Source organism: Cavia porcellus, unplaced genomic scaffold, assembly GCF_034190915.1.
Source record: "Cavia porcellus strain 051 isolate PalLab524CR breed Dunkin Hartley unplaced genomic scaffold, mCavPor4.1 scaffold_13, whole genome shotgun sequence".
Taxonomy (NCBI): Eukaryota; Metazoa; Chordata; class Mammalia; order Rodentia; family Caviidae; genus Cavia; species Cavia porcellus.
Window position 1 is genome coordinate 8,415,788 of NW_026947496.1, and position 286,083 is coordinate 8,701,870.

Consider the following 286,083-nt stretch of genomic DNA (forward strand, 5'->3'; position numbering starts at 1 on the left):
GATAGCAATAATAACTGTCTCATATGGGTTTGCCAAGGTTTAATGATATCCCTGAGGCCGTTTCTGCTATTTGCTAAATAAATATTAGGTACCACAACTCTTTTGGTAACCATTGAGTGTTAGAGTCAGCCTGCTTTATCTGAGGGTTTCATATCCAAGGATTCAACCAATCTTGGGTCAAAGGTATGTTTTAAAATATTGTATCTGTGATAAACATGCACAGACCTTTTACATTAACATTCTGCCCTAGACAACACAGTAAAACAACCATGTACATAGCACTTAGGTTGTATCGGGTATTACAAGTCATATAGCAGTTATTTAAAGGAGAGCAGAGGAGAGGGTGTGAGGGGGGTTCTATGGGATTTTACTCCATTTTCTACAAGGGGCCTGAGCATCTCTACATTTTGCATGGCAGGGAGACACCCCGGACCCAAGCTCTCCCAGTGCCAAGCCATGAGTGTATTCTGCTCCGGCTCTGTGTTTAAGCAAAGGATGTAACAGTGTACTAGCTTCCTGTCACTGCTGTGGCACATTCCCACAGCCTGGTGGCTTAAAGCGGTGCATCTTGGTATGTTGTAATTTTTTTATTTATTTATTTTTTAATTTTTTTGGTACCGGGGATCAAACTCATCAAGTAGGTACTTATGTCGCTGAGCTAAATCCCCAGCCCTGCATCTTGGTATTTTACAGCTCTGAAGGTCAGAAGTCTGAGCTGAGTGTCACTGGTCTAAAATTAAGATGTCAGCCAAATTGAGTCACTCTGGAGACTTTAAAGGAAAATGCATTTTATTGTCTTTCCCAAGGCTGAATGTCTCCCTGTGTTCTTGGTTGATGGTTCACTTCCCTGAATTCAGTGCAAAAGACAGCAGATTGGATCCCCATAACCCATTTTCAGTCTCGCTCTCTCTGACCTTCCTGCCTCTGTTTTACAAGGTCCTCTTGGAAAGCCCAGGTGAAGACCTCTGGTTAGGAGACTCCTGGGCAGTCTCCTTGTCTCTTAACAGGAGCCCAGCGGCAAAGCTGCTTTTGCCACATGAGGGGACATACTTACGGGTTTCAGGAATTGGGACATGGACATCTTTGGGGCCTCGATGTGCTAAAACAGACACAGCCCCTGGCTTCATGAGTTTGTCTTGGATCCTATTTCCAGCTGAGAAAGGCTAGGAGTAAAGATGAGGTGGTTTCTGGAGGCCACTGGGAGATCGGGTCGTGCTGAGCACCGTGAGATCATAATAGTTTAAGATGTGTGGCAATGAGCTTTCATAAAACATTGCAGATTCCTCTTTAAAATAAAACGATGCATCAGATTAAAAAAGCAGGAAAGAAGAGGGAAAAGAATCAGAAGTCAGTGCTGCCACAGATGTCTGCTGTGATAGCTGAGTTAGTTTTTCTCATTCTCTGTCTTTGTGTTTTTCATCCTCTTCATTTCTTATTTTTCCCTTCCATTCTTTTCTTTCCGTTTTTTGTTTTTTTGGGTTTTTTTTTGGTAGTACCGGGGTTGTCACCCACAGCCCGTGCATGGTCGGTGTTATGGATTAGGAACTGGTGGTCCACTTAACGCCAGCTGAATTACATCAGCCTGGCACTGAGTGAAGATGCTCCACCTGAGGAAAGTTGCCAGCATAAATAGAGAGGTGGAGAAGGAGAAGCTATGCATTAATGCGTTATTGTGTTGAGGCATTGAGGCATTGTGGGTTCTCCTATGAGTTGCTGTTTGAGCTGTTGGTTCTCCTAGAGAAGCTCTGGTCCTTACATAGAGCATTGCTTTCTGTTCTGGAGAGGAAGACGTGTGCCCCTGGGTCTCCAGGATGAACTCGTCATGCTGGCTTCCTGGCATGTACCTGACTGTGGTTGTCAGAGGAGGAGCTCGGGGCCTCTGTGTTGCTGAGGGTGGCTGTGGTGCCTTGCAGGACAGCCCTGGTCTTTCTTGTGAGTGTGACTTCGTGGCTCCAGCGTAGAGCCCTCATCCCACCAGCACAACTCCTTCACCATGCTGGCACAGACTTTCTGGCTTCCACCATTGACCTTTGGGCCTTCCCAATACGAATCCGTAAAAGAGACTGGTGTGAGTCCTTCTTGTGGGCTCTGGACCTCCAGTTGGACTCATGGGGACACTGTCGTAAGCTCTGGGTCTTCATGGGACTCATATGGGATATTGCTGTGGGATCCAGGCCCTTGGTTGAATATTCTATGTCTGTGGTGTTGTGGATAGATTTCCTGCAGTCTTGTGTTAACTCTGGGTGACCATCATAAAACAATATTATAAACTCCATGTCCTAATTCTAATTATTCTCTGTACAACCAACCCCTGATTACAACAATCGGTGAGCATCTGCCACTAAGCTACACCCCAGCCCTCTGGTTAGCACTGGTACATTCCTCATGTGTTAATTCTTGAGATGCCACTTCAAGAATATTTTGAAACCTAACTAAAGTTCTTTTACTCAAGAAACAATTTCTGAGCTGTTTTAACTTTAATAGTAGGAATATAATGAATCAAATTTGCTCTCATAAGACAAATATCCTACTTGAGAATAAAGTTGATGCCTTCATTTTACTGTTATAAAAATCTCTACTTAGAGGTAGATTCTGCCTCCCGGTTCACTTGGAACCAGTGCACCCTATATTCCGCGGTGTTGTAGAAAGCACCTTAGTGTGACAGAGATTCTTCGCCCGTGTGGGTATGAATTAAGTGGGTGCCAGACCCTTGACATTTCAGAGTGTCCATAGGAACTCTCATTGACTGGTTATTTGTGAAGCCCCTGGTCTCAGAAAAACAGGTAAATGTTGGAAGGGTGGCGGTCATCAGCCTTGCTTCGCTTTATGATTCCTTCTCACTGTCCTGCTGTGATTTCAGCAAGCTTCTGTACTGACCCGGCATTGTTCGTGCTGCGTGCCTGCACTTCCTGTGCCTCCCTGTTTGCTAACGTATCTTGACAGGCATGAAAAAGAGCGTTCTTGCTAAGGAGAATCGCACAACCTTTGCACTCCCTGTACTCAATGAAAGCAGACAAGTTTTCGTGCACCAGCCCTGCCGCTGAACGCTGCGGGGCTTTAGCCATGTTAGTGTGGTTTCCCATTCAGTAGCTGGGGTGCCTGGGCCTTGGGAGTGGGCTTACCCTAATGGACTCCAGCTGAGTTAGGTAACAGGCGGTAACACACAGAAAACCTACCAGGAAATCCAAAAGGCAGTTGAGTCTCAAGGTTCCTTAGGGCTTATACATGTGGTGAAACTGTCATGCGGTAAAAGATCTTGGAGCTGTCTGAATGGTCACCTGCCCAGCTTTATTACCGTCTGCGGAGGCACCATGGCTTGGAAAGCTCAGGTGGCTTTCAGGTCCGCCCTTACGTTAGGGGCAGAGCCAGGAGGTGCCTGGAACCAGTGACTCACATCACGCCTCCCTGGGCTCTGAACTTGGTCCAGGAAATGTTTTGTTTTCGAAGTTTAAATTTTGTTTCAAAACTACTGAACTTCCTACATCGGTAGGAAAAATAATGCTTTTATGAAACATGTGTAGCCAAGGAGGTGTAGCAGTATAAACACCATGGTATTCAACAGTTCAAAAAAGCCTAAAAGAGGCATTCTGAGGTTAACTTTGAAAACACTCTGGACGGAAGTAAATATTTGAGAACGCAAATTCTGTGCTTCCTGAAGCTCGTATCTGACGCATCCATCAGCACTCCGACCCCACTCCCCACAGCTTACTCCCCAACCCCAGATTCCCAGGCTCCCCTCAAATCATAGCTGACCATGTCATGCTCAAATGGGCCACGTGTTTCAGTCCCTGTGGCTGTACATGCAGCCATCCCTCAGGGTCCTGGGGTATCCTGTCCGGGACTCCCTGGAGATCACAAACTCAAGTTCCTTATAAAGATGGTGGAGTAGTTGTGCAGAACCAGCCAAGATGCATACTTTGCGTCTCTGGATGACTTTTAACACCTTATGCTGTGTAGTTAGCTGTTTTACCGTATTGTTTGGGGGAATAATGACAAATGTCATTTCGTGTTCTGTACAAAAATGTCTTTGCATGTTCAGTACAGATGTAATTTTTATCTGAAGTTGGGTGAATCTTTCCAGAACCCATCACCTTGGGGGTCAGCTGTCCTCTACCCCTCTGCATTGATGCTCCCCTCTCACACCTGCTGAATGTCGGTTCAGTGTCACCTCTTGTGCAGCCTTTCCTGGATTCCTGCCTGTGCCACTGTAGCCATCATGACCCACACTGTAGGACGTGGGGCCTTCGTTATGGTTAACTGACTATTAGTGCACCCTTCGGTGCCGGGTCTGAGGTGGGGGGGCTCTGGTCATGATTGATGGATAAATGAATACATAATGAACGGTCCCTGGATTTAGTTTTGGGCAGGATGCCATGAAAAAGAAAATAATTATTTCTGTTGAACAAGTGGCCTTTGCAAAGGAGGTGATTAATTTCCAGGGAAGTCTGAGTTGTCAGGGCGCCATGCTATGCTCCACCCTGGGGAATACAGGCTCTCAGGGAGCCTGAAGTCAAACTGCGGGTGGGCACGGCCGCCTCCAGGCATTGCTAAATGGCAAGGACATCCTGAGGAAGTGAGTGTGTTTGGGGACTTTCTCATGCTTTGTTCTTTCCAGCCCTTTAGCATCATTGTGCATTCATGCAGCAAGCATGCACCAGATAGGGAAAGCTGGGAGAGGGCCAACCACCCTCGGGCAGCTGCATGAGTTAGAATCCATGGTAAGACTTCAGGGACAGCTCCAGAGTAATTCTGTGTGTACAGAGCCTACCATGCCCAGGGAGTCCCCGAAGGCTTGCAAAATAAAATAATAATAGATTGTATTCACTACTAGACTAAATGGCTAAGCCCATAGACTCTGTAGGAACCAGCACACCTGGGATTCCAGGTGCAAAACTCTCACCTACTGAACCTGGGACATCTAATTGATAATCCTCCATTCTTCCTATCCAGACTAGGTCAACTGTACCACAGGACTAAGAAAATGCAGTGAGATGTTAAAAAAAAAAAAAAAGTCCCTAAAATATGGGAGGTGATCAAAATATTAAAAACTGCCACAAGGACCTGGTGATGACCATAAAATTGAAATTTTCTATTTCTGAGCAAACAACTGGCCTACCAGGTGCCTCAAATAAGCACAGCATCCTCATGTGTCATCCAGAGAGCCAAATTGCTGAAGTGTTAAGAAAAAAAATTGTATTGGCTTATTTTGCCTCCATTGGTGAAAGCGTGTGTGATCACCAAAGTGACTGTAAACTATGGGAGTCCCAGTCCTAATGTACCAATACTGACTCCTTGCATTAGTCAGTTTTCCATCGCTATAGCAAATACTTTTGATAATTCAACTTATAAGAGAAAAAGGTTCTCTTCACTCGTGGTGAAGAGATCAGTCCATGATCTATTGTCCCTGTTGCTTTGCTGAGTCCAGACAACACATTACGGTGGGCAACACGTGGTGGAGAAAATCGTCCTGCTCACGGCAGCTAAAGGAGAAATGAGAGAAAGTGACCAGAGTCCTGTGACAGAAGGATACAGCCCTAGATGATGACTTTGAACCTCCCACTGGGCCCCACTTTATAAAAGCTCCCACTATATCTCCACTGCCCCACTCTGGTGACCAGATTTTAACCCCTGGGCCTTTGAGCAATGCTTATATTGTAAATTATAGTGCTCTTTGTGGGCCACAAATGTAATACACTCTTATGGAATATAATAGTAAGGAAAAGTGTGAAAAAAATACAAGAACTCTCTGTACTTTCCAACCAATTTCTTTGTAAATCTAAAACTGGCTCAAAAATAGTATATTAATTTAAAAAATAAACTACCCTCAATCTTAAGGGGACCCCAGACTCTAAGGGAATACAAATGGGTTCCCCTACTCAATATAAAGGGGAACCCAAGGAGTCTTTGTCCATCCCTGACCGCAGTCGGTCTGTTCAAATTTTTACCAGTGTGGTGAATGTCCCTCAGAAGAAGATAAAAATACAGAGTTGCTATTCTTAAATCTCAACAGGGCACATTCCCCTGGAGGCTCGAGCCCAAGGGACATTTAAAGACTCCTTCTATGGCCATGACTGCAGATGTACAAGTGGAGGCTGAGCGATGTGTCCAGAAAAGATGATCTGTAAAGAGCAAACATTTGACCTGAGCCAGAGAGTTTAAAGTAAGACCCCATCCAAAACAATGCTGCTTTTCCAAGCTTCTGCGAGCCAGGAGGACACAGGCTACTCTTGGGGCCTGCTTTACCCACTGTGCAATGATCATTTTTTGCAAACGTGGAAGAATTTGTTCACAAGGCACCCCAGCACATGAACAAGAGAGAAGTTTCAAATTCACCTCCCCAAGGGTGAGGTTTGGGGGATACCTCTGGGCTGAGATGTGAGGAATGGGGACTGAATCAGCCTTCATCAGCTGTTATGGTCAGGACCACCTCAGAGGTGCTGTCTGCTGTCCACTGAAAGCCAGTGACGGACAGCAGGGGAAGCCCAGAGGGCTCGCCCGGGCGCTGGGAGCTGGTGGAGCGGCTGCTCACAGGGTGTGTGCAGGAACAGAGAGGCTCCCTTGAGAACTTTCTCAGTGTCCACAGAGAACCAGGGAGGCTGGAATCTGAGTGGCTGGGGCTTCTTGAAGAACTTGAGGGGAAGGCAAGGAGAGCTGAACAGGGACCCGGGTGTGCCCTGTGAGGTGACTCAAGACTGGCAAGGCCAGAGGGGTCCCCACAGTCCAAGCCCGCAGCAGCTGCTGTGGCGGAGTAAAGAAAGGAAGCAGGGTGAGGAGAGAAGGGAAGGACCACGGATCCCCGTGAGGCCCTGTTCTTGAAAAGAAAACCTTTCTGTCTTTTTTCCTAGACAGCAGTGGCCAATTCTATGGAAAATAATCTACCTAGGAATAAAGTGGAGTAACCCTGTTCTTGTCACCCAAGCAATCAGGGAGCAGGAGGTTCACTCCAGGTGTAAAATGTTTCGATTTCGTGCATGGATTACCTGGAAATCATTTTCAAACTTTAGAGCATTTTGCTACTGTAACTGGTAGAGTTTTCTGTCATCTTTGCACGATTCACACAGCCATTTTCCTGGGTGAGAACAAAAGCAAACTTTAGCTAATTCTCCCAACCGGAGGCACGAGTCTGGTAATCAGCATGCTTCTCTTTCTCTGTGTACTATGGTCATTAGAAAGCTATGCACCCAGGACCTCAGCAATAATCACACTGTCACTGAGAATGGGAGGAACTGATGCCAAGTGATACGCATCACTAGCTGGTGAGGGTCGTGCTTCCAGAGTGCAGTTATTCAAGTCCTGAAAATCATTTCCATCTGAGGAGGGTTGGGGGCTGAGCATGACAGGCGGGGATGGGGTCGACCAGTAATCGGATCTGGAAAAAAATTGTCACAATTATCACCTCAGGGGCTCCAGAGAACTCAGCACAGCCCACAGTTCCATGCTGGCTGTTACCCCCAGCAAGGACCCAGCCACTCAGCATGGCAGCCTTTGGGCCTCCAGAGACTGAGGGCTGATACATGTGTTGCTTTGGGCCACTGCGTCTGGAATGGGGATGATTCTACAATAGAAAATATCAGTCACTTTTATGTCCTTCTATGTATCAGCCTCCTGGATCATTGAGTTCTCAATGCTTCAACTCAACTCACCACAGATAGAAAAGAAATTTCACACTGCCTCTGTACTGAATATGTACAGACTTTTCTTGTCATTATTCCCTAAATGCAACAGCTAACACCTAGTAACGTAGCAGTGACATTGCCTTAGGTGTGTAACGTCGTCTAAGATGACTGTGTGCACAGGTGCTGTGCAAGTCTGGTGCTAGCTTAGAGCACGGCTTCAGAATCCTTGGACTTTGGTATCCTTGGGGCATCCTGGAACCTGGTTCCTGGTGGGTACTGGGGACCACTGCATTTGTCTTTCTCCAAACTCCCTTGCTCTGATCCTTGCCCCTGATGGACATGAAATAAAAAGTAAGCCTGACACATGCAACTCACTTTATTCGTCTAGAAGGGGAGAATCCTTTGTATGCTGAAGGTGAAGGTAATATTTCTACAATAAGATCCGCTCATTTAAGGTGCTGTGCCTTAACAAAAGCAGAGCAGCAGGGTGGCTGCATGACCGAGTAAGGAGCCTCCGCCACTCGCAGCAGCCTGGGACAGCGCTGGGGAGGCACCAGCACCCGGAGCCCAGTCATCAAAGCAAATTATATTATTCAATTACCAGGAAACCTACACAATTTTGAACTATTGTCGAGGTCGCTCCCGGCCGGCAGGAAAGACACACGACAAAGTCTGGCGGTGTGCAACCTTGCCTTTATTTGTCTCCGCGTGGGCCCCGCGAGGCCTCCTCTCTGCCACCAGCCCTTTCTCGCCGGTGGACTTTCTCTATCTCTCTCTGTGCTTCCTGTCTCGTGGCGGGAGAGGCACTCACTTTTATAGGGTGACAGTGGCCAATCAGTTCAAAGCGCGCGATGCGGGCTGATTGGCTAACATCAGTTGTTGCTAGGCAGACTATCTTACAGAGCGGGTTGTTTAAGTCGCCAGCGCAATCAGGGGGCAGGAAGCAGGCGCCAACTTGACTCACTCGATGGGAGGGGCAATCTAGCTCAGGCTCCGCTCCCACCCACAGGCCCTACGTCCGCCAAGTAAGGCGACCGGTGTCGGCGGCTCCCAACAAACTATGCCGCGCGAGTCACCTCAGGCTGTCTGGTTGAGAGGCATGAAAGACTTTAGAAGAATAAGCACCCCCACACCTACAAAACACTCCATCTCGCAAAAACGCAACTGTACTGAACTCCCCAGGTACTGTTTCTGTGCAGCCTTTCATCAGGCTGGAGGTTTCAGAGCAGTTTAGGTCCCCAGCAATACTGACCAAGGTATAGAGGCCCGGGCATCCCTGACCCCACATGTCCAGCCTTCCTCCTTGCCAGCACCCCCACCTCGGAGTGTATTTGTTGCCTCTGACAAGCCTGCAGGCTATGTCATCGTCTCCGGGGACGCATGGTTTACACTGGGCTTCACTCTTAGCATGGGTTTGAACTATGGATGAATGGCAGGCATCCCCACGCTGGTATCACCCACAGTAATCCCATGACCCTAAAAGCTTGTGTATCCCTCCGTCCACCTGCTTGTCCTCCCCCTTCCCTCCCCACTCCTTTTTTTTTTTTTTTACTTTTTACTGCTCTTTTCCTGTCTCCAGAACATTGTGCTGTTGGGATCATACTTTTTCACTCCGGCTTTATTTTTTTCAACTAGCATTTGAGGCAATGAATTTCCCAGTGCAATCTTTGTGGTACCCCAGGATTTTTTAAAGATCAAAATTAATGCAAAAAAAATCCAACATGAACAAAACATTAAACTCAACGACTGGACCCCTCTGCATGGCCACCCAGTCTTCGCACTGGTCACTGGTGCTGTCTGATAAAGTAACAGCCTCGCTCCTCTGATAGAATGGGGGCATCCTCCTGGACGTTTGCTGCTGACATTGCTTTCCTTATTGGGGACGGGCTAACCATCAGCTTGGTGGCCCAGGGATGGTCTGGAGGCCACACCAAGGCCACCGCCTTGGGCACATTCTTTCCCCTTCCCACCCCACCCTGCTGGACGCTTCTGGGAAGTTCCTAGGTGGTGGGTGGTGTACATTACAGCTGAGAAATTAGTTCAGATCATGCAAATAAATAAGAGAACGGAGAATCAGCATGGAGCTGTGTCCTTGCTTCCAGCACAAGCTCCCACCCTGGTTTCCAGCGCTTTTCCTGGCGTGACTTCAAAATACCTCCGCTCCAAATCTCAGCAGTAAAGTGCTTTCGGGGCCCAGAGAATTACTCAGGGCTGGGTGACTGGCGAGGCCGGCGCCATCCCCAGCTGGCTCCTCTCTCACGCCCTCTCCCCACCCAGGGGGTGCTGTGAGGTTGCCTGGATCGAGTGGCCACAGGCACAGGCAGGTGCTTGTCCCACCCTACCCTAGAAATTTGGGGGGGCTCAGGCAGGCGACACCCTCTGGGAGGCAGTTTGGGAGCCCACTGAGGTCTGCAGTCTCTGTTGAGTTCGGAGCTCGTGGCCATGAATGAGAAAAGGGACCAGAAAGCAGCCTCACTAACCTCCCGCTGATGGAAGATGGTGTCTAGCTTCTCAGACACAGGAGTGAGCTGGTCTCTGCTGTCTTTGGGGAGTATAGGACCCACGCAATTGTGGCTGGGAGATAGAGAAGCTCAGGGCTGGGGTGGGCAGGATTGGGCAGGAGAGGAACCCCAAAGCCAAAGTCACCTGAAGATACCAGAGGTCACAGCTGCCACTGTGAGCTCTTTGGCTTTGTAATGGCACATGCCTGTGATCTCAGCACTCTGGGAGACTGAGGCAGGAGATCACAAAGTGCCAGCCAGCCTGGGCAACTTAGCAACATAGTGAGATACTGTCTGGAAATGAAAAATGAGAAGAGGGCTGGGGATTAGCTACCTATAAAGGCCTTGGGTTCAATTCCTAGCACAGAGAGGGAGAGAAAGAGATGGACAGACAGACAAACACATTCTTTCCTTTCTTTGGGGAAAAAAGGAAGAGTGATCCAGATCTAGGGGATCACAGGAAACACAAGCCCTTTATAAAGGACTATAGGTCCTTTTAAGCATCTTATCAAAGCAGTGGCTGGAAACTGGGTGTCGCCCTAACTCCCATGATCCTCCTCCGCCCAGGGAGACCAAAACCAGGTGACTGAGCAAAGGTATCGCTGAAGTCCTAAGCCACTGTCAGCAACTCCTCAGGGCCACTTCTCTAAAGCAAGGGACAGAGGGACTCGGGACCTGTGAGGGCCAAGGCTCAGCTCGGAGTTGTTGCCCAGGTTCTTGCTGTGGAGGGCAGAGGTGGCCCCTGATGTCACCAAGGAGGGAACAAGCGTTTGGGGATCCAAGGCACTTTCAGAATCCAGCAGCTGGCTCCAGAGCCGGACAGGGCCAAGCCGTGGGAGCGCACAGTCCTGGCTCCCTGCAGGACTGCCCCAGGGGAACTGGATTTCCCAGGCCTGGGGGCGGTGAGGGGTGGGGAGCCAAGGGACAAGAGTGCTTCGTGAATGAAGTCAAGTCAAGCCATTCATCCGTCCTGGCGGTGGAGATTTCCTCTTGAGAAACGGAATATTTTATGCTATGCACTTTGCTGGCCTGCGTGGGATACAATTAAAAACCAGACTTGGGCTCTTTTTTTTTTCTAGAAATGGCCATTCCAGGAATCTGAGGGACCAAACTGAACTGGGCCTTGGTTCAGAGGCGGTGGGGATGGAGCACCCTGGATCCCAGTCCCACAGGTACCTGTGCCCTGGAGGTGGGAGCCAGGCCCTTGGCCACTGCAGTCCAGGTGATGGAGGCACTGAGGGGTCAGAGCCCCAGAACAGGGTTTCAGTCCACTTTTCCTGATAGTAGGTTCCCACCAGGAGCCAGGGCCAGGAGAACAGGTCGCCCTTCCTGTCTAGAGGGGCTCTGAGCAAACTGCTGCCCTGTGTCCAAGCAGGTCTGGCTCCCCAGGCCTGGCCGAATGGCCTTGGAGTCGGAGCAGGAAACCAAAGAGGGCAGTGACAAGAGACCCCCCTGACCAGTGCGTGTGACCTCGCCTTTTGCAGCTGCCAGGAGGCGGTGGTGGCAGTCTTTTCCGTGGGGATATCTACCCATTTTGAAGTTGTCACACAACGAAGGTGGCACTGAGCTCTTTTCGTCTTATCTTTAACACACAGCACAAATACATCTTGGCTCTCAATCAGCTGTTCTCCCACCGTGGGCTTCTCACTGTGAATCCTGGAGCCCAGGAGCTGGTGACAGGAGGATAGGGAAACGCTGCAGGCGGGCAGGTGCACCCAAGTTTACTCCTACATCTGGGGGCACCGGAACCAAAGCACGCAGCCAATCAGCGTGCTCTCCTGAGACTGCTGGGGGGAGGGGCGCTTGAGTGGGGGAGGCCCTGTGGACTGAGTCTTCCTGCATCCCGGGCTCCAGCTGTGACATTCCTTTCTCCCCAGTAGCTCTTTCTGTCCTTTTCAAGCTAGGAAACATCAGTAGTTTCTTTCAAGCGTCTCTGAGTGAGAGTTTTTGTTTTTGTTTTTAAGAGTCAGAGCAGGAAAAGGCCATTCGGCTTATCGTGTTCACTTCCTAAAACCCAAACAAACTCTCAGAAAACCACATCACACCCTATCCATTCCGCATGCGCCTCTGCCACCGGACAGGGAGGCTTCAGAGCCATTTTGACTTTATAACAACGTTTGGAAGTGCTTTGAAAAATCTCCAAAGACTGAGAAATGCCTTAGAAAGTCTGAGACCAAAATTGATGTGGTTAGTTCCCTCCTAAGGAAATGATTTTGAAAAATCCTTTCTTTCCTCAGAGAATCCCATCCCAGTTGGCTGCCCAAGGCTCCTAGCAGATGGACGGCTGATATTCTCAGCCCTGGCCCACGTCCCATCTGCCCATTGAACAGAGGACCTCTGCATATCCTTGGAGCTCCCCATCCTAGCAAGAAATGGGCTTTGAGATTCGCATACAATGGGAGTGGAAACTTTCAAATGACCCTACCTGCCTCATCAAATAAAATACATGTGAAGCATTAGGGTTCTCAATGCCCTGCACCAACATATAATGCAAACTCTTCCCCTCAAATTATTTAAAGCACTGCTTTGTAAAACACTTACCGAGCACTCTGGGAGTGTAGTGTACCGGTCCCAGAAGATCACAAGTTTGAGCGAAGCCTGAGCACCTTAACAAGACCCTGTCTCAAAATGTTTAAGAACAAGCTGAGGATGTAGCTCACTGAGAAGTCTCCAGGTTCTAGTACTGCCAGAAAAGAAAAAGAACCCAGAAGACAACTGATGGATACAAATCTAAATTTCCAAACGCAGCCTGTCTCCTGGTCAGTCATGGGGTCACTTCTTGCAGCCTGAGAAAGCAGAAATGGCAGAGGAAGTCCATCGCTCAGGGCTAGAACACAAAAGGTGGGCAATGCCCAGCTTTCTGAGTAACAAAAGGCCTCAGTGTGTACCTGGTGTGGCCCTGGGAGCGTGACAACAGTGTGGGTTTGTGTAGGCGAGCCCTAAAAAGCCAGGCTGTTGAGACTCCAGTTACCCTTAAGCAGCCATGTCCCTGGGGCCAAGTAGTGACTCCAGAGGCCGAGGAGGGATGCGTGTGTTCAGCGCTTGTCACCACCAGCAATGTGTTTGTCGTTACCCACCCAGACAGTGAACACACTCATCCATCATCCCTGGCTGCTCGTGTGTAAACCCTGAGCCCAGGCTCACTGGAGGAGCCGCGCTGGACGGCCCAGCCCAAGACGCAGGGAAGTTCCATGACCCAACCAGCAGATTTGTAGTCATATTTCACTGTCAGGGTTAAAAATAAAACCCAGTTCCCCCAATCAAGACATGCAAGTCTTTTGATTAAAATATGATTGTTTGCTATTGTTGAACTAATTCCAGTGACATCTTATTTATCAAGCTAGCTTGATAAAGGAGAGGCTGGGCATGCATGAATCATCAAGATAACTATACTTAACCGTTTACACCACACGTTTATTTATTTACTTGCTTTTATTGTGTTTATTTATTTTGCTGCTGGTGATTGAACCCAGGACCTCGTGCATGCTAAGCGTGTACTTTGCCTCCAAATTATACTTCCAGCCCATTTATTTTTAATCTTAACCATTTTGATTCCATTTTCTCGCTGAAATACATTGCCAACTCCTGACCCTCTTAAGTACCTGTTCCTTTTTTAAAATGGGCTAAAATACACAAAACAAAAGATTCACCATTCTCAGCATGATGCATACTGGTGCAGGCATGAAGCACATATATATTGCTGTGTCACTGTGACCACTGTCCATAACTGAACCTTGCCGTGGTAAAGAATTGGTGATTCGGGTGTGAACTGACTTTGCCCTGAGAACTCAGCACCATTTATAAAGGTCCAGCGTCACACTGTAGAAATGTCCTTCACAGGACAGAGTGATGTGCGTGTGGAGGAAGCCATGGAGCAACCCCAGGCTGCTCAGGTTTTGAGGTCTTGAGACACTGGGTTTTTTGTTTGTTTTGTTTTGTTTTGTTGTTCTTCGTCTTCTCTCATCAGGGTATAAGCAGTCAATTTCTCTGTTTTCACATTTACTTGCCTGTTATATCCACTCTTTCCTAATCTGCTACAGAGGAACCCAGACACTGAGCTCGTCAGCTGCCCTGAACTGTGGGTCTCAGTACTGCCAGCAGTGTCCCATGAGTCATACTCGTAACAATCCCGTGGGTGCACCTGTGATGTGCATGACACTTTGGAAACTATCTCTGCTCCATTGAGGCTCTCCGTGGGCTTAGCTGGTGCTGACTGACACTTGCTTGATCTGTAAACAAAGCAGGGCTCCTTCTCTTGTCTGTCTTGGTTGCCTTCAGATTCCTCTAACATCAAAAGGCAAAACACAACACTAACATCTGGTCGGCTCGTCCCCACTGTGAGAGCAGAAGAGAAAATTCAATTAAGGGGAAAAATTTAAGTGAACCTCCCTTTTAGGTTATTATCATTTCCTGCCACTTAAATAAAAGACAGATTCTCTATTTGCTCTCAATTTGCCTTGAACAGAATACTTTACTCATGAAATTATTCCTCCTCTAAATGTACCAAGACAGAGACATAAACTCCAGTCATCACTTCAAATTTTAGAGCAACCAGAAAGCAGGCAAGGCTGGGTGGGTTGTCCTTTCGAGTCCTCTCCATCCCATTTCAGTATTTATTAGGTGAAGGGATTTTTCTGAGTGTCTCCACGGGTGCTTACTTTGGTGTTTTGTGTAGTCAGGGGTTCTCAGCTCTGGACAATTTGCACGCCCACCCTAGACATCAGCACCATCTGGAGACATCTCCAAGTGCCACGAAAGGGAAGGGTGCTGTGTCAGGGGCAGGTGGAAGCTAAGGAGGGTGCTGAACACCCTACCAAGTATAGGGCATCCCACTTCCAAGAAAGAAGTCACCCAAAATACCAAGAACCAAGGCTAAGAACCCTGAAGTGGTACAGAGAACATTAGAAGAAATAGGGGAGAACATTAGAAGAAAGGAGACCTTTGTGAAACTGGGCCTGCCAGTCCCTAGGAGTCATCAAATAGATGCTGAGAGGTTTGTGAAATGTCGAGGGCAATGGTGACAAGGAATCCTAGAGACAGATTTTTAAAGCTAGAGAACTACTTACTGCTTATTTGAGCTTAGTCCTACAATCCTCTGAAATGCGAATGTTCTATTAGGACACTGGGGCTGTACGATGAGTTAACATGAGCAGTTTGAGATTTGCTGTAATTGTGTCTGCTCCCAAAGCATATTAGTCTGTTTTCTGTTACTGTAACAAAATACCCAACATAATCAGCTTATAAAGAGGAAAGGTTTGTTTAGCCCACATTTTGAAGGTTTCAGTCCATGCTTGCTTGACTTGGTGCTCTTGGGCCCACGCTGAGGCATCACATCATGATGGGGATGTGTACTGGAACAAAACCTCACCTCAGAGCTGGAGGAAAAAGAGAGAAAGGAAGAAACCAAGCCCTAATAGACCCTTCAAAGCCACACCCCCAGTGACCTACTTTCCTCCCATGAGGCCTCACCTCTTAAAGGTCCCACCACCACTTCCCAGCAGCACCGAGAACTGGGTCCAAGCCTTTAACTCAAGGCCTGTGGGGAAAGTTCCAGGTCCAAATATGGCCTAGGAGGATGAAACAGGATTGTCCTGGGACTGAAAAGGAGCTCTACTGCTGTACGACTGTGTGTGTGTGTGTGTGTATGGTGCTAAGGACTAAGCCCAGGACTCCTGCAGGCCAGGCAGACGGCCTCCTCTGAGTTACACCCTCAGAGGAGTCACCAGTTGAGCCCACCCCGAGCCACTTAGTAATTTAACAAGATCAAAATTTTAAATAATTTATAAGGGATGTAGCTCAGTGTGAAAACCCAGATTCACTCCCCATCAAAAGAGGTGGCCAGCAGCCTTCTTCACCCTTCAAATGACCACTTTTTAAAAATATACAAGACCAAAATAATCATATTTATGTATTTATTTACTTTTTGTTGTTAGAACTCAGGACTTGCCAGGCAGGTGCTTGTGCTGCTGAGCTAAATTCCCAGCCCCTATCATTTTTATTTTAAAATCTATTCTATTTTATAAACCAGAAATGCTGGTCAGGACCCACTGCATTTTATACTATGTTCCATTAATGTTCCTGCCCCTCGGTCTGAAAAACGGGGACGTGGCTTAGGCTTGTGTAAAGATTCCTTTCACACGTCTCCTCGGCTGGGCCACGGTACCCAGCTATTGGGTCCAATACTGTTCCAGAGGCAGCCGGGAAGGTGTTTTTAAGATGGGTTTAACATTCAAATCAGCACACTTTATGCATGCAGGCGGCCCTGCACAGTACGGGTGGGTCTCTTTCAGCCAAAGGCCTGAAGAGAAAAGATCAAGGTCCCCAGGAAGAAGGAATTCTGCCATGGGCCTTGGACACAAACCACAACTCTGCCCTGTTGGGTTTTCTGTCCTGCTGGGCCACCCTGTGGATTTTGGACTCGCCAGCTTCCTCAAATGTGTAAGCCAATTCCTCAGACCCAATCTCTCGCTGTCTCCATCTCTGTCCCTCACTTTCTCCTCATCTCACCTTCCCTCTTCCCTGTCCCCTTCACCATGTCTTCTCTCTCTCCCTTTATGATAGATAGATAGATAGATAGACGATGTATGTCTATATCTATATATCCTATTGATTCTGTTTCTATGGAGAATCCTAATACAGTTTATAAGGGAAAAAAGGAAGAAACTTTAAATTTGCAACATTTTTGGGCTCAATAATTAACACACAACACATTCGTGTGATGGAATACAAAACAATCATCAAAATGAATAAATTAATTTTATGTCTTTCCACTTGATCAGCTTCTGCCAACAAAATGTTGACGATACAAAACAATTGTGAACAGCATATTCAACAGGATGCCAATTATGTAAATCCTAAAAATACAAAGCATCCCTAGGCTCCAGTTGTGGAAATCTAAATGAGATAGAAATATAAAAACATGAACTGGAAGGGTATGTGTCAAATCATCAGGGTTGTTACTCCTGTGGAAACAGAACAAAGGGAAACTGGGGGGAAAAAACAGGACCAACAAGGCCTCCAGAGAAGACTCCGATTTTAATAGTAAGGTTTCAGTTTATTATGAAAACACCTGAGGTATAGGAATAGCTCTCCTCCATCCCCTGAAAATTTGTCCATCCTGAGCTGAGAATGAGATTTAATTAGACGGAAAGATCTTTGCAGATGTAACTAAGTTAAGGATCTGCACAGAAGCTCATCCCGGACCACTGTGACCTCCAAGTCCAGTGATGAGTCTTTCCTATCACGTGATTCAGTTCTGATTCCAAAGCTCTGGAGCTGTTGTCCAAAGGTATGTAACACGACAAAGAAGATATTGTTTAAAAGTGAGGAGGTCCAATCTGCTCAACAACCCTGAATTACTTTTTGTCCTCCTTGGGGTGAGTCGGGACCTCTGATGGGGTCACTAAACTTCCCCACCTCTGGTCCCACTGCTGTAGAAGCTGCATGTTCCAGCTGGCTTGTCATGAGGCCAGGGTGGCCTGACTTTCCCACTGAGGTGAAAGCTGCCCAGGAGGTCTGTCTGATCCAGCCATGGATGAGCAAGAAGTCTCCTGTTACTGCCCCACTGAGAGCATGGGGCCTGTTTGTTTCTGTAGGATGGCTTCTTTTCCTGACAAATGCATGTGCCTGGAAGCAACTGTCTCATTGTCTCATCTGTTGACCTCCCTGGACATCAGCACTTGGAGACCCCTCCATGGGCATTCTCCATTGTTAGGGTTAGTCGGTTCCCCAGGGTTAGTATAGCACTCGTCAGCATGCATTAAAATCAACTGATAGTGTCTTCCACTGGATTTCACAAACATTGCTTCCTAGCCAAATGATAGTTTACCTCTCTCCTCTGACTCAGAAAAGCGTATTGTAATTAGAGCACTTTTTTGCTCAATAATAAAAACAAAGAAGCTTTCAGGCTTGCACTGGCTGCCAAATGTGGTTAAGCCACTCAACTTTGAGTTCAGATTGGCACAGGTTTGTTTATTGATGCACACTTCAAAAAGAAGGGGCCAGGCCACGTCAGTGTGGTACAGGGTGTGTGTGTATGGTGTGTGTGTGTGTGTGTGTGTGTGTGTGTGTGTGTGTGTGATGAAGGTTTGCTCAGTCTTAATTCTTCCTGGCCAAAAAGCAGAGCAAAGTGTTTTCTCTGGCCTCCTGTCACACAAAACATCTCATTGGTGCTAGGAGTGTGACACAGGGAGGTGGAGTGATGGAGCCATGAGCCCTGAACCCCAGAGGCATCAGTTCAAATCCTGACGGCTCCCCACTGTGTGTGAACGGGCAGCTCGCCTCCATCTCCTCGCACAGACAGTGGGCTGAGAGCTAAGATCAGGTCACTGCCTTGGCAGGAGTCTGAGCCTGGCCAGCTCTGAGTGTACTCAACTGACCAGAAGGAAATGCGCAAGAGTTTGCTGTCCCACACATAGCAAGAATGAGGAAGACCTGCCTTTGCCCATCTCGGCCAGGGCTGTGGAGTCCCGCCCCCTAGAGGCGGAAAGTGTAACATGCCCATTTGAGCACCAATGGGTCGGACATCCAGGCATGCAGAGATCAGGAGGAGGCTGTTCTCAGGGGCACAGGATTGGGGACCAGTGCCCTCACTGCCTGCCGTGGAGGGGCAGATGCCAGGCGCCATACAGTAGGAGAGTTCTGAGGCCCCAGAGGTGCGACCTTTGCAGAAACCCTCGGCAAACCTCCAGTTCTAAAGCCACCTGCTTCAGCTCCATTAAAGGTGTCTCCATCAGCTTTCCTGCAGGAAAAACGTGCGTCTTGGAAAGCTCATTCTCAAGTTAGTGTAGAAGTGAGATTTCTTGAAGGATATTCATTAAAATGTCCCTGGCTACTCCTGGTAGATCTCATTTGGGGTCCTTTCCGTAATTTATTTAACAATAGCAATAAAGCTACTTTTAAAAGGAAACGGAGATAAGGAAGAAATACCCAGGGTTCTTTCTGAGTTAGAGAACTACACCGACTCCTGACTGTGCTCCACCGGCTGTGACCCTCAGCAGCCCTGACATTGCCGAGGACCTCGATTTCCACATATGCAGGATGGGAACAGCAGCATTCACTTCCCTGGATGATCAGAAGCTTAAAAAGGTGAAACAGGAATGCTGAAAATGCTTTACAGTAAGCCTCACACTCCCAACAGGGTTCAGAAAGCAGTGGAGGTGTTTACGTATTTTTTAAACACTCTGAAACGACCAATCAGAGAAACTCGCTTTTATGGAGGATTTTGGCCTCGTGGGAGATCGGCCACCGCGTGTCCACAGCGGACCCCACCTTCTGTGCTGCCCAGACAGCCAGAGGGCAGGCGGGAGGTGCTGGAGGCCAGAGCATCCCCTGGGCGGGGGCAGGAGAGTCAGCCTCAGGAAGCCTGCAGATCCACGCGGGAGTGTGGGATCCCCGCCCCGGCCGCCCCACCCAGCCCTGCCCGGTCCACCCACGGCTGCCAGCCAGGTGGCTGTGACTCAAACCTGTCTCCGTGTTAACTTGGCACCACGGAGCTTTTGAACACGGTCCACGAAGGCGAGAGCCGAAAATAGGCTGGCGCGCCCTGGCTGGGGCCTCATTGCTGGGAGATGACACGAGGGCGGCCGTTACACAACCGAAACCGGGCCCACCGCGGAGACGCCAGCTCAGCCACACACGCCGCTGCTACCCACGGCGCCTGCCCTTTGTTCTTTATTTCTGTCCTCCCCCCACCTTGCCTTCCTCCTGGCCGGAGGGAGACAGCCTCTGGGCCAGCTTGTTCTGCCCTTTGCATCTGGGGATTTAAGCTTTCCAGAGGGGCTGGGGACCTTGAGGGCCTGTGCCTGGAGCTGTCCCTGATCTGGCCTCCGCCCTGCTCCCCTGGCGGCTCCTCTCTCCTCCCCTGCTCTGAGATCACTTTTACTGCCTACTGCTGTGTGCCACAGCCGCCGTGTGATCCTCTGCTGCCAGCAGTTCTTGGGGACTTTACCCAGGGCTTGCAATGTTTTAGCAGAAAGACACCTATCTTGTGGCCAAACCAAAATGCTCACCCTGTGTAAATAACTAAAAGAAGCCACTGAGACACTTTGGAGGGCTCAGACTCACACTTTCTAGACTCACAATTCCAAGCTTGTGATTCGTCTTTTCTGTAACCCACGCTGCTGTGGCCCTGGACAGGGTGGATTCCCGCGCCCGCCGGGCCAGGGCTTCTCCAGCCTCCCTCTCCCACTGCGAGCACAGGGTGAGACCAAGACCTGCCTGGCCCAGTGCAGGTCCCAGGCCCGGCTAGGGGCACCTGGACACCACTCCTCCTCCCTGCAGGAGCCCTGGGGGTGAAGGCAAGGTGGCTCCCCGCCTGGCCTCTCCCCAGGGCCCATGCTCCAGCTCTGGTCTTGCCAAGATGGAGTCACCTTGAACATCTGACCTTCCGCTGCTCCACCCGGAAAGTCTTGGAGCCATTGCCGACTTTGCTGCAAGGCTGTGAGAACTGCTTAAAATAAAATCAGCCCTGTGGCAGCCTAGTTGGGGAACTCGGAGGGCTTGGAAGAAAATCCTCCCAGAAACGGGATGCTCGGGGATGGGAGAGCGACCTGGGGTGCCCCGTCTTTCTGGCTCCTGTCACAGGAACCTGCACCACCCTCTGTCTTTGGCCTTCCCTGCACCAGGAAAGCTGTGGCACTGGCTGAGTTTCCCTGTGTGTGCTCTGACCCCCTGACTACGTCCCTCACACCTGCCAACAGGCCTGTGCTGGGGCTCCTGCTGTCTCTGCTGTCCTTAAAAGAGTTCCACTTTTGACCTCTGCACCGCTGGGGTGTCAGCCTCCCCAGCCACCTCAGTTCTTTTGTACCCACTCCCTGAACAATGGGGATCAAATCTTACTCCCCACAGAGTAGCGGGCCACAGGGCTGGCCTGAGAACAAGCACTAGTTCTGGCCCAGAAGGTCTTGGCTGGGAGAAATTGTTTTCATTGCTAAAGTCCAAAGTTGCGCTTCCTGCTTTCCTCTCTCCTATGGGAACATAGTCATGCCGGCGCCCCGCGGGACAGGCAGTTTTCAGGGCTTGCCACGGACCCAGGTCCCCTGCTGGGGAGCTAGGCCTGCCCTGGCCCATCCTCCAGGTTTCCTCCTGTGTCCACCTGTGCCGCCACCGCCCACCCCACGCCATGCGGGGCCTGCTGTCTTCGCTGCGATTGCTTCTGCCAGCTCCTCCGATGCAGCTGGGCGGGGGATGGGAAGGAGGGCTCTGCTCAGGAATGCCGCTTTATAAATCAAAAAATAATAACGCAGTGTATGGTGCACGCTGGAGGCTGCAAAGGCCTTGGAGCCCCGCAGCGCCAGAGCGCCGCTAGAGAAGGACAACACTGCCCTCTGGTGGCCAAGATGAGTTCGGCCTGGAGGGTGCAGCCAGGAGGCCTGGGGTCTGCAACCCGGGTTTCTATGCAGTGCATTTTTTCCCACAAGTCCCAAAGAAACCATAATTGAGCAATGAAAAGAATTCCCCAGGAAGCACTGAAGCCAGAAAGGAGGACAGTAGAAAGTACAAATAAAAATTCCACTTTTGGAGAGTATGAATTTTTTGGTTCCCAGATAGCAAGCCGAATTTCCCAATAGTTTAGGGCTCACAAAAGCAGCCCAGACCTTGTAAAACATTTTAAAATGTTGTTGTTCATAAATAACATGTTTCGCCCGTTGCCATCTCCAGCACTGGGCACAGGAGGGGAGGGACTGACAATCTTAAATGCTTGTGAAACTTCGCAGAAACAACAGTCTGATTTTTTATAAATATAGCAGTAAGCAAAAATGCCACGTTCTGTGTGTCCGTGTTCACACACAGTGTATGCTTGATCCAGGAACTCAGAACTTGGGTTCTCTGTGAGCTGAGAGCCAGACTGTGGATCTGTACGCACAGCAGGGCAGCCGGGGACCCAGGACGCAGCCCTCCACACGTGGGAATGGAGGGGGGCTGCAGGCCAGGAAGGCACCCATTTTTGATCTGTTTTGTTCCCAGCAGCTCCTGTTTCTTCCCAAAGCAGAAGCCCATTTTCAAATACTGCTGCCCTCGGGTGTGCGAGAGATGAGCACGGTGGTTCCCCTGAAGGAACCAGCACGTCCTTGCGAGTGGCAGGGAAACAGCCGGATTCACACTGTAGGGAACAGGCCTGGCCTTGAGCCGCTCTTTGTTTTGTGGAGTGTAACTGCTCGGGATGCATGTCCTTCTGGGGACACGAGACGTCTGGTGCAGTGATAAACACGGCATGAAAAGGAAATGTGAGCCAGCACGGCGAGGCCTGCGTGTGCAAGGCCTGCATGTGCCGGCCTGCGTGTGCAAGGCCTGCGTGTGCCAGTCCCACACAGTGCTTCACAAACCTGTGTTTGCCCCCACGTGGTCCTGCAAGCACTGACCATAGATCCTCCGGGGCCCCCGCTGGAAGTGGGGGTGTCTTCCCGCGCTGAGGAACCCCGGGTTTCACTAATGTTGAAGCCATCGTCTTTATGTCTTGTCACTGTGGTGAAACGGGCCTGCTGGAGCGGTGGCTCTGAACCGCGGTGGGTGCACAGCTCCGCGGCTGTCAGGACACTCACGTTGTGCAGCTGGTACGACTGTCACCCTGGTACACTTCACCTTCCCTGACTGAGGCTCCACCAGCTCCCCGTCTCCCTCCCTTCCCCAGCCCCCAGCCACACAACCTGCTTCCCATCTCCCCGAGGCTGAGTGCGCCCCGTGTTTTCCGTGCTCCCCTTGCTCTCCGTGCTCCCAGCTGTGCACCCAGACGGTGCTCTCCTCTTCTGGCTGCCTTTCCTGTTTGCCAGAATCCACGCCGCAGCAGGCGTCAGCCTTTCCTTCCTTCCAGCCTGAACAGCGCTGGCCGCATGCAGAGAACGCTTCCCCAGCCCCTCTGCCATGGGGACCCTGGGCCGCCCCCACCCTTGACTGTGGAACTCCTCGTCTGTCTCGGTTTTCCTAGGTCTGCACCCAGAGTGGAGCTTCCAGGTCACACAGTGACTCCACGGGCACAGTTTGGAGTGCGCGCCGTGCTATCCCGGTGGCCGCGCCTCTGAGCGCTCACCAGCCCTGCACCAGGGTCGCAGCGGCTGCACCCTCCCTCAGGCTTGCGCCTTTCTGGCTTTCCATAGCAGTCCTCCAATGGCTGGTGCGGAGCAGCTTTCTTTGGAGCACTGTGACAGTCACAGGCACAGCCTGAGAGTTTAGGAAAGGTGATTTTTTTTCATGGGAGCGTGGGTGCCTTGAGTCACGATCCACTCAGAGCCAGCCCTGGACACCCGGGCTCCCTGGGGAGTCTGCGTCCCTCCTGGGTTTCCTCCTCCTCCTCCTCCACCCCGCCGCCCACCTCCCCTGTCTTCACCACCTAAACGTAGGTTGGCAGCCGGTCGGGAAGGGCACTCAGACTTTGGGGAACCTCGCAGCCCTTGTGGCCCAGAGCCTGGGTGGCTTCTGAAGCTGAACAGCCGCCAGCTGGACCACACAGCTCTGACGCCATAGTCACGGCCCCGCAGTCCAGCGCTGCCCAGGGTCTGGTGGCTGTCCCCGGCCTGGCCTGTGGGGCAGGGCTTGGTGCTGAGGCCCAACCGCAGTGGTTTCCATGTAGCTTGGGAAAAGGGAGGGACCTGGTCAGTAGGGAATGAGACCCTGCTAGACAAAAATGACCACGTGGGAAGCCACGATGACCCTGACCAGGTCTGGGAATGGCCGGGATGGGAAATCTCACCTAAATAAGCCGCACACAGCCGGTGGTCAGGCTTCCTCGGGTTCTGCATGCGTGGGCTTTGGTGATTACAGTTCCACTAAGTGACTAAGCCATCACTTGTATCCCCAGGTTTTTGTTTGCACTTGGAGAGCTTTTATTGCAGGTACCAGAGAGTGAAAGCTCCCAGATGCTTGTGGTGCTGTGGTTGCAATCTAGGTGCGCTTAAGCCGAAAGCCCATTCCGGTGTCTGAATATTTAGAACAAGAGAAAGGAACCTGAAGCGACTGGGGTTTTTCTTTTTCCTATCCCCTTGTTCTTATCTCCCGTTTCCTATGAAAATCCAACAGTAACTGTTTGCTTGTCTGAGGACTCTGGAGCATCACCGTGTGTGCCCAGACCAAAGGCCGAGGGAATGAGGACCTGGCTTTTAGGGACCCATTACCTAGGGACAGCGTGAGGGTCAGGCTGAGCAAGGACACTCAGCAGGACCTTCATGGTAGCTAAGAACCTGCAACTCCTGTCCCCTGTCCCTCACCCACCGTTAGCTAGATGTGAGGGTAACCCAGGAAGATCCTCAAGGCCCCAGCCAGGCCGGCCGGGGCTGAACCTGCCCCCGTGACGTGCAGGTGGTGATCAAGATAGGGACTGCCGTGGCGTGGGCGGGCAGCGCACAGTGTCCAGGGCTGATCTGACTGTGCAGGCAGGATGAGGGAGCAGAGACATTCTCTTTGTTATTTGCAGGTCTTTCTAGGCACCATGTGATGCCCAGTATGTGTAGGTGACAGCGAGCAGTCAGCTGGGGGACCCACACTTCCTTCACCTCAGATCCCTAAATGGAGGTGCTGAAGCTGGCTGTGCCTGCAGTCCCAGCACCGAGGGAGGCTGAGGCAGGAGGACAAAGGTGCAGGCCCTCCTGGGCAACATAGGGAGGCCGTAAGTAAACAAACATAAATAAATGGGCTGGGCCTGCAAAAACCAAAAGAGCAGAAATCTTTGCCTGAGGCTTTGTGGTTCTAACAAATACAAAGCACAACTCAGGAGGGAAAGCAAACGCGAGAGGAGAGATTCCACCTCTTTGCTTCCTGTTCTGGACACAGTGCCTTTGACTCTTCCTCCCTCCTCTGTCCTCTCTAAAACTTGCTCTCAGCCAATGCTGGTGAGCATTTGTAATCTCAGCACTCTAGGAGGCTGAGGCAGGAGGATCACAAGCCTACGCCAGTCTGGGTAACTTGGCCACTTGGCGAGCTCCCATTTCAAAATGAGAAAGGGCCTGGGATTTCACTTAGTGGGAGAGCCACAGGTCCCATCCCCAGCACTGCAGAAAGGAAAAAAATTGCTTTGAGTATACAAATTTAATTAATTAATTACTTGAATTTAATTAATTTGCTCCAAAGAACAAATGTCCAGTGAGAACCAAAGTGATGCCTTTCCCGTTGCCCCACAGAACACGCCGCACTGCACACACACACCTCCCCGCATGCACACACCTCTCCACACACACGTAGATCGCCCACACAGTATTCATCTACACGTTACACATATCTGCACACCACCCACATACCGCACATCTGCACACCAGTGTCATTCAGCTGTGCATCACACATATGCACACTGCATACCACGTATCACACACAGCACTCACATAGCCCAGTTACACACCAGCACCTACACACACAGAGGCCATCACACACGTGGGTGGGTACACACCACAGTGCACACAGGCCACAAGGCTGAGACACACATACAGGCACACAAGAGCACATGCACACACACGCAAGCACACACATCACAACCCATTGAGTATTCCTAGGCACTCACCTGCCCTACATGCATGCACACATGTGCACTCCGATTGCACACACAAACTTGTGCACACGCTTACAACTAGGGCAGCAGCCACTCTCCACAGCCACCGGCACATGCGCTGTCTTCCCACAAGTCTTGAAGCTTTGGCATCCCCTGAGGCTATATTAGGATATTGCTTAACAGCAATTTTAGCTAGACAATAAGCACATAAAAAGGTCTCCACACATGGCACAGAGAAATTATTATTCATGGAGGAAAATGCAAATTTAAGCCACCCAGAGATGGTAGTACACACTCCCATTAGAATGGCTGAGGTTAAAAAGATTCTTTATATGTGTTAGTGAGGTCAGGAGCAACAGGACTTCTTACGTACTCTTGAGAGGAAGACCAATTGATACAGACACTTTGGAAAACCATGTTGCAGTGTGGTAAATACACTTATGTGTGACCCAGCAACCCACACAGAGCTAAGCAGTTACTCAAGAAAAATGAATCCCATGTCCACACAGAGGCTCAAGTGCTCCTGGCAACATTATTCAGACAACCAAGAAGTAGAAACAACTCAGTAACCCGTTATCTGCTGAGTGGATGAATGAGAGCTGAGGTATCCATACTGTGTAAGCTACTGAACAACAAAGAGACCCAAAATATTAACACAAGCAATAACATGGATGCAGCATAGACTCATTCTGGCTAAGTGAAGAAAATCAAACAAATATGATAATGATAATGATAATGATAATGCTTGATTCCCTTACGTGAAAGTTGTGCCAGTTAATCACTGGGTTAGCTTGACTGACTGGGGACCAACCCAGGTGACCAGCAAAGCACCCATCTAGGTGCATCTGTGGGTCACGAAGGTGTGACCTTGGACACTTTGGTCCTTCACCCCTTCTTTCCAGGCAGTTCTCTTGTTCTGCTTCCTGGCTACCACAAACTAAGCAGCTTTCCTCTTCCAAGTCCCTCTGCCACGATGTTTCTGCTTTGATCCAGCCAGCCACGGACTGAACCTCCTGAAACTGTGAGCCAAATTTAACCTCTGCCTTTTAAAGTTGTGGGGTCCAGCATGCTGTCCAGGAGCGGGGAAGCTGACGTAAGAGTCTAGAACAGCAAGAGTACAGTGATAAAGGTAATCAGTTAGTGCACAGGAGCTGGTGACCATGAGTGAAGATCAATGCCAGCCAGCTCAGGGGATGGAAGTGTCCCATATATTAATGGTAGTGACTACCATGTAAAGCTACCAACACCGTGTACTATGGTGTGTGCTAAGTGCATGGTGTGTGGGCATGGGGCAGACAGCATCTGCTAACTCCCCTCATCATGCCCAGTGTCACCCACTTTGTGGGCAGTTGGTTGAGTTTAGGAATTGATCTCGGCATAGCTCTGTCACCTCTTGCTCTGTAGGAGGTGACCATTTCTTTCAATGGCCAGTGTGACAGATTTCTGTTTCCAGCAGAAGAACTGCACAGTTTTGGAGTAACAAAGCTCAGAGAACAAAGGCTGGTGATAGGGAGGATTTGGGCACCTCAACTTGTTCTCAAGGAGCCCTGGGCTTCACCCGGGATGGCTGGAGCCATGCAGCCCACAGTCGGGACTGAGTAGATGGGAAGTCCCGACTATGATAGATTCCCAGAGGAGCCTCAAATCCAATGGGGGAGACCGCCGGCAAGGAAAAGTCAGCAGGACCAACATTCATCTTCTCATGCATTCAAAATAAACACCAGACCACCAATTCACCCAAATAACCAGGTTGACTGTGTGTTCATACAGCCACCAGCCAGACTTCTCCTCCGCTTCATGGGGGGTGAAGGCTTAGCTGGAGCGACTCAACCGAGTCATTTGGTCACGGTAGACCAGCCTCCAGGGCTGCTGGAGTTTGAGTTCTCCCAAAGCAGAGCCCGGAGTGTGTGCTTAGAAGCCGGGGGTTCACAGGGAAAGTAATCCCAGGAGGTAAACTGAGGACCAGAGAGACTGAAAGGGAAGAAAAGTCACAGAGACTGCGGCCAGGCTGGCTACTTTACCCCAGGGGCATCTGGGATAAACCTTGTGGAATGTCTTTTGGGGAAGTGTGAAAAACATGCCTTCAAATCCTCCTGTTGTTCAGCTGCCCATACCAGGTATGCAAGGTAATCCCTTTAGAGAGAGAGAAAGGTGACCAGGCTCACAGCTTCCAGGCCATGATCTGCCTTGGCCAGTGGTGGAGAAGAAATTCATGATGGGAGCACATGATGGAGAAAAATGTTCACCTCATGGCCAGGAAGCCAGTAAGGGAGGGAGGGACGGAAGGACAGACAGGCAGGCAGGCAGAGGGGCAGAGAAAGACAGAGGGAGGGCCTGGAGTCCCACTGTGCCCTTCAAGGCCACACTCCAATGACCTAACTGTCTCCCACCAGTCTCATCTCTCAGAGTTCCACCACCACCTCCCAGCAGCACAGTTCAGGGACAAGCCTGTCACACGTGGGCTTTTGTGAGAGGGAGAAGATCTGAACCAAAGCCTTCCTCTTCCCACAGGATGAATCTGAGCATCCCCTACTGATCACAACTCCCTTCGCCTGAGGGTACCCCCTAAGTGGCAATATGCACCACAAAGCCACTTCCTGAGACTTGGGAAGGACCTGGGCCTAAATGTGGACAGCAGGGTTCCACATACAACCATTGCCTGCGGCTGCACCGAAATCGGGTAAGTTGAAGAAGATGGTGCTGCATAAGCCTCAGAGTCAAAGGAAAGTAACCAGTGATGACTGAAGAAACAGGCCCATCCGCTCTGGAGAAGCTGAGGAACAGGCATGCGCTTCCCTCTGTGAGCTGCTTGGGAGCCCCTAGTGCTGCTCAGAGCAGGGAGTGAACTTGACCTCTGGTTCTGTGACCCTATTCCATGGCGTGAATCTCCCCAACTCTGGAAGAAAACGGTATAAGATTATCACAGCTGTATGTGACTCTCAACCTGAGACTGAGACCAAGCTGTTGTGCAAACAAGCATGTGGAGAGGGTGTAACGGTCTGGCTTTAATGATATCCAGATCCTGCAAGGCAAGCTGGGGGCGCACTTCCTGCCCCCATGCCGTGCACCTGCAGTGACGGCCCCAGTGCACTGGGACCATCTGATACCCGGCCCTATTCCTGGGTAGATGTTCAGAATGCGCATATGTGTAACCAGAGCTCCAAGGTGACCGACACTGGCCAAATAGCCTGAGGGGGGAGTCTGTGTTTCTGAATTTTTCTTTGGAGGCAAGGAATGGTCGGCACTTTGCTGCCACTTTTGAAATATCAGCTGCAGGTGCCCCGCCAGCTCTGTGAAGCTCATTCCACCTGAGGCGTGGAGTAAATGTCTCTAATTCCCTGAGAAGCTCACATCCGGGAGCAGAACTTCTGCCAACTCCTCTCAACAGAAGAGAATCAAACCCCCGGGCAGCTGATGGAGAAATCATAGGGCAAGAGGAGGGGTCTCAGATAATCTCACAGCACAAGCCTTTCATTACCAGTGATGTTTCCCTGCCTTGCAAATTTCTAAGGTCTGGCTGAACACTTTGGGTAACTGTGGGGCCAGCCTATCCCCTGAGTGTATTTGACACTCAAAAAACCTGCACTAATTTAAACAGTTCCAGAAATGGCTTGACAAATAGGAACAAAGCTCTAGATGAGAAGCAAAAATAAAAAAGTAATGGAACGCTTTCATTTTCGATGGACAGAAGCATGTTTGAAATGTAAATGATACAGAAAGGCATCTACTGCCGCAGGCTCACAGATGTGTTTGCGGTGAGTAATCAGCTGACAAACACTGACTTCACCTGTGAGGCTGAGGTATGTCATCCCAGCTCTGCACCTTTGTCTCCCACTTAGAATTGCAACCTACAACAGGTGCCAGGCGGTGTGCAGGAAACCTTACGGAGTGACTGTGTGCATGTGGACAACTTTCTATCCTTAAAGCAGCTTTACTGGACTCTGATGCGTGAACTCATGATCATTTACCTTACCCTTGTTTTCAGTTCCCCTGCAGGTGTATGTGGGGAGGGGGGGCTACTGTATGCAGTTCATCAAGAATAGGAAACAATGCCAGTTAACACAGGCACAAGGGAAGTCTCCTGATGATGCTGTAGTGACACGTGGGTACTGACTACCTTTATGGTCACAGCTGCATCGCATCTTCTTAGTAATCGCTAAAGAGTGTTTGAGCTTTCTGAATTAGGTTTTTTCATCCTTTCTCTGACCCAGCGTTTTGATTCGGTCCTTGCTAGATCAGCACCTCATGCTGAAGGGAAGGCCTGCGGCAGGTTTGGGAGGTGGTGTGTGGGATCATTCACTGTGCCTGTTAGTGTGAGAGTCCTTAGGGCAAATCTCGCCTTGGCGGCTTCCTAACTGATCACCTGTGGCTTGCTGTCTACTGTTCAGGGCTCAGTTTCTGTATCACACAGTCAGTACTATGCAGGACATAAAACTTCATAAAAGTCACTGTGAATATTAAATTAGATAATGAGGGGAAATCTCTTGCACAATGCCAGACAGAAATAGCTACTCGTTATGATAACCATGACCTAGCCTGTCACCTGGCTGACCAAAGGCCCTTATGAGAGTGCAAATGCAGGGGAAAGCAGAGTTCTAGACTGTTGCTGTGTTGAAGATGTGCCCCAGTACATACAAGAAAGACCTAACAGGCTGGGATTTAGCTCGGTTGTGTAAGTACCCTCTGGCAAGCATGAGGTTGTGAGTTTGATCCCCGATACCAAAAACAAAAAAAAAAGACTTAGCAAAGACTGGAAGACTTTTAAAACTCTCTCTTTAATAACTTTTCTAAAATCCATCACTGATTGACCGCTAATTAGGTTAACTGAGCAGAGGCATAAATGGCCACATGGAACAGGAGACACAGACTTTATAGAATTAAACCAAGAAAGTCACTAAGTGACAGTTGTCATCAACAGCAGCAACAAACCCTGGAGAGGAAGAAGCGTTTTCAGAGTGGGTATATTACAAGGTGTGATGGAAAACTATGGTGAATATTTAAATTAAAATTAATTATTATGGCAAAATACACACCGCCATTCATCCTCTTCAAACCTCTAACCCAAATATCCTATCATACCTGCCACTTTCCAAAGTCTTCCTTTATGAATGTCTTTAGTTATGCTGTCATAGAGGCCTCGCTGTCCAGCATCAATTCGTGATGGTTAACTTTCGTGGTCATTTTGGCCTTGGGGAAGAACCAGAAGTCACAGTGTGGGATCTGGTGAGTAGAGGGGAGAGGACACACTGTCAGGATTTGACAAGCCTGCCTTCCCGATGGATGGCATTGGAAGCAGATTTCAACACAGTTTTCATCACAGCTTAAAAAGACTCATGAAACAGAATTTCCAGAACTGCTTCAGAAAGTGGTGGGAATGCGGGACAAGTGTTTTCAATGTGAGGGAGGACTTTGAGGAGTACATCTTCTATGGTAATCCTCTCCTTCCATAAGGTTTGGTTTGTGGCTTCTTTTTTTCTTAAGAAGGAAACTTAGGCCACTGACTTGAAGTATTTCTTTTTTCCTCGTATTTTTGATCACCTATTGTGTATTCTTAAAATGTCCTGTTTTCAACAACAACAAAAAAATACTAAGACTTGAAAGAAAGAAAAAGGCTCAAAGGAACAAATAGAATCAATAACCATTGTCCAACAGGAAGTCAGATTTTGAGATGCCCAGAAAGACTTTTAAATAGCTATTAAAATAGCTTCAAAAAATTGAAAGAAACTACATCTAAATACTGAACAAAAATATGAGAGTGATGTCTCATAGGAAATGTTAATAAAGAGATGCAAATGTTTTTCTAAATTTGGAGTTGAAAAGTGATAATACCGAATGTGAAAATTTCACTAATGTAAAAATTTCACTAGTGTGGCTCAACAATAGATTTGGATAGGTATAAAATATTGTTCACAAACTTAAACATAGATCTGTCAAGATCATCCAATCTAAGGAACAGAAAGAAAAAAAGACAAATTAAAATGAACACACCCTCAGGTACCTGTTGAATTCCATGAAACACACCAGCATCTGCTCAGTGAGATCCCCAGAGACAGGAGAGAGAGAAAGAAGCAGAAATAACACATGAAGAATGGTTAAAAACTTTCCACAGTTGATGGAAAAGTCAAGATACTCAAAAGACTCCAAACATAATAAACTCAAATAAATCCTCATTTGGAAACATAATCAAATTGACCAAATACAAAAATGAAGGATTTAGAATGCAAAACATAAAACCATGCATCACACACCAAAGGCTAACAGCTGACTTCTTTTCAGAGACCGTGGAGTTCAGAAATCAGTGGGACGGCACATTCACCTTGAAGGGTACGGACTATCAGAAAGCGAGAGAATGCTTTGCAAGCCAACTTCCCTCATGGGAAATAATGGGAGTTCTTTAGGCTGAAATTAAAAGACCCAGACAGTAACTTAAACTCATGTGAAGAAATATGAACATTGGCAGGGTGCAGAAGTATCCGTAGTACCTTCTATCTAATTTAAAACATACCTGTATAAAGCAATAATTCTAAAACTATGTTGGTAGACTTAGTATGTGAGGATGTAATTTGTAGGTCAATAAAAGTATAAAAGAGATAGTACATCTAGAGTTATTTTGTAGTGGTTTATATACTATTGACATGAAATTATTAATCTAAAATAAATTGTTTTAGGTTAAAGTGCTCATTGTAACCACTAGGAAAATCCCTAAACATATAATTTAAAAATACAGTAAAAGAAATAAAAAAGAATTAAAACTGTATACCACAAATGATCTTAATATAAAATGAAGTGAAATAAAATAGAGTAATAAATGATAAGAAAAACAAATACCCAAATGACATATACAAATCCTACTTTGTCAAAATCATGTTATATGCAAATGTACTAAACATTTTCATTAAAAAATGAACACTGACATAGTAATTTTTTAAATGATTATCTGTAAGCTGTCTACAAATGACAAACTATACATTGATAGCTAATTTGCATAGAAAAAGACATGCTATGCAAACACTGGCCTTCAGAAAACTAGAGTAGCCAGATTATAGTCAGACAAAATAGACTGAGAGGCAAAACTGCCACTAGAAACAAAACAGAATCCGTTTTTAGTGTTAAAGGGGTCAACTCATCAAAAAAGACATCAATTATAAATATATATAGGCACAACAGTAACAGTCTAAAATATGCAAAGCAAAAACTTTTACAGTTGAAGGAAGAAATAAATATTCGCAGTCATAGCTGGAGAATTCAATGCACCATTTTCACTAATGAGGAGAACAGGTGGGCAGAAGATTAACGTGGAGACAGAGAATTAAACAACCAGACACCTAATGACCGTGTCCAGAACGCACAACTCAACGATTACGTATTTTCTCAAACACATGAACCACTCTCCCTCACAAATCATATGCAAATCAATAAAGCAAGCCTCGATCAGTTGAAAAGGAGTGAAATCATACAAAGTATGTTCTCTGATTAAATTACATTAAATTTAAATTGAAGCCATTAAATTAGAAATGAGTAACAGAAGGAACTTGGGAGGACTCACAAACTTGTGGACATTGAGGAATACACTTGTACTTAGCCACTAAATCAAAAAAAGGAATCACAGGGAAATAGAAAATATTCTGACCTGAGTAAAAGTGAAAACACAGAAGTGCAAAACTTGTGAGACACGACCTCACCAGGGCTTGTAAAGAAACTTGCATCTATAAAGACCTGTACGGTAAATGAGTGTTTCCGTCACGGAAGCAGCGTGGGGATTCCTCCTGGTCGGTTGTGCTACCGTGTCTTGAAGCCACTTTTGAAACTTTCCTGAATGGTTTTAGGGCATCCGCTGTCCTTCTTAAATCAGCTTGAACCTTGGCAGTTCTTTAAATTCAGTTCTTTAAATTGCATGTGATTTCTGAAGTCGAGGCCACATTGGTGAGGGAGACCCGGGCTCTGACCCTACAGCTGCCCTTAACCTCGGTGGGGTGAAAGAAGCCGTCATGACCTCGGGAGCACTGCTGGGCACCCAGGAGCTGCAAAGCAGGAAAGCGGGGAGCACCTGAGAGGGAACTGCAAACGTGCTCGAAGTAAAGAAAACACGATTGGAAGCAGTGCCTTGCGTGAGAGGAGGACTACGCGGATTTCAAAGTAAGCGTTCTCCATGAACAGATTAGTTCAGGGAGACTCCTGTGTCTGGGGGACAGTGATACCAGCTTCAGAAAGAAAGGAAAAATGCAAGTGGTGAGTTGGCTAGAACTGGTCTAGGAATTTGGCTCTTTAGGTTGAGTTTCCATTGATGAAGTGAGTTTTGATTTCATCTGAACTTGATTTTCCTCTTGTTTTGATAATAGGCCATCAGTTCACTAGTGTATGTGCACGCGCCTAGGCATAAGTGTTTTTAAAGCCAGAACACCGTGAGCTCTGTACACCCATCTAAGCCTGAGTTTTGTTCCCTCCTCTGAATTATTACTGCTCACCAGTTACTAGTAGCTAATAAAATGCAAAGTTACTGTGTGATATAAACTACTATGTGAAGGTTAAACCACAGTAAACACCATGAGAAAGTGGAAACTTACTCCGCCAGTGTAAACAAGGCCTCCTCCTGTCCTGTATTCTGAGGACCCTTATTTGGAAAATGACAGGTCCCCATAGATTGAACCATCCTCGTCCGATTGGTTGATTTTAAAGTCTTAATGTTATGAAATACTTTAACCAAACGCAGCTGATGTTTTAATAAACATCTGGATGTTAGCCGAGTTCGTAAAATTAGCACACCCTGGAGCACAGAGGCTGTCAAGTGAAGCAGGAGGAAACAAAAATTGCCGTATGCAGACAGAGACCCAAACCCGGGCATCGCAGGGCAGGGAAGTGGGTAGAGGCAGGCTGGCACGGTGGGCAAACCATGTTTCGCCTTGGAAATCTCCGTGCCAGGAGAAGAAGGTGCTCAGTTCACCTTGGAATGATAAGATTGGTGACAAATAAGAATGTTTTTGGTGGGAGAAATTTTTTCCACAACTACTTTTAAAGCATTCATAAAACTAGTCCATACATTATCTTTTGAAACCTTAGGAAAAATTCATGACTTTTTCAATATAAATTCAGCTTTACTAAACATATGGGTAAGTTTGAAATTACTCAGAATATTAAAATTAATTTGAAAATAATTAAAACTCAGAAAAACTTCAGGTCTGTGTCCAAGTTCTGGGCAGTCTTAATAAGATATAAAAATGGTTGTGGAAATTTACAGTGAACAGGTGTGTGGAATAATTGAGGGGGAAAAGTTCAGACATTAATTAGCAAGAATTATGAATTTCCTTGTTGGATTGTTTTCTTATATATTTTAGGCGTATGTATAAAGAAAACATTTTAAATTATGAATACACGTGGAATAAAACTCTGATTCCTCTACTTAAGAAAAACAGAATTCCTAGTATGCTGTACTTTTGCCACTGACCGCTTGAGAAGACAGGGGGAAAGGTCTAAATCAAAAGGAATAAGAGGGGTTGAAGTATTTGGGGGAGTTTATTCAATAAGCGCTGTAATGTTGTAATCACATTGAAATGTTCTCATTACAGATATAGCAAGACAGGGATTCACGCACATAGAGTGTCTCTGTTGAGAGTTGGGAGGAAAAAAGATAAATAGACAAGCCTTCCTAAAAAAGGATACTAATTACTGCACTCAAGAAGGAAAGCTAGAAAAGGGGAACAAAGCAAAAGCTAAAAAAAATAACATGACAGCTGCTCTAAAAGAAAGGTATAGAGGATGTGACCAGGGCGCCAGGACTCTGACCTGTGCTGGGAAAATCCTATAGTCTGGATGCTTGTGGGTCAGATGAGATCACCCGGAAACACTTCCCAGGAGAGAAGGCGTCCAAACCACAGAACTATGAACAAGCACCGATGCTGTTAGATGCTGACAGAATTGAGAAGAGTACTGTCCTCAGGGGACCAGGGTACTGTACTCAGTTGAGTTCTGCACTCGGTAAGGTACCATCACTGAAAAACCTTGAAAAGTGGAAGAGACTTTGGAATCAGGCTGTGGAAAGAAGCTGGGAAGGTTTTGAGGAGGGCTTGAAGAAGCTTTTCATGAAGTCCGCACAATCTTCGAGGAGTTTTTGAACGAGTGTCTGAAGGAAAGTGTGGAAGTTTTATCTGAAGCTGGAGAAGAAAGATCTCTATTCTACAGTGACCAAATGCTCAGTGACGTTGTCTCCTGTGATGATGGGAAAACCCACCTGGTGAGCTGGGACCTGCCCAAGGTTTCCAGAAAGTACTGCCTGGTTATTCCTTGTTGTTTGTAATAAAATGTGAAAAGAGATAGAAATGTAAAACAAGACTTTTAAACAGCAACAAAAATGTTTTAAAAAATTCTAACTTCTGAACATACAACACGATGCTACCATTAAAACAGAGCTTCCCAGTAAAGATCAAATCCAGGTTAAGGCTGAAGAAACATGCCCTAAATACAAAGCAGAGTTTCAAATTCGAAATCAGCAGGATGGTGAGCTGGAGGACCATCTGTCAAACAATGGCCCATCGAGGTGTCAAATGCACTGTCCTCCCAAGGGCCCTGCCAAAGTTCAAGGAGGGAAGAGCTTCTCTGAGAGAGGATGCTTCTGTACCCTTTGTCTAATGGAATGAATCCAGTAAAATTTAGAGATCTACACAATGTTTAAAAGACTCATGCCAAGTGCCCAGGTGCAGGCCTCCAGGGCACAGCCAGACCCCAGAATTTTCCCCTGAGTGCCATTCACAGACTATGGGGGAGGAGAACAAGAAGTCACCAAGAAGGAAGTCCTCTCTGCGAATCAGTGCCACGTGCAGGCCATTGGGTGGACAGCCAGACGCCAGCCCCTTCTGGCACACAGCCTGGGAAACCAGAAAAGCCAACCCCAACCCATCCCGCTAAGCAACTGGGTGATCTGGAGAAACACAGGCTGTGGTGAGAGCTATGAGGGTGAAATTCAGTATGATGCTTGTGGTGTTTCGGTGTTTCCCTGACTTTGTAGGTCTAAGGCTGGTGGTTTGATCATCCGTTCAGAGGACAACAGTACACAGGGTGGCATCTACGGGGAATCTCTTTCCAAAGGCAGTAACCATTGTTAATTCACTATGATCTTGTTTTGAAGTTCTGTATCATTTTCATTATTTTGTTGGGCTGGATTTTATTCTGTTTGTTTTATTTGATTTGATTATATCCGGTGGCATGGGCAGCTATTTCAAAGATATTGTAGCCCTTATGTAGCAAGATATAGCAGCCATTTTGGATTTACTATAGGCTTGTTTTGAAGTCCTTTATTGCATTCATTGTTTTGTTTTTATTGGTTCTGTTCTGTTTTGTTTGATTTTTCTATGTCTGAAGGTATCTACAGTTATTTTGATGACATCAAGAGGCATTATGGTAGCCATTGTTGATTTTGTATTGTTTAGAAGTCCCGTGTTACTTATATCAGTTTGTTTTGATAGGCTCTAGTCTGCTTTATTTTGCTTGGCTTTATTCTCTTTAAAATAAAAATTAAAAAACAAATAAAAACACTCGTCCCATCACCAGCCTAGGCTGAAGCAGCCAGAAAGACAGAGAGGGAATCGCCTTTGTAGTTTCCAAGCTGTTAAGAATCTTCCCCCCTACACACAGATCACCTCACTTGGAAAAGCACCAGGAGGGCTCACAGTGAAGCCAGGCACCCAGAAGGTGGATCTGAGAGCCATGGGGATCATTCCTGGACAGGAGAAGGGCAGAGTCCTAAACAAAGAACTCTCTGTGTCCACCCTGCTGATTTCAGAATCACTGTGGACCAGTGAATCTTGTATGCTTTGCTTTTCCTCTTTTTTAAAAGAAATTTTTCTTATTTTTAAAGAGCGTAAAATTAAATAGAACACAACAGATCATAACAATGTAAGAAACACAGCAAGACAACCAGAGATCTTCACTGTCCATCATATTGTCTCTTGTTTTCTTCCAAATAGTTGTCCATATCTTCACATACAATGAATTCATACAAAGAAAAACAGTATAGAACTGATCAGAACAGGATGACGAAGGCATTTTAGGTCTTCAAGATCAGATAATAGGGAAGTCAACTATGTCTACCATAGTGTCTCTCATTCTCTTCAAAATAGCTGTCCATACCTTCATTTATGTTGAAATTAAACAAAACAAAACAAACTAAAATCACTCTGAACAAAGCATAATAGTATTGCTGGACTTCACATCTTGATGCTACAGAATCAGCACTGGGTACCTTAGTGTCTCTTTTTCTTCAAAGTAGCTGTTCATTTCTTCATGCATTATATTATCGATTTTCATTAACTTTTTAGAAGTCCTACGCATGCATGAATCTCTATGTGTATACTTATCCTTTCTGTATTAGAGGGAAAAACAAAACAAAACAGGACAAAGCAACACAAACTCCTAGAAAAACATGAAATGAAAAAGACATATAAACAACAATAGCAAAGAGACCAGAACTCTGACAGTATAAGCCTTCTTATATGGTAGGAGCATAACCAGGGTTGTTATTTTACAGAACGATCTTCAAGAGTTCCTCAGATCACCATACAATAATATGCATAATTGTTCCAATCCTATGGATGTCAACTACTTTGTTCCAAGAACTTCTAGAATTTGTAGCACAATCATCTTAGCTATCCTAAGTGTGTTTACATTACTTTAGACATTTTTCTTTTCCCTTCCTTTTTCTTTTTCCTCACTTTTCCTGAGATACTATTTTTCCCCTTTAAGCAGATTCCTGTCCTTTCACTGTGTTTATTGAGTTTTTTGTATCTTATGTACTCTTACCATTTCTTACACTAGGGAGACTATACAGTATTTACACATGTGAGTATGATTTCACTTTTGTGAAGTGAGTTATTTCACTTTTGAGTAAGGTCTCAAGCTGCGTTCATTTATTTATGAATATCTCAATGTGATCATTATAGCAGATTGGTCCTCCATTGTATAAAAATACCACAACTTTTTTATCCATTTCTCAGTTGACAGGCATTTAAGGTTGTTTCCAAGATCTGGCTATTACAAATTGTGCTGCTATAAACATGGGTGCACATGTATCACTGTGGTTTAATGTTTTCAGTTCTTCTAGGAATATGCCCAGAAGTGGGATAGCTGGGTCAAATGGAATCTCCAATCCCAGCTTTTTGAGAAATCTCCAGACTGACCTCCACAGTGGTTGTACCAGTCTACACTCCCACCAACAGTGTGGGAGAGTTCCTTTTTCCCCACAGCCTCTCCAGCATTTGTTGTTGGTAGTTTTCTTGATTCTGTCCATTCTTTCTGGAGTGAGACGGAACTTAAGTGGGGTTTTAATTTGCATTTCTCTAATGACCAATGATACTGAACTTGTTTTCATGTATTTATTTGCCATTTGTATTTCTTCATCTGAGAACTGTGTTTTCATCTCAAATGCCCATTTTTGGAATGGGCCTTTGAATTTTGGGGATCTGATTTTTTAAAAATTCTTTATATATTCTAGACAGAAGTCCTTTGTCTAAGGAACCATTCACTAAAATTTTTTTCCCAATTTTTGGGTTTTCTTTTGGTTATGCTGGAGATTTCTTTTGACGTGCAAAAACTCTTTAATAGGATATAATCCCAGTTATTGATTCTGGGAAATATTTCCCGTGGAGTTTGATTCTTGTTCATGAATTCTCTACCTACTCCTATGTCTTAAAGATTTCTAGCTATTTGTCTTCCAACAAATTTAGTGTTTCTGTTTTAATAGTTAGATCTTTTATGCATTTAGACTTTAGTTTAGTACACGGTGATAGGCATGGGTCTAGTTTTAGTTCTTGGCATAATTTTTCCTGAACCATTTATTGAAGAGACTATCTTTCTTCCAGTGGACATGTTTATCAAAGCTAAGGTGGTGGCTGAGTGTGTTTGTAGTTGTAGTTGTATCTTCAAATCTATTCCATTGATCTTCAGGTCTGTTTTTTATTATAATATCTTGTAGTACAACTTCAAGTCAGGGATTGTGATGCCTCCTGCCTTGCCTTTGTTGCTTAGAATTGCCTTTGCGATTCTGGGTTTCTTCTGGTTCCAGATGAATTTTAGGAGTAATTTCTCTAGATATGTGAGGTATGCTAGTGGTATTTTGATTGGGATTGCATTAAATCTGTATTACAATTTTTGGGAGAATGGCCATTTTCACAATGTTTTTTCTTCCTTTCCATGAACAAGGGATGTCTTTCCATTTCCTAAGGAACTCTTCGGTTTCTTTTTCAGGGTATTATAATTTTCCCTGAATACATCTTTTACTACTTTTGTGAGATTAATTCCTAAGTATTTCATTTTTTTGGATGCTATTATAAGGGGGGAAACAAAAATTTCATTATTTTGGATGCTTACATTATATTATAAATGGCTTCTCTTATTTCTTTATCAGTGGTTTTGTTGTTAGTGTATAGGAATGCCATTGATTTTTGAGTGTTGACTTTGTATCCAGCTACTTACTGAATTTATTTATTATACCTAGGAGTCTTTCAATGGAGTTTTGAGGGTCTTCTATGTAGAGTATCATGTCATCAGCAAATAATTTAATTTCTTCTTTTCCTATCCTTACTCCTTTTATTTCTCTCTCTTGTCTAATTGCTCTGGTTAGTATTTCCAGCACTGTATTGAATAGGAGTTGTGATAATGGACATCCTTGTCTTGTTCCTGATTTTAGGGCAAAGGCTTTCAGTTTTTGGCCATTTAATATGATGCTGGTTGTTGCATAGATGGCTTTTATCAGATTGAGGTAAAGACCATCTATTCCAATTTTCTGTAAGGTTTTTATCATGAATAAGTGTTGGACCTTATCAAAAGCTTTTTCTGTATCTATGGAAATGAGCATGTGGTTCTTATTTTTGGCTCTATTGATGTGGTGGATTACATTTATTGATTTGTGTGTGTTGAACCATCCCTGCATGCCTGAGATGAATCCCACTTGGTCATGGTGTGTGATCTTCCTGATGATTTGCTGCATCCTGTTTGCCAATATTTTATTGAGAATTTTACATCTATATTCACTAGGGAGAGTGGCCTGTAGTTCTCTTTTTTGGTTGGCTCTTTCTCAGGTTTTGATAATAGAGTAATGTTTCCTTCCAGGAATGAATTAGGGAGAATTGTTTCCCTTTCAATTTCATTGAAGAGTTTGAGGAGTGTTGGCATTAAATCTTCTTTGAATTTCTTGTAGAATTCCACAGGGAATCCATCTGGACCTGGGATTTTCTTTGTTGGTAGGGATTTAATTACATTTTCAATTTCATTAATTGAAATTGGGTTATTCAGCAGTTTTACATCTTCTTGACCCAGCTTTGGTAATTCATATGTTTCTAGGAATCTGTCCATTTCTTCTGTGTTATGAAACCTATGAGAGTAGAGGTTTTCAAAATAGGTATTGATGATCTTCTGTATTTCCATAGGGTTTTGTAGTGATTTCACCTTTTTCTTTCCTTATTGCATGAATTTGAGTGTTTTCTTTCCTTTTTTTAAAAATAAGGTTGGCTAGTGTCCTGTCAATTTTATTTATTCTTTCAAAGAACCAACTCTGTGATTCATTGATTCTTTGTATTAGTTTCTTAGTCTCTATTGCATTGATTTCTGCTCCGACCTTTATAATTTCCTCCCTTCTTTTGGCTTTGGGCTTGACTTGCTCTTTTTTTCCTAGATGTTTGAGGTGTAGCATCAGGTTGTTCATTTGTGTTCATTCTGTTTTCCTAATGTGGGAGTTCACTGCAATAAATTTTCCTCTGAGGACAGCTTTCATTGCATCCCACAAGTTCTGGTAAGATATATTTGTATTTTTGTTTGCTTGAAAATACAATTTAATTTCTTCTGTGACTCACTGATTGCTTAGGAGTGTATTACTCAATTTCCATATATTTGTGGGGTTTTTGCAGTTTCTTTTGTCATTAATTTCTAGTTTTATGGTGCTATGCTCCAATAACATGCATGGGATAATTTCAGTTCTTTTACATTTACTTAAGCATGTTCTGTGGGCTAGAATATGATCTATTTTAAAGAACGTTCCATGTGCTGCTGACTTTGTATATGTCCACCAAGTCCATTTGTTCATAGGTGAGATTCAGTTCTGTTATTTCTTTGCTGATTTTCTGTCTAGCTGATCTGTCCCTTTGTGTCAATGGCATGTTAAGGTCTCCTATTATAATTGTGTTATTGCTTCTTTGATGTTTCATTTCTGTTAATATTTGTTTTGTATAGCTGGGTGCTCCCAAATTTGGTCCATATATATTTAAGATTGTTATTTCTTCCTCTTGAAGTTTTCCCCTAATTAGTATGTAGTGGCCTTATTTTATCTCTTTGGATCATTCTTGGTTTGAAGTTAATATTGTCTGAGAACAGAATAGCTATTCCTTTTTTTTTTTTTGTTCCTGTTGCATGAAATATTGTTTTCCATCCTTTGACTTTCAGTCTATGAGTTTCCTTTTGGGTTAGATGGGTTTCTTGTAGACAGCAGAGTTGGATGTTGTTTCTTGATCCATTCTTGCAGTCTGTTTCTTTTAATTGGTGAATTGAGACCATTTACATTAATCATTATAACTGAAATATATTGTTTACTTTTGACATGTTATCTTTCTGCTGTTGATTTTTTGTTTAATTGTTTGCCTTGCTTAGTGGTTTTTTCCTATGTCTGTGAGAATGTCAGTATTCTTTGCCAGATTGGTTTGGTGTTCATGAAGTTCTTCAGCTGTTCTTTGTCATGGAATTATCTTATTTCTCCATCTATTTTGAAGGACAGTTTTGTAGGGTAGTCAGTCTGGGTTGGAAGTCATTTTCCTTTAGGATCTAAAATACTTCACTCCATACTCTTCTTGACTTCATTGTTTGTGTTGAGAAGTCTACTATGATTCTGATAGGCTTTCCTTTCTAGGTGATCTCTCTCTAGCAGCTTTTATTATTCTGTTCTTTGTTGGACTTCTGAAATTTTGATTATTATATGTGTGAGTGTAGTTTTATTTTCTTATGGTTATTTGGAGTTCTATATGCTTCAGTGATCCGTATGTCAGTTTCCATTCTCATGTTTGGGAAATTATCAGCTATTACTTCTGTAAATAGCTTCTTGATATTATTTGTGTTATCACCTTCCTTTTCGTTTATACCTATCAATCTTATGTTGTTTTTCTTAGCATTTTCTTGCAGTTATTGAATCTTCCAGCTGCAAGGAGTTTGCTGCCTGTGGCCCAGTTAGGCCCACTTGGATCTCCCAGGCACCCTTGGGTGATTTCAGATGCAGGGCATAGTTTTACCACGTGGGAGCAAAATTCCAAGGCTTCCCTGAGTGCTGGGTATCAACTCACGCACGCTCTCTTTCAACCCGTGCATGCTCTCTCCTCTTTTTGATCAGGGTTGTTGCTCATGGCTTTCCTAGCCTTTATCTTTAAGTTTAGGTTGGGAGTGCACATCTTTTTCTTGGGTTCACGTCAGGACCCAGAGGAACTGAACTTAAGGAGCTGTATTCAGGAAGAATCATACACATGTGGACTTGATTAAGATGAGATTTTTTACTTCAGCTGATGGGATTAGGCATGGGTGCTGCCTGAGGAGGGATATGCACCCTGGGAACCCACAGGCTGGACCATGGTCACTAGCCTCTGACACAGTCCCCAGTGATTCTCGCTTCCTATTGTTCTTGCCTTTAGTCCCTTCCACATCACATAGGGCACAATCAGAGTAGATATGATGAGTATTGCTGTTGGGTTTTCATCTTTCTCTGCCTTTGGCTACTCACTCTAGAAGCCATCGCCCCATGACCAGTCCACTGGATGAGGATCTGAGGTTCTTGCTCACAGCCAGCAATGATTTGCCAGTTCTACAGTTATCTGAGAAATACCCTCCAGTCTGAGTCACTGTGTTTTCTAACATTAGATGTGATCTATAGAAATGCAACCGCCCATGATCTGAACTCTTTCATGAGTCTCAATATTCTGAAGTCATTCTAATTGAACCTTCTAGTAACTCATAGTATTCCAGAAGATCCACAACTTCAGGTCAACTTAGACAGTGATTCCATAGTGTGGGTGGGGGGGGGGGTAGCCAGAGGTGTGTATGGGATGGATATACAGAGCTAAGGGACTTTTGAAGCCACAAGTCCAAAACCTCCCAGAATGCATGGTTAGAGACTACAAGAGAGCTGACTAAGCCACAAGTCCAAGTAGGATCCAAATGCATTGCTTTGAATGCCCTGGCCTTTGTCCTCCCCATGCATTGATTTGGCATTAGATTGGCCCCAGGTCACCAGTCACTTAACAGGCCACCCTCACCTTCCTTCCCCTAATGGGCCTACATGAGCTCCTGCCTGGATGCCCTTCTATTTTCTTCAAATTTTGCTTCCTGGTGCCACAGAGGTTTCCGTTTGGGGCCATTATCTGAGACCTTCTTGGCTGAGGGCTCTCAATGAATGGCAGCCACACTGGGCCTCTTGGAGCATGGGCTGGACATTGAGTCTGAGGCAACCTCAACTCACCTTTTATCCTTTTGTGCTGTGCCACGGCCATGAACTGCAGCACTGTAGACCCCTCCAGAGACCTGTAAAATCATTCCTGCAGCTTTAGAGTAGAGAAAGCAGGAGGAATGAGGTGAATGACATTGGAAACAAGGTCAGCCTCACAAATACACAGGGATCTTAGACACGGCACCAGGACATTTTAAAAGAATGTTTTTGAAGGGCTGAGGATGTAACTCAGTGTTAAGTACTTACCCCTCTCTATGGCAATATGCAAGATCCTGGTTCATCACCAGCACTCCAAAGGGGGGAAAATTTTTTGAGCCTAACCTTTCTAACCTTTAAAGTAACCTGATTGTTGTGTAAAAATAAAAAATCCAGGGCAGGGAGTGTGGCTCATGGTAGAGTGTGTGCTTAGCATGCAGGAGGCTCAACCCCCAGCACTGCACACAAACAAAAACCCATCTGTGTAGATGAGGAGGGAAAAGAAAAGAGCCCAGGAGACCAGTAATGAAGTCCCGGGAGGTCCCCAAGATCCATACCACCCAGAGCTCCCCAACAGAAAGCCGGGGAGGGATGGGAGGAGGGAAGCAATGGCAGGAAGGGATGGCACTTTCTCAATCACAGGAAGGAGTGGTGTCACTGCAGGAGACACAGGATCTAAGAGGGGAGCATGGCCGACTCCTCTGGGACAGTGGGATTCTTCTTCGCTTCCCCATGTTTACTCTGGCTCAGCCTCTATCAGGGAAGAGGACACCCTGACTTCACAGCCCAGGGTTGACCATAAGGCAGAGGCCATGGAGACGGTGGCCAGGGTCTTTGGGTGTGGACAGCATGAGGCCGTGGGCGATACGCGTTTGGGAGCTGGACTGCCTTCCGGGGGAAGCCAGCTGGATGTCTGTGGTTTTTTCCTGGGGTCTTATGTGTTCCTCAGACAGCTCAATGAGGGGCCAAATGGAGAAGTTCAGGTAGGTTTCATTCTTATTGTCCAGGAAGAACTGGGTGTGATGCCATAGCCAAGCAGGATAGTATTCTTCTGTGACTTCACGTAGAACACTCTGGCCCCAAAGTCAGTTAGCATTTGAAGAGTGCTGACCTAATCAAGGATGTACTTCCGGGACTGGGAGGTATCATTCCAAAGCACACAGGAGGTTGGATCTCACAACCTTTGTTTCTTTTCCTAAGTCTGTGCAACACCTGCGGTGTTTTTAATCATATGGTGGATATAACAAGTGATTATTTTAAGTTGCACAGCCTGGGCAACTCAGTAACTTAGCAAGACTCTGCTCAAATCTTTTTAAATTTTAAAAAGGATAGGGAATGTAGCTGGGTATGAAAGTCCAGGCTCCAGTGCCCAGGACCACCCCTAAAAAATAAAATAAAAGTGAAATAAGAAGTGTTTAATGTGTCAAGATTACCCAGAAATGTACAGATACTTGCATCTTTAGATAAAGAATATGAGTATAAAAATAAGAATATATTTCCTTTGGAAGAGTTATGATTCATTATATTACCCAGCTGGCTCCAAACTCCTTGGTTCAAGCAATCCTCCTGCCTCAGTCTCCTAAATAGCTGGTAGTACAAGTTGTACCACCACAAAAGACTTGCATAATAATATAGTTTTTACATAGTCAGTGCATGAGTCTGTAGTCTTGGGAGTGGCTCTGATCCTTAGAATTCCATTGACCCTGCGTTCAGCCATGTGCAGAGTGCTCTCGCCTGGTCTAGCTAGACAGTTAGCTGGATCTCGTAGTCAGAACCTAATGGTTTGCTGCAAATGGACCCTGTTGCATTAGACTTGAGTGACCCTTTCATCCAGAGCACTTTCAGAGAGCCAAGAAGGCCAGGGAGACAGGTGTCACCAGGTGAGCATCGAGCTGTCCATCTGATCATACCTGCTGCTCACCATCTGCACAGAGGCAGCCTGCATCTGGCTTTCACTGTCTGAATGCCACCTGGCAGGCAGGCTCCAGGGCTGGGAGACTGTGTCTTTGTCCCTCACTGGTGGAAGCTTGACTAGCTCCCAGATCTCCACGGTGATGACCCCACCCAGTTTGTCTGAGGACAAGGAGTGAGGCTGACACTGGGTGGGGACTATCCCCCATTCTTCTGTATGACAGTGCAGGTCACACTCTTGTGACAGGATCTCCAGGAAAGACGTCACTGTGCCTTCCTGAGGGATGGCCTGAGGGATGTCACTAAGTTCCACTAAAGGGATCGGATTGCTGCTGCTGCCCTCATAATGTACTAGGCCCCACAGGCACAGGCATTTTACCTTTACTTCAGTCTGTATAGTTCTGTATTGATGGAGAAGCCCTGAATCCCGAGCTGGTTCATTGTAATCACCTGCAAGCGGGGCAGGGGCAGCTGGTCTTCTCCTGCTGTTCCCGGGTTAGCACTGGAGCCCCTGTCATGTGAGGCCCCTTTTTACGGTACCTTGGGCTCTTAATGTCATGGGAATTGTCGCATGTCATGAGAATCTGTCATAAAAGAGAGAGTTTGTGTTGCATTTCCAAGTCTACTTTATTGAATAATTTACTCATTAACAAAGGATAGATAAGGTCCATGTTTGTTTAATATAATACATATATATGACTCCCGAAGTACACCTTTAGAAGGCCAAGAGATATAGCAGAACATACCCACATTTAGAAATAAAAATATACATGATATATGCAGTCGCCACTTATGAATCCACTTTAAATTCTTATCTACATGGATAGGCTTCTTCAGAAAGACTTGCTGACCAGCTGCGATGCTGCCTACACGTCCACATCCAGCTCCTGAACTCACAGGGCTGAAGTGTTCTGAAAGGGCAGGAGGGACTGAGCTATAAATAAGCCTTCATGGAAGGTGCAGCTGCCCAGATAAAGACTACACGCTGGAAACACACCCCACTGAAGCAGAGCAAGGACACACACTGGCACTTCCGAGGAAGTGCAGACTTCAGGCTATGCGAGGAAGCAATCTAGATGCAGGAGCCCAACACTGAATGCGTTCAGCATCAGTTTTCCTTTAGGATACAAAGTGACTTGCCTTTCACACATAAATTTCCAATCTCAAAAGACATCAGTAAACTGGGCATGGGTGGCAAATAGGTAATCCTAGCTGCTCTCGAGGCTGAGACAGGAGGACTGCATGGTAGAGGCCAGCATACACAATTCAGCAAGACCTTACCTCAAAATACAAAGGGCTGGGGATGTATGGGATGCAGCTCTGTGCTGAGTGCTTGCCCTAGGGAAGGAGGGACAGAGAGAAAGGAAAGCCTTGGGGGCAGGCATGGGCTGTGGTTTAGTGGTAATTTAGCATTGTGAGACTCGAGGTTCAACAAAAAATAAACTGAAGGCCTGGGAAGAGTTGTCACAACGGGGAAGATGGATTTGATTTGCATGTAAGAAAATTTTTAAAAAATTAAAGAGCAAATGCAGGAGCCTTGGAGATGCTGGGACGGGAGCCTCCACTGGTGGTGGAGTGGCTGGGGGCACAGAGCCGCAGCCTGCCAGGAGCCTGCTCTTCCTGGGCCTCACACTTCCACCATGGCTTCTCCAAGAGAGCTGGTGCACAGCCCAAACTACACAAGCAGAGATACGTGCGCTGCCACGCCGTGCCAAGTGGCAGGGGCAGGGGCAGCCGTGGGGACAGAAGAAAAAAAGTACTGAAACACAGAGCAGGATTCTCATTTCCTACTCTAAAATCTGTAGTTTGATTCTACAATGAGAAAAAAAGTGCTACACTGGTTCTCATGAGATGAAAGTGGAAGCAGCCACGCACCTTTCAAACACACACAGCGCTTTCCAGCTTTCCACGCAGCAGCGCACCGATTTACATGTCTGAGGACAGAAAGCAAAGCCATGGAGCTCACCGGACATGTGTGGTACCCACTTTCCAACCTGGAAATCTTTGTCCCAAGTTAGATCAGATGATGACCACTTTCCTAGTTTTTTAAGTAACAGATAAGCTTTTGCCCTGTGATCTTTAACATCAGCAGATACTAGTAAGTACTGGTGTCTCCCAAACTATAAATGTGGGTATTTTTCTTAATGATGGGCAGGATTGCTTCTCCCCCACAGTGGAAGTGCCACATCAGAGCTTAATTTTCTCCATTTGGCAAGGAAATGGGAACTTCCTAGTGAGCGTAAGTGAAGCCCTACTGTCCCTTAAGAGGGTGGAGAAGAGCTGGGCTGCTGGCACAAGCCTGTAATCCCAGCACTCAGGAGGTTGAGGCAGGAGAATTGTTGCAAACTCAAAACCAGCCTGGGCTACAAAGTGAGCTCATGATCAATCTAAACTGCATAGTGAGATCCTGTCTCAAAAAGACAAAAAATAAAAAAGAGGGTAGAGGTGAAATCTGGGCCCTCAGATTCTGATGACCTTTTGGAAAAATCGATCCCAATAGCTTAGTCTAGCCAAACTCACTTCTCTGAGCCCATGCTCTGCTTTGATTACCTAGCATCCTGCTGGCACGGGAATACCATCCCACGTACCTGTGGGACTTTAGCTAAAAATGGAGTCCCTTCTCCTTTTTCAAATATTCAGTCTCTTTTCTGAATCCCAAGACATAAGAAAGTCACATCCACTAACTACGGGGGCATCAGTAAATTCATTTGGCAAAAAAAATCATAGCTCCCCGAGCTGCCCCTTCCATGCTTGGCAGGATAAGGGCAATTTCTCTGCCTCTGGGAATTAGAATGAGGCTGCACTCGGGCTACCCATCCTGCAAAAGACCTGCTGGATGCGGGAGAGAATCTGAGCCAGGGCCAGACCGAGCCTTTGCACCTGGAGCTCCAGCCAGACCTCCGCATCCACTGGACTGAGTATCAGCTCCCTGTGGTCCAGGAGCATCAACACATGCACTGCCTTGGATTTTTCCTGACTCAACGAACAGCATCAGCTAAACCCAGACCAGTAATAGAACTCTTCAGTCACGCATTGTTCTATGAGAGCGGAGGCTGGAGACAAGCGAGTCGTAGATAGGTAGACCCAGCAGGACTGTGAAGTCAGCCTGCAGCCCTCATGACATTATCCGCCTGTCACTCTCTGCTTCCCCTTGCTCAGGAGAGGAATTATGTCTGTGGGCGCACCTTAAGGACTGGCGAGCTCGGGTGGGAGAGAAGGGAGGAGCGTTCCTCTCCCTTCCTGACACAGCCACCAAGTAACTCTCACTACATGTCCTTCGCTGCTGTCGCAACAACCTCGCCTGGACAACACGCTGGGCTACACGGTAGGGAGCTGGTGCAGCCTATTTCAACACAACAGCATTAGTTCTTTGGTCTGTTTGGTTTTTACTCAGAGCTATATCTCCAGCTCTTTTTAAAAATTTTTTCATCTTAAGACAGGGTCTTGCTAAATTGCTAATGGCTCAGGCAGGGCCCAAGCATGTGACTGTCTTGTCTCAGCTTCCCAGACTGCTGGGATCACAGCCATTGGCCACCACATCCTGCTACCAGGCAGGATATGGAACTGGAGACTGCAGGGAGGTCCCAGGGCTTTGGGGCGAGTGTGGTGCTGAGTGTGACGACGCCTGGGCAGCTCTGGCTCATTCCTTCTTCGTAAGGAAACTGTACACGTTTGATCTTTCAGCTCTGCTCCTCGCTGTACCCCAAATGCCACCCGCAATAGCACTCACGACCCTTATAAATGACCGTCAGGAAATGGCTGGAGAGTTTAGGAATAAGAAGCTTCCAACTGGGAATCACTGTCGTGCTCAAAGAGCACGCAAGAGGCAGAGGGTCCTTCACCTTTGGCGTCTGGCTGCTGTTTCTTCTTTGCAGACCTCTGAGGAGGCACAGGAGACTGCATAGGTATGAAGATTGGTCTTCGTATGGGTTACGAATGGCCCATGGGACAGGAACAGGAAGCACGTCATGCGAAAGCAGGACTAATCTGAAAGCAGAACCAGCTACTCGGAAGAAACTGATGTGCTTGGGGGAAGATTCCAGAATAAATGAAAGAGACAATGGCTCAGGCCTTTTGCTTCTGCATTCAAAGAAGGCGTCCAGCAAGCAAATTATTTACCCACTGACTTCACCTGATTCCAGGCCAACCAAGAAGTGTCCAAGGGTGTGCCAAACAGAGAATTTTCCGAAAGATACGATCACCCCTTGGAGAGACACAATTTAATGAGTGGAAGCCACTTTCTGCCTCTAAATGAAGCCTCCAGGTTCTTAAATCTCAAATAAATCTCAACTCTGATTGCTCGGGTAATCTGAGAAATAGCAGGCATAACATACCCCTGCCCCAGTGACTAACATCCAAAACTTAAAAAAATAATAAAATAAAAATAACTCAAGGAGGCAGGAAACATCTCCCCACTGTGCGGTGTGTAGGATGGGGTCTGCCTGCACCCCGGGGACCCGCACAGGTGTCCTGGCTGAGGGAGGCAGCGGTGTCCCAGTTCAAGTTCAAGGGCTCCTCTGCTGTGGCCAGCTGCCACTCATCTGAGGGTCAAGTCATCCGAACTGCTGATTTTTCCAAAAGTCTTCTCAAAGCAGCAGCAACCACAGCAGTTTTCCTGCAAAGCAAACAAAATGTGAATCTTGTTAATTCAGCAGGACTTTTAAAATTGTAATTAGTTGGTTGTGCCCTTTAGGAAAACCACAGATGACATTTTTTCATAATGTATGTGTGTACGGAGCAGTGTGTGTGGGGGGGTGTTCTTGACAGATTCAACTGCTAACCATCATCACTGGGATTTTCTTTTTCTTTTTAGTTTATGGGAGATATTTTAGCACTGCTTGCTATAGCGAGGGACAAGGCCTCTTTGTTTCATCTAAAGCTTGGCTTCTGAGTGTTACCACAGCTCATGGTCAGCTGGATCCCAGCATCAAAGTGAGAATTTGGGCCTCACAGCGAATCTAGCCTTCTCTCAGGGCCCGGGGGGCTGGCGGTGGGACCCTCGCAGATGCCAGGATCCACAGGTGCTCGCATCCCTTCTATAAAACGGCACAGTGTTGCAAAGACGCCACCTCGCTCGTCCCATACACTTTAAACCATCCCTAGAGTTCTTACCACACCTGATACAATATAGACACTATGCACACAGTCATTCTTCTGTTTAGTTAGGGGATGATGACAAGAAAAAAAGTCTGCGCAGATTTAGCGCAGATGCAATTTTTTATCTAAATATTTCCAATCTGCAGTTGGCTGGATCTGAAGCTAGGAACCCGCGGGCACACAGGGCTGATTGTATTTCCATTGCTTTGTGACCACCGTGACCGGGGCCACTCTGCTTCCACCCTAAATCATTCCTATGAAGGTGTGTCCTGAAGGCAGGTCTCAGGGGCTGGCAAAAGTCGCAGGAGGGAGAAATGAACGCCAGGTTGATTTTTGTAGAGTTCCCTTGACGCATCAAGAAACCACTAACAAATTGAAGGGGATTTATATGCCTTCATTTACATTGTAGATTATGCCTTGTTCCTGGGCTCTGGAAAGCTGTCTTTTTCCACAGGAATAATCTTCAACCACCAGATTCTTAAAATCAATATTATCTCAAATTTGGTTTCACTCATAATAGATCTTGCCCAAAAAACCTCATCTCACCCTGGCAAGGATACTACTGTGAGGAATAATGTTGGGTTTTTTTTTTTTTAACTTCTCAAATAAATTTGCTCCAAGCAGCAATATTTTAAGTTTAAATTTTAATTAAAAATTAAACAATAGAGATTTGGGGGTGTAGCTCAGGGGCAGCCCAGCATGCATGTGTATGTGTGTATGGAGTTCCATCCCCAGCACCTCAAAAAGAATTAAAGAGAAAGATTGTAAACTATGGGGCATCTGGGTCCGTGAGGATTCCTCCTTGGCTGGCATACAGACTCAGGGGAATTTCTGTGACCCCACCACAGGAGAACCTGGAAGAGCAAGGCAAGTGGCCAGTGTGACACTAAGGGGCAAACCTGAGTGCAGAGGGGTCCCACCCTGCGATTCCCAAAAGGGTCTCATCTGGCGGCACCAGGACACCCATGCCAACACTTCAGTCTTGCACTCTGCGAAACAGTCAGGACTTGGACTGCTTCTCTCCCACTGTGCTGAGTCCAGAGTGTCGGGGTTGGTGTAGACGGACTCTACCTCCTCCAACCACCATTTCCTCCCCATGCTCTCCCTGCCAGGGCCTGGCGACAGGCCCACCTTGGAATGTAACCCCTGTCACCCGGCGAATGCATTCCCACCAGGCCTCAGAAGCGACTCCAGCATTTCTGGTGGGAAGGTGGTTTGTGGCAAACCATCGGGGTTTGTGGTGGCTGGGGACAAAACTGCTTCTGGGGGAGAGCGTGAGGGAAGGGAGAGAATGAGAGCAGACAGGGTCCCGGTCACACTGGGCCATGGGCACTCGTGATTCCATGAAGGAATCCTTGATTGCCGTAACCCACACCGAGGGCACCAGGGTCCTTGGTACGGGATGACCTCCTCTGCTTCCCAGAACTGTGTCACCTTTGTTACTGCTAATGTGCAAGAATGGTCCTTATAAATACAAATCACCAGCTTCCCATTGACTGTTCTCACAAGAATGCACACAGCCAAACAGATGAAGACCTCCCTCCAGCCCAGAAACATGGAGATAAGAATACAGGATTCAGTCCAGTGGCAGACAAGGGTAGCTCAGCCATAGAGCACTTGCATAGTGCATACAAAATGTTCTAGGTTCAATCCCCAGAACTGCAAAAGGTGGGGCAGGTGGGGAATTAAGGCCAGTGGGGAGCAAGAATACAGATTTGTGCATCATAAACCCTATGCAACTATTAAAATTCAGCTGCAAAAATGGCTACCAACTTACTGCCCAAGACAGGGAGCTGGAGGGTTGATGGCTCCCTTATGAGGACATAAACATTGGGTTTCTAAGTCCTTCTTCATTTGTGTACTGCTAATTCTATAATCTTAACCGTTAGGGTGTAGTTTAAGCTATATTGTTGACATGAAAGAGAAAGTATTCACATGTAAAACTATCCTTTAGTAATTCCAACAAAACCCCAAGACAGGCATGGAACATACCATCTAAATTTGTATGCAGTGATTTTCCTGGGAGTCAGAAAGCTGGGCTAAGGTCAGAGGCAGCTTAAAGGGGAAAAACAAAATCTGGCTTTAGCTTCCAAGGCAACAGAGAGATGCATGCTCTACCATTTCCTGGCTGAATGGCTTTCGGTGAGATATTTAGGGTCTGAGTCCTGAGACTTGGTTTCCTCATCTATCTATATACAAGGACTTTGGAGACAGTTTCTGTCAGAAACTGGAGCTTCTGGTGCTAATTATTCGGTATAACTGGCCCTGGCCATGTTCCACCTTCCAAGCCCTGGCCTTGAGTTGGCTTCCATGATCTTTCTAGGACCATGCAAGGAGCTCAGGCGGTAAGACCACCCCATCCCACACGGGAGGGATCCAAGCTCCCTCCACTAGGACCTGGCAAAGCCACTGTGCAAACACTGCCACCTGAATTTGGGGATCCCACATGCCCTGCTTACCTCACATCCCTGCAGAGACCACTCAAAGTCCTTCTCATTTCTCTTGCTGGACAGTGGCTCTCACTTCTCTTCAGGAAACCACCCACCACTGGGAGCACATTTTCAAGGTGGTTTGAATCTGTGACCTCCCAGATCATAATCCTAATTATCCCCCCACCCAACTTTCTTTCCTTTCAGTAAAAAAGAAAAAGATTGGGTACTAACCTTTCAAAAGGGCCTCTTCCTTGGACTATTTGGTCATTAGCGTATGAGCATTGGAGCTGCAGTTCTAGCAGGACAGGAGACATTTGGGGAAGGATCAGAACTGTTATCATCAGTTGTTGACTTTAGAACACAAGAGTCAGTAATTTACTTCTTAGTAAAAATGCTCGGGGAGAGTCTTGAAGCCTAAACTGCTGACCTGCCAGCAGTCACACCTCCGCCCGCCCAGCTCAGCTGCAGCGTATCCCCCCCACCCCGCCAGCACCCCAGCATCGCTTCCCCTCTTCCTCCTTTAGTGCCAGGGCCAACACACGTGGGCCCCAGTCACACTTTAATTTTTAGTTGTGTGTCTTATCCAAGCACAAGATTCGTGACAGTCGGGCTGCAGGGACTGCAAACACGAATCAAACCCAGGGGTGACTTCTTCCAAAAGCATTCAAATGCAGTAGTAGACAAAGTAAATGCCTCCAGGGGAAGAAAAGAAAGGAAAGCAAGAGAAAAGCAAAGACAAGACAAGAAATATTCGGGTTAGGGGCTGAGAAAAGCCATCAGAGAGAGAGAGAAAGAGAGGCGGCCTTTAACACCGGCCTTGACTAGCAGGATCTGGGTAAGAGCTGTTGCTGACAGGAGGTGGACTGTAGTTGGGGACATAAAAAGGCTGGGACCACGGCCTATCACACTGAGCCCCAGAGAGAAGACAGGGCACTTCAGGATCACAGTGCTGAGGCAGGGAAAGTGCTTTAATACAATGCCCATGCTCACGTGGTTCAGAACACACCAGCCAATGAAGATACATGAATAAAAATGTATCAAATACTTTAAAAGTAGAATTTAGATCAAATGGTAACCCTGCTGGATGAGATGGAAATTTTCAGCATAAAAGTAAATTCTTATTTTGGATAACATATAAGAACAAAGATTACTCCAAAAAGAAATCTTCTGGAAAAACTTAGTCTCCATGTAGGCTGAGCATCCCTAATCCAAAACTCTGAAAATTTGAAATACTCCCAAATCGGAGACTTTTGGAGAGGCAACATGACCCCAGAAGTGGAGAAAGCTCCGTGCCTGATGTCATGTGACAAGTGATAGTCTAAAAGTATATTTACAAAAAATATTGCTTAAAATTACCTTCAGGTCATGTGTATTAGGTGGATGTAAAATATACATAGACTTCATCCTGAGATGTGCATTCTACCCTGCAGGTGTCTCATTGTAGAATGGCAAATGTTTCAGAATCAGAAAAAAACCCTCACAATCTGAAACACTTCTGGCCCCACACATTTTGGATAGGGGATAGTCAACCAATTTTTCAATGAAAAATAAAATACATTTTTGGAATACTGGTTTTCAGTAGTGCCAAATATATACAACACAAGAAATTTCTAGAAAGATGATTCAGGCTCCTTTCACACACTAAAATAATTGGGTGGCAACAGTCTGCCCCAAACTCCAGAATTTACCCCCTCCTCCATCTTCTCATCTACCTAATGGGCACACTAATCATGCCTGCATTATAGGCGTTAATTTTTATAAAGCAGTTTGGGCAGTGATTGTCATAATGTCACATGATGATGACTTCAATAACTAAACTTATAGAAGAGAATTTGTTTTTTTTAATTGCCAGCATTATTGAAATATTTATTCATCTCAGGTACCAGCATTTGGGTGGAGTAACCAAAAGGTGATTTTTGTTGTTACATGTTTAAAAAGTATTTTAAGCTCTCTTTAGGCTGTGCAATGTCATTAATTTTCTGCTGTGGTTTCTATATTGTCCTGCCACGTCAAAATGTATCTGGACACCAATAAGCTTGGATAAAAATATGTTGGTGGAAAATGGGCTCAAAATAAGTCGGTTACCCTAATAAGCAGTTTATGCAGGCTGAATGAGGAACTGGCTAGGTAATATGTCTATTTTTACTTGGCATCCATGCCAATTATCAAGGAAAGGTATATTCAGACACAAATAAAACTCGGTCCTGATGCTGAATTTAGAGTTAATTTCAATAAAAACTGGATGTGGAAAAACTGAGTACCTGAAGCACAGCCATTCCAAGGCTTGTTGGTCAGGGGGAAAGTTCCATTCCAAACCCCAGGGAGCAGGGAGATGAGGAGAAAAAGTAGAAGAAATCAAACTGTGTTGAGCACACACATGTGAGGCTGCAGTGACTGCAGCCCTGTGAGTCCGAAGGCACGGATGTCTCACTGCGTTTCTGTGCATCCTGCCCTGCTAACCATCCTAAATGTTGACAACAGTTACTTAAATGTCATGAATCTGTATCATCTGTATCTGTATCATCTGTATCTGTATCTGTATCTGTATCTGTATCTGTATCTGTATCTGTATCTGTGTTATTTCTAGAATCCACAATTATTTGGATGAAAACAACCTAAGAGAGACAGAGAAGTCAGTTAGGAAGTTCCTGTGACAATTCAGGGGACAGACATCCCAGGTCAAGACAACCGTGGCTATGGAGAGAACTGAGCAAATTCCGGAGGTACTGATGCATAGGACAGGGCATAAATTAAATACAGGATGAGGGAAAGAGGGAGAAGGCAGAAATAAAAGGTGTATCGATGCCACTGAGTGGCATCTTCCACCAAGAGAACAGTAAAGGAGGAGGTAGGACGTGGGTTTGGGTTAGGGCTGAGAAGACTTAAGAGGAAACACAGAGTGCACAAGTATGAGCACGTAACTCAGAAAAACATTCTGCACCAGAGAGGCTCCTGAGGGAATTGTGAAATAAACATGTTTGCTATTGGAGTAGAAGGAGATGTCACTGTTAGAGGTAAGCACAGATGTGGCGCCATTGTTCTCAACAAATATTTCAGTCTTCCAGCTGCTAGGTCTCCTTCACATGCGCTTCTATGGACCAAATTGAGCACTAAAGATTGGCGGTGTGTGTCTGTGATTCCAGCTGACTGGGAAGCAGAAACGAGAGAATCACCAGTTCAAGGCCAACTCGAGCAGCTTAGCAAGACCTTGCCTCGAAAGAAAAATTTTTAACAAGGGCTCAGGATGCAGTTCAGTGGCAGAGCTCTTGCCAAGCAAGCATGGCCCCTAAATTCAATTCCAGGCACACACACAAAAAAGATTTGGTGCCAGAACAGACTAACTCAGGTAAGCAGGGAATTTAGGATTCTGCATTCTGCTTTATGAAACATTTCTCATCAACGTCTTGCTCACACTGTATTTTTGTATACACATAGCAGCCTGTGTGTGGGGATGGGTGTGTAATGTGCCCAGTATTATGATGTAGTAATGGGTACAAAGATTTAATAGGTACTTGTGCTAAAAATAACATTCTACCAAACATATGTAAACAATGTAATCAGTATTGTGTTTTAAGCACAAACTGCTCAGTAAAATATTTTAGCAATAACATTAGCACAAGACTTCAGGCTGTAAGGAAAAGGATCAGAAGGCACCTCATGGAAGGTTAGGGTGAATGTGACTTCTGATCTTCAAAAGACAGGCAGACAGAAGAAGAGAAAGAAAAACAGAGAAGCTTTGCTCACCTGTGCACTGAGTCTGGCGTGGAGCTTGTGGTCTGACAACCAGGGGTGCTTGAGAGCTTCACTGGCACTTATTCTCCAACTAAAGGGAAATTCAGAGGTTTATTAGTAGGAACACACCCAGTGAAGCCTGAAGCTACAACTCATCTTTGGTCTAGCCTGCACCTCTGGTAGACCAGATGGCCAAATGCCTAATCCTTAGTAAACTCTGCCTTTCCCAGAGTTGTGTGTTATGGATGACAGTATAGGTTATCAACAGATCCAATCAAGATAACAACATCCATGAGACAAGCAAAACAAATGATCAAAATTCTTGTTAATAATGTAACATCTACTCCAAATACTATATATGAAGCCTTTCTTATGACACAAAATTGAGGCTCCTGAATTGAACTCCTAACAGACAGTACAAGAGTAAATTCCTATTGTCATAAGAACAAAATGCTACATCAAACAGATTCTTGATGATTACAAAAGCAATTTATGCATTAAATCTTTTGAATATGTATTACTAACTTTTTTTTTTTGTCTTTTTTTGTTTTTATCGGTACCAGGGATTGAACTCACGACTGCCTGCTTGCAAGGCAGGCGCTTATGCCGCTGAGCTAAATCCCCAGCCCCTAAAGTTTCAAAGAGTTTACAGTAGGGAGACAGAGTTAATGTCATCAAGAGAGAATGCATTCAATTCCTTTGTAAAGACATCACATTCTTTTGGAGCTAAGAATAGTTTATACATTTGAGAAGGTTATATAGAGAAGGAAATTAAAGATTGTATTATATTCTGCTTCTATGCCTTATAAACTTGCTGTGCTAACATCTATCATACTCTGATAAACAGTCAAAATAAAAACTGAGTGCAACAATCTGAAATCTGTTTCTGGACAGAAACAAGTAACTTTCAGTAGCCAGGAAGCTTCAGTTTGTAAAACTGCTTCAATATGATTGCTTCATTAGATATCAAACATTTAAGACTCAAAGAGGAGGGACATTGTACTTTCAGGGTCTGTGTTGATATGATGATCACCATTACAGGGCTCTAAACAGGCAGCAGTTACTAAAAACAAACAAACAAACATTCCACCAACCTCAGATGGAAATACAACCCTGATTAGTAACATGAATCTCCAGGACTGGATTCCCAGAGCATTCCACTAGCTGACCGTGCCAAAAATATGTCTGTTACTACTCTAGAGTCAAGGTTTTAAAGTCCAGCCACAGCAAGGGTAAGTGTGCTGCACTCATTGTTAGACTCTGAATAACGTTTAGGGTGGGGTTTTTTTGTACTCTTGAAATTTATTCTATGCTAGTGATATTTGGCTTTGCCTTAGCTTCATGCAAATACTGCAGACTAAGCCAGGTGCCCAGTGTTGCTCCTTAGATATCATTGTAGGAGTGGGCAGGGTCCAGCCATGTGCTATCATGGCTCTCAGACTCAGCTGCATATCAGTGAAGTCGGGGTTATTTTTTCCACATACTACAGATTTATGCAGAAGTGAAATAACACACAAAAGCTCGTATAATATATATGGCACTAGAGCTGGGTGGAGTGGAGACAAACCAAGCCTCAGTCGTGTTTCCGACTTGCACAGGCATCTTAGATGACCTGACGAGGATGGATTCTAATGGCCCTGGTGGTTCTTATGCTGCTGCCACAGCACTGGGTGAACCTGAGTTACCTTTTCTCTTTTATCAGGAGCTTGGAGATGAACTCCCTGGCCTCGTCTGAGATGTCCTGAAATTCTTCATCCTCTAAGTCCCACCTGCACGCCAGGATGTTGTTCAGCGTCTCTGCGTCATTATCACCCAGGAAAGGGGACAAACCACTAAGTCTACAAGACACAGGATCCAGAGTGAGTATTTTTAAAATCAGTCTTCAATGCTTTACAGGCAGGTTGCTTTCCAGTTCTGTCATTTAAAAGGAGAGGAGGAAATAACCTAACAAAGAAGCGTAATTTTATAACCTACTATTGCAACCAGGAAAATGCTTTCCTCCCCCATCCCGAGTCCTAATTAAACAACTGTGGCAGCAAAGGCTGCAGCTACACTGGGATACGAATCTCAAAAAATAGTACACATTCCTTGCTCAAGTGCTTTGCAGCTGGCAAGATGTTGTCACGTACTCAGAAGACAAATGCCAGGAATGTCACCTCTGAGGAGCAAGGCTAGCGTGAGTCATTTAGAAGATCAGTACAGGGCTGGGTTTTCTTTTCTCAGTTACTTTTAGGGCTTTAGGTGATGTCCTAGGAATCAAAGTGACCCGTGAAGAGGACATACATTCACTTTTTAAGATGATCCAGCAGAACCTAGAAAGCAATGAAGTATGGTATGGTCCCAGCAACCAAGTATGGTATAGTATTTTTTTTAAAGACCTAAATTAGGGCTTTTGTTCAAAATAGCCAAACCTCAAAGAATGGGCACAGACGGAAGACACATGAGTGAGAGAAATTAAAGCTGCTCACAGCATGTACGCAATGACCCCCACGCTCCACATGTCTGTAGGGAAGGAGACGAAATCATAGTTCACAACTTCTGGGGCAAGAAATTCAGGGGTTCCAAAGTTCACTTTCAGTTTCTCCCTGGGTTTGTATCTGGAATTGAGGAGACCAAGAAGAAGGAAAGAAAATGTCAATCAAAAATCGAAATTCACAAATGCTGCAAAGACAAGGCCTATGAGACAAGACAGCTTCAGCTACCCTGTGATTTTCAGCTAAACAGATTTTCAAGGAGCTCACATATTTGTGCCAATGTTGGGAACCTGCAGAGAAGTCCCATAGGTGTCAAGAGTTAAAATTTATAAATCCTTGACAACCTGGAACAGTTATAGAGAAACCAACTTTGAATAATCAGAGCATCTCAATGATAGCATATGACAAAAAGAAAGCCAGGTAGCCCCTGGCTATCTGTAGATGACTTGCACACTGTGCTACTGAGTAAACAGAATGCTGTGATGATTTTTAACCCCTCTTTGAGGCAGACAACCACACCAAACTGTGAATGTGTTCATGGAAACTCTTGCAACCCTTGGGAAGCTTCTAGAACCCTGCAGTCTCACAATAGCCCTTCTCCTTCACAATGGAACAAACATAGAAAACTAAGACAAAATCTTCAAATGCTAAATCAATGGCTTCTGACTTAATAAGTCTCCCACATTAGGTTTGTGATTTCTCACATTTTTATTACACGCATGTGGACGCTTCTAAATGCTAAAATCTCCAGTTCAGCAAGCTAAGATGGAACATGATTTTTGTTAAATTAATTCCAAATGAGGGCACGGAAACAAAGGATAGTTAAGTTAATCTTTGCAAAGAATGAGCACCAGTCATGTCCCCAACTTTGTTCCTACACCTATATCCAAACACACGTACCTTCTGGCCAATCCAAAATCAATAATTTTTATTTGTTTAGCATCCCGATTCACACACAGGATATTCTCAGGCTGCCAGGAGAAAGAGACACATTAGCAATGAAAACAACTCTGCTTCACTCAAATTGTTCTTGAACCACAACTAAAAATACAACAATGCTCAGGAAAAACACATCGGGCCTTTCACCAGGGGCTGGCTTTTCTGTGTGGGCATTTTCTCCTCTAATTATGTGGTAGATGAGGTTGCGAGTACCCTGCCAACCTTGCATTACCCGGCCTGTCCCTCACCATGGTTTTGCAGCCGACCATAATGCATGAGTTCAGGCAGAGGCCTCCTTGAGGAGCACGAGGCTGTTTCAGGACTTCATTCAATGGTAAAGGCCAGCTCAGACTTGACATTGTCCCCCCTAAAATTAAGTATGAATTCCCCTGTCTTGGAGGAATGTTTTTGCCAAAGATTTATGAGTTCCAAGAGAAATGGCCTGATTCACTTAAGCAACCACACTGAATGTGCAATATAGCATAAACATTCCCGACCTCTAGATTTTCCCTCTGTGCTAGGTTTACGGGAAAGTCACATGGTAAAAGCAGGCTTCTCTCGCTTATTCACGCCTCACCTTCAGAAACTCTAAGGCTTTGCTGAGTTGGTCTCAATGCCTCCAGCCCTTGCTGCAGTGTTCTCTTGCAATTAGACTCTGCTAAGACCTTTCCTTGCTAATCTGACAACCACGGGGTGAAATGGTAGCACCAAATTCAGTGTCCCAAGAATGTCTCCCCAGTATACCGACTTTTGGGGGGAAGAGAAGTATTGAGATCTTAGAAAAATAAAGGGCTTGATTTAAAATCAGAGTCACCCATAAAAGAGGAAGTTTTCAATGAAGAGACAGAGCTCTCAAACTGTAGTTCCAGCTCCTCCCTCAGAGTCGGAGGCCTGAGCAAAGCTGCTGAAAACCTAGGATTCCATTTCCCCATCTTTTAGCTGGGAGCACAACTCCCCCGTCTCCTATCTGAGTGGGAAAGAGGGTCAAATAAGATTAGAAACTCAAGGGATATTTGTAAAAGAATGTAGCGTCTCTCTGTTGGTATCCAGTAGTCCATTTCACTAGATGAGATGCAATATCTTTGGAAATCAATCCTTTCCTAAATATATCTAAAACAGATGTCTATGAGTGAAAGCCATTTTATACATAAGTAGGTGCTGTGTAAGGCAGTGGTTTCATACTTAAATAACTAATTGATCATGTATAAAGCTGTCTAGTTTTCAGGGCATACCAGTGCATCCAAAAATTGTTTTGCAGAACGTAAAGAAATAGCTCTGAGGGCACTTCCAAAAGTTAATGTTATGATCAGGAAATCAAAGGATTTTCACTGAAGGAGATTTGTAGAACATAAAAAAATGTAAGGGCTGGGCTTTAAGCACCTGCCTGGCAAGTGTTGGGTCATGAGTTCGATTCCTGGTACCAAAAAAAAAAAAAAGATTTAAGTCATTCCTACTTAAAGACGAGGCACTCAGTGTGTTTAGCCCTTTTTCTTCCAAGGAGCTTCCTAAAAAGCTGGTCCTTAATGACCAATCCAGCTGTCATCTTTCTGACTATCTTTCCATACAAGCCATAAATAAAACAGCCCATAGCAATCCCCATCAATGTTAGGGAGCCACAGATAGAGTAACAGGGCTCATGATAGGAGCTCCTGGCTCCAGCTGCCAATCAAACCCCTTTGGAATATTCCAGTCCAGGAAAACAGGCACAGTCATACTCGGTTCATGGCCAAGGGCTTTGCTAATGACTTTCAACCTCTGACTCTGTCATTTTATATACCACTTCCCGCTCCCCTCCTCCTGCAAAACAGCAAATGGGAAAGGCAATGCACATAAATCAAGACAGTGAGGGAAGCCAAGTCGTAGGAAGAGAGGCCCATGGAAACCTATTTAAGGAGGCTAATTTATTCAGCTGCACAATCCCTGGTGACTCGAGATAGATGGTATGTTACACAGAATATATGCTTTATCTCACCATCATGCTGTGCAAATGGGGAAATGAGAAAATGATCAAACCACACAAGAAGATGCACTTCACGATGCTCAGCTCCAGTGTTAGATTTGGTCAGGGTTATGTGGACTCAGTCTTTCATTAGTTAGAACTAGAACTTGCAGTCCAATTGTTCTAGGGACTTCCAGCACAGGGGCGGGGTGGGGGATTGGCTTCACTCCTGTGCTTTTCCACCATCTCTAACATGGTACCCACTCCATCCTCCCTGCTGGGTGGCATCTGAGCCACACCCTCTGCCTGTCCTGCATTCTGTTCTCTATAGTTTGTCCTCTGTGGTTCAGCCAAGCCCATTAAAAAAAGCAGATTCCAAAGTTCAAGTCTTCCAGAAAACACTTCAGAAGAGTGCTGGGCATTCTTGGAGTTCTAGAAAACTTGACTACCACTAGGGAATTCTGAGTTAGCTAAAATCCTCCACCCGATACACTCTGATGAGAAGGCTGGGACAAGGATATTGTGGTGGTGATGGTGGTTTTAGTTCTAAACTTTTAGGGAAACCACTTCCTGTGTCAGTTCCTTCAACATGGTCAAGTTACAAGAATCTGAACAATAGCCTCTGAAGATGGATGTGCAAAACACAGCCTCTAAAAATGGTAGCAAAAGTTGAGAATGAGATACAAATTCAGATTTTGAGACAGGTGTGATGGCACATGCCTGTGATCCCAGCTGAGGCAGAAAGATTGTCATACGTTAGAGCCCAGCCTGGGCTACACAGCAAATTCAAGGCCAGCCTGAACTACATAGGGAGGCCCTGTCTCACAACAAACTAAGGAGAATAAAATGAAATAAAAACACAGATTTCACAGACATGGGGGAATGTGCCTGAACTCCCAGATACTTGGTAGGCAGAGGCAAGAGCCTCATGTGAACCTAGGAATTCAGGGTCAGTCAGGGCAACATAGCAACACATACCCCATTTTGGAAAATATCCAGATTTTTGTTAATCCCTAGACACAACAGTGACAGTGCACAATGCCTCTGCTGACATCTGTCATCCACTGACCAACATGGGAAGGGCGGGGGAAAACATGCGCTACCTTGAGGTCCAAGTGGAGGATGTACATCTGGTGCATGTGTTTTATGCCCTCGCAGATCTGCTTGATGAACAGGATGGTGTCGAGCTCCGTCAAGCTGCAGTTCTCATCAATGATGCGGTCGAACAGCTCCCCGCCTTCCACACTACAGAGGGAAGAGGGACGCACTCAGGCCCTACTCCCAGGCCAGTGCAGGCTTTCCTGTAGCCAGCTGATGCGTGCATTTCTCTGACTCTTCCAAAAGATGCAGGTGAGGTGCTTTCTGCGCCCTCTTGACTCCCTGGGGTGCCACACACACACCTTGGTTTCACAGAGGCAAAATCTCAGCCGCTGCAGCTCTGGGGTGAGTCTACATGTGTACCGCTCCCTAACACATGTCAAAGGCAAGGGGGTTCCAAAGACATGAAGAGGGGTTCGGTAAACCCCAGCAGCAGGGTTTCAACCCTTAATACTTTGGACTAACTGGAGAGACAAAGTGCTAGTGCTTCCTGTGACCCATGGATGCTTTATTAGGCAACATGCTTTACGGCACGATAAGCAAAACCGACATAGGAATGAGTGAGCTGAATTCCAACCAATTCTGTGCTAATCAGAGATCCTAGTTTTTTTTCTTGTGATCAAACTTAGGACCTCACACGTTGCTAGGAAAACACTCTGCTAGCAAGTTACATGCTCAGCCCAGAACTAGACATGCTCTAACCAGTCGTTAGGTTTTTACAAAGGCAATTCAAACCGAAGCCTGTTAGCCTCAGTCACCAAGGGTGTGATGTGAGTTTTGTATTAGTGATGGCAGCCACCCCTGCCCCACGCACAGTTTTCTCTCCAAGGTTTTAGTTATCCACAGGCGACTGTGTCAGTCTAGTACAATAACTTGGGGGGAGAGTCACATAATTTCATTATAGCATACTGTGATGATTGTTTTATTTTGTTATTAGTGACTAAGTAATAAGTGAAGCCTTACCATAGATATATAGAAAAAAGCTCAGTATATAAACGGGGATTGGTACTATCCCTGGGCATCGGGGGAGGGGGGGTCTTGGTACCTATTCCCTAAGGATAAAGGACATCCTTGTGCTGAAAATGAGAGATAGCTCAAAAACCACTTTACTCTCTGTGCCCCAGGATGAAATGTAAGCTCAGATCTTAGCAACACAGCCTAGATTCAAAGCCACCCTAAGATATTCCACCCTGTCACATCTCAACGGCGAATCCCATCAGGAGATGCACACTGAGAAGCCATTTTCTTCATGAACAGAAGCTTTCATGTGATTCACACACATCAGAACCAGAGGGGCAGCGTGCATGGTTCTGCTGGACACAGAGGGGACACGTACTACTCCATGACCAGGATGATGTCGTTCTTGGACTCGAAGGCATCATAGAGCTGAATGAGGTTCACGTGGTCCAGCTGGTTCATGACATTGATCTCGTTCTTCACCTCCTCCTGAGAAGGACAAAGTGTGTTAGTGTGATGGGGGAAACTGGACACAGGGGGAGACCCAGGAACCCCCTGAACCTTCACCTTGTCCTTCGCGCCTCTGGTCTTGATGATTTTGGCAGCCAGCTTCAGGCCTGTTGCCTTCTCCTCACACTTGTGAACCTGCCCAAAACGCCCTCTGCCAAAGAAGAGCACAACATGATGTACCGTTGTCAAGAGGGACCCAGGGGCAGTCCCTACCTGGTGGACAGTGGGCAGTCACCGCCACCACCACCCCGCCCCATGTTTCTCTTTGTGAATTTGAATGGGTGACCTCCGGGCACATCTGTGATATCTAGAAAACTCTTATGACAGCACTGGGCAAGGTGTGTCCTGTGTATCACCTGTACCAGAAGTTCTGGGGAAGGGGAGAGGGTTAAGAATGCAGGTCTCTGGCTCAGACCTATAGAGGCAGGAGTCCAGGGTAAAGCCTGGAATCTGCATTTTCAGCCCTATCCTTGGGCAAGTCATTTGAATACTGAAATTTAAGAACCACTATCACAGATAACACAGAATCTATCAGAATATATCTGAATGCAAAAGACTGAGCTTTGAAAGCAAATAAATAATACAGCCTATAGGTCAGATATGTCAAAATCTTTTTCAAGGGGCTGGGGATTAGCTCAGTAGCACCAGGTGCCTACCTGGTAACTGCAAGGTCATGAGTTTGATCCCCAGTATCAAAAAAATAAAAATAAAAAATCACTTTTGAAACTGCATATAAATAAAAAGGCAATAAGAATATTGCACATAGATACATATAATTGATGTACATATTAGATAGTTGCTGATGACGTTTTTCATAGTTCAGCTTGGCTAAATCAACCTGTACGTGTTCTGAAAGACGGCTTCTGTTATGAATATGGCTTGTAAGTTCCCCAAAGATTTATGTTAGGAGTGTGGTGTTCAGGGTAGCAGAGTAGGGGAAGGGGGAAAACTGTAGTTTGTGGGACCTACTAGGAAGTAATTAGGTGATTAGGGGCGCTGTCCTGGGAAGCAGTTGATATTGCTCTTGTAGGATCCTGGTTAGTTCTCACAAGAGGACCATTGTAGAAGAGCAATTCTGACTCTTCCACATTGCTCCCTGGCTGCCTGTCTCGCCTTATGACCCCTGCCTGTCACACTTCTTCCCACCATGATGCTGTTTACCATGATGCAATGAAGCCAGGAGACTCCTCATCAGAGCTGAGCCAGTGCTGGTGCCATGATCCTGAATCTCCAGAACCGTGATCTAAATAAACCCCTTCCCTTCATTAAGCAGCCAGCCGAAGGCAGTTCATTACACTAACAGAAATGGACTCAGACGGTTTCCTTCCTATGTAATCACATTCAGAAATGCACACTCATGAATAATTGTTAAATCTGATTTGTTTGCTCTTATTCCTTAGTTAATAAAGTAAGATAGAACATACATCCTTGTTCTGTGCCATCATGGCTGTCACAGTAAGAAGTGAAAGGAGAGTTCCCCCAGGCTGCATAATGAATGTAAAAAGGGGCACTTCTGACAGTTGTGGGGTAACAGCAACACTGGACAGATATGGTACAGTGGTGGCCACTACATTCCCCTGCAGCTACCCACCAATCTCAGAAGCAGGAGACACTTGGAAAGGATGTTGGATTACTGGAGACACAGTCAAGTGGTAGCTTCAATTCCAACCACAATTCCAAATGGAATCTCTGTGGCAGAACACGAACGTGGCCCAAGGTACCTCCTGTGTGGCCATTAATTAAGAAAGTACTTTTTCTCATCATGAGCATTGGCCTCAGAACTGTCCAGCCCAGCACAGCTGGATTCTGTGGCTATCTCCACTTATCAGGATTTCTCATGTGATTTATTCTGCAAAGACCTTGGATGTTGAAGTCATCTCATAGGATTCATACTTGGCCACCAGACTGGTAACCTCATGCTCAGTGGACACGTTGATCAGGAATTGTGACAGTCAGATTTGTATTGCTATAATGAGACACCTAAGATAGACAATTTTAAGGATAAAAGGCTTATTTTGGCTCACGATTTTCGAGATTTCAGTTCATGGTCACCCAGTGTTTTGGGTTTGAAATGAGGCAGAACATCATGGCGCATGGCAAAGAAGCTTCTCACCTCAGGGTACCAGGAAGCAAAGAGAAGGACACAAGGGGCAAAAGTTTCAATCATCCCTTTAAGGACATGCCCCAGTGAACTCACTTCCTCCAAGGTCACACACCCCAGTGACCTCACTTCCTCCAAGCACACCCCCCCCCCAGTGACCTCACTTCCTCCTATGAGGCACCACCACTGAAAGGTTCCACTACCTCCCACAGCACCACAGGGCTGAAGACCAAGCTTTAACATGATACTTTGGGAGACGCTGTAAATCCAAACTATAGCAGGTTTACAAAAGCTACAGTCTACAAGGTGGGAGATGAACCCAGGAAACTTATGAGAATCCAATAGGCCTTGGCATCTTGCGGTGTCTCTTCCTAAAGTAAAATTGAAGCTGCTGCCTTGAGTTCCCTATCAAGTAGGAGAAGGCACAGTACTCGATCCCTTCACAGCCTGACGGCAACCACACACATTCAGAGCAGCTCTTCTAACCCACTGCTGAGCCCATTAAGGCTGCCAGAGCTGAGTGGAGCTCAGAGCAAGACGTGACCGCCCCCTGGCCACTTTCCAGTGCCACTGAGCAGAACCTGCGGTCCCCAAAGATGTATCAGGGAAGTTTAAAGGAGCCATTGACAAACCATGGCCAAACAAACAGCACAAACCCTGGGAATTATTGCAAGCTTTCTACTGCAAATAACTATTCTCCTTCAGAGAAATAGCTGCTGGCTTGCCACTGAAGTCCCTGAAGACCCAAAGACTTCAGACTTCCGTGGCACCAGTTCATGTTTTGAATTCACAGCTCCCCCCAGCCCATTCCCACAGTCCCAGGGGGCATCCTCTGCCACCAGCCAGCTGAGGAGGAAAAAACTCAGGTGGTGCATGTGACAGACCGAAGAAAGATGGGCCAGGAGAGGAAGAAGGGATTTTATAAAAATGGATGAACTACACCCAACAGACCAATCTTGGAAACTTGTGCTGTCATCATTGTGCATATTTTCCATGTGTTAGTGAGTAAAATTTGTAGATGTGTGTGTAAACTCTCTACTTCCCCATTCCCAATTTACACAGACATGCTGATAGCAGTAAACCAGGCTTTGAGTCACACGACACCACAGAGGGACCATGAATGATTTTGAAGAGGAAAGACTGTCCCCCAGTATCGTATGGATGTGTTTCCTTGACAAGCTCAAATCCTCTTCCTTTGGGAAGAGAAGTGCGCATTTAGATGACCATCAAGTAAGTTCTTCAGTGAGGAAATCCATCAACTAAACAGATCATAGTAATTTCTATAGTAACAGTACAAGTGGGAAACCAGGAACAATGATACAAAGATTTAACACGCCACAAGAAAGACACAGCCCTGACTCATTTCTGTTTTGTCTCCTGGGGTTTAAGCCAAGGCTTTGGACAGCTTCTTAACCTCCTGGTGACTCACATTGGCTTTTTCTTACTTTCAGACATTACAACATGGGAAGTAAAGTGGATAATAAATACGGAGTTTAGTCATCACATCAACCTGTCTGGCTGGCATCAGGGACAATTTTCAAGAATGGTTCACATCTCTTAAAATGTTTGCTCATTTCGCTTCTAGCTGGCAGAGCGTGACCAGGGAGCACGTGTGAGGTCCCCAGGCTCTGTCTCTGTGCGCACCAAGAGACTGTGCGAATGGAGCGGTACTCACCCTCCCAGGATCTCTGTTTTGCTCACAGTATACAAGCTATTGACTGCTGTTTGTTTGGCTGTCACAATACGATGATCAAATGGGGCAGCGGGGGCCAGGCTGTCATCTAAAAGATTAGAGAAAAAGAAGAGCTGCCGTCAAGCAGTCTAACCCCTTTCTAGCATCATGCATTTGGTCTTGTAGTTAAAATTTGCTTAATGATAATATACGACATGTCACCTGTCTCACCCCTAAGGTCCAATAATGTAAATTTTCATCTCATATTGTGACTTGTGACTCATGAAGTGAAAGGCGACATCTCTGAGAAAGAATGTCAGCACAACTCACCTAGCATTTGTACCGTCTTCAGGACACCTTTAGAAATGTCAAGAGGGTCAAAAAATCTTGCCCCACCACAGTTCAGATGGGTAATACTTCCGGGGGAGAGGGGTAGCTCAGGTCAGAGCACTTCCTAGCACACGTCCAGTCCCCAGCATCACACACAGAAAAAGAGATTTCCAAGCTCAAGACTATTTAAAGTCAAACATGAGAAATTATTCAATTTTTTTAAAAAATTGAATATCATAGTTCATTCTTCTAATTAATGCGGAGTGAAAAAAGGAAAGTAAAACATTTCTTCATGTTACTGATACTACCTATTACTAGCCAAAATGTTTTAGGCTTCATTTGAGATACATCTACGGCACACAGATGACACTTTCCTGCATGACTGGAACTAAAACACCCAATAAAACTAGGGAAATGTGTGTTTCCCAGCTATCACTTTCTCCCGCTTTCCACCTCCCATCCGATAGGTATAAACTCCAGCCCTTGGACATCAGCCCTGCCATGCACCGCTCCCCACTCGTGAGGAGCTTCCCCGTGAGGACTCTTGCTCACATCTGCTGGCCTCGAACCCGCTCATCCTCCATTTATTCACACCCTAAGCAGCTACTACTTGTGTACACCAAGGATACAAAAAAAGGGGAGTAGAGAATAGCTCTGCTTTCAACATGTGACATTTCTTGAGTACTTACCTTGTTCTAGGTACTGTATCAAACATTAATATCTTTTTCTTTTTTTGGACCAGGGATTGAACTCAGGATCTCACACTTGCTAGGAAGGTGCTTGTGCTGCTGAGCCAAATCCCTGGCCCCAATATTTTAATTTAATATTAATTTAACACGTTTATATTTAGGTAACACAAATCTCTAGGAATCTGCTTTGATATGACCATTCATTTTCACACCAGAAGTACACTGAAGAATGAAGTTGAGAGACGACTCTTGGTGGGATTCATTTCTTCTGGTTTACTTTCTTAAGTGTGCTTATATTTAACACACACACACACACACACACACACACACACACACGGTATCATTACGGCCTTATGCGTCCAGCAGGCTGTTAGACTAAGAGAAACTTAGCTGGGAGGCTTCTTGGAAAAGGCTGAGAAGCTTTCAAAGGCCAAAACCAAAGCTGTTCCATACCCAGTGGGGCCACCAGATCTTGCGTCCTGGGGGTCTTCACTCCAGTGGATTCCGGGGCTTCGCCCTGTGCGTGCATCTGGCCTTGTCTGGCTTCTCGGGTCGCTACAGTTGCACTGTCGTCACCCAGACCCACTGTGTCTCTCCTGCTCTTCTTGTTGTCCTCACCCACGCAGGACTCCTCTGTCACTCTTCGTTTACTGCTGCCCCCCAACTCTGCCTGCTCAGCGCTCTGCAAAGGGGATCCCGCTGCAGAATTTCTTCGGGTTCCCAGTGTAGAAATAGCTTTTATGCTGCTGGGACACCTGGAAAATAAAATCCAGCTGCAGGTCTCAAAGTTTCAAGGAGAAAATGTGAAAATTCTTAAACTGAAACTTTGTGGCGATGGTCTTCTGATGTAGAGAGCACTCGTTCTGTGACAGAGAGACACCATTTCAGTGTCAGGGACAAAATGAGAACATGTGTTTTCCCCACATCAAACTAAGTAAATCACTAGCATCAAGACCTGTCATGTCCCGTTACCCCACTGACTCCGCAAAACAGTCCCTGTATGAAGCCTCACTTGAGCTGCAAGTCTTTCTGCTTTGTCTCCTTACGACATCTGAATGGCAGCGTAACAAGAGAAGCAATAACCGCCCTGAAATTTAGCAGCTATGAAAGAATCTTTATTGGTGGAAGATTGACCTAATTTCTGGTTTCGGGCAGTTCTTGATCATACTAAGTACATCTTTATTCTGATGTACTTTAACCATCAATGTCTACACTTAATCTATAGAAAGTTAGGTTTATCAAGATTAGTTTAAAATGTATTATTTTAAAATTAAGTAAGAAGTATTCTTGAATCTCTAGAAAAGAACACACAAATGACTGATACACTTTTTTCTAATTAGATGCTATGTGTTCATCAAAACTAAAAGCAATTCATTTTAATTGGCTACAAATTTTCCTGAATTTATGTGTGAAACTTGGCAGTTGGAAGCAAAGTCTTTCAACCCTGGGGATTGGGTGAAATGGCCAATTATCACACATAATGAACTTAAGTAAAGTTTTTCAGACAGATTTTTAACTAACAATTAAATCTCAACATTAATCTTTTAAATTGTTTTTTATTTTTTAGTCCCAGGGATTGGACTCAAGACCTCACACTTGCCAGACAGGCACCTGTGCCACTGAGCTATATCCCCAGCCATGTTTTAGCTCTTAACCCCTGAAAGAATGTGTTCTATATTGCTACATGAAATGTACAAAACATCTTTTTACTTGATCTTTTAAAAGTACTGATTTACAAGAAAATTAATAATCCTCATCTTTGTCAACCAGTTGGCAGAAAACAAAATGGGACCTGGGGGGCAGCTCAGTGCTGGAGCACGGGCTTATCAGAAGTGAGGCCCCAGCGTGATCGCCAGCACAAAAAGAAAAGAAAACAACAGAACAGCTGAAACATCTCAAGCAAGGAGAAATAATAACAAAAATGTGGCTATTGGAAACATCATGCCAACCGGAAGCTGAATTCTGAACTCTTTCCTTAAAAACTCTCTTCGTGGGGCTGGGGATTTAGCTCAGCAGCATAAGCACCTGCCTTGCAAGCAGGCAGTTCGATCCCTGGTACTGATTAAAAAAAAAAAAAAAAACTTCTCTTCGCTCATCTCCTAAGACCTGGAAAGCTAATGGCAGAAAGACCTACACACGCACACATTCTGCAGAACCGGGAGCCCTACCTTTCCCAGGACTGAGCAGCACTGCTCTGACCACGTAAGCACTGGTCCCGCTCTGTCCTGCCTGTGGCTGTTGATCCTCCTTCCTCAGCTGCCCTTCCCCCAGTGTCTTCCTTGGGATGGAGCCCATGTTTCCCTCCTTCGAACCTTAGACATTCATCTTCATCCACAGCAGCCGGCTTGTCATCTCCAGCACTAATATTCTCCTCCTGCCCCTTTAGGCTCTGTGTGCATGAAACGTCTTCTCCATCTGTCTCCTCTCTTGGTTCTGTGGAATTTCTTGAAGCAAAGCCTTCCTCGATGCCTACTCTTTCGGTAGAGCATATGCTAAAGCCGTGCTGGGCTACAGAGGTGCTGGTCTTCTCAGAATTTTTCTTGTTGAGTTGATCAATCTTTTCGTTCTCAGAGAAGAGGTGGTGGTTCTCGGTAGATCTCTCTGGAAGACACCAGAGGACACAAAATATTTTAATGGGGAACACACATGATCGGTATGACTTTTGCTTCATAAATTGGCATCTCTATTCTGGTTTCTTTCTAGAGCAGATATGAACTTTTAAAAGCAAAGTACAAAAATACAGCCAATTGATGGACAAATGGTTTTTTGAGCAATTTTCTTGTTTGTAACTAGAACCAAAAGCCAATCAGATAAAGATATTCACAAAACAGCATTTTCTCTCTGTAATCTGTTATGTAATTTCCTCTGAATAACCACAGAAATCTGATAACAGAATTATCTCATATTCTTAGGATATTTACCTGTGACAACTGATGACCTTTCACCTTTGACCGGTGTCCTTTCTTCCAGGCCAGAGTTCAACCATGCCTTCTCTTCAGCCTGTGGATACACAAGGAATTGAGGTTACCTGACAGTCCCGTATTTTTCAACCTCAGCAGTACTGAGAGCTGGTGCTGGGTAATTCTTTGTTGTGAGGAATATCATCAGCATCACAGGGTGTTTTGCAGTGTCCCTGGCCTCCAGCCACCAGATGCCCATAGCACCTCTTAATCACTTTAAAATATGCAATACAGCATCGATTATATTCACCCTGTAGTACAGTTGATCTCAAAACCTATTATTCCTGTCTGAACCCTTGACGATCAAATGCAATAGTAATAAAACAAAATGATTCTAAAGATTGTTAAATGTCCCCTGGGGATAAAATTGTGCCAGTCTGAGAAGCTGTATGGACATAACTATTATTATACATTGAAAAATTCCATAAAATTCAGTCTTACAGAAGGAGGATCAGTCTCAATTAATAAAATTCTGTAGATGGCAGGATCTGAAAGCAAATGAACTTTTTGTATTTATATTCAAAGAAATTCTGTACTACTCTGTCAGGGTTTGTAGAAGGTGGCCCATCTTCATGAATAGCTTACAGGATATTTATGGTGCATGTCTTACCCTGGCCTTATGCTTAAATTGTCTTGATATGGTTCACATAAAAATCCAGTAAAAATGAGAGGACATAGGTGAAGGAACTCTAAACCAGAGAGAAGGAGGGAAAGGTAGTATGCTTCTTTACAAGTGTGGCTTTTCATTGTTCTGGTAAGTGGATAAACATCCTTCTTGAAGTCCTGGATTCTATGCATTAGTTTTACAAACTCTTTAAAATGCTACATAAAAGGTAAACAGTAACCAAACTTACCCAAATTTTCACAAATTCTGAAGTTACATCTTATAAACTAATGAAATTGTACAACTATATGAAGGATCAGTCTTATTTTCTTAAAAGTTGAAACAACACATTTTGCCGCCAGAGTGATTTGCAAACATGAAACATCTAGCCGCAGAATATTGATTTCAAGACAAATTACCGTCAGACTTCTGCAATTCAAAGGGCAAATCCCATGGGCTCAGAGTAGTTTCATTTTTAAGATGAGGACCTTGCAAAGCAGAGGCATGTTTTGTAGATCTGCAAGATGCCAAGGCTGGAGATTAGAGCTACGGAGTTCTTTTTCAAGTCCAAGTGCAGAGATAGAAGGGGGAAGGGTCTTCAGTTTCCTCCACAAAACTGGCTACTCTTCCTCCTCTAGGTTGAACAAAACTTGGGATTTGACCCCATCCTGGTTAACCTTTGACAACACTTTCTTGACCTTTTTTCTTGTCAATCTCCCACCAGACTGTGGACTTCTAAGGTCTAGAGAGACTGGTTCATCTTTGGTACTTCTGGTTACTAGCCTAGAGATCTGCACAGAGTGATGTGGATAATGAGGGTGACAGTGATGTGAAGTTAATAATGATGGTGTTGGTGACAGCTAGAACGCACTCAGCACAGACTACAAACCATGTTCTTCAGTGAACTTCACATTTTTAACTTGGTTCCCTTCGAGCAACCTGTGGGATAGAGACTATCAGTCCATTCTACAAATGAAACCAGGATTCCAACTCAGTTGTTGTTTCCAGTCTGAGTTCTTAGGGGTGTATCCACCATTCCAGTGAAGCGAACCTTTCAGAGACTGAAGGCCCGACTGCAACTCCAAACTCATTTATTTATTGCAAAGTGCCAACACTGCAATTAGACCTGAATATCGAGGTTTTAGTTTAGAAAAAAACAGCAGTTAGCTGATGCTCGGCTGCTGGGTGACTTGGTCAGGTGTGGCATGCAGGCCATGGGTCAGCTGCTATGGCCCTACTGCTCTGTGGTGAGCAGACGAAACTCTCCTGGGTGGGCTGTGTTACTAATATCTGTTGAGCTATGCCTTAACATTTATCTAAACTGTTCGCTACACAGTTGGCGCCACAAGAGATGAGAAAGAAGATTGAGAAATGGCCAAAATGAAAACACATGACAGGAGTAAAGAGATAAACACAGAATCATCAAATGATTAGAATTAACACAGAATGGGAGGACACAAAAAGTGAGAGATGTTCAGTTTTGAAAATATACATCCAAATTAGTCAAATAAGATAATTTCAGAAACTGTATCTACATTTTGCCTTTCAGTGTCTCTTTCTTCAAGGGAAAACATCTGGTATATCAATAAACTTTACATTTCTAAATTTACGCTGTCAGGCATAAACGCATGGTAAAAGCAAAGGTGGGAGCTGGTAAAAGCTCCCAGTGGGAGCTGGAGCATACCGATCAATTTCAGACCATCTGTGTATGCACAACTGAGACTTTTACTGTGGAGCACTGATGGTCCAGGCTGGTCCCCAGCCCATCTGAGTGTCTGGGATAAATGTCCATGTCCAGTGCCCACACCCCTCAGGGACAGAATCTGACCTGACCAACGGGAGAAGCTGTTGATGCTGAGGCATATAAGAAGCCAGGCTCCAAATGCGGCTGTGTTTTCCTGAGTCAATTATGTATCACATATGTTTTACTATTTGAATAATGTGAGGTCTTCGTGGCCACCAAATCTTCATTTCCCTGTGTAACACTGACATCTAGAGGAACTCCAAACGGAACCATTTTTGATAAACAAGTTGCGTTTGTACTCTCGGTCTCCAGACAGCAATCTTCTTTCAACTTTGCATTCTCAAGCTCTGTATAGAATTTGCTAAAGCAGGAACCACAAGTCTGTATGCACATCTTGTCTGTTGCCCAAAAATAAAATTTACTTTCTATCGACAAAAGTGGGCAGAATCGGTGCCCTGCAGGACAAAGTTCCCGAAACCGATGTGTTTAACACCCCCTAATGGAAAGGAAACCCCACAGGGGGTAGGTTCCTCATCGGAATTCACACTGAGGGCTGAGAAAAAGCAAAGGACCTGCTTCATTCAAATGCATCTGCTTAGGAAATATTACATATTTGCAATGGATACCTTTGTCACTATTTGTCAATTCATTTTATAATAATTCACCAGTGAAATTTGGATGAAATTGGAAGAAAGGAGACATAGCCCCAGTGCCCAAATCCTCAAAACACACTTGCCTTCTTTCTATCTGTCAAGTTTGCTAGCTGGGTCTCCTGCGAGGGGCGTGTGTACTCAAGGGTTATCCATGGTGGTCCTTCGGGGAATGTGAAGGAATTGCTCAGATTCCTTTCTATTTATTCTGTTTCACAGGGGCTGAATACTTGCGTCCATATGTTGAAAATCTAGCTCCAGTGTAGTCGGCTAAGGGGTAAGGTCTTTGGGTGGTGACCAGGCTGCAAGGTGGAGCCAGCATGCCTGGGGTCCACAAGCCCAGTGGGGAGCACCACCAGAGTACTCATCCTCTGCCCTCCGCCCTCTCCCCTTCATGCTGTGGGCTCTGTCCTGACATCCACTCCTGGAACTGGGACTTCCCAGCCCTAGACCAGTGGGAAATAACTGTGTGTTAGGTAGACCACCCAGCCTATGACAATAAACAACTGTAGCACAAAGTAATTCTTACATTCAAGTACAAGTAATACACTCATACATTCATACATTCACAAAGTAATATATACAGAGATAGGAATATATAAAATATATATTTTATATGTTTAAAATACATAAGAATAAAATTGAACATGTATACAAATGTTGAGCTTGTATAATAAAGTATATGTTACTTATAAAAGTAAATATGCATATTCTGGTATCAAAGTATAATTTGTAAATAAATATTTTATAGTATGCCTAGAAGTCTCTCACTAATACCAGTCCAAAGCACCATCATTCCTCTATGTAAAAATATTTCTCCCCTTCTGATTTGCTGAAAATGTGTTTCAGAGAAGAGCGGTTCTAATTCAAAGGTCCGAGGACTAAGTCCATCCTTGAACTGTCAGCGCAGTACTTGTGAACTCGAAGTACTACTTTTCAGAGGGCAGGATCCATCCACCCAGGACTATTTTGCTGCCTTAGCCAGCCGTAAGTATGCAGCCACTCACTCATCCAGCCTCCATTTGAAGTTTCCTTGTGGCTTCGGGATCCAGCCCCAAACAGCGGGGCAGCATCAGCCTGCAGCTGCACACCTGGCTGCCTGGGCCTCAGTTTCTCCTCGCTCTGTATGGCATTAAGGTTCTGCTTTTCCTGACACTGGGGAATAGCCAGAGAATTAATTCAAACTAGGTGACTGCCTACACCTCCGAGACCCATTCCATTAAAACTGGATTTTAAAAAGTCAGGCAACATCAGGGTAACCACATATCAGGAAACTGCAGCTCATCCCAAATGCATCCTCAAATCCTTTTCTACAGTTAAGCAATGTCAAGTGACACCCACCACCCTCCACTACTACAGAAAATTGTGTTCACGCCGTCACACATGGAACAGGACTGCACCTGTATCTTCAGTAACAGCTTTGCACACTGCTGCTTACAATGATGCTGAGATCAACATGTTATGATCATGTTTCCCTAACACCTACAAACATAAAAGTGAAATCACAGCAGTTTACAATGGCTTTGTTAACCTTTGATTTGGCTCCTAGGGGGAAAAGAAAGAAAGAAACCTAAAAGAATACAAAGAAGAATTTTCAGGGCAAACAGTGAAACAATGCTTCCTTACCTAGCAAAAAAGATCATTTTAGAGATCATTTGTGAAATAGATTTCTACGCATCTCTGTGCATTAAGTGGGAAAATATCACAAAGTCTCGAATGGGTACAAAGAAAGTTCTCAAAGCACAGCCTGTTTCCCAACCTGTGAGGACTGGCTTGGAGGAAGCCAGGGCGGTTCCAATGGACTGAATCTGGGAAGCGAAGTGTCTGTCTGGACCTCAGAACTCAGAGCAGCCCCTCAGTGGGCTGCTGATGACATCACACACAGTGAAAGTGACAGGACAGGAGAACCTCCGCCAGGGAAGAGAGGGCTCTGGCTGCACCCACGATTCTGTGAACAACGCTCCATTCAGAAGCAAGTTAATAGGACTCTCCCACGCTCAGTGTGACAGGTACCAATTTGGCAAAGTCCAACTGGACCCTCTATCAAGTGAAGAGGCATGTTAAACAGGACCATTAAAAAGGTGGGCTACTATATTTCACAACATCCTCCCTCCGCACCAAAAAAAAGCCAAAAGCACGGCACTGTGCAACTTCTGGCTTCTCTCCTGAAGCAAAATGAGCATGAAAGGCAAATATTTTTAATTAATTGAGGACATTGAGGCAACCACAATAGCACAACTAATGACACTCATGAAAGAACACTCGCAGAACTGCTTCAGAAAGTGGCGAGCTTGGTGGGATATGTGAGTTTCAAGCAACTGGAAATATTCTGAGGAGGACCGGTGGCAGCGAGCTTTTTACTGTAATACTTTTTACTGCTAATTTTGTTCACATCTCATATATAACTGAGAGTCTGTCTAGGGCACTTTCCTGAAGACCCCAAAACTTCCCAGACAAAAATAATCTATGGGAGGGCGGGGGATTTAGCTCAGCAGCATAAGCGCCTGCTTGGCAAGCACAAGGTTGTGAGTTCGATCCCTGGTACCAAAATAAACTATGGGGTATCCAAAGAGAGCTGCATGTAAAGAACATGATATTCCCATCTGCATCTCTGGTCCTTTGCCTGAAGCCCCGCTGCCTTGTTTCTTGGTCTCAGTGTAATAAGCAGAGGTCAGCAGCTATGGGAGCACTCAGTTTGGCACAGAGAAACCTCACCTAGAATTGTTCATAGCATTTACCCAAAAGCATCGCTGAAGACCGTAGGTCGAGGCACGCTTTCACCTCCCTGGAATTCCCTACCAGGAGAGCACCAAGCACATCACACACTGTGCAGTAATGACTCCTTGAATTCTTCATGTTCGTTTGATTAAATTGAGCCGAACTCAGTAAAATTCCTCTTTTAGACTACACAAGACCAAACCCTGGAATGTCTCCACACAAAGTTTATAGTGTTTTTTCATCACCCAATAAACCGTTTGATCTCTTCCCACGGCAGACAGGTTTAAAAGCTTTCATTTCACATGGTGCACCCTGTATGATTTTAATTTTTATGTTAGGCTCATTTTATCACTCCATCTCCTGTCTCCTGCTCCAAGCGTGAGTCCATTAGGGCTTCCCAGCAGATGGCTGCTCACGGCAGAGGCTGGTAAGGTGTTCAGTGTTTCCCCAGGTGAGGGGAAGTGTAGCCCTGTGAGTCGTGGCGACATCCAGAGATTTACTGTATAAAGGTGAGTATCACCTTAAAGGAAATAGAGGTACGTTATTTAGCTTAGTTCTTCCAAATCAAAAGGGTTGAGATTGTGATGAGGAAGGAGAATGGAGAATATGTAGATAATGATCAAAAAGTATAAAGTTCTAGTTAAACCAGAAGAGTAAATTGTAGGGAACCATTGATCTGGGTGTGACCATAGTTAATAATACATATTTCAAAATTGCTAAAAAAATAGATTTTGTGGTACATAACTTAGGGCCTCATGCATGTTAAGCAAGTGCTTTAACACTGAGTTATAATCCCAGCCAAGAATAGATTTGTAACATCCTCACCATATACACCAAAAATAAAACAAAAACTAATTGTAAAAATGCATCTTTCAAAGGTATACCAAATCAATATTTCATTTGTTATTATACTCCAATTTTTGACACCTTCCTGTGAAGCAAGCCCTGCCATGCTGATCAGTAAGAGCCTCAGCCTGAAGTGAAACTACGCCTGCCCCATGTAGATTAAAAAAAAGCCTCAACCGGAAGGGAAATCACACCTTCCCATGAGCCAGCTGGCACAGGGCTGAAAAACCAGAAGAGCACCCCCAACCCCACCACACTGATTCGGAGGACTTAGGATGAGATGACAGCAACTGAGGGGAAGGGAATAGCCCGATGCTTGTATGTTTGGCTGACTCTGCAGGCCTGGGGCTGGTGCTCTGGGCATCTACTTGAGGATGGCAGTGTGCACTGTGGTAGCTGTGGGGGATCTCCTCCCGCCTTACTTTTGAGATCCAACATTGATATCCCTGCATCTGATAATCTGAACTATTCTGAAGATAATGATGTGCAGTATTGTTCACATTGTTTTGTTTTGTTTCAATGTATTGTTTTGTTTCATTCAATGTTATGTTTTGATTGGTTTTATTCTGCTTTGTTTGATTTTTGCTATTCCTGATGGTATGGACAGCTATTGTGAAGGTAGCAAATACATTATGGAGCCATTTTTCATTTCCTATTATCCTGTGCTGAAGTTCTATACTCTAATTTTTTATATTTGGAACAAGCAAGCAACAAAAGATGACTCTGTATGAGGTATTAGTATAGGCATAAGCGTTGACCTGTGATTTGGTATCACACTGCTGTCGTGAGAAGTACATCACTAGCCAAGTTAATTCTAAAGTAACACAGTTTTTGTTTGGAGGGAAAGAAAGAACACAAGGAAATGTTTGGAAGTGATGGGTAAGTGAAGGACCTCGGCTGTGGTGATATCAAGGGCTCAGGTATGCGTCCAAACTCATCAGAAAAAAAAAATATATATATATATATATATATATGCAACTCTGTGTTGATTAGTCAATTAAATCTCAGTAAAGTTTCTTTTTCAAAAAGTCCTAATACTGAACAAGATTTTTGTAAAGTTAGGATAGGTCCTGTGTTCATCAGCTTTCCATCACTATAACGAATAGCAGCTCTAATCCACCTACAAAGAGAAAAGTCTTCCTTTGACTCAGTTTTGGGGTTTCGGTTCATGATCAGTCGGACCTGGGCTGGGGGCCCACGACCACACATCATAAAGGGCGCCTGGGCAAAATCCCTCCCTGGCACACAAGGACAGGAAGGGCTAAGGCCCGCAGCCATCTCCTTCAAGAGCACACCCTTAGGGTGCCCCCTTCTAGGGGCCCGCCTCTGCAGGGTCCCAACAGTGCCAGCAGCAGCCACGCCTTTGGGGGGACCCAGGATCCGAACCGCAGGAACCCCTGTGGTGTGCAGAGAGCCTCAGCCTTGGAAGGCTGCCTCAGGGCTCTCCCGGGAACCCCAAGCAGCAGCACGAGGGGCGCGTGTCTGCAAGAAGCAAGCAGCGGTGCAGACAGCTCTGCGTCCTGTCCTGTCCTGACTTTCGCAGAGACAGCAGCAAACACAAGCCCACAACCAGGTGCCGGCCAGGCCGGCTGCAGAAACGCGGCCACAGAGGGAAAGCTCAGTTACGGGCGTTCCAGGAACAGAACTGAAGCCCGCTCCAGTTAGAAGCCTCGGGTACAGACGCGCCATCTGTGTTTACTACGCGCAGCTGTGCTGCCTCAGAGCGCTGAGTGGATTCTCTCTTCCTCGTGAACACAGTGAGTACTGTGCGCAAAACACCCACTCGAGACAACGTGACACCATACCTGTTTGCCCCTCCTCTGTTAACTGGGAGGCACCCATGCTTCATATCCATCTCCTAAGATATTCCACCAAAGTGCAGAAACTAAACCATCAAATGGGAACTGCTTTAAAAAAATACAAGTACCTTTTCCCAGCTATTCTGGTCATATCTCATTATTTTCATGCATTAAAATTTAGGTGGCAGTCTAAATAGACTTGAATTTCACATATAATGAGATCAGTTCAATTTGGTATTTAACAATCACCGTAAAACTTTTATTCTGATTTAATTCAGTTATATAGCAACATATTTTTCAGGCTGATCTCATGGGTGGGGCACTTTTGCGTGAATACATAACACTCTAGAGCAACACCAGTTAAATCTATGCACGGAAAGTTCTTCCCATGAAATCGCTTCGCTGTTGTTCATTTTTAAATTCGTCTTCATTAAATTAATCACACTGGCACAAACGTCTCTCTGACAGAGAAGCAGTATTACTTGAAAATTAGTAATTTAGTTTCCAGATAGATGCTATAAAATGTTAAGCACATTTTATGAATTCTACTCTTTGGTTTGGATCACACTGACGTTTTTCTCTACTAACGGTTGTGACAATAAATGTCAATGTCGAGTGCGGTTTTTCTTTTTGTAAAGAAAAATTAACCAAGTGAGGATTGCACTCGTATGAAAATCTACATCTGTAAAATGGGGACTCTAGGTGAGAAAAAAAATCAATTCAAAATCCTAACAACTGTATTTTTTCCAGTGATTAGTCAATGCCAGTTTATGATATAAAATGGGTATATATTTTAATGAAATTGCATACCATTCCAATCCATATTTTTATTAAAATGTTGCTCCATAAATAATGATTTAACCAAATTCATGTTCATAGAGTATATATAACCTTTCCTCCTAGATGATCTAATATCATTAATAAATAGGAATTTGATAATATTAATGTTAATCTAACACACTTTCTCTAAACCATGTTTTATTTTGATAACTCATGATGTTAAAGCTTTTATTGAATTCAAAAATAATCACCTATTCCAAAATAAAATTTGGGATCTATAAACATACTTAGTAATCATAAAATGATGTGTTTGTAACATTCTTTGGTGAAAACCCCACTTTAATAAATTTTCTTTGGGCATTATATTTTGTTACACTTTCTTCCAAAGGTTTTATGAATGATTTTTAGATTATACCAAAGAGTTGGTCTCCCCTTATCAAAGTTTAATTTTACAGATTTGGTATAAAATGTAGCCTTCTTTGTCTTTGGGAGAAAAAAGTCATGGTTACCTTTCCACTTCCTCTGCTAATAAAGTCGAATTATCCAATAGCCAAAAAGAAGTATATTTATTTTGACTTAATCATCAGCCTCTGTGCTCAGGGATTCTAGCAGCTCTGCACTGCTCAGGGTCCCCTTGTTTGGGTTCCCCAGGACTGCATGTCCTAGCCCACGTTACCTCTTGGCTCATCACCCTGCATTCCAGCTCATAATACCAGGTTTTGCTTCCAATGGAGGAACACAGTCACCTCAATGCAGAAGTCCTTGTACTATAAATAAGCCATCTCCTGGCTTATACATGTCCCTAGACATTCCTGCACATCCTGTCTCTTGGAAAAATTCTCTTTTCTTTCTAAATGAGTGGCTCTGATATGGGTCTTTTTAAAAAAAAAAAAAAAGTAAAACATTTAACATCCTTCTGAGCCAGGTAGCTACCTGTAAAATTTCAGGTTGCCCCCCCCCACTTCTCTTAGAAGATGCTTTAACTTCTTCAGCTTCATAGTACCGAGTGGCCCATGGTTGCAGTATGCAGCCTTTATCCTGTTAATGACACCTATTTTATTCTTAGTCAGAAACCAACAGCTATCTGACATTCCGTTCTACACTGACCATCAGAACATGCAGCCAGGTCTCTCGTCTCTGTGACGTCCAACAATGGACAGCTTTATCCCTCTTGGAAAACACCTCAGTCCTACCAGCTCAGCTCCACACCAATCATTCCCAAATTCTGTATAACACAGTGACTACTAGAGCTTGACAATGTCGTCTTAGGGGATTTCAAACTCTGTGTATCAAAAAAGAAAACATCATTTACACTAGTGTCTCATACCTCCAGTTGGCTTCCTGCTGTAGTTTGAATCTGGAACACCCCCCCCCCCAAAGACCCATGTGTTAAGCTTGATGTTACTGGAAGGAAGAGGCAACTCTTAAGATGTGGCCCTGAGGGGTCTTAGTTCACTGGAGCCCTTGAGGGGAACATCAGCTCCATTCATCACTCTCATCTCTCTCTCTCTCTCTCTCTCTCTCTCTCTCTGTCTCTCTATCCATGATGAGCTGCCTTACCACAGGCCCAAAAGCAATGGTTTCACCCAACCATGGGATGAAAATCTCCAAAACTATGAGCAAAATAAAACCTTTCCTCTTTTTCGATTGGTTTGTCTCAGGTATTTTGCTATAGTTATGGAAAACTGCCCAAGATTCTTACCTTGCTTCTGCTCTAGTTTCTGTCATTGGTGCTGGCACATTTGTGTCTTTATTGTGGATCTGCTAATGGCATATGGGGCTCTCCTGAAAGAAAGGGCCAGCTCGGTTCCTTTCACCCTCTCAGTGGGCACAGTTCATGACAGAGTTTCACTCACCTAAGAATACAAGAGCAAGCAAGCCCCAGGGGTCAGGCTCACACATAGCACCACGGGCCCAACAAGAAGGCAGAGGACAACAAATGGGAACCAAGAGAAGCTCGGATCTGAAATTCCACTGGGACTGGTGTGCTGTAAACATTTCTCTAGCAACTGATGGAATCATGATACTCAACAGCACAGAACAACTGCCCTAGGGTTAGCTCACTAATCACAATCCCTCTAATCTCCAAAACTCATCTTAAATAGAAAGTGAATTCTATAATCTTAGCTCCAACTTCTCTTTCAGGCTTGATTAATGAGAGTTTAATTCTCTTAATCCCATGTATTGGGAGGTGCTTGAATTTGACAACAAAGAAATCCCTGTCCTCAGAGAACTAACATTCCACAGCTGTTTTTCAGCCATACTTTCCATGCTCGAATATATATTTCATTAACGTAAGAAATAGTTTTCTAAAATACTAAACTTTTTACCTTAAGCAACAATGGCTCATGCTGAGATCTGTGTGTGAGAAAACTTCACTTGGAATGAGAGGAGCAGCAATAAAATCTCCAGGTGGCTAAATCAAAAGTAGGTTCTTAAAAATCAACAGCAGTTAAGCATCTCCTTAGCATTTCCCTCATCAGCAACCGTTTGGACACTAAGCGGCCTCAGTTGTGCGGGCTCCTTCCAGCTTCCGTGATAGAAATTCTCAAGTCCTGTGGTTCCATAGATGAGAAGCAGCAGCCTTTAATAGTCCTGAGAGTTCATACTGGGAGGCTGAACAGCGCAGGGCCCAGGGATAAGAGATGCATCCCAGAGCAGACTCTCCTACAACAGCTCGTGATACCACAAAGCACTCGTTATTAATAATGATCAAGGAACTGGAATTGGCCAGCCTTTCTTTTTTCCGAATCCTGTTTCTAATCCTGTTGCTTGCACTCACTTGTCTTCAGGAGCGTTTCCTCCAGGAGGAGAGGCCGGCGGCCTTGCGGTCAGCATGCTGGATTATGCATTAACTGCCCACAACCATGGGCCAGTGTCCTGGGTGAAGTGTCCTCCCCAAGGCCTACCACGCCGGCTCCAGCTCTTATCAGCCTGTGAGCACCACTTCACCTTAGCTCTGGCCCAAGCCACTTACACGCCTCTGACTTTCTCACAGCCACATTTTAATGCAGAAATTCATTTAAGTCACAGCATTACCCTCATCAGCTAAATTAGTAACTGAGACAAAACAGAAATAAGATGAGTTTAGCATGGGATTTTCTTAAGGAACCCAAGCTATAAGCATGTGCTGGTGCCGTGAATGTGCTGGCCCCTGCCTTCATGCTTGGATGCCCAGGCGGCTCCGTATCCCGCATACGCTTAGCCACCAGTCGCTTTCAGATTTTCTCATGAAGTCCTCCTGGTTTCAGCTCAGCAAAGATGGAGTGAAATGAGAACAAAACTCTCCCTTTGCTTGCTAAACTTTGCAGCATGTGGCATAGGAGGATGGTGCTCGGCTCTCCTGCCCCGTGGAACAGACATGATTGTGCACGGTCCGGCTTGAAGAGGCAGCACTGTCTGAGAAGCCACCAGGTAAAAGATGCCTCGGAGGGCAGTGGAGACAGCCGCTCGATTTGCAACATCATCCGCTAACTGAAGACAGCCTCTAAGCAAGCTAAATTTGGGTCTCTGGGGCTTTTTTTAAAAGTAAGTTTTTAGGGTATATAGTTTTAAATTGGACTCTGAGAATCTCATCCAAAGGAAGACAGAAATGATAAGTGTTTCTCAAAGCAACTGAAGCTCCTTCCTCCAGTCATCATATCTTTGATCAGAGGTGTTTTCCACAAAGAACTAAAGCAAGTTATATATTACACAGGTAAACAGGTATCAGAATGTGTATCTAAATCGGCCATCTGCAGGTCTTTCTTATCTTATTTTACAAGCAGAAGACAGAATGCCATTACCTGGTTTATTTAAAGAACAGTCACCATGATCCCACTAATACCCACAGTAACCTAAACCCTCAGGCACTGACGTCCCCCTCCCTGTCATTTCTGTGCCTCACGCTTCAGAGCTCACATTCAGCAGAGGCCACCGAGCCAGCGGTGACCTCTGTGGAGAGAAGCTGTAAATCTAAGCTGGTTCCCTTTCGTCTATCAATGGCTTTGCCAGGTGGGTTCGTGGGCATCCGTGGGCTCCCTCTGACACACACGTCCTAATTAGCAAATTCCAGAAGGTGGACCACATATGCGTGGACTTGCCCAGACCTGTGTGTACTTTGTCTCATTTTAATCCAAGTAGAATGCCAGCAGCCATTTAAAGAGCACTGCAAGCCAGGTAAATTTTCAAGCCATCTGTGACCAAGCAGAGCAACCTTAAGGCCCAGCAAATGCAGCACACTGGTGTTGGGAAGCTGGCTTAGTAATCATGGTAGTCGTAAGCTATGGTTTTAAACTTAAGGTAAACAGAATCAACCAAGTCAATGGCTAAAGGGTTTGAGAGGTGCTCAGGGCTATCCCGGCTGAGATGTCCCTTTCTTCCAGAACTGGCCTCCTAAGTTACACTTTAACCCAACACAGAGAATTTGTGGGGAAAGGGCCACACACGCGGGCATGTTCTCCACCAACAGAGCAAAATCAGGCCTAGAACAGTGCTGAAGAAGGCAGTTCACTCACTCCCACCAAATGCTCACACCCATGGGACCAGCTCCGACAGAACCAATCACTGGTCCACACCTTGGGCACTCGATGCTATTGCTCCACCAAGGAAGGCCATATGTGGAAGGCTTTGTCTCCAGCCTGTGGTGCTGCAGGACAGTGCTTGACACTTTAAGAATCAGGGCTGAATGGAAATCAGGTCACTGGAGGCATGACCTTAAAGGGAGTGGGGGGCCCCAACCCCTTCTGCCCTCACTTCATTACCTGGCCTCCATGAGGCTTCCTCTTCTATGTTCCCCATCACACGCTCCCCACCATGAGGTGCCTGCTCCCCACAGACTCAGATGCAACAGAGCTGACCTATCATAGACTGAAACCTCTAGATCCATAAGCCACAATAACCCTTCCCTCTTAAACACTGATTATCTAAGACACTTTGTCACAGTGATGGAAAGCTGACTGATACAACGCTGACCATCCATGTGCCCTTAAGGAAGGAACACATTTAATAGCTCAAAGAATATGCTTCTCTCTTGTCAGATGGGCGCAGTCTCCACTGGGTCTGAAGAGTATCATGAAGTGAAGTTAGAGTTTTAGTGTTTTCCAGAGCTGCCCCCGCCAAGGACTGCAGTGAGCCTTCCCTTTACTGCACAGAAAAGGTCCTCTGTGCGTGTGTGTCAACTTAGGTCTTTGCCACCACTACTAAAATAGAGTGTCCATGCTTGACCCTGCCACTTGGAAGAACATTCTCCTTTTTACATAACAGTCAGCACAGAGCTGTCCTGCTGCTATGTGAGAGAAAGCACATTCCCCAGTCCAGAGTTAGGACAGGATTTAGCTGTCTGGACTCCAATGGGGAGGTCACTAAGGACCAGCAACACAGGCTGGTGTGGTCAGTGTCTTTTAAAGGTCACTTGCTCATTAGGCTTAAATACAGGCCAGCAAATGTGCCTACCATTTAGAGAACCTGGCTTTTAAAAAAATTCCTCTTCAAAAACACAAGCGATGGGCATTCCCACCCAAACCTAGGAAGAAGAACGATTCTTCTTGAGTGAAAAATAATGTAAGCCAAAACCACAATGAGATACATCTTACACAAATGAGGATGACCACTACGGGGGGAGGGGGGATCATAACTTCTGTGCACTGTTGGTGAGCATGCAAAATGGTGCCTCTGCTATGGTGAGCATTATGGAAGCTCTTCAGGAGATTAAACAGAATTATGCTCTAATCCAGCAACTGTGCTTCTGAACAGAGACTGACAGGATTTGAAAGCAGGACTCAGAGCTATTTGTATATCACCGTCCGTAGCACCGTGACTTACAACAGCCCAAAGGTAGAAATACCCAGACCCCAGTGATGGATGAATAAATAAATGAAATGCGTGTGTACATACAATGAGGTATCATTTGGTTTTCAGGAGGAGGAAAGGTCCAAGGCATGGTACCACATGGGCAAAACTGGAGCATCTTAATGCTCAGCGAAATCTGTCAGCCATGGAAGAGTAAACACCGTGTGCCTGCACGCACAGGGAGACTGAGCGTGGCCAAATCCCCATAGACAGAAAGCAGAGCTGTGTTGCCAGGATCCTGGAGGCTGCTTAGTGGGTGCAGAGCTGCAGCAGAGGAAGAGGAAAAGGTTCTGGAGCGGGACAGAGCCACTCTGCTGCGCGGTCACAGTGGTCAGCATGGTGAGCTTTTTGTGTACGTTGCCACATTTTTTAAAAATCCAGTTTCATCTGCACTGCTGCCAGGGAAAAATGGCTTCATCTATGTTGCTTCTATGGAGAAAGCAGACAGATCTAGACATTTTAGGAAAATTAAAAAGAGCAGTGTTCAGATTTCCCTGCTGCCTGGGAAGCCTGAGCAGGAGATGTTATGCGTCCTGGCCAAGGGCGAATCCCCACAGTGCGTGTGAATCCAGGAATAGCCAGTCCTGCTTCAAGTGTCTGGTCTGTGGGTAAGGATGCATGTCACCAACAAAGATGCTTTTCTTGGTGTCACAGGTACAGAAATTCTCCCTTCTTCCCCTTCCCCGAGAGAAGTGTGCATGTGTATCGCATGCCAGAGAAGGAGGTAAAATACTTGCACAGCTGAAAAACTCAGAACATGGCAAAACAAGAGTCCCAAAGAAAATCCAGCTGCTTCTAGGGCAGCCCAGGTGTTCCATGGTCCATTGCACACCAACGCCCTGGCCAGGGAGGCTGCAGAATCCTTAACACAGAGGGCCAGCTGGACCGCTTTCCTCGTTCCTTTCTCTCCCTCCCACATGGTTAGAGCAACAACATTTAGGGACACGAAATCAATGGGATTCCCAAGATATCACAGTTAACCCAAATATGAATCATCCCTTCTGTGGAGTTTTTATTTTAAATCAAAACTAATTTCCCTTAGACCGCTGTGTGTGGGGAGGGACAGAATCTGTCTAGCATGACCCTGCTTGGATGAGTCCTTTAGGGCCCTGCACATCCTATGTGCATTAAAGCCACCGGACAGAGTCAGAAGGGACTGATGGTGTTCAAGGTGGAGATAAAAGCTGAATTGGAGCCCTAGTGTATTTCTTTTCAAATCTTTCTGTAGTTTGACTTGTAGTTACTACACACTGTGTGTGTATAGATAGTCACCCATTCAGGAACTCAGTGGGAGAGGGTATATTCAGCAGGTTTGAGGCCCTGAGTTTAATTCCCAGCACTCAAAAATAAAATAAAACAAAATACCAACAACATATTGGGTATGCTCCATGGAGTAAGTCAGATCCCTAGCAGAACATTTCTTCACCTACTAAGAGAAACATATACATTATTAAAACTGTCACCCTGTGTGTCCCATAATTTGGTCAAGAACCTGAGTTCAAGCCCTGACTTCGGAATTTCCTACCCAGATGACCTTAAGCTAACTTTTAACCTTTCTGTGTCTCAATTTGCATCTATAAAATGTATGCAATAGCATTTCCTGCCTGGTTAAGCTTTCATGACTATTAAATGAGTGAATATATAGGAAGCATTGGGACAAGATGGATGTACAGAAGCTCTCAGTAAATGTCTGATGCTTAGACATCATGCTTTGAAGATTAGGCCTTCAAAGATTAGCAGGTTGTGACCAGGTAAAGAAGCAGGAAAAGACAGGAGAGGGTAGGCGTGGTGACCACTTGGTTCAGGACACCATGAACTCCTGAACCTTCCTTCCAGGAGCTTCACAAGAAAATGAAAAAGAAAGAGTGACTTTGTTCATTTTTTAAAGCCCAGTACGTAATTCATGTAAAGTCTGACCCTTCGTATGGCATTTCAGACTCACTTGTTAAATTTCTTTTTTACAGGCTTCTTGGTAGAAGTTCACACCTGATCAAACATCTGTAAATGAGCTAGTATAAAAAATGAAAATCCTGACCTGCGAGGCAGATCCCTGTGCAGACCTCAGGCCACAGACAGGCCGTGTGCGGCCGCCTCACACCTCTTGAAATCCAGTAAACACCTGCTACAGAGCCAACTGATTTACAACAGGGCTGTTCCTCACAGGGAGGTGATATAGGAGCTGTGCAGCTCAGCACCCACTGAGGAGGACTCAGAAATAAAGGTCCACTTGGTCCCACTTCCCCAACTGTCCCCAAATTTGAGGTTAGATCACAATCTTGGACTTCTCAGCTTCCAAGGGCATGTGGAATGACCTTGAGACCCTGTAAGACACCTTTATCCAGGAAACTTGTGAGTAGACATTCTTACAAGTCCAGCACCCCAAAACCAAGACTCCTAAATACCAAATGCTCCAAAATCTGAAACACTGCAAGTCCTAAGCATTTCAGAAATGCATTAGATTCAACCACTCAAGACACCAACCTCATAGAATCAGAGATGGGAGAAGTTCTGGAATTCTAGCCTTGAGGTCTTTCATGCACCCCAGAACTCTGCCCTGTCCATGAGCCTGGATGCACGCCAGCCTGTCTGTCAGCCGGTGAGACTCGGGTGCTAGGAGGCTGGCCAAGCTCCTACCCCCACCTTCTATTCCCGTAGACACCCCAACAGTGTGCTCTGCTGAAAAACTATATCCTCACCTCTGCAGCAGATGGGGTGGCCAATGAAACGTGCCTAAAAAGAAACAAATTTTTTCCAGAAGTTTCTGTCCTTCTAGCACGCACACTGCCTTGTTCAAGTTGCCAGAAAGCAGGTGTTGTGGCAGGAGCCAGCAACTACCTTGAGACCAGGACAAAAAAAACAAGCCAGAGAATTTTAGAGATCTCAGTTGTAAGCCAACACCTCTGACCTTTACTGGGAGGACCTACGTCTTTATTATATTTTATCCACCATGGTGAAGCCCTGTAGCTAGAAGCTGCATACAGTGCATAACTGACACACCGTCTGAGCATAGCAATGCTGACCAGCTGGCTGTTTTTCCAGTGTTTATATTGATTTGCTTAATAAGAATCAAATTTACTTCAAAGAATAACAGTAAAAATAGTCACATATCATGCATTTTTTCAACAGGAAATAACAGAAGCTATCTTCTTACTATCTTAAGGGAGTTTGTGATTTTTCTTTTAATTTTTTTTACCTTTTGATTAACAAGTTACCAGTCATTTTCTCTTTTAAGTGACTTTCTGGCTGTGTGAGGTGGTACAGTGGTGCATACACACACACATACAGGCATGCAGCTTTCTTAGGTGAGTCCTCTGGGCTCAAAATGGAGCTCTCTTTCCACTATCCCTCTGACTTCCTGTGGTTGCCATTGTAGATAGACTATTTTTTAAAATCTTTTTGAGACAGGGTCTCACTATGCAGTTCAGCCTGGCCTTGAGCTCACCTTGTAGCCTAGGCTGGTCTTGAACTTGCATGATCTTCTTGCATCGGCCTCCTGAGTGCTGGGATTACAGGTGTGTACTACCAGGCCCAGGTTGGCAGATAGGCTATTTTAACAAGAAGCAAGAAAAAATGGGAGGCTCGTTTTGGGCCAAAGTCCCAGGTTTCCTGAGGAAAGCCAGCACTGGTAGCAAAGAAGACCCATCAAAGGGCAGGATGTGCAGCTGAATCCTGGGTTGCATTCTTGAGTTACATCCACCCACACATGGGAAAGACATTCTTCCTCCCGCTTCACACAGAAAGAGCAGCCAGTGAATGTTTATCAGGGAAGGAGGAGGAAGGAAGGAGGGAGGCAGGAAGGGAATGGATAGGAAGTTAGGGAGGGAGGGAAGACAAAGCAGTATTAAAAAGAAACCAGCAGCACATCTCGGAGCTGGAAGTCTGAGGCATAATTTGCCTGCATTTTGTGCAATAGTTCATGGAATAATCAAAAGAAGGCCACTATTTCACCAATAAAATTGTAAATTTGAACCCAACTAAGTATATAATAACCTGGGGTAATAAGAAAGAAACATCAATAGAATAAATAAGATTCTTAAATAGGTAAGAGAACTTAAAGAAAGCTTCCATGATTTGAAAAAAAAACAGTCCCCAAAGCAAAAACCAAATATAGAGAAACAAAAATAGAAGCAAAAAGATAAGACATTCAGAGGGGTAGACAAGGAGATTCAACATTCAAATACGGGAGGACCCGAACAAGAATGAGAACGTGAAGTCGCCCAAGGAATCTTCCCAGACTCAAGGATGTGAAAGTCCAGCGCACATCTGGCATGTTAAATGCGATACAGACACAAAACCTGTCATTTTGAAATTTCAGAATATCAGGGACAAATAAAAGGTCTCATAACTTGCTAGAGAAAGAAAAAAATATGTGGTGTATAAAGGATCAGGATTCTGAGCTCACTGGGACTTCTCACCAGCAAGGGGATCCCTGAAGATGCCTTTTATACTCAGAAAAGGAAGGATCCCCAGCCAAACCAGTGTGGCCAAGCAATCTGGGAGCCGGTACAGGTGGAAAGATGCTTTCAGACATGTAAGGGCTCTATCACAAGCCTCCACCATTTCTTAGGAAGCTATTGGAAGGCATATCCCACTTAAATAAGGAGTGAAGGAAGAAAACAATATAGGCTGCCTACCAGAGGGGGAGTGCACCCCTGGGGTACCCGCCCGCCTCAGCCCAGAGGGAAATCACCTGAGTGGGTGGAAGTCAAGATCAGTGGGGCCAGAGGTGTTCTGCAGGACCTCTTAAGCAGATAGAACTGAAACCTGAAGGCATGGAGAAAGGAATTAGCCAATTAGTATATATTTTAGCTTCAAACTAGTCATGTGTTGTACTAAAAAATAAAATTAGCAATTTAAAAACCAAGGCAAAAATAACTTCAGGAAAAAGAAAAGGCAAACCAGAAGTAAAAGTTTATACTGTCACCCTGCATTGCTTTCAGCCACGTGAACGTTCTCAAAATCACAATAATGGAAACACTGAACTTTTATTTAAGCAAAATTATAACACAATCATGTTGGGAGAATGGGGCCAGAAAGCACAACATTTTTTTAAACTGTGTGTTAAAAAAAAAAGATCAACCATCACCAAACACAAACATGTATGTGTGCTAGTGTGTATTTGTGCACAAAGGAGGTGAAAAATAAAAGAGGGGTAACGCTTAGCTTCACAGGAGTCAGTCCTTAACACTTAAGTGTGAACAGCCAAAAGGATACGCATGCTAAGCAAGATGCAAGGACATAGCTAAGGAGAGGATCAAATGGGAATGCTCACCTCTGCTGAGCACCAAGGGTGAACAAAGGGGTGGGGACTGCCCTGCTCACTACAGGCGAGTGGACCTTTACGGCTTTTTAAATCATGTGAATGTACTGATACTAAAGTTATCACGGAAAAATATGTACATTCTGTACCTGCTGCAGTTACCAATGAGTCGCTCAGTTTTTAGCGTGACATTAGTGCATCACTTCAATAGTACAGTTTTTCACTGAGCCAGCAGCTCCCCATGTCTTCACTTCCTTAACACAGATTCTATGTGAGTGGTGGTAATTATTAAGATGATTGAGTGAGCCTTCCTTATGGATCATCAGGAAAAGGTTTTTGTTTTTCTTTTTTACTTCTCTCTCTCTTTTTATGGTAGTGGGGATTGAACCTAGGGTCTTTACTGAGCTATGTTTTCAATTCATTTTTATGTTTACTTTTAAATTTTGACATAGGATCTCATTAAATCGCTAAATTTTCCAGGCTGGGCTCAAACTTGTGATCCTCTTGCCTCGGTCTCCCCCAGAGCTCTAACCTAAAACAAATGCATTCAAACAATTCAGCATCCGCATAATTTGAAACACAAAACATGGCGAGGTCTCTCAAAATAAGGGGCGGAGGCTCCCCTGCCCCACCAGGTCTCTCCACACTCTTGCCCACCCAAGTCTCTCCACACTCACTGCACCTGGGGTCTGCATTTATTCTTTGACTCAGCATCAATTTTCCATGTTTCCTCATCACTAATAGCCGGGTCAGAGCATCTCAACCACTTCTGGTTTGGGTGTTTTGCACTCAGTGAGCGCTGAGGGAAAATGGTCAGCTGTGGGTCACTCCAGCTCCCATCAGCTCTGGCTGGACAGACGCCCTTCTGCGGGTTCTTATTTCTGGTCTCTCGGGCAAGTTGGTTGAAACATGATTTTCTACATGAAAGTTCATACCAAACAATTCAAGCATGTTAAAACTTCATAAATTGATAATATATTGTAGGTAAGGAGGATATTGAACTTGGCATTAAGTTAAATCTTGATAGGCAGAGCACTTTTTACAAATAACTTTATGTAGCTATATGTGCCTAGTCAAGAAAACAAGACATCATAATAGCTAGTGCTGATTTAATATCATCTTGTTTTGAAGTCTCATCAAGCTGTTGTTCTTCTGTCTCCATTGCTTTCATCATGCTGTATCTTATTGGATTTTATTATATGTGATAGTATAAACCAAATTTTTTATAGGCAAAGAGACAATATAGAAACCATTGTTCATTTTCTGTTAGCTGGTTCTAAATACCTTGTAATACTTTCATTCTCTTGAATGCTTTCACACCGTCTTGATATGTTCGATGGTATAGTATACGAAGTTATATTCAAATATTTCAAGGAAAGAGACACTATAGTAACTACTATTAAGTTGGGTTCTCTTGTGGTGAAACACTATGTTGCTTAAATTGTTCTGTTCTGACCTGTGCTGTTGTGTTATGTCCTCTTTTATCTCAATCTCCCCCTTTTTATTTTTTTAATTTTTTAATTAAGGGAAAAATAAATAAATTAGCAGGATATATTATAATAACTTTTTTGATTTCCTATTAACTTGATTTGAAACCCTGTATTGCTCTTACCATCTTGTTTTGACTGATTTTACTCTATTCTGTTTTGTTTGATAGTATCAAGTTTGAGGGTATAGGCAACCACTTTGAAGGCAATAAGATTCACTATGATGCCCATTCTGGTTTGACTATTATCTTCTTTTGAAGTCCTTTAATGTCTCCAATGTTTCAGTTTTATTGGTTTTATTCTGTACTGTTTTGTTCAATTTTATTATACCTAATGATATAGGCAATTCTTTTTAAGGTAGCAAGAGGCATTATGGTAACCATTATTGATTACCTTGTATTCTGTTTTTACATCATGCACTACGTCCATCCTTTGTTTTGACTGACTCTGCTTTGTTTTGTCACATTTGGTTTTATTCTCTTCCAAAAAAAAGTAATTAGAACTGTGGGAGTAATAAAACCCAAAATGTCTAATTGTTATTGTAAAAAAGAGAGGAAAAGAAAGTGCTCTAAAGGATACAACTGCAAGTGTGTTTAGGTGTGTAAGCTAGATGACCGTATTACTAAGTTTTTGTTGGATCATTGAACACAACTGTTTGCAGTCTCACTGTTTGAATGCCCACTTTGTATGCTTTAATTTTGTAATTTGAACAACTATTTTCTAAGATGACAATATGTAATCTATTAACTAGTGATTTCTTACTGTTTATTTTTTTTGAAATTCTATATTATTTGTACCCTTTTACTGTTTTGTTTTGGTTTTTTCTCTTTAAAATTTAAAAAAAAATAATCTTATGTGTCCTCGTGGTATAGACATGAGAGTTTGAAATACAGCAGAATTCAACCAAAAAACAAACTAACAAAAAAAATCAAAGAATCCTAGTTTGGTGAGCTATGTGACTGCATGTCACTGAAACTTCTTTTATAATGTCCCTGAAAATTGGTCATCTATCCACAGGTTTTCTGCTTTCTGCGTCATTCTGTGTTCCAGTACAGAATGGCCTCAGTATTTGGAAGGTCCATTTCGTATCCCAGAATGGCATGAGCATTCCTGGAGTCTTCTCTCTAAAACATTTGTTCTAAGGAGTCTCCCAGGGAGCATGTAATGGCCAAGGGCACCGAGCTACCCCTTTCTCTTGGCCAGTTCCTCTCATTATCAGTTGCACACATTAGCAAATATCTCATGGAATTAAGGGTGTTAAAACACTACTAAAAAGTCTATGGGAAAAATCCACATACCCAATGTGTTTAGGAAATATATGAATACCTTATGAAAATCCAAAAACAGAATTGAGGCTCTCTAACAGCAGATTTGCCAAAAAAAGTAAAATGCTTCATGTTACAGACAGATGTAATAACACACAGAGAAGATGTAGTGGGTGAGAGGAGGGAAGGAGACCTGAGTCTGCGAAACCGTAGCCGTTTCTCCAGGAAATGGCTTTAAGAGGTTTTAGACTGTAGGCAGCCGCTGGCGTGGAGTCGGGCCTCTGTGTCAGGCGACAGACAGAGCAGACTCCGTCCTTAATGCGCTTGACTTTCAGCCATTGAGAAAATCACTCCAACCTTGGGAAGACAAAAGCCACGCGCAGAGTTGTTGGGTCACTACTGAAGATGAAAAAGCACAGAGAAAAGCAACTGGCTCAAAAGAACCCCGAACTGAAGTAGCCCCCAAATCCTTAGCTTCTGCTGCTGTACAACGAATCCAATGCTAACCCAGACCAAGACCGCATCTGTCTGTGTATGTGTCTGGCACAGGTAGGACCTCCCAGCAGGAGAGACCCACGTGGTGATACCTGCAATTTCAAAAGGTAATTGTGTCGGATCCTGTGATCTCAGAGGTGCCCCCAGAGCTCCCCATGTGGTTTCAGAGGGGAAAGCAGCGGGCAGAAGGGCAGAACCCGAAGGGCAGAAGGAACGCACTGTTTCTGAGCTTCATGCAGCCTCAAGAACTGGCTCCGTTAACTAAATAAAGATCAAAAATCAAAGGCTGTTACCTTGTGAAAAACGTAAAGCCACAGTTCAGCCTCGAACACAAAAACTTTTCCACTACTCTAAGGTTCTAGCCACAAATTTGAAAGAGCGAGACTCTGGAAAGCCCCGAGAAGCTGTCAGCATTAAATGGAAGTCGAGAAGCGTGAAAGGGAAGCCAGGGAAAAGGGCAGCCTTCGAGCCGGGGTCAGGTGGCCTGGAGAGTCCCACCTTCTCCTCACCAGTCTCTGGTGCACCCCACCCCACGCCTCACTGAGCAGGGGCCCCGGGACAGAAAGGAGTCGGTGCTTCTGAGGTTTCCGGATGCCTAAGACTCAGTCCAGGCTGCACTGAACACGGGACAGTGGAAGCCTTGGTTTCATAGGTCAAGACCAGGGCTCATTTTTAAGAATGGTTGGTTCACATGTCATTATTATCACTGGGTGATAATAGCTGTCACTTACAAAGAGCTCACAATGGCCCTGGCACAGCCCTGACTTAATATGCACCTCTTCTTTCTGTGTGTTCAACTCTCCCCACCCATTTCTACAACAAGTAAACTGAGGCCCTCCAAGGTTAAGTAATGAGTCCCAGGTCACAGGAGTGATAAGCAGCAGGGCTGAGCTGTCCATTTTTAAAAGGTCCAAGGGCCAGGGGTATAGCTCAGCAGCAGAGCACTGGTCTACGTGTGTAACAGCATATATATATATATATATATATATATATATATATATATACTTTTTTTTTTTAATCTAGGTGCTACAGTTTTAAAAACACATTTCCAGCAAGTGGCATCGGACACACACAGGGTAGCAAACTGCAGTAGACTTTGTTTCTTTGTATTTGTTTGGCAGTATTTTTGATGCGTGAAACACAGTGAATCCTGACTGTTTTCTGCAGAAAGGGAGAGGTGTGGATCCTCAGCCCTCTGCAGCGATCGAATTAATATTCATCATGAATTTATCGACTGAAGAAAGAGCTATTTTTTATTTTAAAAAGCAAGACAGAAAAAAGGAATAGAAACAGTACAGAACTTCAGAAAAATAGGAAATTAACAGTAGTTAATATATTGCATATTGTTATTTTAGAAGTCGTTGCTCAGGTTACAAGATTTAGGCTTGAAATAGATGCTCAGACAATCAAACAATGAGAGCACAAACTGTTCTTTTTGATGAACTGCCAGAGATTAGCAGTATAGTTATCTGTCTTGTATACACACACACACACACACACACACACACACGTATACTTATGTACATATATCTTTCCCTTCTTCCTTTTCTCCTTTCCTCTATCCCAGCTGTTCTTTCCTTAGAGCACTCTCTTTCCCAGAAAGAGCTATTTTAAAAGGAATGCTTGGTGAAGCCCGGCCTCGGGGAGGTGGGTGCACCCCTGTTAATGTGGCCCGCGTGGCCTTTGGACCTGCTGTGCTCGGCAGGCTGTCCCCACACTGGGTCCCAGTGGGACCCTCCCGGGTCCTCTCAGTCACACACTCTATTGGGGGGCTGAGGCGGGGAGCCACCTGCAAGCCCACAGAATGTATTTGTCTTCTGTTCTGGTTACCACAGTGACCGGAATTCCTCTGCACCTGGCAGGTCCCTCCCTCCCAGGGCGGATGCTAAGTGATTTCCCATCTGGCTGGTCTTTCAGCCCCCACCTCTAGCTCTGTAGACATCTACAGAGCTCTGGGGCATCTCAGTCCTTTGGAGGCCAACCAAGCCACACCCAGCCCAAGAAGCTGGCCTTGCTTCTGACCCAGGGGAAGAGCACTGAGTGCCCTGCAAACGCTGATGCTTGGTACTTCTGCCTTCCGTTGCTGGCTCCATTTTGCCACCGCAGAGTCCAATAGGAGAATGGCGTCCCCACTGGCTGCTATTGGCACGCACAACACGATGCTTCAGAGATGATCTCCCTCCCTCTGCGTCACACTCAGCCCCCAAGTTCCCACTGCTTCTGACAAGGCACGCTTCCTAGACTGGCCTCCACACAGACCATGTCCCTGCTGCCACACTAATATGAACACAGGATGCCCTGGGGAGTTAGATGCTCACAGGAGAAACAAATATCCACATACTGGGTTGGTACCGCAAGGGTGCCCCACGTATTTCCGGGATATATTAAAGAAGATGCATCATGTGTGCAACGTTGGGATTGCACAGGGGAGGGGCCCAGGTGTCCCGCAGCCCTGTCTCTGACCCCTCCCGCAGCAGGGCAGGGACCCAGCTCCCGCAAGGCAGTGTCTCTTCAGGCCACTGAGGGTGCTTTCCAGAGTCATGACGACTTCAGTTCATCAGCTGTGCTTTTGTAACTTTGAACCTCCCTGGGGAGGCAGTGAAGGCCTCATTTTATGGCTTTTAGGACATTTTTCAGCATTTACACACCCACACCACTGAGAGACAAATTTCTGACGAATGTGAAGGACACTATTTCAGAGGCACTGAGTTCCCCCCGTTTGTAGAACCAGGAAAGGCAGCACAGATAATCCCTTCAGCACGGCCGCGGGCCTGCCACCATGTCACACCTCCATCCAGAAAGAAGGGCAGCTGGTGACGGCCAAGTGCTGCGGCCCTGAAAACCCCACTGCCCTGCCTTTACCGCTGCATTCCCGGAGCCTTGGCCAGCGCAGAGGCCGCGACGAAGGTCAGAATGAAGGACAGCTCGTGAGGACAGAGTGCTGGGATGGTTTCAGCAAGATGCCCGCTGTGGTGAGAGCCGCACACTCACACAGACGCCCCTGGGGAGGCAGAGCTGCTGAGAGCCAGCCTGGCTTTCCGCTGAATCCATGCAAGGAATGTCCTCTCTCCTCCCATTGGCAGCCTCAGGACCTGAGTCCTGGAGGCCTTGGAGGGATGTCCCTGTCAATTGACTGACCCAGAGAAGAGTCTTCTTTAATTCTGCAGGAATCCAGTTTGTCAGCTTAGAGTGACTCCACTCCAAGAGAGTAGGGGGGGGGGGAGGGGTGAAGAAAGCATGGAGCAGGCGTCAAGTCTCAAAACCCCAGTTTTCCCCATTGTATCATTGAACAAGGGACACCATGGAGCACTGGGGGAGAGCGGGTCTCGGGCGGTTAAAGGCTGGGGCTCCCGACAGGCTAATGTGCAGGTGACATTTTCTTACCCAGCACTGTTCATCAAGTGTCAGCCCAGTGTCCGAGGAAGGGCAGTGTGGACTCCCCTGTGACTGATGAAGTATTTTAAATGCAGGACAGAGATGGCCTGTATTACTTCATGCAGCGAGACCTGTACCCTTACAGGCCTGCAACCCTGGCTTTTCTTTTTTTTTTTTTTCCGTCTTACGTGCAAAAGGGAAAAAACAGAAGGTATGCGCCTTAAGAAAACATGAAGTGAAAAATTATCCATCAGCACAGCACAGGCCCGTTTCCAGGAAATGGATATTAAGAGAAAATTCTCGATGTCCTAAGGTTGAAGCTGGGAGGCGTCATGACTTAAAGCGTGAGGATGAAAGGCCCCTGTGTCCAGGTGCAGGTCAGGCTGGCCTCTTTCAGCTGTTACAGGAGGCCGCTTAAACCCCTGGTTGTGCTCCAAAAATATCCTGGCAGTTAGTATTCTGCATTAAAATTTATAAACCATGAAAGACCTTTCCTCACAGAAAAGTTAATTCAGGCTGGGTCGCCTTTTTAAAGTCTTTTAAAGAGACCAGTCATCAGAAGAGGTTATATGGAAACCAGAGGTAAGTAATGCTTTTCACTGCCCTCAAAATGCACTAAAAATATAGCAAAGGAATTTCAGGGGGAAGGAAAATGGCACCCAGTATAATTTCACTTCTAAGAAGTCCCAGGAATGAGCCCCGGGATTATTACCTTTCAAAGATGACCTGAAGATGGGAGGGCCCATCTCCACAGGAAGTGGGGCCTGTCCGGAGGAGGGCGCAGGCAGCGTCTCAGATCTGGGGTTCTCAGGTCCCCTTTCTCCAGATTCCAGTCAAGCTGGTCTGAAAAGGCCCCAGCTACTGACCACAGCCCCTCGCCCGTCTCTCTACCTTGCCACATTCTTTAGCTGGCCCCACACTTCCAAAGCCTCCTCGAAGCCACCTGACCCTCGACCTCTCCACACTTAGGCTTAAGACTGAAGCATCACTTGTTCAAAGAGGTGGCCCCTAAATCCCTGTAGGTTAGGTACAATCCGCTGCTCTACACTCCTCCCACACCTCTCACCTGAATCTTAGCACCCTTTCCAATCCCCCCTGACCTCTCTGTAAGGTTGGGAGGTAGGACTGCAGGGAGCCACTGAAGCTGGAGATGGATGGCATGTGTGGGGCTAAAGCAAGGCCGGCCCTGAGAGCCCACAGCAAGCCAGGGAAACAAGCTGTTCCAGCTCCAGGAAGGGGAGGGACCCAGGACAGCCAGGCAAACAGGTTGCTGGGCAGCGGGGTGGAAATTGACATCTTCCTCCTGAGTGTATAAATAAAGGTGCTGCAGTGGCTGAGCAGCTCCCTCCCTCCCATCAGGAGCGGGCTGCACCTGACCCCAGCTTTGTCTCTTCTTTATTTTTTCATCCTCTCGTGGTCCTTTACCCCAAGAACCTCAAGAGCCTCTGGACTGCTTCTTTTATTCACTACATACAATCTCCCTCCCTCACTCACCATCAAACTAGGCGCTTACTGAATGCTCATGTTAACATTTTGTGTCTAGATGTCCCCACAAAGCCTCTGCAGTCTTTGGCTTTTCTAGAGTATGTGATGCTGGGGTTAAGTCCCCGATTGGCTTGGCATCTCCCTGATCCCAGCAGCCTAGACAGAGTAGGGAAGGGACTGAGCCTTGTCTCCCCCACTGGTTGTTTTGCGACTTTCTGGTCACCATGACTGCTCTCCTCTGCCATGCGCCACCCTACTGTGGAGCCACCCAATTATGGAACAAAACCTCTACAGACTCTGAGCTAAATAAACATTTCATCCTTTACCTTTAGCTGTCATGCATTTTGTCTCAATAACAAGAAAAGTAAGCCCACTCATGAATGAATGAGTGCCTTTCCCTGTAGCTCTGATTTTGCAGTTAGATGGTTGGTTGTCTGTTACCATGCTCAATACGTGAGATAATCAAAATTTATAAAGAGAAAAGCGTTATTTTGGCTCACAGTTTTAGAGAATCCAGTCCATTGCTTTTGGGCTATGGTAAGGCATCGTGGAAGAATCATGCAGCAGAGCAAAACTGCTCACCTTACAGCCATAAAAAGCAAAAGAGAAACACACCCGCTTGAAGGCGACTTCCCCCCATGACCTAATGATCTCCTGCCAGGCTCCACCTCCTGAAGGTTCCGGCCTCCCAACAACGCCGAGCTGGATCTGAAACTTGCAGCACATGGTGTGTTGAGGGACACTGCAGATCCAAGCTACAGCACTGGGGGCTTTGTTCCTGCAGCTGGAGTTTAAGGAGACTGACAATTACAAGCAAGTGGCAGCAAAAAGAGAGGTCACCATAATGAGACACGGCCACAACAGTGTCTCCCTGTCACAGCAGGGAGGGAAACAGGCAGCCAGGCTATGCCTGTGCAGAAACTTTAGTGAGCCAGGCAGGTGACCTGGGCCAGCGCCTCTGCTCCACGGGATACCCTGAAAGATTCGCCTCCAAGACCCTGGTTCCATTTGTCCAGTCTTGGTTTCTTCCTCACTCATGTAACCAGAGGTTTCAACCTCAACAAAGTGTCAAACTCCTAGAGTAACAGTTACAGTAACATGAAGAGGCCAGTAACTGCCTAAGCTCAGGCTCAAATGCCCACTCAGCAAGCCAGATTCACTTGCATAGATCCATGTCTAACCATGAAAAGCACAAGAAATCCCATTCCCTTGGCCTCCTGTATGGACACCTGTGAATGTTGGGGACTTGGAAGTACTCAGTAATCTCTTCTGACTTGAGCAGAGTAGAAAAAGTCCTAAGTCACAGAAGCTCCCACCTGGACCCCACATACAGACATGCAGTCTGTTTAAGTGGACCCTGGCCTTGGCAGTGGCCTTGATGGACATCCTGTGCCTGGCTGAGCCAAGCGAGTCCTGAGACCTGGCAAAGCTGACACAGAGGTGAGGGAGCCACATACGGGGACAGCGCCGTCCTCCACTAACTTTATAGACCTGCAGGTCTACGAGGCTTCACAGGCCAGGCCAAAGGGGCTGGACCGGTGCCTGGGTTCTCCTGAGAGTGACCAGGAGTGACCCCGGGCTTGGCCTTCCCCCAAAGTCTTGGCTCCGTTCCCCCTCCTGCGGCCTGCCTTGACCCCTGTCCCCACCTGCTCCCTCCGGTTATTTGTAGACGTGCTTAGGGTAATAGTGAGGAGCTGAATTTCATGCTGTTTCTCAGGTGGCTTCCAGGAAAGTCTGCTTTATTACAATTATGCAAAGAAAGGCCCTGCGTATTTTCTCATGGAGCAGGGACTCTCAGCTCATCTCCTCTTCAAGTCATCTGGCCACATGATTCTTCTGGATTATGTTTACTCTGGTTTCCACCCTACACATTCCACTTTTGCTATCTTGGCTGCCTTTTTGGTCTCTCATTACAAACTGAAAAACGCTAACCTTCTATCAGACAAAGTTTTCTCCACTCAAAAGGGGATGAGAGGACCACGGTTTCCTTCCCACAATGCATTTCTTTCTCCAAACTTGACGCAACTGACACAAACACAGAGTTGGGGTGGGGGCAGCTCTGGCAGGGTGTGTGCTAAGCATGCGTTCCATCTCCAACAACCTTCCCATTCCAAAAAGGATAGTGTTATGGTGGAGACAGAAATATGCACGTGAAAACTACGGTCCCCACAACTTTCGGTGAATCTGTAATCTCCAGAGACCCAGAGGCCTCAGAAACACGTCAGCAACAGAAGGAGCAAGAATCTCAGTAGCAGTAGCTCAAGAGCGTGCCAGGGGACAGCGTTACTCAGAGCAGAGGACCACAGAAGAGGTAGACTGTTGTCACCCTCACTTTACAGACAGAGACTTAAGAGACCGAGAGACTAATCCCACCCTAAGAGGTAGGGCCAGTGAGTGGTCAGCCTGGGGAGAAGTCAGGCAGTTTAATGTTTCCATATAAAATGTGATGGAGTGGTCGATTGATTTGGAGTCTCACCAACCTCTCACAGCTGCACTGTATTGGCTCATTGCCGCAGGATTTCCGGGGACAGCAGGGAGTATAAGGGACGGAGAGGCTCTGTGAGCTGGGGAGCAGTGCAGTGGCTTCCCAGGAGCATCCCTACCTGCTCTTCTCATTAAACCCCCAGCAGGTTACTAAAGATCTGTGTTCCAGCCAGGAACGGTGGTGCCTGCCTGGCAGCCAGCCCTGCTCAGCCCTGATGAGGACGGAGCATCACAGGCTGAAGCTCAGCCTGGGCAACTTGCTGACTTAGAAAGACCCTATCTCCAAAAATTAGAGAGAGAGAGACAGAGAGACAGAGAGACGGGGGGAGGCGGGGGGGCGGAGGGGGTGAGAGGGGAGGGGAGAAGGAAATGGAGGGAGGTGAAAGAGGGGGGAAGGAAAGGGGGGGAAGGGAAGGCAAAGGCCTGAGGGTGTAGCTCATTTCAAAGGCCCTGGGTTCAAACAAACACAAAACAAGAACAACAGACACAGGTTCCCACTCCCGCAGTATCTGCACCACAGGGCCTGGGGTGCCGAACATCTATACCAGGTGATGCTTATTTCCGGGGAGTCTCCATAACCTGCTCACCCCATAACCTGCTCACAGTCAAGGCTACTTATCAAATATGGGTGCTAAGAACTGCATGGACCCCCAAGCTCTAGAGAGCAGTGACCTTTCCACTGGAGCCTGAGAACTTGTGAATAAAATGCCACCCTAACGCTAGGGACCCAGAATCAGTGCGGTCCGATGGCTCCTGGCACACTCTCCTGTGTGCAAATCTTGCCAGCAAGCACCTGGCAGGAGTGACTTGGTGACAAGCGAGAATCTCACGGCTGTCCCTCTACTCAGCACCCAGAGGGCTTTCAATTAAATCACCTGCCACCCTGCGCCAAGGGCAGCCAAGGGACTTCATGATGCGTGGTCGGCAGGCGCCTCTTCACAGGGCCCCTCCTCTCGAATGAGCAGGGAACTCGGTGTCCACAGCTACTTCCCGGGGGACGAGGGTGACCCACCAGGAGGGTGAGGCATGGGCTACTGCGCATGTCCCTCCCCCAGCTTATCTGACTGGCCCAGGGACAACTTCTGTGTTTGGTCTGCCTGGGAAATCTAATGGAAAGAGCTATAATTAGACATATTTATTTTATCAAGAAAAATATGCTTTTAAAAATGTTCAGGAAAGGATATTGCCTGATTCTCAAGGAATAGCCTGACAGAGCCCTGGGAGAACACACTCACATACATACACCAGACACACACACACACCGTACACACACACACACCGTACACACATAATATACACACTATACACATATATGCTCTGGATACAGAGGTATCAAGGTTTATGCAGTTTGCATACAGGAATATTCACATGGATATTACTTAGATAAATTTATGTTCACAACTGCAATTGTAAATATTAACTTTTCCAGCAGGTTTTTTGGGGTGGGGTGGGATATAATTGTTAACCCTGCATTTTCCGGCTGCAGGAGGGAATGAATATTATAATGTTTCTCAGACTTCAGCATGCACCAAACCACCTGGGACCTTGTGAAAATGCAGATTCCTACTGGATGGGCGTGAAGCAGGGCAAGTGCTCCCCGGGCTGGGCGGGGCTGCTGTTAAGATAACAAGGCTCTAGTCTGGGCCAAATGATTATTTTTGCATCGCACATAAAATAGTAACTATCCAAGATTAGAGTATATCAAACCCAAACAAAACTGTGCTTAAAGTCTGTTTTATTTTTTGGCATTGGGGATTAAACTCATGACCTCACACTTGCCAGGAAGGCATTTATGCCACTGAGCTAAATCCCCAGCCAATTACTCTTTCTAAAAGGGTTCTGAAAGGGACTTTGGAATCTGGACAGTGCCTTTTAGCAACCACTATGAACATTTTTCACTCTGTTAGAGCCATTTCAGAGTGAAATCTAGCACAGAAATTTGGACGGTTCTTCAGAAGGGGATGGAAATGCCCAGAAGGACAGGTGTTTTTCCACTACTGACACTGTGATCTGAACAAAGAAAGCAGAGACCTGTCCAGCCATGCTGACCCCTCAGAATGGATTCTTCCATTCAGAAATGACTAAAACTCCCCTCAAGTACATCCGCCTGAAAGCCCCAGGGGAAACCATGCAAACTCAGGGCCGCTCTGAATATTCTGCTGTGCACAGGCTGGTGCTGTTTGTCACTTCGCCTAAGTCTATTTGCCTTTGAAAGAAGTCTATTAACTGTTAACCTCAGACTTCAGATATGAAATTATACCAAAAAAATGTGCTGCTAACAAGTACCCAAATGAGAACTGACACATCTCACGTGAAGGATACAGAGAAATCCCGGAAATGAAACCCCTGCAGAGAAAGCTCTAGCTCTTTAGGAGTTGATAAATTTACCTGTTAAATAATAAGTATCGTAAAAGTCACTGAAATCAGCCAAAACACGTGGCATAGAGTATTTAAACAGTGCACTTAAAGGACCAGCATATCCACCAGAATTGGGGGAGTCGGGTTAAAATCAACTGTAGAGAGAAATGAATCCACCCACGAAGGACTAGGAAAGCCATAAAAGAAGGGAAAGAAGGAGCAGAGGTGCAGGGACAAATAACAAAGTGGGAACAGAAATTAAATCTGGGGTCACATCTCTGTGCCACAGGTTTACCGATAAATGACCCAGCCAGGCCAGTTTAAGAGCTGAATGTTCCACCCGCTGGCTTCCCAGTCCTCCGTTTAGGTCTTGCTGATTTTGTTGACTCCACAGCTCTGCAACTGTGTGACCCCCTTAGCTTTTCAGCAGTGACAGCCCTCAGAACAAGCATGGAGAGGCAGGTGCACCCTGGTGTCTATTAGCTGGGGAAATCGGGCTGGGACATTCACCGACTACCCAGTGACAAATGTCCCAAGTGCCCTGCAGGACTCTTCCTGCCCCTCCTGTTATACTGATGGTGGCACCTGCCATAGCTTCAGAGTTTGTGAATCCGGACACTGTTTATCTGTATCATATCTGAATGAGCTACGTGTTGCCTGCCTCCTGTGGCATCTCAAGAAGTATTTGCTCAATAAAATAGGAAGTTCCTACCGTGTTCCATGTTCTGAGTGGCCTGTGTCACTAGTTTGCAGGAGTGTCCAACCTTACAGTCCCACTATTACGCACAGGCTTACGGCTTTTGCTTTCCCCCAAGGCACGTTGACATCTATGCTCTTGGTACCAGGTGGGATCTCACTCATGCTGTATAGTTTCCCTCTTCTTCACAGTCCTCGAGAGGAACTCATCTCATCTGTGCACATCCTAAGTGATGCTGGAGGTGAGGGAGACTAACACATTTTGCCAACAATCCAGGGGGAATGAAAAAGAGAGATAAAGTTACATTTAAAGAAACTTTATACATGGTTGGTAGGAATGTGAATCAGAGTGGCCACTACGGAGGGAAATGGAGGTTCTTCATAAAATGAAAAATGGATCCATCATCTGACCCAGCCATCCCACTTCTGGTTTATGTCCGAAGGAAAGGAAGTCAGTGTACCAAAGAGATGGGTGCTGGCCCGAATCTACTGCAGCACTACCCCTGATAGCCAAGACATGGGGTCAACAGATGAATGGGAGAAGAGTGTGTTTGCATCCACAATGGACCATTGCTCAGCCATAAGGAGGAGAGAGAGCCTCCCGTTTGCAGCAAAATGAATAGGATGGGAGTGTTGGGGTCTGTGCCTAGATCCACAGTCCCCCAAATAGGTGAAGGCCCAAAGGAATGAGACAAGTGCATGGCATGATCTTTAGGGCTCCAGGAGGACTAACATCCTCTGCAGAGTTCATAACTCTGTGAGCTGGCCGGCTGACTGACCCAGGCAACCTGCATTTAATCAGAACAAGCAAGGAGCTGAGTGGACAGTGGAGGAAACCTGAGCAGGATCTTGGGAGGAGTTCAAGGACCCCTCAGAGGACCCCTCAGAGGAACAGAGGATGCTAATCAAGGAAAACTACCCAGAAAGCCTCCAGGTGGGCTCAGCTGTGGCCTGTCTTACCCCCTGAGGTACCTTCTCATTCTCAGTTCAGCCATGCCTGGGGCACACCACAGCCCTGCACATGTGTTCAGCTTCAATGGCTCTGACATGGGAGGACATCATATTGACTGAAATAAGCCAGAAAGACAACACTGTGTGCTTTCTCTCCTATGTGGAGTCTTTCAAAGTCAACTTAAATGTACAATAGTGGTTATCAGAAGTTTGGGCAGGTGTGCGGGGGGATGATGTGGATAAAGGGACCCTGGATCTGATCAGAGCCTGCTGTGTGCACACAAGAAGATATCACATTAAGTCTCATTAATATTTACAATTGATACCTGTTAATTTTAAATTAGGGATTGATTGATCTTTTAGAAGAAAGTCCCATGTGTAATTTGTTCTTTGACAGGATGAGGAAAGAAAGGTCATCCCCTTTCTTTCCTCACATATGTAAGAGTAATCAATAAATCAATAAACTACGAAGCTTACTATAACGCTGTGAATCACTGGGCAGTTGAATTTGTTGTTACAGCTTTCTCCCACTGGAGGGCGCCATTACTTCGCCGTTTTGGAGAACAAATTGCCAGGACTGGCAAAGCCTGCTTATAAATCAGTCCAGTCTGGTTGTATTTGCATAAAGAAATCAAACAACCAATCAAAACAATCAGATCGAACAAACCAAACTATCCTTATAAAACTCTTTGTGATGACAGCTTGTTTTCAAACACTCAGTGTTTCTTTAGTTTTTTTACTGTGTGGCTGTAATAACAGACACATGTCATTATGTGTGTGACCAAACCCCATAGAATGTACAAAAAAACCCAGAAGTGAACCCTAACACAAACTATGATGCAGTTCTGCCGATTGGAACAAATGTCACTCTAATGGGGATACTGGTGGGGGAGGTCGTGCATACCACAAGGAGGACCATACACAGCCCAGCTGGAAAATCTTCCTTGCAGTTTGTCTATAAGCCTAAAACTGCTGTAAGAAATAAATTATTTTAAAATTCTAATTAAATTTTCTTTAAAAAAAAAAAACCCCAACTACTTACTTCACAGGTTGGCTAAGCTAATCTATCCAGAAAGAAATACCACGGTCTTGACTATGAGTCCATAAGTCTGGGCAGGTCTCTAAGTCATGGCTCGCTCATCAGCCAGAGACAACTCTGACACCTGCTTGGAACCACAGCAGATTTGGATTTATGTACCCTGTAGGGAAAGTGCTTAGCACAGCACCCGGGGTTTCTAAATAACAAGAGCCGCCAAGCCCCCAAAAGGGGCCACTTAATATAAAACACCTCCACTTAAAGGAAAAGAGCATTCACAAACAGAACACACAGCCTGCTGACCTTTCCAAGACATGATCGTACTCCATCAAGACTCTGCCTCTCTTTGAGACCACTGCCTTTAATAACTGAACTCACTTGCATCTGGGGGTTTCATATATTTGTCCTTTAAACCAGGGTCATCAAGTGGCAATGATTACTCAGCCTCCAAACACAGCCACCACAGTATCTTTCAAGCAGTGCGGATCAGTAATCATTTGTGGAGTGTATTAACATAGAATCTAAGTGTAAAGATGTAAATGAATACTTTGCTCGATTAAACATTTATGAATGAAAACCTTGTCTTTACAAAGTACTGTTACACTCACCCCTTGTCCTAATTTCATTGGTCTGAGCCTTACATGGAATAAAAACAAAAAGAACAGGCCCAGTTCTGCATCCTTGTTCACTGCTCGTATTTTAATTAAAAATTAAAAAGGAAAGGGCAGGAGATGTGTCCAGGGCAGAAGCCCTGGAATCAATTTGCAAAACCACCAAAAACAAAATTGCAGGGCGGCAGACACCTTCAGAAGCTGTTTCTGCTTGTGAGAAGGCAGGGCTAAGAGAGCAAGGAACACTACTTGTCTGCAGAAAGAGACAGGCGCTCACTGCGACACCCAGGGTGCACAGCGCTTGCGGTGCAGGGGCTGGGGCTGGACCCCCAGGTGTGTATACCCATGGTGATGCAGGAAGCTGAGTGTGGGGGCCGCGCTCAGCAGGTTTCCAGGACAAGCTCACCCCCACGCGGGCAGGGTGTGAGGCCTCCCACTGACTGCAGAGATCACAGTGCCTGACCCAGAGGCCCACAGTGAGGCTTTGCATGCTTCCTTCCCCACATATGCCGCACACTTTTGCTCCTGCTGTTGCTGTGGCAACCAGATCCCGCAGGTGTGGACGGACCAAAGGGCTTCACCTTAAGTTCTTTAGCCAAGTGGAGGGATGCTCCTGGGACCTCGCATTTATACACAACCCACTGGAATTGGTAATGGCCAGTTTCCTTTGACCAGTGGGGATGGCACCTGGAAATCTATCTGGTACACTCAAGAGGTCACCTTGCCTCTGGGGGCCAGTTTGAAGAGACCCCCCCCCGAGGACCCCTCCTTCTCCATCTTATAAGATGCCTACGCTTGGGGGCCAATGCCCTGCATAAGCACCGGCACAGGCCCTCTCTCAGCTCTGCTTTGGGCAGGAACTCAGGAGGGGCACTAGGAGGCTGGGTACCTCAGAACCTGGATGGGCTTTCCCTACAGCAGGGTCCACATAACTCTTATCGCTGCCCGAGCTCTCCTCCTGCTCCCTAGAGACTATGACTCTGCTGCTGCCAGCTCCTCACCTCTTCTCAGGTCTCCCTGTGTCACCACTAGCAGGCACAAGAGGAGGAAGAGGGGTCGAGGACCACCCAAGGCAAAGATCTGGAAATCGCCGGGGTGTCCAGAGGCTGAGCGGGCGGCCGCCTGATTCTGAGGCATTTGGGATGATGTGCTGTCAGACATCACAACCATGACTGCACTCTAGTTTTGATTCAGCTAAAAATGATTGAACTGACTTGAGTGTGAAAATGTTAATGGGAATCGAAGCAACGTGAAATACAGTGGCTCCTCGATGCCCGGGAAGGCGGACTCCGGGACCCTGCCCTGCACTTTGAGGAAAGCTGTGATCTGAACACAGCCCACAAGCTTCCTGCTGAGTGGGTTAAGCCTTCCTCGGACTCCTCACAGTGCGAACACGACGTAAATGTGCAGTGGACACCTGTCACCCTGCGCTGTTTAGGGAACATAGTCCCTAAACCATGGGGAAAGTCTTTTCCTACATATTTCAATCCACGGTTGGTTGAATCGACCAGGACACAGGGACCTACTTTCCAGCAACACCATGGAAACTGTCTGTGACAAACTGACGCCCCGGAAATACGAAGAGATAGATGTAGATTTTACAACCACGACGGTTTAAGTCGGCAGAGAGGAACACAGTTTGGGTAACTCTAGTTAGGAGTCTCATTGTCGGTGTTAACCATCCCTGACCTACCAACACAGACTTGCCGTGCTCATTTATAGTTTTCACTGTATCGTTTTTACTTTGAGGGATAACTTTCTGATATTATAATATATAACCAAAAGGATATAAAGTGACCATAATTTCAATTATTTTGAGCTCAGCCTCATCTGTGCAGTTGGTTTAGCACTCCCTGAGCGTCACAGGGGCAGCCATCCATCTCTAGGCAGTACCTTGGAGAACTTTCCGAATGCATTCAGACCACATTAATGTTACAAAGAGGACTGAGATCATGGGGTTCCTGAAACTGCTCTGTGTGCAGACATTTCTAAGATAACAGGTTGCCGACATTTCTAAATAATAATTAAAATGGGAAGAGTTAAAAGGACATGTAAAATCTGACTTAAGAGGGATTTTTCTTTACAGTTAAAAAGTGGCAAAACTTCGTTCACAACGCACCTCCAGGGTCCCCTCCCTGGCCGTTCTCAGTGGGAAACACCAGAGGCCACATCCTCACCGCTCCTCCACGGGGAAGAGGAAGGCCCTCGGACTTCCCACAGGAGAATGCGGCCCCTCCATGTATCCCGCAGGAGACACGTGAAAGCCCCAAATGATTAACGTTTGGGTAGCCGCATCTGAAAATGCAGACACAGCCTTGCTGCGAGGTCAGCCCCCGGGAGAGCTGTCATATTCTATGTCCTCCTACTTCGGGATTTTGTCGCTGTCTCCCACCGCTGCCACCTTGCCCTCCACTAAGATCGGATGGTTGATTAAGCTGTTCAGGACCTGGGGGTCCGCCTGCCAGGCCCCGGGAAGCAGGAGAGAGAGCAGTGCTCAGCACCAAGGAGGCAGGGTCGGCAGCTTCTCACTCACCGAGACACACAGGCAGCTCGGCAGGCACCGGGGCGCAGTCCATGCCTCCCCCAAAGAATTGGTTTTTTAAAACTGTAAATCATGCACTGGCAAAGGGGACAATAGCACCCCAAGGGGTGGAAACTGGTTCTTGTCCCTTTTGTGGGTGAAGCCCGCTCGCACACAGCACGCAGCAGTGGGTGTGCAGTCCCCCTGTGGCGGCGAGGCACTGTGAGAGGGCTGGAGGTACAGCTCCTTGGGGTGTGGCTGCCTGGCCCAAGGGCACGGCTCTGCGCTTGGTCCCAGCACTGCATTTAACCAATCGTTTTAAAAGTCAATAAATAAAAAGTGCCACGGGGGTGGGGACGTCAACCAAGGGGGAGACACTGTGGTCTCCGGGAGGGGGTCGTGGACGAAAGGATTGGTAGACACGGCCGGGACAGCTTTCCCAGCATTTTCTTATCAGTCTAGGACTGGTTAAAAAATTAGTCTCCCATCCAAAAAAATTAGTCGGGGCTGGGGATTTAGCTCAGCAGCATAAGCGCCTGCCTTGCAAGCAGGCAGTCGTGAGTTTGATCCCCAGTACCCATAAAAAGGAAAAGACAAAAAAAAAATTAGTCATATGCTAATTTATGAGAGAATTGAAGACGTGGAAAGAGCCAGGAAATCTGGAAATGGCTTAATCTTCTAAGCTTAGGTGGAGAAAGATAGCAACCAGGCAAAAACCTTCATTGAGACATAGTACAATAGTGCACCTCCCCGGGAGTCCGTCTCCCTGGACGCACACACCCCTCTCTTGGCAAGCGCTAAAATACTTAAAATAGCCGTTATTTCTCTTCTTTCCAGCCTTGTGCTGCTTTGCAGACTGAAGGCCTGGAGTAGCTGTAGCCTCCCAAGAAAATCAACAGCGCGACAGGTCCCAGGAAGCCCGGCCAGGCCGCAGCTCCTCCGAGGCCGGTTTCTACCGATCCCCCCAAGAGGCAGAGGTGCCCCACGTTTTCCTTAGAGTTTTTCCTTTCAGAACTCAGGCACAGAAGAAAAAAGAGAGCAAGGAATCTGGCTGGTATTTTTAGCCCTCCCACCTAAAAATAGGCCACCGACTTCTGCACAGCAGGCACGGCCGCCTGGGGCCAGGTCCCTGAAAGTCCCTGCGGTGGCTGGAAAGGCCAGAGGTGCCGCAGGCCACTCGGGTCACCCTGCTGCGCCTAGGCTGGGTCCTGGGTGAGGATTATGGGGGACGCGTGCCCCATCGCCCAGGACAGAGCACCGAGGCCAGGCTGGAGGCAGCACCACGAACCTGGCATGGCTGGGTCACCCGGGATTTCACTACCTGGGCGTCCTGGGGAGCAGGAGGTGGCCTGGGGCCTCCCCGCGTCCTCGCCGACCGGACCAGGCGCCAGAGGACCGAAGACGACAGAAGGCACACGCCGCCCACGATCCAGACGTCTCTTCTCCGGAGCGCGGAGTCCATCCTCTGGGCTTAGGGCGCCGGCCCTGCCTCGATGGCCCAGAGCCACTGACTGAGGGCGGCCAGCCCTGCCCTGCCTCCCTGCTCTGAGGAGTGGGCGTCGCGCACAGCATAGCAGAGGATTCCTGCAGAGTCCGGCAGAGGCCATCTCCAGTTACACCACCACAAATATTCTCCCTCTTTAAAAGGAAAAACATGATGGGCCCGTGTGACAGATCCGAAACAGGTGCAGGGACCCGGAGACCCGCGGGCCACGATTTACAGCAGCACGCATGCGTTTGTCCCCAGGACAAGGTCTGCGGCTCTCTGCACTGTAATTGGCATTGCTTGCTAAGGTTGGGTCGCTGCCAGCCAGGAAGGTGTCTCCGGCCCTGATAGGGGTGAGGAGCAGAGCAGGGAGCAGGAAAATGCAACTTTAAAAACCACAAAACTTCCACCGTCGGTGGCACTATTCGGAGATGGCAGCTGCAGTCACCACAGATGCTGCTGATGTACGAATTCGCAGCAGCTGGTCAGGAAATCCCATCTGGAATTAAACCTGCCCACTGCAATAAAACAGGGAACTCCACACGCCACTCAAACCCACTCCATCCATTGGCACATCCTGTGGATAAGATTCGGTTTGATTTGGGCTTTTGGTACCAGACACTGGGACATTCCAGGGACCCAGAGGGACGCCTCCATGAGCACCGGATTTATTTCCTACCCCCGGATGGAATATAAAAGAATCTAAGGCTCGTTTTAAAAAAAGAATTGTTGCTTACTAAGGAAGACTTTTAAACACACACCAGTGGGGTTGGGGTGAACTCAGACATGATTCCCTTAGGAGTCCAGTGGGAGAGACTGTGCAGCAGGGGTCAATGGGGACTTGTTTTTATCTTTAACTTTCGGGGCAGATGTGCTGTCTCCTGTGTCAAAATAGGACCAAGGGTAAGCACTGTCCCGTCTATCAGCAGAGGCGTTTGTTGAAGAGTCATCCACCCTCTGGTGTCCCAGGGCTGTGGTGCCCGGGACCATGCCCTTTGGGAGGAGGACAGGTGACTTGGGTGAACACAGAGCTGGGGAAATTGATCCATCAAGGGACAAAGTCAGGAGCACAGCACTCTGGGTAGAAAAAGCAGGGAAGGAGCTGGGACCGGTGGCTCACGGGAGAGCGGTTACCTTTACCTGGCTCTGAATCAGCATCACAGAGCCAAGGGGTGCTGAAGGACAGAACAGGGCACCGATGTCTTTTACTGAGCGAGTGGGAGAGTGAGTTGTAAGAGGGAGAGAAAGAAGAGGGGAGGGAGAGAGAAAGAGAGAGCACTAAACCTTAGTAAAATACAACACTTAGGTAGCAGAGAATTGGAAAGAAACAAGAACTCAGTCTGGGGTGTGGCTCAGAGTGGTACTGTGTGCTCCAGCACCTGGTACAAATTCCCAGCCTGGACAATCAGCAAGCCTAAATGTGAGAGCCTGGGTTGGATTGTCTAAAAGTAGCACTAGGTACAGGAATGGGAGCAGTTCCTAAGCACATCACCACATATGGTGATTTTATTCCACTTCAACGCCACACCACGGATGCTTAAATGCAGCTTATTATGGTGTATGGTTATCTAGTGAAAGTATCTTTAAAGATTCAGCTTTCTCATGTGCAAGGTTTTGAAGAGGGCCATGGAGGTCCTCAAAGGAGGCAGGCAGGGGCTGGGATGTGCATATGCCCAGGGGCAAGCTTCAAGTCGGCTCCATCTTACAGCAGGGCAAGGTAGATCTATTGAAGATTCCAGAGGACCCAGCCAGCCTCGACCTGCGCAAGGTCCTGGGGTGAAGCAGCAGGCTGAGGAGGTGCAGAGGTCACCACCATGCAGGATTCAAGGCTGAATGACGCAGGAGGGTTCTGGGCTGGGGGGGGGGCTGTCAGCGGGCTGGGGACAGAAGAGAGTGTCGGCCTATGCCGGGGGAGAGGAACAGGGTGCCAGCCAGGAGCTCAGCTGGCTTCATTCTTGGGTCAGGCTTGGGAGAGGTTAATGGCATCCTTCAGCGTCTTCAGTGTCTTATATGAAGCAGGAGCCAGGAAGGAGGAGGAAAGGGAAGCAAAGTCCGAGGGAGGCGAGTCCCACAGCCCCCTCTGATGAGAGAGAGAAAGCCTTAAAAATTTGGGGCGGTAGGTGGAAAGGAAGTGATCTTTGAACATCAAGAAAAGTCATTAGGCACCAAAATAAAATGAAACTAGAAAATTAAAAAGAACAAGAACTAGAAAGAAAAAAAGTATAATATGTGACATTTCATTTTTATCGGTACGGGGGATCGAACTCACGACGGCCTGCTTGCAAGGCAGGTGCTTATGCCGCTGAGCTAAACCTCCAGCCCCAATATGTGACATTTAATAAATTGAAAAAAAGGAGAAAAGGGAGTTAAAAATAAAAGTCAGTAGATGAAAAAGAAGTGAAATGGGAAAATCTGGCTGAAGAGCAGGAAAAGGGAAATAGTTTGAGTTTTCGCCAACTGTATTAACCAATAGATTGTTAAATTTGTGAATAACTTCTCTGCTCTTGGGTCTAGAGCTTCGGTACCAGACACTGGGACATTCCAGGGACATTCTAAAGTCCCTTCTAGAAAGGACTTGCACTTCAAGCTCCTAGATGAAAGCTTTTGTCTCACAGGAGTGCCTGAAATCAGACTGGATTCTTCCAGGCACTCGGGGAATGTCTGCGCTATGGTGAGCAGGCTGCTCTTCCCAGAGAAGAGATCAAAGAGAAAGCCAGAGCAGAGGAGAGACTTGACAGCATTTTTGCCCCAGCCCCTGGCAAGGAAATTGCAGCATGGTAAAGATTTACTGCTGAAGAAGGAGAGGTGTTAATCCTGCTCTGTCTGCATGCCTGCGGACACCCGAGCCCCAAAGGCCAGGCCTGCTGGCTGCCTGGCCAGCACTGGGCCCTGGCCCCAGGAGAAGGACAGCTCCGGAGCCTCCCCCCCTCCACGCTCTCCCGGCCCTTCTCCATTTACAAATAAGAAACTGAATGGGTCCTGTCCACCTCCCTCACTGTGTCACCTGTGGGCCTAAACAGCATGGGTTCCCTTTGGCCAGTGTTTCTTTGGAGTTTGACCTCTCTGTCTTCTCCTGAAACATTCAGAAAAAAACATGCAACTTCCAAGCCACTGATTTCTAACATTCTGGAACAGATGGTGAAGAGAAAAGTAACTCACCCTAAAAATGTTTATGTCCCAGTGTGCCACAGTCTCACTCTTTAAACATGGTTACAGTAGTGGTTGATACACTGTGTCAACTGGAGAAGTCCAGCAGTTTGAGTAAATGACTCAGCAGAGGGCCAGGGGCTCACTTTGCAAACATCCTTATCCTGGGCCAGAGGAGGGCAGGGAGAGGGTGTGAGTGCCACCCCCGTACCCGCCCCAGGGCAGGCAGCCTGCTTACAAGGGAGGAGAAGAGGCTTGCTCTCCCGCTTTTGCTGTCTTCTGCCACCCTGAAGTGTTGCCCTGTGCCATGCCACCCTGCCTGGGAGCCAGCTGATCATGGACTGAAACCTCCACACACTGTGAGCTAAATAAACTTTCTTCCCTTAATTTTGGCATCAGGTTTTTCATCTCAGCAATGAGAAAAAACTCACTAAGATAGTTGCCTATATTAAAATTTTACCAGAGAAGCTGGAGGAAACCCACACTTGAAAGTAATCAAATTTATATAAATGATCACAGTCAGCTGATGATTTCAGAGATATAGGAAGTTATGCAAGAAGGATGTCTTGTTTTATATGCCCCACGGAGAGTCATGAACTGTGTGTGTAGGTGGGGGGGAACCCTCTGTTCATTGGTTTAAAACATTAACAGGCCCAATGAGAAAGTCATGACTCACAAATTTTGCTTAAGAAAATGATTTCTTTTTCTATGTGGAACAAAATATTAACCAGGCAGGCAGGAGACTGAGGCAGGAGGATGGCTTCAACCCAGGAGTTCAGGGCCAACCTGGATAACATTGAGTCCCCATTTCAAAAGCTAAAAGGAGAAAGAGAAGGAAAAGGAGAGAAAGAAGAAAAGGAAGAGGAAGAAAAAGGAAAAGAGGGAGAGGAAGAAAGGCAAGCAGAAGTCTCAAAAAGATCCATTTCAGGGTAACTCATTTGTTTTCCCCAGCACATTTGATCAGTCCTTATTCACTCACAATGAAACACCTCCGAGGCTTTTTACATACAACATCTCCATTTCCTGGTCTCGGTGTCAGCAGAGACGCCTTCCCACCCAAGTAGCACTTTCAGAGCAGTTGCTGGGCTAGGAAGGGTGTTTTCCGAAGCTGCCTGGCAAGGATCCCTCGTTCTGATTATTAACCATGATGATTCCTAGCCCCAGCCAGGAGGCAGAATGCACCTGAATCGGTCTGGCCGTACCGCACACACCACTGTGTGCCGCTAACTGGGAAAGCAACCAAGGATACAGACAAGAAACACAAGGTCCTGACCCGCAGGTCCCTGTCTCCAGCGAGGTGTCTAAAGCGTTAAAAGCCACTGCATGGAGCCAGGAGTGCTGGCATACGACTGTAATCCCAGGAGGCTGAGGCAGAAGGATTGTTGCAAGTTCGAGACCAGCCTGAGCCACAAAGTGAGCTCAAGGCCGGCCTGAACTGCGTAGTGAGATCTGTCTTAGAAAGAAAAAAGCAAACACTGTGTGGGCTGCAGCAGAGGCCTGAGCAAAGCGCGCCTCAGCGGTGGAACCAGCGAGGAGCTGGTGCTGGGGCTCGCACTGATGAAGTGCTCGCCCTGGGCCCAGAGGTGGCTCAGGGGTACAGCACATGCCTAGCACACTTGAGGGGGTCACACCCAGCCTCCCAGAGAGAGAAGAGAAACGTGCTCAATAGGACAACAGAGCTGTGCTGTAGCTACCACTGAGTATCAGACAGCGCAGCTCCCTGGCTGGCCGAGGAGCACACAGCTGACATGGGCTCAGCACCTGAGCTCTGCACGTCGGGGGACGCAGGCGCTCACGCCCGCCCCATCAGCAAGCTCTGCCTGACTCCTCTCTATCTCAGTAGCCCCGCTCTACCCTGGGGAGCTCTGCGTCCTCAGGAGATTAGGAACTTCCCAAGACAATTGTGCCCCTCCCAGCGTCTCTGGATTTGAAGTCTGAACCCACCGTTTTAAAGGACTCTTCTTCAAGCTGTGTTTCCACGAGCTTCCTTTATATACACACATGAAGAGGGCATGCTGGGGGTGGAACTGGCACCAGGGGCTTCACTGAAGCTCCACCACCTCCAAAATACACCCCAGCCCTTAGGAAACTGGCCTGGTAACTCTTGAGCCTCCAGGCACACAGCGGAGCAGCCTAGGGGCCAGGCGCAGTCAGAGGCCTCCAGGTTACTAACCCAGCTCCGCTGAGCAGTTCGCTGAGCAGTTTCATGCAGGCTTCTTGGTGAAACAAAATAGGATTTATCTAGTCATACACCTTCCGAGGTTCTACCCACCAGTGTGAAAGAGAACTTGAAAAGGGTCACAGAAATGGCTTCCTGGTATAAGAAAAGACAGGGTACAAAAGACACTTTTCAGGAGCTAAGTCAGCAGCTAATTACCTCATGTTTTCCGGAACTTGGATCCAGTTCGCTGGAATTTTCCTCCAGGAAGCACGTCACTTTCTCCACCTCCTTCATGCACTGGAAAAACGTCACTTTCTCCAGCCCGGTGCTGCTGTAACATGTGTTGATTTCTTCTAGCCGCTTGGCTTTCAGCATCTTGGTGGTGAGGCCAATCCAGCTGCTCTCTGCAGTGTGGTGTTTGCTTGCCTGAGTCTCCGATGTGTAAACCAAGACACAGTCGTGACTTTTCAGTGTTCCGTTCTTTTGGCTGCAAAGAAAAGAAACCAAGAACATTCTCATGGCTCATTCCCATACCCACCTCTTGAGGAAATGATCAGTGAGGACTGGGAATTAACTTCTGTTTAAACAGAAGAAATCAAGAAATACTAATATTCACATGGCGTTTCCACTGCTGGAATTTCTTTCTTTTAGTGGCACTGGAAAGGGAACCCAGGGTCTTCCTACTGAGCTATATCCCAGACCTTTTTACTTTTTACTTTGAGGCAGGGTGTCGTTAAATTGCTGTATTTCCCAGACTGGACTCACACCTGAGACTCTCTTGCCTCATCCTCCCAGAGCACTGGGATTGCAGGTGTGTGTCTCTGCACCCGGCTAGAAGTTTTAAAGGGAATCATTTTTTCACTTTTTCCTGCAAAAAAAAAAAATAGTAAGAAGCAATCTTGATCCCCACTGGGTGACTGTATATTTCTCTTATCAGATAAAATAGGCTGTGTTCTGTGACAATAAAATCTACCACCCAAGTACATTGCTTATGCATTCGTCATATTTTGTATCAGTTATTCAGAGAAACTGGAAACCTCTGCAGATACAAGAATGGCTGTGCAAGACGTCATTTTGTTAAAAATTCAAGGGATATCAACATATATGGTGGTACTTCAATTAAAAAAAATTATCACAGCAAAAGACACATTGCCAAGAACTTCCCTTCAGTTATAAACACTTATCGATCTGCCACATTCTGAGGCAGATCTGGAAGTCTTCTTTTGTGAGGTCTTTACAAGACGTGATTTAAAAATATATGATGAATACTCCCGCCGTGTGCCGTCCAGCAGAACAGCAGGCTTATACCACATCACAGCATGGTCTGTTCCCCTCATTCACCGGGTCTGCTGCTGCGGACTTCCAGATCCCCCAAAAGTCAGAATGCCCACGAAGGGTAAATGCTTTGAATCAATTCAGGACATTGAGGCAGCCAGGACAGTGCAGCTAAACACAGGAAAGAGGACCTCCAGTGGGGGGACGGTGGGATAAGCAAGTTTGAAGACAGGGGGATACTTGGGGGAGCATTAATGGCAATGTCTTTTTCTATAATCATTTTTCCAACATAAACACTGACTGTCTTTTTCAGCTGCATCTCGTAATTTATCAGTGTTGGTAAACAGTAAGCACACACAGTCCCTTCTACCTGACACCTCTCCTCTCTGCATAGGAAAGGTCTGTGAATGGGGAGAAGGTAAGGAGAGCTTCACCTGTGGCCCTGCAGAGATGACTGCAGGCAGCTGTACCCGGGAGGCGTTGTCTGCATGGAAAGGTGGCTTGGAGCTTCCTCCACCCCGGAGCTACACTCCAGCCTCCCTGTCATGTGGAAGTCCGAATTCTTGTGCTTTCTTTGAGATACTTTCCAGGAAAATTAAGTAACGCACTAACTACATAGTTCTGCTTTGACTCTAACACAATTGGGTGTATAAAGAGAGGAAGATACAGAGTGATCTGAATCTGTGGCAGTTTCCCACGCGTGTGTCCCAGGCCCCCTGCTGGAAGCTGTCTCAAAGTTGCTTCTTCAACCCTTCTCTCAGTTTAAAAACCATCTGTCATTCTCCCCGTGGACCTTCATTTTCACAACTCGTACAGTAAAACAATAGAATTCCAACACACATTGTAAATCCAATACTCTACAAAATTCTACACATCACCTACAGAGTCAAACAACTCAAAAAGCAAACAGCATGAATCAGAACTCGACAGATACTTATAGGTCATTATTAGCATTCTGGAAATCCTCCTTGGAAGAAAATAATTATTAAAAGAAAAAAACATGCAACGGCTGTTCTAGGGCAAACTACGGCTAAAATATAACAATTGCAGACAATACTACAGATGCATTAGGAAGATACACACGGATGAACATACGAAACCAAATTGTAGGTCTGTAATATAATCATTGACAGAAGAAACCTTAAACATTAAATCTACCTGAAGTTTGGCATACAGGAAGAAAAGAGATTTGAGATGTTACAACAAGATGCAAAAATAATTACCATGTATATGAGGACATCACAGAGTTTGAACCACTCCAAGGGCGGTGACAAATTCCAGTAAATAAAGGGAAATTTTGCAGGATTGAAACTGACCACACACACAGGTCTCTGGTAGAAGTCCTCCCTCTTGGTCAGCAGAACCCTTCTGCAGAGATAAGTGTCTACTACAAGAGGAAGTGTCCTCTCTCTAAGGCCACTTTGAACCCCTGTTTAAACTGATACGGTCCTTGATCTCATATTGCTCAGCTGTTGCCATCTTAGTCAGATGGAGAAGAACATTAATTTTAGACACAGGCTTTTCAGGGCCCATGGCTCCATTTCAGAGGTCAGGTAAGGAGAGGACGAGCTGGGAACATTGGATGAAATATCACCTTCCCCTTGCTCTCCCTTTCATCAGTGTGGCAATACTCTCGGAATTACAAAGCTGGATTTGCCATTGGCAATCCTATGTGCCTTTCGGATTCACAATTATCTAAATGTTTGTTCCCATTGGGCAGGTTGCAAGCCGTGGGAACCCCACAGCTACATGCACCCGTGAACACATTCTGCTGCAATATGGGGTCTCCTGAAAACATTTAGCAGATTCGTTTTAATTTTCTCAACCCTTAAAGGTATTTTCAGAGTCTCCAATGGTTTACAGCTCTAGGGAAAGGTCAAAGGCACAGGCATCCAGGTGAGTACAAAGACCTGGGATACATTTTTCCTAACTTTCTTCATGACAGAGCTGTGAGTGTCTCCTGGTTTTCTGCACAGACCAAGAAAAGGGAGATAATGCAAAAACAGGTACCACCAGATCCTGACAATGGCGCACTCCTGGATTTACTGGAGTGGCATAAAACCCTGATCCCTAGAAACTAGGACTAGTATTACGGGCAACCATGCAGTCCTGTGGAACCAAGCCAGCCGCCCCCCTGTTACGTAGCTTTTGCTGACCCACTTACCTTCCATCCCAGTGCTAGCCTTCTACACTCTTGAGTTTTTATGCTTTTGTTTTAATCCAAATCAATGTGTTCCATATAAAAATAGATGTGCTCCATCTTAAGTAGCATTTGAGGAATGACAGCAGACCCTTTTTAAAACAACGGAATCATCGGCATTTTTTCTAGGATTAAAGCACTTTGGTCTCTAGGAAGACTAAGCAGAAGGATTCATTTGTAAAAGAGAAGTCTTTCCACAAATCTATTGTGAAAAGACTAGAAAATTTTTACGGTGGTTAGTTTTGCAGGTGTGCAAAAGCAGGTAAGGTGACAGCTGCCCCCAGCAGAGGGAAGGTGCGTGCGGCCTCATCCTCTACTCAGATCATTGAAAATGGTGAAGTCAGATGTTTTATACTCTGGGCTCCAGAAATCTAGTCACAGCCAGAGCCCCCTAGAATCTCGTCCTTGGCTATTTTTTAATAAACTTCCTGTAGAGTAATTTTAGACCTCCAGGAAAGGTAGCTCAGAGCTCCAGGTTCTTCAGTTTCCCTGTGCCTGCCTCTCCTGCTTATTTTGACCATCTTACGTTGAAACGTGGAGTTTGTTGCCCTCGTTGAACCACTGCTGATACCTCACTGTTCACTAAGCCTAACAGCTCATTTTCTTGGTTTTTTTCTCCCTGACGTCTTTTTTAGAATCTAGAATCCCATGCAAGCATCTCCTCTGTATCTAGAATCTATGGGACTTGTGATGGATTGCATCGGGAGTATGAAAGAAGATGGTTTACAAGTCTCTTCCTGAGCACCTGAAGGAGACAGTTGGTGTGAACTGAGATGGAGCAGGCCAGGAGGCAGCGGATCTGGAGAGGAAGGACGAGAGGCCGACTTTTGACAGCCTAGTAAGTGTTCAGGGAGAATAAACAGTGGAAGCAGGAATCTGGGAACAGATTAGAATAAACAGTGGAAGCAGGAGTCAGGGCTACAGGCAAGCAATAAACATTTGTTGATTAATCACTAGATAGAATGATCTTTGATTGCCTCTACTTGCCTTAAAAGAAAAGTCAATTGAAGGAATCCATTTTACTCAACTTCTAAAATTCAGTGACAACGGCCCAGTTCCCTATGGCTACTGATGGCTTGAAGAACACAAAATATTGACCACAAAAAAAAAAAAATCACATGCATGTTCATTTCGCTTTATTTGTTTAGCTTCTGCACCCTACGGTCCACCCATAAAATACTCTGAGAGCCCTGAAGATGCCCTTATGCACAGAGAGGTTTACAGTAAGACCGTGAGCAGGCCCATCGGTACATTTCTCGTAATTCCATGGCATTTTACAGTTATACGTCTGTTTAAAATAACAACATAAGGAAAACAGCTTCCCACAGAGCCATGAAAAAGAAGCCTTCGATTCTTTTCAAGGGACGTTCCCATTAGTTGGTTAAGGGGAGCCGGCAGCCGCCTGCTGGTGGCCTTCAAGCCATGCTGGAGAATGCTAATAGTTTTCAAGTGTTTCCGGAACAAGAAGACTTCACCTACACACAGAGGTGGGGTCACTGTCTGGAATACCAACGTGGAAATGAAAGGCCACGGCTTCCCACTATCCCTGCTCTCACTGAACTTCCTCTCTTTTGTAAAGGACTTTGCATGTGACCCATAAAGCAAAACACTGGTCAGCTGAACATCATCAAAATTCAAGACGTTTGCTGTTAAAAAGACACCAGTAGAAAAACGAACAGACCGGCTATAGACGTGGAGAAAATAATTTATTTGATAAAGAGCTTGTATCTCAAATAAAGGCGAATTTGTAAATTCAGTAATAGGGTGCCGAACATCTCAATTTTAAAAATTAATGAAAGATTTGAATAGACATCTCACTATATACAACACATAAGGGTTACTGAGCATATGATATAAATGAAAACCAGCCACAGGGTGACACAAGTTAAAGCAATAATGAAATAATATTTCACACCCACCAGAAAAGTTATGATAAAAAAGAGGAAAGCAAATGTTGAGAGGAATGTGGAGAAATCTGAACCGACATCAGACAAGGTGATGGGAACAGGAAAAGCATAGGTGTTTTGAGATAGCACGACCTTGTAGTTTTTCTCCAAGGAATCTCCCCGAGAGAAATAAAAACATAGGAACACACAAACCTGGCACATGAATGGTCATAGAAGCATTCGTTATTCACAATAGCAAAAACTTGAAAAACCACCAAACGTCCACGAGTTAGTTTTGTGAATGCGAAAACATAATGTACCATATCCACACAAATGAAATCCTGCCCGGCAGTCAGGAGGAATGGAACAGGGGCAGGAGGGAGAGAGGAGAAATTCCTGCAAGGAGCAGGCAGAAGATCAGCGGGAAAAAGAGGAAGCTGACCCTCCAAAACCAGAGGCTGCTCAGTTCTGACAGCTGGACCGTAACAGGGAAAGACAGGAGACCACGTGGAGTATGGGTATCTGAGAGCCACAAGAACTCTGTAGAGACCACAAGAGCACCCACCCTAACGACTGCGCCAGGCCTGGGAACACAGGCACCACAGAATATCCTGCACAACTGCAAGTGACACCAAGTCAACAGTAATTAATTTTAATCACATTTACATCTTGGTTTTGATGCCACCACCATCGCCACCCCACCACTGGGCGCCATGACAGTCCCTCAAAGGTCCATAAACAGTAGGGACAGAAGCTCCCCTCCAACAGAGAGGAGGAAGTTTGGAGTGAACAGCACCCCAGTCCAAAGAGCTAACTTCCCCTGGTGAGAAGCACCTGCCGGCTCCGACACCTGGCTCCTTTCCATGTCCTACTCCTGCCCTGAGGAGCAGATCCCGGCTGATAAACCTGCACATTCACTCCTACTTCTGTGTGTCCTGCTCCATTCCTTGTTCACGATACCAGTAACCAAGGACAATGGCTGTCACTAACAATAACAGTTGTTCCAATATGAATGCACAAAAACGCCACACTGAGTGAAAAAAACAGAAATGAAGACTAGCTGTGTGATTCTGTTTGTCTGAAATGCCATAAAAAGGCAAGTCTTGGGACACAAAGTAGATTGGTGGTTGCCTGGAGCTGGGGTAGGAACAAGCATAAACTATAAACAGAATGTTACTGGGTGAGGAACTACGGGCATGGCTGGAAAAGTCATTAAGTTTCTAAGACATTGCTGAATTGTGCACTTAAGATGGGTGAATTTTAGCTCTGCAAATTACACTTCAATCATGTCACTTAAGAAAAGAAAACACAATGACATGACTAATAAAAACACAAGCTAATACAGATAAAAGAAGGGGGCGAAAGTGTTGCCGAGCAGTTTGTGGCCAAGCGTTCCAGGTGACCACGGCTGGGATCCAGGAAGATAAATTACATCCCACACTCCACCAGGTCACCTGGGGCCAAAGACAAGAAGAGAAGATGATAAAGCGGGGAAAGCAGAGATCCACACATTTTTCTTCTGGTTGCAAATACCACCTACGGTTGCGGACAGTAGAGAAATCAATGGGAATTCAAGAGCACTCCTAAGTTTTATTATCTGTTTGGATATGGAACACTCTACACAAGAAGGATAAAGCTATCGCTGAGTTGTTTACAGCCCCGGTTGACATTAGACTCTTAACATTACCAAGTGACAGTGAGTAAGTGGCTAAAAATTGCATAATAAATAATGAGGCCTATAAAATCCCCACGCTAGCTGAGGGTGCAGTTGGGCGGCAGGGTTCCTGCCCAGCGTGCATGAGGCCTTTGGTCCAATCCCCAGTAATACAAAAAGAAAAAGAAAAAGAACAAACTCCCACATTCTTTTTCCTACTTAAAAAAACTTAACATGGAAGATTTTAAAAACCTATGTGAAAATATGAGTACAATTATTTAAAAATTAATCTCTTCCAAAATTGTTAAATGTTTTCATTCACTATTTCATAAGTTACAGTCTTTGGCCTCTGTATGCCTTTTTTATTTTATTATAGAATATAAACACACAATACTAAGTTTAAAAATAACACATGCTATTTCAATGGGTTGAAGTATATTATGCAAATCCTACTCATAATTAAATTTGTGAATAAATTTCCAGTGCTCACAGATAACTTCTGTATCGTTTTTGTTAACTATGTCTCGATTTCCCTAATATTTTTAGCTCCTAGTTTAGTAGCAGAGTGCTTGCCTAGCATCCATGAGGCCTAGAGTTCAATTTCTAGTATTGCAAAAGATAAAAGTAAAACATTAACAATTTCAGTCCCACAGAGAAGTTGCCAGAATACACAATGATTATTACACATATACTTTTTATCTAAATTCACCAAGTGTATTTTCTACATTTGGTATGTTTCTTTTTTTCTGAAGGCTACAGATTCATGAAACTTGATCCCTAATTGCATAACCATGTATTCTGAAAACAAAGACACTTTCTTACTTAACAAGATCTAGTCAAAACTTACATTGTGTCCCAGCACTTGAGAGGCTGAGGCAAGAGGATCACTGTGAGGTGAGGCCAGTCTGCACTCCAGAGCCAAAAAATTCCCCTCATCTTGTGCATTTGATCATCATGTCTTTTTTTTTAAAAAAAAATCTCCATTTATCTGCTTAGGGACCAGAAACTCCTACTTTTTCTTGTATTCTTTATGACATTTATATTTTTGGAGATTCCACAATTTGCTTTACTAATTGCTTCCTCATGTTTGGAATCGCACACCCTCGGGGAAAGGCCACTATGCAAGTGCTGCTGTCTCTTTCTGAGAAAATCACAGCAGGTGATACAGGATTCCACTCATGTCTTTCTAAATTTGATGATCTGATGACCATGGTGTTTGTCAGATTTCTCCAATAAAAAGTGAACTCTTTCTCTTTGCAATTGATAAATAAGTTGTGGCAATATGTGGATCTTTTGTTTGCCCATGATCTGTTGTCCTATGTCTTTACCATCCGTTCTTGCCTGAATGGATTACTATCACAGTAATTGGTGAAATGATAATTTTCTACTTCTTTACTTATTAAATGGTAAAGTAGCGCTCTCCACCTGTGGTGGACTGGTAACTGATGGTCAACCTGAACACCAGCTGGGCTGAATCAGCGTGGTGCTGAGCATGGAGGGCCCACCTGAGGACTGCTGCTGGCATAAAAAGAAGTGGAGAGGAATACAGCAGGGTTGTGAGTTCTAAGCGTTGCTGCTCTTTGGTGCTGCTGGTTCTCCTGCTGCCGTGGGTTCTCCGGAGGAGCCTGTCGAGCTTCTTCCCTGAATCGAACTTGACTGTTCTCATTGTCAGAGGAGCTCGGGATCTGGTCGCTGAGAGTGGCTGTGGCTCACTTTGGGGGCGCTGTGGTCCTTACTTGGGCATGGCTTCCAGCTCCAGAGGGGAAGATGTGAGCTGTTTGGTCTCCACGAGAAGCTTGTCAGGCTGGCTTCCTGTATGTCCTTGGCTGTTCTCATCGTCGGAGGAGCTTAGGACCTCGCTGTTGCTGGGGATGGCTGTGGTACTATCAGGGGAACTCTGGCCCTTATTTTGAGCATCACTTATCTCCAGTGCAGAGCCCTCGGTCCACTGGCACAGACTTTCTAGCTTCCATCGCTGACTTTTGGGCCTTGGCATAACAGATCCATGAACAGACTCACATGAGCCATTGTCGTGGGCTCTAGGCCTCCAGCTGGACTCATGGTGGCCATTGCTGTGGGATCCGGGCCCTCAGCTGGATTCTCTAGGAGTTTAGCGTGTGGACAGATTTCTGCACTTTCTTTATTTGACTGTGGGGGTGACTATAATAAATAATACTATAAATCATGTTTCCTGTATGTAATTGCTTTCCTTGCAACTCCTGACTACAACATCATCCTTATCCTGAGCCCCGCCCTTTTTAGTGTCAATATGAAATCATGGACTTTTTAAAAACTGACTAGTTTCTCCCCACATTTCTCATTTGTAGGCTCAAATTTGTCCTAGGTTTGGCTAAGGGGAGCACCTTCCCGCTACTTCTTGGGTCCTTTTGACATAGCACTATTTTTCAGTACTTTGTTTCTGTACCATTTTTAGAATCTGACATTTCTTCAAAAGAGCCCCAGTTCTTTTTGAGAGACAATGGTATTAACAAATCCAGACCTGGGCACAGGAGTGCTCTTTGCTACGGGGGTGTCATTGCTTCTGGTCCCTTCAGAGGACAGAGCTAGAAAATATTTATTTTTAAGCATAGGTTCATGCTGACATATCTCCAATTCCATCTCAACACCATAAGACTCTTCCTGCCCTACTCCCCTATAACATATGTGTCTGTCTCCCATGGATTCTTTAGGCTTAAACATGCAGGAACAAAATAAAATGCTTGTTGCACTTTACGATTCATGGCATTCTTGAATAAGCTGCAGGAAGGCAAAAGAGATGCACACACAATCTGTAAAAATCCCGTCCTACAGCATGAATCATCATTTTCTAGTTGTAGGAATTGGAAGGAGATTATATTTATATTTACAATCTTGGGGATGCTTTTCTACTTTCTAAATTGGAAGAGGATTTTAAGAGCTAGAAGAAGCTTATGATAGTAACAAGGCATGAAATTACAGAAGTGTGAAGCTCAAGTCATGCTGTTCTGATCAAATCTTGGCCTGCGTCTCCCTGAAGGCTGAGGTTCAGGGGAAAATTTTCCATAGGGGAACACACAGCAGTGGGGGCATCTCAGCGGCTGATAGGGAGCCTTGTGAGAATGTCGCATACACCCTAATGCGTGTTATCTCCAAGAGAGACAAAAATGCTGTATTTTTAGGTAGAAATTAAATTGGGCTATGATGCAGTGGTTCATAATAAGTTGTTAGCTTTTATTCTCTAGGCTTAAAAGTATTGAAGAACTTGGACACAAATGGATACTGTAGCTGCTAAAATGGTTCAAGGCACATTAAGTCCCAGTTCTTACACAGAAGGTGCTTTCAGTGCGTATGAAGAAGCCCCCTGGGAGGGGACGTAGGTGGCCTTCTCCTGTACCTGGCAGGAATGTGCATCACTCTCATCTTTATGGAAGCAACTTGGATACTCAGATTGCATTTCTAAAAGTTTGGGGAAAGATGCTCAACCCACAGCAGGTCAGAAGCAGAGAGAGAGAGAGAGAGTCAGAATGAGAGCTCTAACCTCCAAAGGTACACCTCCTCCAACTAAACCACACCTCCTGATTGCTCATTCAGTGAGGAACTCGAAGGTGGATTAGTCCACTAAGGACTATAGTGTTCTGTGACCTGGTTACATTCTGTGGTCCCCACCTTTGGACAGAAGAAGCCTGTGGGGACATCTTAGAGCTACATCATAACAATCACTTACTAAACACTCTGTTCTTTTCTACTAATTTTCAAGAATAGCTGCTTCAGATATCGGTCATTCGTGCTTGTTTCTGGGCTGTATTTTTCATTCCAATATCTATTTGTCTATCCTTGTGTTGGTGTTACAGAATCTTACCTTCTGTTGTCCTTTTTAACTTAGTCATCCACCTGTTCAGAAGTGTGATGGCTGTGTCCCGTACAGTTAAAACTCTTTTAGAATGAGCTTGTCAAGTTGCACACACAGACACATATACACGTGCATGTGCAGGCACATGACACACATCTGTGAAACACACAGTGGAATCTTTTATTAGATTTATTCCTAGATATTTATTCCTAGATATTTATATTTTTGATGCTGTTCAATGTTCTGTATTTAAATTTACTTTTCGGTCTCTTCCTATATATGATACTAAACATTTTAAGCAGAAAACTTTCTAAACTGTCGTCAGTTTGAAAAGTTTATCTTATGTAACTTTTATTTTCTGTGTACACAATCATAAAACCTACAAAGAAACATGGTTACTTCTTTTCCAGCTCTCATGCCATGTATTTCTTTTTTCATAGTATAGGGCTTCTCATACATGTCAAAAAGAAATGTTTCAAAATCCAATTTTATTAATATTTATTAATTAACAATATTGCCAGTCTTTTTTAATTTTAGTCATTCTCATTAGAGTGTAGAGGAATCTAATTGTGATTTTAACTTTCATTTCCTTATGTATATACAATTAGATTTTTGGGGATTTTCTTTTGCAAAGTATTCTTTTTTGCCTTTGGCCCCCTCACAACTGTTTGATTATTGAGTGGTGAGGACTCTTCACATATTCTAGCATGAGTTGAGTGCACACGGATGGATTGCAAATGTTGTCTTCCAGGCTGTAGATTGTGTTTGTGTTTTCCTAAAAACCTCTTTTTTAATAACAGAGATTTACAAATTCTGATGAAATTTCTCTTCCCACCTCTAAGTGCTAAAGAGTCACCTTCTTCAAAGCTATGCAGATATTCTAAGTTGCTTTGTGAAGTTTTCCAGTATTAGCTGTTACATTAAGCCCCTACTTTATTTAGAGTTCATTTTTCCATGTGAGGTAAAATAGCAAGTTTTACTTTTCGTCTGCTGGAAATTCAGATTTTTGACAACTCCAGGTATTGATCTCCCCGTAAATTCCACATTTTAATGTCTCTGAAAGTCTTTATGCCGCTCCTGTTCTCCTAAGAAGTCAGCTCCCAAAGTATCCAGTGTGTATTTCTGGGAATCCTCAGAGCGGTCTGAACATGCTGTAGACCCTCCTGTGGACGCAGTCCTGTGTCCATGGGCCTCTCCTGCTCGAGACCTTCCCTGCAGAAGCCTGATCGCAGCACGCTGAGGCTGTGCTGGCGGGACTTCTGGGCACACACGGCCTGTCCTCCAGGCGAGAGCAGAGCTGTGGAACAAAGGCCCACTAACTCCTCCAGATCCTAAAGCAACACCAATGATGCCCAGGGTCACCGGTTCCTGGTGAGTGGTTCGCTTGTCTTCTGGTCCTCAGCCTTCCCACCACTGGGCTTCAAATGCAGCTCAGAGAAGGAAAAGAAAGCAGAAGCAATGGACCTTCAGCCTTCTCTTCTCTTCTCAACCAAAAAGCAATCCCTTTCCAATAGCCCCGTGTTCCTTCCCTCTGACAGCTCTACTCTTTCTAGGGGACCATTTTATTCACATTTCTGAAGGCAAAGGTCTTTTCCGCCTTTTTTGTAGGTGTTCTCTAAATATTTAATCTCCAGATCAGGAGCAATCAGCAGACTTCGTTAGCTAACACCTCATCTAACACTGGCTTGGTTCTCCCAGAAGAAACAGAATGTTCCCTACGTGAGCCTTAGCAGAGCCGAGCTAAGCCTGCACTTGCGAGCTGCCCAGTCATTTTCACGCTCTGGTTCCATTTGAGAACATACCCACCTCATGCCAGGCACAATGCCTGGCACTGGGAGAAGACGGTGAACTCTCCTCCACTGGAGGTTGGCAGGGGGAGCAGAAACAGGCACGGAAAGTGGCAGCAGGAATACTGCATGGTGATCGCTGCATGTTACAAGACAGAGTTTATCACAGCATCCGTAACGGCACCAAACATCCTGGCAGGGAGCTAATAGAGACACAGCTACACTGCAAGGCAAAAAACACCCTCGACATCCTGGAGGGCTGGGAAGACACTCTGGGGTGAGGGAGTGAGATGAGCAAGGCGGGAAGGGGAGCCAGAGCAATCTGTGTGTTTCTTACCCCTACACATAATGGCTGCCGGCTGACAGGGGAAAGTCACATTTAGAAGATGGCTTTCTTGACTTCATTAGATATTTTAAAAGTCAGGGACTAGAGAATTTAATGAAAATCTCTTCACATTCTACTTTATAAGATAAAGAAAACTGCTTTCACCAATAATTTGACAGTGCCCAGCTTAGAACAAAAGAGGCAAAAGCATAACTCTGACACTGGAGTGCTCAGATTTAGTTCAGAGCGACATTCACCATTCAATGGCTCCCACTTCAGACCCAGCCATGCTTTGGGGGCCAGCTGTACTTCTAACTGATTGGCTATAAGTATAGGAGCTCTACTACCGCCCATTGATGATCCAGGAAACCAACTTACAGAAGAGAGGAGACACGCTGGTAAGGTGTTAGCTTGTAACAATATACCCAAGACAATCAATTTTAAAGAGGAAAGGTTGATTTTTACTCGTGGTTTTATAGGGTTTAGTGCATGGTTGGTGTCTCTATTGCCTTAGGGCCAGTAATAAGGCGAGTACATCATAGTAGGACAGGATAGGAACTAAAAGACAGGTAAAATGGATACAAGGAACATCATCATTTAAGAACTGTACTTTTAATAAAAACTGCAGGTTCAGAACACAAATCCAGTCAAAAAATTCCTAAGGTCCTTAAAGTCACAATAATCCTTGGCCATTCCCTTTTACCTACAGGTGAGCTACAGCCCTGCAAACACAATGGCTGCCTCCTATAAATAGACCAGCACATCCCCTTGCAGAAAGGGCTGTCAACTTTCATCTGTAACCTGAATCCCCTCTTCCCAAAGATTCACAAGTTCCACAGATTTCCACCCCCCAAGTCCCCATAAATATACCGAGCCAAGGCAACAAGCACCCACCCACTGTATTTCTTTGAGTGCCTATTTAAAATTCCATGCCATAAATCCCTTTTCAGCTCTTATTGAAGGATCCTGAAATTTTTTCATTTTCTGTAACCAAAGTCAGCAAGCCTGTAACCTGCCCCATGATGGTTCCAGTCGAGCCCCACTTCCACTGCTCTGGGGAACTTCCTTGGACCCGTCCAAGGAGCACACAGTAGTGGAGACTGATCACTTTAGAGCATCTGAGAAGATGTACCATCCCTGGGGAAAACTAAGACATTGCCCTTTGCCTTCCCAAGTCCCCCGCCAACTCAAGGGGACATCGTTAGTGTGCCTCGACCAGACCGTCAGGATGAGTATTATCTAAGTGACTCTGGAACAGAACACACAAGGGTCATCTGTAAAGAGAACGTGCCCTCCCACTTTCCTTGCAATGCTGGTCACAGAACAGAAAAAAGCCAACTAACGATGTCACTGCCGTGTAGTTTAAGTTATAAAACCTTCCTCCTGACAGTAATTTAGGGCAGAACGGATCACAGGGGTGCAGCAATCCAACTGGCCACCGCTGGGTGTTGCAAGTACCTTCTAGCAATTTCCCTCTTCCATCTGTCACCACTCTATCTCCTGATGGCCTCGTGTCCAGCCCCTCACCACCGGGCCTTGTAGGCAACATTCTGTCCAGCCTGTTGCCACTGGACCCTCTTCAGTTAGTGAGTCTTACTCCACCCTCTCTTTCCTATTAGTAAGTCTCCACAAGCCTTCTGTCTTATGCACCATTTTCAGGTATTTTCTTCAGTTTCCCGGGACCTACTCATCTGTCCTAGCACAGATGAGCTGCGGACCTAACTGGAACAAAAGACCCTTCACAATACCTTCGAAAGCACATCCCAACAACCATCCCTCAACACATGGACCTTTGCTACAAGAGTGAGGTGCAGGAGAGTCCCAGACAGGGAGCGCCCAGCCCTTTCCTCCTACAATCCAGGCATGTCGAAGACCTGCGCTCACACACAGGGGGCTCCACTGAGCTTCGGAGCCCAGAGATCTCAACGGAGGCTCATCATCGCACAAGCATAATTCTAACACTGGCCACAGGATCCAGTTCAACACCAGAACCCCTCTCCTCCCCACAGACTGGGCTGGCCCCAGCTGACCCTAGGTGTCAAGGCGGGGTTTGCTCACTAGCACAGTAGAGGATCTTCTGTCACTCAGAAAATCCCAAGAATTCCAAATATCTGTGCCAGGAACTGCACAAAAGATCAGACGTATTCTGGATTATACAAGTGAAAGCAGGAAAAACCAGGTATAAACTAGCCATGCACTTTGTGACTCACCAGAGACCAACTAAAAATCTGCTCTCCCTGGTCCAGCACGCACACAAGCCTATTCCCCCAGCTAATGACCTGACATTACAAACTCAAAATCCTCCCCGTCTGTCCCCGGTAGGACAGGATGACTCCCCTCCACGAGCAGCCATGAGAGGTATAACCAGCTATGCCTTCCCCACACCCTAAAACTTTCCCTGCACCCAGTCAACAAGTGGCTTTACTCGTTCCCTTCCCATGCATTGCGTCACCACCAACCACTGCAGAGACGGGTTTGAGCATCCTGGCTCCTGGCAGCCTTCAGTAAAAGGTTTCTTTTCTGCAAAACCTAGTAGATTGCTATTGCCTTCTATGAGTGTGGGGCAGAAAACATTTGATAGCACAGTTACCAACTGAAAATCACTCAAAACTAAAAAGCATTCACAAAAAGGCAAAATCAAAAGAAAAATCAGTGCATTGAGTTTTATTACAATGAAGACCAGTGGTCGATTTTAAATTCCTGCTTATAATATCAAGAAAACGAATTAAAAGTATTAGGATAAACTCAATAAGAAATATAACATATGGTAGGGGAACATTCTGTGGGGGAAGTCAGGAATGCACTTAGGTTTGGGCAGAGGAATCACAGAACAGATGCCTGCACGGCTCTTCTGGGATGGTGAATTAACAAGGCAGGGATGTTGGTCATATGAGATTAACTGGCCTAGGCTCATTTTTGCTTCAAAAATGTCCAGGGTATAAGGGTGTAAGAAACACCCAGAGGTGCAGTCCTACAAGAGGCTTACATGCTCCCTGTGCCCCAGCACTGCAGCCAGGCTGAGACCCTGTGGTACGGGTACACTCAAGTCCTCATGACAACATCATCCCCAAGTTGACTCTGGGGAAGGAGGATAAGGAAGATGGTTACACAGCCCAAAGTAAACGGCAATAAGTTAAAAGCAAGCAGTGAGGGCCAGGCATGGTGGCGCACGTCTGAAATCCCAGCACTCGGGAGGTTGAGGCAGGAGAATCACTGTGAGTTCAAGGCCAGCCTGAACAGCATAGTGAAACTCTATTTCTAAAAGACAAAAAATTTTAAAAAGAAAAAGAAAACAAAAGAAGAAAGAGAAAAAGAAAACAAGCAGTGAGGTGGATAAAATTTTAAACCTAGGTTTCTTGCTCTGCATCCTCTGACTTTAGAACAGTTTGCATTTATTTGTATTTATGCTAACTCGGAAGGAAAGTTTAAATTCAGTTAGGCAAATCCAAATAGGAGAAGTGATAGGTCCTTATTGGTGTTTTATTTATGTTTCTACCATCACCATCTAGTGGAGAAAACCTTAACTTCAGACAGAAGGAACTGAGGTCAGGGGGAAAAAATAAAGCAAGGCTTGCTACGCGGAAGACAATAAGCAAAATGTGTCTTTGTTTTAAATTGATCATATTCTCACAACGGACTAAGAACATTATCACGCCTCTTTGAGACCCAGAAATGAAGTCTGAAGATTGGCTTGAACAAGTTCATCCTACAGCCAACTCAAACCCTGATCTTTGAAGTCTAGCATTATTTTCATCTAAATAACTCAACTCCATTTATGCCTATGACTTTAGGAGTAAAGTACACACGCACACACAGCTTTGTCTCTTGTGTCATGAATTATAGCTAGATGTCCCCCAAGACCTCCATGTGGCCACAGGTTGGTCTACTGGGAGGTGACTGGATTATGGAGCCATTTGGTTTGCTTGCTGGTAAGGAGATGGCATCTCAGAAGAGGCAGGAAATTTGGGGGCATAGCCTGGAAAAGTATTATTGTATCGCCCTTCCTGGTTCCTTCCTTCACTCTCTGCTTTCTGGCTGCCAGGACTGGAGCACTTTTCCTCCTCCCTGCGCCCTCCACCATGCTGTTCTGCCTTGGAGCAGCCAACCACGGGCTAAAAATGGGTACCAAAATAAACTCCTCCTTTAAGACGTGATTGTCAAGTACCACGCCCCAGTGATGGGAAAAGAAGTGGACAATCTGCATGTTTCCCTTACTTATATGCACATCTGGGGCAAATCACACACACAGAAAGAACAGGATGGGGCTGGGGGTACAAACATGAAGGCCCTAGGTTCAATCCCTAGTGCAAGAAAGGAAGGAAGGAAGGAAGGAAGGAAGGAAGGAAGGAAGACTCATTATTTTTACATTCTTAAACTAACCTTAACTCTTGATCTCCAGGGACTTTGAGCTGTGCTAGGCCACATGACTTTTTGTTCTGGAGGAAGTCTTGCTAAAGCATAGTGGAAAAGGAAATGAAAGCAGGACTTAGTTCCTGTGGTATGCCTCGGGGACAGCACGGGATGCTTTGCTAAGATTATGTCCAAAAGAATGGTAAACGTGAAGGCTTAACAGACTCAAGATGGGCCCTGGGAAAGTTGAACAATGAGTTCTCATTTACCTGCACTCTACCCCTGCGACTTCCCACTTCTGCTTTTTGTAAAAGAGAGACTAATAACCAGGAAAAACAACACTCGAGGCTCCAGTCTTAGTTATGGCCCCCGAGCCCTTAACTTTGTCTCTGTCCTGTGTTCTTTTCATCCACTGCACCTCATTTTTGACGCCTGTCACCTTATAGAAACTAACATGCTGGTGCCTGAACAAGGACCTGAAAATGATGGTCATCTTCAAGAGGTCAGGAAGAGATTTCAGTGCAAGTGGACCAGAGAAGAGTCACAGGAGTAAGGGAGTCTGATCTTCGGGGGTTTTGCACTGGGGATTACCATGGGAAATTCCCTGTCTCAACCACTAGAGAACCCTCAGGTTCTGTAAACCCTGTTGAAGAGCTCAGGGGTTAAAGTAAAACCTGTCTTTCACCAAATTGTTTACCTTAATAAGGAAACATTGCTATTGGTTTGAATACTAGGGATATAGTGTGTCTTCCTTACTTTTCTCTTGTTGCTGGGACAAAATACCTGACACTTAAAATGAAGGAAGGAAAGATTTACTTAGCTCACTGTTTGTGGAGGTTTCAGTCCATAATCAGCTGGTACCAAAGCAGGGTGGCAAGGCACTGGGACAACAGTTCAAGGAAGCAGCCAGCAAAAGCAGCCAGAGCAAAAAGGGGGGCAAGAGCATGCCTCTTTTCCTCCCTTATATTGTATACAGGCCACCCCCTCTCTGGGCCAGTGAGCCCTCCTCTTGCACAGGATAAGGATATTTACAAAGTAGGGATCCTGGCTCCCTGCTGACTCTGTTAGTTAAACTCCTAAATTTCTCAAGTTGATACAATGTATCAACCATAACAAAGCATTTTACATTTAAAGCAATGGAGATTGGTTGTAAAAGCTTTGAAACATGTTGATCTGTAGGGAGCCTGCAGCTGGATATTGATCACATGTGAGGGCCCCTGGCAAATAAGCTGCCCCAGCCCAGAGAACACCAAGCCTCAAGGCAGTCCAAGAAATGGGTTGCTAGGCAAAGGGGTGTCGCTGTGACTTTATCCTGCTAAATGTATAAATAAATGCTCTACAGAGGTTGTGCAGGTCCTGTCTGCCCATCAGGAGAGAGGGTTCCACCCCAGCCCAGCTTTTGTCCCTTTTATTTTCCCATGCTCTTGCAGTCTACCCACCCCACTACTGAATATCTGGAACTACAGCTAGATGTGACACTGATCAACAAGGAAAGTCTATTCCTTTAATGTTTGGTCTTTGTGTAATTGAATTACTTCTCTTTAGAACCTATGCAATCTGAATCAGAACAGGAGATTTTGCCAGACAAAAGAAAAGAGAAAGCAAAGACAGTTCTGATGCTGAGTGGAAAGATAGTTTACCCGAGATTCTTTACTGCTTCACGGTCAGGGGTGGATTACAGAGGGTGAAGGGAGGTGTGGTTCTTTAGGAAGCCTTTCTGCTACACTGAAGCCAGCTTTACCGTGGCACCGTGGCCTATTGATAAATCAGTAAAATCCAACTTCCCTACACCTTTTGTGTCCCACACCTATCTTGTGGCACCATCAGCCCAGATATTATGGCCCTTTCTAGATCCACCTCACATGACAATTAAAATACCACTGCCAATGACTGCAGTAATGAAGGCTTTCATTTAAGCAAAACCAGAGGGTGATTCAGATGCTTGTCAAGTTTTCGCTGTGTATCTAGTCACTACTACCCAATGCCAGATCAGCAGAACCCCCGAGGTTCCATTAGATATGACCATCCTTTTAAAATTATTAAGGAACTAAAACAGGCTTGTGTATCTTATGGCCTGAACTGTCCTTCTTAGACTCCTGGGTTGATTTCAAGATTGGTTCAATCTGAAAATTTGATCCCCTGGGAAATGATTGGGTGCATGGTTCTCAATTTTTCACTGAATTTCTTTAATTAAAATTTGGTGGAGCAATGAGGTGGAATAGCCTGCCTGACGCAATGAGCGTGCCAATCTTCCAGTCCATATTTCTGCTGATCAGCTCACTGGTTCCAGGGACCGGTCTGGAATAAATCGACAGCTACAATATATGGTGTTGCTATTGTTCAGCCAAGGATGTGTTGTTTAAAGGCAGGGAAGAAGATTACTTTCCCGGTCAAATGGTTCCATCAGTGTTCAAAGTAGTTCAAAGTGCTAATGAACCTTATGTAGAATTTATAGCTAGATTAAAAGAAATACTCCGAAAAACAGTGTCTCAACCGGATTTGAGGTCCTGCTATTGTAAATGATATCCTTTGACAATGCTAATGCAAAATGCAAAAAGGTCTTTAGGCCATTAAAATCTCAGGGCACCTCTTTAGATGGCCATATAAAAGCCTGTCAGGATACAGGATCAGAAATTTCTAAGGCCAGATTACTTGGAGATACATTAGAAAGGATCTGCCCATTTGCTCCCAAGACTAGTCTTGGGTAGAACAATGGATATGTAAAGCTTAACTAACCCCTATAGATTTATCTAAACCAGTTATACACTCAAGTTTTACACCATCTCACTCTCTTACAGCTGTATTGTGGCAAGAAGAAATTGTTTGAGAATGGATTTTTCTTTCACACAAGGAACAAAAGTGGTCACTACACACATAGATAAATAGGCTTAATTGTGTATAAGGAATGCTCTCATGGCAGTTATCAGAAGACCCTGCATCTAGTGTTTTTTCTTTGACAAAACAGCGGATAGATCACACATTACAAAGGAGTGAACAGTGGCAAATTGGGCTTGCTAGTCATATGGGAAATAGAGACAAGCGTTTCCATAACTCTAAGCTTTTACAGCTTCTTAAACAGAATAACTGGATTTTACCTAAAACTGTATGTCCTGAATCTATACCTACAGCAGACACATATTACACTGATGGCAACAGCAACGGAAAAGCTGGATATGTGGAAAGGGTTTCAAGGGTGTGGCAAACTCCCTTTCATTCTTCACAGTTACATGACAATAAACTCTGCCGAAAACACACACTGGGTAACGATGAAGACACAGAATTACATCCATATGAAAGCACACAGTGTGCTCATGAAGTACATTTTAAAAGACAAGAAGGTACTAAATATTAATGGTTATCCATTAGTAGATTTTCCATAAGCATATATTTTCAAACAAGAAAATTTTGGACCTTATATATATTAAAATACTTTACACGTTTTTTATGTAAAAGCTTTATGTATTGATTGTTCTACCCAAGAACTTTATTATTTTAACTGAATTCAAGAAACTTATTTTAAAATCGCTCTCCATGACTAAAAAATGAACATATTTTAACATGTTTGAACATTTTTGTAAAAGTTTACAATCAGTGGAGTATATGATACCTTCAAATTTAGCTAAGATTTTTCTTCAAAATCTGTTTTGAGGTCATCCCTAGAACTAGCATTTGCTTCTGTGATATTTCTGCAGCAATCGCTCTAGGGACAAATAAATGTCTATGAACCTCTATTTTTTAACAATTTCAAATTATACTTTGAGTAGAGAAATATTCTGTTCTTAATTCTGATTATCTAGTTTTCCTTTTAATCTTTTGAGTTTCTAGAAAAATTCAATCATCCAAACATTGGGTTTCGCCTCTCGTACACTCACATTGGTCTCTTCGCTTTGCTAATGGCCCAGCCTGATCTGCACCTTTTCAGCTTTTACTCTCCTCAAATTTGAAATCCATTCACCATTTTCTGTTCCTTTCCGATTAGAGTTCTTGTCTGTAAATTTGTTTACCTCAGTTTTAATTGATATTCTCACTGAAGAAAGAACCCATATAGCCAGTGAAACCCTCACCCAGATGCTCAAGCCCTCATCCGTTCAAGCTGTCTATGAAGTCAGCCAGTCCGCTCTTTCGGCCTAATACTCCTATGCCTGCAAACAGTATCTGTATGTTCCTTCTGTTAGGTACACTATTCCATAAACTAAAATGATCACATCTTTGGAGAGAAAATAGTACATTTAAAACTTCCCTTCAACAACTTTCAAGGAGATGCTCTTGTGAGGTAGACAAAACAAACAAACAACAACAAAAAAAATCCCTTCATTCTCCATAAATTTGTTTGTTTCTTGATTAGCAAAAATACATCTTTAGCATAAAATTTCCCCCCCAGCTGGTTGGGAGGCTGGAACAGGATTCCAAATCTGAGGCTGATAGAATTTTTTGGCGCAGCTGAAAAGATAAGAAGTATGAAATATAAATGACCTTTAAGAATGTGGGGAGAGACCCCCTGTCCCTCCGGGGTCTGGCATTGTCTCCGCCAGACACGTGGTGTGGGGGCATACCTATAGCGTAGGTTTGGGGTGGTGCCCGAGGGGCATTAGTGATGCACAGGTAGCCCATTGGTATTCATTTCGTGTCACAGGTAAATTCCCAGGGGCGAGGAAGATGGAGCCCCTTGTTTTCACCTCCAAGCCTTCACGGGCTACAGTGGCCGTCTGGGGCAAAAACCTTTCAGAGGCCAGCCTGGCCAACGTACCAAGAATGTCCCCTACCAAGCATTTCTTGCACGGGGAGAGTCAGAGGTGAAAATAGAAGTGTTGCAATGCCACAGTTACACGGTATGCATTTTGGGAGGTCGCCCGTCATCGTTTTGCTATGGGGAGGGCATGCTTAAGCTGGTTTCCAACCGCAGTTCTTACTTAAGGGAGGTGAGACAACCTAAGCAACCTGTGTGCTAGGTCAGAAAGGAGCATCTGTCACTTTCTCCGTCCCCCAGTTTTTCTTTCATTCACCATCGGTGGCCTATTCGCTCGCTACTACCCCAGCGCCGGTTCAGCTCCCAGAGTCTGGGGAGCCTGGAAAGCCGCCCTCCCCGCCACAAATTGCTTTAGATTCCTCCCCAGCCTCCCGTGCCTCCAAAAGCCGAAAGGGAGTAGTTGCCTGCCCAGCTCAAAAGATGCCTGACAAACAGCAGCTCAGGGAACCGGAAGCGAATGACAGACGGCCGGAATGAATCATTGAAGACTACATTTCCCGCCATACCGCGCGAGAAATGGACGGTGGCCATGGCGCCCACCGGTCGCGGACTACACTTCCCGGAGCGCCCCGCAAAACGTGGCTTGCGTCTGGAACGAGTGCCCGTAGACTACGTTTCCCGGAGCGCCGCGCGAGGCATAGCCCGCGACGAGGCAAATGGTCGCGGACTACACTTCCCGACGCGCCCCGCGAGGCGTCGCCAGCGGCCGGCCGAGGGCGTGCCGATGCGGGAGCTCCGGACGTGAGGCATGAGCGGCGCCCTCCCCCGGCCCGCGCGCGTCCTGCCGCCTCCCGGAGCGAGGGTCTCACGGCGCGGGGCCTAGCGGCGGGCATCCCAGGCCTCGGCTTTTGCAGGGGCAGGTGCGGCCGCGCCGGGCGCCGGGGAGGGCGGCGGCCACCATGGAGGTAAGCGGGCCGGAAGACGACCCCTTCCTGTCGCAGCTGCACCAGGTGCAGTGCCCCGTGTGCCAGCAGATGATGCCTGCCGCGCACATCAACTCGCACCTGGACCGCTGCCTGCTGCTGCACCCCGCGGGACACGCGGAGTCCGCGGCCGGGCCGCACCGCGCCGGAGAGCGCGCCAAAGGGCCCTCGCCGCCCGGCGCCAAGCGGCGGCGGCTGTCGGAGAGCTCGGCGCTGAAGCAGCCGGCCACCCCGACGGCAGCCGAGAGCAGCGAGGGCGAGGGCGAGGAGGGCGACGACGGCGGCGAGACCGAGAGCCGCGAGAGCTACGACGCGCCGCCCACGCCCAGCGGCGCGCGCCTCATCCCCGACTTCCCGGTGGCGCGCGCCGGCAGCCCCGCCAGGAAGGGCTCGGGGAAGCGGCCGGCGGCAGCCGCCGCGGCGGGCAGCGCATCTCCGCGCAGCTGGGACGAAGCGGAGGCGCCGGAGGAGCTGGAGGAAGCGGGCGGCGACGGCGATGGCGACGGCGACGCGGACGCGGACGGCGAGGACGACCCAGGGCACTGGGATGCGGACGCCGCCGACACCGCCTTCGGGACAGGCGGCGGGAGCCGCGCGCACCCCCGGGCGCTGGCGGCCGAGGAGATCCGACAGATGCTGGAGGGCAAGCCATTGGCTGACAAGATGCGGCCCGACACCCTGCAGGACTACATCGGGCAGAGCAGGGCCGTGGGGCAAGAGACGCTGCTGCGCCCTCTGCTGGAGACCAACGAGATACCCTCGCTTATCCTGTGGGGACCGCCGGGCTGCGGCAAGGTGAGTGCGGCGCGCCCGCCGCCACTGAAGCTTGCCTCCCTCTCTCTCCCCTTTCCGCCCTCCAGGGCTTCGGGCCAGCACTGCCAGGGGCGTCTGCGATGGGCGTGGGGAGGTCACAGGTACCCGCGGCCGTGTTCCTGGACACACCTGCAGGGCTGGCTCAAAAGGCAATGGCTCTGAATGCCTGTGGACTCCTAGATTTTGTGCTACCTTTGTGCCCTGCCCCATGTCGGCTCCAATTTTTAGTGACCTAATTCCGAGGAAAACAGCATGCCACATGCACTGTAAAAGCCTGGTGTGTTCCATTTGTATATATACGGGTTCATGTAGGATAAAAGTGATTAAACGCTTATTTCTGTTGTGCATTCTTTCCCGCCCACTAATTGGTTCAACACTAGATTTTCAGAATAAGAAAACTCTTTCCTCTGCACGCTTTTTCCTCAAGCTTTTCCGTAACTTTTCTCATATTGCTTTGTGTAGCAGCAGCAGCAGTGCTGATAACCTTCATCAGGGACTAGCACAAGGGCACAGGGGGCACTTTGGATACGGTGGGTCTAGAGAGTGTGTCATTGGAAGATCAACTGAGACAAAATGAGGAGGAGGTGAGCCTGAGAGACTGTTCAGACGCACTTAGCAGTTGGTGTTCCCCCATTTGCAGGAAGAGGGAGGAGAAAATAGGGAGAGACAGGATCTGGGGTCAGAGGGTCAAGAGCTCTCCTACCCTTGAGGTTCAACTCTCTCATACACAGGCATGTTGATAATTAACTTCTTCCAGCTTTGACTCTCACAATTTAACCACAGTTCTCTTCAATTTCTGGAATGCATCTTGCACTTCCCAACTTGTAATGCTTTTATCTTTCGCCAGGCGTACATAAGATGTGTCCCAAATACTGCCCAAATGTGTGCTGGGGATCAGACCCAGGACGATCACTCTACCACTGAGCTGACCCCCAACTCCCAGATAATAATTTATGACCCTAGTAGAATTGATGTGTGCCCTCAATTGCTACCTACCCCATTGGGGGTGGGGGGTGTGCACAGTGGCATTCTTAGTAATTAGTAATTATTAAGTCTTTATATAAAATCATGAGAATGAACATCGACCCTGCTCCTGTCTCAGACTGCAAGACAAGATGTGCAGGGAGACAAGTGGAGGAGTCCCAGAAGATTTAGTACAAGATGGTCACTGGCCCGGCTGCTCAGGGAGGTGACGGGTGATGAGCTGCAAGCTTTTGTGACATGGGAGCCTGATCCCAAATGGCTGGCAGGCAGACAGGGATTTGATGAAGAAGTAGGGACAGTGTCTAGCAGTGCTGTACAGCTTTTAAAATAAAGTGCCGCCTTTCCGTTCAGGAGCCGATTTGCCTCTCAGTGCACAGCCTTCCCTTTCTCTTTACTCCCATTTTCACTACGATGCTGACAGTAACCTTAATAAGGGCATGGGCACTCTGCCAAGCACTGCTTAAATGCCAAGGACTGAGGACCAGTCCTTGCCTGGGACCTCCCTTTGTTTTTTGCTCAGTGCTAACAGGATTGAGGTGGAGTTGTGTGTCCTACTAGAGGGGACATTTTGAAGTGACAAGCTGTGTCTCCAAAACGAAGTGGTTGTCGTTCACTCCTATTCTTAGCTGTTCAGCTGAGCCGCCTGTTCTGGCTGTGGTTCCAGGGTCAGCTCTACACCCTGGTCCTTCAACCACAGTGCTTTCTTGGCTGGTGGGGGAGAATTTTTCTTTTCTCCTCTCTTTGGGAGGTCACAGCTGTTACCTACATTGCTAAATCAAGACAGCCATTCTTCATTGGGATTCCAGAGATCTTTAGAGTCCCCAAGAAAGGAATTTAAAGCAGAAAAGTTCAGAATTAGCTTCAGAGTTAGCTTGCTTGCTTCACTATGTGTGTATCTTCTGCTTCTCTCTTTGACATTCCAAAATACACTGTAGTAATTCACAACACATCCATACCTCAAAGCATCCTTCAGAATCCACAGGTTGCTTGGAAAAAAGCGCCTTCCCACCAGAAGCTTCCTGGCCAGCTTTTCAAACTGTGTGTGTGTTTTCTTTTCTAGACTACCCTGGCTCACATCATAGCCAACAACAGCAAGAAACACAGCATAAGGTTTGTGACACTGTCCGCAACAAATGCCAAGACAAATGATGTGCGAGATGTTATAAAACAAGCTCAGAATGAAAAGAGCTTTTTCAAAAGGAAAACTATCCTTTTTATTGATGAGATTCATCGGTTCAATAAATCTCAGCAGGTACATTAACTTCCTTTTTTTGTCTTTTGGTCATTGTTTATCAAACTCAGATCACTTCAAAAAGTATAAAGCACTACAGGCGCCAGGGACTGTTGTGTTTATTAGCTCAGACTACAAAGAGGCATCAGCTTTTTTAATCTATCTCTTTCTCGCTCCTCTCCCCCACAGTTTCTGTCCCCCTTTTTTATGTGACAAGAAAATGCTCTCTGTAATAAAGGGATGCTTGGTGTTTCCCTGTAAAAGAGCAGCTTTGGATTAAGCTTCCAGGGTTTATGAAATTTTCATCTCACATATTCAGTCTTTGTGAGCAAATGTGATTTTAAGATCATTATTTGAGCTTTTTAAATGTTTCCCTTACTTTTAAAATTATGCTGTATATTTGTGCGCCTTCAGGGTCATCAAAGTGGATGATACAGTAATATAGTCATCCCTGATTACTTTAATGACTTTCAGAAATACACCACCCTGTTAGCATTCTGCCCAAGTTAACCTGGTAGATTTCACTGGAACTACTGATGCACCTTAGTGTTTCTCCCTAAGGCAGCACCTGCTGGTTTTATATTCACTGGGTCTGCAGGACGGTTAACGTGATTATTTACAATGGAAGTACTGGTGTTTTTGTATTTTCTTCTGCTTCTGTAAATAAAAAAGCTCATATGATATGCATAAGCTATGTACCAGTTCAGTTTTGGGTAGAAGGTACAAGGGAGTCATTTGTGTTAAAACTTAGCACTCTAGCAGCTAAGTTTTTGACTTAGGAACCAAGGAACTCTTTCAAATATAGTGCTCATACTTGGTGTCTGTAAGGTAAAGATAAGGAAAAAGGGAGTGGATAGTCAACTTACATGGGGCGCTGCAGGCGACTGTTGACTGGAATCGCTTTCTTCTGTTTTCCTCCCATGATTAGGACACTTTCCTTCCTCACGTGGAATGTGGGACACTCACCCTGATTGGAGCAACCACTGAAAACCCTTCCTTCCAGGTCAACGCAGCGCTTCTGAGCCGCTGTCGGGTGATTGTTTTAGAGAAGCTTCCAGTGGAGGCGATGGTGACTATTCTAATGCGCGCAATCAACTCCCTGGGAATCCATGTCCTGGACTCCAGCCGGCCAGGCGACCCTCTGAGCCACAGCAGCAACAGCAGCTCTGAGTAAGTTGACTGTAGGCAGAGCCCAGGGGCGCATACCAGTACCACCCTGAGGAGCTCCTGGCCTGGCCACCCCCCGGAAGGGGTGGGGCCTCATCAGGGCCGGCGGAGACCTGGCAAAAATAGTGATGGCCAGTGATGAAAATGCTGAAGCAGAGGGAGGCGCGAGGTGACCTCCGCAAAGGGTTCCTCTGTTAAGATGGATTTTCTTGTTTCTGACGGGTGTAACCATGACTCTTTCGGCTTTAATGTTGCTCTGTGGTGGTAGTGCTGGGGTGTTTGCTGTTGTATTCAAAGTGCTTCTCCTAGCTGACTGTTGTAAAAGCTTAGAAGACTGTGGGAAGCCGCACTGATGGTTTTAAAGGGTTATGTGTCCCCCACTGGACAGAACAAATAGGTGCATGCTTCCTAGATTTAACAGGTCTTTGGAGACTTACCTCGTGGACTTGCATTTCTTTTTTCCCAGCAGTTTATTACTGTTTTTAAAAACATTAAGAGAAATTCAATGTAACTGTAACCATACCGTTATTTAACCCTTGTTTCACACCCAGGGAGCCAAAGTGCTGAAGGGACGGGATTCGTATTGAAACGGCATGTGAGGTTGTCTCTTGCCTTTGACAGCCAGCTTCAATGGCACAAGCACCATGCATGTTCACGGCTGCACAGGTGTATGTTTCGTGGAGAATCAGCTTAATTTCTTGGGTCAGAGGTTTTCCTTTTTTATATTAGAACACATTCCTCCCAAGGCATTTGTTCATGTGTCAACTGAAGCACACAGTGGAATGTAATCTGGTTGGGACCCAGCTACTGCCCTCCTCCTGGTGCTGTGGGCTCCCCAGCTGCTCGCGCCTGCCCCGAGGCCAAGTTCTGGAGCCGCTTTTCTGTGGGGATTAATGTGGAAGGCACAGTTGCAGGCTCAGGCTTAGGTTTCAGTAGGCTCTGTGTGCCTGGCCTCTCCCATTTGTTCCCACCCCACATGTGGGAAGAATGCTCCTGGTCTCAGGAAAGCCTAAAAACATTTGGCCGGCTTTCCTGTGCGGATGGAGACTGCTTCATCTCAGCGCGCAGTTGTGTGGAGCAGCTGTTAGAACTGTGGCTGGAAAGGTCTGGAAGCTGCTGGTATCCATCAGGTGTGCTGCGCTCAGCAGACCCGCCGGGGTCTCGGGCTCTGGCCGGGGTGCTGCACCTGTGTGGTCAGCACCGTGACTTTTACTCCCCTTTGCCTTCTTACGCCCCCATCTTCCTGGGAGAGCTCTGAAAGCAGGAACTTGCCCTTACTGGTTATTTTCCAGTATCACATCTAGCGTATGTTTAATGAAGAAAAGCAGCTTAATTTTTTTCTATTTTATTTTATTTATTGTTTTAGTGTAGTCCAACGTAAAGGATAATTACCCAGGTAACAAGAGCCTTTTTCTATAATACCATTGCCCTTTTCATGACAGCAAGCAGAGTAAAAGGAAAGAATAAAAACTTAAACCTGTGAACTGGTCGACTTGTTAGCAGTGGATAGGAAGGTAAGTTAGGCGATAGCACAGGCCACAAACAAATCATTTACATTGTGAACGAGTTCCTGAGAGAAATATCTGCCAGCCCGCTGGCCTTGGGTACCTAGGAGTGGATCATGTTGTCTTTCAGCTATGGTAGGTGAAGTTCTACTTTCAGATCCCTGTTGACTGGTATCATCTGTGTGTTCATTCCTGTGCACACGCATCAGGCTTGGTCACTCGAGTCCAGCCCGAAGCAGAGAGCGTTATCCCCAGCAGTTACTTTCTTTTTTGGAGGGCTGGGATATGTATTTGTATCCTCCTGCCATGTTTGGGTGCCCTGGATGGCAGCTAGAACATGCACAGAGAAATCCGAGGTTGTAGAAGGCTGTGCATGAAAGGAGGTGAGCTGGGTGCTTATCTCAAACCATTCCTGCAGCTACTTAGGTCATTCCTGTTTCTGCTCAAGGAATTGTGAGTTCTCACAGTGTACATGTGTGCGTGAATAATTCCCATTAAAGCTGGAGAAAAGCGTTTGGTTTGGTGCTGCAGATTGGACAAGGCCTTATATATGCCAGGCACACATTTGGCCTACGAGCACCACCTCCAGCCTGAGTCTTCCATGTAGGTGAGGGTGCCAGCTAGAGTTCTGGAGGGTGGCAGGAAGCTTCCCCGTGCCATAATTCTTTGCTTCGCATGGCCAGTGAATGGTTGCTGGGTGTTTTGCTATCTGAAAGCATTTTGGTCACATAAAACAAACAGTAAAGCATCCTATCTGTGCTGGGTTAATTCAGGAAGTGAGGAAAAATATCCCTGGGCTGTGGTATGATGCACTGGTGCCGCTGAAAATGGGGAAGAAAAGCAGTGTTTAATCACCCCGCCCTGTGTGCTGCTCTGAGGGTTGTAGGTCCTCAGATCACAGGACATACATGGAGTCAGAAGCTCCTCTAGGAAGCTGTGGGTTGTAGACCAGATAGCATCTTTGGAGAAGGCGGAGGTGTGAGCAGCATAACTGCCTTCTAGCTGTCCAGCCAGGTGGGCTTCCAAGGCCTGGACTGAAGTGCTCAGTGGTCGTGGGACCCTTTGAAGGGTGCTTGTGGCTTTACTATGACTTAGGGCTTTTCTCTAATCACGTGGAAAACGGAGGCCTAGACAGAGTGGCCCCCAAACAAAATGCCTAACGATATTTTGCTGTCTCTTTTTTTGAAATGTTTAAATTGTTTGCCCGCCTCTAAGTAACATTTCCTGCTGCTACAAACAAAGGTAGTAGAACATGGGGATTAAAGGTACTGACCAGAGTAAATTGTGACTGTGGAGTGGATTTTAGTACTTTACTCAGACTTTTTTTTTTTTACTGTAAAATAACAAGGTACATAAGTTTAGTATAGCAGTGCCTGTAATCCCAGCACCCAGAAGGCTGAGACAGGAGGATTGCAAGTTCAAGGCTAGCCTGGAAATATAGAGTGAGACCCAATGTCAAAGGAACAACAGTGTAAGTACATTGAGATAGCTATGCTAATATAAAGAGAAAAGTTAACATACATGAGCTAATCTGAGTATAAAGAAAAAATAGGTATGTTAAATTGGTGCAATAACAACATCAGAAACTAGAAACTACTCTCGTGGACACTACGTTGGTTCCCTGTGACGACTATATAACAAATTACAGCAAACCCCATGGCTTATAAGAGGAACTTCATTTTCACAACACTGCAGTTGGGACCAAGATCAAACGCTTCCCCCTGTCAGCATCGTGTGCTCCCGGCACTCTTTAGCTCGAGGCTGCATCGCTCACCTTCCTGTGACCTCTGTGTCTTCTCTGTCTTTTAAAAGGATGTTTGTTATTGGATTTAGGGTGCATCCTAAACCCAGGGTGGTCCGACTGTGAGATCCTAGCTTCACCTCCACAAACCCTGTGGCCAAAAAGGTCACAATCACAAGTTCTAAGGGTTAGAACTGACATCTGTTGGGCTCACTGTTGCACTCACTACAGGTCCCTCCCAGGAAAGTCATGGCTCTGTGAGATTTAACAAAGGAGGATACTATCTGTGAAATGCACGTCCTTTCTTTGTGGAGAAAATAAGTTTTGTTCTGTTTTTACTTTCACTCTGGTTACCATAGAAACAACTTGGGCTTGAGGCTCTCCAAGACTGACAATTCTAAAGAGTGTTCTATTGAATTAATTCAAATAGTTCTCATCACCAGTTATTTGAGTGTTTGTGTTGTGGCAAGCACTGCCCAAGCATTCTGCGTGCTTTGTGCAACCCTCTGCCCAGCTTTGGTTTCTTTTCGTTAGATGAGGAAACTGAGGCATGAAAAGGTTAAGTAAATGCCCACAGTCCCCCAGCTTGAACATGCTAGTACTGCTTTCACAGGGGTTCTACTAACTGCTCAGGGATCTCAGTTCTCCATACACTGCTTTGTGTAAGGAAACTTAATTTGTAAAGGATGAGGAGCACAAAATCTCTTCCACAGGGCATCAGGAGGGCCTCTCAGCCAGGTCCGCACGTTGCTGTCTGGGACGCGTTGTGCCAGGGTCTGCCCCTGGAGATCTGGCAGTCAGTAAACTGGTGGTGGTAGAACCACATCTGTACTGAGCAGGAAGCTTCCCCACCCCAGGATACATGCCCGGGTGAGAACTGCTATCAGCAGCTGTCAGCCTGTCTGTCTGTGTAATGTTCCTATTCCTTGGGTTTGTAATTTATGGATGGAGAGTTCAACCAAGCCTTAGGTCCTGCCATGAAATGTCAGGTACACAAAATTTACCTACTTCACTCCTCCACCTTTAATATCCAGCCATCTAAGTTAGTGTCCTCCAAATCCCAGTATTTCCGGCCAGGAGAAGGCGGTGTGTGGAAGGATAAGGACCCAGGAGAGGAAGGGAGGGGGGAACTTTCTGTATTCCTCTTGTAGGTTCAGAGCTTCCTCCTGAGGGGAGGAGCGAGGCTCCCTAGGTCTGTTTCGCCTGGGTCCTATCAGAAGGAATCTGGTCTTCTCCAGCACGTTTGTGTGAACCAGTTTTCTCCCTTACTATCGAACAGTTGTTTATTACATATTTACTATCTGTTGCTTATTCTTTGTCTCTATGAGATATTTGGCAATCTGTCGCCAAAGGAAGTTTTATCTTGTTTACTTCTAGTTTGCCTTTGGAAGGTAATGGAAACATTTATATGTTTATGCTTAAATTTTAAAATGTTAGATTGCTCTAGAACACTACTTTTTCAAGGATCTTTAAATAAGTTACTGTTTGCTGAGGTGTTTTATAAGGATCAGTACAAATTCCCCTTTCTTTATTCTTGACATAGGTTCTTTTTTCCCTATTCTAGGATCTCAGACCATCTTAGTACTTCTTATTAATCTGCAGAGCTCAGATAAGCAGGTTCAGGACATGCTGGGTTCAGAACACGTTGAGTAGAACCTGCAGAGCTTCCTGCATGGCGTTCTGAACTACAAATTTCCATTTTATAATGTCCTTATGTGACTGTGGTGTCACCAACAGCCCTGTTTCGTTGGTTGGCCAGAGTTTCTGATGCTTCATTTGGGTTTAAAAATACTCTGCCCTTGTAGCCGGGAGTGAAGTTGGGAATGTGGATCACACCCAGGGATGAGGTTTGGGCTGAGTGGGGGCTGGTGGCATTTGTGTGACAGCATGTTCCTTCCTCAGAAGTATTAACCCGGAGCAGCAGAATGCCTTAGACTTTCATAAGGTTTAAAATTCTAAGAAAGGGCATGCAATACACAGCATTTTCAAAGCCTGACTTACGGTACACTGTTTATAAGGAACAATAAAGGACAAATTCGTAGGAAAAGGATATATATCAAAATATTAATTTTAAATTAGTTCAGGAATGTATACTGAAGTTAGTCTAGAAGTAGGTGACATTTCTCCTGTTGCGTATTTTTAAATTTTAATACACATGTATTTTAGAAGTAATATTCAAGTCTGAGTAGCTTGTTTTTCGAGCCATTATTGTTAAGGTTGTGAAAGTGGACACAGTGTCATCTCAGATTAGTTTAAAAACTTGGGCCCAAGGTTAATCACCACATGGCTGGCTGAATCATAAAAGAAATCCAGCAGATGACCTGGCCACTGTTATCTCTAGGTAGTGGAGATAGGGATTTTGTTTTCTGTACTTACTGGGTTTTTAAAAGTAGTGCTTCACTGAGAGGTGGTGAGAAGGTGAAGTCCGCCGTCCACCGTGCGGACACTGCGGGCTTCTCGGCTGCCAGGCACCGGCGTCACGTCACGGGGGAGGAAGCAGCCTGATTTCGCGCTTCAGGTGCCCCGTCTAGTGGGATGGAGAGACGAGGTGGTGGCCAACAGCAGAACTCATGGTTCTGGGCGTACACAGTTCCACCTGCTTTTACCCCCGTCCCCCCGCCGTGGTCCTCTGGAAGGCCGTGCTTTGGTCCTTCCCAGGCGGACCGGAAGTGCTGGGCAGCTTCGGGTCTCTTCCTCCTCAGCCACTCACGGATGAATGTGCCCTTCTCGTCAGTCACATCGAGGACACCCGTGTCCCTTTTCGTGCTCTTTCCTTGTCGTGTTGCCTGTAGTACATGTCCTATCACTTTCTTTTAAGTCGTCTGGGAAATCTGGTGTCTGGCTGAGAGGTGGCGGTGAGGTGGCTCTGGCGTGTGTCTTGAATGGCCTGGTGAGGAGCCTGCTGAGAGGACACAGCCTTCGGCGGGGAGCAGGTTGAGGCGTCAGGCTGTGAGCAGCCCTCACCAGGAGTCTGTGGCCGTGGTCGGTTAGAAAGCCGGTCAGGCCAGCTGTCCGCATGGGCAAGGCCCTCCCCGGGTAACTGAGTCGCCGCCATCTCTGGTAGACGAGGGAGTGAGAGGAAGCAGCCTTTCAGACCCAAGCGCCTAGTCTCAGTGAGGAAGCTGCCGCGTGGTATTATGCAGTCGCCCCCAGATGAGCCTAGGGGAGTACAGTAAGGCGTCTGGGGTAACCCCAGCAGATGAGCGGAGCCCTCGGAGCTCTCCCCTGCCCAGGCCGGGTGGCACTTGTGTGTTCCACGCCACGATGTGAGCAGTCCCAGTGGACTTACGTTGCTATTGATACTTCCGGTTGAAGGATGATAATGACTTGGGTGAGCTATAAATTACATTTTGCTTCACAACCAGCAGCTCAGGAAATCACAAGACCCTTCCAAGTGATGTTTTAGCTCGCTTGTCTGACTAGACTGGGAAGGGAAAATTTTGCTTAATCAGACTTGAAAGATAATCCATGAGGCTTTTTTATGATGGTCCAGATGTAGAAGTCAGATCTTAAAGTTGAGTCCTGACCTTTGGAGAGAGGTTAGGTGATTTACCCAAGATCTCCCCAACCAGTCCTGGCATCCGCTGATGTGTTCTCAGACTAGTGACCCTTCTGCCCCACGTGGACTTACACTTTTAATACCCTGATATGGGGAGGCCAAGAGCTAGAGACCTGGTACTAGTTTCCACTGTACCCTAAAAACTGGGGACCGTGTTTGCAGTTTGTAAAAGGAGGGGATTGACCTGTCTATGCGGAGCCTTTCAGAGCCAGTATCCTGGCGCAGTTCCACTTCTCCCTCTTGTGGGAGACTGTCTGAGCATTCCCATGCCACCCAGACTCCCCAGCCTTTGCAGCATGTGTGAGGTGCAGGGCTCAGAGTGAAGTTTCACTGTCCCACAGCGTGACATCTGGTGGCAGCTTCACACACTCCCGAGCCTATGTGATGCTCTGAGACCTCCAGCGTCTCTCTTTTCTCTAAGATGCTTAATTAGCTACATTAGTTCAGAAGAAGGGGCAGACTCTTTGAGTTCAGGGTGCTTCCCAGTGAATTCCCCGAGGAGTCTTGGTTCATCCCGCTGTGTGCAGAGTGGATGTGGTCTGAACGGGAAGTCACTGACACTGGTTGTGTTGCAGGCCCTCCGTGTTCATAGAGGACAAAGCGGTGGACACTCTGGCTTACCTCAGCGATGGGGATGCCCGCACTGGCTTGAACGGACTGCAGCTGGCAGTGCTGGCTAGGTTAAGCTCCAGGAAGATGTTCTGTAAGAAGAGTGGGCAGACGTACTCCCCAAGCCGCGTTCTGATCACCGAGAATGATGTGAAGGAAGGCCTCCAGCGCTCCCACATTTTATATGACCGTGCCGGTGAGTACCTGGGGTGTTGAAAGTGTCACTGTGGGGTGCTCATGTCCAGGCACCAATGCTTAGCTGGGTCAGCACATACCCCAGAGTCTCGGGTGGAACTGCATACTGGTGATGGACAGGGCCGACCTTTCGGAGGATAGGCCTCGGGCAGAAGCTGCTCGGGTGAGAAGCAGGAGGAGCTCTCGGTTTGAAATCACAGGCTTCCACTTTGTGTAGCAATGTCATTCAGTTTTCCCCGTTATTGTCTGGGGGCGCCCTTCAGAGTACAAGCGCTTGTGAAAACTCATGCGTTCAGCTGAAAGTGGCTAAGTCTTATCAGTAGTCAAGCAGTGACAGAAGGACTTCTGCTCTAAGTGGCTCAGTGGCTTTCTTGATAGTTAAAATCCTAAGTTTCTAGAGTCTGAAAATTGTTTTCTATGGATCCTGATGCTTTCATGTAGCTTTTTTTGAAAATTTAGCTATGCAGTGTGCACAAGGCTGTGGTAACGGCAATCACAGATGGGAGGTGGCCAGCGCCGCTCAGATGGTGAGCACAGGGCGTTCGCATCCTGTTTAGAGGAGGTAGCAGGTGAAGGTAGATCACTGGAGATCAGGCTGGGGCACTAATGTGGCTCTGAATGCATCATAGTGCAGTAAATGGAAAAAGAATTTCCACATGTTCAAGGGTTCTGCAGGTTGTCAAGCTTCCTGTGTCTCACATCGACTCTGCACGTCTCCAACATCCCTAGCAACAAGAGTCCTCCTTCCTGTTGGAGAAGGGGGTGGCTTCAGAAGGACTTTAGTCCCAGGCATTGTTCCTTCCTGGGCGCACACACTCACCACACAACCTCAGAGAAGTGACCAGACCTCGTGGACGTTGGTGCTGTCTGCTCGGCTGGGCGTTGTGGGGTGTCCCTGGGGCCAACGACACATGACACGTGACACATGGTCCTGGCTGTACGTGCCAGTGTCGTGCCTCTCGGCAGGGCCCTCTCACAGGCTTGCTCGCCTGGTGCTCTTGACTGTCATGTCAGCCTTGGGAGAGTCTGAGAAGGTAGACATCTAAATGCAGGGTTCTGTTTGGCTCTTTCCAAAATACAAAAATGAGCTCAGGATGTACAGTGAGCAGACTTTGAAAAGTGACAGAACCCTCCGTGTGGACTCCCTGTGTCTGGGTTTCCACAGTGGTCTTCTTTCTGCCTCTTCGCTGGTGTCCTGAGGCTGCTTGTGACTGGAGTCTTCTGTCAGTGTTCTTTTATACTCGATCAGATCATCAGCTAAAGTCCATGCAATGTGGCATTTGCTAGCAATCAGTGAGTTTTTCACAGATGTTTAAGAATTCTCAAAATTGCCTTAGTATGTAGCTTAGTAATGTCACCCCCATTTTACAGAGAACTGGTCTTGCCTCAGTTCACAAAGCACATGGTAAAATCGTCCTCAGAAAGGCCTTCCTTCCTGCAGTCTGTGAGCCTCCATGCCATGGTTCCCAAGCTCACCCTGGATGTGGCCCTGAAAGTCACAGCTGGTCCTGGGGAGCCATACCTGGCGGAGTCACCATGTCTCTGGCACATGCCTCAGCCTGGGGGACCTGGGGGACAGTGGAGACCTTGAGAACCCCACTCTGTGCTCCCTTCAAATATCAGTGTGTACCTTGCCCCTGATGACACACCAGCCTGTCTCCCTCAGGAAATCCACAGACAGCATAAATGCCATTCTCATCCTTGAGAAAGGTTCTTTTCAGGCTGTTTCTCAAATAGACGTAGAAGCATTCCCCTGGAAACCAGTTCGCTTAGACTCTTGAACCTCTCTGGTGAGACAAAGACCCTACTCCCAGAGTTTTTATTGGACCTTTTAATATCACCTGGGGCATAGTTACCCACTAGTAGGATTCAGTAACTACTCAGCTTTGTCTACATCAGAGTGAAGAAATTTCAGGTGCTAAGAAACTCTGGCATGCATTGACACAGGGTTCTGTAGAAACGGGAAACTGCTAGTTACAAAGCAGTGTATGAGAGATGCGCACATGGCAGATTGTGTGGCATCATTAGAGGATGCAGCGTGGCATGGCATTTCTGTGGTACTCGTTCTGTGGTGCCCAGGCTTGTCTTAATTAATGCAGCCCTGGGAAGTCGGTGCAGTGGTGACCCCATGTTACAAGTGGGAACTTTGAGGAGCGGGAAGGGTGAGGAACTTGGCTATGGCCATGCGTGAGTCTGGGCTGTGTGGCCCCAGAGCCTGTGCTCTGGCCTGGGTACCCCTGGCATTGCCTCTTGCATGCCTGGGAGAGCTGGGGGATGTGGAACCCATGTTTTGGGCATGTAACTTTGACAGAAAGTGGACCAAAAGTGGTTTCTTCCATCCTGCCATCCCCATGCCTTTAACCCGCCCTGCCCTGTAGAGTGGAACACAGGGTATCTGGGGCGGGTGTGGGAGAAGGGCCAGAACCCTGTGGATCACTGGGACGCTTCCCAGTTGGCATGCAGCTGCTGGATGCACTTGGCCATCCCCGACACTGGGCTGCTCAGTTCAGTGCCACCAGTCTGGCCTGGGTCTCCTTGGAAATCAGGCCCTCAGGGTCCCTCCCCTCCAGTGGGCCTACACCTTGTCATTCACTCCCATCTGCGTCTGAAAGCCAGGTGTCTCCTGACCAGCAGGTTGCACAGCTGGATCTGGTCAGGGGGCCCAAGCACCACCCAGCAGAATAGGGTCTCATGGCTGAGCTCGCTCGTGTTAAGCCCAGAGCTGTGCCTCACAGGAGCAGTCCCTCTGCTTCCGCAGGAGGATCCTGTCCTTGCACTGAAGAGAGAGGATGTCAGGAAGTTATGAATAGTATGTGGGTGCCAGTGCCATTTCCTGAGAATTATTTATAATAATCAAATATGTTTTTTCCATGTTACTGATTTGCTTGCCTGTGAATGCAGGGTCAAAATGGGACAAAAACCAAATGGCACGTTCTTGCAGGATGAGAGCAGTTAGCCCCTGTCCCGGTCCCCTGAGTGCTGCCATGCAGACATTCCCGAACCAAGGATAGGGTTCAGATAGCAGGAAGGCACTGGAAATTACACTGAGCCACAAACAGCCTGTCACAGCTGCCCTCGCCACCTCACTCCATCCTGGTGCCCTGACTGAACCCATGCCCGGTTCTCTCCAGTGGACCGAGGAGGCCAAGGACGGAGCTGCCTTACAGGGCACAGCCCTCCCCCACCCTCCGCAGCAGCCTCTTCCTCTGCACAAGGATGGGTTGTTGCAGGCACCCGAGCCCCGAGGAGAGCCCTGCAGCGTGATCAGAAGATCCTGACTACCGAAATGTTCAAATCCTGTTACCGCTGGAATCACATTGCCGTTAATCCCCTCCAAACCCTTTCCCCCCCCTCTTCAAGCGCAGTCATCCCACCCTCCTTGCCGCTCCCGAGAGTCCGCTTTCCCAGCCGCTTCAGTGGCACTGCCCTGGCTGCCTCAGGATCCTGAATCACTCAGAGCACTTGCCTTTGCCATCACTTTGACTGCGAGGAGGAGCCAGAAGGGGCGGGGAGACCGTGACCTGATGTGCCTACCATCACGTGACTTGCCGCCGCGGTCGGTGAGCCTGCCTCTGTTGCACGGTGCTGGGCTGCAGCGTTTGCCGCGTCCCTGGTCACTGAAAGGACGCCCCAGAACAGGGATTCACCACTGCTCAGAAAGCGGCGAGGACGGAGGGATCAGTGTGATCCGAGTGAGGGGCAGGACCTGGAGGGGGATTCGTGGCAGTGTCTCTCACTGGAATGGTTTTTAAACTGTGAACATCAGCCACTGTATTTGTCGGTTGTCCCTGTGCACAGAGGCAGGTCCCAGAAGTGGCGCCTCCCTCCCGGCAGATGCTGCCTGAAAGCAGCAGTCAGGCCCGCTGTCTCCGGGCCTCCTGGACCCTGTGGGCATGTGCAGGTTGCGCGGGGTCGGTGGGGCTGGGGGGGCCGCCCAGTAAGCGGGGCTGTCTCCTGCAGGGGAGGAGCACTACAACTGCATCTCAGCGCTGCACAAGGCCATGCGCGGCTCCGACCAGAACGCCTCGCTCTACTGGCTGGCACGCATGCTCGAGGGAGGAGAGGACCCGCTGTATGTGGCCCGGAGGCTCGTGAGGTTTGCCAGCGAGGACATCGGTGAGTGCCGGAGGCTGCTCGGAGGAGGCCGAGGCGCGTGGAGGATGGCGTGGGGCCGCGTGGGACTCACAGAGGCGGCTTCCTGCAGGAGTTTGGCCATCCATCTTGGCCGTGTGCATGCTTTCACGTGTGACATTTTCATAGTCTCCATTTTCTGTTTTCAGGACCATTCTGGGGACACAAGTGGCTGGTTAGGCTTGAAATAAAAGGGACATTTTCAGTTTGCCTTATGGCCCCGCGTTGAGATAGCCGCCTGCCCCGCGGCAGAGCAGAAGACCCGGCGCTGTTCACAGACAGAGCCAGGGCACTTGGCTTTTCTTTGATCTTTGTAAATATTCTGCCATTAAGGTGTCCGCCCTTTTGAATGTCTTCGTGCTTGTGCTCCTCATTTGTTTATGTAGTTTGCTGTGTCTCTCTTTCTCTTTCTCACGTTAACTGCTGGATGTAAAGTTTCTATCCTCAGGGGAAGGAAGCAGCTCTCAGCGCCTGTGCTCGCCACTCCATGACTGCTCCTTGCCTAGGTCGGTGTGACCAGCAATGTCAGTCTGCTTTGCTGAGTGGCACTGTTCTGGTCACTGCATCTACAGGCAGCGGTGGGCTCCGGTTGCAGCTGTGCACGGACCATGCAGTGTGCGCTGTGACTTACATGTCTCTGTCTCTGTGACAGGCCTGGCAGACCCCTCCGCACTGACACAAGCGGTCGCTGCCTACCAGGGCTGCCATTTCATCGGCATGCCGGAATGTGAGGTAAGTCGCCGGCCCCATCCTCTGCAGGTCTGTTCTTTACTGGTGTCCTGTCCCATGGTGCGTGTGAGCCAGTGTCCTGCCATCTCCGTCACATCGGAGACAGAAAGTGAGGTGCCCAGCTTTGGAACAGCCATCATTGTGTAGCATTGGAGACTCCTTGAGAGACCCTGCTGCCAACGAGCTCCCGTTTTCCAGCTGTGCAAGGAGGCCAGGGTTCAGAGCGAGGCCTTCAGGATTTCCAGGGGGCAGAGGGGCAGAAGGAGCTGAATAGCTGGCTTTGCAGTTTCTCCCCAAACACAGCAGCTTCTCACCTGTCTGTCCTGTTTATTGAGGGGTTTGGAAACATTTTTATATAGTAAAATGACCTTTGTTTTGAAAGAATGAAAACCGCTAGCCCAGCCTACCTCTCACATGTAGGGATTTCCATTCTTCTTGATACCTGGTCTTCTGGCTACGGCAAAAAAGGCAGATGAATCTTAGCGGGAGTCTTGAATTAACCAGAGGTATCAGAGTAGAGTGCCAGCTGTGGCCTCCCCCACCTCACACCTATCCTTCTTGGCCCAGGTGCTGCTGGCCCAGTGTGTGGTCTACTTTGCCAGAGCTCCCAAGTCCATCGAGGTGTACAGCGCCTACAACAACGTCAAAGCCTGCCTGCGGAACCACCAGGGCCCGCTGCCCCCAGTGCCGCTGCATCTGAGGAACGCGCCCACCCGGCTGATGAAGGACCTGGGCTACGGCAAGGGCTACAAGTACAACCCCATGTACAGCGAGCCGGTGGAGCAGGAGTACCTGCCCGAGGAGCTGAGAGGCGTCGACTTCTTCAAGCAGAGGCGCTGCTGACTCCGGGCGGCGCCCGCGGAGGGGTGGAGCGGCTGGGGAGCTCGGGCCGCCCGGGCAGGTGAGGACAGACCAGTACTCGGTGCCGGAAGTCAGGTGGAGGCAGGTCTTCAACTAAACGTGTCACATTGAAATTGTGTTCATTTGCACCTCGTGCAATGGTTATGCTTATGAAATACCTGGCAGCTTTGTGCAATGATTAATGTTATAAGGAATTATCTATTTTGTCATAGTATTTAAGTCATAATGTCATTTCAGAATTCAGTTAAGTAGGATTTTTTTCCTTTAAAAAATGTATATTCTGGGTAGTTTCAATTGGTTAAAAAAATGTAATCGTGATTTAATACTGCATAGTGTTTTGGGTATTTTTTTTATATGCAAAGGTCTTATGAGCCAATAAAACTATTTCAAAGTACTCACCAATTCTTGGACATTTTTCCTGCATGGAATGGGAGCCAACTCCTGGCACCACTGCCCTTCCGTGGCTGGCAATGGAAGGAGAAAGCCTTGTTGGTGAGGTCGGGGACCCTGATCCCTGGGCCGCTCTTCCTGCTCCCGCTAGGTCCTTTTGCAGCTGTGGTTTTCTGAACAGAAATTCTTAGTTTTGTGTGCTGAAGTTCCATCTGTCGGTGTTCCTTGGCTTGGTGTCCCCTGGACCCACTGCTGATTTTCATTGGCCCCCTTCCTTGGTCCCCAAGCGCCTGTCACCCCCGGAGCAGCTGCCATTGTGGTCCAGAGGCGCCGTTCTTTCCTGGATCCGACGCACCGCTTCTTGGTTTACCTCAGTGCAGCACGCCTAGTGTCACCAGCCTTGAGAGGACACGCCGTGGGGCTCTGTGACCTGTGGCTGCAGGCTGGCTGTGCATTAGCGCACAGTCGTCACCCCAGAGTTTTCCTTGTGTCGCTCGGATTTCCTCTGCCACCTTCCTTGCGGGATGCAGGACCCTGTGCTCCATATTGCTTGCCTGGGTGCACGCACCCTCCAGTAGCCTCGTGAAGCAAGCGGATCTGTAGAAACTGAACATTCCTCCTTCACACTTGTCTCACACTTGGGGAGAAGTGCTAGGTCAGGGTCAGGGTCCATTTGTTTACTGGTTGGTTGGTTGGTGGGGCCCAGGCCACGAGGAACTCTTTTGGTCATAGTAAGGGCTTTGGCGTTAGGGTTTCTGGTAAGGGAGTGTCATGATGAGACTTAAATTTCATAAGAGTAATGTCTAGTCTTCCGACATGCAAGGGAGAAAAAACAAAGAAAAGAGGCTGCTGTTGGGGGTACTGGGGGGCTGCCGGAGAGATGCAAGCACCCTCTGGAAGGTTCAGGAAAAAAACTGCTGGCTTTGTTTGGAACTGACGGCATAGTAAAGGCGGGCAAAACAAGGTAGTGGCAGCTGATTGGAGGAGTATTGGCGTGCAGGAGAAGTGGGGGGGTTAATTTTAGGGTTCGCAGGGGCGCTGTCCACCGCCGTGTTAGCTCGCACAGGGAACTCTGGCAGATGAGGGTCACTTCTGCTGCCACAGGGAGGGCTGGGTGGAAGAAAGGAACGCGGAATCTCTAGTACCACAGGGAGGGAGGGCACGGCAGGGCTGACCGGGTGGAGCAGCATGGAGTGGGTGACTGGTGTGTATGGTGCACACGCGTGAAAACAAGCTCGAGACGGCTGTCATTTATAGAGAATGTGATGGATGCCACCTCGGTCCTAAGTCCTTGGCACGGGCTGCTTATTTGAATCCTTGATAACTTAGTAAGCCAGGTGCCTTTATATTGTCAAGATGACGAGCTGGGGCACCGGGAGCTGTGCTCTTTCCTCAGGACCCAGGCTGTCCCCACTCCCTCTGCCCCGCTCTGGCGCACCCCCTCTGCCCCCATGCTGTGCCAGCTGTGGCCGCAAGGCCTCGCAAGCTGAGCCTCAGCTGTGCTGCTCTGCCCTGTCCCCATCCTTGACTCTGGCTTCAGTTTCTGGGGGTGCCCTCAGCCTCGTCATTTTCAAGCCTTCACTGCCAGCCTCCTGTTCCATGGTTCCCAGAGCTTGCTTTATTCTCTTAACATTTCTGCCTACTTTTGACTTTCCTTTCTGTCCTGTATCGGTTTACTTGTTTGGTGACTACTTCTTGCCTTGAGGATATTCATGTTTTTAAATTTCCCCTCCACATCTCTACTCTTCCCATCTTCCGCGTCTGCTGTGCCTCACATCCCGGTGTGCAGAGCCGAGCAACAGCCGAGAGGTCTGCGCATGTGTGAGGGCTCTGACTCTGACCCTTGCTGAGCTGTTTGCTGGGAACCCTGGGAGTCTGGCTCGGGGCACAGTCCCCAAGAAATAGCAGCCACAGAGTCGGCCGAGTGTGGCTCTGCATTCCAGATGCCAGGCAGGGAAAGAGCAGGTGTCACACATCAATGTGTCTCTTGGTCTACTGGGTGTGTGAAGTGGGACCCACAGCCAGAGCTCTGTTTGGGGTCCTCCTGGTTAGGGGTGCTCCAATGGCCAGGAGTTAAGGGAAGATGTCAGGGACCATTTTCCTTTGACTTCCCTGCCTGGGTCTGCTCTGTCTCCTACCCATGCATCTCTGCTGGGGCCTCTCTGGCGGGTGAACCGGAAGTTTGACTGGGAGAGAATCAGGGCAAGAAGGGTGGAAAGCAGGTCAAAGGCCAAGTGGAGAGGCCCTAGTGTGGGCAGATCCCTGAGTAAGGAACACAGGCACTGACCTTAGAAGAAACAAAACTGTTTCTGCAACATTTCAGACCTTGGAAACTGAAGAGTAGTCTAATAACGGTATGGGAGATGGCCAGATGTGAGCAGATTATAGACCTCAGGAAGCTTCGGGACTACACTTTACATCCAGAAAACAAGCCGAGAAAAGTGTCCCATCCTCAGTAATAGCAGCCTAGAAGTTACTTTTGTCATAATTGAGAAGAAGCAGGACTTACGTGAAGAGAACTGCATACTCCTGAAACCAAAAATCCTGAGCTGAAGTACAGGAAAGCCACTTTCCTGAACAGGTGTGATCTTAAATGGATTTATGTTCCTATCATGCTTGGCAAATTCTGTTTTTACACCCCTGATCTGTTTGGCAAATACACATGAAAAGTACATATTTGTTAGTGACAAAATGAGGGAGTGAATAAACTTTCCCTCAGATGTTTGTGTGGATGTCTCAGAATAGAAGTGAGCCCTTGAACTTCCTGGCCACCAGGAGTCTGGTCAGTCTTTGGCCAGCAGAGTGACCATCGGGAAGCTGCTAGTTAAGCCAGCTCGCCTCCCCCACTGCTGTATGTGGTGACCGCACTGAGCCCGAGACCAAGCTTCACTCAATGTCAGTAGCCTGATACAGTGAGAACCAGCTTTAAGATAGGGCTTGTTTGTCTGATTGCAAAGCAGTATGTGACTGTTGCAAAATGGCACAAAAAGGGTTCAAAACAGAAGGAAGAAAAAGGGAGTGTTCTAGAGAGAAAATGAAACTTCTTGCTCTTAGTGGTAACCATCCTAAGCCTCTTAGCACAAGTCACATGGTTTCCCACACCGGCGGGGCCACCAGAGGGCAGCACAGCTCACATTCTGCTCAGCACCAGCCACACCAGCTTTGCAGGCTGGGACGTGATGGACTGTGCCGACTGGGTATAGAGGAATGAGGAGCTGTCGCTCCCGCTGCCCTCTGCCCTTTAGCTCCCTATGCCTGGGCCCAGGTGTGGGTCAGCGTGGGTCTGAATCCCATCCGGGCCATTTCCCCACTCCTTGATCCTGGTGGAGGTGATCATCTTCGATTTTCACTGGTCTCATCTGCAGAATGGGGATTGGAATATTTCTTAACTACCACAGGAATTACATGGTGCAAAATGTGGCATCGCTTGGAATAGTGCTTGGCATATAGTCAGGGCTCCCCAAGAGCCATTGTCATTATACCTGGTTTTCTGACCTCAGCTGAAACCTCACTTTAGGGGAGCTTTCTCTGACCCCTTGGGGTAAGCCAGAGTCCCCAGCATTGGCCTCAGCAGCTCCGGGGACCTCTCTCTATGAGTCCTGATAACTAACGCCCGAGGCCTCGGTGCCGCGGACTGGATATTGTTTCCCTGCACCTCCTCCAAGAGCCAGCCTTCGCCCTCTGAGCGCCAGGCTGAACTGGGGGCCAAACCTGGGAACAGCAGAGGCTCTCACATTCCAAGAACACTTAGGTTTGGCTGCCCCCAATCAGTGCAAGCCTGAACTGCCGCTGCTGTACATCAGAATGTTTCCACATGTGATTTCAGTTCCTGACCTTACTACAGACACCAGAACTGCTAGCTCATATCACAAGAGCACCTTGGGCCTTGGCTCAGTCGGTGACTTACGGAGACCTCAGAGCTAGGATTGAAACCCACAGGCCCGACCTGCCCAGGGGTCCTCAGCTGCAAGTGCGTTGGCATCACTAGAGGGCTTTATGAAAACTCCTCCCACCTTCTAGTAAGTTCTCAGATGAGGCTGATGCTGCTGGTCCACACTGATCCCTTTGAGAACCACCACACCACACTGCAGGACTTGCCGCCAACATCCTGGAATGTATCTTCAAGGACAAAGTTGTTCGCAGACCCAGGGTGACACTGTACCAGTGTCCAGCCCTGCTCCCCCACCACCCCACTGTGTCCTCCATTTTTCCATGCTCCCTAGCTCTGGACACCTCTGGTGACTCCAGAAGGCCTGAGCTGGTCCAGAGCACCACACCCTGTGCTCTATCTCCCCCTCCCCGTCCTGCGTCCCTCTGTTGCTTCTAAGGTCAGCTGCTGGAGTGACCCAGAAGTTAAGTCATCCATGCCCAAAAGGCTTCCCAGGTCTGGAACCAGCTGCTGAGTGTCTGGGCAGGCCGGGCAGGGTCGGGCTGCCAGGCTGAGGGCAGTGGTGGGCAGCTGGCCGACATGTACTGCTGGGAAGGTGTCTTGCAAGACTTACAAAGGCACCCGCAAGCTTCGTGGGCCCAGGAAGAGGGAGGATTTTAAGCTACTCAATCTGTGTTTTACCATCCTAATTAAAACTCCACTTCCTTCAAAAACTTGCCTTCTTCCCTGGCTCCTTACTGAGAATAAAATATGTAGGTTTCATTCTGCAGCCTGCGAACGCTCCACCTGCCTCTACCTGTGCACTGCCACAGGTAGCAAAAGGTTATTCTGGGACTGGGGGGGGGGGGCTCCCAGCAGACCAGGAGTATGGGAAACTGAGGGACAGGGCACCGGCAGGAAGGGTACACTGTCACCCATGCGGGGGTGCTGTGGTCAGAGCCGGCTCTGAGGAAGCCAGAGTCCTCCCAGCCACCCTTGAGCAACCTGCCATCCTGAATCTGGGGTTTCTCCACTCTTCCTGTGAATTGCACGGCAGGCACCCCTGTATGTGCTCAGCGCTTTTGTGAAGCAGTGAGTGTTTGAATGGGATCCCACAAAGTTTCCCACTCTCCAGTTTTTTAAAATTCTACCTCAAGACCTACACAAAATGTGATGTCTTAGGGATCTAGCTCAGCAGGATAAGGTCGTGTGTTTGATCCCTGGTACCCCCCAAAAAAAGTGGTGTCTTCACTTAGCACTCCAATTAGGAGAGACTGTCTCTCTCGATTCTTCTGCTCACGTCACCCCTGGCTGCTGATACTGCATGGATTCTGCCTTCTAAGCAATCACTGCCAATGTCATGTTAACCCCACAGTGTCAGACTCCTGGTGGGTTTCCACCAAGCATTTGAGTCACTGGCTTCCCTGCTGGGAAAGATGGCGGGCTTCGAGACATTTCCCTAAGCAGACACCCCGGCTCAGACCAGGGGTTTCCTCAGTCCGTGGCATGGAGTAGGGGGCTGGTGTAGTTTAGTGTATGCTATGTGTTTTCTACTTCTGCACTAAAAACAAGGCCCGTGGTCCTCATGTAACATCTCTGCTTAAGCAACAGCCTGTTTGCAAATTCAGTGTTGCTGTACCTTTGCATGATGTTTCATAAAATAGATTTTAAAACAGAATGAACGTGTTCAAGGTCCTAAATCACAGGACAGATTTGGACAACTGGGGTTGCTTGCTAGGTTCACAAAGCTTCAGTTTCCTTTTCTCTCCAAGGAAGATGGCCACAGTGATCTCTAACAACTCCTGCAGTTCGCAGATACACAGTCGTTTTCTGCGCATGAAAGCCGCTTCCTTTTGCTGATGAATAATTGAATTGAAATGTAAATGGTTGGCATCCTTCCAACAATCATCAGTGTTGGGAAAATGAGACTTTAAGAAAAGGCCGTCATCTCATCTCTGATAATTCTCTTAACCCATTTGTGCGTCAGTTTACTCAGCTGCAAATGATGATACCAACAGCTGCTAGGCCTTGTTTTTTTTTTATTTTTTTGGCCACTACTTTTACAAATGGCAGTTTCTCTAGACAATTAAGTAAGGTAACACAGGTATAAAATACACTATCAGCTACTAGGTGTTACCAGAAGGTAAGGCATCCTTAGTTTACGGTGATTTATTGTTAAGGGATATAATTGATCTTTGGAGGCCAGAGGCTCTGAAAGTAGGATTTGTTCCTTAGTCTTCTTGATATCAAAACAGCAATGAACTCCAAGGGAAATGTGATAAACGTGCCTCCCTCTCTCCACACCTCCTTTTGTCCTCCCAATCTTAGCTTTTTCTGCCTAGGGGAAGATCGGCCCTCGGTGCCCCTGCATTTGGCTGGACCTCTTGCCCCTTGGTTGGCATCGCTTGCTCTCTTTGGAATGAACTCACCGCCTGTCTGTCCTGTCCACTTGTCCATGCTTGTAATAAGACACAAGCTCCTTTGAGAAGCTGGATTTAGGAGATATTGGACACACAAGATACACTGCTGAACCTGGCAGCAGGGCTGAAAGCATGGAATGCCAGAGAGGGTGGGGCCTCTGCCAGTCCGCATCCGGCAGCTGTCCTCTGGTTTCTTCTGGCGTGTGGGTCATCACTACAACGCAGACAGGAGAGAACAGAGAACGCGCAACAATACTGAGGCTTCTGAAATCTTTACAAAAGGTTCCCCAAGTCCTAATTGAGATAAGGATTTTCTGGCCTCAGGGCAGCCACAAATGCTCTGAGAATCATCAGCCACACACAGGAACTCAGGAGAGATGCAGGACCTAGAGCTAAGGGGAGCCCGACTCCTAGGAGTGGAGCCCAGGAATCTGTTGGCACAGGGTCTCAACAAATTCTTGTGCCTGCTAAATTGTAAGAAGATAATTCTGCATTACTCCAATGGCCTGTGGTACCGTGATGTCCATGCAGTGGGCCAGGTGCAGTTACAGATAATATCAGAGTAGTGGCTCATGTTTCCAGGTCTTTACTTTCTTCTCTGGGATTTTCCCTCTTTTGCCCAGAAGTTGAAGATCCCATAGAGACCAGTTAATCTTCACACAGCTCAACAAAGTTTGCAGAAATGCCCTGGACATTTTAAAGAGCAGGGATGAGGAAATGGAGGAGCTGAACCTTTGCCTCTCCTGTGTCCACCACCAAATTCCAGTCTCAAGAGAGCGATGCCAGTCCCCCTCTCATTTCATGGTTTTTCTCCCACTCAAGTCTCATTCTGGAACAAGTGCCCAGGATGCCCTAAGACGACACGCTCTCCTTCACCTAATAACCTGTGTCCAAAGCCCACAGTGTTGCAGCTATCATTACTTACTGCGGGCCTATATTTTGAGAAATGTGTTGCTATGGGATTGAGTCATGGTGTGAGCAGCCTGGAGTGCACACATACACCCAGATGCTCTGGATCAGTCACTCGGTGGGGCCTCTTGATGCCATCACGACCAGATAAATACAAAGATGGATGAGGTTGTATTACCAGATCATGGGGCAGACATTTTTCCCATCATACAGGGGATCAAGCCCCTTTCTATTCCCAAACTTAAAAGACATCTCACTAAGTTTTTGGTTCCCTAGTTTGGGCTCTAATCAGTGATTCTCCTGCCTCAGCCTCCCAGCATGCTTGGATGATAAGCATGCACCACCATGCCTACCATGCCCACTGGAAGACAGTTTTATAATAAAAATTGTTTCATTGCAAAATAACAATAAAAGACTGTGATATAAGAAATGCATAAACAAGTAACATGGTAATATATTATCATCATCAAATATCATGTATGTACTATCACTAATCTGTGTCTAAATTAGTCTGTATCATGCACCTTTACTCTCCTGGCAATGCTGTGGCTTGGTTTCCACCAGCACCGCCATGACCACGTGAGTGATGCATGCTGTGACCACATCACTGGGCACTGGTGTCATAATCTTATGGGGCCACCAAGGTACACACAGTCTGGCATTGACTGGAATATCATTGTGTAGTGCATGACTACTAAATTTTGGCCCATCCCTTCCTACTAGATTTAAGGGCTTAGGGAAGGACTGCACAGGACAAATCACAAATCATGGGCTCTAGGAGGGCAGCTTAGCTTTTGGGGTGTCCTCAGGTCCAAGGATGGGGAGGGTGCCCAATGGGCATTAAGTGCTACCAGTGAGCTGAGCACTCACGGCCTCAGAAGGAGTAGGAGGTGGTGGGAAGGAGCCAATTGGCAGGTAGCACTTTGCCTCTGAAGCCCGGAACCCAGGTCCATTCCTACAGCTTTCCAGGCCTTACTTCGGTCACCTTTCCTAGACTCGCCATTAGGAGTTTGAACTGTAGACGGAATAAGCGGTCCAAGGCTTCCCGCTGGGGTGAGCGTGGAAGGGGAAGGGTCTGGCCTCCAGGGACACCTGAAAGGGAAGAGTCTATGGAAACCCTTTGAGGATCAGGACAGATGTGTCCTCAGGGGCACTGGGCCCTGTTCTTCCCTCTCCCCCTCAGCTCCAGCCCATCCCAACAGGACCAAGGGCAGATACAGTTCATATGAACAACGCCCTCCTTCCCATGCCCATCTTCCTCCTCTTCCTACTCCTCCTCCTCATCTTCCTTCTCTTCTCTTTTTTCCTTCTCCTTGTCCTCCTTGTTCTTCTTTTTTAGTTCCAGGGATCAAACCCAAGGTCTTGTGCATGCTAAGCATGCAGTCTACTACTGAGCTATATCCTCCACCCTGAAATTCTTTTTCTTCTTCAGCATCAGAAAGATACTTTTAATTAAATAGTTGTTAAGATGTAAAAACACACTTGTGACACACTATCACTTCGAAATCAATATTTTAAGTATAAATTCCCATAAAGCAGGCCATTAGATTTTTATCCTTGCCTTCTACTTCCTGTGATTCCAATAGTTCTACTGAATTTCCCACAGTGCACCTCTGCTTCTTGGCAATGGGGGGGAATTTGCAGAGGTCTCCTTGGACAGCCATAATGGGCATCGGGAATGCAGTGTCTCCTGGTAACAATCACATTCTTCATGAGCACAGTGCCCTGTCTACTCCAAGGACGAGATGCGAGGTGCACTGTGGACCTCTCACAGGTCTAATCCTTCCTACCCTGCGGAAGATGTGCCATCTGTCTCTTCAAACTATGGAGAATAAGCCCCCATTCGCCTTTGGCCATCTTGCTCAGAGATGTGAAAACACATTTTCTACAAGGTGGAGAAAGGCAGCAGGAGGCAGCCAGCCTGTCCCAGCCCTGGAGCAAGTGAGGCAATTGTGACAGCTGTTTCTAAGACCAGCTGAACCTCTGCCATTTGCGTAGTATTCTGAAGATGCCAACAATTCTTCCCTTTCTTTGCCCTTAATCCAGTTTAAATTGAGTTTCAATTTTGCATCTAAAAGTTCTGCCCAACTGAGAGGAAGGATTAAAGTGGGGATCAGAGCTGGCTAGGTGGGATTTAACAATGAGTGGGGTTGGTTATTGAGTCCAGGAGTAACCTCATAGGGGTAAAGAGCAGCGTGGAAGGAAGCTCTTAAAACCTTGTATCACTGGGGTACCGTTGTTTACCAGAGCTTGGTTTGAGTGTGTCCCCAGAATTTCATGCACTGGAAGGTTGGTCCCCAGTGTGGTGTTATTGAGGTAATTGAACCTTCAAGAAGTGGGGCTCAGAAGAAGATAATTAGATAACTGGAGGCAGTGCCCTAGAAGGGATTCATCTAGTTCTTGTGCCACCATAATGACGGTACCCACCATGTTGTGATGTAGCGGAAGAAGGTCCCCACCAGGTCCAGGTAGATGCTGGCACAACATTCTCGAAAACCCAGAAATGTGAGCTAAGCGAACCTTCTTTCTAGGAATTGCCCAGCCTTGGATATTGTATTGTAGCAACAGAAAATAGACTAACACGGGGAAACGTTTAACTGGTAACTTGGGAATTCGTGTTTCCTATTAGTAAAAATGTCCTAAATTGATGTCAAAATGGCATCGAGCAGAGCTTCTTTGTCTCTTGAGAATCATAAAAGCCTGGTGGAATGCCCTTCTACTCAGTTATTTGGGGGAGAGGATGGAGATTCTGGGTTGGCTGCTGCTCTTCTCTCACATCTGTCCCTGTACCCAAGGGGCCAGCCGTCCATCCTTGCTCCATCCCAGTACCACAGTCGATCACCAGTAGATCCGGAGGCCAGTGAAGCACCCATGGGCCTTGGAGTTTGGCCTGGCTCCCAGTCCTTACTCAAGACATCTGAATGTGATCTCTTCATTCTAAAAATGAGCTGCTGACAGCTACATGTGAAATCATTACTCACAACTAGTGCCACAACAGGCTTAGAGGAAGTATCTTGTTACAGATCTGGAAAATCCCCTGAGTAATAATCCTGTGCAGGAAAATTAACAATTTTTCTCTCTGGTTCTGAGTATTTTATAAAGTGGCTGGATCATCTTGCTGAGCTGGGACCTGTCCAGATATAACTGTTCTGACAGTTTGTGAAACCATACGTATGTGCCATACGTTCATGCCATTGAGTATTTCAGAGGATTTGCTCCGTTCTGTTTATAAAAACATGCACAAATGAAGCCGTGTGACAATCTCTCACTCAGCCCTAAGATTAAATCACTCGTAGATAATCAAATGCAGTCTCAAATAACATCATAAAAAAGGAGAGGAACTTCTGAGTCACTCAATCCAGTTGCTATAATGTGACAGTAATTTTGCCACGATGGAGGAAAAAATATCAAAATTACAGCATTGTGACACATCTGTTTGATTATAACTTTTCCCATGAACATATTCGATACACATCAATCCCTGATTGCTAATACGCTATCTCCGAACACAAAAACAGCGTATTAAAAGTAATAGTAAATTGGAAGAATGGAAAATTTAGTTTGAGAGATGACTCCTTTTGTAGGTATGTGATGTAGAAGTATGACTATATGCAGCTAATCAGACACTCCTGGCGTTCAGTTTAGGTCCTTCAGCGTTTCTGTACCTGCTTGCGGGACCAAGGCCTGGGGAGATTTTGCTAAGTGGTCTCACTGTGCACTGATTACCAACTTTTCTGAATGCAGCAAGAACAAAATGCTCATGTACTACATGTTGCATGAAGTGGCTTTGTTTCTTACAGATAATTAGCAAGGGATGGCAGGAGCCTACAATTTACCAGGAGCTGCTCCCCCAAGCCTCAGAAAAGCCTCTGGAGTGGGTGGAGTTTCAGCCATGCATACCTCACTGCACTGCTGCTGACAGGGCCTAGAAAGCAGCCCACATGGGGTTTATATCTCAGGGCTAAATGCCACACTGAGCTAAAGCATTGAAGGACAGGAGAGGGAACAGACGATCCCTCCCAATCCCGGGATGTTGCATTCCTAGCACTCTCAGGTTATTTTGAGAATACTCCGGGAAGCGCGAAGAGCTGGCATGGTCAGGGCCAGCTGAATAAATGTCCTACAGCCCAGTGTGACCTTCAGCAAAGCTCGTCCACTTCACATGTCCTCTGTCTCCCAGGTGTGGTGGCAAGGGCTTCTCTTTTCAGATCAGTGGGATGTCGTGGGTGATACAATCCCGGCACCATCCAGTGCCACAGCCACACACAATTCACTTGGCCCAGGAAGAGGGTGGTCATGAGAGTGACGATCAGGCCTTCCTGGAGCGGTGACTCCCCACCCTCCCTGAACTCTAGAAATCCAAGCTAGAAGTTACTGAGGAAGTCAAAGAAGGATGCTTCAGGTGGCCACACTGTCATAGTTTGGATCCAGAATGTTCTCCAAAGCCACATGTGTTGGAAGACTTGGTCTCCCACTAGTGGGGCTGTTGGGAGGTAGAACCTTTAAGAAGTGGAGCTCACCGGGAGGAAGTTAGGTATTTGGGGTTGTACGCCTGATGGAGGTATTGGCGCCCTGATCTCTCCTCTCTCACATTATTACCCAGTCGGAAGTGAACAGATCTTCTCGCTGCTGCCATGGATGTATAATGTGCAGCTGTAGGCTCGGACACCAGGGTCAAGAGACCCTGAACTGAAACTCTAAAACTATGAGCCAAACCACATCTTTTCCTGTATTAACTTTATCAAAGATTTTGTCATAGTGATAGAAAGCTGCTTAACATGGTGACTTACACTTATACAACACCTGGGGTACTTATTATGTCGGCAATCCAACCTTATAGGCACTGGTAGGGGTCAGTCATCTGTACCAAGTCTTGATTTTAGTAGTTGCATGAGCTTATTCCCTCCCACATTATTGTTTCTGAAGCTGCTCCACAGAGGGCTAGCACTAGTCCAGGGTTTGCTTTCTTCATTGTGTCTGGGTTGCTTTTTATGCATGCAACTGAAGGAAAGCTGTGGGCCAGAGGAGTAGCCCAGGTTTTCATTAGTTGTGTTCATGACCTTTTGCCACTGTTTTAGTCACTTTCCTTGCCACTGAGACAAAATACCTGACACCCACAACTTGGAAAAGAAGAGAGTTTTTTTTGGCTCATGGTCTGGGTCCATAGCTCACTGGACCTAGGTACAGGACAGGACGGCATGGTAGAACGGTCTGCTGGAGGAACATGGCTCACTCACGGCAGCTAGGAAGCACAGAGAATGAAGGGAGAGGCCAGGAAGACAAACAAACCCTTCCGACACACAGCCACTGTACCCGCCTGACAGGGGTGTTTGGGCTCTTACATTACAATCTATGCTTCCTTTTGTAGTTATTTTTTGCATATCAAGATTATATAAAAGCAATAAAATTGACATTCCTATATTGGCTCTTGCTTGTCAAATTGTCCCAGCACTATGTATTGAAGAGTTTGTATTTTCTCATATAATTTCCTTAGCATACTTGAGGAAAACTGATTAATAATATATTTGTGGGACTATTTCTGGACTCTGATTTGTTCTGTATGTATATGTGAGTATCTTTTTAAACTCAGTAGCACAATGTTCTGATTATTGGAGCTTTATGTCCTAAAATAAGGTAACGTAAGATACATGTTACTTTAAGGTACTTGTTTCAGTTTTCCATTTCCATATAAATTTAAGAACCAGCTTGTTCTTTTCTGCAGAGACACCTGCCAGCACTCGGATTGTATTATTGTGGGAACGGCAGAGACTAACAGCACAGACTCTGGGACCAGGCTCTTTAGATTTAACCTGGCTTTTGGTGGCAGTTCACGACTTGCCTAATGTCTGTGTGTTGGTTTCATCATTCACTAAATGACAACAGTGGTCATATCCAGCCTGCCAGCTGCTTCAGAGAATTAAACAAGCTCTTAGCTCAGAAAAAGTCCCTCCCTGGCATATAAGCACGATGCAGGGTGAGGTATTACTTTTTAGAGTTTGATGTCAGTCAGTATAGTCCTTGATCATATCAAAGCACATGGCTCCAGACTGGAACTTGGCGAAGTGCGCTTGAAATAGAAGCCGAAAAGAAGAGGCAGGGATGGAGGAGGTGGTGGGGTATCAGCTGCGTTTCCTAGCAGGGCACAGGAACCTTCCAGAGACCAAATGACTGTCAGGTTGGTGATTCTCAGTAATACAAAGTAAGCAATCGGTCTGACTCTTCTTCACGCGAATTTTCCACATCAATGATGATTTTTATTTACTTTTATTACTTTCAAAAAGTAGCAGAAAAGGAGGCTTCTTAGCATCTGATTGGACACCCTAACAGCCGTGCGGTTGAACAGCACTGTGGTTCAGGAAGATGATGGTTTCCTGCTTAACTGGAGACAGGATTGCTGGATGTTTCTTAATATAGAAAAGCAAAGAACAAGCCACTGAGGCGCGAATTCCCCATCAGCTGGTAACGCATGGAAGCCAAACAGCCCTTCAGTCCCAAGAGCTGTCCCTTCTCCACGAGGGCAGTCAGTCTTTCCAGGTGGACTGATTATGAAATATCCAACTTTAGGGACATGAAGACAGCACACAGGTTAAACTCCCCTGTGGTCCTCAGGAGTCCGGGCCTCTGGCATGCTGGAAGAATTCCATTTCTTGGTCCGAATGCTGAACAAATGAGTGTATGCATTTTGTGAGCCATCATTGAGTTTTACTATGGAAAGGTATTAACATTTTTGTGTAAAGCAGTTAATTTTTAGGAAATCTCTTTTATCCAAATACAGACAATTTTAGGGAGCTTTATGAGTTTTATAGATTTGAAAAATCTATAAAAATCAGGTTGGGAAAATCGATGGTTGTGTGATGATTGAATGAAACAAACCCTTTCAAAGAGCAACAAAGAGAACTGCGTATTGATGCCCAGGTCCAGGGTCAGCTGACATTTCTTATGCTAGAAACTGTTATCCGTGTTCCTGCCTGTTCTGTGCTTCTCATGCCTTTTCATGGTGACTTCTTATGGTTTTTGTCTTCACAAATAGTCACCTTCCTAAGGATCATCTTATTTTATATTTAACTTGTCAACGCTTAGCACAAGGAGAGGCACAGACCAGATGCTCCTCACCCATCTGTTGATGGGTTACTGAGTTCTAGTCCCGGAGTTTCCTGGACCTCACAGAATCATAGGACCACAGGGACAAAGGTGACTGAGAGCCCATCCAGCCAGTCTGCCATCCCTGATGCTGGGCACAGTGACCATGCTGGCCAGCACATGTCTTAAGGATGCTTCAGTCTGGGTATATGCAACTATTTTCTACTGTAAGAATATTTTTATGGGGTCCAATATGGAAGTTTCTAGTTTATGTCCACATTTCTATTTTCTGTATCTTTTATAATATTTGAGAAGTCTTTTCTCATTTAAGGACTTTTAAGCTCATTCTCTGAATATCTTCTCAAGTACTTGTATAGCTTTGTGTTTTAAGTATAACTTTGATTTTTTAAATTAAAGCTTTTTTTTTCTGGCATCAGGGATTGAACTCGGGACCTTGTGCTTGCCGGGCAGGTGCTGTGCCTCTCAGCTATATCTCTGGCTAAACTAAAGCTTTTCACCTACCTGAAATTTTCTCTGGTTATGGAGTAGAGACCTGTTTCTTCCTGCAGGACAGCCATTTGTCCCAACAACACCACTTCTCTAGACCTGAAGCGCCACATTCATCGTACAGCGAGCGCCCTCAACGTCTCACAGATTTATTATCCAACACTTTCTTATTCTATTGATTTGTCTGTTTCTCAGCCAAACTCAGGCTACTTGTTCTAGATTAACAATATTTCTGGAATTAATATGACAATCAAAAACAAAGCCATATAGGGTTGAGAAACATTAATTAATTGAAAATTAGTTCATCAGACAACAGCAACAAGTTACGTAAGATATAAAACATGTTATAAAATTAAGGAATTGAAAAGTACATACATCTTAAGATTTAATACAGGTATGTAATGAGAAATTTGGCAAGTTATATAAATACATAACATCAATATAAACAATACCGAGGTCATGTGATGTTTGGTAAATAATATAAATATTAATGCAAATTAATGCAAAACATCTGACTTTACCTGAAAAATGAAGGAAAAAATTATCTGTCTTCCTAAATATTTCACCTAATGTAGTATGCCTTGCACAGAAAACTAGAATTTGCCATGCATCTTCATGCTTTTAAAACAGGCTTTTAAAAATACTTGCAACAATAAAATATTGATATGTTTAGTGTGCAGGGAAGCTGACCGCCGCGCTGGAATCCCGACAGCACTTGTGCAACAGCCTGTGGACAGCGGAGGAAGTGCTGGTGCAAGAGGCCTTTGAAAGCCTCTTAGGCAATGTCAGCTCGCTCTTGCGATGTGTGGCTCTTTTTCTGATGGCGTCTCCTGCACTCTGAAATGCCACCTTCGTTCCCTGAACCACGTTAGATTCACACTGGGCACAGCCATTTCGGGGTGATGCATTCCCTCCACCCCACTATCCGTCCACGCAGAGGGACGCTGCCACTGTTGGACTAGTTTCAGGGCAGAAAATCTCCCAGGCGTCGTGATTCTGTCACTTTAAGTATGTGTAAGTAGAGCCCTAGAGGTCATTCTTAGGAACGATTTTACACTTTCTAGTCTTTACACATTTATGATCTTTTTATCTCTCTAAGGCTCAAGCATAACAGCACTTTCTTTTGTCCCTATATTGTTTTTATTTTATTTTATGATTGATTGCTGGGGATTGAACCCAAGGCCTTTGCATGCTAAGCGCACGATCTACTGCTGGGGTACACCCTGGCCCAGGATGCACAGTATTTTGTGGTGACACTGGCGCTTGACCTTGATGTGGGAGGGGGAAGGGTACTGAGCTGATGGTGCAGGAAAACAGGGCTCAGTAGATTCTGCCGAGTGCCTGTTACCTCACCTTTACAATCCCCTTGGCACTGGCCTTGTCCAAGGCAATTCTACCGGAGACTGCAAAGACATCAACATTCCAGTTTAACTGAGATGCACGGCAGGAAGGGGAAGGACCATTAATACTCAAGTCCAGGCGCCTCTTGGAGTGGCTCAGAATGAATGTGCTTCTCCTTCTGGACGAGACTGGTGAAACTCAGGGGCTCCCCCTCCTCCCGAATCAGGCGGGAGTCTACCATGATACTGGGAGATGCAGGGTCCCCTCCAGCCTGTGCTTCCCTGTGCAGTGAGGACCACAGCCCCCACATCGCTAGGCTGGAGTCAACATGCAGCGAACGCACAAATGGGGTGCCCAGCACCACGGCCCCCTGCTCCATTCCCCATGGCCGGAGTGAATTCTCCCCGCCCTAACCCAGGAGAGTAGCTCTGCTCAGAAACAATTCTATGACAATTGTTTTTGAGTAAAAAATAATTTAAAATGGCAAAGACAGCGTTTAACCTACTCACAGAAACAGACCACTTACAAACTGTATTAAACATGCATTCTAATTTTGATGACATCAAAAGCACCTTGACAGTAAAATAATCCCCACTCATTCTGTAATATTCAACCCAGTTCTGGTTCTCCTTCTCAGAACCGGCGTTGCCCCGCGTGGGTATTTAAGTCGTGTTCCTTGTGCAAAGGCTTGGAAGGCACTGGGAGGCGCGTCTGCAAGCCTGTGACCTGGCGGAGCTTCCCAGCGGCCCATGTTGTTTTCCGCTGGAGCTCTGGAGACGCCGGGGATGCGGAATCTCTGGACTTGGGATCCTGGCCTGGTGAACGTGCTTTTCAGTGATCGCCACCCAGCCATCAGCCTACAGCTCTCACAGAGCTGCCGGTTCATTCCTAGTGTGTGTTGGGCAGACCTGAAGTTCTTCATTGCCGTTTGACCTCATTAAGTAGCAAAAAATGTGCGTCTATGACTCAATATAACAAAAGATATGTGTGTGTTGCCTGTGTGTGTCCATGCTGGGTTATGTGGGTCCTCGCCACAAGTTCATACCATACATTATGAATATATGTGTATAATTTCTTTTATTATTTTCTGGAAGCTTTATGGTTTTGCTTTTAGAGTTAAGTCTGCCAGTCCATCTGGTATTAATTTTTGTATAGGTTGTAAAGCAAAATTCAATTCATTTTTCCTTTATGGGTTTCCAAATGTCTCTGAACGATTAGCAGAAAATTCCCTCCTTCACACTCAACTCTTATCATAAATGACTACCATATGATTTATTAACCAAATTGATGAAACTTGGAGAGTAAAAGAGAGCACTGCTGATACACTTGTCTCTTGGGTAGCTGCAGGTAATGGGTCCAGGAACACCCCTGTCCCCATCATCCGTTCCCCTTGAATACCAGACTCCAAGGAGGCTCAAGTCCCGTGCATAATGTAGCATAGTATTTGCAAACAATCCATGGACATTCTGCCGCATACCTTCAATGATCTCCAGATGATTTATAATACCTGATACATAGGAATGCTAAGGAAGTAATTGTCTTATTATACTATTAGGGAGTAAGGGCAAGAAGTAAAAGTCTGTAATATTCAGGACAGATATACTTTGTTAAAAGTATTTTTATTTATGGTTGAGTGAATGTACAGATGTAGAACCCAATTTAGAGGGCCAGCTGTAATTTCATTAGGATAAAAGACATAAATAGTCTATTTTAGGCAAAGTGGAGTGATGTCACATTCATCAGAAAGCATCAGAAAGCATGGTCCACATTACGAGGAGCTACTTCGAGGCTCTCTGCTCTCCATTTCTGACCATCTCTGTCCCCAAACTGCTCTATCTCCGCAGCTTCAGGATAATCTTAGTTCAGTTCTATTCTCTTACCTGATTCTTCTTGATCTTTGATATGGCTTATGTCTAGATGCTCCCCCACAGCCTCAGGCAGTCATAGCTGTGCTTTGTCAGAGGTGGCTGGATCTAGAGTGAGTGCTGCTGGGATGGATTCATGGTGCAATGCCAGGATCAAGGATATGAGCGCCCTATTTCAATAATAATAATAATTTACCTGCCTTAAACAGCCTAGGTAAGATATGAGGACAGAAAGAGTTGTGGTCATCCCCGGCTGCTTTGCTCCTTTCTGTCCGCCGTGAGCTGCTGTTTCTCTGCAATGCCTGTCTGCCATGCCACTCTGCAGGGGAGCCAGCTGATTATGGACTGAAACCTGTACAAACTGTTTTTCCCTTTAGTTTTGGCTGTCAGATATTTTGTCTCAGCAATGAGAGAGAAGTAACTAAGACAGACTTTTATAAAGTTTTATACCTATTAGATCTACTCGCCATATATCACTGAAAGGCAGATAAAATAAATACAAAAAATAAAACTGTTATGCTTTTGGTTGGGATTGTACTAATTCTATAGGTTAACGCATTTAAAATATGGACTCATGACCATGATACAGCTCTCCATTTACTGAGACCTTCGTTGCCTCCTCTCTCTGATGTTTATGGTTTTCTGTGTAGGGTACCTAACATCTTCTGTTGGATTTATTCTTAGGAACTGGAATACTTTTTGATAATGTTGTAAGTGGTATTTAAAACTTTTTCTATGATATTGCACAGAAATATAAATAGCTTAATAAATTGAACTTGGAACCAGCTATCTTATTTAACTCCTTTAAATTCCAAGTATTTAGATTTTCCATGAAAACTGACCTATAATTTCTCAAGGTTTTCTCCCTCTTTCACATCATTATATATCTCACTTTTTCTGGAGCTGCTGTATCAGCTAGGATCTTTATTAATTCATTAGGGAGATGGTAGGACAGATATCCTTGCCTTGTTCTCAAACTGCAGACTGATTTCTCCTTTCTTGGCTTTTGTCGTTTCATTCTGAGGCAACGTTATTGCCTGCCTGCAGATTTAGAGTGTCATGTTTTCTGAGGCAGCTGAACCTTCTTCCGGCTCTTTTGTGTCTCTTCTGGTCCGTTTGGTATTTTTCATGCTTTTGACTTTGGCGTTTTGTGTGCCATCTTTATCTCTGTGAAGGGAACCAAAATTAGATTTAACTATCTTAATGACTCCTCTTTGGACCTTAGTAGATTCTTTCTGTCTAAGTTCTATCAAATCTGCCTACTCAGCTCATCTGTTAATGTCCTTTTGAACTCTTGGATTTCTGTTTGATTCGTATTTAAATAGATAGTGTCTCTTTTAAGCCTAAATCATTTGCTGAAATACTTAATCTCATGTTTTGTCATCTTGGTCCTCGAAAACAGTTGCCTGGTAATTTGTGCTGCTTCCACCTTTGGAGCCTGTGCATCTGTTTCTGAATCTGTTATCTTTGCTGGTTTTCTGTTGCCAGCATCCCTCGTCCAGTGCGCAGTCTTCCGTTACAAGTTGGATATTCTATTTGAAAAGCAGACTGTGGAAATAACTTGAGGCTTGGGGTAAGTAATCTTCCCCGTGAAGACGAGCTCTGTTCTCTTCTACCATGAGACGGTGGGGAGCAGTAGACCAGGAAGATGTAAGTGCAGCTGCAGACGGGAAATCCTACCCAGTGCAGGGCGCGGGGGAGCTGCGCCTGCTCCCCAGAGCGTGGCTCTCAGAAAGAACAGAAGCAGAGGGCTCAGTGGGCTCCACACCTGACTGCTCCAGCACTGTGCACCAAGCCTCGAACACCCCAGAACCCGTGATCCTCTTCTGCTCTGGCAAATGCCCTGAGACCCAAGTGGCCACGATTTCCAGCTTTGTCTCTCTAGATTTCCAATTGCCCTTGGCGCGGTAATTTCTAAGATCCCATTGTCTTTCTCTGCCTTGGGCTGATGTTTGTTTTATTTGGGGTTGTTTGTTTGTTTGTAGCTGTGTTCCAGGGCCCGCACTAACTAGCTTACCACCATATGAAGTCTGTGTTAGTCACATCAAATATGAATTGGGCAAGATTGCTGCTCTGGAATTTCAGAATTGCTTTGACCTTCAGCAGTCCATGCACGGGCTGTGAACCTGTATGTTCATATATGACGAAAGGTCTGAGCAAGGTTTCTCGGGCCCTCGGGATTCAGTTTCTATGTGAAGGTTTTAGGATGAGGAGTATTCGCCTTCCATTCCCTTAACCAATACCTAAGACAATGAACTTAAAAAAGTTGGCTCACAGTTCCAGTCCCTGTTCTTGACCTCGGGGGAGGATTCCAAACAAAAGTGACAGAGAGCATGTTCACCTCCTGACTCCTGAGAGATATGGGGGTGCACTCCAAGTCACCTGAAAGGCTCCCCTCCCTCCTGGGGCCTGCACTGGGAAGCAAAGCTATACACGTGGTTTTGGGGAGGACACTCCCAATTCTAACTAGCAAGGAGCCACAAGAGAAGGGTGACAGGAATCTGTGATGGTTGCTTTTGTTTGTTTGTTTGCTTACCGTAGAAGTAAGAGAATTTGGACTATGGCAGGTGCTCCTAAGTATTTGTGGGGTCAGAGATAACAAAAGTGGAAGGAAAGCTTGCAAGCAGTTTGCTAAAGTTGTGGGGGGGCTCTTTTGCCATTTGTTTTTGGAGCCAGTATCTTGCTCTGCAGTTCAGGCTAGCATTAAACTATGAGCCCACGCTAGCCTCAAACTTGTGGTAACCCTCCTGCCTCAGCCTCCTGAGTGGTAGGATTACAAGTCTGAGCCACTTCATCCAGCTCTAGTTTCGTTTTCATCTGTGATGTCCTTTGTGATCATCAGGACTGTCAGGCTGCCCTGGTGTGGCTGTGGCTTATCTGTGATCAGAGAAAAAAGAAGAGGACCCAGGCCAGTCTGGCTTGCAGAATCCAAGGAAGCTTTATTAGATTGTGATGCTCACCAGCAAGGAAATTCAGCAGTTCAGTTCCATTGAAAGAAGCCCACATGACAAGGTTTCCTATTAATACAGAACTTTCCACCCCCAACCCCTCTACACCACTGCACAAGGGGTTCCTCTCCACAACAGCCAAAAGGATGCAAACTGGCCTTTGTCAAGAAACTCGCAAGCAGTCAATTCATAGCGAGAACTCTGCACTGCCTGTTGGCTTGGCAGCTTCTCCTGCTCCGTTGTTCTTTCTGTAGTCCTTTACCAGATTGGATGGTCAGACCCCCACTCCTCGATCCCATGACCTCACACGAAGTACACAGCATAGCTAAGGCGGAGCAGCCAGGGGTACGGGCTGTAACCCAGGGGCTCCTTAACCAAACTATGGAAATACAAGAGGGCTGTAACTGAGTACTCATCCTGTGACAACGGACCACAGTGCAGCGCAAAGCAAGCTGCCTTCATCACCCTTGACTGGAGCGCTTTCCTCTGTGTTGACTGCATATCTGTTTTTAATTCTCCCTTCCAGAGCCAGAGTGGCTTCTGACATTCTAGCCATACAATAAATGGCACATTCCCGTGTTACTGCCACGAGGGAAACTACTTAGAAACTGTTACTCCGAGTCCATTTATTTGAATGGTGCATCATTACTTTTCTTAGGTCAAATGGATGTCACCTCTTTTTGGCTTATTCTAATTCCAGAACAGTTTGATTTGGGGAAATGTCACACTTTTGCCACAGCTATCAGGAGAGTACGGCGTGTTCAGAGATGACTATACTGTCAAGAAACTGTGCCTCTGATTTTTGTTTTTCTTTTTTAAAAGCTTGATGATTTCAAAAGCAACCAGTGGGGTGTTTTTCCCCTTTTCAGCATGAAAAAGGAAAAATAGATGTCTACGCCAAAATACAAGTCTGTCAAAAGCCAACAGAGAGGAACTTACAAAGGAAATTAAAGATTTGTTTCTGGTTAGTTTCACTGCTCAAGATAAATGAGCACTGCCTCTATGCCCGGCTCAGGGAATAAAGCTCTAAGCTTGGCCTTGTCTTTCCAGAGCCTCTCTGTTCTAAGGGGAAATTATCCTGCCAATGAACAGGGGTAGATCTAAGATCCTGTTCTTAATAATGAAAATGAAAGGGTGATCCACAGTGAAATTCACCTCCTCCAGCAACATGGCATAGGCTACGAAGCCTGCTGTGGCGGCCGCGGCCTCCGTCCCCTCTTCATTCACATCTATAAAGGTCTTGTGGATAATTTTTGATACGTGAAGATCTCTGGCTCCTGACATACCAGACAGATCTGCCTTGCTGCGACTAAAGAGATCCCGCACCCCAAGGCGGGTGAGGTTGTTGTTCAGATCGTAGCTATCCTCTACTTTGAACCTGGGCAATTTGATGTTGACCTCCGTGGTCTCCAGACTCTGGGTCCACTCACGCAGTTTTTCCACACTCAGTTGTCTCTCAATCTAGAATTAAGATGAGGCAAAAATAAGCGGAATCAGTTTTACATAAGCAAAACAATAAAGCACTCTTTAAATGTATGGACTTGCAATAATCATTACTATTAGTTTTCACTCATGTTTTGTGGCAAAAAAAAGATTGCATTTGGAGGGTTGCATTCCTGTCTGGTGGCTGGTAAACCAGGACAGAGCGATGTTCCATGTCACCAAGTTCAGGGACTTCGGACATAGGTCTATCGTTTGTCCACCCAGTGACCCACCTACTGGTCCCTGGGCCCCCAGCCCCAACCTGCTCATTGTCCGCCCACCCTGCTCTCTACTCATGCCTGCATTCCCTGAGCCCGCCATCCCTCCATGCATTCTGGACTCACTAAGCCCCTACCATCCTGGATTATTGCAACAGGCCACGCCAGCTTTCGCTCCCCTAACTGGTTGAGTGGTGTGAAGGAAAATTGCAAAGGCCTCTGTTTGTTTTGAAGCCCAATAACTCTTAATTCCATTATAGCTAAGGTAAACTCTCATCACTTTAGCACTTTAGTAAAACTGTAAATGGCAGATATGTACTAGACTTAGTTCCTCATTTAAAGGGAGCAAATAATTGAACCGCCTTATTTAGCATTGCTTGAGTGTCAGGTGAATTGATATATACAATATGCTTGGCACATGATAAGTGCCACCTAATATCAGGTTTTACCATCATAACTACTGTTACTTTTGGACCAGAACACAGCCATCATTTCATTGTCCTGCTGAGTTGATCCTCCTTACATAAAACTAGAGATTTTTACTTGCAGTGAAGGAAAAGACTAGTACCCAAGAACAAGTGGAAGAAGGAGCACATTGATGTTAATATGTGTTTATGTGCAAATGACTAACATTAAACTAACATAGAAAGTCCCACTGGGAAGGAGAGGGTGAAACCACATCACAGGGAAGGATCCCTAAAGGAATACTGTGATTGTCACAATTTGCCTAGGTTTAAGCCTGGCATGGGATATCCTAGGCTTTAAACTAAACAAAGTGGAAACAACATACAAAACTTGTGTTAGGAAATAGGCCCAGCATAGGCCAACCAAATGCTGACTTGGTACATGAGTCTTTTTCTGTGACGTACCTAATGGAAATTTAATTCACAATTCATATGAATTGTGGCAAGGATGAACAGTATAATAATAAGTGAAGCTGTAGAACAACATAATTTGGAGTTGTAAATCTTTTACCTCCATAAAACAATCCTTGGTGTATCACACTTTCCTTTAAAGTTAATTCAAAAAACTTTCCATGAGCTGCCTCTATCCAATGTTACATTTCATTTAAATCTTCAAATGTTCCTCATCTTGACTACGCACTGGCAGTGCATCCTGAAGATGTAAATGAAGGGTCTCTGGCCTAAAGGTGCAGCTCAGGGGTAGAGCACTTGCCGAGCATACACATGGCCCTGGGTTTGATCTGTACCACCACTGAACAATGATAAGGATAATCATTATCATCGTCATTATCATCAGCAGCAACAGCAGCATACAGGAAAAATAAAAGGAAACCCAGATCGCAAATCTGGGGTGTCAGTACCTCCTCCAGACCTGTGCCGTCGTCACTGATCTCATCGGGCAGCAGAATAACCATGCTGATCTCCTCATCTGCATAGGGCAGCTCCACCAGCTGGAGCCCAAGGTCCTCGACGTGGCCGTATGGAACGTTTGCCTTCCGAGACATCATCTTCACTGTTTTTGTGTCTTTCTGAATAGATTTTTTAAAAACCACTAGATGATTCTTTCACATTCTTTTAGAGCAAAGAGCAATTTTAAGTGTAACTCCGTGGTACAACGTATGTTTAGCATGGGGGAGGCCCTGGGTCCCCAGCATAAAAAGGAAGAGGAGGAACAGGAAAAGAGGAAGAGAAGGAAAACATAAAGAAGAAGGAAAAGAAGAAGAAAAAGGGAAGCAAGGAAGAGGCAAAGATGAAGAAAGAGAGGAGGAAGAAGAGGGGAAGAGGATGAGTATTTTAGGGCAGTTACATCCCCTTACCTTACTCAATTTGAATAGCATATCGGTTGTGTCATCTTTCGTGAATTTCTCCCGCCACATCCCCTTGAAGTAGATGGCGTTCACCAGCACCATTTTACTCATGTCATCAATCACACCCGGAGCCAAAAGTTCTGGAATTTTCCCTGAAAAGATAAAGTGCACCTTTTCAAAGCTCTCTGTTGGAATTCCAGATGATCCCATGGCACGGAGTGTGATTTGAATGTACACTTTTGTTGGCGTTGTGGCAGGAAGGCCTAACTGGGAGGATTCTCGTTTGTATAAGTCAATTTGTGAGGCAGACAAGGATGAGTATAAACTTCCCACAAGGCCACAACAGTTTAAAACAAGCCACTGTGGGCTTTGGGAGTGTAGTTCAGTGGGTTCCATCCCTAATACTATAAAAGAAAGAGAAAAGCCATGAAAATAAGCCAAATGTGTTCAAAGGATAAAAACAGAAGAATTCTCCTTCCCTAGATCATGGAAAAACAATGAACCTTATTTTGTGAATGGTCATTGCTATGGTTTATGCCCAGATGTGCCCTAAAGCCTCATGCAATCAGAGGTGGGGCTTTTTTAGAGGTGGCTGGGGCTGCAGTGTGAGAAGCTGGGATTGAGGGTGGGTGGTTTCTAAATTAGTCCACTGGTTGGCTTGGCACCCACCCTAAGCCAAGTACCTAACTAGAAAATAGAGGGGCAGAAAGAAGCTGCTCTTGTTGCTTGCTTTTCCCGCCTTCTGCCTGCCATGAACCATTTCTGCAGTGCCTCTGCCACGTTACCCTGCCTCGGAGTGAGATGATTACAGACTGAAATGTCTACAAACTGTGAGCTGAAATAAACTTTTTGTCCTTGGACTTTGGGTGTTTGGTATTTTGTTTCAGCAATGAGAAAAATAACTAAGTTAATAACTAACTTTTCTACAAGAAAAAAATTCCTTTAAAACATTGACTTGAGTTACTCGTAAGTGACTTCTTTGAATCTATCCAGTAAATGCAAATAACGGAAAGGCAGCACAGTCATTTTACTGCTCCAAAGGCTCCCCCGTAGCCATGTGCACTGCTCAGGACAGTTCCCGAAAGGTCGGCAGGGGCTATCTGTGGAGGTCAACTCACATGGCAACTACCTAGAAGCCAGGGCCACTAAGTAGCTAACTTGCTCCTTGCAGAGACGCAGTCCCACCCATCCCTCTGGGTGTATTGGACAAGGTATTGGCAGAGCCTACAACTGCAGCCGTCAGTGAATCCCAGTGTCCTAGATCCTGTGAAACCCGTGTTCCGTTTGTGTCGGACACAGCCATTTCTGACCCTTTTATTCTGCACTTATTTTTGGCTCAAACTTTCAAATGTACTTTGGCAGAATCTAGATGAAGAAAGGTAAGGTGTGTGTTTCCCTCTCATGGAGGGACAGGGTTCACAGAGGCGACAGCACCTGATGGTAAATGTGCATGGGTCAGGGAGTGGGAGGCTGGGGAGGGGGGACAGGATGCGGGCACAGAGGTACACAGAGGAAAGGAGCCTGTGGCTAATGTTCCTGCTGCGGTTTGGGTCCTTGTCCCCCAGAGTCCCGTAGATTGGCTCACACCCATGTCACTAGTGTGAAGAGGAAGATCTCTCAAGAAATGGCATGGTGCTGGATGTAGTGGCACATGTCTATAATCCCAGCACTCAGGAGGCAGAGGCAGGAGGACTTTTGTGAGTTTGAGACCAGCCTGTGCTACAAAGTGAGCTCAAGTCCAGCTTAACTGCATAGTGAGACCCTGTCTCAGAGAGAAAGATACAGAGAGAGAGAGAGAGAGAGAGATATGGCATGGTGAGAGGTACTTAGGCCCCTTGGCATGTGACCTGGAAGGGCTGTGGGATGCCTGTCTGTTCCTCTCTTCCATACCTGTCTGTGACAGAAAGAGGCCTCCCTCCTCTGCCATGCTCTTTCACTATGATGCCCTGTGCCACCATCATCCCGTCAACAAGGCCAATGAGCATGGACAGGAACCAAAATAAGGTTGTTCACTCTGGAAGCTGATTACCTCTGGGGTGCGTTACAATCCTGGAAAACTGACCGATACAGGCTGCCCGGTACAGATGCCCAGCCTCTCACCTTCTGTCTTTTCTTTGACCCATTTGTTTATTGTTTTTCTCGTGCTTTCAGTGTCATTCTTAAAATCCACACTGACCATTTCAGCACCATACATTTTCTTAGTTGATGCCAAGAACTCCTATTAAAAAGACAAAACAAAACAAGCGTCACGAGAAATCCTACTCATCTAGTAGTGTCCAGGGTAGCAAAACCCTGAAAAGTAATGGAAATTGTCCCGAAAGGTTTCATGCAAGTATAACACAAAAATTCTTATCCTTACCCTTATTTAAAAATATGATCAAAAACATTAAATTTACTACCTGCACTATTTTTAGGAGTACAGTTCAGTCATGGTACGTTTAACTGTTATACTTTGTGTGTGATATAAAGTTGTTTTTGAACACTGGACTGACATTTTCAGAAGTAAGCAGATACTGATTGTACGTGGAAGTGGGTCACGTGATTCACTCTGGCTTTCCTAAAACTTCCAGAATCTCGGGCACGTGACTGTAATCCCAACTATCAAGAGGCCGAGGCAAGAAGATGGCAAGTTCAAGTCCAGCCTGGGGAAATTAGTGAAACCCTATCTCAAACTAGGAGGTAGCTCAGCGGTAGGGCACTTGCCTAGCAGGCACAAGGTCCTGGGCCAGCCTCTCGGAGGGTAAAGGAACAACAAATAAAACACAGGTATTTACTGTGAAGACATCTTTTTACTGTAAAGACTACAAGTGAAGCCACCCCACTGATCAGTGGGCACGCTGCCTACTGTATGCTTCATTGTGTATTGTTTTTGTGAATGTTAGTAAACACTGAAGTTGACTTCTAGGACTTCAGTGTGCTGGAAAACAGTCCACACTACTTAGCTGAATTTATATTATGAAGTGCAAAGTACTTACCGCGAGGAAATCATAGGTTTTCTCTCCATATAATCTGTTGGCAAGTTTCAGAACATAGGAGGCTCTGGGTTTATTTAGTTTTGCATTCAGGCTCTGAAAACTTGAATGAACATCCTTAACCGTATCAAAGTGAAGAGCCTAAAATAAAGAGAACACCTCTTTCTGAGAACATTGCTTTTGAAATTATAAATAAATTCCTTGGTATTTGCTACCACCAAAATAAATTACTGTTTTTATTTCTAGTTCTTGATTCCCTTCCTCACCATTATATTAATTTATCATTATCAGAAGAAATATAAAGGAACCCAGGACTTATGACTTGATGAGATGTATTAGGTGTAACATCAGAAACTGCATTTTGCCACTTTTAGTAATAATTATAGTTTCACACACGTGACGGAACATATCAATCACTCTCATTTGTGGAACCATATTATATGTCTGCTTTCTTCCCGCCCAAATAAAAAATAGTGTATTTATATTCTGTATCATATATAATTTTATGGAGATTGCACATAAATAAATACTAAAAAATAAGACTCATCCCTGATGCTGGGCCACGGAGGTATTATGGACTGTGGGGTTCTTGTGGTTCCCTTATCAGCATCCCTGACTCGCTATTTAAAATCATGCCTTTAAAAAATAAAAAATAAAAATAGAGTCATGCCTTTGAGCTGAGCATTCTGGTGGAAGCTGAATTCCCTGTGTATCAGCCACAAGCCAAGAGGCCCTTCCCAGGTTCCTGGGGCTTGGGCTGCTTCCTGCTTCTGAGACACAGAAAACAAAACCACCTAGTAACCTAAGTCCATATCCTTTGGGGACATGGAATGTTTGCTTGTCACGGGGATCCATCTGTGTTAATGAAGCTGTGAGGGAAAAAAGCCCTTACAAATCTTCTTTTTGAAATCATAAATTCCTGGAACCCCTCAAAACAGGAGTTGCGGTAACCTTGTGAGAAGTAGCTAAAGCATCTGTGATTAAATACAAGTGGATTTTGTGCAAAACCGTCCATGCTTTCGCATCTGCACGCTGAGCACGGTGCTTGGCAGCTCAAGAACCTGAGTCCAGGGGTGCACCTTCCTAGGGAGCAGATGTGGTAACAAGCATGGCAGGAGTGTCGGGCAACCTTCCGCTGTGGCCCTTTTTCCTAGGCCTCCAGCGCAAGCTGCTGTTCCTTTCTGGGGGTCAGAGACTGTCAGGTACCACCCTGCCAGGACTCAGTCCGGCTCCCAAGCTCAAGGCCTTCTGCTCTCTTTCTCCAGCTCCCCTTGCAGAGACCCCCCGCTGGCCCACAGCCCTCCTGGCTACGCTGAGGGCAGCCATAGCATCCTCCATGGGACACCAAACCCACAGTCACCAGCACCACCACCTGCCCTGCTGTGGAGCCTTCTCCTACTCTCATGCTTACAGGTGATGCTACAAATCAGACATCATGTGTGAGGAGCAGGCAGCCACCATGCACAAAGCAAAATCTAGAAACAGCAGCTCAAGGGCACGTGGAGGGTCAGAGAGGGCTGTCACAGAATCTCTGGGACAGAAGCAGCACCTGCGGGATCCTGCCAGCTTGGTCCACTACTGTACTCTCAGCTAAACAAAAACCAGTGTCCGGCACATAGGAGGTCCTCGGGGAAGACCCAACCACCAACATGTGCCTGCAGGCAGGGGGACCATTTGTGGGCTTTTCTCAGCCTCTGCCCGCCATGGAGAGCGGTTGGGCACAGTTCAACAGCGTTGGCAAAGCACAGTGCAAGAGCTTGAAGGTGCCAGCTGCAGCTGCACCTTAGCGGGGAGCAGGGAAAGAGGGGCCACTTCTGTTGACCTTGGAGAGCTGTGCTGCGGTTTCACCTCGGGTCCCCAGAAAGAGCATGCCCATGGCTGACGAGATGCTGTAGGGAGAGATGAAGATGTTCCCCGTGTGGTTGTCATTGCACAGGAGGCGGAAGATGTCCAAGGCGAAAGCGGTGTTCGCTGTGCTCAGCTGCTCCATGGCGAAGACTGCTACACACACAACACAGAGGCCCGGGTGACTCCCTGCCCTTGCCCCCAAATCCAGCAGCTGCCCAGCGTTCCCTGCACCTTTCTCCACCAGTGCCAACCCCCTGGACACACCCTGGAACCTGCACTTTATCTCCACTTCTCCAAGAGGGCAAGAAGTCGCTCCCTGCCACAAAGGTGGGGCTGGACCTGCCGGCTGCCTTGGAAAAGCCCCCAATCCCCCTAAATTTGGAAGCAAACTCGGCTCTGTCCCTTTGGTCCCAGGCCCTCATTCATTTAAGCAAGGGATCCCTTGCCCGTGTTTACCCGAAGCCCAGCACTTATACTAGCAAATCAGAGCAACCCAGGGTACCAGAAAATCCTGGCAAGCCACAGTGCCGTCAAATAAACTCCAGCACGGGTAAACTGGAATCTTCACGGCTGTTTTCCTTTTGGGGACTCAGCAGAGGTTGCTGAAGCTTCAGGGGTTATGGCCCAGCTGCCTCGAATGCCCCCCAGGTGTCCTCTGGGCCTTGCACAGACAGGTGGTGTCTGCAGCTGGCCACCACGGCCCCATCTGCATCTCTGTTCCCAGAGCCTTAATTTCCCCTCAAATGCACTACGGGCGAGAAACCGGTTGCATGCTCCCGGGCTGAGTGCCACAGGGATGGCGCGGTGGCCCAAAGAGCGATCCCGGGTCAAGGGCAGCCGGGCTGGAACGAGAGAAAAGTGCCTGGACCTCTGCGATCCAGCCAGCTGCGCCACAGCGTTGGGGACCCGTGTTGGCTCCGCCCCTGGGAAGCCAGGCGGGGCGGGGCGCGGGGTCCTCCCCGCGGAGCTCCCAGCGCTTACCGGATGCTCTGCACTGGCGCTCTGCTAGGCTCAAGACTGGGAAGCGCCTGGGTCCACACCTTTATAGGTTGGTGAGGGAGGGAGTGGAAGGGGTCAGGCCGCACTGGGCAGGCGGGGCGGGGCGGGGCCTGGCCGGGCGGTGGCCCTCTCCCGTGACTTCCTTGTTGGTGAAGAAAAGCAGGGGTTTGCAAGGACTCTCTGCACAGTGCCCTCTTCAGGGCGTCGGGTCTTTTCTCAGTTGTCTTTCTGCAAATTTCTGACACGGCCCTAACCCACTGTGCTTTTCTAAAGGGCACATGGCTGAGATGGTATCAGGCGTGGTTCCTTTTGAACCCCATCTGTGTTAGAATTGGGGAGAGCGAATCTGGGGCCTCCTGCATTGGAGAAGAAAGGGCCACCAGGATGAGGTCAAACAGAAGCGCTTTGAGCACCAGCTTTGGTGTCACCGTCTTTCAGGTGGCAAAAGGGCTCAGCCCATGATTGTTGGTCACAAAAACTGTCTCCAGGCCAAGCCACGTGCCACCAGAAAGGACACTTGATTTGCACAAGTAAACTATTTCCTGCCTAAGATGCTCAAAGTCTAAACAACTTCTCCCCAGATTATCCAGGTGCAGTGATCATTGTGGAATGGCACGGGCATAAATATTATTGTGAGGTCATTGTGTGCCCCCTCTAAATGTCCAGAGAGGTAATTTCACCAAAACTTTACTGTTCTGGGCATATAAAATAATCCTGTGTTCCCAAAATCTACTTTCTTGCAAGTCTCGTGAAAAAGTGACAAAGGAAAAATTCTTTTGTTTTGTTAACCTGAACTATATCACATGAACAGGTCAGTGGAGTATTTTTGTTGTTTTGCTTTGTTTGGACTTTGATAATTTGTTTCTGATTTTAAAAAGATCAAAGTAGATAATAAAAAATACTATCCACAGTTTGGGAAAAAGAAAGTTTAATGACTGAAATTGCATATTGTTTTGCAGTTTTATTGCAATATAATAAACCAGTGTTTATTGCTAGCCAGGCTAGTTCGGTCCCGAGACAGGTTTAATCAGATCTGATAGCCGTGCCAGGTTTCCCGTAGAGCTGAAGAACCACTGCAGTGTCCATGTGACATTCAGTCCCAGTCAGAAGATGGCCATCTAGTGCATAGATGGCAGCCCCAGGACACCTGCTGTGGAGTCCCAGGGCCATCAGGCACATCTCCAAGGCCTGTAGGGTGGCCGTTTCTTCCTGGAGCCCGCTGGACCCTTGATGTCTCCGCTGACCTGATCTTCCGTGAGCTCTTTCCCTGTACTCATGGAGCACTGTGGAGCCTGTCTGAGCCCATTTGTTCGGCTATAATGGAGCACTCCAGGCTGGCGAGCAAATAAACTCCAGAAATATGTTTCTCATGGCCCAGGAGTCTAGGGAGCTCAGGTCAAGGCACCACAGATCTGCTCCCAGGGCACCCATGGCAACTTCCTTGGTGGTGGGAGGGTGAACTGGGGCTGAGTTTGAAGCCTCTTTCTTCAGGACCTGTATCTGTTCACAGGAAGAGCCTTCCTGGGCCTGACTGCCTGCTTTTAAGGTCCCTCTCTTAAAGTTTTTACCTCAAGGACTCAGTTTCCACATGAATCTTGGGGTAGGAGGATGGTACACAGGCAGTCAAACTGAGCATCTCAGCCTCAGTCACCCCAGATTCCTCTGTGCTGTGACTTGGAGACAGTCTAAGAGCCACCTCCAAGGGTTGCTGTGTTGAAGTATGACCCCCACTGTGTAGAACCTTGATCTGAATAAGAGGTTTAGCAGTCAGGTCTTTGAGAATGAGTTAGGATAGAGAAGCCATCAGGATGGAGCCCCATGACCCATCGCCCGAGGGGAGAGAGAGAGAAAGAGCTGGAAGAGGTGCCTGTCTGCTGTCATGTGATGTCCTCTGCAGCCTTGGGACGCTGGCAGCACAAAGGCCATGGTCATTATTACCATCCTTCGAGAGGCCCTGGAGCCTCCAGAATCTTTTCTTTATAAAGTTACCCAGCTGGGAGCACTTATATTATAGGAATGCAAAACAGGCTGCTATCATGTCTTCACACACAAACTGCTCTCCTCGTGTCCCCGTGGCCCCCAGTCCTCCCTGCATCGTATGCTGGAAGCTCACAACACGTTTGCTCTTCCCAGCTCCCAGCTCTGGGGGAGTTGCCTCAGCATGCCTCACACTCAGCATCTTGCTTCCGTCTGCTGCAGATACTGAAGTATTTATTATAATTGTTATAGTCAGAACATGTGGCATAACTATTACGGTTATCGCATCTACAGCCGCTGTGAACCTGAGAACACCTGTTGCACTCTGTGCTCCAACATCAAACGATGGGAGGGGCTCAGAGCAGGCCTCCCGCTGCAGATGAAATCCACCAGCAGGAGCGAAGGAATTATGGGCGTCACAAATGACACCAAACCTTGTACTGCAGAATCATCGGTGGCTGACATCCATGTTCCTGATGCGCTGGTCCAGGGGCTGGGTGTCCAAGGCTCCAGGGGACCTCACCCCTGACTGCCTCACATAGTTCAGGAAGCATCTCTGATGGGGCATCCCAGCCTGCAGTTTTCTAGGCTGGCACTGTGTGTGGGGTCTTGGGGGTGCCCCCTTTCAGCATTAGCATGCATCACTCTAGTAAGTGTTCTGTGATGGCCCCAGTCCCATGGCTTCACTGGGCACCACCCGGGTGACTCCATCTCTGCCCAGGCCCATGACTGGCCAAGGCATCCTTTGAACAGGTGAGATCAGCCATGCCCTTCAGTCTACGCCTCTGCTCACCCACAGCGTTGGCATCACATGGGGCCATTGTGGTTTATCAGGTGACTGAGCCAGGGGGTGCTGTGCTGGGGCACGGGCAGCAGAGGTGAGGCCCTGTGGCACCTTGGACAGGGGCCCCAGGCACCCTGGGTGATGGCTCTGTGGGAACTCCTCTGCCCACGGGGCCTTGCAGCAGGAGTGGCAGCACTGATGGCCTCTGAGATGCCCTTGGAGTCATTCTTCCACTGTCTTAACAGCATCTGGCTTCTGCTCACACTGATCTATCTGTCTGTCAAATGTCAGTGCTGGCCCACGTGTCTTGCAAGCATCTTTTGCCGAATCTCCTGTTTGCCTCCCTTCAATTACAAGCTCTGTCTTTATTTATCGCTCTCCTGTCATTTTATGATAAGCAATCAAAGTCAGCTCAGACCTTTCTTCCCCCAAGAATCCTTACCCCATGCCGTCAGCTCTGCCATCTGTGAAGCACTGTGATAGGGACATAATTCTGTGGCGTCCTTTGCCACTTTGTAAAAAAGGGCAGTCTTTCCTCTAGTACCCAGTACTTTTCGGCTCCCATAGTGGAGTTACCTTTGTGGTCCACATTCCTACGTAATCCCGATCACAGCCACCTCCAGGAGCACTAGGCAGTCTCCGTGGCTGTCCTTGTGTCCTGACCCTCACCAGCCTTTCCTTAGCACTCTGCTCAGGCAGCCTTGGCTTCCTCCAGCCTGTTCCTCCACACTCCCCAGCCTTCGCCCAGAGCTGCTTCGAGTCTCATGGTGCTGCAGACGGTGGCAGACCACACTGGACATGGCTCTGGGGATGTACACAGTGAGGGGGTCACATCCTGGGCAGGACATGGAGAGACAACATGGAACAGGGAGACCACAGGGTGCTCAGAAAGGTGTGTGGTTTGCCACTGAGATGATTTGCCCAGCCCTGGAATTTCCCATTTAACATTGTCAGGCCACGGGAACCCATCCAATGAGCGTACAGCTGAATTTCTAAGATTTCCCTCCGCCCCTCGGCTCCCACACAAGCTGGCTACATGGAACCATCTCTTCCAAAGCAAGTTCAAAGGAGCTTGTTTCCCAGCCACCTTGAGGAAGTGTTATTAAGTGAGTTTTGACACAGCTAACCCATCAGGAGCTTAGTGGGATTATGAATCTCAGTACAATATGATTTTTAAGGAAATAATTTTTGTGATTGCACTGTCTAGCTAGCATGTTTCATTTTAGATAATCAATCAAGCAGAACATAGACAACATTTACAACAGTCTAAGAGAAGCTCAGCCACTTAGAAATGCTGTAAATTGAAAAACACTGAGTGTGGTGGAGCATGGCTGATGTCCCAGCATTCGGGGGGCTGAAGCAGGAGGATTGAATGCCATGAGCTCAAGACCAGCTTGAGCTACACTGCGAGTTCAAGGCCAGCCTGAAGCACATAGTGAGACTCTTAAAACAAAAACAATAAACTGAAAAAGTAGTTTTCATATTCCTGTAATCCCAGTAGTCAGGAGACTGAAGCAGGAGTTCATTGTAAGTCCAAGACCAGCCTGAACTGCACACGGAGTTTCAAAAAAGACAGTAAATAAATAAATAGTAGTTTTTGTATGCCCTGGCCTGTATTTAGTATGGTGAAAGAAAATGTGAAAATAGCTTGATATTTGCCTATTTACTGAAGTAGGTTTTTTTTCTTTTTTGAAGTGCTGGGATGGAACCCTGGCCTTATGTACCCCAGCCCCTCTAAACCTATTTTGACTTACGTGTTTTTAACAAATAAAAACAACAGGAAAACACGACCACACTGCAGATAGTTCTTTTTTGTAGTGAGGATTTGGGGGGTGATGAATAATTTGGGACCCTAAGCTCTAGCTGTGGCAACCAAACACACCTGGGAAGGTCCACAGTGGCTTGCGTTTTCCTTTCCCAGGCCGCACAGGTGATCAAGTCACAGCAGCAGACCAGGTAATCTCTCGGGTTTCTTCCCGCTGTCCTTTTCAGTGCCTGCCGGCTACCGCAACAGCTGTCACACACGCCGTCCACCAGGGGGCAGGCGAGCCTCACTGCTGGCTGAGCACCAGCCCTTCCACTGTGCTGTCAGAACGCCAGACCTTTCCTGGCATTTTCTTTGCTATTCAATCAAACTCACTTCCCTTAGTAGGGCAGCTAAAATTGTATCATCAATTTTATCCTGAAAATGGCCATGCAAAGAGCTGCAAGGTTCCTGTGACCCTGCCTCCTTCTTCTCCACCCCACCATGGCCTTGGGTGTTTTGCACACTTCATGTCAGCACGCTGACCAATGCCTTCCTGCCCTGGGCTCACTCCCCCCCCATTTCCCGTGTCCTTCTCAGCCCAAGGTACTTCCTGTTTGTTCTGCAGCAAGGTCATCATCAGAAGGTAATTGTCGCCCTCAGACATCAGGAAGAGAGGGCTTTGACCCAGTCATCCACGGCCACACCCCAGGACCAGAAGGGCACGAGGCACACAGCAGATGCTTAAGGAATTCTGCCGAATGCGGCATGAAGGTTGCAGTCCTTGTGGACGTAATTTCAAGTGAGATTAATGGGGACTCAAATCTAAATGGAAGCAGATCTGCAATGCATCTTGGGAGATAACAGTGCAAATCGGCCTTGAGCATTCAGAACTCAGAAAGAGACACGCAGCAAAGCCTTTTGTGGTTGCTTTGAGAACAAAATAAACTAAGATGGCCCTAGTAGAGGGACGCGGTGAAGGAGACAGACGTGATCCACAGTGGGATTCAGTAGGAAAGGGGCGCTCTCGGGTGAGCCCCGGCCTCAGGTACAGTCTACATCTAAAATGTCCCCAAAGGTCTCATGTTTGAGGATGGGCGAGACTTGGAAGGCTGCGTCCTAGACCCTGGCCTCTCCCTCCTCCCCCGGTTTCCTGGCCGCCATGACGGGAGCAGGTTTGGTTCCACCAGGCCTCCCTGCCATGCTGTCTCTACCTTGGACCCAGCTCGTCTTGGACTGAAACTGTGACCCCTCTTCCTCTAAGCTGCATTTTGTCCAGCGATAAGAAAGTGACTAGGACACCTTCTCATCATTTTGATGGAGACAGAAGGGCATGAGGAATACATCTGCAAATAACACAGACCCCTTGCACTGGATGATAGAATCAAGATTCAAGTGAACTCCATAGCTGAGGTATTACCTCAAACCAATAGAATGGAAGGGAGCAAAGAGACAAGAGGGGTTTTAAATTTAGATTTAAAAAGAAAATCAATTTTGCAAACACCGGAAGTAGGAAACCAATTTTAGTAATGGGTCATGTGCAAAAAAAAAATATTCTAAGATTTTATTTGACACAGCTCCATGTTCATCAATATGGCCCTGAAAGACTTGGCAGTAACAGAATCATAACATGCTCACCCCATCAGGGTGGGGTGGGGTCTCCTGCACACTCTGGCCTGGCCTGTTTCTAGCACAACCCTTAGATGTGTGAGCCATGGTCTGAGGGAGAAGAGGTGATGCTCCAGGAGGAACTGGATTTGTGTAACTGAAAGAAGGTAACTCTCTGAAAGGGGCAGAGAAGAAATCTGTGTGGAGAGTATATTAATCAGCTTTTCGTCACTAAGACAAAATACCTGACACACAATTAAAAGGAGGAAAGGTTGGCTTTGAGATTACGTTTTCAGAGGTTTCCGTCCGTGTTCAACTGGCTGTGAGGCTGGAATGTCATGGCGGCGGGAAGCTGCTTAACTCCTGGCATCCAGAAAGCAGAAAGCAGAAGGGCCAGCAAGGAGAACCAGATGCAGTCCTCAGATTCTCTCCCCGTGACACATACAGTGCGTGCTTTACTAATCTCCTGGCATCTCTTAAGTCACTCGAGTTGATGACCAGGTTAGGTATCGCAGAGACCTATGTCATTCTACAGGAATTTGGAGGAAGTGTCCAACATGCCAGTCTAAATAACAATCAAACACAGGATCTTCCATGAGTCACGACTGGAGAGAGGGGAGCACTGGGGACTGAACCCAGGGGCTTGGGTGATCCGTCCCTGAACCACATCCCCAGGCATAATCATGACTTATTTGGGAGCAGCAGAACATTGTAACGTGAATACCCAGGCCATGGTAGCTATCAGCAGACTCCAAGAGGTCAAGGCCAAGAGATGGTTTTAAAAGACAAAAGCTGAGGAAGAGTCGTCAGATAGTTTAACTCTGTCACCCTTGGCCCAATGACTAATAACAAAAGTGACATCAGCCTGAGGCTGACCAGGCAGTAGCTGGGCTAATATCTGTGGCCCTTTAATGTGGTGACCTTTGTGGTTTGGCAGAGCTGATTTGTGGTGAGCGGGGCATGAGCCCAGTGTCCAGTGGCAGTGCTCTGAGACCTGATTCCAAAGTGTCCAGTGGCAGTGCTCTGAGACCTGATCCCAAAGCCAGGCTCCTATTTCTCACCCAAGGCTCCCCCTTGACGCCCACCCCGAGAGCCTACAGGCAACCTCCCCTGCCTCCTTCTCTGCCTTTCTGACATTTCCTTCACAGGCAAGGTGGAGCAAAGGATGCTTCCCCCGCTGTGTCCTAACAGTCTGTTCTCAGCCTGTTTCTCCTGTGGGCTGTGCTCTGACACTGCACGCCACAGACCAGACAAATGTCAAAACCAACAGCCATTCATGTTAGAATCCCACAACACCAAGCCGAAGCTCAGCTGTTAGCTGACCTTCTGAGAAATCAGAAGAAATTAAGCAGATTTCCCACAGTCTAGTTTTAGTCTGCATAAGAATAAAGTCCCCCACTTCATTCTGTATGAAAAGTTAGGCTGAGATGGCCTGATAGTAACTGGTCTCTACATTTCTGTCTCCTGTCCCCACCTCACAGAGAAAGGACCTTTGAAGTCACCACCAGCTCTTGGTTTTTTGTTTCTGTTTTTCTCTACCAGCTCCCCCAGCTCAGCTCCCAGAACAGCTGGACTTGTTATAAAGTGAAACATCATGAGATCCTGGACGCACAAAGGCAGCCACTGTCTCTACACTACTGTGCTGTGGCATCGTGCCTCACTTCCCAGAACTTGTTAAAGATTCATCATTGTGTTCATGCTATCAATTAGCTCGTTGGCCGCGGCTCAGCCCCAGGGGTCAGGGTTGAGACGGAAAGCCCCACACCTCTGTCATGACTCTCTGGTGTTCCTGGCATTTCCACCATGCCACACACCACTGAGGGGCCCACATGAGTCACCTCTTAGGCAAAAGCTCAGGTGTGGTCCAGAGGGAGCTTTTTCTAGATAAGCAAGGGCTCTCCTATCACTGTAGGAAACGCCAGGGTTTTTGGAACTGGGTTCCAGGAGCCAGAGACAAAGACCAACTGTGTTCTATTATGCCACGTGCTTCGTTCTGCTCCATGGGTGCTACCAAAGGTCTGACTGCCCTGCTCGCTTGGAGCAGCAGAGAACTCACGAATCAGATTTGAAACTGGTACTGCTGGGGGTCTCCGAGGGCTTCTGCCATGCTGCAGTTCAGTCCGTTTCACTGGACAGAACCACGGTAAGTGGAGAAGGTTGGAGACCTAAGCATAGCATGCTGGCACTCTCTGGAGAGAGTCACAGCATCTCGGGCCACACCCCCCCCCCGAAATTACAGCACGAATCCTTTCCCCAGTCCAGCACCCAGCGTCTGTAACAAACTTGCTATGATTTCAATGTGTGCCCGTAAAGCCTGTGTCCGTGCTGAAGCCCCAGGGCCACTGCAGTGGGACCTGGGTCCTTGAGACAGCGCCCCTGTCTCATTGATGGATTGGAGCTGATTCTAAGCAGGGCTCGAAGCTGTGGACATGACCTCCTACTGGCCCATGCCCTCTGTCCTCCCTGCCTAGCTCCTCCTCCAGGGGCCCTTGCTGGACCCCTGCACCTTGGACTCCCCAACCTCCAGCGCTATGAGCGAGGTAACCCTCGGCTCGTTATGAATGAACCGGACGGTAGAGCGCTGCTGCAGTGCAGTGTGAACTCAGAGAGAGGCGTCAACTCAGCAAACTCTTGTGCAAGACTCTTCCTGTGAGCAAGCCTCCTATTTTTTTTTTTGTTTGTTTGTTTTGTTTTATTGTTTTTGGAAGCAAGAGAATTTACTGAAAGTTCTGGAGGAAATGCTTTGCTCCACAACAAAGCAGTTTAGCGTTAGATTTCACAAGGAAGCATACATTAGTGGTACACTTTCAATAAAGCATTGTCTGAATAGCTAACTAGATTAGATTCTGGGGTGGTTTCCTTTGCTGTTCTCAAGTTAAGATTTTTTTCTAAAACAATTCTGATATTTCAATTGAAGATCCTAGCTAAAAGCAGATTTACAAAATATGTGATTTGTTCTTAAAAATTAGTAGTTGTTCCACAGCCCCCATTTTTTGACGTGAGACCAAAGGTCAGTGCAGTGTTTTTATAGATATTTTGGAATCTATCTAAAAGCTTTATCCCCATTCAGCTATCCTTTTTTAAAAATAAAAGCACATACACTACAAATTAAAATGGTAAGTTATTACAAATGAGATAAAAATATTTAAAATTAATAACTATTAAAGTGAAAAAATAAGTTCATTTCTAGAACTATGATACTTGTCACTAACTTCTTACAAAAAGAAAACTTTAAATTTCTTTTTAAAAAATCCATGAAGTGTGAAGAAAATAACTGTGTTTGGAAAAATATATAAATTCTTTCCCAACATTAAAAATTTTTTTAAAAAGCAATTACCATCTTTAAAAAAGACCACTCATCACAGTTAATACAGTTGCCATTACCGTGCTATAAAAATAAAAATTAAAAACAGTTTTAATTCTAACATGATTACAAAAAAGGAATAATCCCCCTCAATGTAAATAAAGCTTTAATACTTGAAATTGAATAATTATTTATTGTAATTATTACTTTCCATTAGTTTACTAAAAAAGTGTGTTCATTTTTATAAGTAATTTATCCACTTAGAACCACCATAATGATTAAACAAAACTCCTAAAGTACACTAGTTTGCATGTTTAATTGGCTTTCCACATTCTGAAAATGTAAATATAACCATCTTTTGGGTTAATTTCCTGTAAAATTTTCAAGAACAGCAAATAATCTGAATCAGTGATTGTGCGTACGTCACTTAAAGCCCATGGTTTACATTCCGTTGATGTAAATAGCTTCATATGTTTACATGCTATTTTTTTTTATGCAAAGTCTTTAAATTCAAAATGAAATTAGGGCAAAAAAAAAAAAGGTTGAAATATCCTTTTCGTCACCAAGGGACAGACATATTCTTCCACATCTAACTCTGTTTTCACACTGACAAGGAATATTTTATTGCATCCGTAGAGAAGTTGATAACTACAGCACCACTTTACAAACCCACGAAGACCCGTGTGGATCACATCGAGGCCTGAGAGCTCCCCCCAGGTGGAAGCTGAGTCATGCAGCACTCGGTCACTAAACTGGCTGGGGGAGAGGGGAAGCAAGAGATACCAGGAGCCCCTGTTTACTGGCTCCTCTCATGTTGCAACTCCAAACATGCTTTCAACTAGTTTTGCACTGTTTGAAGACACAAGCATCAAAACATAAAGCACCATTTAAAGTCACTTCATCCACCTCCGCTCTGTGGTACACATCTGCAGATGCACCGTACAAACATCTCCTGCTTCATCCCAGGAGCACTGGCAGGACAGCCACTCACTCCTGGAGCCCTGGCACTGGGAGCTCAATGGAAGGTTCTTCCTACTGGGCTTCATTGTCAGTCTCATGGGAAAACCGGTGACTTCCTGCTGTGGTCACAGTGATAAAATTAAGTAGACAAAAATAGTGATAAGTGCATTTGAGATTCAATCTCAAAACGGGCACTGTCATACTTCAAATGTTTTCTGTATTCAGCATGAGCTCACCTAACACCAGCACAGCACTGCAAGCACTGCGTCAGGTTTCAGGGCAATTTCATTATTGAGGAGTTGACTGAGCATTAGGTGGTGCAGGGCTCTGATGTTTATGAGCTCCCACACCATCATGATCACAGGGGGTGTTAGCACAGGGGTCAAACAAGAGCAGGGCATGTGTCAGCAAATTTTTGTGCCCAAGTCTGCAGCCATTTGAATGACATTTGTCAAGTCATCACATTTATTTCCACCAAGGATCTATGGTATGTCATTGGTCAGCAAATGTTTGCATTTCTCTGTCCAGGATGGCGGGCTCTGGGAGATGCAGTGTTGGTCATGCCCCACAGGAAGACTACAGCACGCACACTTCCTGGTGGTGCTGCACTGGGCTTTTTCTGAACCATTCTTTTCATGCTGTCCCGTGACTGGGTCTCAATGCATCGTTCCCCTTCAGGCTCCACTGCTCACTTTGGGACATCCTCTTTGGTGAAAGGGCGGGGGAAGCAATCAGTGCAGCCATGGTTCAGGCAAGCCTTACTGGAGTTGCTGACCATGATGAGTTTAAAAATGTGGGAGCAGCCAGAAGGCAGACACGCTGTGTCCCTAGCACCATGGAACTGGACAGGAAGGTGGTCTCCACCTGCCATTTGCTCAGGACACATGCTGTGTCAGTGGTCTCCTGTGTGCTCTTTTAGTTTAGCTCTGCTGATCTTTTTAAACCCCCCTAAAGGAGAAGGAAATGTTTTGTTAACAGGAAGATGCTTGCTAGGGGTGGAGGTGGGGCGGGGTGCAGTTCCTACAGGGATTGCTCACAAAGTCAAAGGAGCAGCAAGTGTGTACTTTCAAAAGAGGCTGGCCCCAAGCCCGCCGTGGTGAAGCACATCTGGGCTCCCCGGCACTCGGTGGCTGAGGAAGATGCCAAGTTTCAGCCCAGCCCGGGTAACTTTGTGAGTTATGGAGACCCTGTCGCAAAATGAAAGGCAAGAAAGGGCTGGGGATGTAGCTCAGCAGGAAGCCCTGGGCTCAATCCCCAGTGAGGAAAACCAAGCCACCAGAGGGCGGTGCTTCTGCTACCACCCAGGCCAGCGAGCCGGCGAGGTCTGGAAGGAGGATGTGGTTCAGGGAGGAGCTGGGCGACGAGGCTGGGGGCATCCTGAGGTCAGGGAGGCAGGCGGAGCACGAAGAGGGGCCAGGGAGGCTGCTACTGCCGAGGGGAATAAGGACAAAGGCTCCATCAAAAGCACAGTTGCTGGCGTGGCCAAAAAGGAGAAAAGTCAGCGATGACAGAAGGAGATGGGGATTGAAGTCGCTGTCGTGGGTGTGGCCTCTGCTGTTTTCCAGGGCTCCTCCCTGTTCCAGCCTGTCCTGTCTGGCCACACACTGACAGTTACTTTTCTCCCTGTTGGACAGGGGTTCTGCTCCTTGAGGGGAACTCGGCAGGTGGCTGTGACGTGACTTTCCCCTTGTCAGAGCCTATTCAGGGGAAAGACTGTCAACATGAGTAATCGCAGTCAACCTCAGCCACCAGGTTGAGGCCATGCTTTCCTGTTTCCCTCTATAACTCACTTCAACAGTGAGAACCTTGGTTCCCCCACCCCCAACCTGTGTACTTGATTATTGTATTACTAAGATCCGTTTTTTGTCGAGACTCTGGGAATACCAGAGAGTCCCAAGGACTTCTTAACTCTTCACCAGGTGAGAATATCATCCAGCAAAAGCCCATCAAATGCCCCACAGTTTTGATTTCTTCTCCATCAGCCCACCTCGTGAGTAACCTTGGGAGTGCACGTACTCTACTAATGTTAGGGAACTTGGAAAGTTTGCATGAGATATCAACCTTGAAAATTTTGGGGGACTTCCAAAGAATTCAGAACACGTCCTGTTCAGTTACAGAAGTGAATCTGAGTGTCAATCTATAGAAAACTTTTAAATTAATCACTGTTATAATTAATGAGTGATAATTTGATGCATGTATTCAGGTGTATAATGATCAAATCATAGTGGTTAATATTTTTATCTCATTAAACATTATTAAACACTTATTGCCACATAGTAATTGTACATATTTCTGAGTTATTGTGTGATACTGCAATAACCCAGAAATACTTCTGTTTATAATATGTACTGATAAAATTAAGTACAAATGTTTCCATCCCTTTGCACTACTTTGTGTTTGGAGACTTTAAGCTCTGCTCCTTTAGTTGTACATAAAATTGTTTAACACAAAAGGAAGACAGGTGATTGAAAAACATGGCAAACGTTTACTGTAAAAATTACTACCGGAAGACACATTGCCATCAGTCCCCCTCAGAATCTTCCCTCTCGCTTTACACGCACTGGTCCCATCATTCTTGCTACAGTCCGAGGCAGGTCTGGAAGTCCTCTTTCATGAGTGTCTTTTTGAGGTGTGACCAAAAATACAGTGAATGCTGCTGCCCGGTGTTATGGGTGGAAAGACAGGATCACAAAACCAGGACGTGTGTCCTCTCCCTTATTCACTGGATTTGGTGCTGTAGTACTTTGGGCTCTTCCCCGAAGTCAGGATGGTTATCAAAGCGCAACATTCACATTGATTCTGGACACTAAGGCAGCCCTGGCACTCCCCCTAAAGACACTCATGAAAGGGGTCTTGCAGAAATGCTCCGGAAAGTGGTAGGAGCAGTGGGTAAGTGTGTTTGAAGTCAGGGCGAGGCTCATAAGGGCGTGCATACAATGGGCCACAGGGTCCGCTGCAGGTTAGGTGAGGACGGAGAACCAGGTTCTAGGTTTGACCCTCCCGAGGGCTGCTCAGGGTTCAAAAGGCAAGCAAGCGCCAACAGGGGGCCCTGGGAGGTGGAGATGTATGTGTTGATGAACTTCAGGAACTGTTTGGAAACCGCCATTCAAGATTCCAAGGCTAGAAAAGGCATTTTCTTTCTTAATCTAAATTCAAATTTACTGCTGCTGTAATTTGCAGTGTATTTTAGGACAGTTTCCTAACACTGTCGGGAGAATCACAGCATATAGTAAGGAAAGTGCACACGGCCTTATGTTCTGGGCTCAGAATCTCAAGAACGGCTCCTGTATCTGCGGGTTTTCTCTGCTGTTAGGCGGGGTCACACACATCACGCACTGTGATAGGGGAAAGCAGACATGCAGCAAAGCGGTCAGTGGGAATGAGCTTGTGAAGAGGAAGCCTGGCCTGGACAGAATGGCCTGCGTCCTGTTGTGCTGGACAAAGAAAGGTAGCATGGGTGTGCGGCGAACGTTTCTCTGAGGCTGTCGGTCACCCTGGCTGCCCTGGTGCCCTCCTCACTGCCTGCACCAAGGACTTGCTCACAGGCTGGAGCAGTGACGGGCCATGCTCTTGGATGCTGCTCTGGAAAAGCCGGTCTTGGCTTTGTCAAAGGGACAGGGAATTTCCACACTGCCAAGAGCAAGACTGCACATGGCTGTCTCCTTCCAATGCGTCTCTGCGACCCGAGGCCGGCAGTTCTCTGTGGTCTGTTGCTCTGGGCGTCATGTCCACCCTCTGATCTTTTCATAGATAAGCTTGTTGTCCACTTGGAGGAAAAGAGAAGGCAGCCCTGGGGCCCGAGCTGTGGGCCCTGTGGCCAGCTTTCCAGATGCCACTGTCTCCTGGGCCTGAGCCAGAGTGAGAAGTCTACGGGAGTTCCTGTGGGGTCTGCCCATTGCCATTTTGAAGTCTCCTGTCTGATGAAGAATGAAGGAATGCCCAGCACTGTGGCATGCTGTAAATTTTTACATTGAACAACTAGGTACTTTTTAAGAAATTCAATGCAAAGCAATCATGCTAGTGCTGAGTTAATGATTTGTCGTTTTTTTTTTTAAACCAACATGAACTTAATTTTATGATGAAACTGTGGTGTCTAACTCTTTCTTTGGTCTTCTTTTTTTGATAGGGTCTCACTGTGTGGCCCAGGAGTGGCCTCAAAGCTTCTGGGTTCAAGTGATCCCCCTGCCTCAGCTACCCAGGTGGCCGGGCCTGCAAGACCTGCCAGCATACCCACTGTTTATCTTTTTAGAGTGTCAGTCTATCTCCATGACTGCGCACAGTGAGCTCACCAGGAAGTAATTTTAATAGTTTAACTTAGAGATCCATTTTGAGGACCACGATAAGCCCCATCCTGCCACCCCATAGGTCCTGTTCTGGCCACCTGCCTACCTAGTCCCCATCTGTGCCCTAAGCCAATGTACATCAGTTACCCAGCCCTGGCAGGAGGCAGATTGGTATGTATCTTCTTGTAAACCATCAGTGAAAATGGAATGGAAACTGGGGAAAATTCATGTTTCCTGTACCCTGCATCTGGTTTAAGATGAAAGTCAATTTAATTTTAAATAACTGAGTAGTTGCTAGCTGGTCACTAGCAGAATTTCTATGTTGGCAGCTACCTATACCGATGTGTTGCTTGATAGCTGTCCATAGAGAGTTTCCCAGCTTCTCGGGAAAGAGTTCATCCCACAACTTTGATCCTGTGATTGGTTTTATACCTGATCATTGAAGAATTTTTAAATTCTAGGAGGTCTTGTCATTGGTATATTTTCTGCCACTTCAAAGTGAAAATAACACTTAGTACAAAAGAGTCTGGGCTGTAACAAATAGCCCAGCTTATACGAAAGGGAAACCAACTGCATCCTACCAGATTATCAGAGAAAGACCAGCTGGTCTTTATGGGAATGGAACCCTCAAGACTTCCAGGCAGGCGAGGGCAAGAAGCCCTGTGTTCAGATTCTTACACAGACGCTCACCCTGCGGGTGAGATTGCTCCAGTCAGACGGTGCAGGGTCTGTCTCCGCACTGCCTGCAGCCAGAGACTCGGAATGGGAAGACCCTAATAGCACACGGAGGCTCTGCTGCACACTTGCGGGGAGGCTGAGGCAGAGGAAAATGTAGATATCCCCGGGCATCGAACAAAGATGGTGCCAAGCAGAATCTGGCGCTGTGGAAACCAGTAGGAAGGTGCCTCAGAAACTAAAAACAGAGCTGAGGCTCAGTCCAGCCCTACCACTCCTGCCTCTGCACCCCAAACAATGACAGTGGGCTCCGCGGAGACCACTGCAGGCCGGTGCTCATCCTAGCCCAGGTCACAAAGCTGAGGCACCGAGTCGGCCCAGGTGCCTGCCGACGGGCGAGCTGATGAAGGAAGTATATGTGCACCATGGAGCACTATTTGGTCACGAAGAGGAGCAAAATAATGTCATCTGCAGGAAAATGGGTGGAACTGGTAATTATCACACTAAGCTAAATAAACCAGACTCAGAAAGACTAGTATTTCTGGTTTCCTGTATAATGTGAAACCTAAGATCACAAAGAGAGGCTGAAACCCGAACATAGAAGAGGGAGGACCGAAGCAGAGGAGGAGAGCCGGGGCTGGGGGCGGGGAAGGGCATGGGAGCCAGAAAACATGTTCAGCGCAAGTTATGTGCACTGTGAAAGCGCCTCAAGAAAGCCAATTATGTTGCATGGTTAACATGCACCGATAAAAGCATCTGCGGCTGGGTGTGTGGGCCAAGACGGGGGCTGCAGGGTCCAGAGTGCGTTTGTGGAAGGACAGCTGAGTCACTAACCTACCGGAAGCTAGACGTGGGCGACCAGGGACACAGAAGCGAGAGTAGACGGAGGACCCGAAAGAGGCCGGGAGGTCCTGACTGGGAAAAACGACGTGAGAAGATGCACAAATGCTTTTTCACAGAGGCTGCCCGACCCGGCCACAGCCGCGGCCACGGCACACTCAAACAGGCTTTTCCTGTGGTTCCCCAAGCGCTACTTAGCCTGTGAGGTCCCAGTGTGACTCTGTGTCACTGCTTCTAACGGTCCCTCACCTTTGTCCTCTGTCAAGGTGTGTGTGGGGGTGAGAAACCGACGGGAAGCGTGAGCACCCCATCTCACCGGGAAGGGCTGACCCTTCACCCCATTTTGCTACAGGAAATTCTGTGACCTGCTTACCAGCAAGGCCGGTGTGGGTGGGAAGGCAGCTGTGCATGCAGAAGTAAAAGGGGGTGCAGTTTGTAAATGGCTAGTAGGAAAGGAGTTGAGTCAGTATGGAACAGAAGCGACAGCACCATCTCTGCACAGAGGTTGGGGCACAGGGTCAGGAGTCCCATCCAGACAGGACCTTTCCCAAGGAGAAGGTATCTGAGACCCGGAGCAACCCAGAGAACGAGTGTTGCAGATTATTTGCTGTATTCACAGGGCATGTGAGGAGACTGAGAACAGACAATCAAAGTCCAGAAGTGGAGAGGAAAGAGGGGACATAGAAAACTCCCCTTTTCAAGGGGTCACAAAAGACACAGTTGTAGCTCAAGGCCTGGGAAAAAACCGTTTGTTTTTATGTTCTTTTCTCCCTTTGACCCCAGTTACTTCCTAGACAAAATCCATTATTCTTTTTCTTGTACAAACACAGTGCATCCAAGTTCTCTGATATAAATTTCCCTTTCCTGCAGCCTCACCTCTGGCTCAGATTCACCCACACACCAACAGCATATTCCTAATTCCAGAGCTCCTCTCATTTGTTTAATAAACATGTGCAGGGGAGTTTTGGTTAGCGTGCCAAGAATCAGCCTGGATTCTAGGAAACTAAGAGACAGTGACACAGTATTGTAGCCTTGGAGAGGTTTGGTCGACTCCATTGAGCATGAGTAATAGTCCTGGAATTCAGGACAAGCATAGCTCCAATCCTGTTCATTCCTTTAAAACTCTACCCCTGCCCCTCGTCTGCACGGAGCTGGTCCCTGCCATGTTGTGGGTTTTCTCGCTGTGCCTTTGCTTGTGTTGGTCTCTCAACTTAGTGTAGGTGCCCAGCTCAGCACCCCTTTCCTGAGCCTTTGAAGTTATCATCTGTCTATTTCCTCATGTTTGTATCTCTGTGTCACCAAGAACCTAAATTCTGTCACTTACTATCTGCATTTGTTTTAGAAAAGTGTCTCATTTGATCTTAGAAAAACTATGAACCTTGCATTCTCAATTTCATTTTTGTAGAAAGAGGTTTTGCCTTGGGTGTGGCTTTGAGTTGTCGTTTTAAGACAGCAAGTATAAATAAATACAAATCAGGTAAGCATTAGTGATACCGACAAAAGAAATTCTTACACACTGTTGGTAGGAACACAAATTGGTACAGAAGTCATAGAAAACAGTATGAAATCCCCTCCAAAAATTAAAATTAGAACTACCATATGATCTGGTGACTCCACGTCTGCCTATACATCCAAGAAGATGAATTCAGTGTGTCAGAGAGATATCTGTATTCCATGTTTACAGCCACGTTCTTCACTATGGTCAACCACGGGCTATCCACCTGTGTCCACCATTGACAAATGGGTAAAGAAAACGTAGCATCCTGCATTTGTAACTCCATCAGTGAACGTGGAGGGCGATATGCTAAATTCTAAGGCAGACACAGAAAGACAAAGACTGCACCACCTTACTTAGAGGTGAGACCCAGAGTAGCTGAAGGCCCAGATGCAGGGAGAGTGGAAGGTTGGTCTCCTGGGGCTGATGATGCGAGAACATAGGAGGATGTTGGTCAGGGGTTCGAGGTTCCAGTACTCAGGGTGAGTCAGGAGCTATCGAGTATATCATGGTGACTAAAGTTAATAACAGAATTAATCACTTGAGATTTGTTGATAGAGTGTTAGATGTTCTGATCTCACACCTGTGCACACAGATTCTCAGACACAATGGAAACTGCCAGGTGACAGGTTTGTTGATTAGCTTTGCTGTGGGAACCATTCCCCATCCACAGCACAATGCATGTCAAAATAGCCTATCATATTCCACTATATTCTATAGATACAATTTTTAGTTGCTACTCATATCTCCATAAAGCTGGAAAAGTCAAATATGTGAGTGGATTAAGAACGTTTCAAAACGGAAACTGCTCTACACACCTACATCATGTATGGGATTATTTTGCTTTCAAAATATATTTTAAACTCTCTGAAGAATGGAACAATGTTCAGATTAGCTGTATCTTTCCCACAGTATGTAGTACGGGGAAGACCTCAAGATGTCTGTGTAGAATTCGCCAGAATTAAAGCACACAGCAATGCTCCAGGAGATGCTCGGGTCACACCTTGCAAGTCTAACAAAGGAAGTGATCTCAGGAAGACAGACTCCCACTGCAGGAAGGGAGTTGGTCTTCCCTGGCCACAGTTCAACTTATATTTAATTTTGAGTCATTAAAACAAATTCTTACTGAAAATCCTTTGGGAAACTATCATAATTTAAATTACTATGCAAACAAAGGGGAGCCCAACAGAAACTAGAAACTACTGACAAAAGAACCAAACTGTACCAAATTTAGTTTTAAAACCTGGATTGGCTTGATTTTTTAATTTTAGAACCTGACAGCACTTCATCCCATAAAATAGAGTAAGTTTCCCCATTGGCTGGGCAGAGGAGGTTGGTTTTCACAGACAGGAAAAGGCTAAGGGATATAGGAATAGAGAGCACAAGGCAGGCCAACCATTTCAAGGTCACTTTCCTTGAAGCTGGGACAGAACAAGAGAAAATAGTAACAGTGCTAGATCTGCCAGGCCACCCAGAAGTCCACGTGGTGAAGGCTTGGTCACCAGCCTGCAGTGCTTTGGGAGGATGGTAGAACCTTTCAAGGGGGCACCTAGTGAGAGGAACTGAGGTCACCGAGTGTGACCTCAAAGGAACACTGGAAGCCAGGCCCTTCCTGTCTCTCCCTGTGCTTCCTGACTACAAGGAGGTGAGTGGCTGTCCTCCTCCACCCGTCCCCTGCTGTGATGCTTGGCCAGCCCTCAGGCCCCAATGCCAGCGGAGCATGGACTGAAACCCTGAGCCAGAATAAACCTCACTTCTTATTAAGTGGATTTTCTCAGGTGTTTTGCTGTAGAGCAGAAAGCAACATAACATAACCTCAGCCTACTTGTTTGAAGAATCAAGGCAGAGAGAACTTATTATTACACAGATGGAAAATGGCCTGTTTAGCAAATCTGGCCATTATCTCCTCTCTCTCTAGAAGGAGGAGATAGAACAGTTAAGCTTTGACAACTCCACTCTGTTTTGATTTTCAGTCTAGTCTGTTGGAGCCTAGAAGAGATTTCCCCGCCCTCAGTGACCTCCTGTAATTTTATTCACCACCAGCTGACCTCAAATCATGAATTTGCTGCTCCAATAGATCAAAACTTTGTCTTACTCTACAAATACTGTCTGAAGTTTCCCCATTCCCTCCCAGTGAGTGCCACCCCAAATTTATGAATCATTGTACGCTCAAGCAAGCTCTAGAAATTTAAATGTGCTTAAATTGTTCTTTTATTAGAACCATCTCTAACCCCAAGGACAGGTGTTAGGAAGGCTGTGCTTTAGATGTGTGTGTGGAGCACAGCCCCAGAATGCGCTGCAAATCAGCCCCAACAAGTCATCTGCTCCAGCAGTTCTCATTCAGAAAGGAAGGGGACACCACTGAAACCAGCTGATGCCGGAAAGAAGAAGAAAAAAACCTAACTGATTAAAAATATAATCTTGACTAAGAATACTCACATGATACAGCTGGGGAGAAAACCAGTACTGTGCTTAGGCGTCCATTTGCGTTCAAAGATGTCTGCACCGGTTGCTTGGGGCTGCCTCCCTCAGCCCAGTGCTCGGCTTCAGGATTCTGGGGCTAGAAATCCAAGCTCCAGGGATCAACGGGGTGGGCTACGTGGGAAAATCGGTTCTGGCCCTCACTGTGTCACGAGTGGGTGTTCATCGTCTCTCAGGATCTTCACGCAGTCTTCCCTCTGTGGGTGTTTGTGCCCAGGCCCCCCTGCCTCCCACCTTTCTGCCTTAAACCCCGGCCTTGCAGTTCTAGGCAAGCTTTCTACCGTGGGGCTACACCCAGCCCTCCCCTCTGTGTGGGGTTTGGATGGGACACATCCTAAGGGCCTCACTTTGCAAGAAGAGTTTCTCTAAAGACCCTGTGTCCAAAACACTATGGGGTCAGGGGGTCCAACATAGTTGTGGAAGAGATGAAAGACATGATTTAGCAATTTAGCTCATAACAGTTTTCCCGTTCCCCCCACAGATATTATTTTCCCTGATAATTTAAAACATTTCCTTCTGTAGTTTTCTTTGTTTGTTTATTGAAACTGCTTAGATGACTTTCCCTTGAACCACTGATAACCAATTGTTTTGTCAGTGAACTTAAAAGAATTTTTTAAGGAAAAAGAAATAGATCCAGGTGCTACCGAGACATAGGTGATAACTTATGATGGACACATGAAATAAGAATCGGCTTCTCAAACTGCATCAAAGTGGTTGTGCCTAAAAGTCCAGGTAATGTAAAGTTGCTATGGTCATGGAACAATGACTGGTGGTTTCCATGGGATGTTTGAAACTTTTTAACATGGAGCAGAGCAGTTTGTTTTGGCTCCTACAAGGAGTCAAATTAAAATTTTATTCCAAAAAACTCCCTAAGAATTAAAGAGTATTAACTAGTTTGATAGAAATGAGAAATTATTGTAATATAGGTAACAGTTCAGGTATATTAATATTGTAGCTGTAACCAGGCATTTTGCCAAAAGTGTTTTCATGAATGAAGGAAGAGAATCAGGAGTGAGATATCAAGAAGAGGGGCTGGAGGTCAGCAGGGGGAGCACCCACCCTCATTGGCCTGGAGTATGGGGGGACCTGTGAAGGGGTGTCCTCATCTGGCCCATCTTCATGGCCACCTGTCACATCCAGGCACTGGAGACACACGCACACACTGACCCTCAAAGTGCATCACCAGGAGAAGGCCTTGCCGTGACCCCACAGGGGGAGCTCCTCACGGCTGCACCCTGAGGTGTGGCTTGGCTCTGTGAAACTGGGAATCGTGTCCCCCACCATCTCCTCCCTCCATCCCATCCCTGTAGTAATGTGAGCCAGAGCTTAAAGGGCAGCCTGGCTTTTATTTTAACCTTGTATTCCTAGTGTTTGGGCCAAAGTCAGCATTCATACAGGCTTTCCAGAAAAGCTGAGCGGGAGGAATCTGCACATAGAGCTTAGACCTGCTGGCTCCTGTGGAGATTACAAAAACTATTGTTTGCTGATGGCTACTGTAAACCTCCCGCCTTTCTCTCTCTCTCTCTCTCTCTCTCTCTCTCTCTCTCTCTCTCTCTCTCTCTCTCTGTCTGTCTCTCTGTCTCTCTCTCTCTCTCTCTCTCTCTCTGTCTGTCTCTCTGTCTCTCTCTCTCTCTCTCCTATTTGTTTCTTTCTTGCTCACTTCCTTTCTTCTTTCTCTTGATGCTGGAGAGGAACCCAGGGCGACGTGCACAAGCTCTACTATTGAAAGCTCTACCATCGATCCACACCCATCCCTGAAAGCACGGTGCCTCTCTGCTGCCTGGGAGAGGCCTGTGGAGTGGATCAGCCCACAGCCTCAGCCAAGGACACTGCAGAGAGAACCTTTAACCCCAACCCTTAAAACTGCCCTTCTCATTCCTACAGCACGAGTCACGAGTCACTTTCCTGAGAAAAGAACACCCTGAAAGTAGTCCTGTGAGACAGTCAGCTTCTGACTGCAGACTGCCGAACACACAGGGCTGCAGCACAAGGAGGACGGAGACAAACAGATGACACAGGGTGCCTGCTGCCTCGAGCACCACCCCAAAGCCATGGGCACATTTGCCTGCTGTGTTCCTACAGGAACTCAGAGGAAAATCACTGCGGATATACTATGGAAAGAACTTTGTAAGGCGGAGTCAGGGGCCCCTCAGGGAAAGGAGGTGACACCAGCTGTCCCGAGAGGTGAGCTCTGTGGCCTTCTGCCTACAGGCACCTAGCACAGATTACTGCGCTCACACAGAGCCTGAGGGGGTGACCAGAGAGGGAGGCAGAAGAAACACAGGTAGGTAGAAAGGAAACAAGGATAACTTTGATTTTCAAGTTGTACCTTAAAAACTACTGTGCTTCAGGGTACGAAGTAACCTGCTTTCCCCTTCCCTCCTAATTCTTAAGAATCTTTAAAGGTCAAGGGTATAGCTCAGTGTCACAGTGCTTATCTGGAAGCTTATCTGGAGTTCAATTTCAGGTACCAAAAAAAGAAAAAAAGTACAGTAAGTCTGTAAAGGTTGCCAGTGTTTTCTGCCCATACTGTGGAGTCACGAATTCCATTCACTTCTGCCTTCAAAGAAACTGGGGCCGGGGATTTAGCTCAGCGGCATAAGCACCTGCCTTGCAAGCAGGCGGTCGTGAGTTCGATCCCTGGTACCGATAAAAAGGAAAAAGACAAAAAAAAAAAAAAACCACAAAGAGGCAAAACAAAAACAAAAACAAAAACAAAAAACAAAAAAACCAAAAAAAACCCCAGCACTGTTAACTGGGAACCAACCAGATCTCTAAACTCAAACACATGCAAATGGTTGCACCCTAACCTTGCCCACTAAGGGTACTGGACAGGTACCAGGAATACACATCCTCCATCACCTGTCTTGAGGACACCCAAGACACCATCCACACCCCTGACAGGGACCAAAATGCCCCTCAGCCTTGAGCCTCTGCACACTTTTCTGCGTTGCGTTTCTCATCCTGCTTAATAACTCTGCCTGTGCCTCTCGTCGTGGTGAAAGTCTCCAAACCTCCTCTATCAGGGTCTGAATTGAGGTCTTCATCTCTTTTTTGGGTGGGTCGAGAGCACTTCTTGATCCTATCCAGTGACAGAGTTGTTATGCCTGTTATGGACATTTTTGCTAAGTCCTCCTTCCTTTATCTTTTGTCATAAAATTCCAGCAGTGTTCATCTCCAGCAGATGTTTCCCCACTTAGATAGTCTGACCGCTTTCTAGAAATTCACATATAAATCCCACCACCCCTGCCTTCTCTGGGACACCGATGTAGAGCTGCGATTTGTGACATCACCAATCAGCAGAGGTCCTTTGCCCAAATTAGATGGAAACTGTGAATGGCAAAGCTCCTTGCTCTTTGGAGCTCTGAATTGGGTTCCAGGGCCTTCAGGCCTCAGCTGCACAGTTCTGGGTGGCGGCTCTGGCCCCCTCGCAGCTGCTCTGGCTCCTTTATGGCTTCCTGGAACTCCCCCAACAGCTTCTGAGGCCTGGCTGTGGTTCTCCACAGGTCGCTATCAGCCACCACCAGTGAACAACAGTTGTGGCTGTCAGTCTCTGTCAGTCTGTCACTGGCTCCCAGTGATCTGCATGACAGCTGCAGTTCTCAGCCCAGGTCCCCACGCTGGGACACCTCAGGGCCCTATTCCCTCACACTGGTCCTGGCCACGTAGGTTCGTAGGTTCGTAAGCTCAGGTTCTTTTGCTTGCCACTGACCACATCAAAGGAGGCCAAGTATTCCTATAAGAAAAGAAAGGACAGATTCTAGACTCCCTCTAGGGAGACAGAGGGGCCCCTGGTGCTGCAGGGGGACAGACAAGAAGCCCCATCTCATTTTCCTTTTGCTGGGGGAGGGGTTGAGTTGATTGGAAACTTGCCCACATCTGCCACCCTTCCCTTTGCTCTCTCTCTGGGACCCCAGTGGACAGGGACAGTTCCCTTCAGTGCCCTTCCTGCCTTCCAAATCACTTTCCCCAAACACTAAATACAGCCAGACAGGCCCTGTCCTCATGCCAGGCACTTTAGACAACGAAGAGGGCACCCTGGAGTGGCTGAGACCAGGAGGGGCCTCATTAGCATTCTCAGCATTCAGACCTCGGTCCTGCTCCCGCCGACACAGGCCACTTCCCAGGAGTCAGTCTGGAAGGAGTCCCCGCTGTGTGCTGGGCCCCTGGCACCACAGCACAGGCCACAGGTGTCAGAATAAAGCCCTGCTTTGGTTCACCTGCATACCATACCTGCCTGAGTGGTGGTGTGATTTTTTCCTTGGTAGTGTGGGCTCCAAAAGTCCTGTAAAGCAGTTAGAGATTTTTTTTTTATCCTGAGTAATGTGGACAGAACAGATGTTTCTAAAAAAGAAAAATATACACTCAGAGCTGTTAGTACCAAGGAGACCAGGGATACACTGTGTGGACTGTGGGCAGCCAGCGCTACCTGGTGCATAAGGACACTAGCAGAGCTGCACTTTGCCTGTTCACCGTTGCCATCTGAACAGAGCAAAAGAACCCCAGGCTGATGGGCAAGGAAAGTGCTGGCTCACCGTGCAGAGGTGGGCAGGGGTTTCTTAGGGCAAGAAGCAGAATCCGCTCCCAGCACCTGCGCTGTCACCTCTGGCACTATCCGTTCCTCCTCCCTTGCTGATGGCTCTCTCGGGTCTGGCACTGCATATTCTGTTGGCTCCTTTTGGATTGAGGAGAGGAGCGGGTGCAGGTTCTGTGCTCAGCAGGAAGAAGTTTGGAGAAATTGCTTATCTCTAAGAGAAAACAAATCTAAGTTTGAAAGTTCCATTTTGCAGTGCCAGTTACAGGGTAACCAACTGTATGGAACCCAGCCTGCTCGGCCCACACTACCAAGATAAGAACACAAGTAGATTTTCAGGATCACAGGTGCATGGCACTAGGAAGGAGCCCTCCTTGATCAACCCGAGGAGTGGGTGGGGAGGGAGCTATGCTTATCCAAAGAGGTGGCAGCTGCTGAGGTTCCACGAGTTCCTGAAGCCACTCGAGGACTGACATAGGAACTGAGACCTGGCAGGGCAGAGTCATCAGAGGGGCTGTAAGATGCAGTCTCCTGAGATAAGTCCGAGTTTGAAGCCTGCTGTGGCCAAGATGGGTGTCCCCTGGGATCCCTGCAGGGCCCCTAGGGCTGTCACCACTGTCAGGACTAAGCTTCAGTGAACTTTCAAAAGAAGCTGCTTGATTGATGACTGCCGTGTCTCCATGGAGACAACAGGACTGAACTCACAACTGCCTTGGTGTTTGAGGCATCTTTAGGGGGCCACTCATGTTGACCATGAATCTAGGGCTCTAGCGGTTTCGAGGATATCAACGATGGACCCTCATCCCACCCTGACCTTTGCCTTGTCCAGCTTGGTCTCCTAGGGCTCCTCAGAGAGGCAGCGGCAGTGTGTGGGACGGCCCAGCGCAGGAGACAGACATCACGGCTGTCATGAGACCGGCAGGTCCTGTTGGGACAGCCACCAAAGTACCTGGGAATGTCAGGAAGACCCTGGGGTAGGCACCGGAGGCCACTCATGGCCTGACAGCAGTCAGGTCACAGTCCTTTCTGGCTCCAAGGGAAGGGGAAGACCAGGATTTGTTTGTCTTCTAGTGCACCATGACCTCAAATACAATCCCTTTAACCGCTGGAATTTCTGATTTTGGACTAACATTCTGTGATTCAAATTTAAAGTCCTTAGAGATGGGAGCCTAAAATGAATCTGTGACTGCCTTCCTATGCCCCCCACCACCTCACCCAGGGTGCAGTTGGCATCTGACTCCTGGCTCATTATTTTCATGCTCATTCAGTCTTTCATTTGTGGTTGTGGAATAAAACAGCCATAAATGAATTATTTGGTCTTTGTCCCCAGTTCCTGGTGCAGAGTCCCTGAGGCCTTGGGAATTTTCCGAGTGATACCAGCATCTTCTGGTGTAAACTGTGAGCCCCTTTAAACTCACATGAGTTTGTGCTAATGCAGAAATTCCTGGGGGTCCCAAGATGGCCTTGGCTGAGCCCAATGGCTAACAGAGGAGCCTTGTGATTAGAGGGTTGGAGATTTTAACTTCACTCCCAACCCACAAAAAGGGAGAGGGCCTGGCAATTAATTTCGGCCACCAGTGGTCAATGATTTAACCAACCCTGCCTATGTAGCATAACTTCCATAAGATTCCCTATGACGGTGTTCAGGATTTCTGTATGGTGGATAGATGGGAGGTGCTGGGAGGTCCCAGAGAGACCGAGGGGGGTGGTTTTTGACACATCGCACCTCTTTCCCAGGGCTTTGCTGTATGCATCTCTCCCATTGGTTGTTCCTGTGCTGTCTTTTATAACAAACTGGCAATAGCAATAAAAAGCTCTTTCTTGAATTCTATAACTCATACCAGCAAATTGTCAAAGCAGGGGGTAGGTCGTAACTGACAAGGTAGAAAAGAAGGGCTCATCTTTCAGGATGGGGTCCTTTAACTTGTAGGCTTGTCTAACTCCAGGTAAACACATAGTTGGTATCAAACAGTTGTTTTAGGTTGGGGAAAAAAATCCTCAGTTTCATACTGGTATTTACTGATAGCGTTGCTAAGTTCGTAACCGTTCTCTCTAATCAGTCATGACTCATTAGGCATGACTTACTGGTAAGTCATGTGGCTTCTCTCCAAAAAACCTGATGGCTATCCTAACAAAAGCTCAGGGCTCTCTCTGTGGTCAGTGAAAAGGAGCTATAAACCTTGATTTGTGTCTCCAATCTGTATTATCAGAAAGCACCATCCAAGAATAAATGAGAACTTCTTAAGGATTTCCCAAGTGTGGTAGTCAGAGGTTGTGAGGAGAACAATTTAGAGGCAGGACACTGAATTTAACACAAGTTTAACACAAGAAAGTGCAGGAAATCTATCCACCACACTAAAGACATAGAATATTCAGCCAAGGGCCTGGATCCCACAGGAATGTCTTGCATGAGTCCAGATGAAGACTCAGAGCTCATAATGCCTCCCACAAGTCCAACTGGAGGTCTGGAGCCCATGAGAAGGACTCACGCCAGTTTCTGTGATAGGAATGCCCACAGGTCAGTGATGGAAGCTAGAAAGTCTATGTTAGCAGGGTGAAGGAGCTGTGCTGGTAGTTGAGCTTTACACTGGAGTCAAGAAGTCATGCTCAAAATAAGAACAGGGCTGCCCTAAAATACTGCAGCCATCCTCAGCAACATGGAGGTCCCACGCTTCTCTGACAGTAAGAACCTTCAAGTACATGCCAGAAAGCCAGCATGACGAGTTTGTGCCAGAGATTAAACAGCTCACATCGGGCTGGCGATCCAGATTGACCATCACAATGGCGAATGTTTGAACTAAAACATGGCAATCCAAACACCTAAATTCCAGGGTGCCTTGAAGACAAGCTATAGAGATTTATGTCAATTATTCATGGTTAATAAATAGTTTACTATTAATATGTGCACCCTGTGGTCTCGCTGCTCTGGCCATGAAAACTGACTTTTTGCTCAACATATAGTTACATATATATGGTATGTTTTAGAAATTCTGACAAGTCTTTGTCCAATAAAACCAATATCCTCAGGAATTTTAAGAGGTGAAAAAAATTTTTTTAAAGTTGGGTTTCTCATATTTTAGTCTGAAAGAAAAAAGTAAAATTATAAAAAGGTTTAAAATATATATATAGATGATTTTCATATAATATTAGTATCATGAGGATTTTCTGTGCTTGAAAGCTAAAGAAAAAATATGAAGACAAAGCAGAATAGTTGACTATTAAAAATTTTAAAATATCATTTACTTAAAACATTACTTAATTAAAATACAACTTAAAAGCATGAAAATAGGGGCTGGGGATTTAGCTCAGCGGCATAAGCGCCTGCCTTGCAAGCAGGCAGTCGTGAGTTCGATCCCTGGTACCAATAAAAAGGAAAAAGACAAAAAAAAAAAAAAAAAAAAGCATGAAAATATCCACAATACATATACAACACAAGAAAATGTATCTAATCAATAGAATACTTAAAAACTAAGAAAAAAGTATGTCAAATACAAATATGTAAATAAAAATAGTAACATTTAGAATTAATATTCTAAAAGAATGTGAGTGGCAGACATGCAAAAAACTTTTAAGTGATGCCACAGAATTCCTCTCTCATTAGATCAGCAAAATATTGTTTGTAATGGTAAGAATTACTATAAGTAGTTTATGCCTATGTTTAGATGATAATTGTGGTACAGCTTCCTAATGGACCACTAAGTAGCCATTGTCAAAGGTTCAAAAGAAATTTATTGATGGACATTGAACAAAATCCATGAGATATTTTGGTAAATACAATATGCATGGGAAGGACATCTCTGGATAAGTCATTAACTAACACCAAAAAGATTCTAAGATATTTTATTATACATCTTTTCTTGTCCCAATCCTATTTTAGCAGAACTTAATCGAAATTGATATCAACAGCATCTTGTTTGTGAACCTTGTACATGGACCATGTCTTTGACTAGTCAATGTCTCAGAAAATAAAGAAGCGGAATGCACAGGAAAGATGGTGTGGATTAAAAGAATTCTACGGACAACCAATGCATTTTGACTCCTAAACCTGAACTGGATTCTTGTCTGAAGAAATTAGCTGTCAAACTTTTCTAGAACCTCAGGGAATATATATATTGAGTGTGTGAGGGAATAATATTCATTTTGGTAAATGTGAAGGTGATATGGTTGTGTGGCAAATGTCCTTTTTAAAAATAAGAAACACATACTGACTTGGAGGTAAAAAGTAATGATAAATATAATTCACTGACTTTTTAAAAATGTAATGTCCAATCCAATGTTGACTTCGTTTAGTGAATATCTCGTTTCAGAGTTTCCAGTTCTAGGATTTACTTTTTTTTCTATTTTAGACTCTATTTCTCTACTGCGTTTCTCCATCTGGTCTCTCACTATGCCTATGTCTATTTTTTAAATCACTTAGCATATTGATAAGAGCTTCATTGTAGTCTTTGATTGCTAATTCCAGTGCTTGTATCTTTTCCCACTAACTCTGGTAGGATAATGAACTTAAGTGAGGAAGGGTTAAACATTACCAATGATCAGGCCCCTGACTTAAAATAATTAAGGTAGAAGTCACAGCAGAACATGGGCATAGGCTTGGTTCTTTTAATAGCAGAGCAGCCTTTACAATCGTTCAGTCCAACTTCATTCCTGTGTCCAGCAGGCAAAGAAAGAAAGAAAGAAAGAAAGAAAGAAAAAAAAAAGAAAGAAAGAAAGAAAGAATCTTACATTCAAGTTTTAATTCATGTATCATCATTTTCTTTTTAGTGATTTATTTAATTATATTGATTGTGAAAGTTATGTGTACAATGAAAAAAAAATTGAACACTAAAAAATAGCATACTAAAAAAAAAGAAAATATTTAGATGGGGATAAGATTAATAGTTCTCTAGGGGACTGTTATGGATTAAAAACTGGTGGTCAACTTAACGCCAGCTGAATTAAATCAGTGTGGTGCTGAGCATAGATGTTCCGCCTGAGGAAAGTTGCCAGCATAAATAGAGAAGTGGAGAAGACAAGTGAGACATTGTGGGTTCTCCCATGTGTTGCTGTTTGAACCGTTGGTTCTCCTGGAGGAATTCCTCACGACCTGCTTCCCCAGTGTGAGTCTGACCATTGTCGTCAGAGGAGCTTGGGACCTTGTTGGTAAAAATGGCTGTGGTCCACTTTGGGGGAGCTCTGGTCCTTCCAATGGGCATTGCTTCCTGGCTCCGGAGGGGAAGATGTGTGCTGCTTAATCTCCAGGACAGACTCATCATGCTGGCTTGGTGGCATGTACTTGACTGTTCTTATTGTCAGAGGACCTTGGGACCTCTGTGTCACTGAGGGTGGTTGTGGTGCTTTTCAGGGCAGCCCTGGTCTTTATTATGAGCATAACTTCTCGGCTCCAGTGTAGAACCCTAAACCTACCAGCACAGCTCCTTCACCCTGTTGACATAGACTTTCTAGCTTCCACCACTGACCTTTGGGCCTTCCCAGCACAGATCCGTAAAAGAGACTGGCGTGAGTTCTTCTTGTGGGCTCTAGACCTCCAGATGGACTTGTGGGAAGCATTGTCATGGGCTCTAGGTCTTCAGCCAGACTCATGCAGGACATTGTTGTGGGATCCAGGCCCTTGGCTGTATATTCTGTCTTTAGTGCTGTGGACAGATTTCCTGCACTTTCTTGTGTTAAACTCTGGTGACCATCGTAAATAATATAAATTCTGTATCCTGATTCTAATTGTTCTCACAACCCCTGACTACAACAGGGATTTTACTATACACCAAAGTGAGAGTTCCAGGGCTTGAAAGTCTCTGGTGTCCACTCCAGCCCTGGCAGTCTATGATTCCGTGATATACAAAGAAAGGACCTATAAAAGTGACAGAGGGACATGCATGTTATCCATACGTGAGCGAGAAAGCAAGATGGTGCAGTAAAGAGAGCCTGCCAAGTAGAACGCTCAGCTCCCGGAATGGGACACACGGACACTCTGGGGAAACCTCCCCAGGGGAAGACTCAAAGCAACCACTTTAATGAGCCTGAAGGTTCGCCTGCAGCTACCACCTGTAGGGTCCAGCTCTGGCCATCATCAGAACTTCCTCAGCTCACACAGTGCTTTTCCATCTACAACACAGGTCTCCAGTGAAAGAGCCACAGGGACTTTTGAACAGGAAAATTCTCTGGAGATCACATAGCCGTTGTTTTTTATGGCTAATAGACACACTTCCTGGCAGTTGATAAGGAGCTTTCACATGTGTGTGTCACTGGGTTATAAATGTCTTGTGAAGTAGCGTATCCGTTGGTCTCATCCCTCTTTTGCAAGGCTCTGAGAGGTTTGGAAAGTTCTGTAATGAATCCAAGCATGACTTGGATTTCAAAGCTTATCGACTGACTCTGAGCACCTTTCCTCTCACAGGACAACAGAACTGTGTTTGTGTAAGAGGTAGCCATAGAGGAAATTATCACAGATGTTAAAACTTCTTTTCCCATTCCAACAGCAAGTTACAAAAATCGTCACAAACACCTCAGTGAAAAGGTGCAGGAGGAGACAGTGACAGGTTTGGTTACAATGTGGTAATAAATAACCCCCTGAATCTCAGCAGCAGTAAGAGCAAAGGATCTTTGATGCCAGACCCAGACACTGCCAAGGCAAGGACCCAAGAGAAAGCCCTCCAGGTCCCATCCGCCCTCAGGTGCCATAAATACCTCTGTGTGCAAAACCACAGGGAAACTCAGAGGATCCAGATGGCTCAGGTGGGGAGGAGACAGCTGCTCTGCCACCCCGCTGCAGGAGGCTGCCTGTACCCCTCTCCTCTGGTGTCACTCAGGGGCGAGCTTCTTGGGGCTGGAGCATCGTGTTGTATGTTTAGCTTCTGAATGAGATGGCAGCTCTAGATTAATCCTTCCAGGCCCTAACAGCAGTGACTCTGGATTTAGCACATGAGAAGATGAGAGCATGGGTTTTCCCTTCTTCCTGAAACATCTTTGGCTCATCAGAACATTTTTCAAAACTGCAAAATATGTTTTAACATAGTTGAACCTTTTGTAAAACTAAAACCAAACAAACAGAGACTCTTCTGAGGAGGAATCCTTTTCCTTGAATGGAATGCACACCAGGTAATTCAATCTTGCAGTGCAAAAGCATTAGGATAAATGTTTAATGCCACGAACCCTTGTGTTTTGCAGGTTTTTCCCTCTCTATTTTTTTTTCAGATAAGTAGGTATATCAATATTTTAAATTCTTCTTTGCTTTTTTAGAGGTGTCATCAGTTTATAACATGACAATGAACATTTCTTTTCTAAAATCCAAAACCAGACAAAAAGAATACTAAGTGGCCCAGTCACCACTTAGATCAGTTTTACCCTTATCAAACACAGCAACAACAATAACAAAAATAATTTTGTCTTGTGATAATCGAATGACACAGTGAGTTTCAATTTCCCAGCTAGCATTACCCAGGTTCACTGTCAGGATGTAGAGAACTGTAGAGGACGTAAGCAAAGGAATAAGAACAGGTTGGACGCTTTTGTGGGGCCTGGACGAGTGACAATGATAAAATATAAGCAGCACGAAAAAGTACCGTGTGGATTTACATGGTCGAGTGACAGGTGGAAAGGTGTCCTGTTGTCTGGCTTGAGGGACTGCAGGGGATTGTCTGTCTGCCTCTCTGCTTAACCTCGTTAAACAAGCCCTAAGGAGGAGCAGGCTCTGAGTGGGCTACAGAATGCAGACTGATGATGTGGACTGGTTCCTGCCACAATGAAGTTAGGCCCAATATAAATGATAAAGAAATGTAAGGACCACAGGCCATGATGTTAGTTTTGCATAACTTCTATATATTAGTGTTTTCTGGTGAGATAACAGAACATCTGAGGCAGGGTACTTTGCAAAGAAGGAGAAGAAAATAAAATAATCTGATTATACTTTTAATCAGATACTTTTACAAGATCAAAGATATTAAATAATCCAGCATGACCACCACAAAAGCTATATAAATTTGGCACAAATACTAAAGAGCAATTGTCGAAGAAGCATGACTTTGTCCCTGGGCCTAATGCAGTGTTCTTCACAGACCTGGTAAATGGTAAATATCAAAGAAAAAAAAATAAAATATACACTTCTTTAGAAATCCAAGCATAAGGGAAACAGTACCAGGTGTTGTTTTAGTTACTTTTCTTGTTGTTGAAACAAAATACCCAATAGCCACAAGGTAAGGGGTGGAATGGTTTATTTAGCTCAAGTTTGTAGAGGTTTCAGTCCATAGATAGCTGATCCCAAAGTAGGGCAGCATGGCAGAGGGACATCGCAGAGGAGAAACAGTCCATGCATGGAAGGCATAAGGCAGGAAACGCCAGGTAGCAGTGGCAAACCTGCCTTCCCTCTCTGCCTTTATATTCCATCCAGGACTCAAGTTGATTGATTAGTTCTATCCATTCCCAGGTTGGAGTTTCTGTTACTCACACTCCTTAACCCAGGATGACACCCTTAATCCCCATTCACACACCCTAATCCAGCTACCTTTGAAACTCCCCGTGTATAACCGCATGAGGCTTGGGGAGAGTAGACCTAAATCAACGCAAGCCATAAAACACTCCACCCTGGGCCCCCGAAAGATTCGTGCATCCATTTACACAAAAGATATTTATTCCATCTCTAAGGGATGCCAAAAGTCCTAAAAGTTTTAGCATTACTGAAAAATCCAATGCCAAAGTCTCCTTTGAGACTTAAAGCAAACTGTGAGCTGTAAGCCCCTTTACAAATGAAAAGAAACTCACCCATGTCCAACATTCAGTGGCATAAGATAAACATTCCCATTCCAAAATGTACAAATAGGAAATAGAAAAGAACAAGACTAAAATTCAGCAGGGCAAACATTAAGTCTCATATTTCTTATGTCCAGGCTCTGGTACAATCTACATAAGATGTCACAGGGGAAAGCAACTTCTAGGAAGGGAACAGATAGGCTGAATTCTCCCTCAGGGCATTTGTTGCTTGTCTACAGGAATGCTATTGATTTTGGAACGCTGACTTTGTGTCTAGCTACACTACTGAGTTTGGTTATTAAATCCGCAAGCCTTTTGAAGGAGTTTTAGAGGTCTTCTATGTAGAGTATCTTGTCATCTGAGAATAATGATAATTTAACTTCTACCTTTCCTGTTCTTATTCCATTTACTTTTTTCTCTTATCTAATTGCTCTGGCTGATGCTCCTAACATTACATTAAATAGAAGGACACAGTGGATAATCTCTTGTTCCTGATTTTAGAGCAAGAGCTTTCAGTTTTTGACCATTTACTATGATGTTAGTTGTTGGCTTTTCACAGATGCCTTTTATTCAGATTGGGATAAAGATCATCTATTCCAATTTCCTACAGAGTTTTTATCATGAATGAGTGTTGGACTTTATTGAATTTTTTTGTGCATCTGTTGCAATAATCATGTGATTTTGGCCCATGGCTCTGATAATATGGTATAATACATTGGTACTGATTTGTGTATGTTGAACCATCCCTACATTCCTTGGATGAATCCTACCTAGTCATGGTGTATAATCTTGTTGATGATTTGCTACACCATTTTTTCAGTATCTTAGTGAAGATTTTTTCATCTATATTCATTAGAGAAATTGACCTGTAGTTCTTATTTTTAGTAAGGTCCCTCTCTAGTTTTGGTTTCAGAGTAATACTTTCTTGCAGGAATGACTTTGAAAGTATTGCTTCCCTTGATTTTATCAAAGAGTTTCAGCATGAGTGGCATTAGTTCTGCTCTAAATTTCTTGTAGAATTCAACAGGGCTTTTCTTTGTTGGTAAGTTTTTAATAATGTTTTCAGTTTCATTGACTGAGATCAGGTTATTTAGCATTTTTATATCCTCTTGATTACTTTTGGCAATCCTTCTGCGTCTAGGAATCGGTTCATTTGCTCTGTGTTTTCCATCTTACTGGTGTCCAAGTTCTCTGAGTAGGGACTGATGATGTTCCTCAGTGTCCAGCGCCAGTGGCTGGGAAGGAAATCAAGGTGCCTGTCCCTGTTGTCTTCTGGTCTCACAGTTTACAAAGTGTTTTTTCTCAAGTACTTCATAACATAATCCTTTGCAAGGAACTTGCTGTTGTTGTGGGTTTGTTTGGGGTTTTTATTTTTCTGAGCAAGGATCTGGCTAAGTAGCCAGGCTGGACTCAAACTCCTGTTGATGCTCCTGCACCACCTCCTGAGTGCTGGGTTACAGGCATGCACCTCCACGTTCAGCTTTATTGAGTAGTGCATCTGGCGGAGGTGCCGCTGGTGGGTGGGTCTTAGTGAGCGGGGCAGTCACAGGTGGGGGCCCTACTCCCCACTTAAGATTCCAGGGGAGTGATGGGAAGGGCCAGAAAGGGTCAGAATGCAGCTGATGTAAAGCCCTGCATCTCCTGTGGGAAGGAATACACCAGAAACAGAAGAAAACCCACTGCAAGATTTATTTGAAAAAGCAGAGATTTCGGGCTGGGGATTTAGCTCAGTGGCATAAGCACTTGCCTGGCAAGCACGAGGCTGTACCAAAAAAAAAAAGAGAGAGAGAAAAAGAGAGATTTGGCTAAAGGACTAAAAAGGAAATAAGGCTGTGAAAGCAGCAACAGTAATGCCCGCTCCATCTCCTGTGTAATCAGGACCAGTGCCAAAGGCAGATGCCTGTTAGTACCCGCATCAGTCAACAGTTTGTTAGGTTTCAATCATACACCTGCTGTGGATGCCTCCTGTGCTGCGCACAAGCTTCCTTTCACTCCCTAAATGTAAGATATTTTGTAATGCTGCACAGGAAATTTTGAGATTCTATGGTAAGCGGTTTTTTTCTTTAAAGATTTATGATACACTTATTCAATCCCCGAGCTGTCAGCTGCTCAACATTTTGAACTTACACATTCCATTACAATGAGTTTTTCAGTTTTGTACATTTTTAAAATGTTATTAACGTTGAGGAATTTTATTTGAATCCATATATGTATATTAAAAATGTGTGTGAAGTTAAAGTCACAGGAAATTTCAAGACTGTACAAGTAAGGCAATTAATTTTTCAGTAGCAATTTTCGGTGGCAGACTGTTTGCTTTATCAATTTGTTGTTGAAAGAATAGATTTTTTAAAAATGTGCAATGTTGGTTCATGCCTTCATAGTGCTAGAGTTGAGAACTGAGGCTTCAATGCATGTCTTAAATATTATCATATATGTGATATGCCCAGACGGCATATGACTTTAAGCAGAGTACAGCTACTGTTGTAAAGCTAGAAGAAGAAGAAGGAGGAGAAGAAGAGGAAGAAGAAGGAGGAGGAGGAGGAGGAGGAGGAGGAGGAGGAGGAGGAGGAGGAGGAGGAAAAGAAGAAGAAGAAGAGGAAGAGGAGGAGGAAGAGGAGGAGGAGGAGGAGGAGGAGGAGGAGGAGAAGAAGAAGAAGAAGAAGAAGAAGAAGAAGAAGAAGAAGAAGAAGAAGAAGAAGAAGAAGAAGAAGAAGAAGAGGAGGAGGAAGAAGAGGAGGAGGAGGAGGCGGAAGGGAAAGAGGTAGGGGAAGAGGAAGAAATGTGATTAACAGGAGTTCTTAAAATTGTGTCTAAGGGAGATCATATTCAAAAGGATTATCCCCCCTCGCCCAAATTCTGTGTCTTTCAAATTATGCCTTGACTTGACATTTGAATACCAGCCACTACATTTCTGATTGGTGTAAAATTTCCTCTTCAATATTTATTGGTGCTGAAATTGTTCACTAGCTGCGGTCTGAGCTGGTTAATTCACTCAGATCGCACAGGCCTTATTCGAGCAGCACGTATTGAGCTGCTGGTAAGTAGATTAGGCAGAACACCATCAAAAATAGTCTTAGTATATCATATTAACAGTTTTCCATACCTCATCAGCTTCATTCAAAGAATAAAGTTTTAAAGTTTTTAACAAAGCTGTCAGGGTTTACACATTTTGTATTTAAACATTGGTAATATAGAATATTCATCAACTGCTTATTAAGTTAAATCGGTGAGGTTAGAAACTATTGCACAGTTTCCCACTGAAATTAATATGCCATTCTGTCTCTCATAAAAACTGACAATTGACGACAATGAAAATCAACTACTTTTTAAAGTTGGTTATTAATTTTGTCTGTTACAGTTTTGGGCGCAGCATGTTAATGCATAACTTGCATTACTTCAATATGTAACATGAAGGGCCAGGTTATAATTACATTATAATGGGCTTTTACACTGTTATTTTTCCTTTGAAATGTGAACATCTGACTGAGGGTTTGGATTTTGAAAGTTTCAATGTTTTTGAGAAGCTTTGCTTACATTTTATGGTGTAGTCATGAAAAATGGCTATATGTGTGTGTGTGTGTGTGTGTGTGTGTGTGTGTGTATTACATAGTCTCCTTTATTTCAGTTACCAGGATTTGACAAGAATTGTTATGACTGACAGGTTTTCAAATCCTAATTAAAACTTCATTGATGACAGTGTTCATAATTAGCCTGAAATGCATTCTATAGTAATTTTCCTGAGTTTCTGGAATTTTTTAAAGACTTTTTGTGTGTGCAGCAGCCTACATATCTGAAGTTACTTGAAGGCACCACTTTTAAGAAAGCTTACGACTGGGCCATATTCCAACCCATCCTCTGTAACTCCTCTTGGGTATTTTTGCCATAATTATAAAAGAGTAGTGAATAAATAGCATCAGCGTTGAAAAAGAGAGGAAGAAGAAGCAGAAGCAGAACAGAAGAAGCAGAAGGAGAAGAAACGTGATTAACAGCAATTCTTAAAATTGTGTCTAAGAGAGATCACAGGTATTTTAAGTGTCACTTTAATATTCAACATATAGGCACAGAGATTTAGCTCAGGAGCTCAAGCACTTGCCCGGTAACTGCAAAGTCATGAGTTCAATCCCTGGAACCAATATATATATGCATATGTTTATAAGAAGAATCTTGATTAATCATGAAATATGGAAATTACAGAATTTATAGCCAGGCATGGTTACACACACCTACAATCCCCACATTCTGTGAGGCTCATGCAGGAGGATCCAAAACTCAAACCAGTCTGTACAATTGAGGGACTGACAAGACCCTGTCTCAAAATAAAAAGACTGAGGATGTAGCTCGGTGTGAGGGTTTTGGGCTCCTTCTCTACTACTGGATAAGAAATGATGCCAGCTTTAGTATCTGAAATCAGTGTGTTAAACTTCAGATAGACACAGCTACAAGCAAAATACCAATAACGAGGAGACAATGCTATCAGCCATTACTGAAAACACTTTTCTAAGCCAGGCTTGGTAGCGGATTCCTATGATGCCAGCAGGCGGCAAGGCTGAGGCAGGCGGATCCAAAGTTCAAGCTCAACCTGGTAATTTAGGGAGACCTTTGCCAAAATAAACAATTTTACAACAAGTTTGGAAATGCAGCTCTCTGTGAAGGTGCTGCTCAGTCTCCAGCAAAGAAGAACATTTGTGATCCCGTTAAGTCATTCCTGTGAGTGCGATCACAGTGTGACCCTCTCGGGCGCTGCTTCTGAGTAGACACTTGTACTTCCCGCATTCCAACATCACACAATTGATTGTGTGGGCATCAGCCGTCAGGTGTCCCACAGCCTCAGGTCCAGCCCCGGATGGATTAGTGAAAATGTATTTATTCAGCACTGACGTCTGCACGCTCGTGAGCTACCACGATTCTACCCAGCACTGAGTCATAAACCACCCAGACTCCGGCCAAACCTGAATCCTTCGCCAGCCTGCCTGTCACTGCACTCACCCATTAAATACGTGTCTCTGCCTTTTATTCCGTCCTCTCACCCCTAACACAGACAATTCTTGGAAGCAAAGCAGAATGACAAGCTCAGACTTCACAGCAGCCGTGTGAACCACGCACATGTGGCTCGGCGCATGCGCAGAGCCTGCTGTCTCCACATCGGAGCCAGGTTCCTGTGGCATCACCCAGAGGCGGGGCACACAGAGGAGCTGGGGGGCCCTGCATGCCATGGGGAGGGGGCCGCAACGCCCCTGCGGCAGCTCAGCTGAGGCTTTGCATGGCTGGCCAGCGCACTGACACAGAGGTAGATATATAGAGAGATAGACAAACAGACAGACAGACAGGTAGACAGATAATAGATAATAGATTTGTTTAGACTGGCTGTGAGCTTTAATACATTAATTTGTACAAAAGATTTTAGCTTTGAGTTTTCTTATGAAAAACAAACTGAATTTAATATCTGAGATTAAAATTGAATTTAATATCTAACATTCAGCAACGAGATATTTTCAGAAGAGACTGGGACTTTTTAGTGCTGTGCTCTCCCCTGGACATACTTGCACCTGCAGTGTCCGATTTAGTTGTGAAGTATCATGAAAACAAGAGCCAGGAGATGCATACACACATACACACATGCATACACACATACACATGAATACAAGCATACACATACACGCATTCACATGTGCATACACACATACACACATACATGCATACACGCATACATGCATACATTTTGTTTTGTTGTCTGTTTCTGCTTGGACTGGCTGTGATTTCAGCAGAAGCCCCCACAAGATGGACATTGCATTCAGAGGCCAAAAGCTGGTGGTCAGTGAAGCTTTGTCCCAGCACACTGATGCTCAGCAAGCTTCAGAGGTGCCCAGCTGAGTGCCACTGCAGTGAAATGTTGATTGAGGGTTATGCAATACTTGGTGCAGTTATTTTTGGTACAGGGGTAAGTTTGCATTGGGTGCTTCATTTAAAATGGATTTTTTTAAGGCTTCAAGTCTTGGACACAAAAAAATAACCACACACAGTAAGCAAAACTGAAAACAGACGGTGAGAGATTCTTCTAAGATGCCTGCCAGAGTCATCTAGAGTGACTGGGCCCCACGGGAAAGCATTACGCATTCTGTGTAGCGAGTGGTGTGTGTCACATGTCACTGCCAGTCTGCGCTGTGTCACCAGCCACAGAAGTGTCACTCAACTTGTTTAAACTGAAAGCAAAGAGTTTCTTAAAGAGAAATCAAAGAAACTGTCCCAGTGTGTTAATTTTTGCAACTATCTTTCTAAAACAAATCAGCTGCCTCTTGCCAGCTTTCAAATCCCAGTGCGCATAGCAAAACAGGGCAAGCCCCTTTCTGATGGGGATTTTATTAAAATGGTCATGCTGTTTGGGAGTAATTCCCTTTTTCATGATTTCTCAAATAAGGATAAAATTATGCAGTGCCTCGTTGAAATGCCACTTAGCAGAAATACTGTTAAGGATCGAGTCCTGCTCACGGCACTGATGATAGCAGCTCGGCACCGCCCTGCAGGAGGAGGCCTGTTACTCCATGTGATTAGGTGAGAGCACAGATCTAACTAACCATGTAAGTTTGGCAGTGATTCCGAGTTTCACTGATCATGACATCATGAGAGAAGAGCTGGTGAAACTGGCGTCACTGTCTGGAAGAACACAAGGGATAGACATATGCAGTGCTGTGATGGAGGCTTTTTTGTCACAAAACAGAAGACCAGAAAAATTGGCCTCAATAACTGGTTCTTTGTTAAAGAAGCAAAACCTCCAGTCAGCCTGTTTCACTGTCTTGTACCCCAAGAGGCACCAAGAGAGCAGCAAAACACTAGACGGCATCCTCAGGGAGTCACAAAACTGGGGAATCATACTATGGCTCCTGCTCTTAATTTTTGACAGTTTTAAGCACTTTTTGCTGAGGTTTGGCCCAGTGCTGTGCCTAAGTACATAATATCTGGTGGCTGAGAAGATCGTGAGTCCTGGAGAGAGATGCAGCTTGTCTGGTTGAAATTAGGCTCTTGGTAAGTCACTGACACAGCCTGGCTGAACACGTGAATGTCTTTTATGGATTTCCCACTATACGTCAGTGTGCCGAACTATAACTATAAGGTGGAGGAAAGGGCAGTTTTCAAAGTGGACAGCTGAAGTATTTTTGTAAATCTAAAAATGCATTTAGAAAGTTCTACATTCGCAGGCAGTCCCATAGGTCATAAAGAAATCTATGTGGCATTAAGCATTGCAGCAGCTATAAACGAGAATTTCAATATCAGATTTTAATGGTTCCATCATGGGGACCACCCTGGGTTTATCTCCAGATAAAACCAGATTTGAAGGAGAAGTTGATCTTTCCTGCCTACACTGGTTAGATTTTGGAAATCTGGAAATGCAGCCATGGGAATGTCAAGAAAGCCGTATCTGGAAAAATAAATTCTATGAGCTGTGTGAGAAGACAGAGTATGAACGGGCGACAGAGGACAGCACAGCTGGTAGCTTCCAAAATGAAATCTGTGAAGTGTGGAATCCTCTGCCAGACGACGTGAAGCCAATGAAAGCCTTTGGGCTTCTCCCACTTGGTTTGGAACTTCTTATCTGTGCGAACCGCTGTTTTATGCTTCAAATGATACCAAATCTGATGTAAGAAATAGACTAACAGATGACCTCCAGCTAAAGAAAGATGGGCAGAGTTTGACCCGTTATCAGCATGCAAAGGACAGCAAAGGTCACGTGAATGGTGCCAAAGCACGCCAAATGTGAACTTCTGCTTTTTAATAAAAAGCATTTTGGTTTACTGAAGGCTGTTGCTTTTCTTTTAAGAAAAAAGACGTTAATGTGTACGTGGTTTTTACTGAAACAAACCCAATTTAGTTTTAATTACAGTGTTGGCACTTTACAATAAATAAGTGGGTTTTGCATTAGTTTGAACACGACTCTAAGAGGGTCACCATGGCTGATGGGATGAATGGCTGGTCTGGGGAGGGGGGACAGGGACAAGGGCCGCTGGAGTGAGTGGAGTCTCTAACCGTCCAGCTTCAGGATTCTCACCAATCTCTCCTTCACTCAGCCCTGAGAAGTAAGCCCAGTGTCTCTGTTTCAGGCCTGTAGCTGGAAGAGCTCAAAAGAGCTCAGTGAGCAACACATCCCCTGCTGCAGCCCGTGAGGCTGTTCAGCTGGGTTCTGTTCCACTCACGCTTAGCTGCCTGCTGAGTCCCGTGCAAGTCTTCCCTCAGCATCTGACTTCAAGAAAAGACATAGCGAAACGAATAATGTTTCTCCATCTTGTATAAAATGGCGCTTTTTCTTTGTAGTACCAGTGGTGAACCCAGAGCCTTTGCACTGAGCGGCAGCCCTAGCTCTTGTATTTATTTAATATTATTTAACTTTGAGACAAGTTTTCCCTAAGTCACAAAGTTGCACAAGCTGGGCTCCACTTTGTGATCCTCCTGCCTCAGCCTCCCAGAGTGCTTTCGTTAAAGGCATATAGCACCAAGCCCTGCTAATAGTTTTCTTTAAAAAAAAAATCAAAAACCATTCTACCATGAATTCTTGAATAAAGTATTAATTAAAAGCTGTACAGGAAAATGAGGCTTTTTGACAGAACTAGGCATCATGGAATTGTAAGAAGGGTAAGATTAAGTAGTCTGTTCTTTCTCTAAATCATTAAATTTGAGCCAGACTGGGTGTGGTAGTGGACACCTGTGATTGTAGCAGTTTAGGAGGCTGAAACAAGAGGATCATATATTTAAGTCTCACCTGGGCAACTTCATGAGATCTTACCTCAACACAAAAAATGCCAAGGGTAGAGGCATAACTCAGAGGGGAACACATTTTACAGCCAAAAAGTGAAGCCACACGCTCAAGCTCAAGGACTTCACTGCTCTTGTCATGGGCCTCACTGTGCAGAAGAGGCTTGGTTGACAGCAATGTGGAATGATGCTTTGGGAAACAGCTACTTGGCAATGGCTTATGGGGCTGGGGTAAGGCTCTCTAAGAGGCTGTATGTGCTTTGAATCAGCCTCCATTCTATGGTACTGAGGCTCCTGTAGCCAGGATTCACGGGTCCAGGAGTCGAGGGGTGGAAGCAAGAATGGTGCTGCTCATTGTAACGTGCAGTGACCCAGGAGCAAAATGGTGGCTTCCTGTTGCTGAGACCTGAGGCTCTGCTGGTTCAGAAGTCTCACTTCCAGAGTGGGGAAGGCTACACCAGGAAGCACTGCAAAGATACCATTCCACTGGAGGCTAAGACTCCCACTGCCCAGTCATTCTGGTCTCCTCGTGCCTCTGAGGAGTATCTCAGCTAGGAGTCCATCCTCCCAGAGAGTGGACACAGAGGCCTGTCCTGCCTGAGGACCCCATTCCAGAGGAATCACTTTCCAATCCCGGAAAACACACTCCCAGGCTCTCAGAGACCAACACTTTACATAGCTCCAGGTACAGAAGGAGGATTTGCCACGTAAGTTCATTCTAGAAAACATCTGCAAGGGGACGATCCTGGTGGTATGAGCACTGTAGCCTGGAACCAACAGTAAATTCCCGGACGCCTTGGGATTTCTCAGGCAGTGACTTCAAGTGACATCCTAGAAGCACAGCCTGCAGCTCTGGACACCACGTTAGCACTCCAGTCTTTTAGTGTGGAATGAGGGGCTGGGGGGGCCCTGTGTGAGAGAGCGCACATTCACAGGCCAGGCTGAGGCCCAGGGCAGGCAGAGGCTCAGAGGAGCCTGACTGCGGAGGCTCAGGAGAGTTTCTCCCTGACCTGTGGCCTCTCAACTCCCAGTCAGTCCTTGCCTGAGATTTCCCAATTCCTTCACTCCAGACTGCAGGCCACGGGGACCCCGAGGCTGGGTTACCTGGGATTTCCGTCATCTGGGGAGAGGGGGGGACACTTGGGGTCCCTCTGGGCTGAGATGCCCGCTCCTTTTGTCAGAGGAGGGCTCGCTGCCCCTGGAAGAGGCCAGCTGGGACTGAGTAGCGTGTTCCCAGGTGGGGAGGCCCAGGGGATTCTTCCCAGGCTGCTGGTGTCCACAGCAATGAACTGGAGAAGCCGCACAGAGCAGGCAGCAAAGGTGCATCTGAGGAAGACAGAAAAGGTGTGCGGTCTTCGGAGTGAGAGGTGCCTGGGAAGAGGCTCAGGGAAAGGGAGAGGGCGCTTCCTCTTGTGTGTAAAGAAGGCATTGGAAAAAGCTATCAGACTCTCTCGGCGTCATGCCTTTTTACACCCTCCCGTCAGGAAGCTCAGGCGTCTTCTGTGACATGCAAGTGAAGCATACACAGCAGCATTCTGATTGGTTGTGTCCACGTGAAAATGAAGGCTTGAAATGGCGCCTTCAGATTGGTCCAGAGAGCACGATTTTGATTGGCTCTGTGATAGGTGATGCTGAGGACTGCACTGTGTTGTGAGTGTCTCTAGCCTGGGAAATGTCCCTCTCCCTTCTGCCCTGTCTCATAAGGAGCCATCCTTGACCTTCAGTGGGTGCCCAAACTTTACACTCGGTCAACAACTGGCCATTAGACAAGCATGGCCACTCCACAGTCTCCTGGCCCCTCCTCCCTGTAGATTTGCAGCAAGCTTTGCTGGACCTGAGAAGCCATGAGGTGGGGGGTCCACACATTTGTGTCTGCTAAGTCATCCCAGGAGATGCCATATACTGTACCATCTCCCTCAGGCACAGGCCTCACCCCTAGGGTCCCATCTCCTCCCAGCTGAAGCTGGAACACAGTCACCTTAGGTGGACAGCTCTGACCCAAACTGTAGCATCAGTCTGCCTCACAGCCACTGGAGGCCTCTTGAGGGAGGACAGAGCCCTGTGCTTGTTGAGCTGGCTCTGTCCAGGGCTCGGGGGTGGGAGGAGCAGGTAGGGACCACCCTCTGGATCTTGGTCTGACCACCAAGCAAAACTTGGAGACCCTGGGGGAGGACACATTGAGGTTTCTGGTAGGCGAGCTGCCAAGCCTGGGCACAGGGATTCCCAGCCCACTGCAGGGCAGCTTTCCAAGATTGAGAGAAAGAGCATGGATCCCACAGCAGGCCCGAGGAGGCAGGGATCTCAGCAATAGCTGCCCGACGAGCAGCCCAACTTGGGATCAATCCTAAGGCTGGACACTTGCAAAGATCCCGACCTCATGGACTCTGGGGCCTGACTGATCAGGCTCAGCATCCTTTTGGAAAAGAAAAGATCCACACCCTACATGGAGAGGCTCAGGAGAGCTTCTCGAAGGAAGCATTGTCTGAGCTGAGGTTCACAGAGAAGCCAGGGTGCCAGGTGCCTGTGGGGAAGGTGGGGAGGGCTACACACAGCTTCTGGGCTCTAAAGGAAAAAAGACACAGACAGCATATTTCAAGGCTCGCCCCTCCTGGAGAGTTCAGGCTGGTGTGATGCAAGGATGCAGTGCAGGCCGCAGGGAAGCTAGGTGGGCAAGTGAGGTGGGGAGCGCTGACCCAGGCTTCACAGTGGCAAGCAGGCTGGCAGGGGTGGTGGAGGGGAGCAAGGACGAGATGATTACACAGCAGAGGTGGGCAGGATGAGGTGGGCAGGCTGAGGTGGGCATGTGGGCACTGGGTGGCTAAAGTAACAGGATTCTGGAGCAGCCATCCAAAGCAGTGACAATGACACTGGACTTCAAAAGGAGACAACAGGGAATCAACAAAGGCCACCGCCTCAGAAGGAGATCCCTCTAGAGGCTACATTGGGTGTTGTTATCCTCTGAACAGATGAGCAGACAGTGGGCTTTAGACCTGCAGAGGCACTAAACACTAGGAGCCTTAAGCTGTGTTTTAGCTCATCAGGCGTCATCACAGCCTGTGTGTCTCTGGCTCAGCTGGTCACTTGTATGGTTGGGGAGCTGGCTCTTTCTGTCTCCTGCCTGCATGACAGAAGGGGCTGGCTCTGGTTCTTCCCCCAGCAGCCCACCATGGTGCAGACTCACAGGAGGTCTTAGCTTCTTGGTGACTTCTTGCTCTCCTCCCCCGCAGGCCACAAAGGGCACAGACTCCCAGGAGAGGGCTAGTATCTGGCTCTGACTCTGTCAGCCTGCACCCAATGCCCTGGTGTCATACTTTAAATTTTAGTTACGTGGTATTTAAAATGGAAATGTAATTGTGTACAACACTCTCTGTAAGCTGGGTTTTTTGTAGCCTAAGTCAGTGTGCAAGTGAAAGAGGAATAAACATAAGGGGAACTTCTGTCTTCTGGGGCTGTTAGAGGAAACAAATATCTGATTTCTCCAAAATGGGTTACATGTGAAATCACACACAAATGAGGTATTGTGTTAGGCCTTAGGGAAAGGATCTTTAACTTTTCAAGTGTCTGGGCTTCTTCAATACCCTGGTGGAAATGTTCTAGATAACCTGAGCACGCAGATCACATTCTGCATGGAATATATGCGGTGTGTGGACAGTCTCCTGGGTCCTCCAGGGACCCAGCTGGAATCTGTTCCTTCTTGGAGGAGGAAGACTGCAGGTTTGGACTGGGTTGGAGACAGGAACTTCTTTGTCACTCTGCCTTGACAGTTAAATCATAGTCCAGTCTGGGAAGTTTTGTGGTTTCCTGGGAAGTTTTCACATTTGTGTGATCTTTGTGTGTCCCCTGAGGCCATGTGACTCTGAACTTTTCTGGTCTGCCTTGATTAGGTCATCAGCCCTGTCTGGTGGAATAAATCTGCTAGATCAGCGTTCTCAAGTGGGTGTGACTGTGCCCTCCCAGTACATTTCCCAACGTCCAGGGTCATTGCTCAGCTTCCTGCTGGCGTCTCTGTGTATATCCAGTGCTGCTGCCCAGTAGGCCACAGTGCTCAAGACAGGCACAGGCAGACACTGCTCTGGGACCAGCTTCTCGCATCAGCCAGGCTGCAGCCGAGGAACCCCGGGCTGGACAATCCCATGAACTCTGTCACTGCTGCTGCTCGTGGTGCTGGGTGATGAAGGGAAGGACTAGCACTTGCTAAGGGAGCTCCCCATCCCGAGGTGCACCTCCAGCCCCACGTCCTTTCCCACCGGTACCCTATGGAGGTCTCAGCACAGAGGTCTGTGTGGAGGTCGGTTTTTCAGGAACTCAAAGGGTAATGGCATTGGTTTTCTGCTCCCAGGTATGTGCGAGCAGCACAGAGACACGCACCTCCCTACCGAGGTGCCCACAGCTTCCTCTGAAGTCAGCACATGGGCCCTGCAGCGCTGACTCAGAACTATAGGCGGGCTTAGGAGGAGCGAGCCTCCTTTGGTAAAGAGGGTTTGCACACTGGTGAAAAGGAAAATAATCTGCAGGAGAGTAGAGTGTGAATTTTTTGATTAGAATGTACACACTCTACACTTCTATAAGTGCAATTTCTGATCCATGGCTGCTTCTGAATTGTGTCTTTCTCTCTTTTCATCCATCCTGCTGAATCCCCCAGTCCTGGGCCAACTCCAGTGTGTCCTCCTCCTGCACCTGTGCCCACCACTCTCCCTCTGTCCCAAGCCTGCAGGAGGGGAGCTCAGCTCATTGGGACTCCTCCTACCCCAGCTAGGCCTGGGCCTGGGCCTTTGGCCACCTTGGTATGCTCTGGGGCATCAGCTGGATGCTGAGCCTGGGGCAGCAGGCAGAGGGGCAGACAGCACTGGAAGAACTAGCCTGAAAGAGGGCAGGCAGGCAACTATGGCTTTCAGTGACCAGAAGGGTAAACCGTAGCAGTCTATTAATGAAGTCAGAAAGCTCTGCGGTCCTTGAATGAAGAGGGGCACTGTATGGAAAACCTGGATGAGACCGTGAAAACACAGATGCCACAGATCTGACCCAGAAAGGACCCTGAGCTCCATGCTGTCTTCATCACAGTTTATTTCCATAAGAACATTTCTACCTAGATTGGAACACAGAGACCGCAGTATTGCAACGTAGCTAACCTCTCTGTCTCCTTCCCGGAGCTGCCTATGGGCCTCCCAGCTTTCTTCCTTTCCTATAATAAACTTCCAATGAAACTTTTAGTCTGAAAATTTGTGTTGTTGTCTCTGTTTTCATTTCCATCGTCACTGACACAAGGTCCCACACTGGATGATGACAGTGACAAGTTCTTACCATGGCACCAAGCACTGTGTAAATGTTCACTTATTTATCAGCTGAATAAATGAATCCTAGCATGCTGCATGCCTTGCATCTAGTCATTTATAGGAAAGATGTATTAGAAGGAGCGGCACATTTTCAAAGAAGCGGAATTCTTTGGAGAATGCGACCAAACTGAGTACTTTTCTCTTTGAAACCATTTAAAGAATCTCGTCAGGCAGAGATGGGCAAGTCGTCCTTTGCCAAAGATACAGAACAATCCAGAAGCACACATGGCAATGTCACAGGAAAGAGAGTCAGCTATATCGGGAACAGACTTGCGTGGCTGGGTTTGCCCTCCACGACTGTGGAGCTGTGGTGACTGTTCCTGGATGCCTGTGAGGAGTTTTCAAAAGCTGTCAAGGCAGTGACACAGCTCCGTTATTGCTCTTGAACTTTTAGACCTGATGGAATAATCTTTGAAAAGGGATTTGGACTAGTGTTAGCATCTCATTCCTCTTAGCAATGCTGAGAAATCCCCCAAAAATGTTTCCTCTCTGAGGACTTGCTTATATTCCATCTGGGAGGTCCTTGAAATCAACCCACAGGGAAGGATTTTTTATATATACCGTGACTTCTTAAAAATAGAGAGGTAGGGAAGATTTCTGAATGGGAATGATAATTTATTTCAAAATCTCTGAATTCTGAATCTGTTTGGATTTATGCCTCTTTCATATCTTTATGGGGGAAAGAGGGGATTTTTTTATAACTACAGTTTTTGTTTTCATTTAATTTATCTTTAAACAAACCTACCTCAGTTACTGGTCATATTATTTGGATTAATGGGAAGTTGCTACTAGAACTTGGAGCACCGACAGTCACAATATTATTATAATTTTTTGAGTCAGAGTGTCCTGATTTTTCCAGGCTGGTCTTAAGCCTGTGAGCTCAAGCCATCCTCCTGTCTCAGACTTCCCAGGAGCTGGACCTCCCGCACTTTCGTGGTACGCTGAACTCTGTACCATCTTGTCTTGCATTACTGTGGATCCAGGGCAGCACAGTGAGATGCTGAGCTAAATAAATATACACACAGCGTCTCATGCGAGCCTTATCAGGGGCTGTCCCATGCACCATGCCTCATTCTCCTCTGCAAGAGCAGCAAAACATGAGACCAGTTATCTAAGAGGGCTCATCACCTTCCAGAGTATAATTTCTAATCCCAGCTGTAGCTCTAAGAATATTACTTCAAGCTCCGATTAATTTGGGGAAGGAATTTAAATCACAAGCTCTAGCTGGTTGTGGTGGTACAGGCCTGTAATAATCCCAGAACTTGGGAGGATGAGGCAGGAGGTTCACCACAAATTCGTTGCCAACCTGGATTGTTTTCAAGTGCAGTCTGACCTACATAGCCTCTCTCTCTCTCTCTCTCTCTCTCTCTCTCTCTCTCTCTCTCTCTCTTTCTCTCTCTCTCTAAAAGATAAAACAAACTAAAAGCTGAGATCCATGGGTGTGCTTCTCTATGAAGTTTCTTAGACAGGGAGAAACAAAATCCCAAAACACAACTCCTGGCCAACCTGCTCTCTGGGTGAAGCCAGATGGACCCTGATGAGGGTTATCACGGGGTATGGGCTTCCAGCACGGTGACTCAGCTCCTGAGATTTCGAATGTCATACTGGCTGCTGGCAGGTCCAGCTCCACACACCTCCCTGTACAGCCAGGTGATAGATTTACCCTGGCTACTTAAAAGGATGGGCAGAGGCCAGCGACACAGGTAACCCGGAGCTGCACTGTAGCGTGCATGTGTGAGAGCCTCCGTGGTTAGAGAAGGGGAAGATGGGACGCTGTGGTCCCTCCTTTCCTTCCTCCTTGTGACTAATATCAATATGTGATGGCTCGCAGAGGACTGGGAACTGACCCCAGGGCAGCCCAGGAGCCTGATGGATGAGGACAGACAGGGGTGCTGAAAGCCAGGAGCCCTCTGAAAGCCCCATTTGGCTTGCTCCTTCCTCGAAGAAACACACTGCCTTCCATGTGGGGACTGCTGTCTCCTCTCCTCTGCAGGCAGCATGCTGGGCCCTGGCTTTGCCTGTCTTTTGCCAAACTTCTCTCTGGCTCACAGGAATGTGCATCAGGCAAATCCTGTTATAAACAACTGGTTACGAAAATTCCTGCAATCAAATCTGAAATCAGCCTGGGACAGGGTCTTAAAACCTCTTGTTTCTATCAGATGTTTCCCAGCTGTTTCACTTGGTGCCCACTGTTATACAAAGATGCTAAAAATTAAAATAGTTGATTAAAAGATAATTAACAAAAATAGTTACTTAAAAAGATAGTTATTAGTAATATTGTCATTCTGTACTGAGCTCATTACCCTAGCAACCAAGCACCAACCACATAGTTATAAATTAACTGACCGCGTCGTTCTGCTGTTCTGTAATACGTCATCCCCCCCCCACCTTAGTGACCTGTACGCTATGTCAACTTTTGTTCCCCTTGTAACAGACAAATGATGCTGTGTCAACCATTGTTCCCTTTATGAGACACAAATGTTCCTGGAATTGGCAGACCAAGGGCTATGAGTTGGCTAACCACCCACTGTGAAATGCCTCTGACCTCAAGCAAAGGGGAACAAAGGCCCACCTTGTTTCTGTTTCTCATCACTACGTACTTAATGATCAATGAGCTGAACTCATAAATGAACTATAAAAATCAGTCAAAACTCTAACTCAGTTGCACAGCTTTGCAAATTCCATCTGCACTGTGTCGCTGGGCCAGCTAAAATAAAAGCGCTTCTTTTAAAAAAGACGTCTTGCCCCGTTTGTCATCTTGGGGTCTTGCCCCGATTTTCATCATGAGGCTCTGTTTTTTTGAGTAGAGTACAACACTCACAAGACAGAAAGGGGCAGGTAGAATTTGGGGAAATCTCAATGTAGCTGTAGATGACAGTGGGCCTGGCCATGTAGTGGGGTGGGAACCCGTGGGGGGTGGGGGAGTGGTGTGGCATTGGCTTCTGGATTTTTAGATGCAACTCTGGTTTTCCAGGCAGAAAAAATACGTACCTGTGACAACTTTTCAGCCTGGAGAATTTCAGCAACTTTGACTAAGTGCGCTTGGGATTTTCCTTGCTGGGCTAAGGCAAGAGGAGCTCTTTCTTTGCCTTGAAGAAGGCTGGGAGCTTTGGGGGACGCTTGCTCTGGAATCTGGCTAGGAATGGCCATTTCTAAGGTTACACACAAGTGCTTTGCAGAGGCAGTGGGGAGGCTGATGTGCAGTCTGGCAGGGACCCACATGCGGAGGGCGGGGACTGCGGGACAGGACAAGATCTGGTGTGGCCCAGCCCTGGATGCTTCACTGAGTGCCACCAGATAAGCAGGCCAGCAGCACCTCGTCCTGGATGGGCTGCTTGCTTGTATGAGGTGTGGCCGGCCGCCCTTCATGACCCCTGTCCCTCTGAGTACCTCGCCTTCCTTTAGAGTTTGTAGGGTCAGCTGGCATGGCGGTGCAGACCTATAAACCCAGCTCTCTGGAGGGAGAGGAAGGAGAAGGATGAGTTTGAAGCCAGCGTCAGCTATATAGCAAGACTTCGGCTCAAAATACAGACAGAAAGCTAGGATGCAACTGACGCAGGAGTTTGGGGAAATGAAGTGTCAGCTCTAGGGAGCTCTGCAGCCCCAGGGAGCACCTAAGCTCCATCAGCCATGCTGCAGTCTGGAAGGCTGCTGTGTCCTGGCCAGCACGCCCTGTGACAGCCTCCACAGCCCCCGAGGCTAGGCCACTCTTGCAGATATGCTCAGGAGCTTCTCTGTGAGTTCTGGACAGCACAACTTATGCATCCTGTGTCCTGGAGATGTCTCCAGGCTGCACTCATTTGCCACAAGAGTCCCTGGGAGATGCCAGCCCAGCCTTGGTGAGCCAGAGAGCCTGGAAGGCTCTCCCACAGCCACCCAGGCCTCCTGACACGTCACACAGCCCTTGACATCCCACATGACACAGGGTCCCTCATGGAAACAGGTTGGCCATCGCCTTCTTCCATCAGACCCAGCTGCAGGGCGGGCCTGTGGCCCTGAGCTTCTGGAGGGGCCAGGGGTGCCTCTCTGAATCTGATGCTAAACAGACACCCTGTGATGCACACACAGATCGCAAAAGCGACCGTTCAACCTTTCCCGGGGACCAGGGCCTCTACGGAGGTCAGAGACACTCAGAAATGGCCATGTGGATCCTTTGCTTAAGGAAGGTCCTCCTTGTGCTGCATTGCTTATTAGAAGAGAATATGTGTTATGGCAGAACTTTGGAGACTGTAGATAAGTGTACTTTGATGCTTCTTCCAAATCGCTCTCTGAGGTGTTAGGCTGAGGGTCATTAACTTATACCACTGTTTGCTGCCCCGCTTGGTATTTTAGACTTGGGCTGAACAGTTCTGCTCCTGGTTCTTCTCTTGCGTCCCCATGCCTCGGCTGGTTACATGAGTCAATTGTTACATCACAGCTTTGGGTTAAAAATTACCAAGGAAAACTGTATTCTCACTTAGACCACATTCATTTTAAGGAATCCGTTTTGCAAAGTGGAGTTTGTTTTAAAGAAAAAAAGAAAGAAAAGAAAAATGAATCCACAGAACTGCAAAGCGAGTACCATTTACTCCTCTATTTGTAAAATGTATTTTCACAGTTTTATGATGGTGTCCTTGAGACGGTGAGCTTCACTGTGTAAGTACTAATGGTGTTCAAACACTTAGTGTGCTTGTGTGTAAACTGATACGCTGATGAACTGTCTTTTAAATATCTCAACTTTTGCCAGGGATTTAGCTCAGCCACATAAGCACCTGCCTGGCAAGCACAAGGTCATGAGTTGGATCTGAGGTACCAAGAAACAACAATAACAAATGATAATAAATATAAATATATATATAGATATCAACTTTTATTTTATTTTATTTTACTTTTTGATTCTGTTGGCTTAGTGCCAATAAGGGTGTGTATATATATATATATATATATATATATATATATATGTATACGTTTGTTCTGTTTTTTTATGGTACCAGAGATTAAACTCATGACCTCATGCTTGCCAATACCACACTCTTGACTACTGTCACTTAAGAACAAGGTGTAAGTCACCATGACTCCTATTCTTATTTTCAAAATGCTTTCAGCAGGCTTTGGTTCTTTACATTGCCCTGTGAATTTAGATTAGAAATATAATTGATTTTTGTGTTTTAGCCTTGTAAATTCATTAAATTTACTCATGAGTAGCCTTTTTTGTAGACTACCTTGTTTCCAATGAATAATCATATTTCCGGTTAATAAAGATGATTGTGTCTTCATTTGTATTTAGATACCCTTTCTTCTGTTCCTGGCTTTCTTGCAGTCCATAGAATCTACACCTTTGCAAGTAGCTTTTCATTAGCACCTATGGTTTTGCTGTAGGTTTTTTATAGATGGTCTTTATCAGGTTGAAGGAGTTCCTGTGTAATTTTAGTCTGCTAAGTTTTGAAGTAGGAGCAGATATACAGTTTTGTTCTATGCTGTATCCCCATCTCTGAGATAACCGTATTTTCTCTCAGATTGTTCATGTAATGCATTCTATCACTTAATTGTCTGATGTTAAGCCAGCCTTTCATTACTAGCATAAAACCCATTCCTTCATGCCATTTTCTGTGTTTTGAATTCAATGTACGATTCAGAATCTTCATCTATGTTCATGAAGGGTACTGATTTTAGTTTTCCATGCGTGTCTTCTCTTTGCCTTGTTTAGATATCATGGTAATTCTAGCCTCGTAGAATGAATTAAGAAGAAATTTTAGAGAATTTTCGTTCTTTCAGTCACTAATATTTTATGGGCTTCACCAGTGAAGTCATGGAAACCAGCGTGTCCTTGTGGGATTTGAACTTCAAATCCAGGGTTTTAATAAACTCAGGACTCTTTATCATATCTATTCTTGACTGAGGTTTGGTAGCCTTTGGTTTTTAAATATGTGCTCATTCTATCTAATTTGTTAAACAGACTGGCATAAAGTTGTACATACTATTCCTTTATCTTCCTTTTAATATCTATAAAATCTGTTGTGACACAATCACTTTTATTCCTAATACTGTTAATTCCTCCCCCTCATGCAGTCATGGGGCGGGCTTCTAGAGTTTCCATTGACTCAGGTCCAGTGCTGAGCTCACAGGCCCTCGGGTGACCACATGCATGTGATAAAAGGGACAGAAAGAGGCTTCTCCCCGCACTCCTCACTCTTTGCTCTTGTTGCTTTTGCTGTCTTCTGTCTCCATGAACTGCTGTCCGCTGCCATGATAGCCTGCCTCGGAGCCAGCAAGAAACTGGCTGAAACCTCCACAAACTGTGAGCTAAACAAACCTGTCCTTCCTTCATTTTGGGTGTTGGGTATTTTGTCTCAGCAATGAGAGAAAATTAACCAAGACAGCTATGAATTTAATTTTTCTCAAGGAAGCACTTTCAAGTTTCCAGTTTCATCATTTTATTGTATTCAAATCATTGATTTCTGCTCTGATCATTATTATTTTTCCCCACTCATTTTGTGTTTAATATTTCCAATTCTGATATCAAGCGGTGTCATTTCAATGAAATAAGGTCATTCTTGCTAATTAACTGTCTCAACAGGGCTTTAAGTGTCAAAGCCTCCATGAGGAGATGAGGGAAACAAGTGCTGAGTCACTTAAGGACAAAAAACCTCTCATTCTCTGCTCTCATCTGTTAGCCAAACTTAGAACTTTCCCAGTGGTATGGTACCCTTTCGCACTCTGAAACTCATGTGGAAATGTAATTCCCGTGGCAAGATACTAAGAAACAATGAAGGCTGGGACCTTTCGGGGATTATTAGTGCTCTGCTCTTAGGAACTGAGCCACTAAACCTGAGGTCATCCTGGGCTAATTGAGCTTTGCCAGTGGACCTGGCATAAAACTGACCCTGCCAGGCCGCTGCAGAGTTCCCTGTTTCTTGTCAGGAGATGCTTTGCACCACACAGGGCTCTGTCTGCAGGAGAGTGTGTCTAGATGTGTCCACTGCAACTCTGCCAGAGGAGTGAGCCCAGGGAATGATCTTCCTTTATACTCACCATCCTGTGATGTTGTGTCACTAGCAAGAGAGGAGGACGAGGTCATGTACGCGGGTCACCAGGGCAGAGGCCACTAAGCAGTTCTGACATCAGATCAGCACTGGCGCAGAGCCAGGGTTGGAATTTGGAAATCTCTGGATCAGAAGGAAGTTCAGCCCCACACAGCCTGAGGGATGGTCTGCAGTCCACCATCAGGTCTGGACTCACCAGTGTAATCAGGGGAGCGAGAGCAGAGACACCAAAAAGCAGCAGAAGGAAAATCCCCTTACTATGTGAATATGGCGGGGTTTGGGGCACCACTTGGTCTGAGATGAGGTGACCCAATGGCCTGACTGCAGGGAGATCCGTCGGTCTGATCCAGGGGAACAAAATTCTCTACCTACTTTATGTCCAGAAAGAGATCGTGCTCTCTAAAATCGAAGAATGAATTTTAGAAACAGTGGAGGTTCACAGCAGAAATATTTATTGAAAAAAAGAAAGCTTCTGTCTGAGAGAGACACAGGAGGGGTCCCAAGTTGGTTGCCAAAGATTGTGTATTTTCTCAGGATTTTTATGAATAAAACCATAAGATGAGGTGGGTCTCAAGTTGGAGAAAACTGGGAACTCTTGAGGTAGATGGGCAAGAGGAGGGACAGAACTATGGTCAACCAATAAGTTTAATTGCTCAGGTAAAATTGACCAAATCAGCAAGCTAGTATTTTTAGGGATCAGTGACTCTTCCAGTAGGGGTTGGGTGGTGACTCCTGGCTTCTCAAGGTGATCCATACCTAATCCCTAAGGGTTATACTTAGGGTGTGTCGCATTTGTTTTGTCTTACCTTGAGGTCTGGCTCACAGCAAGAGGTGTGTGTCTCCTCCAAGCTCACAACACATCTGGTCCTCTGGGCCAGCCTAGCCCTGTCTGACTGCCTATAATATTTCTAACCAGTTCAGTTGCCTGTAACGTGTCCACCTATCTCTTCTCACTTGTCTCTGCTGGCATGTTACATAACCTGATACTTCAATCCTGGGAGGATTCTGAACTCCTCATAGAGATGGGAAAGCGAATTGTGACTCCCACAATTAAAATTCTCATTCACAGCTCAGCAGTAAATAAACCAGTTAAACAACTGTAAAGCAAGGGAAGGTAATTTACATAGGCCTTTCTTAGGGAAAGACCTTCAGAATGTCAGCAAGCACAGGAAACGTGCTGGGTGTCAGCTCAGAGAGATGAGCAGCTCAAAACCACAGGGAGACATCACATGACAGCCAGCAGAGGGACTGGAAAAGAAAGGCTACAGAGAGGGGGTGAAGATAGACTGTCACCTTTAAATTTACAAGAAAACTGACTATGGTAAAAGACACAATGCCAAGAATGGTGGCACCACGTGCTCTCTGAGAGGGGAAGTGTTTTGCACATTTTGATAGTGATCAAAAGCAATGTATCTTTCACTGTAATACATGTTTAATTTAAAGATTTGTCACAGTTTGGGCATGAACCTAATGTTACACAGTATTGTACAGTTGTCAAACGCTCAGATACATCGTCAAAAAGTTAAATATGCGGGGCTGGGGATTTAGCTCAGCGGCATTAGTGCCTGCCTTGCAAGCAGGCAGTCGTGAGTTGGATCCCTGGTACCAGTAAAAACGAAAAAGACAAAAAAAAAAGTTAAATATGGAGTTACTATATAGCCCAGAAATTCCATTTGAAGGTTTACACCCAAGATAAGTGGAAGGAAGCAAGTTGACCTACAGAATTATACACGGATAACTCACAGCAGCATTAGTCACAAAGGACCAAAGATGGAAACCCTTCAAATGTGGGCCATCCATAAAGAAACAAATCGTTGGTGGTAGTTTCTTGAAACAAAGTCTTCCCATGTGTTCTAGGCTGGCTTTGAACGCATCATGGAGCAGAGCCTGCCCTTGACCCGTGGTGATGCTCCTGCCTCAGCCTCCAGAGTGCTCACAGGTCCACTGCACCCAGCTTGTAAAATGTGCTGTGAATCTAAGGAATTTCTGAATGAAAATCAGGAGAGGAAAAGCCATAAATGACTTATGCTGACCCACACTGGTCAGAGGTGAGGGCAAGGGCAAAGGGACACCAGCCCAGTCCCGGGTGGTCCACATGGGAGTCTGCTGATTGGTTTCACCAGCTGCAAGGAGATGCAGCCCCATGGTCACCCTCCTTAGTGAGGGAAGGAGCAGGAAAGGTTTTTCTGTCCAGTGTCCCCACCCCCAGCCCCCATCCCCCGCTCCCCCCCTTTGTTGGTTTAGCTTGAAGCTGTCAGTTAATAGAAACTCTGTCTTTTCCTTTTCCTCTTCCTGCCAGTAACCTAACTCTGGAATTTCAGGATTCTTTTCTTATCTGTATTGTGCTGGGTATATTCTGTTTTAAGAAAGGTGTTTGTAGGGTCCTGGGATTTAGCTGTGCTTACCTGGCAAACACTAGGTCTTAAGTTCCATCCTTGGTACAAAAACAAAGGTGTATTTTGTTTTGTTTTGTTCTCCTAAGTGAGGAAAAAGTTAAGGATCTCTGGATGAGGGAGGGGATGTCATCCCAAAACAGGGCCTGCACCCAAAGGGTTCTGTTAGAAGACCCCAGCTGATCTCACCTAAAGTGAGGCCTCAGAGGATCCCAGGACTGACCAGATGTGGGTTCCTGGGCAAACCCTGGGAATTCATCCCCAGGGTGCCCTGGTGTGAAGCTGGGGGAGGGGGCGGTGTGAGCTTCCCAGGCTCCTTTGCCTCCTAGAATTTGGAAAGCCTGGCTTCCTGGGTGCCTTCCCTCCTCTGGCTTCTGTTGCTTCTTTGGTTTATGGTAGGGGCTGTAGTGGGGGTTTAACCCAGGCCCTGGCTACATCCCCAGCCGCCCCCCCCCCATATATATTTTTTTGTTTTGAGAGGAATTCTCCCTAAGTGGCTCCTGCTGGGCTGCCCAGCCTCCCCTAGGCTGGGATACCCATCCAGCCAGCTCCCAGGCCCTGGGATCTGCTTTCACTTTCCCTTTCATCGCGGCTGCATTCCTTTCAGAGCTGCGCAGTTGCAGCAAGCACACCACCAGCACCACCTCTGCACCGCGGTGGTCTCCGTGGCCCAAGGTGACTACGGGCGGGGACAGGAGGTCTAGACAAGTCGGGACAGCCCCCGCCCCTGCGACCGGAAAACTCCTGCACCTCCAGGGCCATAAAGCCCCTGTGTCCTCCTCCGCTAGGCAGAGCTGCCAGCGCTCCTGCAATCCTCGGGTGAAGTCCCCATTCCAGCGGAACAAAGCCAGGTGGGAAGGCGAGGCCGGGCTGGGCGGGGCAGGGGACAGACCTTACTCAGACCCTGGGGATGGAGCAGAGACCCGGGCAGCCGGCCCGCTGGTTCTGCAGCCACAGCTCCTGGACTGGAGGAGACACGCAGGGGGCCTCGCGTGGAACCGTCCCGGCCCCGCCCGCGCCTGCCCTGGCGCGGCGTCCCCTGCAGCAGCTCCGCCCGGTTCTCTTCTGTCTTGTGCAATCCTGGCCCCTGGGCACATGCAGTGCCCCTAAGTATCTTGGAATCCCTGCCACTCACCCCAAGAGACAAAAGCCTTCTCTCTCCTGACCCCGCGGCCTCTGAGGGACCCGGTCCTTGTCCCCCACCGCCTCCAGGTTGCATCCAGGTCACTGACTTGGGCTGCATCACATCAGTGAGGGTGGCTGTGGCTGGGAGGTAGGAGGGGAAGCCATCTCAGCTGCCCTGAGATGCTGGGGGAGACCAGGGCACAGGGACCTTCTTAGTGGAAAGAGTGTCCACGCGGCCCACAGCCCACTGTGAAGGGGACCGTGATGGGCAGAGGTGGCTGCAGAGCAGGGAAGGAGCACAGGTCAGCACCAATTAGAGGTGGGGTGTGGGGAGCTGTGTTTGATTTGCATGGTGGTGAGGACAGGCAGGTGACAGAAGGGACCACGGTAGAGGGACAGCAGGGACTCTGTAGAGAAGCCAGTGTGGAGTAGAGCAGTCGCGGTCTGCACTGGGTGGTGGCAAGAGCTGGAGGGCCCTGGGCAGAAGAGGGGTCTCCGGAAAGGCGGGGAGGGCAGATGAGAGGGGTCAGGGAGGTCCAGCAGGTGAGCTGGGACCAGGGAGGAGAGGACCCTACAGGTCCTTAGGGAAAGTGCGGTTGACTGGGGCAGAGAAAGCAAACAGGAGAACTGGGCGCAGGGTCCTCTCCCAGTCCAGGGTTTCGGCCACGTGACTTCCTGAGCAGGGCAGGATGGAGGTGGAACTCTGAACAGGATGCAGGCTGAGCAGGAGCCAGGCTGGCAGCCCACCCTAGGCTCCTCAGGCTGCAGGGCAGGAGACACAGCAGCCTGGCGCCCTCTGCTGGCCCTGGTCCCAGATCCCTCCCTGTAGAGAAGGCTCTGGCCTCACAGCAGCTGACACAGCTGCCTCTGGCAGCAGCTCCTGTGTATTCCCAGCCTGGTGTCCATCAGAAAATCACCCAGTGACTCTCAGACACAGACGTGAGAATACGAGAGGCCAGGCTAGAGATCGGCCCTGTTCATCGCTGCGGTCCTCCTCGTCCTCTGCATCCCTGCAGGACTCTGTCCTGCTCCTGGGAAGAGAGGAGCAGGTCCCTGTGGGGAAGGGTCAGTGTGGCCCAGCACACAGGCTGTCTGTCTGTCTGCCTGCTTGTGCATCTGGATGTTCTCTGGGTTTCCCTGAGGCTCGCAGGCTGCCTTGGTCTACAGCCACCATCACACTTAGCTAATTCCTCTAAAATCTGGGCCTATTTTTGGAAAGAGGGGCAGTAAATGGAGTTTTTTGAGTGCAGCTTTAAATACTTGGAAACTTTGTGATAAAAACCAAAAGCACAGTTTCCACGTGGCCAGGAGTCTGGACAGTGGACCCCTGGGTGAGTCGCTCATGTGGCCCTTTTGATATAGGGGAATGAAACTCCCGACCTACTATATGTCTGGAACGAATTCATGTTCTCCAAAATAGAAGAATGAATTTTAGGAATAGTAGCAGATAAGAGCGGAAATATTTATTGAGAGAAAGAAAGCCTCTGTCTCCGAGAGACACAGAAGGAGCCCTGAGTGGGTTGCCAACGATTCCCTGTTTTCTCAGGATGTTTATAGAGTAAAACCATGAGGTGAGGAGGGGCAAAGGTGGAGAAAACTGGAGACTCAGGGGGCAGACGGGCATGAGCTGTGGTCACGAATAAGTTTGATTTTCCAGGTAAAATTGACCGAATGAGGGACAAATGGGGGAGCAGGCAGGCAGCAAGCCAGGGTTCTTCACACAGCAGTGACCCTTCCTATAGGGCTGGGTCGGCAGCTCCTCGCTGCTCAGGGTGATCCATACTTAGTCCCGAAGGATTATTTTTAAGGCTGTGGTTGCATTTGTTTTGGCCTCTATTTTGAGATCTGGCCCACAGCAAGAGATGTGTGTTTCCTCCAAGGTCCCCAGACAGCTGATACTCTGTGCCGGCTTCTTTGAGGGCCCAGCCCTGTGTGACTGCCTGTAATATTTCTAACTTAGCTGCCTGTAACACCTTTGTCCCTCCCTCCAGAGCTGAAGCATGGATGCGCTGTCCAAAGCCAATGGTGCCTTTGCAATCCAACTCCTAAAGCTCCTGGGCCAGGACAACCCTGAGCACAATGTGTTCTGCTCTCCTGTGAGCATCTCCTCGGCCCTGGCCATGGTCCTGCTGGGAGCCAAGGGCAGCACAGCGGCCCAGATGGTCCAGGTAGGCTGGCCTCTCCTGTCTCCTTCCGGGATGGGGCTCCTTCTTGTTTGTCTCTGTGGTCTTTTGTGGTGGTGGCAGGACAGGGAGAGTTTCACCAAGTACCACCTCAAGAAAGACTCAAGATTTTGCCTGGCACTGAGTTTAGAAAATAAGTGGAGGCCAGGGTGGCTCTGTGCAACGGCTTGCCTGGGGTTTGATCCCCAGCTCCACAGAGGGGTAAAGGAGGGCCTGCTGGAGTGATCTAAATCAGAAGGTGCGGAGATCTGTCTCTCCTGTGCAGCACCAGCCTTTAGAGCTGTGATCGATCACTCATCGGTGCCTTGCGGTGGCAGTGACAAACAGAACATGACAAGGCCAGGCCAGACACAAGGCCTTGATCCCTGCAGGGACTCTGGAAGCTCCAGTGAGACATATTCAGGTCACATCAGAAATGCCACAAAACCTGTCCCTATCCCGAGGAGTTCACAGGGTGGTCAATGGCCAGCACCTGAGTAGAAACCCCCAAGGCCAGGCATTGGCACCCCGTGCCCCTCCACAGGGCATGCTGTGTGCTGTCACTGGTCTCAGTGTGAGCGGCATTGCCTTGAGTACCGTGGACTGCAGCCTCCATAGAGTGGACAGCGAAGTCTTAAATAAAAGAGATGAGTGGTGTGATTTTAGGGCTCCAAAGGGGTCAAAGCCCTTTGGCAGAATTCAAGACTCAGGGGCTGAAACAGAGAATGCTGAGCATCCATATTTATTTGGTTTTCAAACCAAGGAGTGGTTCAGAATTAAAAGTTTTGGAAACCGAGCAGGACCTGGGGATTCAGCTCAAGGGCTACTCCAAGTAATGAGTTATGCCAATTTGGGAGAACTATCTTATGTGAATTTGGGAGCCCTTGACCACTGGAGTGAGAGGGATTGGAGTTTCCAGTTAATTGGGGTGGGAGCCAGGCGTGCTCAGCTGTGGCCGTAGAGGTCACTTACTATGGATCTGCTGCCACCTCCAGATAAGGGGCATAGGCCTGGGACAGACTCACAGGGAATCACAGAGAGACAATCGGTTCATTTAGAAGCTGCTCTGGCCTCTACCTAGTGGTCTCCAACACTTGAGGACCCTTTCAGTGGTGACAGCTCTTGGTCCCCTGTCCCTGACTCACTATGGGAGGCTGAGGCCCAGAGGGGAAGTCCCTTCTGTGGATCTGCTGGTCCTGCAGGCTCTGAGCTCCCTGAGGACCCTGTTGGGGCCTCTGCCTGTTGCCTGGCAGCTGTGTGAGCCAGGTGGGCTCCCTCTGCCCAGCTCAGTGCACCTAGGCACTGAGTAGCTGAGCACAGCCTGGGGATTATTTGTGTGGCTGTGTGGTCAAAGGCTTGCATGATGCCAGCAGAAGGAAGCCAAATTTCCTATGGGCGCGTTCTGCCTAGACAAACCTCTGAGGACTGAAAGAATTTTCCTGCAGTCCTGCGAACTTGATTTGGTTTGAGATTTGCTGCTTTGATTGTGAGCTGTGACCTTACTTCTGCAAATGTTCTCCAATTCTTGCCAGCATCTGGCAGAACCATTCCCACAAAGCAAGTGCTGGTCAGGAGCGACCTGCTCACATTAACAGCCAGGCCGCATCCTATGTGAAATCCGTCTAAGTTTCCTTTTATTCAATTTTTGACATTTTCTTTTCTGTAATCTGTACGTGTTATAACATGAATTTTTCTAGCTGTTATCTTTTCCTGTATAGACCAGTGTCATGAGGAATAAAATTATTGACTACTAGGAAAGTTTCTTTTAAAGATCAACTAATTCTTTCCAGAAATAATTCTCTGTAAGTTTTCTTGTTTCTTCATTGTGATGGGTAAAGTCCCAACCTCTTTTCCCAAGGTTTAAAAAAAATTTAAATACATTTTACCTAATATGTAAAATTGTAAGAACTGCATGTGTTTGTGGAATAATGTTTTTATGCCTGTTTACTGTGTAATGTTGGAATTAGGGTAAGTATACTTGTGAACTTAGAAGCATTACTTGTGTAGAATACAACAGCACTGTGAACTACACACTGCAAATATTTACTTAGAAAAGAGGGTTTTTTCTATAACTTCTCAAAAATGAATATAAGGCCTTCACAATGAGCCAGCCTCATTAAAAAAATTGTTTATTCCAGCCCTCTAACAGTTGTTTGAGAGTCTTCCTAAGTTACCTGGTGGCCAGGCTGGACTTGGACTTTAGATCTTCCTGCCTCACCTTTCAGAGTGCTGAGATCAGAGGTGCCCGCCACCCTTCCAAGGCATAAAAAGTGTGTTTTCAGTAATTACACAGGAGTGACGTTTCCATGTTATTGGTATTTCATTTGTAGTTTTAATAGCATATGTTAATGTAAGAGCCTCAGGCCTGTATAATTTCTTTTTCCTGTACTTCGGGTAGAACCCAAAGCCCTCACCCTGAGTAACATCCTCAGCCCTTTTTATTTTGAGATCATCTTGCCCAGTCCCTGAGTTTCCCACACTGAGTGGAACTTGCATTCCTCCTGCCTCAGCCTCCCAGATTGCTGGGATGATACACGTGCACTACACCATGCTGAACTGTAAGCTCTGTTTGTATTTTGCAATCATTTGAGAATTTTCTTATCACCTACTACAGATTTTTAAAATTTTGAAGCGATCCTTAAAATATATGTAATAAAATCTCTCTAGCATACAGTTTTAAGAACTCTGTTTCAGTCCTGTTAATCACATTGCTTCTTTTATACCCTTGTTTCCTTTTAAGACCCCTTTGGGGTTCTATTCCTGCACATTTTCCTTACCTGTTTAGTGTTTTAATCAAATCTCTTTTTCTTGACACAAATTTTGCAGGTAGTTTTTATTCTGTTTCTGATGTATTCCAGCCAGCAAGGAATGCAGGGCTTTACATCAGCTGAGCCTCTCTGGCCCTTCCATCCTCCCCTGGAATCCAGAGGGGGCAGAAGAGTCCCACATTTGACTGCCCTTTGTCCTGTCCCTCTCTGATCTCTGCTCCAGGCCCCCAGCAGCAGCTCTGTAGGGTGCACTAATCGCAAAGTATACCCAGCACTCCGGAGGCTGAGGCACCAGGACCTTCCTGGATTTGAGTCCATATCAAGATTGTGACTCCAAAAAGATAGAAAGAAAGTAGGTTCTTTAGAAGGCTCATTTTATGGGACAGCATTTTTTGGTAACATCTTTGTGAGACCATAAGAACCGTCTCACAGTGTCCATTGCTTCCTTCCCAGGCGCTGGGGCTGAGCTCAGTGGAGGACCATCATGGAGGCTTCCAGTCGCTTCTCGCCCAGGTGCACAAGCCTGGTGCTCCGTACTCCCTCAGCATCGCCAACAGGCTCTTTGGAGAAGAGAGCTGTGAATTCCTGCCCGTGAGTTGAGGAAGAAACTGGTGGCCCAGAACCCAGCAGAAGGACCCTAGAGAGCTTGGGGACCAGACAGGCAACCTCCTGTCTTCAGATGACGATGCCTCCTGAAGGGTTCCCTTTGAGATGCTCTTGTTTGACTGGACCAGGAGCTCCTCTATTCACGTCTGCTTACCCCAGACTCAGCACACCCCCACCTAGAAACTGGTATCCCACATCCTAGAACCTCCCAGTGACCTCTCCTCAGCCCTTGTCAAGTTTCAAAGAACCAGGGAACACTTAGCAGGCTTGGCAGCCCCCAGCCTTTCCTGCAGCTCCCTGGCTCACCCGCCCTGTCTCTGTCCCCAGTCCTTTCAGGAGTCCTGTCTGCACTTCTACCAGGCCGAGCTGGAGCCGCTGTCCTTCGCCAAAGCCCCAGAGAGGTCCAGGAAACACATCAATGCCTGGGTGTCCAAGAAGACTGAAGGTCAGCATGAGGGGTCGGTTCTGTAGCTCTCCTCTCCCTGCCTCTACTCCCCATCCCCTCCTCCTTGTTTGGGGGTGAACTATCTGCACATTTGCACCTGCTAAGAGCCTTCCTATTTCTACTACCAAAGGAGACGGTAGCAAAGCCAGGCCGTTTTCCCTTAAGGCTCAGCACTTATTCCCCATGTCCTCCTGGAATCTTTCCCACTCTTGCCCTCTGGAAGCAATGATAAGCAAGGATGCTGTCAGCTCAGGAAAAGGCAGCCCTGGAGGTCCAGAGGCAGAGGAGCTAGTCTGTTTGCTCACATTGCGTTCTTGGGGATGCCTGCTGCTAGGTCTCCAGGCTTCCCTTCCTCTAGCTCCCAGGACTTCCCGTGCCCATCAGCCTCCTGCCTGCTTTGCACCCCTTTCAGCCTGCCTCTGTTACCCTGCCTCAGCGCTTCCCAAGGTGAGCTCTGGGTATCAGCCCGGCGCCTTAGACCACATGCTCCATGGGACCCCCAAGGGGACTGCAGTGCCTGCCCTGTGCATCTCTTATGTCCTGTCTGGCCTGGTCTCCAGCCTGTCCCTTCTTAACTGAGCTCTCTTCGGGTGACTCAGCAGCCTCGCAACTCTCTGCACCAGGCGGATGCTCCCCAAGTGTCCCCACACATGGACACTATGCTTAGGGGCTGCTTTCCACTGTTCAATCTGTAAGGACCTTAACTCAGCGACTCTGAAAATGTCCTGTTTAAATCTTCAGAATGTTGTCCTACAGTTTGTTCATCTCATGTTTAAAAGGAGCCGCTGAATGTATCTCTGCTCTTCTCCAAAGGCAAAATTCCAGAGGTGTTGGCAAAGAACTCCATTGATGAGGAGAGCAGGCTGGTTCTCATTAACGCTGTGTACTTTAAAGGAAAATGGGATGAACCGTTTGACAAGTCCTGCACGAGGAAAATGCCTTTCAAAATCAACCAGGTACGGAGAAGCTTTAAACTAATCATGTAATAAAGAAACAGTTTACAAAAGTTTAACTCTGTAAGGGCATAAGTGGTTAAAAATTCTTAAAAACAAAATATTTCAGAATTGATTTTGAACTTGTAGAAAAAATGATTGGAGTAAGAATATTTGCTGCTGATAATTTTTGCACAAGCCACTGTCCTCCTGTCTGATAATTTCTTCTGCATCCATGACTGCAACCTCAGTGGGAAGATTTTCCTCTAAGTGCAAGTAGCCTAACTAGAAGCAATAAAACAAGTGTGTTAAGAGATATTTACATATGTATGGGCCACTGGGTGGGGCCAAGCAATTTTAAAATTAAAATGAGTAATCATTTGCATCGTTGTTAGTGAATTTAAAAGTTACTAATTCAATATTTGTAAATTCCTAATATTAAAACCAAGTGGTAAAGACCATGGTCCAGACATTTTTAACTTCTTTTTAAAAACTTTTTTATTTTATTTTTTGTATTTTTGAGACAGGATCTCACTTTATAGTTCAGGCTGGCCTTGAACTCACTTTGCAGCCCAGGCTGATCTCAAACTCACAATGATCCTCCTGCCTCAGCCTCCTGAGTGCTAGGATTACAGGAGTGCACACCCAATTTGACATTTTTAACTTCACTTGATCTTAGCCACAAGTTGGAGAAGTGATTGAGATTTTGAACTTCAATAAAGTAGATTTAAAATAATTTGCCAAATCATATAACTCCTTAAAAAACAGAAAATGAATTATAAATAAATAAAACATTTAAAATGATTATACGTGTTCAATATACTCTATTTTACTTTTTAAAATTTTTTTCACATTTAAAAAGTAGTCCTAGGCCTGGCAATTTAGCTCAGCGGCAACAGCCTTCCTGGCAAGTGCAAGTGCAATCCTGGTACCAAAAAAATAAAAAAAGAGAGAGAGGGAATAGGGTGTGGTTCTTTATCTGGCTCTCGCACTTAAATACAAGATGAAAATTAAAAATTATCCTCATACAACAGCCAAAAAATATAATTGTATAATTATGAAAGATCTAAACTGAAGACCATAGTAAAGACACCCTTGTGTTTGCAAGTGTGATTCTGAGATAAATACTACTTCTCTGCAGCTCTGATGTGAGTTTTGTAGGTTTAAAAACACACATGCACACACACGTCATTTGTGGGAGTTTATAGGTTGTGTCTCATGCGTGTTTTGAAAGCGTTCTTAAGAGCAAGCCAATCCTAAAACCTGAGCCAGCCAATCCTAAAAACTGAAGTCTTCACAACAGTCTGCAAGGCAGACAAATAAATCGGAAATAACCGAGAGCCAGCAAGATGCCTACACAAATTCGAGGCAGCAGACAGGAGCACCTCAGGGGCAGCCTGCCTTAGAACTGATCTTGTCCTGAGGATTAGAGACAGTGGACTTTAACACTGTCAAGTGCACACAGTGACCTGGTGTTGTCTCCCCGAACCACGCAGTTATGCAGTCATCACCGATAATTTTGGTGCTCAATTAGATGAGGAAGGAAATATTATTCAAAACATTGCAATATGGTCTCAACCAACTCACATGATTTATTTTTGACACAAATACGTAACCTCAATGTGAGATGTCTAACTGAAGCGAGAACCTTCAAAAAGCCCAACACAGTATCTGTTTTAAGGTTTAGACTGCACCCAGAGCTCCCCATCTGGGGAATGCCTGCCCCAAGGGTCACTGTGCCCTCCACAGAGCCTCGGGCTGCTGCATGCCTGTGGATCAGTGCATGGATATTTTAGATTTTCCCCTGCTCTTTCTTTTGTGTAATCCACATGGGACAGTTGCTGAAAACCTGCCATTCTGATAGGGACAAATGGCACCTCCTTAGTTTTTAGGATAAGTTTCGATCCCTAATATTCATCCTGGGACGAAAAAGAAACATCAGTCTCGCTTGGTACAGGGACTGAAGCATCCTTCTTTGCCTCCCTGTCTTTAGAGCCCTAGCCCCACCCCACCCTCTATTTTAAAATAATAGATATTTCATAGGATGATTCATTTTTTTCGAGGGATTATGGAGCATCTCAGAGCTGAGCAATGGCATGTGGAAAATTTATAGCAGCCCATTCTGTTTTGCTGGGTGGAACACTCCCCAGGCTGCTCCTGCCTCTGCATTCTCCATGGCTTTCCACGCCATGAGAGGTGCTCGGTGAGGCTTCGATGGGTGACCCAGGCACAGACACCTTTCCCACGGTGGTCATTGGGCTGCTCACACAGCTGGGTCAGGCAGGTGTCTTACTCCTGGAGGAGCCACTGACCATGAGCCCCTCTGCTCGCCTCCAGAAGGAGCAACGGCCGGTACAGATGATGTTCCAGGAAGGCGAGTTTCCTTGGGCCCACGTGAGTGAGGTACAGGCCCAGGTACTGGAGCTGCCCTACGAGGGCCAGGAGCTCAGCATGGTCATCGTGCTCCCCGACGAAGGCGTGGACCTCAGCACGGTGAGACAGGGGTCTGAGCCTGTGTGTCTGCTGTCCTGCCCAAAGCCTCTGGTGACATACCTGTGTCCTTTCCACCAGGGCACATGGGCACACAGTCCTGCCCTGGCCGTCCCTCTGTCCCCTCCCTTCCTGGGATGCTTTTCTCCCAAAGTCACTCAGAGTCCTGCCTTGTGTGTGCAGCGCTGAGCACCCCTGGGATGAGCAGCTGCCTGGAATGCTAAGCTCAGCACCACTGATGAGCTGGGGACAGAGCTCAGGACAGGAGGACACCTCATTTGTCAGGAGGAAATGACCGAAAATAGAGAGCTGCCTCAGACAGGGCAGGGGCCTGGAAAGCTTGACGCCCATGGGCCTTTCTCCCTGGCTCTCTTTATGGTGTTTTGGGACCCTCAACCCCAAGACCTTGTCACAATTTGCTTGGCTCCTTGGGCTTCCCCGGGATTAGATGGGCACCACTGCCTATGTGGACATTCGTCCTTGCTGGCTTCGTGTGACTTTTTTCTGCCATTTGTCCCTCCAAGGCCTTGTCTCCGGCAGCAGCAGGTGATTGGTTGGGAGGGGCGTTCCACAAGTCAGTTTAGTGTTGGCTGCCTTGTGTGGGTTAGCAGTGTTACCCCAGTGACCCTGCAGGGAAGAAAACACCTGAGCACTTGTACAGGTGTGGGTGCTACTGTGAGCCCTGGGGGGAGCTGTCCCTGCAGTGGTCCCGGCCACTCCTGGGCCCTGTGTGGTTGGCAAGGACACAATCCCAGCTCAGTGTGCCCGGTCTCTGGGCTCTGCCATCTGCCTTCCCTCTGGTGTAAGTCCCCCTGCCGCTCATGCTCTTCTTGTCTTTCTCTGTCCTATTTCTCTTTTTCTCTCATTCCCTGTCCTTGTGGTTCTTTCCCGGGACTCCTTCCTGCAGGCCCCTGAACCTGTCCAGCCAGGCTTAGCTAGAATCCTCATGAGGCCCCCACACTGTGCTTTCCCTGCAGACAGACCCAGTCCCCTGCAGCCTCAGGTCCCTGCCCTGGGTGGCTCAGGACCACAGCCCTGTGTCCCTTGCTTACCAGCAGTGGTTTGTCCCCTTCAAAATTAAGCCTTGTGCACAAAATCAAAGACTCAGACAGCCCAGGTCCCTCTGAGGTGCAGCCTCTGGCACAAACGCAAGTTGGAGATGGCAGTGAGGAGGCGCGGCCCACCCCTACCTAAGGAAGCCAGACCTGGTGGCATCACAGCAGCCCCTGCATGACAAGCCCAAGACCACACAAACTAACTGGCAGCTGCAGGGCGAGTGCATGGCAGTCAGCACCATCTGCCTGCCAGAGGAGGTCAGGTGCCCCTGGAGGGACAGCTGTGGGTGCCACTGAATGCTGAAGTCTAATCCTGTGTTGCAGGTGGAAAAGAGCCTCACTTTTGAGAAACTGCAAACCTGGACCAGTCCTGAGCAGATGGAGAGGACGGAAGTGGAAGTTTCCCTGCCGAGGTTCAAGCTGCAGGAGGACTATGACATGGGCGCTGTGCTGCAGGATCTGGGCATGGTGGACGCCTTTCAACCAGGCAAGGCTGACCTGTCCGGGATGGTGGTGGACAGTGAGCTGTGTCTGTCCAAGGTCGTGCACAGGAGTGTGGTGGAGGTCAACGAGGAGGGCACAGAGGCCGCGGCAGCCACAGCTATGATGATTGAATTCTGTTGTGCAATGGAATTGCCCGTGTTCTGTGCTGACCACCCCTTCCTGTTCTTCATCAGACACAACGCGACCCACAGCCTGCTGTTCTGTGGCAGGTTCGCGTCTCCATGAGGGGTGCACCCCTGTGCCTCAAATCCCATCCCCAACTCCTAGAAGCTGGCTCATTAGAAAATGCAAGTGGGGCTGACTGGCTCCCGTCTGAAGCGTGGGTCAGCACTGTCACACAGCGCACAGCTCAGCTGTCCCTGCACTGACCACTCACTTGTGCCTCTTCACCAAGATCTTGGGACAGCAGAGCTTGGTGCAGAACCCAGGATACAGAGCAGACCCCATAGCCAGCCTGCAGGTTTCCTAGACAGTGGCAGCGTCTCTGGCACTGGTCACACGTGCTGCTGACTGCAGTCACGGGTGCTTCCTCGTGCCTCCAGTCCTGTCGCACACTTGCCTTAAGCTGACTTTCTAAGTGGTAATCCATGCTGTAGATGGTAGGGTTCCTGTGCCAGTTGTCCTGGTGCTTGATCTTTATTTAAGGAAGCACACATTTTAATTTTATTTTATTTGACATGTACCATTCACCAAGCTGTGTGCAAAACCAAAACCACTCTGCATTGGGCCCAGGCACACAGCCTGGTTTCCTCAGCAGCTGCCCTTTATCTCTGTGCCCAACTTATGTCGCTTTTGTGGCACTCAGGTGGCAGTATTTGAGATCTCAGTCCTGTAGGGATGACACCTTTATTCATGGGATTTTATTTCTCCATCTTCAACGCTAACAGTTAAATTCCAAGCAGCACATAAAATTCATTTCAGACGTCATCTTCTTCAAGGAAGTTTCCCTTTTCCCCAGAACCTGGTGGACGTCTTTGAACTCACAGTGCAGGTCTTTGTGGCAGTCGCTTTATTTATTAACCCTCTGTACTCTGAGGTCGTCCTCACCCAGCCTTGCAGTTCCAGGGACTGAGATTCCATCTCTTCTATCTCTGTGTCACTGAGACTAAAATAATAAGTCATGGTGATATATAAGCTCTAACTTTTTAATGGTCAGATATCACCAACTTTTTAGGGTTTCATTGTTTGTGACAGTTACATAATAAAGTTAACCATCTTAAACAGTGCGTTCAGTGTGTTATGTGACCACCACCTTTTCCACTTCCAAGAAGCTTTCATTGCCCCAAAAGAAAACCGTCTCCACTAAGCCATGCCTTCTCATCTGTTCCTCCCCGAAGCCCTAGAGATCACCAATCTGCTTTCTGTCTCTGAAATTACGTACTCTGAACATGTCATAATAAATGGAATCATATACATGGCCTGTTGTGTGTGACTTCTTCTTTTAATATAGTATTTTCTAGACATCAGTGTAGCATGTATCTGTTCTTTGTCCCTTTATGGCAGTATAATCGTCCATTGCAGAAATGTACTACGATGTTTTGACTCATCCATCTGATTTTTTCGCTTGCTCAGTGACATGTAAACACTGGTGCTGTTTATCTGCATGCCCACGTGTTTGTTTGGGTGCCTGTTCATTCTTTCGCATAGGTGCTCAAGTACAAAGGAAAGGAATTACTGGGTCCTTTGGTAATTAACATAGCCTTGCAGGGAAATGCCAAACTGTTTCCCACAGTGGCTGACCATGTACCATTCCCACCAGGAAGGTATGAGACTCCGATTTCCTGTGGATTTCGGTCCCGTTTTAAATGCTGACCATCCGGATGGGGAGTGGGGCAGTGGAAGCCCGTGGTGGTCTTGATTTGCAGATCTGCGATGGCTGCTGGTACTGAGCATCTTTCCATGTGCTCATTGGCCTTTGTAGTCTTTGTTTGGAAAAATGTGTGTGCAAGCCCTTTGCCCATTTTTAATTGATTCTTTTTGTTGTTGTTAAAAAAGTTCATTCTTTATTCTGGTAATAGACCCCCCATCAGATACCTGAATTGCAAATATTTTCTCTCGTGTTTAAGTTTAATAATGTATGAAGCTTTCAATTTCAAAAAGTCCATGATATCTAACTCTGCTGCAGTTGCTCATGCTATTGAAATCACATTTAGTAATCCCATTGCCAAATTCAGGAGCATGAAGACTTATTCCTGTGTTTTCTTCTAAGATTTCTATGTTTAGCTTTTCTATCTAGTTGTTGATCCATTTTGAATTAGTTTCTGCATATCAGGTACAGATCTGATTTAGTTCTTTTAGATAGGACTAGCCTCTTGTCCCAGTACCTGTAACTGCTTTTGTTTATTTTTGTTTTGTTTTGTTTTGTTTCGTACCAGGAATGGAACTCAAGACCTTGTACTTGTCAGGCATGTACAAGGTCTTGAGTTCTGATACTGACCTGTATCTAGGGCCCTTGTAACTTTTTTAATTGGAAAAAAAGCATGGATAATAGTTAAAAACAATGCTTAAATAGGTGCTATAAAGTACTCTAATGTACAAAGTAGAAAATTATTCAATTTGAGTATATCAGGTCCATTACTCAAAGAGCATTACAACCAGACAAAGAAAACATTATCAAAAGTCACAAGAAAGTAATACTAATATATACAAAGAACTTTGTAACTCAGGCAGAAGAGTCAGTCAATGAATAATCAGATATACCAAGTTCCAGGAGACAGTGCTGGATACCTAGATTGGCATCAGATAGGAAGTTGGATGCTACCCCAGCCACCAGGAAGCAGGGCAAGAGGTCCCTTCTGAGACCAGGAACAGGATCAGGATGTCTTCTGGCAGTGTCCCCATGTCTGTGTCCTGGGCTCAGAAGCTCCCCTGTTGGGGTCTGCTGGTCCATGAAAGTGTGGGGACTCAGGTGCTCACTGCAAGGTCCTTTGTGATGGCAAAGAAATGGACCTGCTTCTCCATGTCAAATTCAGTGGGTAAGGAAGAAGCATCTGCAATTAGGAAAATGCTCGTATTTTCCTGCTTCCCTTGCACTAGGCTCCCCTGCAAATGTCCCTTTTGAAAGTCAGCACGCTGATGTCCAAGGTTCCCGTGCAGGAGCCTTTGAGGGATGAATTCGAACCACAGTGCGGACAAATGAGGAATCAAGTCATGTATCAAGCAGCCATGCTTCAAGAGCAGGGACTCCTACAGTAGAGGGTTGAGATGGTGACTTCCATACTTATTTGGAATATCAACTCCTGATGTTTAGGGTTAGGGCATGGTTGCATATTTGGTTTGGTTTTTGCCTTGAGGTCGGGCCTCAGCAGAGCTATCTGTCTTCTCCGACTTTTCAAGGTACCAAGGTACCAAGTCTCCTTCTGTAGTGATTATGCCAGGGTTTAGTAAGGAAAAGCAAAGTGCCTGGAGCAGGGATGCAGTCGGGGGTCCTCACTGCCGAGGGCTCGCACAGGTTCCTACGGTGTGACTGTACAGCAGGCGAGTGTAAGGTTGTGTGTATGAATCAGAGGCACACGTTCTGCTGCTGTTTCCGTCACTCTTGCTGGATTTGCAGTGCACTTATTCCTTTCTGTTTTGTCTCACCCTTTTTGCATCACCCAGACACTCTGAGGCAGGGTGCAGTGGGAATCCTTGCAGCGCTGTTTGTGTTAAGGTAGATGCTGATACTGTCCAGTATTAGTGACCGTGTGAGGAAATGGGGGCCTTACTCACTTTCCGCAGGAGGACAGCCTGGAAGGAATCAAACAGTTTTAAGCCAACCTTCTCCTTCAACATGCATTTCTATTCCTGGTGTCTGGTCTACAGAAGTCTTTGCCTGCATACTTAGAATGTTCCAGGGTTTTCTTTGCAGCATGTAAAAATGCAGGCCCTGGCACAGGCCCAGGCCCTGGAAGGAATTCATGCTGGTTTCACAAAGCGAGTTGCTTCTCACCAGGGTAATCAGGAAAGGGCAAGGCTGGCTTGCTTTGGTCTCCTGACTTCGTGTTTTGCCGTGTGACCTTTCTCAGACATCCCCCCCATTAGGTCACACACTGTGCTGTGCATAGCTGGAAGACCTCAGGAGCGCTGGCAGATGCCAGTGCCGTGCTCGTGGACTTTAGAAAATGCAAAAGAAATAAATCTCCTTTCTTTATATACTGCCCTGCCTCTGGTATTTTGTAATCTCATCAGAAAACACAAATACACACAATCCATCCGATAGGAACATCATAGTTTGTGCTCCTTTATCACCAGCTGGGGCACCAGCTTCACTGTGGCAGGGTCCAGTTTACACCATCAACTCTGCATTCTGTGGCCCACCCAGAGCCTGGTCCTCCTGACAGATGACCAATGAGGTTAAACCGAAAGACAGACAATCCTTGTGGTTCCTCAGGTCAGTTCACATCATGTCCCCTGTTACTCCACCATTAAGTGCACGCTGTGCGTTTGATGTGGGCTGTATTTTACCATCATCACGCATTCAGTTCCTGTGAAAGCACCCAGCCTGTCTTTTGTCTTTGGTTCACCACCTCCACAATTCTCTCCATCCTACAGGTGACCTGGACAGAGCCCCTTCCTCAGTTCTAACACTGAACAATCCAAAGTCACCCAGGACCCTCTCACCCACCTCATCCAGCCTCTGACAGTAGGAACGGGCATCTCAGCCCCGAGGGACCCCAGGTGTCTCACTCCTGTCCCCAGATGACTGGAATCCGAGGTAACCCCATGGCCTCAGGGTCCCCATGGCCTGCAGTCTGGAGTGAAGGAACTGGGAAATCTCAGGCAAGGCCTGACTGGGAATTGAGAGGCCACAGGTCAGGGAGAAACTCTCCCGAGCCACAGTAGCTAGGCTGCTCTGAGCCTCTGCCTGCCCTGGGCCTCAGCCTGGCCTGTAAATGTGCGCTCTCTCACACAGGGACCCCCCAGCCCCTCATTCCACACTGAAAGACCAGAGTACTAATGTGGTGTCCAGAGCTGCAGGCTGTGTCCCCAGGACAACCTTGATCCATCTTCAAACCACCACTTGGGAAGACCGAAGGTTTCCAGGCAAACTCACAGTTGGTTCCAGCCCACACTGCTCACACAGCCCTCATATCTCTTCTGTAGAACGTTTTCTAGAAAAAACTTACATGGGAAATAGTCCTTGTGACCCTTGAGATATGTAAAGTATGCAGTTCTTATGGCCCGGGGATGTTGTTCTGAAGCACCGAAAAGTCATTCCTTTGGAAGGGGATCATCAGGAATAAGGAGGCCTCTGTGTCCCAGTCTCTGGAGGGATCGACCCTTCTAAAAGGGCTGCTCACACACCTAGGTCTCCCTGAGTCCCAGCTCCCCCTGGTCTCTTTCTACCTTTAAAACGCCCAGTCTTTCCTGTAGAGTGCGGTTCCTGCTGCTCACCCCTCACTCCTGCAGTGCTGTATCCTTGATTAAAACCTCTCTTTACCTCCTGAACCAGCCTCGGTTTCTCTTTGACAAAGATCAGCCCAAGAGTCAGTTGATGATGAGGTAAAGCCGAAACTGAGTGAGGCCCTGGAGTGAATCAGATAACTGTGGTCCCATGAGGAATCACAGCTCCGTGCTCCTCCTTGATCGCAATCTGCCTTCTGACCCTGGACCCTTACTGCAGCCTTCTGAGACACACCCTTCACAATGTACACAAGAGCCAACCTTTCAGTACAGATACCTCACAGTCCTTAGACCCCAACAGACAAGACACTCTCTGAGATGACATACTTTGTGATGACCTAACTGTGTCATTTTACCCAGATAATTTGGGAAAGCAGCAGTCTAGATACTAACAGAACAGTATTATTACTCACGATGAGAATTTACAAGAGCAGATTATCTTCCAGGATGTAGGTGATCTTCATCCAGGGAGCTGAAGGTCTTAGGAGGTTCACGTTTTGGTGGGAAATCATATATGTAATGGATTATGACTCCACGGAAAGGGAATGAGTCCTTCAGCCAGGAAAAGACCTCAAGGAGAACTCCAGAGACATTGGAAGTGCCATGGTTTCCAGGAATGTGCTGTGGGGAAGAGCACAGAGATGTCCGGGGCAGTGACACTGTTCTGAAAGACACCATGGTGATGGACGCACGCCACTGCATCGTTGTCCCAGTCCACAGGAGGCACCACCACAGGAGCCAGCGGCTGGCTGCCAAGATGTGGCCAGCAGGCACCTGGCACACAGAAGGGGCTGCCACATTGCAGTGGCCGTTGTGGGTGGGTTGGGTGGAACCGGTCTGCAGGAGCAGCATGTCAATCACAGTCACCTAAGGCTGTGGCCATTGAGACTACAGCAGTGCACAGTGCCTGGGACAACCTGAGCAGAAGGCTGGAGATGGTCCCCTGGGGAACCTGGAAGGGAAGTGCCTGTCTCCTCGCAGGGTCTCACAGTGCCCTCTATGGACCACGCCCTACATTGCACTTGCTGGTAAAGTGGCATTCAGCTCCAGCTCCAGGCTTCCAGGCAGGACCACAGAAGGTGGGTTCAGAGCTGGGAGACAAGAAACTGGTAACTGACACAACCGTGCAGATTCCTAGTTTCAAGCTGTGCCGTAAAAATGAAAGACAACCCGTGACTCTTTCCCCATCTGCAGCATCCAGTGGCCTCCTGCTTCCAGGACAGCACAGAAGGAATTAAGTGTGCTTGGCCCCCAAGTGGATGGAAACAGAGATGTCCTCTGGTCTCTGGTCTTCAGAGGGGAATTATCTGATCCGCACTAGATGGAGATATGGCTTGTGGTGTGGACTGTGGAGAAGCCGATATGTGCAGTGTTGATGGAACACAGAAAACTGTAGGCTGAGATGGGCATAAATGGTGTCCAGGGGAACAGAGGCTGAGCAGCTCTGTAGGACAAGACTGAGTCTCTCTTCTCCAGGGGCTGAGTCATCATATAGTGAGACCTGTGGTGTTTTATTGTTGGGTTATTCTTTTTAAAGTATTTCAATTCGTGCATCTAGCAACCAATGAGCAGAAAAATTTACTTATTTTTATGTCTCAAAAATAGGATACTTAGCAGTTACAAAATGACGCTGTTTATCATATACCATTTGAAAGGGTTTTGGCCCAGACAGGACACTGTAGCCAGGAAAGCCTCAACCGGAAGCAGGAAGCCCCTATCTCTCCTGCCCCTATGAAGTTACCTGTGATGCCATCTTCCCGCCCCTGGAAATTTACATATGGCGCCAAACCTAGGACCAATGGGCTACCTGTGCATCCCTAATGCCTGCCTTAGGTTCCACCCCAAACCGAGGCTATTTACATACCCCCATGCCAAGTGTCTGCTGAGAGATTGCTGGTCGCCAGCTGTGGGGGTGCTGGTCATCTCTCTCTGTGTTCTCAGAATAAAGGCCGCTTTTTATTTTATACTTCTCATCTTTTGGAAATATTTTTCATCTTTTGGAAATAATCCTAGCACCTTTGATATTAAGGAAATTCTGTTTTAAAAATGTCAGTCTAGTAACTACAGCTGCAGAGACTACATTTCTATATGAATTTGAGAGTTAGGGGTGTAGCTCAGTGTAGAGCACTTGCCTAGCATGTGAGAGGCTGTGGATTTGAACCCCAGAGCCACATAAACACACAAAAAGTATATCTAATATATAACATATATTATAAAATTTATTCATAAACCAGACTTTTGACCTGATTCAATGTAATTCTAAATATTTTATTTTGCTTTCAAAAAGAAAAGCAGGGTGCAGAATCACTGCCTCAAGCAGAAGCAAGAGAAAACTTTATGTTTTGTTCACGTCGCCTCCATCAGAGACTCCAAACTACAAAGCAGCTGAAGCTGTCTGTCTAATTCACAGGTGGAATCAAAGTCAGCTTCCAGCAGTAGCCTCTCCCACAGATGCACCTTAGCACACGCTGAGGATGGGCGCGTTACAAGTGTAGCCTCAGTGGGCCCGGGCAGATCACTGCAGTGACAGCTCAGCCCCTGATGGGAAATGGCCTTGGCCTTTTCTGTGACATGCACACAGTTTGGGTCCCACTTACGGAGCTGCACCACCCTTTCAAGCAAAATAGCATCTGGAGCTGTCAAATCATACAAACATTCTATAGATTATCGCTGCTACAAAATATTTGTGGTGAAGTTGATGATGAGCAAAAGAGAGAGAAAGGCCGGCAGGCGAGCTCTTCCTTCCCGGTGCTGTCACCATCGGGATGAGCCATGTTAGATCAGCTGCCTCTCCCACAGTGACGCTAACCCTTTTAAATGAATTATCTAAACTTTGGATGCATATTGCGCAAAATCAGCTGGAAATACTTCACCTAAAGATTCACTGGAAAGCACTTAACATTTCAGTATGGAAGATTGTAGTTGCTTAAAATCATCAAAAACAAAGTTTGCAAACAAGAAGTCAGAAAAATTTCCCAAAAACATTTTCCCTACAGAAACAGCAGGAACAAAGCAAACAAAATATCTTGAGCTTCATGATGGGCAGGATTTAATTCTGCGGTTGTTTTTCTTCCTTCTGTTCTTTTCTTGTTCCTATTCCCTCCCCCTCCCTTCAGCCCCCACCTTCCGTTTTTCTCCTTTTCACTTGAACTATTTTTTGTAACTTCTCAATATCTATTATTCTATTTTTGCTTATTTTTCTTTGGTTTTCTACATAAGAGAAACAATGCAATATTTAAACCTGACTGTCATATTTATTTCACTTAAATATGTGGTCTCCAGTTATGTCTATTTGCCTAAAACTGTCTGAAATTTGTCCTCCTTGCAGGCAAAGCAGCACTGTACTGTATGTAAAAACCACATTTACCTTCCCATATGGGTTCGCCCATTGATGGGGGTCTGGGCTGTTTTGAAGATTTAACTATTGCAAACTGTGCGGCTACAAAGGTGTGTGTGGGTCTGTGGCCTGATGCTTTTAACTCTCCTGAGAAGATACCTACAAGGGAAACAGCTGGCTCAGGTGGAACCTCTAGCTTTAGGTTCTGCTGAATCGCCATATTGACTTCCATATTCGCTGTATCAATTTGCAATCCTGCAAACACTGAGAAGGGCTCCTTTTTCTCCCCAACCTGCCAGCTTCTGTTATCATCGGTTTCTTTTTTTTTTTTTTTAATTTTATTTAAAAGGAAAAAGAGAAAAAACAAAACAAAACAAAGCGGTGTAAGGGTACAAATAATACAGAACTACAAAAAAAAAAAAAAAAAACAGTAAGAAATCACCAGTTAATAGATTACACATTATCATCTTAGAGATAGTTGCTCAAGTCACAGTATCAAAGCATACAAAGTGAACATTCAAACAGAGAGACTGCAAGCAGTTTTCAATGATCCAACCCAAAACATTAATATGGTCAGCTATTTAACACCCCTAAACACACTTGCAGTTGTATCCTTTGGAGAACTTTTTTTCCCTCTCTTTTTTACAACAAAATATACACATTTTGGGTTTTATTACTCCTTAGTTCTTATTACTTTTTTTTGAAAGAGAATAAAGTCAAATATGGCAAAACAAAGCTGTCAGTCAAAACCAAGGATAGACATAGTACATGATGTAAGAACAGAGTACAAGGTTATCAACAATGGTTACCATAATGCCTCTTGCTTCCTTAAAAAGAATTGTCTATCTCATTAGGTATTATAAAGTTGAACAAAACAGTAGAGAACAAGACCAATAAAACTTAAACATTGTAAACATTACAGGACTTCCAAAGGAGATAATAGTCAAACCAGAATGGGCATGTTAGTGAATCTTATTGCCTTCAAAGTAGTTGCCTATACCCTCAAACTTGATACTATCATACAGAATGGAACAGAGTCTAATCAGTCAAAACAAGATAGTGGGAGTATTACAGGACTTCAAAACAAGTTAATAGGAAATCAAAAAAAGTTACTATAATATATCCTGCTAATTTTTAAAATTTTTCCCCTTAATTAAAAAAACCATAAAAATAACTAAATAATTTTTCAATGAATAAGGGAGAGATTGAGATAAAAGAGGACATAACAACATAACAATACAGGTCAAAGCATGACTGTTTCAGCAACCTAGTGCTTCACCACCAAATAACCCGACTTAATAGTAGTTATCATAGTGTCTGTCTTTTTCCTTGAAATATTTGAATATAACTTCATATACTATAGCTTCAAATATTTCCATATCAAGAAGCACAGAACAAAGCCTTTCCAATTAATAAGTGAAAACTTTATAAGGCTTCAAAGCCACATAATGGGGAATCATGATTACCACATACTTTTGTATATTTGAATCATTACTTACACTAGGGAAAGTATTCGGTATTCACATGTGCGAGATTGATTTATTTCACTTATGAGTATGGTCTCAAGCTGCGCCCATTTATTGATAAATATCTCAATGTGATCCTTCTTTATAGCTGAGTAATACTCCATTGTATAGAAATACAACAACTTTTTTATCCATTCCTCAGTTGATGGACACTTGGGTTGTTTCCAAGATTGGGTGATTGAAAATTGTGCTGCTATAAACATAGGTGCACATATATCACTGTGGTATGATGCTTTCAGTTCTTCTGGGAATATGCCTAGAAGTGAAATAGCTAGAATAAATGGGATTTCCAATCCCAGCTTTTTGAGAAATCTCCAGACTGACCTCCACAAAGGTTGTACCAGTCTACACTGCCACCAACAGTGTAGGAGAGTTCCTTTTTCCCCACAGTGTTTCCAGCTTTGTTGTTGTTGGTTTTCTTGATCCTGGCCATTCTTTTAGGAGTGAGATGGTATCTCAGTGTGGTTTTAATTTGCATTTCTCTAATGACCAATGATGATGAAGTTTTTTCATGTATTTATTTGCCATTTGCATTTCTTCATCTGAGAAGTGCGTATTCATCTCAGATGCCCATTTTTGAATTGGATCTTTGAATTTTGGGGGTCTGAGTTTTTTAAATTCTTTATATGTTTTAGACAAGAGTCCCTTGTCTGAGAGAGAGTTCACTAAAATCTTTTCCCAGTTTGTGGGTTTTCTTTTCACTATGCTGGAGATTTCTTTTGACATGCAGAAACTTTTTAATAAGAAGTGGTCCCAGTTTTTGATTCTGGGAAGTATTTCCCGTGCGGTTTGAGTCCTGTTCATGAATTCTCTACATACTCCTATGTCTTCAAGGTTTCCACCCAATTTGTCTTCCAATAGATTTAGTGTTTCTGTTTTAATATTCAGATCTTTGACCCATTTAGATTTTAATTTAGTACATGGTGATAGGCATGGGTCTAGCTTTAGTTTTTGGCAAATGGAGAGCCAGTTTTTCCAGCACCATGTATTAAAGAGACTGTCGTTCTTCCAGTGAACCTGCTTGGCTCCTTTATCAAAGATAAGGTGGTTGAGTGTGTTTGTAGTTGTGGTTGTATCTTCTAATCTATTCCATTGATCTTTGGCTCTGTTTTGATTCCAGTACCATGCTGATTTTACTACTGTTGCTTTGTAGTATAACTACAAGTGAGGGATTGTGATGCCTCCTGCCTTGCCTTTGCTGCTTAGAATTGCCTTTGCTATTCTAGGTCTCTTCTGGCTCCAGATGAATTTTAGGAGTGATTTCTCTAGATTTATAAGGTATGTTGATGGTATTTTTTATTGGGATTGCATTGAATCTGTGTAAGAGTTTTGGGAGAATGGCCATTTTCCAATGTTTGTTCTTCCTATCCATGAGTAAGGGATGTCTTTCCATTTTCTGAGATCATCTTGAATTTCTTCTTTCAGTGTATTATAATTTTCCCTGTATAGGTCTTTCACTTCTTTCGTAAGAGTAATTCCTAAATATTTCATTTTTTTGCTTGCTAGTGTGAAGTGTGGATTCTCTTATTTCTGTCTCTGTGATTTTGTTCTTAGTGTATAGGAATGCTATTAATTTCTGAGTATTGATTTTGTATCCAGCTACCTTACTGAATTTATTTATTGTATCTAAGAGTCTTTCAATGGAGTTTAGGGGGTCTTCTATGTAGAGTATCATGTCATCTGCAAACAATGATAATTTAACTTCTTCTTTTCCTATCTTTACCCTTTTTATTTCTCTCTCTTGTATCATCGGTTTCTTAATGACAGTCACCCTTTCTGCAGGGAGAGGGGGTCACAGAGTAGTTTTCCTTTGCATGTCTCTCAGGACCGGGACGGTGAACGTTGTTTTCGTATATTTACTTGCTGTTTGTGCTTCTCCATCTGAGCAGTGTCTATTCGTTTCAGATGCCCAGTTTTGGGTGTGTTTAAAGTTGAGAGTCTGATTTTTTCAGGTTTTTACATATTCTAGAGGGTCCTTTCTCTGAGGAACAGCTAGCAAGACATTTTTCTCATTCTGTGGGTTCTCTCCTCACTCTCTTGGTGGTTCTTTTGCTGAGCAGGTTTTTAATATGATGTCACTCTGCTGGTTGATTTTCTGGGAAATTCCCTGTGTGCTTGGGCTTTGTTCATAAAGTCTTTGCCTGCCTCTATGTTTTCAAGAGATTTACCTATTCTGTTTTCCAGCTGATTGTGTTTCCCTTTGACATTAATATCTTTGACCTGCTTCAGTTTTGGTTTAGTGCATGGTGGGTGACATGGGTCTAGTTTTAGTCTTTGGCAAGTGGAAAGCCAGTTTTCCCAGCACCATTTACTAAGAGACTGTCTTTCCTCCAGTTAAGATATTTGGCCGCTTTGTCAAAGATATGGATGCTGAATGTGCTTGGAGTAATTTCTGTTCCATTGATCTTCATGTGTGTTTTTGCCAGTAACTTACTGTTTTTATCATGGTAGCGTCATAGTATCATTTCTAATCAGAGATTGGGATGTCCTCGTTTGTCCAAAATTGCTTTTACTATTTGAGGTTTCTAGTTCTAAATGAATTTTAGGATTCTTTTGTCTAGTTCTGTGAGATATGCTAATTATATTTGGATTGGGATTGCATCCAATCTGGATAACAGTTTACGAAATATACCTATTCTCACTGTATTGATTCTGCTTATGCAAGAATAAGGAATATCTTTCCATTTTCTGATATCGTCTTCAATTGCTTTTTCAGTCTGTCATAGTTTTCAATATAAAGCTCTTTTACTTGCTTCATTAGGCTGCTTCCTAAGTGTTTCATTTCTTGACACTGCTGTGAAATTTGTGGTTTCCTTAATTTCTCTCTCAGTGAGTTTGGTGTTTGTGTACATGAATGCTATTGATTTTTGAATGTTGACTTTCTATCCTGATGCACTACAGAATTTGGATATTAATACTGTGAGTCTTTTGGTAGAGTTTTGGGGTCTTCCATGTAGAGTCTCATGCCATCTGGGAATAGTACTAATTTAACTTCTTCCTTTCCTACCCTTAATACTTTTATTTCTCTCTCTCTTCTGTTTGCTCTGCTAATGTTTCCAGAACTGTGTTAAATAGGAATGCGGATACTTGGCATGCTTGTGTTGCTTCTGATTTTAGAGTAAATGCTTTCAATTTTGACTATATAATATCGTGGCTGTTGGTTTCTCATAGATACCTTTTATCACATTGTGATAAAGACCTTCTATTATGATTTTCTGAAGGATTTTTTTAGTTGTGAATGGATGTTGAATTTTGTCAAATGTTTTTCTGAATCTATTGAGATTGTCTTGTGATTTTTTGTTCATTCTGTTAATGCAGTGTATTACATTTATTGCTTTGTGTATGTTGAACCCATCCCTGCATTCCTGGGATGAATCCTATTTGGGATCATTATTAATATTGATTTCCTTCATTCTGTTAGCTAGTATCCTACTGAGGTTTTTTGCGTCTATCTTCATTAAGGAGATTATTCTGTTGCCCCCTTTTTGTTTGCATTATTCTCTTTGGAACCAGGATAATGTTTGCTTCCAGGAATGCATTTGGAAATACTGTTTCCTTTCCAATTTCATTCAACAGTTTGAGGAATGGTGACATTCGATCTTCTGTAAAGTTCTTAAAGAATTCAACAGGAAATCCATCATGATCCGTGCTTTTCTTTGCTGGAAGTTTTTAAAAATTACATCTTCGATTTCATTAACTGATATCGAGTTATTTAGAAGTCTTATATCTTCTTAAACCAGCTTTGGTAATTATTCATATATAGGAATCTGTACATTTCTTCTGGATTTTCCATCTGATTGGAGTAGAGGTTCTCAAAGTCAGTATTATGATCTGGATTTCTGCAGGGCCCACTGTGATTTCACCTTTTACTTTTCTTTCTTCTTCTTCTTCTTCTTCTTCTTCTTCTTTTTTTTTTTTTTTTTGGTACCAAGGATCAAACTCATCACCTAGTGCTTGCCAGTCTGGCGCTTACACTGCTGAGCTATCTCCGGCATCTTTTTCATACTTAATTGCATGAATTTAAGTGTTTTCTTCCTTTTGTTTTTATTAGTTTGGCCTGGCATTTGTCTATTTTATTTAACCTTCCAAAGAACAACTCTTTAACTCACTGGTTCTCTGCATGGTTTTGTTAGTCTTAAATAGATGAATTTCTGCTGTGATCTTTATCATTTTCTTGCCTTCTTTTACCTATTCTGTCTTCCAGCTCACTGTGCTTCTCTTTGACAGTGTATCTCTGACCTGTTCCAGTTCCGTTTAGTGCACGGTGGGAGACATGGGTCTCGGGTTAATCTTGCTCTTCCTTTAACTTGCTCTACTTTTGGTAGAAGCTTGAGGTTCATTATTACTTATTTGAACTTGATCTGTTTTTCTAATGTGTGAATTCATTGCTATGGGCAGCATAATTCAGTTACAGCAAATAATTACATTGCTTAATTTTTAATACTTAAAGGATCATGAGTGTTTTTTTAAGTTTTTTTGCATAGACACATTATATTTAATCTTTTGGAGAAAAATATATTTTTCAACAATATTTTGAGAAGGGTTCTTTTTAAGCCTGCTTTAGTTACATGCTTCAGGAGTAGACCAGATGGAAGACACAGTTCCAGTGGAACTTTCGAAGGCATGGGGTCATTACACTAGCGGGATGAAGTGAATCTCAGTCTCAAATCATCAGCCCCGAGTCAGATCTGAGTTATGTTTATATAGGTTAGCGAGCAGGAAGTACCGGATCTGACAGCGAGTTAGTTTATAATTGGTTACCTAGGTGGGTTCCTACATTGTCAGGCAGATTTGTTCTCAGTAGGCTAATGGGGTACCGCTGTGTAAGAAGTGGGGAGGTCAGGATTGCATCTAGAGGAAGAATCAGTGATCCTCTCTAAGTGAGCCAGTGTGTCCTGGAGATCTTGAAAGCAAGCTGTATAACAAGAGCATGGCCAGAGTTATATTCATCTTACAAGTTGCAGCTGGTGGGGGATGTCCAGGCCTAGCTGAGTTTTCTAGGTTTTTAATTATGTGAACAGATTGCCCTTCCCAGTCCTCTCCTTGAATAGTACAAGAAATCAATGGTTTAAAACTTCCTTCACATTCAAATTGCCTTTACACTTGAATTAACAGCAAACTGGCAGCTCATCACCAGGATTCCTCTCTAACTCCTGTTTTCATGGACAAGTCCAGATTGTGGTATTTGTTGGGCCTCAGTCTGGCTGTGATACAACTTCACATGGGGAATGGCTAGGTCAAGCCCGGAAACATGCACACCAGCCCGCATAGCTCCTCTGTCTGCTGACAGCAGGTAAAGGCGACTCTCTTAGCTGTTTTCAGGGGCACAACATGGTGTTGTGAGCTGTGTGTGCAACAAATAAATTTCACAGTGAAGCAGTGTTTTCAGTTGTCACTGTGTCCTTTATTTCCAACTGTCCTAGTTGGGACATGTTATGCATTCAGCACACCGCGAGTGTGTGCTCACACAGTGAGCACAGAACTTTTGGCTGTGTTTTCAGAACAACGTGCAGTGTGCTCATTCTGTGTGGGCTGGGGTTTGTTCAGGATTCTCTGCCAGCCAGGGGAGGTCAGGTGGCCCCTCCAGGCTGAGTTACATGACAGAGGGTCTCCATGCAAACCTCAAGGCCAGCAGCCTGCACATCCCTCTGCATCCAAATGGGCTGAGGTCTGCAGCCAGCATTCCGGCGTAGGGGCTCAGGAACACTGAGCAGAGGTTGTGTGTGTGTGGAGGGGTTCCCCACACCCCTCACACAGCCAGAGGAGCAAATCCCAGGCCACCTGATCCAGCCAGACTGTGGGTCCTCAGGGCTGAATCAGGAGGCTGGGAGAGTCAAAAATCCTGACCTCGCCATTTCCCTGAGAGAAGAGTGGTGTGGTCACCTGGGGGCCTCAACTCCTTGCATCCTGTGTCCTTGGTCCCCTTTGCCCCACTGCCCTCCCTGCAGCGGGGACACCTTGTCTGGGTGAGCAACGTGGCTCTCTCCTGTGGGTCCTCTGCTGACCTTGGCACTAGCCCTGCTGCTGCCTGTGGACCTGCTGCTGTGGCCTGAGGAGGGGGAGAGGGCGTCCTGTTGCAGCTGAGGTCAGGAAGGGAGGGAGCCTGGCCTTGGTGACATCTACAGCCTCCAGCAACCCCAGTTGGCTGCTGTGAAGCAGCAGGGCTTCCCGGAGATGCACTGTGTCACCCTGTCACTTCCCCTGATATGCCACAGCTGGCCTTCAAAACAGGGTGAGATGCCCCGCCTCCCACAGAGCTGCCCTCCCCACAACTGTGACCCCCCATCACACCTTCACTACCACCAATAGCAAGCTTAAATTTGAATTCATCAGCCTTCTGCACCTGAGCCTGTCACAGAGATAACGCTGGGCTCCTCTCGGGGTGCTCTGCAGCCCACCTTCAGCACCAAGATCTGCAGTCCCAAGATCTTGGTGGCATGGCACAAGTGAGTGGTCAGTGAGGAGAGAGCCCAGCTTGTGCACGGTATGACAGTGCTGACCCATGCTTCAGATGGTGCCAGGCTGCCCCCAGACCACACTTAGATTTTAATGCTTCAAGGAGTTTGGGCTGGGATTTGGAGACTCAGAGGGAACTGCTTGCATGCACAGGGGTGCACCCCTCATGGAGATGCGAACCTGCCACAGAACAGCAGGCTGTGGGTCGCACTGTGTCTGATGAAGAACAGAAAGGGGTGGTCGGCACAGAACACAGGCAGAGATTTCAGACAGCACCCGGGAATCACCATTACTGCTGTGGCCGCCGCGGCCTCCGTGCCCTCCTCGTTGACTTCCACCACACTCCTGTGCACGAACTTGGACAGACACAGCTCACTGTCCACCACCATCCCAGACAGGTCGGCCTTGCCCATCTGGAAGGCATCCACTACCCCCAGGACCTGCAGCACGGCGCCCATGTCATAGTCCTCCTGCAGCTTGAACCTCGGCAGGAAAACTTCCACTTCGGTCTGCTTCATCTGCTCTGGACTGGTCCAGGTTTGCAGTTTCTCAAAAGTGAGGCTCTTTTCCACCTGCAACACAGGATTAGACTTTAGCATTCAGACCTCAGTGGCACCCACAGCTGTCCCTCCACGGGCACCTGACCTCCTCTGGCAGGTGGGTAGTACTGACTACCATGGACTGAGCCCTGTAGCCTCCAACAATCTTGTGTGGTTGCGGGCTTGTCCTGCATGGGCTTGCTTCTGAGATGCCACCACATCTTGCTTCCTGAGTTGAAAGAGGTGCCTGATCCCCACCACCCCAAACCACATCTGTGCCAGGGGCTGAAACTCAGGTGTCAGAGGGGGATTAGAGTTTTATGAGTCTTTGGTTTTGTGCCCAAGGCTTAGTTTTGAAAGGGACAAACCAGTGATAGTAAACAAGGGACACAGGGCTGTGGCCCTGACCCACCCAGGGCAGGGGCCTGAGGCTGCAGGGGACTGGGTCTGCCTGTAGTCAAAGTGCAGAGTGGGGGCCTCATGAGGCTTCTAGATAAGCCTGGCTGGACGGGTTTAGCTGCCTGCAGGAAGGAGTCCCTGGAAAGAACCACAAGGACAGGGAATGAGAGAAAAAGAGAAACTGGACGGAGAAAGACACTGAGAGCATGAGTGGCAGGGGGACTTACATCAGAGGGAAGGCAGATGGCAGAGCCCAGAGACTGGGCACACTGAGCCGGGATGGTGTCCCTGCCACCATGCAGGGTGCAGGAGTGGCAGAGACCAGTACAAGGACAGCTCCCCCCAGGGCTCACAGTGGGCTCACAGGGCTCATACCTGTGCAGGTGCTCATATGTTTTCCTCACTGCAGAGTCACTGGGGTACCACTGCTGACCCACACAAGGCCCACTGACACTAAACTGACTTGTCAAACGCCCCTCCCAACCAGTCACCTGCTCCCCAAGACAAGGCCCTGGAGGGACAAAGGGCAGAAAGAAGTCACAGGAAGCCCACGAAGAGGAATGTCCACATAGGCAGTGGTGCCCATTTAATCCCAGGACAGCCCCCAGGGAGCCAAGCGAATTGTGACAAGGTCCAGGGGTTGAGGGTCCCCAAAACAGCGAGGGGAGACAGAGAGAAAGGCCCATGGGCGTCAAGCTCTCCAGGCCCCTGACCCTGTCTGGGGCAGCTCTCTATCTTCTGCCATTTCCTCCTGACAAATGAGGTGTCCTCCTGTCCTGCGCTCTGTCCCCAGCTCATCAGTGGTGCTGAGCTTATCATCCCAGGCTGCTGCTCTTCCCAGGGGTGCTCAGCGCTGGACACACACGGCAGGACTCTGAGTGACTTTGGGAGAAAAGCATCCCAGGCCGGGAGAGGCCAGAGAGATGGCCAGGGCAGGACTGCGGGCCTGTGTAGCTGTGGTGGAAAGGACACAGGTATGTCACCAGAGGCTTTGGGCAGGACAGCAGACACACAGGCCCAGACCCCCGTCTCACCGTGCTGAGGTCCACACCTTCGTCTGGGAGCACGAGGACCATGCTGAGCTCCTGGCCCTCGTAGGGCAGCTCCAGCACCTGGGCCCGCACCTCACTCACGTGGGCCCAGGGAAACTTGCCTTCCTGGAACATCATCTGCACTGGCCGCTGCTCCTTCTGAGAGGGAGCAGAGGGGCTCATGGTCATCAGCTCCTCCAGGAACACGACACCTGTCAGAAGCAGCTGCCCCTGTGGCCCATGCCCCCAGTGGGAATGGTGTCTGTGACCGGGTCACCCCTGGGAAACCTCATTGGGCGCCTCCCACAGAGTGTAAAGAGATGGACTATGCACAGAGGCAGGAGAGCCTGGGGAGGTGTTCTGGCCAGCAAAATAGAATAGGCTGCTGTGGTGAGTTTTCCACATGCTATTGCTCGGCTGTGAGATGCCCCCAAATTTCTCACAAAAAATAAATGAATTGTTCCATAAATTGCATGTTTATTTAAAATGGAGTGGTACCGTAGCATGCATAAACTTCCTAATTTTGCCTTTCCTACTTAGTTCTTTGTGATGCTTTCTGTTTTTTAAGGAATGAGAGCATTTGGCAAAGTATGTTAACTTCTGCTTTAGGCGAAGTTAAAAGTGTCAAGAACAGGGTCCTTGCCACTTGGTTTTCATTTTAGAAAATGGCAAGGAGCAGATTAACAATTGTTAAGTTCAGATCAGTGATTTATATGACTACTTAATTTCCACATTAGTTCATAAAAGCAAATGTTTTCATGAGTTTTTTCCTTGTACCCTACCCAGCATCCTAAACATATGTCACAATACCTTACCACCTGGTTTGAATTGCTTCTACCTATGCAACCCGGACTTACAGGAAACTCTTTAGTTCCCACAGAGCTTCCAGCAGTAGATGTAAGAGAAATCACCAAGACAGAAAGAACAGTAATATGATGAAAAAAATCACCACCATAAAATATTCTTACTCCTATACTTTTTTAAGGGATTCAAAATCCAACCATAAATATACTGCTTCAAAGGACTACTTATTCCTTTGCAAATTTAAAATTTTCTATTTAGTATTTTTTTTTTTTTTTTTTTTTTTTTTTTTTTTGGTACCAGGGATCAAACTGATGACCTCAAGCTTGCCAGGCAGGCATTTATGCTGTTGAGCTAAGTCCCCGGCACCTATTCAGTTTCTTTATCAAATGATGCTGTTTAAAGCTCCATACCTGGTTTATCTTAAAAGGCATTTTCCTCGTGCAGGACTTGTCAAACTGTTCATCCCACTTTCCTTTAAAGTACACAGCGTTAATGAGAACCAGCCTGCTCTCCTCATCAATGGAGTTCTTTGCCAATAGCTCTGGAATTTTGCCTTTGGAGAAGAGAGAAGCCTACATTTAGTGGCTCCTTTTAAACACGAGATGAACAAACTCTAGCACAACATCCGGCAGATTTAAACAGGTTGTTTTCAGATTCGTCAAGATAGGGTCCTTACAGATTGAAAAGTGTGTAACAATGCCTAGATGTGGTGTTCATGCATGAGGACACTTGGGGAGCATCCATTCAATGGAGGAAGGTGAGGGCCTGCTGAGTCACGCGAGGAGAGCGAGATGAGAAGAGACAGGCTGGAGACCAGGCCAGGCACGACTTGAGAGATGCTTGGCGCGGGCACTGAGGTCCCCTTGGAGGTCCCATGGAGCATGTGGCTTAAGGCTCTGGGCTGACACTCAGAGGTCACCTTAGGCAGTGATGAGGCAGGGTGACACAGGCAGGCAGAAAGGGGTGCAAGGCAGGCAGGTGGCTGATGGGCACTGGAGGGGCTCCTGGGAGCCAGGGTAGGAGGGAGAGATTACTGTTGGAGCCTGGAGAGCTAGCTGGCAGTGTGGGCCAGTGGATTCCCTCCTCTGCCCGTGGACATCCAGGGCTGCCTTTTCCTGAGCTGACAGTATCCTTGCTTATCATTGCTTCCAGAGGACAAGAGTGGGAAAGATTCCAGGAGGACATGGGGAATAAGTGCTGAGCCTTAAATGGAAAACTGCCTGGCTTTGCGACTGTCTCCTTTGTTCGCAGAAATAGGAAGGCTACGAGCAGGTGCAGATGTTCAGATAGTTCACCCCCAAACAAGAAGTAGGGGGCAGGGAGCAGAGGCGGAGAGTGGGGAGCTGCAGAAGGGCCCCCACCTGCTGACCTTCAGTCTTCCTGGACACCCAGGCGTTGATGTGTTTCCTGGACCTCTCTGGGGCTGTGGCGAAGGACAGCGGCTCCAGCTCGGCCTGGTAGAAGCGCACACAGGACTCCTGAAAGGACTGGGGACAGAGACAGGGCGGGTGAGCCAGGGAGCTGCAGGAAAGGCTGGGGGCTGCCAAGCCTGCTGAGCGCTCCCTGGTTCTCTGAAACCTTGAGAGGGGCTGAGGAGACCGGTGGTTCTGGGATGTGGGATACCAGTTTCTAGGTGGGGGTGTGCTGAGTCTGGGAAAAGCAAATGTGAATGGAGGAGCTCTTGGTCCAGTCAAATGGGGGCATCTCGAAGGTAATGCTTCACGGGGCATGGTCCTCTGAAGACAGGAGGTTGCCTGTCTGGTCCCCAAGCTCTCTAGTGTCCTTCTGCTGGGTTCTGGGCCACCAGGTATTTTACATCAACTCTTCCTGTTGGGAGACTCAACTCACGGGCAGGAATTCGCAGCTCTCTTCTCCAAAGAGCCTGTTGGCAATGCTGAGGGAGTACGGAGCACCAGGCTTGTGCACCTGGGGGAGAAGCGACTGGAAGCCTCCATGAGGGTCCTCCACTGAGCTCAGCCCCAGCGCCTGGGAAGGAAGTGATGGGCACGGTCAGACTGGTCTTCTGGCTCACAAAGAGGTTACTAAAAAAATGTTTTCTTTCAAGTATCCTTGGAACTAATTGTTCCAAGGATCGGAAAGGACCTAATTGTTCTTGCTATTGTTGTACTTTTTTTTTTTGTTTTTGTTTTTCCAAGCAAGGATCTGTTTAAGTAGCCAGGCTGGACTCCAACTCCTGCCCCAACTCCTGAGTGCTGGGATTGCAGGCAAGCACCACCTCACAGCTTTACTTTAACTGAGTAGTGCACACTACAGAGGTGTTGCTGGGGAGGAGGGGTGCAGAGATCAGAGAGGGACAGGAAACAGGGCAGCCAAAGGTGTGGCTCTTCTGCCTGCTGAAGATTCCAGGTGAACAATGCAAACTGAAAAGGGCCAGAAAGGCTCAGAATGCAGCTGATGTAAAGCCCTGCATCTCCTGCTGGCCAGCAATACACCAGAAACATTATTTTCATTTAAAAGAAAGAGTGTAATGATTGATACGCTGTGTCAAGTTGAGAAATCTAGAAGTAAATGACTCAGCAGGGGACCAGAGCCTCACGTTATAAACATTCTCATCCTGCACCAAGAAGAGATGATGCCAGAGTCACACCCACCCGTGGGAGCTGTAGACTGCTTACATGATAAGAGAGTGAAAGAGGCTTGCTCTCCCCCACCGCTTTGCTTTTGCTGCTTGAACTGTCTTCTGCTGCCTGAAGTGTTCCCCTCTGTGCCATCCCATCCTGCTTTGCAGTCAGCTGATTACACACTTAAACCTCCACAAACTGTGAGCTAAATAAACTTTTCCTTCCTTTGTTTTGAGTGTCAGGTATTTTGTCTCAGCAACAAGAGAAAGTAACAGTTAAAAGCACTAAAAATGTAAGAAATGTAACCACAGTGGCAATCTTAAAAGGATATAAGGGTATAAAAGATGTAACATGATTAACAGAATATAAACAGAGTTCTTAAAATTGTATCCTACAGAGTCCATATGTATATTTTAAGTTTTACATTAATATTTCAAAAATGTACATATTAGGCCACATAAACACTCTCAATTGACTGAAATACAGAAATTACAGACAAGCACTGTAGTACAGAATTGTAATTCTCACTCTGATAGGCCGAGGTAGGAAGATCTCAAGCTCTTGGTCAGACTGGTCTATTTGGGGACTCAGTAGGATCTTATCTTAAATTAAAGAAAGCCTAAAGATACAGCTAGGTATAAAGATTTTGCATGACATCCTAGTGCAGAAAAAACACCCTACAGATTTTAGTCTCTGACATCAGTGTATTAAATCAGACACCAATAACAAGATGAATAACGTACGGGAACCGTGGAAATGATGGTACTGAGTCATTACTGCCACCCTTTACCAGCCAGGCGTGGTGATGGAACCCAAGGGCTGCTGTCCACCACAAAGCCAGTGGGGCTCGGCTCATTTTCTAAACTCAGTGCCAGGCAAAATCTTGCGTCTTCCTTGAGGTGTTACTTGGTGAAACTCTCCCTGTTCTGCCACCACCACAAAAGACCACAGAGACAAACAAGAAGGAGCCCCATCCTGGAAGGAGACTGGAAGACACCAGCCTACCTGGACCATCTGGGCCGCTGTGCTGCCCTTGGCTCCCAGCAGGACCATGGCCAGGGCCGAGGAGATGCTCACAGGAGAGCAGAACACATTGTGCTCGGGGTTGTCCTGACCCAGGAGCTTTAGGAGGTGGATGGCAAAGGCGCCATTGGCTTCACACAGCGCGTTCATGCTGCAGCTCCGGAGGCAGAGACCAGAAACAAGCATCTCACCCAGGGGTCCTGGACTCCTGGCCCCCCGAAATTTAGCTTCTTATCACAGAGCCCCAGAGCTGCTCTACTTCAGTAGGGACCTCCTTGCTCTTCCCTCTGCCCATCAGGGTCCCCTTAACAGTGGTCTCTGAGCCCTGAGGGCACTCTATCCACTAAGAAGGTCCCTACCTCCTGGCTTCCTCCAACATCCCTGGCTGCCCAGGTCACCTCCCCTTCCACGTCCCCCCACAGCCACCTAACCACTGTGCTGCAGCCCCTGTCAGTGACCTGGGCTCAGCCTGGGGGCAGTGGGAGATAAGGACCCGGTCCCTCAGGGGCCATGTGCTCAGGTGAGAGATGGCTTCAGTCTCCTGGGGTGAATGGCAGGGATTCTGAGATACTCAGGGGCGCTGCCTGTGCACAATAGCTCGGGTAGCTCAGACAGAATAGGACCTGGGCGTGGCTGCTGCAGGGGACGCCGCGCCAGGGCAGATTCAGGCGTGGCCGGGACCATTCCATGCGTGGCCACCTGCCTGTCCCCTCCAATCCAGGAGCTGTGGCTAGGGAACCAACGGGCTGGCCTCCCGGGTCTCAGCTCCAACCCCAGGGGCTGAGCCAGGTCTATCCCCCGCCCCGCCCAGCCCAGTCTCTCCTACCCACCTGGTCTCGCCCTGCTGGAGCCTGGACCCCGCCCAAAGATGGCAGGAGCGCTGGCAGATGTGTCTGGCGGGCGCGGACGCTGGGGCTTTTGGCCAGGCAGTGCAGGAGTTTCCTGAGGCAGGGGCCGGGGCTCTCTAGTTCTCTGGTCCCTTGTCCCCGCCTACCACCCGGTTGCTCTTCTCCAAGACAACAAGGACCGCCTGGGGCAGAGGAGGAGGGGGCATCCTTATCACAGAAGCACAGCTCCAAGCCTCACTCAGGAATCCTGAATTCAGTTTCGAAAGTGAAAGCACATTTGGAGGACCCTGACGATCTGAAGAAACAAGGGGTGGGGGGGGCTGATTCTTTCCCCAGCACTAGGGGAGGCCGAGGCAGGAGGAAGGTGACTTGTAGCCCAGTCTGGAAAACTTAGGAATTCATCTCAAAATTTTAAAAAAGGGGAGCAGGGAGTGTGGCTGTACACAGGTCCTGGGTTCCACCCCACTACAGCCTCCTCCAAAAGACAAAGAATGAACAGAAGTCAGAGGAGGGAAGGCACATAGCAAGCCTGGCTTTCCTAATTCCAGGAGGCAAAGGAGCCTGGGAAGCTCAGACCTCCCTGGGGAGGTGTCAGCTCCACACAAAGGCACCCTGGGATGCATTTCCAGTGTTTGCACAGCAGTCCCACATCTCTGGTCAGTCCCTGCCCAGGACACACACAGAGCCCAGGCTCCAGCTCCCAGGAGCCCAGCCCTCCTCTAAGCCAGGCCTCCTGTGTGTGCTGTCCTGCTCCTGCAGCCCAGGGGCTGACACTGAGTGGAACCACTCAGGATGCTGACTTTGTCCTCTGTCCGAGGGCACAGGGGCAGGGACCCCAACCAGGGCCAGTTTCCTGAGCCTTCGGAGACCTGCACTGTGTCCACCCAGCATAGTCCTCAGGCTGGAAGCCAAGGGAAGCAATCCTGAGCATGTTCAGAGGAGCACAGGCCTTGGGAAGCTTTCAGCAGACAGCTTTCCCCCAGGCTTATCTGACCTGTTTGAAGTTTATCTAAAGGCTTGTCGTCCCCTGAGGGCTGACCTGGGGTGAGGCCAGCTGGGGTCTTCTAACAGAACCCCAGGGTGCCTGTCCTGTCCTAGGATAATGCCCCCTCACTGCCTCTGAGAGGCAGGGATCACTTAATACACACACAAAAACCCTTTCTTGACACAATGTATGCATTGTTATGCTAAACAAAAGAATCCTGAAAATCCAGAGTTAGGCTTGGGGAAGGAAACCTAGGAGTTCACATTAATTGATGGCTTGAAGCTAAACCAGCAAGGGAAAAATAACCTTTCCCCCTCCTTTCTGCATATATAGGAGATTAACCTCTGGGGCCCTTGGGCAGTGCCAGTCTGTTGTTGGAACCTCTCAGTGGCCTCCACACTGATGATCCCCATACCCAGCCTAGGCCTCTTATCTTGCTAGTGACACAGCACCACAGCCTGGTGAGTATAAAGGACAGGATTCCCTGGGCTCACTCCTCTGGCAGAGGTGCAGGGGCCTCATCTAGACACACTCTCCTGCAGACAGAGCCCTGCGTGATGGAAAGCAGCTCCTGCAAGAAACAGGGAACTCCACAGAAATCCAGCAGGATCCTCTTTGATGCCAGGTCCACTTGCAAAGCTCAGTTAACCCAGGGTGATCTCCGGTTTAGTGGCTCAGTTCCTGAGAGCAGAGCACTAACAATCTTCTAAAGGTCCCCTTCTGCCTTGTGTCTTAGTATCTTGCCATGGGAATTACATTTCCACATGAGTTTCAGAGGGCGAAAGGGTACCATACTGCTGGCAAAGTTCTAAGTTTGGCTAACAGATGAGCGCAGAGAATGAGAGGTTGTTTGTCCTTAAGTGATTCAGCAATTGTTTCCCGCTCTTCTTCCTGGAATTTTTAATGCAGAACCCAGAGGAGAAGCCTGGGAAGCCAGCAGCCCTGATGCCAGCGCCCTGTGTGGAGGTGTGCAGGGCTGGACCTGCCAGTGGCCACTGGGGCTGCTTGCACTCTCAGGAGCTGGGTCACCTTGCTGGAAGCCCTGACCCCATGGGAACCCTCAGCAGGGTTCATCCAGCTTTACTCAGAGAGGAGTCCTGTTGTGTTTTGGGATTTTGTTTCTCCCTGTCTTGAGAAGCCTCACAGAGAAGCACACCCATGGAGCTCAGCTTTTGGTTTGTTCCTTGAGTACTGTTTGTTTCCTATGTTTTGAGCATGGTTCTGTGGGTGTAGCTCAGGCTGGGCATTGGGAGGTCGGTATGTGGCCCAGGTAGGCTGCTGACTTGTGAGGAAGCTCAGGCCCCAGCCTTGAGGGTCCTGGGGATATTACTGACCTATTTTGTCTCACCCAGCTAGAGCTTATGATTTAGAATTTCTTCCCCAAGTTAAAAGGAGCATGAAGTGATATTCTTATAGCTAAAGCTGTGATTAGAAATTATACTCCGAAGGCGACGAGCCCGCTTAGGTAACTGGTCTCATGCTTTGCTGCTCTTGCAGAGGAGAATGAGGCGCGGTGTGAGGGACAGCCCCTGGTAAGGCTCCCATCAGACACGGTCTGTGTATTTATTTAGGACAATGTCTCACTGTGCTGCCCTGGTGTCCATGCTAATACAGGACAAGATGGTAGAGAATGCAGCTGGTCACGAGAGTGCTGGAGGTCCAGCTCCTGGGAAGTCTGAGACAGGAGGACGGCTTGAGCTCACAGGCTGAAGCCCAGCCTCGGAATGTCATGAGACTCACTCAAAAAATAATATGCTTACTTCTGTTCTCCAAGTTCTAGCATCAATTCCCTTTAATCCAAATAATATGATGAGTGATCAACATATGTTTAGTCAGGGATGAATAAAATAAATAAAGGTCAGTAGTTAACAAAACTTTCCTTTCCCACCAAAAGACATTTGAGGGGCATAAGTTCCTTTAGGAAAAGGATAATAATTCAGAATTTTGAATCCCCATTGCAACCATCATTGCCACTCAGAACTCATACCTACCTTATTATTTTTAGGAAGTCAAAGTATCCTTCTTATCTACTTGATGTAATGAGACCTTAGATAGGAAACATTTTTTTGGGATTTCTCAGCACTGCTACGGAAAAAGGAGTCCAAGTTCTAACAATAAGTGAAAGGTTTTTTCCAAAATTGAGAACATCAGATCAAAAAGTCCTTGAAAAATAACAGAGCTGTGTCACTGGCTTAACAACTGTTCAAAACTCATAGCTGGCATGCAGGCAGGAAGTCAGCCCAGCCACCCTTTCCTGTGTGACCCCAATGTGACAGAAACCAGCAGCAGTCTACAGCTGTGCTGACCCAACACGCCTGATCTTGTGTGAAATCTCCACGTCCTGTCCTGTGATCTTGCCACACGTCTATCTCGATTCTTCTGCGTCTT

General features: G+C 46.4%; 5 protein-coding genes and 3 long non-coding RNA genes across 22 annotated transcripts; 4 read left to right on the top strand and 4 right to left on the bottom strand.

Moving 5' to 3' along the window:
* Positions 1–46,541: 46,541 nt before the first annotated feature.
* On the bottom strand, positions 46,542–145,661 carry Mylk4 (myosin light chain kinase family member 4). 5 transcript variants are annotated; one of them, XM_013147642.3, is made up of 16 exons: positions 121,156–121,355; positions 119,425–119,525; positions 118,874–119,144; positions 72,831–72,909; positions 72,078–72,510; positions 70,363–70,664; positions 68,894–68,999; positions 65,175–65,268; positions 64,987–65,096; positions 63,656–63,797; positions 60,575–60,645; positions 59,669–59,797; positions 58,886–59,038; positions 57,213–57,291; positions 53,700–53,763; positions 46,542–50,554 (listed from the first exon to the last, which is right to left on the bottom strand). In XM_013147642.3, exons 2-15 carry the CDS (start codon positions 119,442–119,444, stop codon positions 53,725–53,727), a joined length of 2,028 nt encoding a protein of 675 aa, XP_013003096.2. In that variant the 5' UTR covers positions 119,445–119,525; positions 121,156–121,355; the 3' UTR covers positions 46,542–50,554; positions 53,700–53,724. The 5 variants fall into 5 exon arrangements, with proteins under 5 accessions (XP_013003096.2, XP_063115861.1, XP_063115860.1 ...); XM_063259791.1 differs by lacking the exons at positions 119,425–119,525; positions 121,156–121,355 and adding an exon at positions 145,528–145,661 and having other exon boundaries at positions 72,222–72,510; XM_063259790.1 differs by lacking the exons at positions 119,425–119,525; positions 121,156–121,355 and adding an exon at positions 145,528–145,661.
* LOC134478459 (uncharacterized) lies at positions 58,259–64,993 on the top strand. 2 transcript variants are annotated; one of them, XR_010051076.1, is made up of 4 exons: positions 58,259–58,432; positions 58,903–59,059; positions 63,711–63,902; positions 64,775–64,993. It is a non-coding gene; the product is annotated as an uncharacterized LOC134478459 (long non-coding RNA). The 2 variants fall into 2 exon arrangements; XR_010051077.1 differs by lacking the exon at positions 58,259–58,432 and adding an exon at positions 58,445–58,476.
* Positions 141,414–159,552, top strand: Wrnip1 (WRN helicase interacting protein 1). Its single transcript, XM_063259792.1, has 7 exons — positions 141,414–142,428; positions 144,491–144,682; positions 145,590–145,831; positions 153,209–153,438; positions 157,398–157,553; positions 158,221–158,300; positions 158,865–159,552. The coding sequence occupies exons 1-7, from the start codon at positions 141,610–141,612 to the stop codon at positions 159,138–159,140; spliced, it is 1,995 nt and encodes a 664-aa protein (XP_063115862.1). The 5' UTR covers positions 141,414–141,609; the 3' UTR covers positions 159,141–159,552.
* A 20,905-nt stretch (positions 159,553–180,457) lies between these two features.
* Positions 180,458–189,906, bottom strand: Serpinb1 (serpin family B member 1). 4 transcript variants are annotated; one of them, XM_013147652.3, is made up of 7 exons: positions 189,759–189,906; positions 188,752–188,930; positions 186,933–187,070; positions 186,058–186,175; positions 183,967–184,109; positions 183,511–183,678; positions 180,458–181,947 (listed from the first exon to the last, which is right to left on the bottom strand). In XM_013147652.3, the coding sequence occupies exons 2-7, from the start codon at positions 188,917–188,919 to the stop codon at positions 181,549–181,551; spliced, it is 1,134 nt and encodes a 377-aa protein (XP_013003106.1). In that variant the 5' UTR covers positions 188,920–188,930; positions 189,759–189,906; the 3' UTR covers positions 180,458–181,548. The 4 variants fall into 4 exon arrangements, with proteins under 4 accessions (XP_013003106.1, XP_003461113.1, XP_013003112.1 ...); XM_003461065.5 differs by having other exon boundaries at positions 188,752–188,927; positions 189,759–189,896; XM_013147658.3 differs by lacking the exon at positions 189,759–189,906 and adding an exon at positions 189,280–189,622 and having other exon boundaries at positions 188,752–188,927.
* A 10,958-nt stretch (positions 189,907–200,864) lies between these two features.
* Positions 200,865–204,237, top strand: LOC134478460 (uncharacterized). The gene is made up of 2 exons (XR_010051078.1): positions 200,865–201,324; positions 203,904–204,237. It is a non-coding gene; the product is annotated as an uncharacterized LOC134478460 (long non-coding RNA).
* A 41,477-nt stretch (positions 204,238–245,714) lies between these two features.
* Positions 245,715–247,178, bottom strand: LOC134478461 (uncharacterized). Its single transcript, XR_010051079.1, has 2 exons — positions 246,706–247,178; positions 245,715–246,286 (listed from the first exon to the last, which is right to left on the bottom strand). It is a non-coding gene; the product is annotated as an uncharacterized LOC134478461 (long non-coding RNA).
* Positions 247,179–247,334: 156 nt separating this feature from the next.
* On the top strand, positions 247,335–260,198 carry LOC100720650 (serpin B9-like). Its single transcript, XM_003461060.5, has 7 exons — positions 247,335–247,544; positions 249,810–249,986; positions 253,202–253,339; positions 253,682–253,799; positions 254,613–254,755; positions 257,069–257,224; positions 258,601–260,198. Exons 2-7 carry the CDS (start codon positions 249,819–249,821, stop codon positions 259,003–259,005), a joined length of 1,128 nt encoding a protein of 375 aa, XP_003461108.1. The 5' UTR covers positions 247,335–247,544; positions 249,810–249,818; the 3' UTR covers positions 259,006–260,198.
* Positions 260,199–274,410: 14,212 nt separating this feature from the next.
* On the bottom strand, positions 274,411–282,991 carry LOC100721094 (serpin B9-like). Of its 7 annotated transcripts, none has more exons than XM_063259796.1 (8): positions 282,693–282,807; positions 281,845–282,070; positions 280,106–280,243; positions 279,627–279,744; positions 278,668–278,810; positions 277,457–277,612; positions 277,136–277,376; positions 275,850–276,056 (listed from the first exon to the last, which is right to left on the bottom strand). In XM_063259796.1, the coding sequence occupies exons 2-8, from the start codon at positions 282,046–282,048 to the stop codon at positions 276,034–276,036; spliced, it is 1,023 nt and encodes a 340-aa protein (XP_063115866.1). In that variant the 5' UTR covers positions 282,049–282,070; positions 282,693–282,807; the 3' UTR covers positions 275,850–276,033. The 7 variants fall into 7 exon arrangements, 6 of the variants coding, with proteins under 6 accessions (XP_023418883.1, XP_023418885.1, XP_063115866.1 ...); XR_010051080.1 differs by having other exon boundaries at positions 275,918–276,056; positions 276,130–277,376; XM_063259795.1 differs by having other exon boundaries at positions 275,867–277,376; positions 281,845–282,013; positions 282,693–282,991.
* Positions 282,992–286,083: the final 3,092 nt, after the last annotated feature.

What these genes read in the sequence shown, in the direction of transcription:
- Wrnip1 (XM_063259792.1), top strand. Translation starts at nt 141,610, where the DNA reads ATGGAGGTAAGCGGGCCGGAAGACGACCCCTTCCTGTCGCAGCTGCAC. An exon ending in GTTTGCCAGCGAGGACATCG is followed by an intron (nt 157,554 to 158,220) that starts GTGAGTGCCGGA and finishes TCTCTGTGACAG; the next exon opens with GCCTGGCAGACCCCTCCGCA. An exon ending in TCGGCATGCCGGAATGTGAG is followed by an intron (nt 158,301 to 158,864) that starts GTAAGTCGCCGG and finishes TTCTTGGCCCAG; the next exon opens with GTGCTGCTGGCCCAGTGTGT.
- Mylk4 (XM_063259790.1), bottom strand. Translation starts at nt 145,583, where the DNA reads ATGGGAGGAAAACAGAAGAAAGCGATTCCAGTCAACAGTCGCCTGCAG. An exon ending in AAGGTCATCAGTTGTCACAG is followed by an intron (nt 72,511 to 72,830) that starts GTAAATATCCTA and finishes GGTGTCTTCCAG; the next exon opens with AGAGATCTACCGAGAACCAC. An exon ending in GCTGCTCAGTCCTGGGAAAG is followed by an intron (nt 70,665 to 72,077) that starts GTAGGGCTCCCG and finishes TTTATTTTCCAG; the next exon opens with GTGTCCCAGCAGCATAAAAG.
- Serpinb1 (XM_013147652.3), bottom strand. Translation starts at nt 188,919, where the DNA reads ATGGAGCAGCTGAGCACAGCGAACACCGCTTTCGCCTTGGACATCTTC. An exon ending in AAACCTATGATTTCCTCGCG is followed by an intron (nt 186,176 to 186,932) that starts GTAAGTACTTTG and finishes TCTTTTTAATAG; the next exon opens with GAGTTCTTGGCATCAACTAA. An exon ending in GGTCAAAGAAAAGACAGAAG is followed by an intron (nt 184,110 to 186,057) that starts GTGAGAGGCTGG and finishes TTATCTTTTCAG; the next exon opens with GGAAAATTCCAGAACTTTTG.
- LOC100720650 (XM_003461060.5), top strand. Translation starts at nt 249,819, where the DNA reads ATGGATGCGCTGTCCAAAGCCAATGGTGCCTTTGCAATCCAACTCCTA. An exon ending in AGAGCTGTGAATTCCTGCCC is followed by an intron (nt 253,340 to 253,681) that starts GTGAGTTGAGGA and finishes CTCTGTCCCCAG; the next exon opens with TCCTTTCAGGAGTCCTGTCT. An exon ending in GGTGTCCAAGAAGACTGAAG is followed by an intron (nt 253,800 to 254,612) that starts GTCAGCATGAGG and finishes TCTTCTCCAAAG; the next exon opens with GCAAAATTCCAGAGGTGTTG.
- LOC100721094 (XM_063259793.1), bottom strand. Translation starts at nt 282,048, where the DNA reads ATGCTTGTTTCTGGTCTCTGCCTCCGGAGCTGCAGCATGAACGCGCTG. An exon ending in AGAGCTGCGAATTCCTGCCC is followed by an intron (nt 279,745 to 280,105) that starts GTGAGTTGAGTC and finishes CTCTGTCCCCAG; the next exon opens with TCCTTTCAGGAGTCCTGTGT. An exon ending in GGTGTCCAGGAAGACTGAAG is followed by an intron (nt 278,811 to 279,626) that starts GTCAGCAGGTGG and finishes TCTTCTCCAAAG; the next exon opens with GCAAAATTCCAGAGCTATTG.